The sequence below is a fragment of the Symphalangus syndactylus genome, chromosome 8, assembly GCF_028878055.3.
Source record: "Symphalangus syndactylus isolate Jambi chromosome 8, NHGRI_mSymSyn1-v2.1_pri, whole genome shotgun sequence".
Lineage (NCBI taxonomy): Eukaryota > Metazoa > Chordata > Mammalia > Primates > Hylobatidae > Symphalangus > Symphalangus syndactylus.
The window spans coordinates 114,552,641-114,840,998 of NC_072430.2; the positions used below are offsets into that span (position 1 = coordinate 114,552,641).

General features: G+C 37.7%; 3 protein-coding genes and 1 long non-coding RNA gene across 16 annotated transcripts; 2 read left to right on the top strand and 2 right to left on the bottom strand.

The window, feature by feature from the left end:
* The first annotated feature begins 210 nt into the window (after window positions 1-210).
* RPE (ribulose-5-phosphate-3-epimerase) lies at window positions 211-19,858 on the top strand. 13 transcript variants are annotated; one of them, XM_055290474.2, is made up of 8 exons: window positions 236-450; window positions 1,105-1,135; window positions 6,360-6,457; window positions 7,275-7,354; window positions 13,558-13,697; window positions 14,090-14,224; window positions 15,062-15,148; window positions 17,265-19,169. In XM_055290474.2, exons 1-8 carry the CDS (start codon window positions 329-331, stop codon window positions 17,385-17,387), a joined length of 816 nt encoding a protein of 271 aa, XP_055146449.1. In that variant the 5' UTR covers window positions 236-328; the 3' UTR covers window positions 17,388-19,169. The 13 variants fall into 13 exon arrangements, with proteins under 13 accessions (XP_055146450.1, XP_063501743.1, XP_055146449.1 ...); XM_063645669.1 differs by lacking the exon at window positions 6,360-6,457 and adding an exon at window positions 12,091-12,188 and having other exon boundaries at window positions 253-450; XM_063645671.1 differs by having other exon boundaries at window positions 253-439.
* On the bottom strand, window positions 19,017-176,662 carry KANSL1L (KAT8 regulatory NSL complex subunit 1 like). The gene is given in 16 exon segments (XM_055290472.2): window positions 19,017-20,705; window positions 20,707-20,781; window positions 21,635-21,803; window positions 22,700-22,812; window positions 24,886-24,940; window positions 26,408-26,532; window positions 27,366-27,484; window positions 29,422-29,550; window positions 38,737-38,844; window positions 42,235-42,400; window positions 75,639-75,843; window positions 97,877-97,998; window positions 103,896-104,093; window positions 128,247-128,388; window positions 158,584-159,700; window positions 176,581-176,662. Coding segments are annotated over 15 exon segments (2,973 nt in total). The 5' UTR covers window positions 159,672-159,700; window positions 176,581-176,662; the 3' UTR covers window positions 19,017-20,546.
* On the top strand, window positions 38,805-42,800 carry LOC134737471 (uncharacterized). Its single transcript, XR_010122407.1, has 2 exons — window positions 38,805-38,866; window positions 42,740-42,800. It is a non-coding gene; the product is annotated as an uncharacterized lncRNA (long non-coding RNA).
* Window positions 176,663-179,241: 2,579 nt separating the features above from the next.
* Window positions 179,242-235,905, bottom strand: ACADL (acyl-CoA dehydrogenase long chain). The gene is made up of 12 exons (XM_055290473.2): window positions 235,640-235,905; window positions 230,675-230,830; window positions 227,677-227,814; window positions 226,075-226,239; window positions 216,693-216,759; window positions 212,126-212,290; window positions 211,073-211,174; window positions 209,831-209,944; window positions 201,703-201,830; window positions 199,298-199,384; window positions 194,009-194,992; window positions 179,242-182,940 (listed from the first exon to the last, which is right to left on the bottom strand). Exons 1-11 carry the CDS (start codon window positions 235,840-235,842, stop codon window positions 194,899-194,901), a joined length of 1,419 nt encoding a protein of 472 aa, XP_055146448.1. The 5' UTR covers window positions 235,843-235,905; the 3' UTR covers window positions 179,242-182,940; window positions 194,009-194,898.
* Window positions 235,906-288,358: the final 52,453 nt, after the last annotated feature.

The following is a 288,358-nucleotide window of genomic DNA, read 5'->3' on the forward strand; positions in this document are numbered from 1 at the left end:
AGAGGGAACTGCAGGGGAAGCAAACTGAAAAAAGGTTAAGAAACGCCTTGAGTACTGCGAGGACTTTAAGATCAAAACAGCACAACAAAGAAGGCCAAAATGAGGAAGACGAGGCCCGCGTGCTCCGCCCCGCCCCGCCCCAGGCGGACGGCTGACAGCTCCCCACCTCAGGAGGAGGCGGGACTTCCTTACCGCGGAGTCGCTACTTCCGGTAGAGTCCGGAAGCCTGTACGGAGAAGGGGCGGGGCCAAAACGGCGCGCCCAATCGCGGTGACGCTCTAGTCTTGCCGGCGACTCGTGGGGTAACTTGCTCTTGGGAGCCAGCGGTATGGCGTCGGGCTGCAAGATTGGCCCGTCCATCCTCAACAGCGACTTGGCCAATTTAGGGGCCGAGTGCCTCCGGATGCTAGACTCTGGGGCCGATTATCTGCACCTGGATGTAATGGACGGGTAACTCCTCCGGGCTCCGGTCGGGCTTGCCGCGCGGCGGGGCGGATCAGCGCACCTTTATTGAGTGCTTGTTGGATGTACCGCGTCCCTGTACCACCGAGCGCCTCACTCTGAACGCGATGCTAAAAGGGGTGTGGGGTAGGAGCCCTGGAGGTTCTAGCAGGAGCAGAACCGACGCGGCATCCTGGGTTGCGGCCGGCTCCCAAACCTCAGTTCCTCCCCTCCCCCCACGTAACCTGTGGTCTACCATCACTTAGGACCCGGAAGCGACCTAAATCTTTAGGACGTTTCTTCACTTTCGGCTAGAGAAACTGAGGCCCAAGGGGAGAAGCATGACTTGCCCAAGCTCATATAGCTAGTTAGTGGCAAAGCTGGGGAGACAGACTTCTCTAACGATTTAAGTTGGCACCTGCAGTGAGGTTCCCGAGTTCTGCCACTTGCTGGGTTACCTTGGACAAGCCACTAACCTCATTGAGCTTCAGTTTCATAATTTGAAAAATGGAACTACTAATAGAACCTACAGCTTAGGCATCTTGGAAGATGAAATGAGCGAGTACATGTGAAGTTTACAGTGCCTAGCGTATATTAAGTTCTCTATAATTGTTAGTTACATCATTATTAAAATTCTGATTTTCCTGTCTATTTTCTCTTCAGGCACCCTGCTCTTCAGGGAGGTCAGTTTTTTGTAAGTAATTTTTAAGCACTGTAGTTACAGCACATAATATTGTTTGGAATCAGGATATTAGTTTCTGAAGTTGGTTATAGAATGAGGAAACAACCCCAGAGAAAGTAGGGGTTGAGACTCCCTCAAGGTTACAGAAGATTGTGACAGACTTGCAACTTGGCTCTTCCTGGGTTTGCCAAGTAGTTATCTGAGCCCCACTGTTAACTGACTATAAAAATCATAAATACCATTATCTTGAGTGGGGATGGAAAAATAATTTTTTTTAAATAGGTAAAAACCCTGTGTTCCCTCATTCAATTTGCAAATTGGTGTTATTTTCAAAAGGTGATTATTTCCTTTTCTTTTTAATGTTAATCTGACTTTGAAGAATTTTATCTTCCATTGCTCTATGTGGTTAAATGTATTGTTTCTCTTTTGCATTTTACCCAGTATTAGGACAAAACTTTGACCATAGAGTACTAAAAATAATAGGCCAAATGTGTAAAAAGTTTAGTAAATATTACCCCTCGCAAAGGTTGGCTTTTAATTGGCCATTATATGTAATTATACTTATATCCTTTATTTTTCACATGTTTGTTTGAAAGCCCTAAACTGTCACAGGTAATAATACCCTGAGTGTCTACCTCAAAGATAAGTAGCTACATTTTTGTGCCTAAGAAAATACCTAGAGGGTCACAGGATGGAACAGCTATATGTATATTTGTGAGTCTGTTTGAGCAATTTGGTTTTAATTAAACTATGTTTGAGTAAGTTAATGGTTGGGGAAAGTAATTGTTTCAGTTCACCAGTCAGGATTATTAATGATAACCATAGTAGCAATGTTTATGAGCACTTGACTGTTTCTGTTCTGGCGTTTTTTTGTGAATTAACTCAAACAACTGTTTGAAATTAGTGTTGCTATTACCACCAGCATTTGACAGCGAGGAATTGGGCACAGAGAGGTTAAGTCATCTGCCAGTGGTCTCATAACTAGGAAGTGGTGGAGCCAGGGTTGGAAGCAATGCAACAGCTTGTGTTGTCTCAAATGAAATGCTTTCTGTGGTTCCTAGGCTTACAGGGAATGACTAAGACATTCTCTGGCTTCAAAAAAGCAACTAATAATTTGTATATTTATTTTTGTTAACTGTATACTTATTTTTGTTAACTTCATGTCTCTCCTGCTACCCTATAAGCTTCCTGAAAGCCAAGTTTATCTTCTTTTTGCTCACCTATATATTCTTTGCTGGAAAAGCACCATAAGGAGCTTAGTTATTGTTGGCTGAATGAATGAATGGCTTAATCATAATAAGAGAAGTCTCTCAGAAGTCACTTTTGTCCCCTTGCAGCTCTATGGCAGACTGAGCTTAATAAGATAAAGTATTTACCATGGATCAGAGTTTTGGGAACAAAATTAGAAAGATAAAGTATTTGTTTTTTATTGATTCCTCTTCCCCTTTTCCAGGAGATACTTTGGTTTGGAAAAACTGAATTCTGCATACACAATTTTAAAATTATTTCCCTTTTAATCTTCTCTACTTTCTGAGTTAAGAGCTGTTTCTATTCCCCTTTTGCAAAGGAGGAAACCAGTGTAGGGAGATTCAGCTTTTTCCCTGATGTCTCACCAGATTCAGCAGAGGCTGGCAGAGCTGGTGCCAGTGCCCCTACGTGATGTGCTGTGGTGTCTACTAGGCTGGGGCTATGAAAGTGGGCTGTGGACTCCCTTTCGAAATGTGGCCAGCCACAATGTCCCTTCCCTCCCAGGACTGCCTTCGTGTTGTTTTTTTTTCCTGGCCCCTTTAAAAAATCTCATCCAACATTACACTTTGGATGTGCTTGTTGTTTTCTAGTCTCCTCCCCACTAAGACCTCCAATTTCTCCCCTGATTACAACTGAATTTCTTCATTTAGAAAGTCAGAAACCAGTTTGGGGAATACTGTGGAAGGTGGAGCACTAGCATGATTGGATATGTGAAACAAAGGACAAGTGGATTCTCTGGGGCAAAAAAACCCTAGAAAACACATAAATGCATCATGACAGGGCAGTGGCTTAGAATGTGTTCATCCTAACCATGGAAACAGAGCAAAGAGTTAATTTCTAAGTTAGCCGCCAGGATTTAAAACTGGGACAATTTCACATTAATACTGCATTTCTGACTTTTGGGACAAAAAAAAAAAAAAAACCAGTTCAAAGACTTGCTAGCACCGGGCCCTCAGTCTTACCAGGTGACATGCGCTGGAGCTGACAGGGGCAGCCTCACCTTTAGTCATGCGGGGTGTACTTCATTTGGCCCCTTTCCCTATCTGCTCTGTTTTGCTCTTTGATGTTATCTAACTCTCAGCAGCATTTCAGTTAGTGATTCCTGATTCACAGGAAGATTGTGTTCTAGTTACAGTCCTGTCCCTTTTATAGCGACTCTAATCCTCCTCTTACCATCTTTGCCTTGTTAGGAGATAGGGTAAATGGCTTGATCTGTCTGCAGTAGATTGTGTTAGAATTATGTAAGTAAAGCTTAGGGTGATGATGGAACATGAAAGAGAAAATTGTATCCTTGTATTACAAAAAATTATAGTGTAATTCCAGTAAGTCCCTGGGAGAAAGGGATACCTTTTTATTGTATTTTATTTCTTTCAGACTTAACTAACTCCAGAAAATAACTTAAAGGAAAAAGAGGCAGAATAAGATAATGATGAAGCAGACTTTTTAATGAAGTTTCTCTCTGTTAAGGTGAAATAATTAAGTGTTTTCCAAGCTGGTCTGTTAACTCCCTCTGGCATTTGTTCAAAATTCAGATTCCCGGTCCTCTTTGGAGTCAGTAGGCTGAGGTAGAGACTGTAAATACATTAGAACTGCTCTCATGGTTACTGTTTGGCAGATTTGGAACACCCTGACTTCGTGCTTAGGATTGTAGCCGTTTTTTGTTATGGCTTAGTGTAGCCTTCGGGTTTTTTTTGAGACTGCTGTTGCGTTTTTGTTCTTCCAATATACTTCGTGAACCTAGTGCATTGAATTGATTTTCAAAAGCACAAATTAAGTCACATAACTTTGGGGTTAGTATTTTTATACGTTTTGTTTAGGTTTTCCTAAAAAAGTAAAAGTGGATTTTTTTTGGTTCTCGTATTTACTCAGGAGGTGGTTATTATACTTTTATTTTCATAATAAATGAAAGCTACTGTTAAGACAATGAAACTATTTCTCAGACTACACAGCAAATTAAAAGAACAGTATGTGAAATTCAAATCTTTAATTCCAGAATTGTAAAACATTCAACAGGCCTTACTGCCTGCTTCTGTGACCCTTATTTCAAGTTTTAAGTAAACACATGCATCTTATCCACAGCCCTGACAATCATTGCTCAGGCAAATGTTAGAATCACCTTTTTAGTGATAAAAATTACACCTCCAAAGACCAAGGTGTTATTGAGTGAAAGTGTCTGTACCCATCCACCTTACGTGTCCCTCTCAGATGCGTCCTGAATCCTTACCTCTCTCTCGAATCTCTTCTCCACTAGACTTTTTCACCGTTTGTTTCGTTAGTTGTCATTATAGGGACAGATGAGCATAGTAGTTAAGAGTCTGGACTTTGTAGCCATAGTGCTTATGTTTAATTCCTGCCTCCAGCCCTTACTGGTTGTGTGACCTTGGGCCTCTGTTCCTCATCTGTAAAATACAGTTAATAAAAGTACCTACCTCATAGGGTTGTTGTGAGGTTTTAATGATTTAATATATAGAAAGTCTTTAGAACTGTGTGTGGCCCACATATAAGTTTGGTTTTTATTAGCACTCATTCTACCTGTCATCTAACTGTGAGACCTTAAACGTAGTTTGTATTTTAACTCCCCTCCCACACACCTAATCATTTAACAGATCCGATCAGTTTTGCCTGTGTTGTCATTCTTAGTGTTCTTGCCACTTACCAAGTGGCAATTGCAATTACCTACCCTCTTGTAATTTATTTCCCATCCTATCTTATTTATTAATATTTCTCACTTTAAGATCTTACTTCATATTTACAGCAGGACAAAAGTCCAGACATTGAGCTTGGCATTTGACACCTTTAATGTGATACTACCAACTTCCCATTTTTTTTTTAAACTAGCCGAAGTTGGTCAATACCACTCTCCACGTCTTTGACAGTAACTTGCTTATTTCTGCTTTTGCTTCATTTTCAGCCTTTGTTTCTTTTCCCATCTTTATAAATCCTATTTTGTAAATCTCATGAACTTCTTTCTTAATGTTCTCTAATACTTGCTCTTATTTTATGTATGTTTTATCTATAGTCACATGTTACCTGCCTGTTATTGTATAGCTTTTCTTGTAATCCTCATATAGGATAATACCTGCTGCTTTAACAAAGCCCAGATTTCAGTAGCTTAGCATTCTAGTTTCTCATTCATGTAAGAGTTCAGTGTGAGTGTTCTTCCATTCTGTGGCTCTTCCATTCTGTAAGGGCTTTGTTGGCAGAAGGGTAAAGTGGCAATAGGAAAGGAATTCTCCTTAACCTTCTGAACTCTGCAGTGACACACATTACTTGCACTCACAGTCCAGTGGTGAGAGTTAGTCACATGAGCCACTTGGATGTAAAGGGAACCAGGAACTGGGATGTAAAGTCACATGGGCCACTTGAATGTAAAGGGAACTGGGAATGAAAAGGTTTGACTGAGCTGATATTCCACTGACAACTATACGATAGCGGTAGGGTTGTGAATTCTGGTGAGTCATTCTTAGCTGTCAGTCTCTGTCACAGGAACGGTAGCGTATTTCCTTTACAAAACAGTATTCTGAAGCACCTAGATGGTACTTGCATATAGGAGAATTTTTTTTTTTTTTTTTGAGATGGAGTCTTGCTCTGTTGCCCAGGCTGGAGTGCAGTGGCATGATCTCGGCTCACTGCAATCTCCACCTCCTGGGTACAAATGATTTTCCTGCCTCAGCCTCCTGAGTATCTGGAATTACAGATGCACGTCACCACGCCCAGCTAATTTTTGTATTTTTAGTAGAGACGGAGTTTCACCATGTTGGCCAGGCTGGTCTTGAACACCTGCCCTTGTGATCCACCCACCTCGTTCTCCCGTAGTGCTGGGATTGCAGGTGTGAGCTACCATGCCCGGCCCCAGTTTTGTTAAACATTTAAGTGAACTAGTGATAGAACAAAAAGATTAACTGGAGTAGGGTGAAGGATAAGTACCGTGGGTCTGGTAGACTTGATTTGTTTTTGTTTTTGAGATAAGTCTCGCTTTGTCGCCCAGGCTGGAATACAGTGGCATAATCTTGGCTCACTGCACCCTCTACCTCCCAGATTCATACGATTCTCCTGCCTCAGCCTGCCGAGTAGCTGGGATTACAGGTACATGCCACCACTCCCAGCTAATTTTTGTATTTTTAGTAGAGACAGGGTTTCACTATGTTGGCCAGGCTGGTCTTGAACTCCTGACCTCAAGTGATCTGCCCGCCTCAGCCTCCCAAAGTATTGGGGTTACAGGCGTGAGCCGCTGTGCCCGGCTGCTAGACTTAATTTGAATCCACTTCCACAAATTATTAACTGAGTTACTTAAGGATTTTATTTATCTTGTGCTCTTCAAAGGGGATAATAATAGCATCTACTTTATAAGGCTGTTGTGAAGATGAAATGAAGTAAATTACAATGGTTGGCATGTAGTAAACCCTCAGTGAAAGGTGGTCGTTACTAATAAACACATCACGTTTCTCTATTAGTCATCTTTAAGAAAGTTTAAAGAAACTGTCATTTAGTGCCCGTGATAGAAGTGATTAGAAGTAGCCACAGGCCTCCTGAGATAGACTAGGATTCAGGAGATCAATATTAGAGTCCAGAACTTACTAACTAGTGTGTGACTTGGGCAAGTCATAAAGCCTGAGGGTTTCTGATTTTATCATCTCTCCATTTCTACTTGTCATGGGTCGTGAATTATAGAGTCAAATCATCATGAAAATATATGTGACATGATTTGTTGAAATGTCAAGGAGACATTGCCTAGTAAAACCAAAATGACCCAGTATTTTTAGTATTATTTAATACTGATGATTAAGTATTAAATTGAAAAACATTGCAGACAATCCCCTCAACCTGTGTCAGAATTCATATTGAGAGAGATACAGAAATTGAATTGAAAACATTTTCAGAGTAGATTTTGTTTGTCTTGTAGGCATTTTGTTCCCAACATCACCTTTGGTCACCCTGTGGTAGAAAGCCTTCGAAAGCAGCTAGGCCAGGACCCTTTCTTTGGTAAGTGGGTGTTACGCCATCTGAAGCTGGATGTGTTGCTCAAGTAAAGGAAAACTGGATGGTTGATTTTTTTTTTAACTTCCAAGTTCATCTGGCACCCTTTCCCCAACTTCCCTATCCTGGGTCTTCATTGGCCTGACTCCAGTAACAAGCCAAACTTCTTCTGCCTCTGGGCCTTGGCTAATCTGCATGGAAAGGTAGTAGCTTGGCTGGCTGCCTCATCTTTGGGCCTCAAGTCATTTGTCATTTCCTCAGAGAGGCCTTTTTGAGCGCCCTCTCCCAAATTAACCTTTATGCAATTATCTTATCACCTGTTGATTTTCCTCTGAGAACTTCCTTTGATCTGCGATTACTTTTATTAGACTATAAACTCTCTGAGGGCAGGGATTGAATCCAGTTTGTTTACTGTGGTTTTCCTAAAGCTAAGCATAGACATGATCAGGGCTCAGTGTAATTGTTAAGTGAATTTATGAATCAGTTGATTTATGGTCCGGAAGCCATTTATTTTGTGCCAATTGGAGCGTTCTACAAGTGGTGCCTAAATATTCACTCCAATGTCATAGTACAATGTAAATTAAGATTGTTACGATTACTTAGTGGCCTACAAGTGATTTATATTAAGTTAGCAATGTCTCACCTGCCAGATCTGTTAAACATAAGAAATTTTACACATTTTTATAAATAGTGTTATTTATTTTTTCTTTTTTTTAAAGTAGAGACTGAGTTTTGCCATGTTGCCCAGGCTAGTCTGAAACTCTTGGGCTCAAGCAATCCACCTGCCTTGGCCTCCCAAAGTGCTAGGATTATAGGCTTGAGCCACCAGCCTGGCCATAAATAGTTTTTTTAATGTAACTTACAATTTAGTAGAACTTAGATTCTTTTTAATCAGCATATTGTTGACCAGTTTTATGAAGGACTCTGTGCTGTTCACTATGGTAGTCATAAGCCACATGTAGCTATTAAAATTGAATAAACTTAAGTTCATTACCAGAATGGCCAATGTGGTGAAACCCCGTGTCTACTAAAAATTCAAAAATTAATTGGGCATGGTGGCACACGCCTATAATCCCAGCTACTCGGGAGGCTGAGACATGAGAATCACTTGAACCTGGGAGGTGGAGACTGTAGTGAGCTGAGATCATTCCACTGCACTCCAGCCTGAGTGACAGTGTGAGACTCCGTGTCAAAAAAAAAAATTTTTTTTAATTAAATAACATAAACTTAAAAACTCAGTTTCTTATTCACATTATTCACATTGCAAGTCTTCAGCAGTCACATATACAGTGCAGCTATGGGACATTTCCAATATCACAGAAAATTCTGTTGGATATAGTCTCCAGCCTCTGTGTAGGATCCATCTACTTTGAGTTCACCAAAGAAAATGTACATTATTACCTCATTTATGTCACATGAGGAAACAATGTTCCACCAATATGTTCACCATTTTGAAATTTCCATATAATGAGATATAGTCCTCTGATTATCTAAACTTTTTTTTCAGCCACGATTAGCTTATATAGCAGATACCATGACTTTTCCTATGAATTACGGTTGTTCTCATGACCATGAGAGGTGGATGAAATAAATAGCATTGTTTTCTCCCACTGTACAATTAATGGCCAGAATCCTCGCCTCTGTCTTGCTTGTGTGAATTTTTTTAATGCTTGCTTTTTTTTTCCTTTTCGCTCCCTTTTATTTGGGCTCCCATTGTCACACCATACTATTGTCTATGTCCCTTCCTGTCAGTGCCTTTCCTTTTAGCAATCCTGTGTTGCTGCCACCACACACAATCTGCTTTTTCTTCTTGTTTTTAATTTGTTAATAAACTTGCTAATTAATCTTTCTAGAATTTGGTCTAAAAGATAAATGAACTCCATTCACTTTAATGTTTGGGTTTTGTGACCCTTGTTTTTTGGGTTTTCGCTTTTTGTTGTTGTTGTTGTTGTTGCTTTAAGAGACAGACTCCGTCTATTACCCAGGCAGGAATACAGTGGTACAATCATAGCTCACTGCATCCTTGAACTCCTGGGCTCAAGCAATCCTCCCGCCACAGCTATAGCTAAGACTACAGGTGTGTGCCACCACACCCGGCTATTTTTTTTTTTTTTTTTTACTTTTTGTAGAGATGGGATCTCCCTGTATTGCCTTGAACGCTTGGGCTCAAGCCATCCTCCTGTCTTGGCTTCCCAAAGTATTGTGATTGTAGGTGTAAGTCACTGAGCCTGACTACCTTTGTTTTTTATATTAAGAAACATTTGTTTAATTCTTGGATTTTTGTTGTTGGATAATTGATACATGAATGTATTCTAGGACCTAGATTACATGTTGTGTTGTATATGTAACACTACCATTCTTAACTGTTCAGTTTTCATATTGAGTAGAAATAAACGTCTAAGAAATACAGTGATGGGAAAAGTCTGTTCCTGTTATTGTCTAAATCAGTGATCCTCAAGTATGTTGTATAAGGACCTACACAAATCCTTAAGACCCTTTCAGGTCATCCATGAGAGTATATCAAAACTATTTTCATAATCCTAGGAAATTATTTGCCATTATTTCTACTGATGGTACAAAAACATTGATGAGATAGTTTGCTGGTGCTTTAACCAACTCAAGGCAGGGACTGTATCAGGAGTTATTATATTCTTCATCATCATGCATTTGTAATAAATATCCTTGACGAAGCAGTACAAATTAATAAATCTTGGTCCTTGAATACATGCCTTTTTAATATTTTGTGTGGCAAAGTAGGAAATGCATATAGAGAAAGCGCTTGTGCTACATTGCTGCATACTGGAACATAATGGTTTTCTCAAGGAAAACCACTTGCACCATAGAGGTATGATCTGAACTAGCTGCTTTCCTCCGAACACTATGTTTATTTGAAAGAACAACTGACAGATCAACTATGGTTTTTCAGACCTGGCTATTTTAATGACATTTAAAAAATACTAACTAAATGAGGCTGTCTCTTCAAGGAAAGATACTTGTCAGTTTTTGTTCCCAAAATTAGAATTTTGAAAAACCTGGTATCTTACCACCCTGGGTTTGATAGCGTCCCAACAGTTAACAAGCTTTTCTGATGAGATCTGTAGTTATTTTAACAAATGTGATTTTGGGGTACTGTGGAATGAAATCTGTCACTATTTGTAAGATGTGTGTAACTCAGTAAATCAGTACTTAAAAGACCCATTCAAAATACAAGACAAACAATGGGTTTTAGTTTCATGCAAAGAATGAAAAGCTCATTGATAGGGTTTACAGAGTGCACACTGCAGCTAACCTTTATAAAATTACCACTCAGCACATTTAAGATAGGCTAAGCTAAGCTATGATGTTTGGTATGTTAGGTATATTAAATGCAGTTAGACATAACAGTATTTTCTGAGTTAACTGGGATGCAACCCCATTGTAAGTTATAGAACATCTGTATTACAACAGATTGGATACAGAACAGTTGTGAGAATATAGGTGTCTTCTGTTAAGCCAGACACTGAAGACTTGCAAAAATGTAAAACAAACAATACCACTCTTAATTAATAGGTAATAGAGTTATCCTTTTTTTTTTTTTTTTTTGAGACAGTCTTGCTCTGTCACCCAGGCTAGAGTGCAGTGGTGGCGTTCATACCTCACTGAAGCCTCAGTCTTCCTGGGCTCTAGCAGTCTTCCCACCTCACCCCTCCTCTCCAGTAGCTGGGACTGCAGGGGCACACTACCATGCCTAGCTGTTGTTGAGAAGGAGTCTTACTGCGTTGCCCGGGATGGTCTCAAACTGGGCTCAAGCCATCCTCCCTCCTCAGACTCCTAAGATTATAGGCGTGAGCCACCATACCTGCCAAAAATTACATGCTTTAAACTGTCTTAGTTTGAATTTCTCATACATTAAATATCTATAAATATAATCCATATCAACAGAAGTTTCTTGGGGTCTTTAATAATTTTTAAGAGTGTGAATTCCTGGGCTCAAGCAATCCACTTGCCTTGGCCTCCCAAAGTGCTAGGATTACAGGCTTGAGCCACTGCACCTAGCCATATATAGTGTTTTTTTAATGTAACTTAGAATTTAATAGAACTTAGATTCTTTTTAATCAGCATATTGTTGACCAATTTTATGAATAATAGGTTATGATTATAATGATAATAGAACGATTGAGAATTGCTGATCTAATGTTAACTATACACAGATTTGCTGAACCATTGACTCCCTGAACACCATAGAACTTCTCCGTTGAGGATTGCTAGTGGTTACTGGATGTTAGAGGTTGAGTAAGGATGACATAGCTAGCAGTCTGGTAACTTAAGGAATGAGTAGAGTAGGTTTTTTGTGTTTTTCTGAGATGGAGTCTCACTCCGTCACCCAGGCTGGAGTGCAGTGGCACGATCTCGGCTCACTGCAAGCTCCGCCTCCTGGATTCATGCTATTCTGCCTCAGCCTCTCGAGTAGCTGGGACTACAGGTGACTGCCACCACGCCCAGCTAATTTTTTTGTATTTTTAGTAGAGATGGGGTTTCACTGTGTTAGCCGGGATGGTCTTGATCTCCTGACCTCGTGATCCACCCGCCTTGACCTCCCAAAGTGCTGGGGTTACAGGCATGAGCCACCGCGCCCGGCCTGGAGTAGGTATTTTAAACCGGCTTGAATTTTCCTTGTTTATAATACAAAGAATAAGAAACACCAGATTTAATACATTTTTTTAAGAATAAAGTTTTACCTATTAAAATATGTTCTAATTTAGGCCTGGTGTGGTGGCCCATGCCTATAATCCCTGCACTTCGGGAAGCCAACGTGAGAGGATCACTTGTGGCCAGAAGTTCGAGATCAGCCTGGGAAACAGTGAGACCTCATCTCTATTTAAAAAAAAAAAAAAAAAAGTTCTCATACAATTACTTTTGCTGGATTAGAAATACAAACGTTAATCTTGACTTTATTAGTCAAGCTTTATACTTTCTTTTTCTGACTTTTTTTTTCCAAGGCTTTATTGTATTTCATAGTTGTTCTGAAATGTTAGAATTTTTTTCTTAAATATAGCTTGGCTGTTTCAGAAATGTGCTTCCTCTAGCAAAATAAAAAACTCAAAACCTCTCCTCATTACCATCTATCAAGCACGGGATTCTTCACAGTGTTATTTCTTGGTTTAGCTTGTTTTAAGCTGCCCTCTCCTTCTTATGAAATGCTATTATGTTTTAAGTCAAGATCTTTAAGAAGGCCATGCCCATTTTCACCTTATGTGTTTATATGAATCAAGCTTTAGAATTAGGATGAATATCAGGCTTCTTGCAGTCAACATGTCCTTCCCCCTAAATTTGTTCTTGCATTCTTTTGCCTCTCAATTAATGGCAATTCCGTTCTTCTAGTTGATAAGGCCAAAATCCTTGATGTCATCTTTATTTTCCTCTCATCTATCTATCCATGGAGGATCCTCTTATCCTCCACATCTCATCCATCCTCAGCTCTTTGCTCTTATTTAAGAACATATCCATCCCGAATTGCTGCCATCATTTTTCACCTGAGTTATTGCTATCGTAGCTTCCTCAGTCGATAGTATCTTGTCACTTCACTGTAGTGGTTTTTCCCGGTGGCCTGCAGAATGCTGTAGAGTTTCTCCTCACTACATGCTTCCCTGACCTCTGACTGGTGTATCTCCTTCCCCAGGCACACCAGCCATATCAACTGCCAACCTAGTGTGCATTTTACTTACTTATTTTGTTTGTTGTTTGACTCTCCCATTAAGAATGTAATCCCTATGACAGGAGAGTTTCATGTTTTTGCTCTGACCCTAGGACCTAGAATAATTAATGGTGCAGCAATAGCTCAATAAATTGAAAGAATAAATGAAAATGATCACTTAATTTTTCCTAGAGGAAACTAGTCTGCCTGGATAATATGACATATTCTTTAAGTTTTTTAGAGTGGCATTTCCTGGACCTGGACCTAGATTTCCTGATTTTTAGATGTTAACTTTTTATATACAGCACTGTATGCTTTTTGTGGGAAAATAGTGTTTTTGTAAATGAATTTAAATAAATCCTTGTCTTCAAAATAAGAGGAAACTACCTATACTGAATTAGAACTATTTAAATAATGATTTGTGTGATGCCCAAAGAGTTCATATCAGAACTTGCAAAAACTACATACAGGTTGGCTTCCAATAACATGAGCCAGGTATTTTTCAGTAATATTTTGAAGTGTCTTTTCTTTCTAGACATGCACATGATGGTGTCCAAGCCAGAACAGTGGGTAAAGCCAATGGCTGTAGCAGGAGCCAATCAGTACACCTTTCATCTTGAGGCTACTGAGAACCCAGGGGCTTTGATTAAAGACATTCGGGAGAATGGGATGAAGGTAAGAAATCAGTGATGAGAGTGTTTTGTAACATTCACTCTCAGTTGGGAAGATTTGTGGGAAACGGGAAATTTTCTCTTTTTTTGAGACAGTCTTGCTCTTGCCCAGGCTGAAGTGCAGTGGCATAGTCAGGGCCCACGGCAGGTAAAGAATACCTTACTTAAGAGCTGTTTTTCAGCTATGATGCCAGGATTTAACTTCTTTGTCAAATAGCATTTATATATTCCACTAAAGTTTTCTGAAAGCTACTTCTTGTTGGAAATACTTACATTTAATAGTCTTGTTAGCTTTTAAAAAATAAGAACAGATATTTCTACTGGGCCTGCTATGCCACAATAATATAATACAGAAGTAATTGTAAATGTGATATAGCATATTTGTGTCTGTTACAGGTTGGCCTTGCCATCAAACCAGGAACCTCAGTTGAGTATTTGGCACCATGGGCTAATCAAATAGATATGGCCTTGGTTATGACAGTGGAACCGGGGTTTGGAGGGCAGAAATTCATGGAAGATATGATGCCAAAGGTAAAAGAAGTATTTGATTTTGGGGTGAGGCTTTTACTGTGTGTTCATTCAGTAAGCATTTATTGAAAGGCTTGTATATTTAGGCATAACCTGTTCTGAAGGTGAGGAGATGGGTATGCTTACAGATCATTTTAATACAGTATAATAAATGCTGTAATAGATTTCTGATTTGGAAATCAGAAAAGTATTACATCTTTATCTTGAAATTATCTCTTTCTTTGAGACAAAGTCTTGCTCTGTCACCTGGGCTGGAATGCAGTGATGCAATTAGGGTTCATTGCAGCCTTGACCTCCTGGACTCAAGAGATCGTCCTGCCTCAGCCCCCTGAGTAGCTAGGACTACAGATGCACACCACCATGCCCGGCTAATTCTTACACATTTTAATAGAGAGGAGGTCTCACTACGTACCCAGGCTGGTCTTGAACTCTGGGGCTTAAGCTGTCCTCCCGCTTTGGTCTGCCAAAGTGCTGGGATTACAGGTGTCAGCCACCACGCCTGGCAGTCTTGAAATTTCCTTTTGAAACTATTATCTCTGTAACTTTTAGATCACTTGGGAGTTGTCATTGACTATTGAGGATTTGTCTGTCTTGTTTCCATGACATACAGTCTCTGCAAAGACATTACAGATTGCTGTTTGCCAAATAGAACAAAGCTTGCTATTAAAAACCAAGTGTTCCCCAGTAATATGTTGTATTGATATAGTTATTGTGTGAGACAATTGTAGTTTTAATTGCTAATATTGGCTGTTGGATTTTTTCTGTTTGATTGTCCCCCACCCCCACCCCCACCAACATACCCACTTTAGGAGTTACTTATTTCCTCATGTATATATCTAGGTTCACTGGTTGAGGACCCAGTTCCCATCTTTGGATATAGAGGTTGATGGTGGAGTAGGTCCTGACACTGTCCATAAGTGTGCAGAGGTGAGATTGCTCTTCAACTATGACTAGACCAGTTTCCCGTCAAATGTGTCTCCAGGACATTGTCTCATGGGCCAGTGATTCCCTCTGTGGTTCCTAAGTTGACTTTATTTCTTGGAAAAGCATTTTTTGTTCACATTTACAACTAGGAAAATAAACAGCCATAAGTGGATATTCTTTTTTTTTTTTTTTCTTTTTCTGAGACAGTCTCTCTTTGTGGCCCAGGTTGGAGTGCAGTGGCGTGATCTCTGCTCACTGCCATCTCTGCCTCCCGGGTTCAAGTGATTCTCCTGCCTCAGCCTCCTGAGTAGCTGGGATTACAGGTACCTGCCACCATGCCTGGCTAATTTTTTTTATTTTTAGTAGAGACAGGGTTTCACTATGTTGGCTAGGCTGGTCTCAAACTCCTGACCTCAAGTGATCTGCCTGCCTCGGCCTCCCAAAGTGTTGGGATTACAGATGTGAGCCACTGCATCCGGCCCATAAGTGGATATTCTAAAAATAACATAAACTGTTAAAATTGTAAATCCTGGTTGTCTCAGGAAGGCTGAAGAAAGTTCTTTTTTAAAAAAGAATATGTTGAATTTCAGCCCTTTGGAAGATCAAGTTTCACAGCCTTGGAGGTGAGAAATTTTTCCAAAATATGGAATTAAAAGATACCTCCTTACCAAGGGGGGAAAAAGTAAATAAATCTAATTGACCTAATTATTACATTATTCTTTAGAACCTATATATTACTTAGTTGTTCCTTGTAAGAACTTGCTAGAACCATTTTTGATGAAAATCTAGGCCTGATACCTCTTTCGGTATCTGTATAGAAGTAAAAACTGTTTCTTACTTTTTTTGTCTTCAGATAGCTAGTCCAGCATAGTCAGGCTCCTGAGGATGCCAGTCCTTCGGTAGCACTGCAGGTGATTAAAGCTCACTTGACCTGCTTTTCTTCCACAGTGTGGTGTATCTACTTCCAGGTTCTTGTATAACTGCCACACTTTTCTGCTTGATATATACCTATCAAAAGCTTGACAGTAGTAAATACTTAATGCAGGAGGGGCTGGCCAAATGGTGAGTGAGCTCATATCCTTTTGACTGCTTGTGGAATTGCTTTGTACTAAACTGTGCTTTGCCAGTATACTATTCCTGCTTTTATGCCAGAGGTAGCAAATTTTTTGTGTGAAAAATCAGACCTTGGCAATGACCTTAAACAGCAGGATATGAAGAACTCCCACGAACTTAGCATTCCAGTAATGGAACACTAGGCATAAATGGGTTAACTGAAGAGAATATTTGCAGTGTTAACCCTATAAAACTCACCTTTATAATTTCTGTGAGGAATATTGTTAGAAATGCTGTCATACATAAAGTGACACTGTCTGTCTGGAAAAATTTTCCTCAGCCTGTGGTTCTCCCACTTCTCCCTCTTTGTTCTAGCAATGAATCACAAAACAGATTGGGTTTCCATCCTTGAATCAAATCCTAGGAAGCTCAGAGTTAAATTTGCACGCAATTTTTTAGCTTTTCTTTTTCAGTTTCTTTGCTTCCATATTTAAATGTATCTTAAAAACTTTTTTAAAGCCACTTCAAAACCATTCTGAAATGCAATGAATATAAAGAGACATTCTATTTTTTGACACAAAAATGAGAAATCACTTAAATTTAATTTTGCCATAGTTTATGGATAATTTTACATTGTTAGCAATAATTGTCCTTTCACACTCACAAATTCATATAAATATAATTCAAAGAATAAAAGTGTTTTTTTTTTTAGTAACTATAGAGGCATTGGTGCATATTGGGAAAAACCTTAGCGGACTTGAGGAGTAAAGGTTTTTAAAGCTTATCTAAAGAGTAGCAAAGATACCATGTAGATTATTAAGAGTTGGTTTACCAGAAAGGTCAATGATTTCTTAGACACATTTAAAAATAGTCTCACATCCTCATCTGTGAACATTTTAAATTTTTCTTATTGAAGTAGATTGCTTAAGTTTGCTTAATCTCAAAGTGGCTCTCATATGATTGAAATATTGACAGATGCAAGGGTAGACACTCTAGTCCAGGAATTCTGTTTTAGGTTTTTCTACATTTTCCTTTGAGGCATAACCTAACTGTTTACTTCTTCCAGGCAGGAGCTAACATGATTGTGTCTGGCAGTGCTATTATGAGGAGTGAAGACCCCAGATCTGTGATCAACCTGTTAAGAAATGTTTGCTCAGAAGCTGCTCAGAAACGTTCTCTTGATCGATGAAACCATAAGGAGCCCAGTGTTTCTGTTCATGAAATCTCCCTTTTACTGGAAAACAGGAATACTGACTACCAAATCATAATGCAATTGAAGCCGTACTGCTTTTTTGAGCGGTTATTCATTCCAGTGATTAAAACTGATTGTGCAGAATATTCTAAGAGGTCAGAAATTGGTGTGCATAACTACATTTTTAGTGATGCAATTTAATGATTAGTGAGTAAGATACTGTTTTTATTGAGAGATTTGATTTTTATAAAGAGTAAAAATTAAGGTTACAAACAGAAAAGTGTCTTAATGTCTAAGGAGGGCATATTAGCTACACTACAAAAACAAATTTTCTCTGTACTTCTGAAAAGAATTTTGTTGTTTCTCAGCTATTTTCCAAAAGCAAAGGAAGTCTTTATGGTTTTTTTCTATTTCATGTTATTTGTGATTTGTTTATAAGTTTGGGTGGGGTGGCATACCATATTCTTGGTTCTTAAAATCTATCACTTTTCACCTTACGCTTGATGTGTAAAAACTATAAAAACAATGTGTGAAACCCAGGGGTTCTAAAATACAAGCATAGATTTTATCAGGGTGTTTTGTCAAAGCAGGTTATTCAGTGATTCCTCCCCATCATTCTTAAGAACATTAAATAATGCTGTTGTGTTAGCTCTGAGTAGAAAGGAAAAAGTAAAACCTCTGTTTGGAAGGAATATTGGGTTGAATTCTGACTGCCCCTTTCTAGCTGGACCTTTAACAAATCACCCAATCTTTTTTGTGTCTCTCTGAAATCATTTATACATTAAATGTAATCATAACAACTGTGGGGTTCTGTTGAGAATTAAGAGGTAACACTATATATGTAAAGTTTCCAGTACTAGTCCCAGAATTTAGAATATGCTCAATACAAAGTAAATAGCATTATATAAGTTTATATTTTTGTGAGTTATAAAGTACTTTGATATATTCTCATTAAATCTGTAAATCACCTCTGTAAGTAAGTAAGTGGTAATAATAAAGCAGATATTTTTGTCCCCATTTAAAAAATGAAGAAATTAATGCTCAATAGGGTGGTACCCTGGAAAGGATCTGGGAAGTGGTAGAATTTCTGGTCTGTACTTTTACAAATGGAGCCCTTGGGAGGTGGGTTAGGTAAAAGAAGCTTTTTACTTAACATTTTCTTATTTCCAGTCTAATTTTACACTGTAGCAGAACCAGATGGCTGAGAATATTCTGGAACTATGGATCTTGACCCCAAGGACAAATTATTTTATTCCAAGAAAGATCAGGTAGGCGAAAAGATGACAGGATGCAGAGTCAATCCATAAACTAAATATTTATAACTGTTCTGAATTATACAGAGTCTAAAAATATGTGTCAGCTACTTCATTCCTGTAAATACTCTTGCTGTGTTATAAATATGGCAAGAAATATCAGGACCAATATCAATAGACTTCTTGAGGCTACTATAAGTTTTGAGAAATAAGGTTCAAAAAACAAGAATGCTAACACTTAAGCACAGACTAGAGCTTGCTTGGGTTTCTTCCTGCATTACAAGGTAAAAATTTGTTAATGTTTGTTTTTATTCAGCTTGGGAAAGCTTTGTGCCATAAATAGGTCGCATTTAATAACAAGCAACACAAGGCATATAGAAATAACTTTAATTAAAAATCTTACATAGAATATTATAATATCAGACGTGACAAAGATTTGAGTTTACTTGCCTGGACAACTTGGGTTTGTCTGGCTTTTGTTTTCTTTTTCTTTAAAAATAAATGTACAGTAAAACTACAAGCAAAAGTTTGTCAGTATTGAATTTGAATTTTTTACCCCTTAAAAGGACTAGTATAATTTCCAATCTCTAACAAAAACTTAGTGTCAAATCTCACAGATAAGGCCAAATGGCCAATATTTTCAGTTATGTGGGTGGTACAACTTGAGTAACCTTTTTTACATGACAAAAAGTGATTTATATAAATTGTCCTCAACTTTCACATAGAAAAAAAATGGTTTAATAGCTTCAAAAGGAATTTTCTTTCATGTATACTCTTCAGTATCCAATATTGAAGCTTTGTTCTTTGAAAAATCTTAATTTCCAATCTAGGATGCAAGCAAGAACATATGTTTATTTGAATAAAGTAAGCTATGGCAAAGAATGACCAAATTAGCTAGAAATAGAAATCAGCCAGAATTAACTAATTTCTTGCTAATCTAGAAATACAATCATGTTTTTTTTGTTTTTTTTTCAAATTTTATACTGATAGGACTTTACTGTTTGTGGCTCATTTTAAATTGATGTCTTCTCTTCATGAGACACATTAATTGGTAAAACTCAAATTGAGTTTTCAAAGATGTGATAGTATTAAAGTGCACCAATATTTAACTCAAATTTGCTTGCTTTATTTTGTTAGGAGTAAACAGAAAGTAGCCTGTGTTTAGTCCCAAAGATAGCAGTGATTTTGAATAAAGGAGTTTTGTGTTGTCTGGTATATGAATTTCTGTAAATAACTTCTACTGTTGGTTAAACATGTTAAAAAACAACACAACAACAACAACAAAAAACTTCTGTCTCTATATTCAAGATGTTCAGATGTCTTTCTTTTATTAGTGGAAACCTGTGTTTTATCTATTCTGCAGCTTACATTTCACAGGGTAGTTCATACATGCATTTCCAAGGGGAGTGGGTCATTGCCAGTGTTTTAAAAACTACATAGGGGTGTGTGTGTATGTTTATTTTATACACCCATATTTGTATATTCTAATATATTACTAAGGCAATTTTAATGAATTACCATGTATATAAAAAATAGCTGTCACTTGGCACACAGGTTTGTATGTATGTGTATATATATGTATGTATGTATGTATGGTGTGGGTACATAGTCTTAAAAATTACCCAGTAATGTGATTTGACATCAAGTTGCAGCAATTAATATCTTGGTGTTTGTAAGTTGCATGATAAACACAAATGACTACCACTTGTCTGTAGATGAAAATCTGGTTACCCTTGTGGTTCCAGAAGGAAAAACAGACTTATTTTGCCTGTTTCATAAACAGCATAAAAGATTAATACATGCAGAACATGCTCTTATTCTGGAGGGGATGGGGAATCCAGAACAGGGCTTTATTTCCTCCCATCTTTCCTACATTTACATAGTTTTCTTAACCTGTTCCCTGTCACCTATTTTTTTTAACATTACTAAGTCCTAGACCAGAGGCTTTGTATTCTTCCATTCCATCTGACTGCTTTTTTGGATGGTGGCCATTCTCTGGTACACTGGTACCGAAGATTTCACCATGGAAAGCTGTGCTTGACCTTTCAGCCTGATCCTTTTTTTTTTTCATCTTCACCTAATAAGGCTGCCATGTCTTCACTCTCCAATGGAAAAGCTCGTCGTTCCCACCACAAAGACTGAAAGGGGAAAATTTTTCAGTTAAGTTTCAACTAACTTGTTTTGTTTAAATTCATCTAACAAGTAATCTGTACGTGTCTATATTGTAATAATTGTTCTGTTCTTTAGCACATAAATGTACAATTTTTCATTTCAACTTAAATAGCAACTCAAAATGGAATATATTGAGAATTGTTGAGTGACTTTTCGGATTTATTTCTTTACTTTGCCTCTGCCAAGAAGAGGAAGTGCTGCCATAGGCAGTGGTCTTCATTTCCGACCTAAGAGTACTTTGGGAAAGTGTTCTTAGGTTTGATATACTTCTACAATATCTTTATTTTCATTATTAAAGGTACCTATTAACTTTTTCTTTCCTGAGCTTTCTGCAACCTGCCTATTAATTCTATAATCTCCATTCCATTCTAGATCTAGTTCTTTTTCAGTATCTATTTAGGAAGAAAGGCATAAGAACTTTATGGATGCAGTGTTAGAAAGCAGTCCCTTTAAGGTAGGAACTGGGTCTGTGGTGAGGCATGTAAAATCTTAAGATATGAGGAGAAAGAAATAGCTAACTTTGGCCATGTAGCAGGTGCTATTCTTCATTAATCAGGTTTATTTTGTAATGAAACTTTGATAGTACTTCCACTCTCTAATAGATAAATAAGTACTTGGATGTTCGTGTTGACTTGTTACACAAGGTGATTGTAATTAGTAGTGGACGTGAAATGCTAGAATACAGATCTTCTATACCTAACTTACTGAATTTGTTATGTAATGATGTAATAAAGAAACTTAATTTTTTTCAAGTAGTTTCTACAAACAAGTAGTTAAAAGGCAAGGAATGGGAAGTTTAATCATACATATTACACTTACCTTGGTTTCTTGACTTTGATTTAAAGAAGGTAAGCCATATGCACACAGATCTTGGTTCTCTGAAGGAAGCTCAGGAGGACTTGCAGCAGCACATTGCTGACTGCTACTAAAGTTATTAGGGTATTCTTTCAAAAGCAAGTCCTGTCCTTCAACATTTTTACTGTAAGCTCTAGCAAGAAAATCAGGAAAACACAATTATTTGTTATTTTTTGAGGTCTTGAAAATTTATGAACAACCCAAGGTATCACTGAGTCAAGTTAACTTGGTAACTTTAAACAGTTTTGCCCAAAGATTTTAAAAAATTCCCCTGGTGCTATTTATTATTTTCATACTCAGAGGATGAAATAGTACTTTATGAAATATTTTACCGACTTATAACAGTTGTAGGGGGCAGGGTTATTCTTGTTTTTTATTTGGTTTGCTTTTGTCTTTTGTCTAATTAAATGAAAGATGCTGCTTAACTAAAGTGACTACCAGACTTCACACAATCTTGCTTTTTGAGTTTTGGCTATTTTAAAAATGATCAAATGTGTAACAAATATAAAATAGGGATTTTCTCATATATATAATAATTATGTCCGATTTATTTCCCCTTCCCTCAAAGCTCATTTGTGTTTCTAAAAGTATTTTAGACTTTTTGCGTTTTAGATTAAATAGGTTTCTTGAGAAATTTTTTATTTTTTTAAAGAAAAACATATTTTGGAAGTAGTGATGTTAAAATGGATTACCTAAACTCCGGTCCCCAGTGTGAGGTCCATTATTAAAGTAGATTGAAATGACCTACTTTATATATACAGAGAATTTTCACATTATTTGTTAGTTAAATCTATTCCTGAGGCTGACAACATGAGAGGAAAATACAGAAACTAATTTCATCATTATATAATTAGCTCAAATATATTTTGAATACAAGCTCATTCTATGTAGTATTTTACTTCTGGTGCACAAATAGCTGATGTTACAACAGCATGTTTTCCTTTTTAGTGGTCTCACCCAAAATTCATGCAGAGGTTTTGTTCATTTCACGTGGATTCTATGGTTTGGGGTTTTAAATTTGTAACCTGCCTGCTATTTCTTCGGTGCCACTTGCTTTGCTCCCATAGTGACCACCTGGCTTGCTCTCTCTTTTCATATTTTTTGTGCCTTAGGGAGAAGACTTCATCAGAAAGATCTTCTATCTGGAATTAGAAATAAAGAAAGTTTTTTGCTTTAATCAGAAACATTTTGAAATATAAGGTCAGGCTGGGCACAGTGGCTCACACCTGTAATCTCAACACTTTGGGAGGCCGAGGTGGGTGGATCACGAGGTCAGGAGTTCAAGACCAGCCTGGCCAAAATGGTGAAATCCCGTCTCTACTAAAAATACAAAAATTAGCTGGGCATGGTGGCAGGCGCCTGTAATCACAGCTACTCGGGAGGCTGAGGCAGAGAATTGCTTAAACACAGGAGGCGGAAGTTGCAGTGAGCCAAGATCGTGCCACTGCACTCCAGCCTGGGTGACAGGGCGAGACTCTGTCTCAAAAAAAGAAATAAAATCAGGTTTCAAAGAGTTTCTCACGTAGAAAACAGTAGGAAGCAAACTGAAATGCTATCTGTGTAAGTTGAGAGAACAAATGTTATGAGATGAACTCCAAATACCTGTAAAAAGGGGGTCAAAATTTTTTTTAAATTATTTTATTATTGTTATTTTTAGACACGGGTCTCTGTTGCCCAGGCTGTAGTGAGTGCAGTGGTGCAGTCATAGCTCACTGCAGCCCTGAACGTCTGGGCTCAAGCGATCCACCACCTCAAAAAACTTAAAAATACTTGTTTCCTATTGGTTCATATTTGAAGACTTCGGTAGACTACAAATGAGTTCGTAATACTTTCCATTTGCCATAGCTTAGTACCAGTAGTCTTAATGCTTTATTCATTCAGGAGTTTTTATGGATTGTCCATTGTGGAGTACATACTATTCTAAGAAGATGTTAATATCAGAGAAAAGTAAAACTAATAATCTTAGACAAGTCAGCATTAATGAATGACTTACCTAGGTTTCGAACCTGGAATACTACTTTAGTTATGGTGTTTAACAATTTGGGTTTCTTGGCTAGGATCATTCAGAAGGAAGAATACATTAGAAGAGGAAAGGGCATTAAAAGGTAAATTTTGGTAGTTGAAAAACATGACCACTGGACATAGAAAGATTGTTACTTGACAGAAACCAAGTGTCTTCACCAGTGTCGTCTTCTAGAGACCATCACCTTGGAATTAGTTTGGTTATACAGTATTTTTCCCTATAATCTTATCTTGATATAATTTTATCCATATCTATTCACAACCCCTTACCTGCAATTCCAAAATCCAACAATCTGCAAAAACAAATTTTTCATAATTCATTTGGTGACATAGCCTGATCCGAAATGATGTGAGGCTATTTTTAGTGTTTATCCAACTCAACTATGAATATTTCACTACAGAAACAATGTCTGATTACTTTTACGCCCTAGACTCTACAGGTATTACATGGCATATATACCATATTACTTTTTCAAAGTCCAAAATTTTCTACACTGAAGAGCAAATTGGCCCTAAGATTCTGAAAATGGCATTTAAACTTAAATAATACAAGTGAGACTAATCTCATGCAGAAAAATATAATTAATACTGACAATGAATGTGGATATTCATGTAAATTCAGTGTCTCAAAAACTCAAAAACAAATGCTATATTTTCTTTTGTTTTGTTTTGTTTTTTTTTTTTTTGAAATGGAGTCTTGCTCTGTTGCCCAGGCTGGAGTGCAGTGGTGTGATCTCGGCTCATTGCAAGCTCCGCCTCCCGGGTTCACACCATGTTCCTGCCTCAGCCTCCGAAGTAGCTGGGACTACAGGTACCCACCACCACGCCCGGCTAATTTTTTTGTATTTTTAGTAGAGACGGGGTTTCACTGTGTTAGCTAGAATGGTCTCGATCTCCTGACCTCGTGATCTGCCCGTCTTGGCCTCCCAAAGTGCTGGGATTACAGGCATGAGCCACCGCGCCCAGCCTTGGCTTTTTAAATTATTGTGTAGTTGTATATTATGCTGGTAGTTAAATTTGCACAAAACGTTTTTCAAATGTTCTTTTAAAAGAACTTCTTTTTCATAAGTGAAAAGAAAAAAATCAGTGTAAGTTAAAGGGTTTATATATTCCTTTAGTTCCCTGAATGTCAAAGTAAGCAGGTTTCATAATACATAATGTATAATTATCCCATTAAATAAAAGGCAGCTTACCTCTTCTTTGCCTAAATTATATTCATCCAAAGGCTGAAGAACAACCATCCTCCAGCTGTTGAAGATAAAAACCAATTTTAAACAGCTTTTATTCATCTAAATGTGGCAATTTTATACTCAGCACAGCTAAATGTATTAGTGTTTTTTTCCTTGGCACTTCCATGGTTCAAATTCTTGTATTTTAATACTTAATTTTTTAAAAGAAAAACATTTGTATTATGAGAAAAGGACAAAAGAGAAAATGAGACTTTATTTTTGGCCTTATGGTGAATAGTCTGTTCTGTATAGCTGCATTTTATACATAATAATTATGTACTGACTGAAGTCAGTGGTATGCTGATAAACTGGCCTGGCCAAAAAGTAACAGAGAAGGAAAAAAACCCTGGTTTGTATGTTTGCCAATTTCTTTGGTGTGAAAATACCTACCATAGCCCCTTCTGAGCCATCAGTAGTTTAATAACTGGCTCACAGAAGTCTTCTATATTTAACTATCTGCTCAGCCAGCTAGCTCCAGCCTACCATTGCACAAGTTGAAATGTATTTTTGCTATAGAACATCATAGCCACAAATGTTATTACTTATGCAACAAGTGTCCACAGATTGAGTTCTCATAGAACTCTTCTAGAATATTAGAGTTCTCTTAATACCTCAAAGTAATTATGAATAAAAGAAATTATGAAATTAGAATAGAGATGTATAGCAGTTAACTGAAACTGTCACCCACCTGTCTCTGCAGCCTTTTCTGTCTCTACTTCCTGGTGTCATTTATATTCTTAAGAAGCTGCATTCATGATTTCTAAAAAGTTTGGCTAACTTTACTGCCAGCAGGGAGCAGATCTGTGTATGGCATTCAGGGACCTCCACAATCTGGACCTAACTTTGTTTCTAGCCTTCCATTATCAACCTGCACAAAGCAGTATCTGGCTAAGCCTTACACACTTGTCCTGTGCCTTTGTTGTGGTATCCTTATGTAAATACCCTCTCCACCTTCCCATTCCGTCATGGATGACTTCCCAGACCTTCCCACTCATCTTTTGAATGTGTTTATTGCTGACTTGGCAATACATCAAAATCTTTTTTTTTTTTTTTTTTTTTTTTTGGTCACAGGTATTACTGTCTTACAGTGTGAATATCTCACGAAAACGTAGAACTCTTGGCAACTTATGTCACACCTGTATCTTTAAGGGCAAGGATTATTTGTTGCTATAGTTTTTATGTCACTAAAGTACCTTTTAGTGTCATATACATAGTAGATAACTAAATGACACTGAATAATAATAAAAAGACTAAGAATGCTAAAGTAGTCTAGGAATTCCCAAATCTTAATAAAAACTGAGAAAGTTGTGATACTATATAACACTTAAGGCATGAGTAATTTTTTTTTCACCGTTTCCCCTCCATGGCTATGAAGGAACTGGGAGAAGGATCCTCCTTTCATTAATTAACATTCTAACTTCACTTTGAAAATTTAAGTTTATTAAGTAAGGAAGGAAGAAAAATATGAAGATGTAAGTATACATACCTTGGAGTAAGTATTTCCTTATATTGGAGTTTCTCTAATTTAGCTGGGGCTACTAATGACATGGGAATCACAATGTTATCTATGTCATAAGAGCTCTCGCTTCTCAATCTCCGTCGTGCAGTATTCTGCAAAACAGGATTACAGTAGATTTACAGTACTGTCTAGTTACTTGTAATGATACCCTCCTTTCATCAATCATATAAATACGGCAGTACAGATGTTACATAATTTTTGTAAATACATTGTTATAAAATCTGACTAAAAAATGTTAAGAAAACCAAATAAGAAAACATTTTTCTGTCTTTTGTAAATCAGAACAATCTTTTGGTAGATGTGTAATGTGTATTTATGTGTGCAAGCATACAAGCTTATTTTTAAGACCATAAAAATATGTCTTAAATGCAAAACTCTTTATCAGAAAAGACTAACATACATCACCCTAAATGTCAATGAAATGATCAGTAACCACTTTTTATTAGGAAAGGCAGTGAAACATTTTTGGTTAGCCCTTCAGTATACTCTTCATTTATGCATTCCTGGTTCCTGAGTTTCAGACTGTTCATTTCTAAACCCTCCCACCTTTTGACCTCTCTATTCCCTGGCCAGATAACAAAAAAACAAACAACAACAAAAAACAAGATAAGAACAAGTCCCGAATTCTCATTAGTGAGACTTTATTTAGCTTCATATGTTAAGGAATAGAGATGATCATGATAATGTTTAAATTTTTAACACATAAAAAGAAGCTATAACCAAATATTAATGAACTTTTAGCTTCATAGTTTAAAATAAGTTGTATGAATCAAATTTATTGTTTTCTAACAAGATAGTTATAAATCTCCGTTAATATGTGCTAGTAAATAAGGCTGTTATAGATTAGCAAAATATAAATTATTTTCAAAATCAGGTGTTTTTATTTTTAAAGCAATTTTAGAGTTCAACATACGGAAAAACCTACTCGTGATGATGAATTCTGGATTCTTGATAAAATGTTGACATTGGAAACAGCAGTAAAATTGCTATGGGATCCTGATTCTGTGTGTTGAAAATCAGATTCTTCAAGTTTAGTTCTTTCTCCTGCCATGGAAAGAACCATTGAATGTTAAACATTAAACATGACTAATAGATATCATTAGAATTACTTTCCTAATTAGATGACAGGTGATTGATTCTTTGTTTTGTGTGTGTGTATGTTTTTTTTTAATTCGTGTATTAGAAAACAAAAAAAAGGAAATGAAAAAAGAGGAGCCTTACTCGCAGTCACGCCACAAGTTATCTCCATTTTCTGGGGCTTTGGCAGTTTTTATCCAATATATTTCTTACTGTTCCCTGAATAATCCCGCATCTCATCCCTTTATTCTTGTTTCCTGTGACTCCTATTCATAGTTGAACCACCAGAACTATCTTAATTTTCTTATCTAGTCTCATTTTTCATATCTGACTTTTTATCCTAATTTCTGTGAGGTGTCTGTCTTTGGTCTTCTGAACACTCTTAATTTTTTGAAAAAATTCTGCTATTATAAGTACATATTTCCAAAAGTGCTTGTTCTCTGGTGCTCTTTTTTTAAAACAGCATCCTGTTCTTGTTTCATAGATGAAATTTCTCATGTCTCAGGATATTGATTAGAAGTTTACTTCTATTAGTATTTTCTGTATTTCTTCCAAGTTCTTTTTTTTTTACTCCTTTGGTTCCCTGTGTGTGTGTAGTAAATATATATATATATGTATGCGTTTACTTACTGTCATGTTATTTTAGTACAAGTGTTTTAAAATGAGAATATTTCCTGCATAATATAAAATCTGATACCCAGTCCATATTTAAATTTCTCCATTTGTTAAATGTCCTTTATAGCTAGTTTCTTCAGATAAGGATCTATATATAAAAATTGGCCATTGTCTGCTAGGTTTCTTATAGTCTAGAATAAATCATTTTTCATTACATTGACTTTTGACAGGCTGGACCAGATGTCCTACCCTTTTGGAATTGTCTAGTTATTTATTTGTAGTATGACATTTCTTTGTTTTATTCCTGTATGTACATCAAACTTGAAGTTAGATCTAAAGTGTCAATTTAAGTGAAACATTTTATACCTTAGGTAATGTATACTTCATGTTGCATCTTATTAGATGTTTTTAAAGCTTTATATTTGTTTTCGTATGCATATATGAAAGTTCCTCAAAAGCTAGGTGATACTTGGTTGTTCTTAAGAGTGAGACACTAAAGAACCTTAATGAAACCTCTGGACATGCGTGGGAATTTGCTCGTTTTTTGCTGCACTGTAGCTGATCAGTTAGTTATCAGGTAGTGACTAGGTAGGTCTTTTATCGTGGGATATCTAAAGACACCAGAGATAAACAGATTAAATCCATTCTGTATAATTAGTGCATCTTGGATGTAATTTTTTTCTAATTTATCTTGCCAGTTAATTGTTATATTTTATCATTCGCAATAACTGTGGCAACTATCTTGTCCCAAATCTCCAAAATAAACCCCTTTGTATTACTAGAAGAGTTCTAGTTTCCAAAGGTATCTCTTGATCATCTTGGAACTCTAAGTTTATAGGCTCGTAAGGAGAATTGAACGAGGTAGTTGAGCATTTCACTTGAATCTTACTGACTTTCTCAAAATCCTGAGGAATCTGCAGTGCATCAACATCTCCACAGTAGGTACCATAAATGGTTAACAGTTTCTGTAAGGCAACTGCACTAGCCTATTTTGAGCATAGAACACAACTTTGAAGATTAAATCCCATCCAGGGAGTGATTGGTAGAAGACAACTAGTCAGGGAACATAGGAGGGAAATACTTAACTGCCATAAAGTGGGTAGATACCAGTCCACAAATAATTCTAAATTAACTACGAATATGCTGTTTCATGTTTGTAGACTCATAGATGTTTTGTATTATTAGTGGCTGTTCTGGATTATAAACTCCCATGAGACAGGTTGTTTTAAAATCAGAATTTTTTATTTTTAATAGTTATCACTACTGCTTATATCCTCACTTTAACCTACCTAATGCTGTTTCACTCAAATGTCTTTTCTTTCTTCCCTGTAACAGTTGTGCAGAAGATTCTGACCTTATTTGAGGCTTACATATAGGTGAATATCCATTTCTCCATTGATTCAGAGAAGTACTATGTACTAAAACAAATGAAAAGGAAATATTAAGTTTTAGTTCCTTAACACAGACAGTGAACATGTTAATCTGTTTTTATTTGTAACTGCAGAATTTTAAGATACCAATTCAAAATTACAGATAAACATAACCTTAAATACCAAGACAGACAACTCCAACTAAAAACATCCCCAGGAATTTCCAGTTTCTTAAATTTTCTCCATTTTTTTGAAGGGGAGGAAAAGGGAAGATGATCTGTTCTAAGTCTTCCAAATTACAGAAACTTGATAGAGTGAGGATTGGCTCAGATATATAAATCTTGGCGATGATCAGAATCTAAGTTCTTGCTTACCTTTAAATCTGGAAATAATTTGGGACCAAGTAACATTCAACATGGTCAGACTAGACTGTGCGAGCAAGAACCAGAATCATTTAATATCTCTGATGCCTTAGTTGCATCATCTGTAAAATAGGGATAATAGCAGCGACCTTGGATAATGATTACATGAGTTTATTCCTATAGTAGTAAGTAAAAGTGTCTGATGTGATGTGTGCAGTAAATGTTAGCGTTATCATGATTGTATATCTGAACCCCCTTATTTCTAGCCTTGGTCTAATAACCAAATTGGCTTCTTTTTTTGAAAGGTTTGGAGGTGTGGAAAGGAGTGGAAAAAGAAATATGTAAGCTGAAGTGCCAAACTCACACTGAAATAAAGGGCATGGCCTACCAGCTGACAAGGAGTGTCTGGTTTCAAGATGGCAAATGACCCTAAACATGATAGGCAAATATTTTTTACATAGGTTCATGCACAGATAGGCATATATAAATCCACATTTGCAAGCAAAAAGTGGAACTTGTAAAGCAGAATTTCTGAGGAATCTCTAAAAGACTAATACTGTATGGAATTTGAAGAGAAAACCCAGAGCAGAAGCACACAGTGAAGTACTGCCACAAAGATGTGTGATGCCACTAAAGGTGCTCTAGACCCACAAGAAAGGAAAACTGGGAGCAGGACAACTATCTGGATACTGACTGCACATGCCGATATCTCAGTCAGACTAACAGAATCAGAGCTTTAGGCAGAGAAATGAATGGTTGGAGAGAGAAGGCAATGCCCAGGTGCCCCGCTTTGAAATGTCCCGCCCATCCCCAAATTAGTATGAAAATTTCAAATGTAGTATAAATTCCCTTCCCATCAAAAGTGTCCCATAAACAGCAGTGGTAGGACAGTTTTAACTGAGTATCACAGCTTCAATGATGTGTATAGAAAACTCCAAAAATCTGAATACCAACACTAAATCAAAAAAGAGGTACAAACCACAAGTGGAAGAACCATCTCAAGAAATAATGAAGCATTCATGGAATACAGATTAGCAACTCTTTAAAACAGTATTGCCAAGAGAAACAGGTAAGAGGCCCTCTGGAGAAATGTCAGAAATAGAAAATATAATTGTTCAAATGTTAAAATCATCATTAGACTAAGAAACAGAATGGACACAGCTGAAAATCAAAATCAGGGTCTGGAAGAGGAATTCCATAACTTAATGGAACAGAGTGATAGAAAATATAGAGGGAAAAAGACCAGAATCGGGTAACAAGATGAGACTAGAATGAAAAGGAAGGAATAGTTGAAGAAATGATAGCTGAAGTGTTTTCCAGAATCAATATTAAACCCTAAGATTTCAATGATGCACTTGAATGTCAAACAGCAAATGAAAATTAAATCATAAATGCATCACAGATGATGATACCCTGAAAGTAATACAAGAAAACAGCATGGCAGGAGTAATCTAAACGTACTAAAATGGTAACTAGAATTGTGAGAGGTGGATTTTAAAATGTATGTGTGTGTTAAAACGTGTGTAGGTGTTAAAAGTGTCCATTTTGTTAATAACATTTTGCTGTAGCATTTAAGCAAATCGTAGACAATTAGTGTTTCTCTTATTTTCTACAAGCAATTCTCCACTCTTCTGAAAACATCAAACTTTGTGAAGGAATCTTAACTTTCACAAAAGTTGATTTTTTTTTTTTTTTTTTTTTGAGACGGAGTCTTGCTCTGTCTCCCAGGCTGGAGTGCAGTGGCGCGATCTCGGCTCACTGCAAACTCTGCCTCCCGGGTTCACACCATTCTCCTGCCTCAGCCTCCCGAGTAGCTGGGACTACAGGCGGCTGCCACAACGCCCGGCTTTTTTGTATTTTTAGTAGAGACGGGGTTTCACCGTGTTATCCAGGATGGTCTCGATCTCCTGACCTCGTGATCCGCCCACCTCGGCCTCCCAAAGTGCTGGGATTACAGGCGTGAGCCACCGCGCCCAGCCAGAAGTTGATTTTTAAATTAAATTTTATTCAAATGTTTTCTTCACATTTATTTTCCTTCTAATTCGTTACTATCTTGTAAGGTTTTCATGGAACCTTGAAACAGTAGGAAATGTATAACAATTCTACACATCCTCTTCACCTGTTCTATTGATAAACCTCCCAGCCTTTCAGTTCTTGCTCTCCCAGTCCTCTCCTGGAGTTCATCCTAAGATCACACTTTGATAGCATTTCTCATATATCCTGTCTTTACTTCCTTCCCTTTTATTCATCCAACAACTTTACAGAGAACCAATTACATGGCAAGCATTATTCTAAACCCTAGGTAAGCAAAACTAGGATTTGTAGCAGCCCTTGTCGTTTACAGGTGTTAAGGAATGCAACTGTAATGTGATAGGAAAATATTCATTTCAGTTGTGAAACTACATGATGTTACTGAGAACGTATAAGAGTGCTAGTAAGAGCTCTAGGAAAGGCTTCCCCAGATGAAGTGATAGACTCCAAATATGAACAGAAATAGCTGATAGCTAGGGGAAGGAGGAGAATAGCATGTACAATGGCCCAAGGGAACAGGACAAATTTGGGAACTGAACAGCTATGTAGTGTAGAGTAAGGAAGCATGGTGAGAAAGAATCATGAGGGAGGAGCCAGCCTATGTAGACAGGGCTTTAAGGTGTTACGAATATTCCTTCTTGAATGTTTTAAAGGGATGGGGTGGGGAGCAGGTGTGACATTAGATTTGCATTTTGAGGAGGTCACTGCCTACAGTGATTAAAGGGAAAAATGGATTAAAAGTCCATTTCAGCAGTATAGATAAGAGATCATGTTGGACTGTGAGAGCAGTCGAAGGCACAAAAGGAACTGAAACACATAAGATCATATTGACAACTTGTCAATTGGTTTAGACCAAGTTGGAGGAAGTGCGGGTGACAAAGACTGAGCTCTATGTTTCTGGCTTGCTTGTGTGGGTTATGGTGCTATTGTTCCTCCTCTTCCATCTATCTGAGACCTAATTTCAGAATTACAGAAAACTTGAAATAGAACAAAAAATTTCTGTATACCCTTTTCCGAAATCCCCCAAATGTTAACATCGTATCACATTTGCTTTACCTCCTTCTTTCAGACCACAAATGAAATTTAGTTGCTGACATAATGCCCCTTCAGCCCTAAATACATCAATGTGTATTTCTCAAAACAAAGGACATTCTCTTATGTAGCCATGCAGTTCAGTACCATTAGCTAATCTATAGACCTTATTCAGATTTCACCAATATCTCTATAATGTTATTTACAGATAATTTCAACTATTCATTGCAGATAGCATTGCAGTTGTCAGATCTCATTAAGGTCTTATATCTGAAACAGTTCCACTGTCTTCCATAACTTTCATAACTTTGAATATTTTGGTAAGTATAAACCCTTAAATTGGTTTTGTCTGGTATTCCTCATGATTAAATTAGTCATCCATTCACTTTTCAACCCACTACAGTTTGGCTTTTCTCTGCTTGTTGCCTGAAATAGCAATGCCATTGTAAATTGCCAAATCTAATGGATCATACAGGATAAATCCAAGCAAAGATCTGTCTACTGCCTTCACACAGCTTACCCTACAAGAATGCCAAGTTATTTATAGATATTTGTTGTTGTTGTTTGTTTGTTTTGAGATGAAGTCTCGCTCTGTTACCCAGGCTGGAGTGCAATGGCGCCATTTCGGCTCACTGCAGGTCCGCCTCCTGGGTTCAGGTGATTCTTGTGCCTCAGCCTCCTGAGTAGCTGGGACCACAGGCGTGCACCACCACCCTCGGCTAGTTTTTGTATTTTTAGTACAGATGGGGTTTCACCATGTTGCCGAGGCTGGTCTTAAACTCCTGACCTCGGGTGATCCACCTGCCTCAGCCTCCCAAAGTGGTAGGATTACAGGCGTGAGCCACTGCACCTGGCCTTATTTATAGATATTTGAATATATCATACTGTGTCATGTCTCCGTGACAAGACATATGTTTGTTTTTGTTATTTAAAGACTTGTTACTCAGTATGGGCCAACAGCATCTGAATCACCTGGGACCTTGTTAGAAATGCAGAATTTCAGGTCCCATTCCAGACTTACTAAATCAGACTCTGCATTCTAACAATATCCCCGAAGTAACTTGCTTACATTTTAAAGTTTGAGAAGCACTAATCTGGAACGCTTCACCCTTCTTTCTCTGTAAATTCCAATTAAGTAGTCGAAGCTGCACTTGGCATCACCATCTTTCTGGATTTCCTCTCCTTGCCCATTTCTCATCTCCCTTAACCTCTCTTTTTCTGCCTTCTAAGCAGTTACATACTCCTTATTTATATCTTCTCTATATAATTTCTTTTTAAGATAGAGTCTCACTCTGTCACCCAAGCTGGAGTGCAGTGATGCGATCATTGCTCATTGCAGCCTCAAGCTCCTGGGCTCAAGCAATCCTCCTGCTTCAGCCTCCTAAGTCCCTGTTACTACAGGCATGCACCACCGTGCCTGCCTAATTTTTACATTTTTTGTAGAGACAGGGTTTTACCATGTTGCCCAGGCTGGTCTTGAACTCCTGGGCTCAAGCGATTCCCCCTACCTCAGCATCCCAAAGTGCTGGGATTACAAGTATGAGCCACCACACTCAGCCTTCAAATGTATTTATCATCTATGTCCATTATACTATATAATAGTTATTTGTGTCTTCCTCCATTACATTATAATTTTGACTTCCTGTAATTCACCTTTGATTCTTCAGCACTTAATAGTCTGCCTGGCACTAAGTGCTCAATAAATTCTGAACTCAAATCACTAACAGCAAAAGAAAAATTAATGACCAGCTATTTAAGACAGATATATAGGATGAAATTTCTCATTACATTATTTATGCATTCCCCTTAATTGTGTGCCTAACACATTTAACTGCCTTATTTTTTTTTTCTTTTTTTTTAGAAACAGGGTCTTATGGCCAGGTGCGGTGGCTCACGCCTGTAATCCCAGCACTTTGGGAGGCTGAGGCAGGTGGATCACGAGGTCAGGAGATTGAGACCATCCTGGCTAACATGGTGAAACCCCATCTCTACTAAAAATACAAAAATTAGCTGGGTGTGGTGGACACCTGTAATCCCAGCTACTTGGGAGGCTGAGGCAGGAGAATCGCTGGAAGCCAGAGGCGGAGGTTGCAGTGAGCCGAGACTGCGCCACTGCACTCCAGCCTGGGTGACAGAGTGAGACTCCATCTCAAAAAAAAAAAAGAAACAGGATCTCACTTTGTCACCCACCCTGAGGTGCAGTGGTGTAATTATGGCTCACTGCAGCCTCAACCTCCCAGGCTTGAATGATCCTCCTGCCTCAGCCTCCCAAGTAGCTAGGACCACAGGTGCATGCCACCATGCCCAGCTAATTTTTGTATTTTTTGTAGAGATGGGGTTTCACTATATTTCCCAGGCTGGTCTTGAACTCTGGTCTCAAGCGATCCTCCTGCCTCAGCCTCCCTAAGTGCTGGGATTACAGGTGTGGGCCACCACGCCCGACCTGCCTTATTTTTTTAAATCAAATAGTAGAACAACATTAAAAGAAATATAATTATCTAATCTCTAATAGCATATATTTTCATACTTGCATACTCTTTGTCAATAATGTTTTATATTTCATATGTATGTATTTCAAATATGAAATCATAATTTTAATTAAATGTATACTTATATTTTTATCACGTAACTCTATTCCTTTTTCAGATGGTTATATAACATTCCGTGATTAGAAACAATGTTCTTTAGCTATTTCCTAGCTGTTGGCCATGATACTTATCATCATAATGATAATGCTATTAGAGACATTCTTAAAATAATCATCTTCATGGATGCATTTTTTTCCCTTTTGAAAACAATCTAGTCTCGGGACAAATTCCAGCAAGTGAAATCGCATCATTAAAAGGTAACTGCACATAATACTTATATTTTTCTGTATTTCTTTAGGCTTTTCCCCCTAAGCATAGATAACTGTTCTTCATCCTTGGTGCCTTCATCTTTTTTCTCTTTAATTTTTACTGTGGAAAATTTTCAAATAAACACAAAGGAGACTAGAATAATGAACTCCCATATACCTATCCTTCAGTCTCAGCAGTGAACAACTTATAACCAATCTTGTTTCATCTCTCCCACCAACATTTTTGCTAGAGTATTTGAAAGCAAATCCCAGACATATCTTTTCATCTACATATATGTTAGTGTGAATCGCTAACAAACTGAAAAAGTACGTCTGGGTTTATGTAACCACAATGCATTACTACAAGTAGCAAAATTAACAATAATTCATTAATATCTAACAGCTAGTCCATGTTCAAATTTCTCTTTCAAAAATTATGTGTGTGTGTATAAACAGCAGGTTTATTCAAATCAATCTCAACAAGGTCCACACATTGCATTTGGTTGATATAACAATAAATATTTCTACATGGCTATAATTGTAACAGACATAGAAGTAAAATATTTTTATCCTTTTATATCACAACATTCTTTGATAAGTAAGTTTCCACCCTTATATGAACTTTTAAGATATTTTTTAAGGCTGTATATTCCACTGTAGTGTATTTAACCATATCCCTATTATGCTTTTCAAGTTGTTGCTAATTTTTCATTATCACAAAAACATGTTAAGATGAATATAGTTGTGAAAAAAGGTTTCATATTTAGGATTAGACTACATTCTTGGAAATAGAATAATTGGGTCAGAATGCAGGGTTAACAATCCAGTAAACCTTTACTGGGAATAGGTACAAAAGCAAACAAGGGAGTTTTTAAGCCACACTGAACTTATAAAAAAATACATAGTTTAAATGCCTTGTAATGCATTTTGCAGAGCTCCCCAAAAGGCTTGTATCAATTCTTAATATCCAAGATATTTGAGGGTGCTATTTTTACTATAGTTGTGCCAAAATTGATGATAATGTTTAAAATCATTAATGTTACAGACAAAAGTAGTAAATATTTGCATAGTGTCTGACTATAAGCTCAGTTAATATTATTTTCATTATTATCATCAAGTACACTTACTTTTTCTTGTTATTCTTTTAAGACATTCATTTTTAACATTTAACTTTTTAATCCAACTGAAATGTATTTTAATGTTCATCCACCTTAAATTTGTCTTAAAGTTTATGTTTATGAGTTAGTGATCTCAGTTTTTAATTCTTCCAAAGAGTCGTTATTTAATGCCTTTGATTACAAAGGAAACTTAGTTATATAGAGCATGGCTCCAAGCCAGACTGCTTGGGTTTGAATTCTAGCTCTTCTATTACTCAACTGTAATTTGGGGAAGATTAGTCAAGGAGAATAGTAATACCTACCTTACAGAATTATACAGACTTAAATAATTAAGTAATATAAAGCCCTTCAACCAGTGCTGACATATAAATGATGCTTCATAAGAATTTGTTGTTGTTGTCATTATTATTTATTGACTAAGCCATTTTTTCAACATGGTAGGAAATACCACCTTCTGTCTCTAGGCTTTTTTTAGGCTCCCTTGATCTGCCTTCTATCAGAACCACCATGTTTTAGTCATTAGAACTTCATAGTCCTGCTATTAATCTTCTAAAAATGTAATTGGCTATTCTTCAACATTTTCTGTCTGAGATAAACTTCCAGAGTAACTTCGTTCCAATAATACCTCTGATTCTGACTAGGATTATATTCTACTTGTAAATTAATTTGGGGAAAATTGACAACTTTAGTTATGATACTGTCTTCTGACAGGAACAGGATATTTCTCTCCATATGGGAATGTCCTCATGTTTCTCACCGAACTTTTGAAGTAGTCCTCATGTAGGTACTTGTTAAGTTTGATTAAAAATACTTTATATTTTCATTGTCAATATGTCTAACAGAATTTATTCCTTTACATAGCCTATCTAGTTACTATTGGTACTTATAAAAGCTGCTGATTTTTATAAATTTATTTTATAATAAGACCCCAGTTCTAACAGGTATTCCTTTGACTCGAGTTTTTGAGGTAGATTATTTCATGTAGAAATAATTTATCTTAAATTTATATGACTTTTCTGATGTTTAGATTTTAACTTTGTAGATAATCAAAATATGTTGTTTTCTTTCTTCTTCTAATTGCTTCCAAGCATAGAACTCACCCACATTTACAGAACTCATAAACATTTCATTATAATTTCCTCAAGTTTTATTTTGTAGTTTTAATGTTTTATGTACAATTCTTGGAATTAACAAGAACTTATTCTGATTCATAGCATTAAATGAGTATGTAAAAGAATTTTACTGGGAAAGACTCTCTCCATGAGAACCAATGGTTCTCCACTTTCCCACTGATACACAGTTCTTCCCTGATATATAATCAACTATAGAGTTTACTTCATTGATCTATTTTCTTAAATATAAACAAAATAGAATCTACATTATTATAGATTTTCATCATGTTTCCATATGTGCTTGGGCTAGATTTTCTCTAAACTTTTTATAATAACCCCTTTTATATTTTCCCCTGTTTAGTCTTCCCATTGTGCTTTAGAATTATTTTAAGTTAAACAAATTCTATAAGAACTTCGAGTTACATTACATTAATCATATGAACTATAAGGAAGAATTTATATCTATTGATCTTACCATACAGAAATGCTGTTTCTCCACATTTATTTAAATTTTTATTATATTTATCAGTAATAGTTCATAACTACAATTCAATAGGTATCGCACATTTCATGTTAAGATTGTTCTTGTATTTTATGTGTACATGATTTGTAAAAAGTGAGTATTAAAAATTAAGGATTTTCATTTATTCTTTTCTTAAATTTTATTTCCTTAGAATGCAAAAATAGTAGGTATAAAGACATAAAAAGGCATATAGAGTACAAGAACTGTAAATGTGACATACCAGGTGATGGAGATATGATATATTCATCTACAAATTTATTTTCAGCAAGATTGCCTTTTATTTCAGTCTTTTTTAACAGTGTTTCAAAGTGAAAATGAAGAGGCACATCTGGAAAAATAAAGTAAAAAAGGTATTTTCAAATACCACTCTTTGTAATACTAGGATTACAGATTGTAACATTAAAATTGCTTTCTTTCTATAAATAGCACATAAGCTTAAGAAAATAAGCAAAAGTTTGAAATGTAACAACTATCGGAAGTGACAAAATACTCTTTCCAAGCGTGTTGGTAGCAGTATTTTAGAAATTACTGGTTAGGTGCACTTAACCAACAAATTAAAAATCTAACAGAGAAACAACTTCATGAACTTCCTAAAATAGTACATAAGATGAACAGTAATTATAAGTATTAATAAATACTATTCACAGATGAATGGAAACAAATATACCCAAGAAGTCTTTAAGAAAACCTACACCCAAATCTGGCTGACTCTAAATCCATTCCATCCCATCCCTACAAACTTTGCATTTGAAATAATGAAGTTTCCAAAAAATTACATGCTTTTAACTTCTTGGGAGAAAACCACTATAAGTTAGATGCAACCTTTTATGAAAACATCAAAGTTCATATTCCCTTAATTTACCATATTATATATCACAATGAATATACTTTTATAAAGATTAAAACCTATTGACAAGCTAGTTTTGTTTTTAAATAGTGGCTTGGAGACTTTCAGTTCACTGTTTATATTCTGTACTCACAACCAAAGAGGAGTTAAGCAATGAAGTAGTTATGCTTCACATTTACTAAAGGTTTTTTCTTCCGGCCAAGAATGAAAAAACAAAATCATCTTAAAAAGCATTTATTAAGAGACACCTAACTTTTCCTTGAGAACATATTTTATAAAGCAGTTGATAATAATGAAAATTTGGCTATTGAAAGAAGGTACTTTAAGGAAACTCATTTGAATACATAAATGAGGATAGACCTGGGAAGGGCCTTGATTTTTTATTTGTTTTTATTCTTGAGACAGGGACTGGCTCTGTTGCCCAGGCTGGAGTGCAGTAGCATGATTCTGGCCCACTACATTCTCAATCTCCTGGGCTCAAGCAATCCTCCCACCTCAGCCTCTCAAGTAGCTGAGACTACAGGTGCACACCTCCATGCCTGGCTAATTAGAAAATTTTTTTCTTTAGAGACAAAGTCTTATTATGTTCACAGGCTGGTCTTGAACTCTTGAGCTCAAGCAGTCCTCCCACCTCATCCTCCCAAAGTGTTGGGATTACAAGCATGAGCCACTATGCCCACCTGGCTGGGTCTGGATTTTAAACAGAAAAAAATGATCTCTTCTTCAAATGATGTATCTTAGTGGCAGATCCATACTCAAGTGTGGAAAAATATGCAAAACAAAAACTAGTTCATGAGTATCATCATGGAGTTTGTACCAAGGGACAGAGGTAAGATGAGTTTGAATCTTGGTATTATGATCATATGAAAATTAGCAAAATGAAAATGGGAATAAAAATTAAATATTCTCCTTTAAAATGCTCCTTAAACATTTCAGGATTCTGATATTTTCCAATTACCTAAACATAAGTTTGTTGCATTTGTTTCTCCAAAGCAATATTATACTTATAAGGAGAGTATCACCAATTCTACCACTGTTCTTTGTGATTTGTGGGAAAACATGATCTAACAAGAAAAGGTCCTTGTTCAGTCTATATGCCTTTCTTAATACCCGCACATGACCTGTCAGCTTTTGTAAAAATATTTCATTGCTTTGAAACATTACCTTTCAGTTGTTTTAAACTAGAATGCAAGTACCTTGAGGGATTCATTTGTATTTATACTCCTAGCATTTATTTAGTACTTACATATAGTAGGTATTGAGATTTTTATTGAATGTAAGAAGGAATGGATATCATGAAATAGTAGATAAACAATCTAATCTCATTTATTAGAGGGGGGAATAAGAGTCTTAGGATAAAGAGTATTTATACCAGCTGTCAGGGTTATATCATCAGAGAAATATATTTGCTAATAAGAAAACAGGCAGTAAAGTAATGGTGAGTGGTTTGGTTCTGGAGAATGACTACCTCAAATCCTGGCTCATCATTTATTAGCCAAGTAATCTTGGATGAGTAGTATCACGAAGCTTAGTTTTCTCATATGTAAGATGAACAGAACGAAGATATCTATTCTCATGCAGTTGTGGGAATTAAACAAGAAAATGTAATGTGCTTAATATATACAGGGCTCAGTATATGCTAAGACTAAATGTTAGCTACATTATTGTTATATGGATTATTATTTTGTCATATTATTAAGGTTTCCTCAAATATAGAATAAAATAGTTCTTGTTAAAAACTTAAGGTAATGGTGTAGCTAAGAAACCACTCTACTACTGATAAAAACTAAATTGAGATTCAGGGCAGGGGGACAGGTTCAAAACATGGCGCTTTACAAATAGATCAGTCCCTTGATTTTGAGAATTTAAAAGACCATCAGAATCATAAGCCGAAAATGGAACAAAAGCTAAGTTGAGATATCCCCCAGTAAAGAGAAGAACTGGAGATAACCAATGGGAGGGATGTTTTCTTTCTCCCCTAAATATTTACTTTAGTTCCAATATAGACAAGAGTGTAAAGGTTCCACAAAAATCAAGAACTGAAAATTTAAAACCACCTAGAGTAATCCTAGCATTTTTGGGAGGTTAAGGTGGGACAATCACTTGAGGCTAGAAGTTCAAGACCAGCCTGGGCAATATAGTGAGACCCCATCTCTACAAAAAAATTTAAAAATTAGCTGGGTGTGGTGTCATGCACCCAAGTAGTTCCAGCTACTTGGGAGGCTGAGGTGGGAGGATTACTTGAGCCCAGGAGGTCAAGGCTGCAATGAGCTATGTTCACACCACTATACTCCAGCCTGTGCAACAGTGCAAGACTCTGTCTCCAAAAAAAAAAAAAAAAAACACTTCAGAGATGTAAGGATGTATAAGCCTCATTTACTCAGTTACAGAGTACAGATACTCTTGAGGTTGACTACACTTATAGGTACGCAGTTTTCTTTCCTCTGCATTGAGAAATTCAATGCAGATTATAAACGGAGAAGTATTTTATGACAGGGAAACCTCCATGTATAACAGCACATTAGAAAAAGAACACTGAATTACCGTTACTCAGAAACATCTCAACAGCACAGCCATGTTACCAATAAAATGCTCAAAATTTAACAGGATAAAAACCTAGTAATTTCCCAAAGTAAATCAAGTTGGTTTAGAAGGAATTAAAGAATCAACTTACACAGATAGAACATTAACCATGCATGTGACTAGATTAATTCCTCTACAACAAATTTAATTCTCAAGGCATTGCCTAGTTCTAATATCTACTGGAAAAAAAATTGATAAAATAAGATTTTATTAGATTCTCTGTATTTAGAGGATTAGATTTCAGTATAGAAAACATCGTTACTTAGAAATTGTTACAAGGAGGCTTACCTGATGGCAATGATAGAACAGAATGGAAAGAGGAATCTAACTCTGATACATGTTCTCTTAATAGGTAAGACTCCGAATTGTGTTCATAGCTACTCCAAGTTGAAGCTGATTGCAGGCAAGGCATTTGTGTAGTATTTAAAAATGTTGTTTCTTTTGAAGGCAAAGTCTGCAAGGAAAAACCGTATTAGAATATCACAGCCAAAGCATCCGTAAATGGCATATCTCTACATTTATTTAGGTTATCTTTAAAATTTTCCAATTCTACGAAAGTTTTACAAATATTTTGCTAGATGTTTTCCCAATTAACTTTAACATTTATTAATTCAATCATAAAAGGGATGTAAAAATATAATTAACTTTTTTATATTGAATGTATTCTACAACTTTGCTATAAACTTTCTTTTTCTAATAATATATAGCTTCTTCTAGTCTTTGATTATCTAAACATACTAGCTGGGAATGATAACTGTAGTTTTTTTCTTTCAATCCTACTATTTTTTTTTAGGGAGTTCCAACCATGATGGATGGGTTCACCAATTCAATAATGAATAAACATGATCAAAGGAGACATTTGTGTTTTGTTCCTGATTGTAATGGGAATGCTTTTAATTTATCAGAATAAGAATGATATGGATTGCAGGGTTTTTTTTTTTTTTTTTTAGGGGGGTATGGTTCGTTATCAGAATATATTCCTAGCTTGCCAAAGGAACTTGAAAAAAATATATTAATGTTGAATTTAATCATATGCTTTTTTTGAACCTAATAAAATGATTACATGACTTTTCTTCTGTACTCTATTAAAGTGACAAATTGCATTAACAGATTTTATTTTTTATTTTTTTTTTTGAGACAGTCTCGCTCTGTTGCTCAGACTAGAGTGCAGTGGCAGGATCTCGGCTCACTGCAACTTCTGCCTCCCGGGTTCAAGCGATTCTCCTGCCTCAGCCTCCTGAGTAGCTGGGATTACAGGCACGTGCCACTGCGCCCAGCTACTTTTTGTATTTTTAGTGGAGACAGGGCTTCACCAGTTGGCCAGGCTGGTCTGGAACTCCTGACCTCAAGTGATCCAGCCTGCCTCCATCTTCCAAAGTTCTGGGATTACAGGCATGAGTCATTGCACCCGGCCACATTAACCGATTTTTAACATGTCAAACCAAGCTAAGGTTATTCTTGAAGAATCCTGCTAGGAGTTTATCAAGTTTATTAACCTCTTCAAGGAGCCAGTAACTGGACTTGTTCACTTTCTATATTGTCTGCATGTTTTACATTTTATTGATTCCTACTTTGCTTTAAGATTAATCAAATATTTTCTTAAATTTTTCCCATCTCTTAATTTTAATGTATTCATTCTTTTACTTTCTTTTAGTGGTTTCCATAGAGGTTACAATGTGCATCCTTAGCCAGCTGGCTTTTACAGTATAATACAAATTATTCCTTTTACCATTTCCCTGGAAATACTAGGACATTAGAACTCCATTTACTCTCCTGTTTTTGCATTACCATTGTTAGGCATTTTAATTCTACATATACTTATGACCCCATAGTATATTGGTATTATTGTTTGTATCATCAACATTCATGAATACCACCCATATATTTATCTCGTCTCATTGCTCATAGCTCTTTCCTACAATTCCCTACTTCCATGTGGGATCATATTACTTCTCCCTTTGCTACTATCATAATGTAGGTTTGCTTTCTCCGAATTCTCTCAGTTTTTACTTGTCTGAAACATTTGCATCTTACCATTTTTAATGATATTTTTATGAATACAGAATTCTGGGTTGGCTTTTTTTTTCAGTACTTTTAAGGATATTTTCATTCTTCTGGTTCTCATTATTTCTGGTGATTAGTTAGCTATAGGTTTTATTATTGACCCCACTTGAAAGTAATGTGCCTTTTTTGCTCTGGCTGCTTTTAATATTTTCTCTGTGTCTTTACTTTTTTAGCAGGCTTACCATAAGATTCTGTCTTGGTCCATTCAGACTGCTATAACAAAATATCATAGACTAGGTAAATAATAGAAATTTACTTCTCACAGTTCTGGGGACTAAAAAGTACTAGATCAAAGTGCTGGCAGATTTAGTGTCTGACAAAGGTCTACTTTCTCACTGATAAGATGGCTGTAACTTCACATGATGGAAGGAAGAGCTTTCTGGGGTTCCTTTTATAAGGGCACTAATTCCATTAATGACCTCATGACCTAATAACTTCCCAAAGGCCCTATCCAAATAACATCACATTGGGAATTAGGTTTCTACATATGAGTTTTGGGGGAGACTCATTCAGTCTATAGCATTGCACTCAAGCCCCCCAAAATACATGTCCTTCTCACATGCAAAATATTTCATTCCATCCCAGCAGCCCAAAAATCTTAACTCATTCCAGCATCAACTAAAAAATTCCAAAGTCCAAAATCTCATCTAAATATCATCTAAATCAGATATGAGTGAGACTCAAGGTATACACTTCATCCTGAGGCAAATTGCTTTCCACCTGTGAACCTCTAAAACCAACATGTTATGTGCTTCCAAAATACTATGGTGGGAGAGGCATAGGATAGATATTCCTATTCCAAAATAAAGGAATAGGAAAGAAGAAAGAAATAACAGGTTGTGAGCAAACCAACCCAACAGGGCAAATTCCATTAAACCTGAAGTCTCCAGAATAACCTTCTTCTGCTTGATGCTTTGCCTTCCAGACCCAGTAGGCTATGGTCCTATCTCCACAGCTATTGGCTGGAGTCCCAAGCTTGTGGCTCTTCCAGGTGGTTATTCTGCCTCTGCCATTGAAGGTGACTTGGGGTCAAGGGCCTGTGGCTCTCCTAGGCTAGAATCATGCACCAGTGGCTTTGCCACGCATAGCCTAAGCCATGGCTCCCTAAGTGTTGGCAGAGACTGTGTAGACACCACCAAAATCTACCACCTGTGCTGCCTACAGGGTTGGCTGGCCATCACAGCCTAAACTATATCAGGCCCACCAGAGCCACACTTTAGAGAAGCCAGTGGTGGGGAGCAGAACCCATAATGTAAGGTTCTGTTGGGCAGTGCATGCTGAGAGGTCTCACAGGCTCAGGTGGCTCCATATTTGAAACTTCTTTGCCCGAAGGGACTTTGCATTCTGGGCCTATGCTGGGAGGGGCAGCCTCCATTATCTCTAAATTGCCTTCAGGGCCATTCTTCTATTGTCTTCTGTTGTCTTGGAGAATATCTCCTGGCTTCTGTAGAGAGGGCTCTACTCTCTTTATCAAAAGGCTCCTTGGCCATACACTCAGTGTTTTCTCCAAAGCAGGCTTTCTCTTTCTTTACAATATGAATAGGCTAAGACTTTTCCAAATCTTTAAGTTCTGCTTTCTTTTTGATTAACAGTTCCTCTTGTAGTCATTTCTTCTGGCATTCTATCATAAGCAGTCAGAAGGAGGAACCAGGTTGGTCCTTCAGCAATTTTCTAAGAGATTTTTTCAGCCAAATAATCAATTTCATTGCTTGCAATTTCTACCTTCCACAAGACACTAGAACATGAATACAATTTCGCCAAGCTCTTTGCCACTTTATAACAAGGATTACTTTTCCTCTAGTTTCCAATAATATGTTCCTCATTTCTATCTGAGGTTTTATCTGAATGGCCTTAACATCCATGTATCTACCAACATTCTGTTCAGGGATTATTTAGGCATTCTCTAAGAAGATGGAGGCTTTCTCCAAAATGCTCCTTTTTTCTTTCTGAGCCCTCATTAGAATCACTTTTAAAGATCCAGTCACAACAATGTAGGTGTTTTCTAGCATGCACCTCAAAACTCTTCCACCTCTATCCATTACCCAGTTCCACATTTTCAGGCATTCATTACAGCAGCACTCCCATTTCTCAGTACCAAAATCTGTGTTAGTCATGACTTTCCAGAAAATCAGAACTGAGAAAAAGAGAAAAAAATTTATTATAGGAATTGGCTCATGCAATTATGTAGGTCAAGAAGTCCCATCATCTGCCTTCTGCAGGAAAACTGATAGTGTTAACTCAGAATCGAAAGGCCTGAGAATCAGGAGAGCTAATGGTGTAAATCCTAGTCTGAGTTCAAACGCCTGAAAATCAGGAGGCCAATGATGTTTAAGTCCAAGTCCAAAGGCCTGAGTACCAGGAGTGTCAATGTCCAAGGGCAGGAGAATATATGCCAGCTCAAACAGAGATGGCAAATTTAGCCTTTCTCCACCTTTTTGTTCTAGTCATCCCCTCAACAGATTGAATCATGGTCACTTGCATTGGTGAAGATAATCTTTATTTAGCCTAAAAATTCAAATGCTAATCTCCTCTGGAAACACCCTCACCCTATCTGACCATCCTTTATCCCAGTCAAATTGACACATAAAATTAACCATCACATATGCCTTCATGTAGTTTCCATGTATTTGTTCTCTTGGAGGTTCACAGAATTTCTTGAGTCTATGGGTTGATGACCTTTATTAGTTTCAGGGATATTATTATTTTTCAAATGTTACTTCTGCCTTATTCTTTCTCCTTTTTTCTAGGCTCCAATAACATATATGGATTTTTTTTTCATCTAGTCATACATTTCTCTATTTTTGTGTATTTTTTCTTTATCTCTGTGCTTCCATTTTAGTGTTTTCTATTAATTAGTCTTTCAGTACACTAATTTTATCTTCTGCTCCACCTAATTTGTAGTTAAATTTATCTGGTGAGGCATTAATTCCTCATGTTGTGTTTTCAGTTTGAGAATGTTTATATAATTCTTTTTAAAAAAAGGATTCTAATTATCTGGTGAAATCATGTGTTTTCTTCTACCTGTTCTCTATTTTTTTTAAATATATGAATTATATGAACACAATTTAGCCAAGCTCTTTGCCACTTTATAACAAGGATCACTTTTCCTCTAGTTTCCAATAACATGTTCCTCATTTCCATCTGACGTTTTATCACAATGGCTTTAATGTCCATATTTCTACTAACTCTCTGTTCAGGATTATTTAGGCATTCTCTAAATAAAATGCATTTAAAGGCATTCCTTTTAAATAATCATTTAATAGTCTTTCCCATCTAAATCCAGTATCAGAATCACTTGAGTATCTGTCTCTATTGTCTGTTTTTCCTCTTGAATTTTGGTCATGGTAGTCCTTTTCACCATGCCTACTAATCTTTGATTCAATGACAGATGGTATGTTTTAAAAACCACATAGTTTCCAAAGGATGTGATCTTTCTCTAGTGGGGGTTCTCTCTCCCCACTACTAACTAGATAAAATAGAGACTTCTCTCCTTAATCTGAGAGTATGAGCAGTTAAATCTGGGTTGCAGCCCTAGTATGATTCATACATATGATTTGCCCCTCAAGGTTTTCAACCAAATATTTGATTTATTTTACAGAATTATCCCCAGTCATCCAGACCTCTAATCTTAAGAGTATACTGAACAATGCCACCCTGCTTATAAGGGACTTTTGCCATTTGTGTGTTAAGCATCCTGCTCTGTGCAGCCTCAGTATTCAGCAAATGTTGTGAGGAAAAACATTGGTCAAAAATGCTCTGAAGTGAAAACTGGCCATGTGCTTCATGCCTCCTAAAACATCACCAAAAGCATCCCCATAACTATCATTACTGGCATTTGCATCAAATTTAAAAATTCCTGCCAGAGCTTCAGGGTAATAGTGGTTGCAGAAGCCAGCTTCTGGAGACCTAAGTTAGACTTTCTCCTCTAACCTTTATTTTTATTAATACTTTTTTCATATTTTCCATTTATTATTTCTCTCTGTGCTGTCTTTTGTGTAATTTTATTGAGCTTGATCTTTCAACGCAATTCTGTCTTTAGCTCTGTCTATACACTTTTTAATGATATTAGCAATTTTCTGATGTATTTTCCTTAAAAAAATAAACTTACTTATTTTTACATTTTGTATGGATAATTCTAATATTTGAAATTATTTTGTAGGAATATGTGTGTGTATATATATATACACACATATATATATACACACACATATATATACACACTTTAGAGAGATTTTGTATATTCATACATATGCATGCATATATTAATACATACGTGTATGGCTTTGTTTTTGTTTGTTCATTTCTACTGACTCTCATCATGTGGCCTTAGTGTTGTGTGTTCTGTGATTTTTTTTTTTTTCTTATTGGGAATTCATTTTTGTTGAAACTATGTTCACGGGATATTTGGAAGCTTCTGTTGAGAGTTTATTCCCCTAGAAAGGATGTCTATTTGTCTGAGCCAGCCATCTAGAACTACTGTTCTAACCTATTTTAAAACCCAATTCTTATCTTCAAAACAAAAACAAAAACACTTCAGTAGCATGATTTCAAACTTCAAAAATAAAAGAGCCCTGACTTATTATAAATTCTATGCAGGCACTCTATTTTCCCTTTTCAACCACAGCCCAAGGCTAAGAAAGGCAAGTTCTCTGCATCTCTGTACAGTAGATCTGAGTTCTAGTTCACCCATTCACAAAGTCTATAGCCTGTCATTGGAGACTATTGGCTTTATGCAGGATTTCTAAAATGACTCCTCACATCTTCCAGGTTTTTGCCTGCAGTCACTCTCAGGAATATCAAATAAAAACTTCTATGGAGTTTAATTGGAAAATATTCATAAGAAAGCTTCAGAATTCAATGGGTCACTTCTTTCTCTGGATTCTTAGTATGTTTCTCTTCCGCCCCCCCGCCACCCACCACACTTCTCTTTCCTCTCTCTTTCTCTTATTCTGAGGATTTTTTTTTTTAACCAGATGATTTATGTATTGTACAAAATATTGTTTATATTTTACATTCTATTTTGTGGTACCTGGAGGTTTTTCTATGGTAACGTTCCTACCATACCACTGGAGTCAGAAGTGCAGAATTGGACCTAGCAACTGAAAGGTCACTCTAACCTTTAAAAAATTGTTTCAGGGAGGCTGAGGTGGGACAATCACTAGAGCCCAGGAGTTTGAGTCCAAAGTGGGCAACATAGTGAAACCCTATCTTTAAAAGAAAAATTTTCTTTCAATAAAATGGTTTTGTTGACTGCCATACTATAGTAGGAAATAAGAAGCTAAAATAAGAAACTAGACATTATAGTGTTTCTCAAGGAATGCAATGTGTGACAGATGATCACAGACACTTTCAAACTTGTTGTGAAAAAAGATATTAAACAATAGCTACACTTGGAGTTGCTATTAAAAAATCAGTTTTGATAGTAGAAAAGGCATTTTCATTTCTGCCCATGAAGGAGAACAGGTATAGGACTGATGTCAAACAACTGTTTTCAGAACTTGAACAATAGGCAGCACATGGGTGTTATCTCTGAGAAATGAACAACAAATGAGGTGATCCTCTAAATCTACCAGTTTGTTGCATGGTGGTATATTCCCAGACTTTGGCACAAAGAATGTAGCTCAAGCAGGGAGTAGTAGTCTAGCTGACTGGCAGAGACAGATGTTTGAGTTGGGGAAGGACAAGGCAGCTGTCATTTGCAGAACAGAATGCCAGAAAAGAAGTTAAGCAGAGAAAGGCTCCAGAAATCCTCACAGGGTGTCTTTCAATCTTTTGCTAAATAATAATCTATGTATGCATAGAGTGAAACAACACCAGGGAAATTTAAAAACAATTAATTCCAGGGGGCAGAAAAAAGGCATAAGAAAAGAACAAAAAACATGGGAAAAATAAAAAACAAATGGCAAGATGGTCAATTTAAACCTAACCCTATCAAAATTACATCAAGTATAAATGGTCTAAGCACTTCTAATTAAAAGGCAGAAACTTCAGATTGGATAAAAAAAGCCACACCCAAATATATAACATCCACAAGAAAACCACTTTAAATATAAAGTAATAGGTAAAAGCAAAAGTATAGAGCAGACATACCACTCAAGCACTAGCCATTAGATTGCTGAAGCAGGTATATAAATATAGTAGTCTCCCTTATCTGCAGGGGATACAGTGGATGCCTAAAACTTTGAAGAGTGGCAGGTGCAGTGGTTCACACCTATAATCCCAGCATTTTGAGAGGCCACGGCAGGAGGACAGCTTGAGCCCAAGGAGTTCAAGACCAGCCTGGGGCAACATAGTGAGACCGTCTCTACAGAAAAAAAAAAAAAAAAAAAAATTAGCTGGGCACAGTGGCACACACCTATAGTCCCAGGTACTTGGGAGGCAGAGGCGCAGGATCACTTGAGCCCAGGAGGTTGAGGCTGCAGAGAACTGTGATTGTACCACACTCCACTCCAGGGCTCAAGTGATCCTCCCACCTCAGCCTCCTGAGTAGCTGGGACTATAGGTGCACACCACCACGCCCAGCTAATTTTTGTATTTTTTTGTAGAGACAGGGTTTCCCCATGTTTCCCAGACTGGTCTCAAACTCCTGCGACTAGCCCAAAGTGCTGGGATTACAAGAATGAGCCACCATATCCAGCCCATACACTCTTTTCAAGTGTGCGTGGAATGTACATGATGAACATTCCATGGCAGGAGGATCACTTGAGCCTTTAACATATCTTAATATTTAAATCTACATAAATACTATTGCTGTGGAGAACTCATTCTGGGCCCATTTGTTTATACTTGAGCTAGTTCCCACATACTTTATTACTGTTAAGTCAGTATCTGGTAGTCCTGTCTACCTTCCTCCCCTTCTCTTCATGGACCTTTATTTGTCCATATGCACTTTTGAATGTTAAGTTTCCAAAATAGACAGCTGATATTTTGACTAAGATTACCTTAAATTCAGGAAACTGAATGTCTCCCACTTTTAAGTCTTTATATCTTATATAAAAGCTTTAAATTTGTTTCCATAGTAGTCATATAAATATAGCCAATTCTTAGAAAATTGACAGTATGCTTTTGGGAATGTATCTTGTTTTTTAATATATTTTTAATTGGTTATTACTAATGTGGAAAAATAGTATTAGTTCTAACAATTTATTGATTCTGTTGGATTTTCTATGAAATTACTTCATGTGAAAATAATGACAGTTTTATTTCACCCCTACAATCAAAAAAGTTTTCCTTCAGAACTTTGGAGACATTATTCTATTTTCATCTGGAGTCATTAATGAGAATTTCAATGGCAGTTTCATTCTTACCCATTATAGGTCATAGTTTGCTTTTGTTAGCTGTTTTCCCTTCGAAGCTTTAACATCTTATCTTCTAGATATTCAGAAATTTCATGAGAATCTGTTTAGGAGTGGGCTGTTTATTTAATTCACAATGCTCAAAAGTTTGTGGGCCTTATCAAACTGAAGATATCATGTCTTCTTTTTGGCTGTGGAAATAGTCATGTATAATTTCTCTTTGTGTTCTGGGAGATTTATTTGACTCTATTTTCTAGTTCTTATACTAAAATATTTTAATTCTAGCTATTTTATTTTAAATTTCTTTCTTTCTTCCTTTTTTTTTTTTTTTTTTGAGACAAGGTATTGCTCTGTCACCCAGGGTGGAGAGTGGTGGCACGATCTATCAAGACTCACTGCAGCCTCCACTGCCTGGCTCAAGCAATCCTCCCACCTTATCCTCTAGAGTAGCTGGGACTAGAGATGGACACCACCATACCTGGATCATTTTTAAATTTTCTGTAGAGACAGTATCTCACTATGTTGCCTAGGCTGGTTTTAACTCCTGGGCTTAAGGGATCCTCCTACTTCAGCCTCCCAAAGTGCTGGTGTTACAGGCCTGAGCCACCACACCAGGCCTTATTTTAAATTTCTAAAGGCACTTTTTGTTTGTTTGTTTCATGATTGTTTCTTTAGTACAACAGGCTGCCTGGAAGTTATTTTCTGTTCTTTGAATTATTAATTTCTACCAAGGTCAGCTATATTCTCCTTCTTGCTGATGGCTTTTTCTCAATATGTTTAATGACTCAGAATAGTGGAAATGCTTTAACTCTAAATCTCTGTGTGGTTTGTTCCCTCCTCACTTCAATCAAGTCTCTAATCAAACGTCAGTTATTCCAGAAAGGACTTCTGACTCTCCTATCTAAAATAAACTCCTTTCTCCTAGAATTCTCTATCTCCTTACTTTAGTTCTATTTTTTTCCCCAAAGCACAGCATTAGTTAACATTTACACTTTTTCTCTCAATTAAATATAAGCTCTATGAAGGTTCACCACGGTATCGCCAATGCCTAGGCACTGTGTGGCACACGGTAGGTACTTAATATTTCTTTACTAGAAGATAGGAGGAGGGAAGAAAAGAAAGAAGGAAAGACATAATAAGTAGGTTATTCTAAATAGTTGTATATGCCTCTACTATTGTACATGAGGCTCTATTTCCTCAATAGGAGTCCTTCCTAAATGGAAAGACAATAAATTTTGCATATATTGGCTTTGCACATATGAATTGGACTTGTCAACTTGGTAAGCTTAACTGGTGGAATTCTGCATCTCTCAAGTGTCATTCATGTTAAGCAGATGCTAACTAACCTTATGCTCATCAATATGAAAGGGAAGCATGAATGACAGCATACTAAGAACTACAGCCATTTAAATGCAATGTGTATAATGCTTTTATCAGGTAACTTCAAGTTTATTCAAAGGCCTGAAGGGAAGATAATGGTCCATTTTTTTTGGTCATAGGTGAAGTATCATTTGGATTACAATGGACTGTTTTGCCCTTTCAAACTTCTCCCGAACAAGTAATATTGGGCAATAAAATAATCTCTAGCAAAGACAAATGGGCCAGATGTGGTGGCTCATGCCTGTAATCCTAGCACTTTGGGAGGCCAAGGTGGCCAGATCATTTGAGATCAGGAGTTCAAGACCACCCTGGCCAACATAGTGAGACCTTGTCTCTACTAAAAATACAAAAATAAGCTAGACGTTGTGGCAGGTACCTGTAATCTCAGCTACTTGAGGGGCTGAGGCAGGAGAATTGCTTGAACCTGGGAGGCAAAGGCTACAGTGAGCTGAGATCACACCACTGCACTCCAGCGTGGGAACAAACTGAGATTCATGTCAACACAAACAGAAAAAAAATACAAGATAATTATTTTGTAACTCAAAATAAGAAAAATTTTGAATTCTGACTCAAAACCCAAAAAGTATAATAAAAAGGTTGATAAATTCAATCACATTAAAAAACAAATAACTTCTGCATAGAAAGAAAACATTAATTAAAGAAAAAAGACAAACTGTGAAAAAAAGTCATAAAAAAGGGCAAATTTCCTTTATATGTATATATCAGAAAATTGTAATGAAATACAATTTTCCTAATATAGATAAAGAGCTCCTACAAATCAATATGAAAAAGGCAACAAATCCTCAACAGAAAAATGGGCAAAGGATATAATCAGTTTACAGAAAGAAAATATAATGGCTCTTAAACATATGCAAAGATGGTCCAGATCTAACTCATATTAAAATAAATGTAAATTGAAACTAGACGGCCGGGCACGGTGGCTCACACCTGTAATCCCAGCACTTTGGGAGGCTGAGGCCGGTGGATCACGAGGTCAGGAGATTGAGACCATCCTGGCTAACACGGTGAAACCCCATCTCTAATAAAAAAAAAATACAAAAAATTAGCTGGGTGTGGTGGTGGGCACCTGTAGTCCCAGCTACTTGGGAGGCTGAGGCAAGAGAATGGAGTGAACTCAGGAGGTGGAGCTTGCAGTGAGCCAAGATCACACCACTGTACTCCAGCCTGGGCGACAGAGCGAGACTTCGTCTCAAAAAAAAAAAAAAAAAAGGTAACTAGACTATAACACCATTTTTTTACCTATCGTATTGGCAAAAAAGCCCATAATTTTAACAATTTACTGCGTTATAAAGATGTTGGCAAACAGGCAGCCTCATGCATTGCTGGTGGGAATGTAATTTGGTTCAATTCTATTGAGGGCAATTTGGCAAAAAAAATTAAAATTTATAAACGTACAAACTCTTTGTCCCAGCAATTCAACTTCTGGGATTCTAAGAGATATACTCACAAACATGTGGACTGAACTTCCTCAACGTGATAAAGGGCATGAAAAACTCACAGTTTATATCATACTCAGTGATGAACACTAAAAGCTCTCCAAGATCTGGTACTGATATTCAACATTGCACTAGAAGTTCTAGCCACAGCGATTAGGCAAGAAAAATAAATAAAAAGAAAGGGAAGAAGGAAGGGTAGGAAAGGGAAAAAGGAGGGGAAAGGGAAAGGAAGGGAAGGGGGAAAGTAAGGGAAATGGGAAAGGGAAAGACGAAAAGGAGAAAGAAAAAGAAGAAAGAAAGAAAATACTCCCTATTTTTAGACAACATGTTCCTAGATATAGAAAACCCCGAAGAACAAAGTTACTACAGCTATTAAATGAATTCAGAAAAATTGCAGAGTACAAAATCAGTAGTACATAAAAATCAGTTGTGTTTCTATGTATCAGTGATATGGTTTGGCTCTGTCCCCACCCAAATCTCATCTTGTAGTTCCCATAATCCCCACGTGTCATGGGAGGGACCTGGTGGGAGGTAATTGAATCATAGGGGTAGTTACCCCCATGCTGCTGTTCTTGTGAATTCTCATGAGATGGTTTTATAAGGGGCTTTTTCCCCTTTGCTCAGTATTTCTTCTTGCCGCCATGTGAAGAAGTACGTGTTTGCCTCCCCTTCTTCCATGATTGTAAGTTTCCTGAAGCCTCCCCAGCCATGCTGAACTGTGAGTCAAACCTCTTTCCTTTATAAAAGACCCAGTCTTGGATATGTCCTTACAGCAGTGTGAGAACGGACTAACACAGTAAATTGGTACTGCAAAGAGTGAGGTGCTGCTATCAGGATACCGGAAAATGTGGAAGTGACTTTGAAACTGGGTAACAGGAAGAGACTGGAACAGTTTAGAGGGCCCAGAAGAGAACAGAAAAATATGGGTAAGTTTGGAACTTCCTAGAGGCTTGGAGGCTCACAAGACAGGTAGATGTGGGAAAGTTTGGAACTTCCCAGATAATTGCTGAATGGCTTTCATGAAAATGCTGATAGAGATATGGACAATGAAGTCCAGGCTGAGGTGATCTCAGATGGAGATGAGGAACTTGTTGAGAACTGGAATAAAAGTGATTCTTGCCCTGTGTTAGAAAAGAGACTGGCAACATTTTACCCCTGCCCTAGAGATCTGTGGAACTTTGAACTTGAGAAAGATGATTTAGAGTATCTGGTGGAAGAAATTTCTAAGTGGTAAAGCATTCAAGAGGAAGCAGAGCATAAAAGTTTGGAAAATTTGCAGCCTGACAATGCAGTAGAAGAGAAAAACCCATTTACCAGAGAGAAATTCAAGCCTGCTGCAGAAATTTGCATAAGTAACAAGGAACAGAATGTTAATCACCAAGACAATGAGAAAAATGTTTCCACCGCATGTCAGCAACAGTCATGGCAGCCCCTCCCATCACAGGCCTGGAGATCTACGAGGAAAAATGGTTTCGTGGTCTGGGCCCAGGGCCCCCCTGCTCTGTGCAGCCTTGGGGTGTGGTGCCTGCATCCCAGCTGCTTCAGTTCCAGCCATGGCTAAAAGGGGCCAAGGTACAGCTCAGACCATTACTTCAGAGGGTGCAGGCCCCAAGCCTTGGCAGCTTACATGTGGTGTTGAGCCTGTGTAGAAGTCAAGAACTGAGGTTTGGGAACCTTCGCCTAGCCATTGCGCACAGCCTCTTAGCTAATTTCTGTTCCTCCGTTTTCTCCCCACTGCAAATTGTACTGTCCAAGGAACCAAATTAATCTTTCAAAAGTAATACTTTTATCATTTCACTCCTCCACACCAAAACCATCACTGATTCCCTGATGTTGTGCTAATCACTGAATCATTATCATCATCAACATCATTCACATTTGATAAGGATTTATATGCCAGGCACTGAGCTAAATATCTTTTGGTTTTTTGAGACAGAATCTCGCTCTGTCACCCAGGCTGGAGTGCAGTGGTGTGATCTCGGTTCACTGTGGCCTCTGCCTCCCTGGTTCAAGCAATTCTTGTGCTTCAGCCTCCCAAGGAGCTGGGGTTACAGGCATGCACCACCATGTCCAGATAGTTTTTATATTTTTAGTAGAGACAGAGTTTCACCATGTTGGCCGGGCTGCTCTCGAACTCCTGACCTCAAGTGATCTGCCTGCTTTAGCCTCCCAAAGCTTGGATTACAGGCATAAGCCATCGTGCCAGGCCTGAGCTAAGTATCTTTCAAATGTATGTTCTTATTTAATATCAACACACCTCTAGAAGGTAGCCTTTTTCTTCTTTTCTTCATTGCTGATTCAGCTAATGTCTTAATTTAGAGTTGTCCTTGTGTCCCAAAGCAGACACCAAGGCAAAGATTGTTTAATATCAATGGTTACAAATTTCTTCCATCCCTGTGTGTATGCCCCTTTACTGAAATTTCCCCTTTGCTGTAAATTCCATCCCTGTGTGTATGCCCCTATTTCTCCATCCCTTTGAATTTGGGCTGACCAAGTCACTTGCTTTGTCCTATAGAATGCAGTGGAAATTATGTTGTTTAAGATCTAGTGGGCTGGGTGTGGTATTTCACACCTGTAATCCCAGCACTTTGTGAGGCCAAGGTGGGCAGATCCCTTGAGGCCAGGAATTCGAGACCAGACTGGCCAACATGGTGAAATCCCGTCTCTACTAAAAATACAAAAATTAGCTGGGCATGGTGGCACCTGCCTGCAATCCCAGCTACTCAAGAGGCTGAGGCATGAGAATCACTTGAACTCTGGAGGCAGAGGTTGCAGTGAGCCGAGATCTTTGATACTGCACTCCAGCCTGGGAGAGAAAGTGAGAGTCTTTCTCAAAAAAACAAACAATAGGGCCGGGCACTGTGGCTCATGCCTGTAATCCCAGTACTTTGGGAGGCCAAGACAGGCAGATCATGAGGTCAGGAGATTGAGACCGTCCTGGGTAACACGGTGAAACCCCGTCTCTACTAAAAATACAAAAAATTAGCCGGGTGTGGTGGCAGGTGCCTGTAGTCCCAGCTACTCGGGAGGCTGAAGCAGGAAAATGGCATGAACCCAGATGTTGCGGGAAGCCAGGAACCCCAAATAGAGGGACTGGCTGAAGCCATGGCAGAAGAATGTGGATTGTGAAGATTTCATGGACATTTATTAGTTCCCCAAATTAATACTTTTATAATTTCTTACGCCTGTCTTTACCGCAATCTCCAAACATAAATTGTGAAGATTTCATGGACACTTATCACTTCCCCAATCAATACCCTTGTGATTTCCTATGCCTGTCTTTACTTTAATCTCTTAATCCCATCATCTTTGTAAGCTGAGGAGGATGTACGTTGCCTCAGGACCCTGTGATGATTGCATTAACTGCACAAATTGTTTGTAGAGCATGTGTGTTTGAATAATATGAAATCTGGGCACCTTGAAAAAAGAACAGGATAACAGCAATGTTCAGGGAACAAGAGAGATAACCTTAAACTCTGACTGCCGGTGAGCCGGGTGGAACAGAGCCATATTTCTCCTTTCAAAAGCAAATGGGAGAAATATCGCTGAATTCTTTTTCTCAGCAAGGAACATCCCTGGGAAAGAGAATGCATCCCTGAGGGTAGGCCTCTGAAATGGCCGCTTCGGGGGGCGGCTGTCTTTTATGGTCGAAGCTATAGGGATGAAATAAGCCCCAGTCTCCTGTAGCGCTCCCAGGCTTATTAGGACAAGGAAATTCCTGCCTAATAAATTTTGGTCCGACTGGTTGTCTGCTCTCAAACCCTGTCTCCTGATAAGATGTTATCAATGATGATGCGTGCCCGAAATTTCATTAGCAATTTTAATTTCGCCCTGGTCCTGTGATCTCACCCTGCCTCCATTTGCCTTGTGATATCTTATGACCTTGTGAAGCATGTGATCTCTGTGACCCACACCCTATTCGTACACTCCCCTCTCCTTTTGAAAATCACTAATCAAAACTTGCTGGTTTTGGCCAGGTGCAGTGGCTCACGCCTGTAATCCCAGCACTTTGGGAGGCTGAGGCAGGTGGATTATGAGGTCAGGAGATTGAGACCATCCTGGCTAACACGGTGAAATCCCATCTCTACAAAAAATAGAAAAAAAAAATTAGCCGGGCGTGGTGGCGGGAGCCTGTAGTCCCAGCTACTCAGGAGGTTGAGGCAGGAGAATGGTGTGAACCCGGGAGGTGCAATTTGCAGTGAGCCGAGATCGTGCCACTGTACTCCAGCCTGGGAGACAGAGCAAGACTCCATCTCAAAAAAAAAACAAAAAAACAAAAAAAAAACCTTGCTGGTTTTACGGCTCAGGGGGCATCACGGAACCTGCCAACATGTGGTATCTCCCTCGGACACCCAGCTTTAAAATTTCTCTCTTTTGTACTCTTTCCCTTTATTTCTCAGACCGGCCGACACTTAAGGAAAACAGAAAAGAAACTACATGAAATATCGGGGGTGAATTTCGCCCAATATCTGGCTGAATTTCCCCCATACCCAGGAGGTGGAGCTTGCAGTGAGCCGAGACCACGCCACTGCACTCCAGCCTGGGTGACAGAGCAAGACTCTGTCTCAAAAAAAAAAAAAAAAAGATCTGGAGCCTAGGCTTCAAGAGGCATGTAACTTCCTCCTTGTCATATTGGAGCACTGTCCTGAGGTGCCATGGAAGGAAGCCATTCTAGCTAATGCAGCATGAGAGGCCACAATGAGAACTGAGTTGCCCCAACCAACAGCCAGCACCACCTGCCAGAAGAGCAAGTGAGTCCCACTTCCGCCAGCACAGCTGGCCCTCCAGCTGAATGCAGCCATATGATGGTAGCCTTATTTTTATGGACGAGGAAAACAAAGTAGTGAGCAATTCACACAGTACTGCACACTATTAAGAAGTAGAACAAGGATTACAATCCAGTATGAAACCACTAAAATGTGCTGCTTCCCTATAAAAAATAACTTTTAGACTCTTTAATTTGGTAGCTTCCAAATTTATCTGCAATTATATAAAGCATATTTTCTCACAGGAATATGTTATACATGCTATAAATTTATCTCTCCAAGTCAACCTATAGAAGTCCCTGGAGTACAGAATTGTTACAGCAAGGTAAAGAAATCCTCAACTAAGATAATTCCCATTGTCTAAAGCAGATGCTCCAGTAGGTGTGGCATGGAAGAAAGAGTTGGCTTCCCAGCAGCATAAAAACACTACTTAAGTAACTTTTTTTTTTTTTTTGAGATAGTGCAATGGCATGATCTCAGCTGACTGCAACCTCCACCTCCCAGGTTCAAGCGATTCTCCTGCCTCAGCCTCCCGAATAGCTGGGATTACAGGCACGTGTCACCACGCCTGGCTAATTTTTTGTATTTTTAGTAGAAATGGGGTTTCACCAAGTTAGCCAGGTTGATCTTGAATTCCCGACCTCAGGTGATCCACGCACCTCGGCCTCCCAAAGTGCTAGGATTACAGGCGTGAGCTATCATGGCCAGCTTCCAGTAAGAATTTAAATTTCTATGAGATGATATCTTTATTTTTCTTTAAAATCTTCTATTATTTGTTCAAAAAAGTGGACTGCATTCACATAAAGTTTACATACCTAATCATTCACATTTTAAAAAGGAAATGAAAACTTTCAAATGAAATTATTATGTGTACCTTAATTCATACCACTGGATTATTTTATTAAACCACTCAGCATTATGATTTGAGAATCTATGAAATAACAATGATGATACAGACTACAAACACTACTTTTGCAAATCTGCCATAGGAGACAGATAAAAGATCACAGATGAACAAATTAAAATAGGAATAGTTCTGCCTTATTTTATAAAGGTTATAATATTCATTATTAATTTTACTTCAATTTATACATGTTAGGTCACTACAGCTGTTTTCATAAATATGAAATGGCTTGTGGATTACATGCTAAAATTCATAAAAAATGAAAAAATTATCCTGCTCAAAATAGTTTCCCACCCAACATTCCATAATCTTAATAATGTGACCATTTTGAATTTAATTTACTACTTCTGCAAGACCAGCGTCTTGATATGCAAATAGCATTCTTCAGAGTAACAGTATCATTGGTAAACAGCTTACCAGAGATTAGCAGGTCAACTAGTGACAAAACAGGCCAGTTATATTTGTATAGAAATAAGAAGAGGAAAAGAAAAGAGCTGGGTAATTTGAAGAATACCATGAGCAAACAGGAAGCATACATAACATCACTAGATACCAGAGGGGTGGGAACCACCATGATGGGGATAATAAAAGATAAGTGAGTATCCTGCAAATAAAGTTTCATTTATTTAAAACTTCTGCCCAGTTCATGTTTCTGATATTTATATCACATCGATTTATTTATTATTGCTCAAGGGCTGCAACTATTAATAGAGAAGAAGTAATCACCACTGCTACTTCCCACCCCCAGTATGGAAGAAGGTGATTGGGAGCATGACCAAATAAAACTCTGGGCTTCTCCCTACCTTCAACCAACCATCTCTACTTTTATTAATTTCATATAAAATAACCTCTGATCTAAGTGATTGAATACACTTCTTGACTTATTCTTGCTCAAACATTTAGGTTTATTAACTAAAATCTTATAATACAATAAGTAGACTGCCCTAACTCAAAATATAATTATTGTAACTATTAGCTTCCTATATAAACAATTTGTATGTCCAATTACCTACAACCTGCTTCTATAGAAACTGTATTAGGAATTCTAACCTTGGATGCAGGCCTCTGTTCACCTTTCCCAGTGGGAAAGAGAACTTCCTTTGCCAGGAGTTAATCAGGGCGGCTTCTGTTGTCTAAGGCTGAGACATCAATAGTATAGGGCCTAAGGCTGCACAGTAACTGGGTATAAAGACTATTAAGAAGGAGCTGAGGAAGCATATTATGATCAGACATTTTTAAATTATTAATTGCAAATGAAATTTTAAAGAATGCTATTAGCTACATTTATATTTTAAGAATTATACAAGAGTATTATTCTGAAAAACATTTTCATATCTAGCTATGCCTACCAGTGTATTTTCTGGATCTAAAGATACATCTATATTCTAGGTAGATAAAGCAACATTATCGAGCACAAAGAAGCATAGATTCTCCAAGCATAAACTAAAGTGTACCAGTAATGAATAAAGTGGCTTAGACAGCAAAAGATGTGATTCTCTTAGAATAAGAGAGCCAAACATTCTTAAACAGCCTTAGAAACTACGTGAAGTTTTAACAATTGTTTATATGGGCTAGTCATAGAAAGAAACAGTCTGAAAAACTCATAAAAGATTCAAATCAGATGTAGAAATCAAGCTTATGAAAGAAGTAGTGTTAAGATTCGGCACTAACATTTAAGAGACAACTACCAAATTTGTATTTATATTCATTTAAATAGTGCTAAATATGTGTATCTTCTCATTCCACTTTGTACTTCAGTTTCTCTAAGTAAAATTGGGTATGAATATCAAATTAAAAATATATTTAAAGCATTCAGAAGTTGATATGGTTTAGTTGTGTCCCCACCCAAATCTCATCTTGAATTCCCATGTGTTGTGGGAGAGACCAGGGAGTCGTAATCGAATCATGGGGGTGGGTCTTTCCTGCGCTGTTCTTGTGATAGTAAATAAGTTTCATGAGATCTGATGGTTTTAAAAAGAGAAAATATCCCGTACAAGCTGTCTTCTCGTCTGCCGCCACGTGAGATGCGTGTTTCACCTTGTGCCGTGATTGTGAGGCATCACCAGCCACGTGGAACTGTAAGTCTATTAAATCTCTTTTTCCTCCCAGTCTGGGGTATGTCTTTATCAGCAGTGTGAAAATGGATTAATACAGTAAATTGGTATCAATAGAGTGGAGCGCTGCTGAGAAGATACCCAAAAATGTGGACGCGACTTTGGAACTGGGTGATTGGAACAGCTTGGAAGGCTCAGAAAAGTGTGGGAAAGTTTGGAACTCCCTAGAGATTTGTTGAATGGCTTTGACCAAAATACTGATAATGATAGGGACAATGAAATCCAGGGTGAGGTAGTCTCAGATGGAGATAAGGAACTTGTTGGGAACTGGAGCAAAGGTGACTCATTATGTTTTAGCAAAGAGACTGGTGGCATTTTGTCCCTGCCCTAGAGATCTGTAGAACTTTGAACTTGAGAGAGATGATTTAGGGTATCTGGTGGAAGAAATTTCTAAGAAGCAAAGTATTTAAGAGGTGACTTGGGTGCTGTTAAAGGCGTTCAGTTTTAAAAGGGAAACAGCATAAAATTCGGAAACTTGCAGCCTGATAATGCAATAGAAAAATCCTATTTTCTCAGGAGAAATTCAAGCTGGCTGCAGAAAGTTGCATAAGTAATGAGGGGCCAAATGTTAATCCCCAAGACAATGGAGAAAATGTCTCCACCACATGTCAGAGGTCTTCATAGCAGCCCCTCCCATCACAGGCCCAGAGGCCTAGGAATAAAAAGCGATTTTGTGGGCTGGGCCCAGGGTTGCTGTGCTGTGTGCAGCCTAGGAACTTGGTGCCCTGTGTCCCAGCTGCTCCAGTCATGGCTGAAAGGGGTCAATGTAGAGCTCAGGCTGTGGCTTCAGAGGGTGCAAGCCCCAAACCTTGGCAGTTTCCACGTGGTGTTGAGTCTGCAAGTGCACAGAAGTCATGAGGTTTGGGACCTCTGACTAGATTTCAGAAGATGTATGGAAACGCCTGGATGTCCAGGCAGAAATTTGCTGCAGGGGTGGAGTGCTCATGGAGAACCTCTGCTAGGGGAGTGCAGAAGGGAAATGTGGGGTCAGAGCCCCCATAAACAGCCCCTACTGGGGCACCATCTAGTGGAGCTGTGAGAAGAGGGCCATTGTCCTTCAGACTCCAGAATGGTAGATCTGCAGACAGCTTGCACTGTGTGCCCGGAAAAGCCGCAGACACTCAACGCCAGACTGTGAAAGCAGCCAGGAAGGGGGCTATACTCTGCAAAGCTACAGGAGCCCAAGGCCATGGGAGCCCACCTCTTGCATTAGTGTGACCTGGGTGTGAGACATAGAGTCAAAGAGATCATTCTGGAGCTTTAATATTTGACTGCCCTGCTGGATTTTGGACTTGTATGGGGCCTGTAGCCCCCCCTTTTTTTGGCCAATTTTTCCCATTTGGAATGGCCATATTTACCCAATGACTGTACCCTCATTGTATCTATGAAGTAACCAACCTGCTTTTGATTTTACAGGCTCACAGGTGAAAGGGAATTGCCTTATTTCGAATGAGACTTTGGACTGTGGACTTCTGAGTTAATGCTGAAATGAGTTAAGACTTTGGGGGACTGCTGGGAAGGCATGATTGGTTTTGAAATGTGAGGACATGAGATTTGGGAGGGGTCGGGGTGGAATGATATGGTTTGGCTGTGTCCTCACTCAAATCTGATCTTGAATTCCCACATGTTGTGGGAGGGATCGGTGGGAAGTAATTGAATCACAGCCTTGCTGTTCTTGTGATACTGAATAAGTCTCACAAGATCTGATGGTTTTAAAAAGAGGAGTTCCCCTGCACAAGTTCTCTCTCTCTTTGCCTACTGCCATCTACGTTAAGACATGACTTGCTCCTCCTTGCCTTCCACCATGATTGCAAGGTGTCCCCAGCCATGTAGAACTGTAAGTCCATTAAATCCTTTTTCCTGTATAAATTACCCAGTTCCAGGTATGTCTTTATCAGCGGCATGAATATGGACTAATACAGAAATTAAAATGATGCCTGACACATAATTGCTTAATAAATATTAGCTATTATTATTTGACATTATCATTAGTGTTGTAAAATGAGCAAAGTCAAGTAAAAATACATAACAATTTATGTTTTTTATTAATCCTGTCTAGCAAAGGAATCATAACCTCTGCAAATAATTATTCTAAATAATTATTCCTATCAGTTTACCTCTATCTCTTCCATCTTATTGCTCTAGTAGAAAAATCAGGCCAGGGCAGTGGCTCATGCCTGTAATCCTAGCACTTTGGAAGGCGAATGCAGGAGGATCATTTTTTGAGCCCAGGAGTTCAAGACAAGCCTAGGCAACATAGAAAGACCTTGTCTCTACAAAAAATTAAAAATTAGTTGGGTGTGGGAGTACATGCTTATACCAGCTACTTGGGAGGCTGAGGTGGGAGGACTGCTTGAGCCTGGGAGGTCGAATCTGCAGTGAGCTATGATCGTACCACCACACTCCAGGCTGGGTGACCCAGTGTGATCTCATCCCTCCCCCACCAAAAAAAAAAAAAAAAAAAAGAAAAAAAATATTAGTGTAACACTTCCTTACAAAAAGGTGGAGTATAGAAGGAGTACATTATGAACCCATAGAGCTAGCTAAGGTTTCTAGGCAGAAAGTGCAAAGGGCCAAATGGTTTCATTTAATTGCCTATGATAAAGTATGGATGGTGTAGGATGATCTTAAAAAGAAGCTGTTAGGCCAAACATGGTGGCTTACGTCTGTAATCCCAGCACTTTGGGTAGGTGGATCACCTGTGGTTAGGAGTTCGAGACCAGCATGGCCAACATGGTGAAACCCCATCTCTACTAAAAATACAAAAATTAGCCCAGCGAAGGCCGGGCGCGGTGGCTCACGCTTGTAATCCCAGCACTTTGGGAGGCCGAGGCGGGCGGATCATGAGGTCAGGAGATCGAGACCATGGTGAAACCCCGTCTCTACTAAAAAATAGAAAAAATTAGCCGGGCGTGGTGGCGGGCGCCTGTAGTCCCAGCTACTCGGAGAGGCTGAGGCAGGAGAATGGCGTGAACCCGGGAGGGGGAGCTTGCAGTGAGCCGAGATTGCGCCACTGCACTCCAGCCTGGGCGACAGAGCGAGACTCCGTCTCAAAAAAAAAAAAAAAAAAAAAAAAAATTAGCCCAGCGTGGTGGTGGTGCCTGTAATCCTAGCTACTGGGGAGGCTGAGGCAGGCAAATCACTTGACCTGGGAGGCAGAGGTTGCAGTGAGCCAAGATCGCACCACTGTACTCCAGCCTAGATAACAGAGCACAACTCTGTCTCAAAAAAAAAAAAAAGAATCTGTTACATTTTCAAACAGAAGTTAGAGAAAACAGAGCCAGTACTTTCCGGTTCAAAAATAAGACTTTTTCTCATTTCCAGCTACTCCACACACCAAAAGGTTCTCAGAGTTAGACACGGTATCAGTAAAAGATCAAATCCAGGGAACTGCCAGTAAAACTGTGGCCTCAGTGTCAAGATCTAAGGATGAGACTGTAAGACCCTTCATTAACACCTCAGAAAGGTTTCTCTACCTCTCAGTTGAGGCACCTGGACATGATTCTGTTTTTTTTTTTTTTTTGATAAAGAGTTTTGCTCTGCCATCCAGGCTAGAGTGCAGTGGCGCAATCTCGGCTCACTGCAACCTCCACCTCCCAGGTTCAAGGGATTCTCCTGCCTCAGCCTCCCAAGTAGCTGGGATTACAGGTGCACACCACCAAGCCCGGCTAATATTTGTATTTTTAGAAGAGCAGGGGTTTCACCATGTTGGCCAGGCTGGTCTCAAACTCCTGACCTCAGGTGATCCACCCGCCTCAGCCTCCCAAAGTGCTGGGATAACAGGCATTTGAGCGACTGCACCCAGCCATGGACGTGATTCTTGATGATGAGTTCCAAGATTTCAAGCCTAGGCCTAATGTCATAATGGGTTGAGACATCAGGGGTCTTGGAAGGAAGGTGTTAAATGCTTTTTGCATATGAAAGAGGGAACCAGAGGATGGACTGTAGTAGTTTTCAATTACAGCCCCAATGAACCATGACTCCCAGTATTCTTGCCCTTGTATAGTCCCTCCTAAATTAAATCCTACGCTGTGTCACTTTAATAAATTAAACAGAAAAACACTGTGCTAGTTCTAGGATTAAGTCTTAAGAAGAACTGCTAGCTTCTATATTTGCATTTTTGGGAGGCACAGAGAGTGAAGGAAGCCCAGCTATTCCAGCCCATCCAAGCATCCAGATGGCTAACCCCAGTCACAATCTTACTACAACTGTAGGAGAGACCTTAGGCAAGGCTGAAGAATAACTACTTAGGTAATCCACAGAATCATGAAAGATAATAGAAAATGGTTTTAAATCACTATGTTTGGGGATAGTTTGTTATGCAACAATAGATGGCCAAAACAACAGGGATAGGCTACTCTGAATGTGCAGCATGGGGCACATGCCCACTTCTATGGCAAAGATATACAGCATAATGAATTTTTACATAGGTATATGCCCTGGTAACCACCACCAAGGGTATGACACATTTCCAACTCAAAAACCTAGATTGTGCCCTTTCCTGGTCAACTTCTACACTCTCCCCTTCGTTCCACTGAAGTAACTACAGTTCTCATTTCTATCATCACTGTAAGTTTTATTTGTATTTATCAGAGTACTTTTTTTTTTTTTTTTTTGAGACAGGGTCCGACTCTGTCACCCAGACTGGAGTGCAGTGGCACAGATACGGTTCACTGCAGCCTCAACTTCCTTCAAGCAAGCCTCCTGCCTCAGCCTCCTGTGTGGCTGGGACCACAGGTCCTCACCACCACACCTGGCTAATTTTTTTCTTTTTTTTTTTTGTAGAGACAAGGTGTCACTTTGTTGCCTAGGGTGGTCTTGAACTCCTGGGCTCAAGTGATCCTCCCCCATCAGCCTTCCCAAAGTGTTGGGATTACAGGCATCGGCCACCACACCAGGCCTGTTCTCTCTTCTTTCACTCAACATATTGTCTGGGAGATACATCTTTGTTGTTTTATCAGTAGTCCATCCTTTTTATTGCTGTATAAATATACCACAATTCTGCTGGTGGGCATTTAGATTACTTTGTGTTTGGGGCTTTAATGAGTAAAGCTGTTTGAGCCCTGTGATGGTTAATTTTATGCGTCAGGTTGACTAGGTGAATGGATGCCCAGAAAGCTGGTAAAACACTATTTCTAGGTGTGTCTGTGAGGGTGTTTTCAAAATAGATTAACATTTGAATCAGTAGACTGAGTAGAGAAGATCACCCTCACCTAATCTGATGATAGCACGAATAAAACAAAAAGGCAGAGGAAGGGCAAATTCCCTTTCTTCTTAAGCTGGGACATTCATCTTCTCTGGCCTTCAGTCAGACATCAGTGCTCCTGGATCTCTGGCCTTTAGACTCCAGGACTTAATACCAGGCATCCTCCTCCCCCTGGTTCTAGGGCTCCAGCCTTGGACTGAATTACACCACTGGTTTTCCTAGTTCTCCAGCTGGCAGACAGCATATTATGAAACTTCTTGGTCTCCATAATCATGTGAGCCAATTCCCATAATAAATCTTCTCTTATATATCTATATATATTCTATTGCTCTCTTTCTCTGGAGAGCCTTTGTATGTATATTATTCATTATTCCTGGATGAGTTCCTAAGAGTGGAATTGCTGGATTATAAGAATAGATGTATGTTAGTCTGGGTGCAGTGGTACATGCCTGTAATCCCATCACTTTGAGAGGCCAAGGTGGGCAGATACTTGAGCTCAGAAGTTCGAGACCAGCCTGGGCAATATGACAAAACCCCATCTCTGCAAAAAATATAAAGGAAAAATTGGCCAGGCGTGGTGGCATGTGCCAGTCATCTCAGCTACTCCGGAGGCTGATGTGGGAGGATTGTTTGAGAGCTTGAGCCCTGGAGGTTGAGGCTGCAGTGAGCTGAGATCACTTCACTGCACTGCACTCCAGCCTGGGTGACAGAGTGAGACCCTGTCTCAAAAAAAAAAAAAAAAAAAAAATTGATGTAGTATTAATTGCATTTCCTTGATAAGCAATGATTTTAAATACATTTTCATTTGTTTATTGGCCATTTGGATATCCTCTTTTATAAAAGATCTGTTCAAGTCTCATGCATATTTTTATTTTATTTTATTTTTATTTATTTATTTAGAGATGGCGTCTTGCTCTGTTGCCCAGGCTAGAGTGCAGTGGCACAATCTCAGCTCACTGCAACCTCTGCTTCCTGGGTTCAAGCAATTTTCCTGCCTCAGCCTCCCAAGTAGCTGGGATTACAGGCGCCCGCCACCACACCTGGCTAATTTTTGTATTTTTAGTAGAGATAGGGTTTCACCATGTTGGCCAGGCTGGTCTCAAACTCCTGACCTCGTGATCCACCCGCCTCAGACTCCCAAAGCGCTGGGATTACAGGCCTGAGCCACTGCACCCGGCTGCATATTTTTTATTTAAAAAACTTTTTATTGTGGTAAAATACATGCAACAAAAGTTACCACTTTACTATTTTAAAGTATGTAACTGTACTTATGCCTATTTTTAATTAGGTTATCTTTTTTTCTTGTTTTTTTAGCCATTTAAAAATATATACATATATTCAGGATATAAAATCTTTGTTGAATATATACACACCCACACACACACAGAATGCAAATGTCTTCACTCAGTGTGTTCTCTATTGTCTTAATGCTGTCTTTGATGAAAATTAGTTCATAATTAACAAAGCCCAAATTAGCAATATTTTCTGATTAGTGATATTTGTATCCTGTTTAAGAAGTCAGCCACCCCGAGGACATGAAGACATTCTCCTGTGTTTTCTTCTAGAAGTTTATTGTTTTCCTTTCACATTTAGGTCTGATTTACCTTCCTTTTTACTGGCGGGTAATAAGTGTTTGCAACTGAGTTGTTTTATCAGTGCATTTCCTGCCTGTAAAATTTTGGGGGTCTGACAACCTTTTTCATTTTGTCTCGTCTTTGCCCCTTCTGGTTTAAGCTGGTAGTGTTGCTTCAGGTATAAAATTCTCAAAATCTTTGTGGGATTCTCACATATGTCAAGGGAATCCATGTCATTAAGACAGGAGTGTTCTCTCAAAATTCTTTCTGGATAACCCTATCTCTGTTCCTGGCTTCTGCTTAGATGACTGATTGGATCCATGAGTTATATGCCTAACCTTCCCAGCAAAAGTTTGTCTCTGCTCTGTGTAATCCCCAGAGCAAGCTACATCACTTTTTGTAATAGCCTGAGAATTTTCCAAATCATCAAGCTCTGGTTGCTTTTAACCTAACAGCTCCTTACTCACTTCATCTCTTTCCTCTCATATTCTACTATAAGAAATAAGGAGAAACCAGATAACAAATTCCACACTTCACTTGGAAATTTCCTCAGCCAGCTAAATATCCAAGTTCATTGCTTAAAAGTTCTATTTTCCACCTCACAGTAGAATATAATTCAGCCAAGTTTTCTGACACTTTATAACAAGGATAGCCTTCCCTCCAGTTTCTAATAACGTGTCCCCCATTTCCTTCTGAAACTTCACCAAAGGCACCTTTAACATTCATGTTTCTAGCAAATTCTGTTCACGATGATACACATATTCTCTAAGATAACAGCAGCTTTGTCTTTCATTTTCCTCATTTCCTTCTGAGCTCTCACAAAACCTAGGCTTTTCCCTATCATGCACCTTAAAATTCTTCCAGCCTTTGCTCATTACCCAGTTCCAAAGCCACTTCCACCATTAAGTATTTGTTACATCAGCACCTTACTTCCTGGCACCAAACTCTGTATAAGCTTCCTAGGGCTGCCATAATAAATTACCATAAGACAAGTGATTTAAAGCAACAGAAATTAATTCTCTCATAGTTGTGAAGGACAAGTCTGAAATTGATGTGTTGGCAGGGCTACACTCCCTCTGATGGCTCTAGGGGAGAATCCTTCCTTGACTCATTCGGTTTCTGTGGCTCCTGGCATTTTTTTTTTTAATTAAATTTAAATTTTACTTTTTCTGCCAACATCGTGATTTTAATTTATTTATTTATTGCCCCTGACATTCTTTTTTTTTTTTTTTTTTTTTTGGAGACAGAGTCTCACTCTGTCACCCAGGCTGGAGTGCAGTGGTAGGATCCCTGCTCACGGTAACCTCTGCTTTCCGGGTTCAAGCAATTCTCCTGTCTCAGCCTCTGAGTAGCTGGGATTACAGGCACCTACCACCACACCCGGCTAACTTTTGTATTTTTAGTAGAGACAGGGTTTCACCATGTAGGTCAGGCTGGTTTGGAACTCCTGACCTCAAATGAGCCGCCTGCCTCAGCCTCCCAAAGTGCTGAGATTACAGGCGTGAGCCACTGTGCCTGCTTGGCCCCTGACGTTCTTTAACTTGTGGAAGCATAACTCAAATCTCTGCCTTCATCTTCATATAGCCTTCTCTGTGTCTCAAATCTCTTTCTCCGTTCTTTTTTTTTTTTTTTTTTTGAGATGAAGTCTCAATCTGTCACCCACGCTGGAGTGCAGTTGCGCGATCTCTGCTCACGGCAAGCTCCGCCTCCCGGGTTCACGCCATTCTCCTGCCTCAGCCCCCCGAGTAGCTGGTACTACAGGTGCCTGCCACAACGCCCGGCTAATTTTTTGTATTTTTTAGTAGAGATGGGGTTTCACCGTGTTAGCCAGGATGGTCTGGATCGCCTGACCTCATGATCCGCCCGCCTCGGCCTCCCAAAGTGCTGGGATTACAGGCGTGAGCCACTGTGCCCGGCCCTCTCCTTTCTCTTGTAAGGACAACAATAACTGGATTTAGGACCCACTCTAAATTCAAAATGATCTCATCTCAAGATCCTTAATTGCAACTACAAAGACCTTACTAACAAAAATGTCCACTGTATTAGTTTGCTAGGTGTGTCATAACAAAATGCCACAACTGAGGGGCTGAAGTAACAGTTCTGGAGGCTAGAAGTCAAATCAAGATGTCAGCAGGATTGGTTTCTTTTGAGGACTAAGAGGAAGACTCTGTTAGGCCTATCCTCTATCTTTTGGTGTTTGCTCTGTTATATGTATATGTTATATGTATTTTACCACAATAAAATTTTTTTTAAATAAAAAATATGTAGCCAGACGCAGTGGCTCATGCCTGTAATCCCAGCACTTTGGGAGGCCGAGGTGGGTGGATCACGAGGTCAGGAGTTTGAGACCAGCCTGGCCAACATGGTGAAACCCCATCTCTACGAAAAATACAAAAATTAGCCAGGTGTGGTGGCGGGCGCCTGTAATCCCAGCTACTTGGGAGGCTGAGGCAGGAAAATTGCTTGAACCCGGGAGGTGGAGGTTGCAGTGAGCTGAGATTGTGCCACTGCACTCCAGCCTGGGCAACAGAGTAACACCAATCTTTGGTGTTCCTTGGCTTGTAGAAGTGTCATTCTGACCTCAACTTTCATGTTTATGTGGCATTCACCCTGTATGCATGCATCTGTGTCTAAATTCCCCCTTTTCATTTTTATTTTTTTAATTATTTATTTATTTAGAGACAGAGTCGCACTCTGTCACCCAGGCTGGAGTGCAGTGGCACGATCTCAGCTCGCTGCAACCTCCGCCTCTCAGGTTCAAGCGATTCTCATGCTTCAGCCTCCCAAGTCGCTGGGACTACAGGCACAAAGCACGATGCCTGGCTAATTTTTGTATTTTTTTAGTAGAGACGGGATTTCACCATGTTGGCCAGGCTGGTCTCAAACTCCTGACCTCAGGTGATCCACCTGCCTTGGCCTCCCAAAGTGTTGGGATTATAGGCATGAGCTGCCATGCCCGACCAAAATTACCCCTTTTTATAAGGACATCAGTCATATTGGATTAGGGCCCAACCTGATTACTTCATCTTAACTAATTACATCTTTAACGACCCAATTTCCAAATTAGGTCATATTCTGAGGTGCTAGCTGTTAGAACTTCAATATAAGAGTTCTTAGGGACACAGTTCAACCCATAACAGTTACATTCCTAGGAACCAGGAGTTAGGACATAGACATATCTTTCAGGGTGGTGGGGGGGGAGACACAATTCTGCCCACTACAGCATTTATTTTTGCTTTTCAATATTTTAAATAGTTCACTCCCCTCTCTTTTTGGTTGCACATGGCTGGTACCATTCCAGAAGGGAAGTTTATTATATACAATGGATGCCTTAGCCACTTTACCCTTAATATTTCAATGTGTATTTCATAGAATATTTTCTTACATAACTGCAAAAACAATAATATTCAGGGAATTCAACATTAATAAAATATTTTGTCTAATCTACCATCAATAGTCTAGTTTCCTCAATTGTCCCAATAATTTTTTTTCCCTTGAAAAGAATTCTGCTCTAGATCATATATTCATTTAGTTGTCATGTATCTTTTTAGTGTCTCTTTCAATCTAGAACAAGTCCTTAGCCTTTCTTGGCTTTCATGACATTGACATTTTTAAAAGAATACTGGCCAGTTGTTGTTTTTTAATACTATATGTCTGACTTTGGCTTTGTCTGATATTTACTCATGATTAAATTCAGGTTATACATTTCTAGTCAGAATACTACACAGTGTTATCCTCCCTCACAGGTGACAGTAGTTTTGATCACTCAGGCAAAGTATTGTTTGTTTCTATATATATAGTTACTATATGCCCCCTGGCAACTGGCAGGAGGCACTTTAAGACAGCAGTCCCCAACCTTTTTGGCAACAGGGACCAGTTTCATGTAAAGCAATTTTTCCACAGACAGGAGACTGGGGGTGTAGGAGATGGGGAGATGGTTTCAGGATGAAACTGTTCCACTTCAAATCATCAGGCTTTAGATTCTCATAAGGAGCACACAACCTACATCCCTCAGATGCATAGTTCACAATAAGGTTTGAGTTCCCGTGAGTTCCCGCCACTGATCTGACAGGAGGCAGAGCTCAGGCGGTAATGCTCGCTCAGCTGCTGCTCACCTCCTGCTCTGTGACCTATTTCTAACATGCCACGGACCAGTACTGGTCTGTGACCAGGGGACTGGAGACCCCTGCTTTAAGATCATGCAAATATCTTGTTCCTCATCAAACCTCTCCACAATCCTGACCCCAGATTTATACCCATTAATGATTCTTGTCCAATCAATCTTTACTATGATGTTTGCAAAATGATTCCCTAATTTGACTGTTTATTCCACATTTATTAATCAGCATCCTAGCATATGGAAAAGTTTTCCTTTTCACCAATTTATCTATCATCAGTATGGACTCATGAGTTCCTATTTTTTCAATGGTTCAATATTGTCCTTATTTATTTTAATGCCAAATAGTCCTAGATTTGGCCAGTAGGGGCCTCTTCAAGCTAGCTTCTGTGTTCTTTCAACATGCCTCTATCATTTTTTTAAACAATTCCTTGCTTTCTGTTAACATTACGATGTTCCAGGATAATCATACCTTTTCTTCCCCAGCCCTGGAGACCAGCCATTTCTCCAGAAATCCCCGATTCCTTTTAGTAGGAAATGGTATTAGAAAACAAAATATGAGTTCCAGACATGCTGATTACTTATCAGGATAAATCTGAGTCTACATCTGTGCTGTCCAATTTGGTAGCCATTACTCACATGTGGCTACTTAAATTAAAATTAAAAACAAAATAAATTAAATATTCAGGATGGGCACAGTAGCTCACACCTGTAATCCCAGCACTTTGGGAGGCTAAGGCAGGAGGATCACTTGAGCCCAGGAGTTCAAGACCAGCTTGGGCAACATAGCGAGACTTCTAAAAAAACAACAAAAAAAAAGAAACTCAGTTCCTCAATTACATAAGCCATGTTTCATGTGCTCAATAGCTACATGTGTCTAGGAGCTACCATATTGGACAGTATAGATTTATAGAGCATTTGAATCATTACAGAAAGTTCTATGGTTCTCAAGACTTTCCATAAAGAAAAAAAAGAAAGTTCTATGGGATATGGAATATCACTATTCTAGACCACTGCAGTAGGCAAATCTAGGAAACACACACACACACACACACACACACACACACAGAGTTCCAATTCTCTATTCCCTTTTAAATATTTTCCTATGTTCCACTTCATTAATTCTTTAACACATTAAACAATTATTTATTGAGCACATTCTATCAGACAGGTACTCTTCAAGGCCCTGTAGATCTGGAAATAAAAAGATACAGCCCCTATTATCTAAAAACATACCATACTTTTTTCTGAAAAGTCAGAAAAGAAATGATTATAAAATAGTATAATAAATTCCAACTTAGCAAGGTTAAAACAGGGTGCTATAACAATACATATACCATTCTGGGCATGTCAAGGAAGGCTTCCTGAGAGAAATGACATTTAAATTAAGTTTAGAAAGGTAAATAATTATTGGGCTGACAATATGGGAGATAGGCTGAGGGTAACAGAATTTGCTATTCTCCATCACTTTTTTCATCTTTGTTCCACTTATTCACTTAAAATCCTTTCTTTCTCTTCACCACAACCTTCAAAACTCTGCTTATCTTTCAAAACCCATCTTTTCTATATATTTCCTAATACCTCTAACCTTACAAACCCTGAAATATACTGTCTTTACTGATTTCAGGCCCACAAAAGGTTTGGTTTATTTTTGTTGCTATAAATGTTTATAAAAAGAACATGGGCTTTGAAATCAGATTTACTGCCTCAGCCTCCCTAGTGGATGGGATTACAGGCACCTGCCACCACGCTGGGCAAATTTTTGTATTTTTCACGCTGGGCTAATTTTTGTATTTTTAGTAGAGACGGGGTTTTGCCATGTTGGCCAGGCCAGTCTCGAACTCTTGACCTCAAGTGATCCCTCTGCCTTGGCCTCCCAAAGTACTGGGATTACAGGCGTAAGCCACCGCGCCCGGCAGGAAAAGTCTTTTAATGAAAGCTAATTTGTCAGAATCCACATTCCTATTTATAACTGGACCCCAGTAAAAGAGCTTAAAATTGGTTCCTAATAAAACAAAGCATCTTTATTTTAATAAACATATTTAAATAGATAACGTAATGATAATCAGAAACAATATTAAATAGTAGTATCAATAATTTCTTTCCTTTGATATATTAAGAAATCTAACATAATTGTCGGGGAAGCATATCCAGCAAGAAGTAGAGATAACTTATTTTGCTTTTCATCACAGCTGGTTTAAAAGTACACTAAAGGAAGTATACCCATTATTTTGTTCACACATGAAAAATATGTTTTACAAAATGAATGTTTCTAATGAAGTATACTTAATTTGTAAAAATTGTAAGCATGGGCATCTAAAATTGTATTGCTTATGTTCTAGAAGAAGGAAAAGGAGCACTCAACAAGATTAATAAATATCAAACCTAAAAAGGAAAGCAATGTTACTTCTTCCAAAATAACTGACAGCTGTGCAGATTTTCTTCTTCTGAGCAAATATTTATGAGACAAATTTGTAGTACATTTGTGTTTACCCTCTTATCTTTGCCAGTACATTTTAAAAATCATCTTGACATTTCATTTTCTCTCAAATTAGTTTAGGCATAATAGATTTTTTTAAAAAACTGGGGATGTGAGAAGTTTCAGAGTACACTGCTTGCAATGTTTAAAAAATTACTAAAGTCCACTTTAATATTATTAATATCTACTATATCATTTATAAACTATATTTGTAAGTTTTCTACATGTAATTATTCAAAATAAGTGTTATTCTAAATAACAATCTACATCTTCTCATACACGAAATATGCTGATGGTGAATCTTTGATCATGTTTTCTTCCCAAAGGCAGCCTTACCTGTGGAGTCCAATAAAAAGTAGGGCTCAATCTGTAGAGTTTTCGTTTGTGGAAACTCTGAAGTGGCCTTGTTCGGGCTGATGTACTCATGAAAGTCAAGGATGAAGATTTCAATCTTGTCCTGTCTTTTCTCTTTTTCTTACTGTGCTTCTGGTTAAGTAACCAGCTACTGGAGGAAGACAGCTCATCTAAGTTCTCTGATGCACTGAAATGCCATGAAATAATTAGGGGGTGGGAAGGGAATAAAACAAAACAAAACAAACAAAAAAGACAAAGAAAACTAAATGTAAATTGCCTTGATCTATTGTGACAGAAGAATATTAATTTTAACCAATTTTGTGGTAACAACTGGTAAAATATTTTGTATTAATGGGAAATTACATATTCAAGTTGTGAAAACCATCTTTACATCTATTTTCTCCTGCAAAACAAATACACTATAAGTTAGGAAATGCTCATGAGTTTACTACTGTAATATAATTGCTCATTGTAAAACAATAATTCATGTCAATTACAGTATTTTAACTATTTACACAAAATTCTTTTTGTGTATGATGAAAATACATAGATTACAGGTTTTTAAAAGAGCTAAAGTCATCACTCCATTATTAGTTTTTTTTTTTTTTTTTTTTTTTTTGAGGTGGAGTCTCACTCAGCCGCCCAGGCTGGAGTGCAGTGGTGCGATCTCGGTTCACTGCAACCACCGTCTCCTGGTTTCAAGTGATTCTCCTGTCTCAGCCTCCCAAGTATCTAGGATTATAAGCATCTGCCATCATGCTTGCTACCTGCTAGTTTTTGTATTTCAGTAGAGATGGGGTTTCACCATGTTGGCCAGGCTGGTCTTGAACTCCTGACCTCAGGTGATCCACCCATCTTGGCCTCCCAAAGTGCTGGGATTACAGGCATGAGCCACTGCACCCAGCTATTAGTTGCTCTTATATAAGCACTACATATTAATAACATTTCAGTGAATTTTGAAACAGAGCTGTAACCCTACTATATTTTAGGATTTTTAAATTTCCAATGCTACAGAAACAACAACTATAAAATAATGAAATAGATCACCTAAGCTACACATGAAAAGAGCATAATTTTATATTTATTCTTTATATTATTTTTTAAAAATTATATTTAAATATTTCAAATATTTTACAATATCAGAACATCAGGAGGATGATAACCCTCGTTGCCACATAAATTTAACTTCATTTACACTATTGTATTATATATATTGTATATATACAATAATTAAGCTTTTCAGCCCTACAAGGTACCAATTTTAATCTTAGTTATGTAGACAAAAGCTAATCAATTTAGTATTCTAATATTAACAAATGAATCTGCTATTATGTGACACTGCTGTTCAATATATAAGTTCTAAATATGCTGTTTGGTTCAAGTAGAATTGGTGTTTACCAGTAAATATAAAATATGGTTTTTCTATAGCAGTATTGTTTTTGAATCATATTTATGGCTACTATAAAGTATTATATTAGCTTGTGGATAAAGTAAATAATTCAAGAATGCTTTACATAGTAATAAGAAACCAGAAATAAAGGTGTCTGAATGGCTTGTGTTGGTAAAACTAAATAGAATAATTAAATATGGCATTTGGTGACTATCATACATTCAACAAATACATAATTGCTTATGCACTACTGGCCAGACCAGTATAGAAAAAAAGAGTTGATGACAACTACCTCACTTTTAAAATATTAAGTCTCCAGAGAGCTCTAGCAAGAATGCTTTAAGTCTCGGTAAATAAAAGGTTCTAAAAATCTTTCATCATGTTGATGGCTAAGAAAGATTTAGGGTATAATGCTTCTCTCAAATTAACAGGTCCAATCTCACAGCTAGATTTTATTTTCTGTCATATCAAGGGGGAGTAGAAGGCATACAGGAGAGCCAATATGAAGTTAGGCACTGAACAGGCTAAGTGGCTAGCATAGAAGTGAGTCGAGGTCAAGAAGAAGACAGGTTTCAGTAGGTAGCTGGCATTAGAGGCAGTTAAGTTAGGAGAAGTAGGATCCAGGAAGTTAGGAGTAGATCCAGCACCAAAAGAGGTTCTTTGTCCAGCAAGTCAGAAGCACCTTTAGGCAGAACTTACACTGGCTCTTAAAAGACATTGCTCAAGGACGTGTCTAGGGAAAATTAAAAGCTTATTCCAGAGCCTGAGACCTACTTAACTAACTTTTACCACTATTTACAACTCCAGTTGTTAATGAGATGTTAGCTTTCCCCTGCCCACAGAAGGCTTAGCCCAAAGAATATGAGCCCTCATCTTATGAAATGAAAGGACACAACTTCTGAACTGGCTAGAGGCTAATAGGCTGGCTTAAAGATAATTGGAAAGCTTATCATTTGTGTCACTAAATGTTATACAGTCATGTGTCACTTAACAATGGGGATACCTTCTGAGAAATGCATCACTAGGTGATTTTTTATTTGTGTGAACACCATTGAGTGTACTTACACAAACCTAGATGGTAAAGCCTACTACACACCTAGGCTATATGGTATAGCCTCTTGCTCCTGGGCTACAAACCTGTAAAACATGTTACCATACTGAATGCTGTAGGCAACTGTAACATGGTAGACATGGTAAGTATTAGTGTATCTAAAACAGAAAAAGTAATGCATTGCTCTACAACATTATCATAGTTACCATGTCACTAGATAATATAAATTTTTCAGCTTCATTATAATCTTATGGGACCACTGTTGTATATGTGGTCCTTCGTTGACTAGAAACATCATTATGTGGTGCATTACAGTATATAATTTTTAAATTTCTAAGGGGGCTAACATATTACCAGAGAAAAAAAAGTTCAGTTTTATTCCTTTTCTTATGTTCCCAACTGCAGGCAATTTATCCTTAGATTCTAACACTTTCTAATTAATAAGAATTCTTGCAAAGTATCATCAACATCTATCCTCAAATAAATGAAGGAATGCATGGAAATTTAAAGATGTGAAATATGTTTATTTCACTACTAATCAATGTGCAAACTGCATATTCTTATCAAAGCTAATGTAGTACAAAATCATTTCCATAAATAATGGATGAAGGTTATTGTAAATGGTTATTGTAAACCACTGATAAATTCACTTATTTCGCACATTAACAATAATGAGACGGCCCAATGAATGAACCTCACTGAAAGCAAAACATGAGGAAAATCCTGAGAAAATTTTGAGGAAGACAACACAAGGCTGATCCTGTGCCTCTGTAATCTAATGCTTTTTCCCCAGGAGATGATGATTCAGGTAATTAAGTATTGACTAAAATAGGAACTTAATGGTATCTGTAAGACAAGGATATCATTAATAAATCAATATAAGACACCATCATCACACGACATTCTTTTTTTTTTAAAAAAAAAAATAAGGTTTATCTCTTTTTAAAAATCTTTCTTTCTTTCTTTTTTACAGACAGGGTTTCCTTCTGTTGCCCAGGCTGGAAGGCAGTAGTACAATTGTAGCTCACTGCAGCCTCAAATTCCTGGGCTCAAGGGATCCTCCGGCCTCAGTTTTCTGAGTAGCTAGGACTACAAATGTGCACCACAACGCCTGGCCAGATGACAGTCCTTAAAAAATTTTTTTAAAGTCATAATAAGAAGAGGAGAAGGTCCAGAAGAAAAAGAATATTTCAATAAATGATAAAGCTTAGTGTTCCCACTGAGATTAAAGTGTACCTATGAAACCCTAGAAACTGAGGATGCAATAGGCTACCATCAAATATTGTTGTAGAATAATTATCAAAATATAATTATCGGCTGGGCACAGTGGCTCACACCTGTAATCCCAGCACTTTGGGAGGCCAAGGTGGGCGGTTCACTTGAGGTCAGGAGTTCGAGACCAGCCTGGCCAACATAATTAAACCCCGTCTCTACTAAAAATACAAAAATTAGCCGGACCTGGTGGCCCATACCTATAATCCTAGCTACTCTGGAGGCTGAGGCAGGAGAATCGCTTGAACCTGGGAGGCAGAGGTTGCAGTAAGCTGAGATTGAGCCCCTGTAAGCCTGGGAAACAGAGTAAGACTCTGTCTCCAAAAAAAAAAAAAAATATATATATATATATATATATATAGTTATCATTGTACTTCTAAAAAAGCAAACTTACAAGTGGGAGAGAACCAGTTGAAGCAACACATTACTTTTTTTTTTTTTTTTAAGATTTCTAACTGGAAGCTGGAGAATAAAAAAAGTCTTCCAAATGATACAGTTTAGATCCTTTGGGTTGCAGGCATATAACATAACTTGTTCTGAAAAGGAATTAAATAATTGAAGATGGGGAAGTAGTGAAAGTGGGTTTCAGGCTTATACCTTTCTATATTTCCCTGGCCTCCTCCCTAATCCAAGCTATCTTGTACCAGGGTTACTCAGTAGCCTTGAAACTGGTCTCCCTCATCCACATTTTCCCTTCTAGTCCCTTCTATACCAATTATTTGGAAAGAACAATCTGATCCTGTCATACCTGCCCTGCCACCCTACAACATACATACACACACACACACACACACACACACACTGCTTAAAATCTTCCAACATCCTCCCATTGCTCTTGAAAGACTTAAATCCTTAATCTTTTAAAAGGCCCTGATAGGTCTGGCCTCTGCCATAGTTCTCTTGTCTCATCTTGCATGATGCTTTCCCTTGTTCTCTGTGTTCTGAGAAAGAAAACAAATTTTTAATCGGAGAAATGCAAGTCCCTTTAAATTACCAGGCCCAGAGAAGCATTAAAATGTGACACGGCATGCCTATAGTTCTGGCTACTCAGCAGGCTGAGGCAGGAGGATTTCTTGAGCCTAGGAGTCTGAATCTAGCCTGGGCAACAAAGTGAGACCGTCTCTACAAAAATAAAAAATTGTTTATACAAACAAAAATGTGACAGCAGTCATGTCTTGCTCCCCGCTTGAGCTAAATACTTAACTCTTGAAGCCACTTGCTATGTGGCCTATAGACTAACTGACACCAAGTAGCCAAAACATACTATACATTAGACACCTTACCAAACTATAGTTCAACAACATATAGCCAATCAGTAATCAATGTTACTTTTGTAAACCAGTAAGAATTCATGTCAAACATAAATTTGTATCAGCCCCTTTTGTGGGCTTAGATAAAGTCCCTTGTCCCTTTTTGCCTTTAAAAATCTGCTTGTGGCTGGGCACGGTGGCTCATGCCTGTAATCCCAGCCCTTTGGGAGGCTGAAGCAGGTGGATCACTTGAGGCCAGGAGTTTGAGACCAGCCTGGCCAACATGGTGAAACCGTCTGTACCAAAAATACAAAAATCAGCCAGGCGTGGTGGTGCACGCCTGTAGTCCCAGCTACTCGGGAGCCTGAGGCATGAGAATCCTGTGAACCAGGGAGGTGAAGGTTGCAGTGAGCCAAGACTGTGCCGCTGCACTCCAGCCTGGGCAACAGAGTAAGACTCTGTCTCAAAAAAACAAAACAAAACAAACAAACAAAAAAAACCTGCTTGTAGCAAAGGCCAAATAGAGCACTTCCCAATGTTTCTCAGGCTGCAGTCCTCAACCTTGACCCAAATAAAGTCTCTATATTCATTCTGCCTCATTTTCTTTCCTTAGGTTGACATTTCCAACCATACTGCTTCCTTTATAAATAATTCACACTTCATACTGTACAAGATCTACATGTTATTTTTGCTTCCTAGAATCTTCACACATCCTCTTCACTATATAATTTCCAATAATCATCTAACTCTCAGATCCAAAGTCAGTTCCTTGGGGAAGTTTTCTAGCTCCTGCATGATCTCCCTCCAAAGACTAGGTCAAATTCCCTGAGCTCTGAAAGGTGAACACTCACTGTTCACCTCTCCTTCCTAGCATTTCCATAGTGATAATTTTATATTTATTTGCATGATTATCTGATTAATCTGTCTTCCTCTCTAGACTGTCAGTAGTGCAGAGACTGTGTCTATTTTGTTTATCCTTGCATCAGAAATTCCTGATATTATGCCTTACATATAGCAGATACACAATGATTATTTGTTGAGGGAATGGAGAAATACTGTACATACATATATGTAGTCAGGTTTATCATTCCAGCCCTGGGTTTAGTAGAGCATATGCATAACACACACTACACCTAAATAATTAGTTTGGTGAATGAGTAAATGTTGAACATTTTAGTCTAAGAGCCAAAGAAGCTCTAAATAGAAGGCTACAAGACAACGTTAAAAAAAGATATATATTTTCACTGCCTTGAAGTTTCCTTCTAAATCTGACTCTTTGGTTTACAAAGTTAGGGTTTTTTGTTTTTCAGACAGAATCTCATTCTGTCTCCCAGGCTGGGGTGCATCTGGTATGAACATAGCTCACTGCAGTGTCAACCTCCTTGGCTCAAGTGATGCTCCTGCCTCAGGCCTCTGAGTAGCTGGGACTACAGGTGCATGCCACCATGCCTGGCTAATTTTTTATGTTCCATAGAGACAGAGTCTTGTCAAATTTCTTGGATGGTTTGGAACTCCTGGGCTCAAGCGATCCTTCCGTCTCAGCCTCCCAAAGTGCATATTCCATTTTTGATGAAATACTATAATGCTGATAATTTGTAAGGATGCATTTACCATCCAATCAGAAAGATTACAACATGATAGATGACTGCTTTGGAAAATGCTGCTACTTAATGATGTGTGATAAAAATGCTTTTAGACATTTGGAATCTAAGACGTGTACTAAACTACATTCAGCACTCGATGTCAAGCACAGGAAAATTCAAAGATCTTCAGCATAGGAGTGTGAAAGATCCATATCCTTAAGATATCCTCAAAAGCCAGGAATTACTCACAGTAAGAAGGTCATAATTAAAGATTTCCGTTGTATACCAGGACAATGATGAACTGAAGAGCTATACTTTATGGAAAAATAGACCAATACCAGCACATGCTATGCTAATGGCCTCCATCTTTTCATATTACCACTTCATGGTGCATATGTCCTGCCCTTTGCTTTAAAATACACTATGGAGCCAAGGAAACTAAGTTCAAGGAACAGCAGCAAATAAGGACTTATTCAACATATAATTTAAAACTATGGTTTTTAGTCAGTGGTTTCTAACATTTCCCCCACATTCACACCATTCTCAAATTAAACTACTTAAGTAAAAGTAGAAATTAACTCTGAAGAATTATTTATGATAGTTTCCTAGGTGTCCCCGTCCATCCATACACCTATACACAAATACCCACACCCACTATACTGGGTTGAATAGTGTCTCCTCAAAGCTCATGTCTACCCAGAACCTCAGAATGTAACATTATTTGGAAATACTCGGCAAATGTGATTAGTTAAGATAAGGACACACTGGATGAGGATGAGCCCTAAATCAAATCAGTGATTTCCTTACAAGAAGAGACACACAAAGAAAGAATGCCACGTAAAGATAGAGGCAGAGGTTGGAGTGATATGTGTATGTCCTACAAGGAAAGTCAAGGAACTGCAGGCAACCACCAGAAGCTAGGAAGAGGCAAAGAAGGATTCCCTAGAACCTTCACAGGAAGTATGATCTTGACGCCTTAATTTTGAACTTCTAGCCTCCAGAACTGTGTAATAAGAAACACCTGTTATTTTAAGCCACACAATTAGTGGCTTAAAATACAGCGGCCCTAGGAAACTAATATATCCATAAACATATGCAACTAAGAATCATAGTTATCGCATGACTTGTAATCTCTATTTCAAGTTTCTCCTTTTCCAGTTGGAAGTCCTTTGATGAATTCAACCTATTGTAACTAAGGTAGGCAGCAACCTTTTCCATACTTTACCTGCTACGCAAAGTCCTGTCAATATCTGAATTTATTACCTCCTTTATCCTTGATAGTACTGGGAGATATGAATGTATCACATATTCAGATAACCCAATGGCATTTAGGATGGCAGTAATCAAATTTGGGCGGATCACGAGGTTAGGAGATCAAGACGATCCTGGCTAATACGGTGAGACTCCATCTCAAAAAAAAAAAAAATCTCAAAAAACAACATCTCAAAAAAAAAAATCTCGAAAAACAACAACTCAAAAAAAAAAAAAACAAACAAAACGTAAGAAACTAATAAAAAATAAGAATAGGAGGATTACTTATCCTCCAATTGGCAAAAGTAAATACCTCTCTCAAATGATCAAATAGATCAAGATCTGGCATTGCCTGGTATAGAGAAAACAGTTCCTAGACCATTTCCCTTACTCTGGGTAATAAGTAGAGAAACTCTACCTCTTACTCAAAAATGGAAGTCTCTTCAACTCTAACAATAAGAAAATGTGTTGTAGTACACTGTAAAATGACATTCTTTATAAACAAGATGTAGTATCTAAAAAAATTAAGGCTGGGCACAGTGGCTCATGCCTGTAATCCCAGCACTTTGGGAGGCTGACATGAGCAGATCGCCTGAGGTCAAGAGTTCGAGACCAGCCTGGCCAGCATGGCGAAACCCCATCTCTACTAAAAATACAAAAATTTGCCAGGTATGATGGCGGGCACCTGTAATCCTAGCTGTTCAGGAGGCTGAAGCAGGAAAATCGCTTGAACCCAGGAGATGGAGGTTGCAGTGAGCCGAGATCGCACCACTACACTCCAGTCTGGGCAACAAGAGCGAGACTCCGTCTTAAAAAGAAAAATTAAGATTCATCTTATTGTAGGTACTGAAGTGGGAAATAACTATTTTAAGTATAAAAAGCTTCAGATATAATATTAACTGAAAAAAGATATAAAATTACTTCTAATAGAGCTCAACTATGAAAAGACTATATTAAAAAGATGGCAAGAAAATATACTCTGAGCAATATAGTGATTTCTTTTCTTTTTTTTTTCTCTTTTTTGAGACACAGTCTCACTTTGTCACCAGGCTGGAGTGCAGTGGCAGGATCTTGGCTCACTGCAACCTCCACCTCCCAGGATCAAGCAATTCTCCTGCCTCAGCCTCCCAAGTAGCTGGGACTACAGGTATGTGCCACCACGCCCAGGTAATTTTTGTATTTTTTAGTAGAGACGGGGTTTCACCATGTTGGTCAGGATGGTCTCGATCTCTTGACCTCATGAGCCACCCGCCTCGGCCTCCCAAAGTGCTGGGATTACAGGCGTAAGCCACCACGCCCAGCCTTTTTTTTTCTCTTTTATTAGGATGTCTAATACATTTTGAAATGGCTACTGAAAATAAAAGAGACTTAGGAGACATAATAACCAAATGTAATTTATGGACTTTGGATACAGGTTTTAACAAATTAATCATAAAAAGATAATTTTGAGACAACTGCAGAAATTTGAATATGGATAGAGAATTTCAAGACTAACAAATTATGGTTAACAGTATTAAATGTGATAATAAAGTGGTAGGTATCTTAAAAGGCTTATCAATGAAATATAAAGAACTATTTACAGTTAAAATAACAATCACTAGAAACTGCTTTACAAATGCCTAGAAAAAGAAAGTGTGTCAGGAAAAGGAATAACAAAAGAATTAGCAAAATTTTGAGAACTGTTAAAGCTGAGAATATGTGGGTTCACTTTACTATGCTTTCTATATTTCTGAAGTTTTCCACAATAAAAGTAGAGGGGGAAAAGACCAATTATTATAGAACTGTCATTCTTATCTCTGGCTCTTAACTTAAAGTGGGACTTTTTAACACATAAAGGCAAAGAGACGAGGAAACCAATATGATAGCCATACTTTTCTACCTGATAATTGAGACATAAAGTTTGTCAAATATTTGTCTGATCTGAGACACTTACAGATAATTTCTATTCTCTATTTTAAGGAAAACAAAAATACAAAAAAACTTGAATAAAAGCTGAAATATTTTTCAAAATCCCATCTTCTCAACAGAAATATAGTTTTCATTTATACCCTTCACATCTTTTTTCTATAAAATCATACTGTACTATAATTTTAATGTCATTTTTCCACTTAATATTTCAATATAAGCATGTTTCCATATGATTATATACTTTCTACATACATAATTTTGTATAGTTACATATTAGATCTTGTACCACAATTTATTAATATATTCACTTATATAATATTAGGTTTTAGGCTTAGAGTTATAAAGGAAAAAGTAAACTATGTATATAATATTTATTATAATTAAATATTTAATAATTATTATATATAATATTGTCATTCACAGGAATCCAAAATTATACTGAAAACATCAACTTAGAATATGCTTGTAACAAACAATGTTTTCTCATTATTGAGAAGTGACTATTGAAAATATTGAGGGTAAAAAATTTACTTTTTATGTGATTAGTTTGCCAGCCTAACTGTAGTTTTTCAATTATGATATCCAATTAAGAAAGGATAGTTGCATGTCACATGAGATAATTATCATTAGTAGAAATAAATAGCATGGCAATAATTCATTGGAATTTAATTTCATGTCATATTCTGGGACTCATTAAAGCAAAAACAAAACAAACAATGACAAAAATCTAGACACTATTTCAAGTAGGAATTCACTTTCTCAAAGATAATACCCCATGGGATAAACAAGGATTAATTTATAACATTTTATCTTCATTTTAGAGTATGCGATCTGAAAACCAAAAACTATCCCTATGATAATAAAATGTAATGCTTCATTTGTTTGAAGACTCAATCTTCTTAGTTGCACAGTTCCTGGTGAGTCATCTGAGACCATACTGCCAAGATTAATAAAGCTAAAAAAAAAAAACTCTGACACTTTTCTAGGAGATATTGTTATTAAATAAGAGATAGGAGTTAGTAATCAATAAATAGCAAGTGTGCAAACATGCCCTGGGAAATAATTAACCAGGTAAGTTTACTTTAAATGCACTGTGAGGACAGATCATTACAATTAATACTTAAAATTACGAAGAATTCATATTTAAGTATGAGTTAATACTTAAATACTTAAGAGAATTATATCAAACAAAAGTTCTATATGATCCACAAAAATTAGTATACAAACAGAATGAGGCTAACCTTTAAAAATTAAAAATTTAAATTTCTTCTAACTTAATTATATACAAAAATTATGATATAATGTGATATAAAGCTATAATAAGCATGCTTTATTAGAAGAACTGTAACTTTTCATTTATGAGATTCCTTATCTGGCAACATCAACTATATATATAGAATGTAGCTGAAATGTTTAAAAGGCCTTTAAATAACAAAAAGAGATCTCAGTAAGTTTATGCATGAAAGTTCACTCCTGTTCCTTTTTTTTTTTTTTTTTTTTTGAGACAGGGTGTTGCTCTGTCACCTAGGCTGGAGTGCAGTGGCACGGTCATGGCTCACTGCAGCCCTGACCACCTGGGACCAAGCAATCCTCCCACCTCAGCGTCCCAAGCAGCTGAGACTGCATGCATCAACACATCTGGTTCATTTTTTTTATTTTTGTAGAGATGGAGTCTTCCTATGTTGCCCAAGCTGGATTTGAACTGCTGGTGATCCTCCTGCATCAGCCTTTCAAATTATTGGAATTAACAGGCATGAGCCACCATGCCTGGCCATCCTCCTGTTATTTTTAAGAGAGGACTTCTCTCTTATAGATTTTTTTAAATATCTCTTATTACAGAGACATCTGTGTCATCTATCACATTGGTTATCTGATTTTCTAGTCCAGAGTCAAATTATGAAGAGAAGCAGAACTGCAAGAGACAGCCACGAAAGCAACAAATAGAATATCGATCTGACTACAGGGAAGAAAAAATATGTTAAGTACAAAATATTCCTTATGAATGCTGAGTATGGGCAAGAAATCATGAACAACATTTCATTCATTCAACAAATATTAATTCATGCCCATGATGTGACTCTCTGATCCAAGTACTAAGAAAAACAACAGTTCAGTAAGATAGACCAAAAAATTCTTACTCTCCTGAAGCTTATGTTCAAGTCCAGGAAAACAGACAATAAGCACGTAAAAAATTAACAAAATAACATCACATTTGTTACCTCATTTATCTTCACAACACAACCCAGAAAACAGGCTGTTCTCATTCTATCTGATTCAGATGCTGTGCAAGATCACAATACTACCAATTGGTCAATTTGGGATTGAACTGTGATCTAATTCCAAAGTAATATTCTTAACAATGAAAATTTTATTTATAACACTTGATCAAGGTTTAAAATTATACATTTGTGTGATCATTTAGGTGGTGTCATTTTTTTTCACAACCAGACTTTATATCACAAAGATAGAAATTCCATCTGGTTTTGTTCATTATCATATACCTGGTATCCAATCCAAATGCCTGGCACACAGAAGTCACTCAGTAGGTACTAGTTAATTATTCAGTGAATTGTTTTATAGATATACAGCTATTTATCTCAGTAACCCTTGAGAATGTGATCATGGTGATGAACCTGAGTTATCAAAAAAATTAAGTTCAGCTCTTCCCCATCTTACAAGATGGCAGGTGAAAAAGTTGAGAAGATGGATACTAAGGAGAAGAAGCCTGAAGGCAAGAAGGCTGACACTAGTGGCAAGGTGAAAAGGGGTAACTTCAAGCTAAAAATCCAAAGGCCGAAATCCTGTCATTGTCAGAAGAATTGGCGGATATTCCCGATCTGCTACGTATTCTAGGAAAGACATGCATAAAAGGAAATACTCACCCAATGAATCCAAGATAGAAAACAGAAAGGTTCTTGCAGCCATTAGAAAATCAGTTGGTGGTGACAAGAACAATGGTACCCAGGTGGTTAAACTTCACAAATTGCCTTGATATTATCTTAGGGAAGACGTGCCTTGAAAGCTGTTGAGCCACAGCAAATAACTGCAAGCCAGTTAGCATGTGAGAAAACTGCAAGCCGGCTCCCAGGAGCATGCTGATCATCCTCACTGGCCGCCACAGAGGCAAGATGGTGATTTTCCTGAAGCAGGTGGGCATTGGCTTGTTACTTGTAACTGGATCTCTGGTCCTCAATCGAGTTCCTCTATGAGGAACACACCAGAAATGTGCCATCACCACCTCCACAAAAATTGCTCTCAGCAATATGAAATCCTCAAACATCATACTGATGCTTACTTTAAGAAGCAGCAGCTGTGGAAGCCCAGACATCAGGGAGGTGGGGTTTTCAACACCAAAAAAGAGACATATGAAATTACAGAGTAGTGTAAGGTTGATCAGGAAGCTGTGGACTTGCAAATGTTACCAAAAATCAAAGCTATTCCTCAGTTCCAGGGCTACCTGCAATCTGTGTTTGCCCTGATGAATGGAATTTACCCTCACAAATGGGTGTCCTAAATTTCTTAAGCAGAATCTCATTAAATGACTGATACATTTTGGGGAGAAAATTAAGTTCAGTGCCACCCAAAAAAGGCAATGTGGAATACATTTTATTTAAACAATTCTTCCCAAAAGTTTAATTGAAAAAGTTTTTGGAACTTAAGTGGAATCCACAGTCCTCTTATTGTCATGGATACCTCTTCCCATATAGTTTCTAGGGTAGGGTTTAAAGTCACTAAGACACATTGAGTACAGTAATTTCTCTCTATTTACCAATTCTCTTGATTTAGGCTAACATAAAATTATTACATCCAAAAGAGTAAAACAGTGATGTTATAAAGACACATATTAGGTTGGATTGAAACCTTTATGTTTTTACTGTGTATTTGTTTGAAAAAATAGAATTCCTTAAAATATTTAAAATGGAAGAATATTAACACTAGTAACTACTTTAGAAAATATGTTCCATTAAATTTAAAATAAAGAAGTGAGGTGTAAAGAGATTAACACACCTGCCCAAGTCACAAAATGTCTAAAGCAAACAAAATATATAAAAGCTGTGTATTCTCATAACTACTTTGCCCTCAAGACACTAAATTATAAAAACACTATAATTGATTAAAAATGAAAAGTTAAAATCTTTTTGGGAAGAGGGGTGCAGGGGAGATTAAATGTCCCAAGATGGTCTTTTGAGGAGACAGATTTTTGTATGAGAATAAAACCCAAAGGTGTGTTTATGCTGATTTTTAGAGTACTTGATTTAGTTACAGAGTCCCAAAGGCAAGTAGACCAAAGGCAAGAAAGAAAACAACTTCCCAAGAGATGATGGAACAATTGTGCCTCACTGACTCCTAGTAACTGTATAATGAATGTCTTTAGTAACAGCTGGCCTACTGTGCCATCTACACAGTTGTGTGCAAAGGGATACCTACAAATGCCCTCAAATTCTTATCCTAATTCAGGCCACATTGAAGCGCTTTTTTTAAACAGTAAGAATAGCTGAATCAATGACTAGTATACTATCTAAGATAAGAAATAAATAAGACTATATCTAAAAGTTTAATATACTTTATGTCCTCACATTACAATATCAATGGCTAACATTATTAGGCTGTTTCTTATGTGCCACGTTTTGTTCTGAGTTTTTATAAATGCTATTTCATTTACTTCTCACACAACCATATACTGTCTCCCAATATCTGGTATGTTTACTGTAAGACATACATTTGAACTCTTTGTCAGTGATCTGTTGAGTAGCATACTACATTTTAACAGGCCCAACATTTACCCTTTAAGATAATATTATTGTAGAACTTGGATTAGAGGGGACACTGAGTGACTGTCAAATGTGGGTTAAGACTATAAATTTTTTGAAACAGAGAATATAAATATTTAGGCACCATAATAATTTTTAAAATCATGTAAAACAAAGTATATATTATCACAGTAAATTACCAAATGTCCTGCTTTGTTGTTTTTTGGGGGTTTTTGAGACAGGGTCTCACTCTGTCACCAAGGCTGGAGTGCAAGTGGCATGATCATGGCTCACTGCAGCCTCAACTGTCCTGGCTCAAGAGATCCTCCCACCTCAGCTTCCTGAATAGCTGGGACTACAGGTGTGTACCACCATGCCCAGCTAATTTTAAAAAATTTTTGTAGAGATGAGGTCTCACTATATTGTCCAGGCTGGTCTCAAACTCCTGGGCTCAAGCCATTCTCCTGCCTTAGCCTCCGAAAGTCTTGGGATTACAGGCATGAGCCACCATGCCCAGCCATGTTATTTTTAAATACATCTTTTTACCTATATCTATAAACATTCTACAACTTCCTATTATTATATTGCTACTATAATATGTAATGTTTGCATTAATTTACACATTTCAGCTCAGTGTGCACCTCAAAATTCACAACTAAATTTAAGAGTGCTTTTCAGGTCACAGAGGACAATTAACTGTAGCTATTGGTCCTTTCCTTTAGACATTTTTCATTGCCTTCTAAAAGTATGTAAGATGACTTTTACCAGGAAAGAATAGACATCTGAGATTAAGACAGATTTGACAGATAAAGGGTAAGGATTATAAACTCAACAACTAGATCAGTCCCCATCACCAAATTTTAAGGTAACATGAAATAAGATTTAATTCTTTGTTTCCATACCAACAAACTAAATATCACATTCCTGTGGGACTAGTCAAATTTTCTTCATAGGTTTAGGATGAATAATGTCATTTAAGTATTTTTTCAAAACTATGAAGGCAAATGTGACTTCCTATGTGACTATTTTCTATTTATCCTTTTTGAAGTATATAGTTTATATCCTATATTTCTTAACCTTTTAAAAAATATGAAATATAAGATACATACGCATAAGTACTTAAAACATTTATCTCATGTTTAGCTTGTAAATATGAAGCAATAACTCCCCTTACTCTTCCACTTTCCCATAACCACCACTCACAAGTCAAGAAACAGAGCATTATTAGCACTCAGGAAATGCCCCCTCTTATGTGAAGCTCTTCTATTATACTTAATTTAGGAATAATGAAAGCTAAATCAGTACTTTTTTACTGAGATCCTGAATAATTCAAGCACCTCAGTACAATCTGAATTGATTTCCTCCTTCTGACCTCTATGTTATTGCTGTTATAGACTTTTTTTAGCCCCACTAAACATATTTTACTACTGTTCACTTACACATGCCCATACGGTTACTTACCATTTTATTTGTTCTTGAACCCTTCTTCACCTCAAATTTTCCATCCAGATAATATACTACTGCCCAAAGTATATCCTTTATGTTTAGAGTCTACTAGTCTACTCTCTCAGCCTTGGTTTGTCTCAAAATGTTTGTCCTTCACACTCAGACCTGAAAGATGATTTCTCTGTGTATAGAGTTTCTAGGTAAACAGTTATTTTCTTTCAACATACTAATGGTACCATTCCACTGTACTCTGGCTCCTGTTATTACTATTGAGAAGTCAGCTATCAGTCTAACTATGTTTCAATTAAGATTATGTCTTTCTCCCACTTCTGGTTGCTTTTGGACATTCCATTTATCTTTGTTTTTTCACATTTCCTCTATGTCCAGAGGTAGATTTCTTTTTAGTTGTCCTGATCCAAAACATGTGTTTGGCTTTCTGAATGTGGTGTCTTTCATCAGTTCAAGTAATTTCTCAGTCACTCTCTCTTCAAATATTGCTTCTATTTCATTCTATAGTGCTTCTTCCACATCTCCAACTAAGTATCATATTAGACCTTCGCACTATATTCTCTACATTTTAAAATGACTCTTCGGTATTTTCCATTGTTTCATATATTTTGCTACATTTTGGAACTTTTCTTCTAATACTTCTTCTATGTCACACATTCTCTCTTCAATTGTGTCCAGTTTGCTGCAGAAACCACTTACTTAGTTATTATATTCAGTATTTTTCAGAAGTCTTTAGCCTTTTTCCAAATGTGCTTATGTAACTTGATATAGTTTGTTCCCTGCTGGCATTTTAAGCCTATCTTTTATTTCTATAATCAGGCTACCATTTTAAAGTGATCAGTGTTTGGTAATTCTAGTATCTGAAAACTTTATGATCTTTTTTTGCTGTCTGTTGTGCGCTCCTTATTCTTACTCTTCTTGCTCTTTCTCCTTATATGTTTGATTATATTTGACTGTTTGTTAATCCCTGCCCTTGGCAAATTATTCATGAGGATTTCCCAACGCTAAAAAAGGTGCCTTCCTCCAGAGGAAATCTGCATTTGCCTCTGCCACTCCAGAACCACTTAAAACTAGGGATCTCTTGGATCACTCATTGATGCAAATTTGGATTGAAAATCCAAGTAAAAAGTCTCCACCATGGTCAGAACATCTCAAAGATAGGTTTTTTTTTTTTTATCTTCTGCTCTGCTTAGCCCCAAGGCAAATCTCCCTATGGTCCCTAGTGGTGAGGAAAGGGAAACAGTTTTACTTCTAATTTACCTTTACTGTAATGGCATAGGCCCTAAAAGAGAATAGTCCCTACTAAATACAAGGATTTTATTTCATCCTCCTGCCATGGGCAGAGCCAAGGGCTTTGACCTATGTTCATTTTTTTTTTTTTTTTTTTTTTTTTTTTTTGAGACAGAGTCTCACTCTGTCACCCGGGCTAAAGGGCAGTGGCATGATCTTGGCTCACTGCAACCTCAGCCTCCTGGATTCAGGAGATTCTCGTGCCTCAGCCTCCCGAGTAGCTGGGACTACAGGCATGTACCACTACACCCAGCTAATTTTTGTATTTTTAGTAGAGGCAGGGTTTTGCCATGTTGGCCAGGCTGGTCTTGAACTCCTGGCCTCAAGCCATTTGCCCATCTCAGCCTCCTAAAGTGCTGGGATTACAGGCATGAGCCATCTCAACTGGCCTGATTTATCTTCCTATCATTCCACAATCTATTAAAACTTCAGCTTGATTTTGCTGGATTTGGTTTTAGTTTCTCTCCTCCCTTCCCCCAAAAGATATCAAAACTTCAATATAATTTTGTCTAAATTTAGCCTCAAAAAAAGCAGACTGCTGTGCTTTGCTGTTTGAGCTCTGGCTTTCTCTCAGCTTTTGGCTTGGCAATTAACATTTGCTAATTTCTCATTTTTGAAATAAACAAAATTTAAAAATAGAATTATCACATAATCCAGCAATTTCACTTCTAGAATACCCAAAACAATTAAAAGCAGGGACTCAAACATATATTTGTTCATCCATGTTAATAGCAGCCTTATTCACAATAGCCAAGAGACAGAAGCAATCAAATATCTATCCACAGATCAAATGCTGTCTATATAAAAATAGAATATTATTCAGCCTTAAAAAGGGAATTTTGACACACAGGCTACAACGTAGATAAATTGTGATATTATGCTAAGTACAATAAGTTTGTCACAAAAGGACAAACACTATGTGATCCCACTTAAAAGGTACCTAGAGTAGTCAAATTCATATAGAAGGTAAAGTGGTAGTTGCCAGGAGCTGAGAGCAAGGAAGAATGGGAAGTATTGTTTAGTGGGTATAGAGTTTCAGTTTGAGAAGATAAAAAAAGTTCTGAAGACGGATGGTGATGATGATTACACAACATTTTGATCGTATTTAATGCCATTAAACTTACATTTAAAAATAGTTAAAATGGTAAATTTTTGTTATGTATGTTTTATAATTTTGAAAAATACTTATGAGTTTTCTTACCTGCCCATTTATTATAAATACATAAATACATTAATAGTATTTATATGCTTCTGAGAAGTATTTATATGCTTAACAAGGACATCTTCAGAAAGTGCTTTGTGGTTTAAGTGTCAAGTCTGAAATACCATTAAATAGACCAAGCCCTTACTCCTAAAAACCTCTGAATCTGAAAGATGTTTTCTTCATATACAACTAGGTGAAGGAAAAATAACAAAGGTATTGGAAAATAGCAAGATATAAGAAATAAAATTAGGCCTCATTTGATATTCTACTCCCAGTGTCAAAAGGCTCATAGAGATCCATTTCACATTACTTCAATCCAGATATCTTTGAATCAAAGCTATTTCATATAATGCTATAATATAAAATTGTATCTCCAATTTAAAAAATCTATAGTAATATTCTCAAACATGAGTAACATTAAAAAACTTAAATTTGTAGAATTTCACTACTATGTATTTATTTTATAGAAAGTTCAATTAGAGAATATTTTAAAAGTTGAATTCTTAACTAGTTTTATAAGCATCAATTAAGTACTTTTCATTATAAACATATTTATAGTTAAGGGATTTTAAAAAAAAACTTCTTAGAAACCACTAACACCCTTTCCTAGAGGTGGATTACTCAGGCTCCAAAAATAAAGGGGAGAGGAGAGGAGGGGAGGGAAAATGAGAAGGAAGAAGGGAAAAGGAAAAATGTTTTACTTGTCAAAGCTCCTCAGGCTCCCTTAACTAGTCTTAGTCTATAATCACCTCAGATTAACTAGTCTATAATCTTAATTAGTCTATAATCACCTCAGAAACAAGTGCATCCACACATAATCTATTTCATGCTACTCTTAAGGAACAGGCATATTTTATCCTGTAATAAGATCCCTCCATAACTTTGTGATAAGGTGTTTCCACATTTCTCACCTGTAGCTCCTTCCTTTCCCTTTATTTTAATAAAGATGCTTAAATTTCCTCCATCTTAAAAACAAAAATATTTTCTGTGACTTTGTATGTCCCTTTTATCATTGCCTTTAAAATCAGTGGCCTTGAAGGGTAATCTTGACTCCCTCTCTGTACTTCTTCTCCAATTCTCTTATTAATTCACTCTTACCTCTTTCTCCATCATGCTCTTTGTCAAAGTCTCTCTTGCTAAAGTCTCAACACATTACTGACAAAACCAATAGATATTTTCAGTACTCTCTTTGGCATACTAAACAATAGATCACGTTTCCTCAAAATTTGCTACTTTTCTTTCAGTGTTATTATTCTTCTTATCTGCAATATAGTCTGGTTTCTATGTTTCTGGTTAAATAGATTTATAGATTTCTTTATACATATTATCACAAATTGTGGAATCTTTACAAAACATTTTAATGAAATCAGGAGTCAGGAGTATCCCCCCAAATCTTTTGTTTTACATGGTAGTTTGCTGGTTATCTAGTAACAAAACACTTATAAGAGCTATTAAGCTTAAAGATAAATTATGCATTTTAGATAACTATCAACTGTTCTAAATTTGATCACTTTCTCTTTGATAAAAAGTAGATAAAGTATTACATTATCTAGCAAATGGTAGAAAATAAATACCTTTCCTTCAAGGAAAATATGATATTTTTACAACAAATGGGAAAATAAACGCTTTTTGAAACACACATTATGTACCAACTATTTTAAAAAGAGTTCACTGTTGCCAAAAATGTAATTAATTAAAACAGGTATCAGCACACTTCAAAAAACATGAAGAACAAAATTTTTACCTGCTTTTAAATCTATCAAAACATTTTCATGGGTTTTGAACTTGTTAAAAACTTTCAAAAGCAAACCTTTTCAATTAGGTTGTAGCAACAACTAATTGACATGAGGAAAGACAGTATTCAGTAGCTGATTTCAACAAAAACCTTTGAACTACTAGTAGACAGAATTAAAAAATGTAATTTGGTAAGCATGGCCAATTTTCCATTTCTTTCATTTGGATCTACATATCTTTATGAGGTATCTTTTTCAAGTGTAACAGTTATTAAAAGCCAGTATTCAAACAACTACACACAATTCAATTTTTATTACATAATATTTTATTAAGTAGTTACATGTTTCACCAACCAGACTGTGAGTTATTCACAAGTGAAGACTTCTGTCTTCATATTTGTGTCCCTAGGACTTGACTATGTGGCATACAATAAATAATTATGCAATCAATGCTTTGCAAATGAATGACCAGAAATACAGGCAAGTATATTAAAATGAAATTTAACAAACACATGAACACACACGTAACTATGTGTGCAACTGTGTAGTACTTGATTAGGTAAACAAAGTATTATCTAAAATGGGATTAGCCCCAAATCACAATGCTTATACACCAATTTGATGTGTTTTATGGGCCAGCTTAAAATACATTCACCTACATTATGACTTTCCTAATTAGGATACGTTCTCATAAATGAAAATATCATAGTTATCCTATACAATATGTAAGAATCTTTACTTTCAACGTGTTTTATCACTGATATGAGGAATGAATATAAAGTCGAGAAAAAATAAAGCAAAACCAATAGAACTGTTCCCACAATAGAACAATGGATACATAACTCAACATAAATAAAACAGTAAAAGTATTAAAGATTAGATGTTCAAAATAACCAATTAGAAATAAAAATCAAATGTCAGCTTTTTATTTTTTATTATTTATTTATTTATTTTTTTGGAGACAGAGTCTTGCTCTGTTGCCCAGGCTGGAGTGCAGTGGTGTGATCTTGGCTCACTGCAACCTCCATCTCCCAGGTTCAAGTGATTCTTGTGCCTCAGGCTCTTGAGTAGCTGGTACTACAGGAGCACACCACCATGCCCGGCTAATTTTTTGTATTTTTAGTAGAGACGGAGTTTCTCCATGTTGGCCAGGCTGATCTCGAACTCCTGAGCTCATGCAATCTGCCCACCTCAGCTTTTCATTTTAAGACTTTGTTTACATCCACTAATTTCACAAAGAATTTGATGGCTACTTAGCATAATTTTCACCATGGTATAAATTTTCATTTTCTGCTATATTAGAAAGTTATTAAAATAATAAATTATATAATTTTTAATACAAATATTTCCCAAAATTACACTTAGTTCTCTATGGTAATTAAAGCAAAGAAGCCAACATTCCAATTTTATCTGAAAAAAATTAGACAATGCACACATAAAATGATATTCTATTAGTACGTCTTCTAATTTTATCTTCAAAAGGAAAAGTTCTAAGGGAAAAGGAAACAAAGCACAACAAATGCTGTTCCCAAAAAAGGATTAGGATTCATAGTATATATATATATTTGCTAATATAGATAAATTGTTAATGATTATAGGAGTTATTATGGTCAGAAAAAAATTTACCTTATATAAAGCTAAAATACAAAATGATTAAAACTTAAGCTGAATCTAATGGGTGATAGCTACCAATCTTCTGTGCCTAAACTATATCTAGGGTCTTTTTTCCTCAGAATGCACTGCAACGACAGCATCAAGCTCAAGAATACAAAAGCTACAAAATGGAAGGTATAGTAAATAAGGCAGTACTTCTATAGCAAATGTTATCACCACTATTCTTTTTTTAAGAAACATTATGAAACTTCCAGAAATCTCTCTCCCTCATTCCTAGATTTATCATTACCTTAATTGTGTAAATTTAATATTATCAAAAAATGTATCCATGGTATATTGATTGTACTCTAGTAGCCCCTAATGTATAAAAAAAAGTAGCTATAATACTTAAAATATCAAAACAAAATCAAAATAAGATAAAATAGGCAAAGTTGAATTTAAAAGCTAAGCTATTCCATTGATACCTACCTCCTGTAAATGCCATTAGCCAGACATTTATGGCTACAGGATTTGGAAGAGAGGGGTGATGAAGTTGGGGACAAGTTGAGAGGGGCAATCAAACTGTTGATGATCTCAGTCAACTGTGCACTCTGCAAGGAAACAGTCAACCTTTTACTACTGCTAAGCAAGAAATGTGAGTTAAAGCTCAGATGTATAGTGCCAATTAATGCTTAACTTCTCATGACACACATGTTTTTATTTTAGTAAATATTTTATTTGACAAAGACAATTTATACAACTGATTTTTCCATTTATTACAAATAAATCTATACTTTAAGTACCCATTCTTTTCCATATCCTTTTTTTTATTATCGTTCCTTCATCTACCCATCCCATCATCTAACACATTTGAACCCAGCTAACAGCCTCTATATCATATTTCCCTTGAGGCAGGAAAATTAATAATTAAAAATCACAGATACAATTTATTAAGTGCCTACTATGTGCCAGGCATTATATTAGGCACCACACATAGAATATTTCAATCTTTACAATTAACCAGCAAAGAAGATAATATTAGAGGTACTGACATCACTATTATTAATAACAGTACAGATGAGTAAATTCTAGCAAAGAAAAAAAGATTAAGTAGCTTGATCAAGGGCTATAAAGCTGGTATGAAATAGAACTAGGATTCAAATTCAGGCCTAAATCTACCAACACACTGTTTCTCAATATTTTTCCTAATTCAAAAGTATCAGGGTTTTTTTTTTTAGCACCTAAGATTTCACTGACATTTGTCCCAGACTTAAATATATGTAATAAATATTAAATTATTATAATATGTATAAATATTATTCTCAAAACAATCACAATTATAATAAGCAAAGGCCACATAAAAAGGAATAGTACATTTCTACAAAAGAATGACAACTATTTTCATTACACCTGTAATCCATGTTCGTCATAGAAGAATTGGAAAATATAGAGACATTTTAAAAATAAAAGAGAGTCATCTGTAATCATACTTCAAAGAGAAAATCAGAGCTAACATTTAGGTATATATTTCTCCTTCCAGACTAAGTTTTCTATGTATATGTAAGCATGAGTATACATTCAACATGCACACATATACTTTTAATTAAATCGTGCTACATCAATTTTCTAAAACCTGGTTTTCCCACTTAACATAGTGTGACTAACTTTTTAAAAAATACAGACGTAGTTCAACATTTTCAATACTGCAAGATACTCTATTGTGAAATAAAAGGGTATATGAAATAATTATTTTAGAATGTTTCATTTGTATGAAACTAATAACATGCTATTAGAAATGAGACTAAATAATAGAATAAAATTAAGCCTAATATTTTATCCCTTCAAAAAGTCTTTCATGAGAAAGACCTTGAAATGTTTTCACCATTTATTTTCGAGACAGTATGTACCTAATGATGTCATTTTAAAAATTATTACTCAGTTTTTAGATTAAAGCTCATTTTTAAAATCACCAATAGAAATGGATTCTTTATCCATTTAGCAAGTAATCGTTAGTCATGCAAATAAATTCTGAAGTATCTCATATCTTCCAGTTGGAAACACTAAAACATTCCTGTCATTGTTCCACCTCCAAAAAACATCATCTAAAATCTTTTAAGGCATTGGAAGCTGCTAATTGGATATATGTGAATAATGGGCCAGGAAGGGGGAAATTACAATTCCTATCTTTACCCTAAGAATCAGCCTATTCTGGCCCAATAAAATCTCGCATACCTGAGTCATATGGGGAATATGGGGAATAGAAAAGTCACAGAGAAAATGTGATTAAGAAAAGTAAAATTAAGAGAAGCATAATTTGAACTCTGACAACAAAAACTAATCAACTGTAAGTTAAAACACTAGCTATTCATAACAAGATTTATAATGTAAATACACCAGTAGCAAATTCATTTTAAATCACTAAAGCAGAAGTCCCCAACCCCTGGGCTGCTGATGGGTACCTGTCCAAGGCCTGTTAGAAACCAGGCTGCATGACAGGAGGTGGGCAGAGAGCCAGCAAGAATTACCACCTGAGCTCTGCCTCCTGTCAGACCACCCACAGCATTAGATTCTCATAGCAGCGCAAACCATACTGTGAAGTGCACGTGCAAGGGATCTAGGTTGCTGCTCCTTATAAGACTCTAATGCCTGATGATCTGAGGTGGAACAGTTTCATCTCAAAACCATACCCCTATCCCCACCCTGCGGAAAAATTGTCTTCCACAAAACCAGTCCCTCATGCCAAACACGTTGGGAACAGCTGACCTAAAGTACTAAAAACAAGGTATTAATACTTTTCAATTTATGAACTATATATTATCTAACAATGCAAGCATGTATTAATACTATGAATCAATAAGTTATTTTTTTAAATGATCGTCTACAACTCAATAGTGCCTTTATATTTTAACTTCCAACTCTAACAAAACTACTTTAGTCAAGCCAAAAGAATACAAGTGAACAGTTATATATCAGCAGATTATCCTAAGAAAACCATGCATAATAATGGGCTTGCCATACCTACCACTTAACTCACTCCTAGACTATCTTCCTCAACAAGTTTTTTTGTTTCAGACAGTGTCTCGTTCTGTCATCCAGGCTAGAGTGCAGTGGTGCCATCTGGCTCACTGCAATCTCTGCCACCTGGGCTCAAGTGATCCTTCCACCTCAGCCTCCTGAGTAGCTGGGACTATAGGTGTGTGCCACCAAGGCCAGCTACTTTTTGTATTTTTTGTAGAGACAGGGTCTCCCTATGTTGCCCAGGCTGGTCTCAAACTCCTGGGCTCAAGCAATCTGCCCACCTTGGTCTCCCAAAGTGCTGGGATTACAGGCATGAACTACCATGCCTGGCCAACAAGTATTTAAAAACAACTTAAGCTTTTAAAACTTGGCCTATAAAAAGCATTATTACCACATTTCAAGAACAAATGCCTTGTTCATAGGCAATTTATTAACAACCTCTGCAAGTAATTGCTTCTGCCCTTTCTGCATCTTTTACTTCTGCTCTCCTTACATGGAGCCATTACTGCTCTCACAACTCTTTGGTTCCCTATACTATCAAAGGCCCTGACAGTTTCATCAGCAATCAGACCTAAAATGCTACCCAGGACCAGCTTCATGGGCATGCAACCTGTGCACCAGGCTGAGCGCAGATGGAGGCTATGCTTGCTTAGTGCTCTGCTGTCACTGTCTTTAAATTCATAACTGTTTTTAACAAAGGGCTCCACAACTTCATTTTGCACTAGGATCTGCAAATTAGGCAGTTCTGATGTCATGTCAGGTCCAACCTAAAAAAACTGGGGATATCAAGGAGAAAGGAAAAAGTACAAGAAATCTCTTTTAGAAATGAAAATATCTTAGAATTAATTTAATCAGATTACAATTTCCAATGAATAAGTAGTGACCTAAAGATGGTGAAAGTAGATTTGACTGAGTAAGCAAATAAATTACTCTAGAATGTGAAACAACTAGGGTCAAACCGAACAAGGGTTGATCCTATTGGATGAGGGGAGGGGAAAGAAAGAGGAAAGTGGGAATATAGAAATATAACAAAAACTAATTTAAATCAATGCTTATATGGTCAAGTGCATTAAAATTTGACATCAGATAATTACCAAACAGCTTTCTAAATTACAAAATATTCATAAGTGCTTTGATTATGCATTCCAATTAAGAAAAACTCTGGGCAATTATAAATTTAACAAATACAGGGTGGAAGAAATTATACCATATTTTGGTTTACCAGGAATAAGACAGTAACCTGTATTTAGTTATTTCCTTGTATGTCAGAAAAACTCAGGAAAATTAGATGCAAGCAGGCATGAACCTGTATAATTTCCCAGAGGAACAATGTAATGATGCAACTATGGTGAAGAATGGCTCAGCTTTAAAGTAAAAAAGTTCTAGATTCAGCTTTCTACATATGGCTAGCCAGTTTTCCCAGCACCATTTATTAAATAGGGGATCTTTTCCCCATTTCTTGTTTTTGTCAGGTTTGGCAAAGATCAGATGGTTGTAGATATGTGGTATTACTTCTGAGGGCTCTGTTCTGTTCCATTGGTCTATATCTCTGTTTTGGTACCAGTACCATGCTGTTTAGCCTTGTAGTATAGTTTGAAGTCAGGTAGCGTAATGCCTCCAGCTTTATTCTTTTGGCTTAGGACTGTCTTGGCAATGCGGGCTCTTTTGTGGTAACTGGATCCCTTCCTTACACCTTATACAAAAATCAATTCAAGACGGATTAAAGACTTACATGTTAGACCTAAAACCATAAAAACCCTAAAAGAAAACCTAGGCAATACCATTCAAGACATAGGCATGGGCAAGGACTTCATGTCTAAAACACCAAAAGCAATGGCAACGGAAGCCAAAATTGACAAATGGGATCTAATTAAACTAAAGAGCTTCTGCACAGCAAAAGAAACTACCATCAGAGTGAACAGGCAACCTACAGAATGGGAGAAAATTTTTGCAATCTACCTATCTGACAAAGGGCTAATATCCAAAATCTACAAAGAACTCAAACAAATTTACGAAAAAAACCAAACAACCCCATCGACAAGTGGGCGAAGGATATGAACAGACACTTCTCAAAAGAAGACATTTATGCAGCCAACAGATACGTGAAAAAATGCTCATCATCACTGGCCATCAGAGAAATGCAAATCAAAACCACAATGAGATACCATCTCACACCAGTTAGAATGGTGATCATTAACAAGTCAGGAAACAACAGGTGCTAGAAAGGATGTGGAGAAATAGCAATACTTTTACACTGTTGGTGGGACTGTAAACTCGTTCAACCATTGTGGAAGTCAGTGTGGCCATTCCTCAAGGATCTAGAACTAGAAATACCATTTGACCCAGCCATCCCATTACTGGGTATATACCCAAAGGATTATAAATCATGCTGCTATAAAGACACATGCACATGTATGTTTATTGCAGCACTATTCACAATAGCAAAGACTTGGAACCAACCCAAATGTCCATCAATGATAGACTGGATTAAGAAAATGTGGCACATATACACCATGGAATACTATGCAGCCATAAAAAAGGATGAGTTCATGTCCTTTGTAGGGACATGGATGAAGCTGGAAACCATCATTCTCAGCAAACTATCACAAGGACAAAAAACCAAACACCGCATGTTCTCACCCATAGGTGGGAAATGAACAATGAGAACACTTGGACACAGGAAGGGGAACATCACACACCGGGGCCTGTCGTGGGGTGGGGGAAGGGAGGAGGGATAGCATTAGGAGATATACCCAATGTAAATAACGAGTTAATGGGTGCAGCACACCAACATGGCACATGTATACATATGTAACAAACCTGCACATTGTGCACATGTACCCTAGAACTTAAAGTATAATAATAAAAAAAGTCCTAGAAACTGAGTTTGTTTAAGAGCCACTAAAGTCTAAATCAAAATAAATTGTTGGATTTCCAAGGACAGATACAGGATAGACTGGCCAGAATAATTAAGCTTGTGGAGTTATCCGCAATAGAATTTAGATACCAAGGAAGGCTTTGGAATCAAAGTAATTGTTAGGAGCTTTTTTGACTTTCCATTTACATAATCATTTTTTATGAACAAATCCATATTCCAATATTATCTTTCACTAAAAATCTTGTTCAATAAATTAGTTAAACAACCATTCAGACATATTAACTGGTACAACTGCTCTCTCTCCTTGAAAAAAATCCAATGATAAACAATTTTGTTAGAAAAAGGATTTTCTAATCCCTGTAAAAATAAATTATCATCCTATAGCCATACCAATTCCATTACTTACATATTATATTTAAATAATTTTAATTATATTGGTATTATAATGGAGACTGGTCATATGTCAAATATTTTAATTGTATTTAATGCCAAATGGCCTAGTTTAATAACCCATATACCAGGAAGATACACATATAATGATGTTTATTTGAATAGTTTACAAAATCAATGAAAAGTCATTTCATACCACTGATACCCTTACTTTGACTTTACCTGTTTTTCGATGTTTCGAAGAAGTAAAGTAGGGCTGCTTGGTGACATTTCAAAATCTTGTTCCGGTACAGGATCTTGACACTCTTGGGGAACCTGAGGATTCCCTAGAATGTTTAGTGAAGCTGCTTGGTCTGCAAATTGCATTTGTTTTTTCAAAATATCTTTTGGAAGTTGACATTCTTCTAGGACCACTATCCCCTAGACAAGAAACAATGAGAAAGTTGAAATGAAAACAAACTGATTATTAAACCACCCTTAATGCTACAATGCACTTGAATCTATGCTTCTGCTTATCCGTTGGAATTCAGAAAATATAAACTTGATAGTTTAACTTTGTAAAGAATTGGCTGGTTTAAAACACGTGTAGCTAAAATAACATGTATGGTTGATAGGTTGGATTTGCAAAATATTTTCTTAACTTACATACCTGCAGTTTTTTTCTAATTGGTTTTAATTATTGGCATTAAAAGCATGACATATTAAAATAAAATTAAAGGCATATTATACACAGAACATGGACATTTCAGAATGAAATCCAGAATATTTCCTGATAGAATCTCCTGATATTTTGGTCACTAGCATTTCTATTTGTGCTTTACATTTGAGCACTCCCAGTTTTATAAATTAAAACACCAAATTTACAAACATCCAAACAACAATCTAACTCTATCCTAACTCCTTTCAGAGCACCCTAAGGAGCCCTGCCCCTGTTGCTGTCAGCCAGCAACCAGAGATAGGACTGCACCACTGAGAAAAAGTACTCTCTAGGCCAATCAAAGTTCCCACTGCTTTCAGGGTAGCTGTGTTAATAATAAAGACACAAGCTTTCAACTTTGATGGGGTATATTCTGAAATGTAAGGAACTGGGAGAATGAATAGGGATCAAGTTGTCTCTGTACTCTCTGCCTCCTACTCACAAACATACTTATTCCTCAACTGGTTTGCTTGGCTTTCTCCTCCATTCCCCAGCTTCCTCACTCCAACTGTTCTCAACTTTAGCTTCCTCAGAGGCAATGGAGACAACAGAGAAAGAGAAAAAAGGAGTGCAAAGGCATGATCTTAATGGTTTCATAATCAGTTCTCACTGTAAAATTTCTTTCCTTCCTATCCATTCTACCACCCTTCCTCCTGAAAGTAATATAGCAATATATACCATATATATATTACACATACACAGATATTATGTTATATATATACTGATATTACATATATTATATATTATATACACACACAGGTTTTACATATATAAACATATATATTTGAAAATATATATATATATTTGAAAAATGCTAATAAATTCCTATAGGCTAGTTGGAAAATTATTACACTCCTAATGTGGCTAAAATACTATATTCTTGTAATAAAAAATAAACATATTAATATTAGTGTGCATTATTTCAAAAATGGAATGAATTAAATGATTGCTGTGGGCCACCTACATCACGTGTAAGTCTTATTTATAAGATGGAAACTGCCTGTAGATAATAATATGTTATATATGAGTTTTAGTTTACACTATATAATTTAGAGTATAACTTTACAATGCACATATTCAGTTATGGTATTAAATGTATATTTTATTATTTTGTAGTACAATTTTTGGTAAAAGTAGTAAATGCACTTTTTAAAAAAATCTACATTTTGAATAGTGCTAACATGCTGACTTTTCTAAGGAGAAGGGGAGCCACTTGATCCCAATTACTGTTTTCTTAGAATGAACAAATATGGCCGTCAAGAAATCTGAAGAAACATGCTCAAAAGTTCTTCTTTCATTTGGTATTTTAAAAATTAAATTAGATATAATAGATATGGTATCATCAATCTGAAAAGCTCTTGAGAGTATCCATTCAAAATTTCTGCAAGTCTCTCACTAGGTTTCTCCACAAGTACCTGCATGTAAAAGAAACACAAGTTTCCACTTTATCAATTTAACTGCAATTGTCTTTGGTTTGATTCCAGTTTATAGTATGGGCCAGTCTGTATAGATTGGTCTGATTTCAGTCTGTATAGATTAGTCTGATTTCAGAATCCATATTTATAAATCTGCATCTATAGGAAAACTCTATTCTGAATTTCAAAGTTCTATTTCCAAACCTTTAGAATACTACCTTTCTATAAGTACAAAGCCTGCTATAGTTAGTTTAATAAAGAACTATATTTTTAAAATTCAACCAGGGAGGCAGGGCGTGGTGGTTTACGCCTATAATCCTAGCACTTTGGGAGGCTGAGGCAGGTGGATCACTTGAGGCCAGGAGTTCAACACCAGCCTGGCCAACATAGCAAAACCCTGTCTCTACTAACAGTACAAAAATTGGCTGGGCATCGTGGCACACGCCTTTGTTCCCAACTACTTGGGAGGCTGAGGCAAAAGAATTGCTTGAACCCAGGAGGAGGAGGTTGCAGTAAGCCGAGATCGCACCACTGCACTCCAGCCTGGGTGACAGAGCGAGACTCGGTCTCAAAAAAAAAAAAAAAAAAAAGAAATCTAAGAGAAAAACCATTTGATATAGCCAGTGTTCTCCCAAGAAAAATATTTCAATTTTTTTCTGAGGGTGAGAAGAATCTGTTGTCTTATTAGAAAGCTTGAAGCAGGAAAAAGAGGAAATATAGGAATCTGTAATATGTTGACAAAGCTGTCGCAAGAATCACCAAAGGATGTTGCTAATAACTGCTTTCTTCTCCTCTAAATATATATATATATATAATTTTTTTTTTTTTGAGACAGTCTTGCTCTATCGCCCAGGCTGGAGTGCAGTGGCGCAATCTTGGCTCACTGCAAGCTCTGCCTCCCAGGTTCACGCCATTCTCCTGCCTCAGCCTCCCGCGTAGCTGGGACTACAGGTGCCCGCCACCACGCCCAGCTAATTTTTTAAAAAATATTTTTAGTAGAGATGGGGTTTCACCATGTTAGCCAGGATGGTCTCAATCTCCTGACCTCTTAATCTGCCTGCCTCGGCCTCCCAAAGTGCTGGGATTACAGGCTTGAGCCACCTTGCCCGGCCTTCTCCTCTAAAAATTTAAGCAAAGTTTAGACCATAAGAAGAATGGTAAAGGGGCAAATGATGTGTTTTCTGACTTAAGGCACAAACTAGCACTTATTTAAACAGGCTATTTACAAAACAGCATCTCTCAATCTCTTTCCTTTCCCTTTATCTCTAATTTAACTGAGAACAATTTTTTTTACATTTAAAATACATTAAACAGAAAGTTCTGTTTCAAGACAATACTGGCCATCCTTCTCAATTTTTTTCTTACAATAACTCAAGAAGCTGTAAGAGCAAGGAAAGTGATGTTTTTCTTATATAATAACATCTCAACTAAGTTACATATAAATAAACAACTAAACACTTTGATTAATTCCTAATAAATGTAATGAGAAACTACTAAAATAACAAAAACATTGTATTCTAATAGTATAATTTTGTGGCATGTTCCATAAAATAAACATAATGATATTCTTAAAGGAACAAAGGGCCAGATACACATTTATCCTGAATTAAGAAAAAGGTAAGGTCATATAAGTTATTACAGGGAAGTTTAGATGTCTTTCCTTAAAACAATTTATTCCAGTAGATGTTATATAAACATACAGTCAAGCTTTTAAAAGAGTTTAAACAAGAAGTATACAGTACTGCTTAGAAAATATAGAATATTAAAATATCCTTTCTCAAGTTAAAGGATTATGAATCAGACTGTCTAGATTGAAATATAAATCTTATTCATCAATTTAACTGCAAACCCACTTTCTTTGGAATATCTAAATTGTTTTATACTTGACTCATTCTTAGAACTCTATTTGCTATAAAAAACATGTGTGAAATTATATCCTTTATGGAAAACAATCAAAGAGGAGAGATTATGTGGTGATCTTGAAACGACTGGGAAATTACTAAAACTGAAGGCTCCTGTAAAGATAACAGTGAACAATGAGAAAAAGTAACTAATAAATTTTCATCAGGAAACACTTAGTGAATGTGGTTCCCTCAAATCTCACAGAACTAGTAAGCCTAAGGTTTTATGTCTATCTTTCTTCCTACCTTCCTATAGACACCACCACTAATTGCTACCAGATATTAAACATACTCCATCACTTCCTAGCTTCTTTTCCTTTTCTTGTATAACACATACTTTCTGCTCTTTTAAATACCATACTACTTTGTCATTCCTGAAAATGATCATGTTGTTTCACACCTTCAAACCTGTAAAAAACGCCTTTTTCTAGTTCCATTGGTTCATCAAAAAATTACTGTTCATCCCCCCAAGTCACACTGAGATGTCACTTTCTTCTCTTAATGTTTTCTCTGACCCTCTTACCCGTAAGTATTCTCTCTATGGCACTTCAAATATCTTATAAAAACGTGTATTCTACTTAAAGTACAATTTTTTTAAAAAAAACAGGTATTACTAAATATATTACATATATTGAAACGATTATAGGTTTATCTCCCTTACCAGAATATAAACTCATGATAGATAGAGCCTAAAATTTATTAATCTTTGTGGATGTGCAGACCCCTAGGTAAGGCTAGGCAAACTACATGGTTCAAGGACTCTGATCCCTTCCCTTCTCAGCTTTTTCTTTTCAGACCTATCCCTATCAACCTTCAATATTAGATTATCTCCAGGCTGTCTACAGTATGGCCACATAGAATACTGTTTCCCACAACAACAAAGTTACAAATAAATGTTTAGCAATATTTAGATTGCATAAGAACTCATTTGTATTGTTGATTCTTTGGGAAAATAGACCACAATGAACATTCCCACTTGGAAATGTAAAGAATAAAGAATATAAGTCAGCTATTGGTCTATATTAATGCTAACATTCTGCTGGACCAATATTGTGAGAGCTTCTTACCCTAAGGGTATGGCTTCATTAGGCCCTGATTTGTGCTTCCTGTTAAAGGGTTCTTTCTATCCACTGTTCTCTATGGCTCCTGAATCAGCCTGCTTCTTTCTTTTATATTACCTTCCTTGGTAATATAAATATAAAATTTATATTGGTAATATAAATATAAAATTTATATTGGTAATATAAATTTAAAATTTATATTGTAATATAAATATAAATATAAAGCTTCTTTCTTTTATATTAACTTCCTTGGCAATATCAGTAAATGTTTTTGACTTCTTTAGGAACTGCAAAGCTCTTAACCTGCTTCTTGTTCGTAGAAGGTTGGCGTCCTAAGGACTGGTTTAAGTCTTGGCCAGTAAAAGGCTTTTTATAGGCCAAGCTTGTAATTTCTTCGGTAGAACTCACTCAGAAACTCAGAAGGCTCCCCATCTCTCTGTTTTCAGGCAGTTCCATGTACCGACAATCACACCCACAGTTCTCTGATGCATTCTCAAAGGATATTTCTTTCACCCTGTAACCCCTATACCTACCTACATACTCCTTTCTCCTGTTCCTCTTTCTCTGCTTCCTTGTGGGGGTTCTCATAAGCTATTAAGTTCTGATGGAAAATCCACATTCTTAATCTTCTTCCACTGCCCTGAGTATAATTTTATCCAGCTCAAAGGTTTTGCAGAGGATGGTATCCTTAGTCTGATATTTAGCTCCAAATCACTTTGGTCCTTTATTATTCAAAGGTTTTCTCAATCCTATCTCTTATCATATAAAGTGTAGAGAGAGGCAGTTTTGTCAACTTCGTAAGGCCTTGAATTTCTAGAAACCTATTCCTTTTCATTTATGTTTTTAAACAGGTTTGAAAACAACCTAATTAGAAATTATCAATAAAATCATTATCACAAAGTAAAAGCCAATGTAAAAGCCAATATATAGGACAAAGTCTAAGCAGAATATGGTCAAAGACAGAATTAGCAAATTAAAAGACAGTAAAGAATTCCTTGTGGTACAGAGAGACAAATGAGATTAAAAAATTAAAGAGTGGTTAACAGACATGAAAAATTTGTTTGAACCTCTCGATCTATGAGAATTTCACAAAAATGGAAGAGAAAAAAATTGACAAACACAATATTTGGATGATAGTAGCAGAGAATATTCTAGAATTGAAGAAAGATGTAACACCTTGGACTAAACATGGACTCTGGGCTGGGTGCAGTGGCTTATACCTGTAATCTCAGCACTTTAAGAGGCTGAGGCTAAGAGGCTGAGGTAGGTGGATAGCTTGAGCCCAGGAGCTCGAGACAAGCCTGGGCAACATGGCGAAACCCCATCCCCACTAAAAATACAAAAATTAGCCAGGTGTGGTGGCGTATGCTTGTAGTCCCATCTACCCAGGAAGCTGAGGTGGGAGGATTGCTCGAGCCTGGGAGGTCAAGGCTGCAGTCAGCCATTATCACGCCACTGCACTCCAGCCTGGCCAACAGAGCAAGGCCCTGTCTCAAAAATATAAAAGAAATTAAAACAAATAAATGCGGACTCTGGAAAAAAAAAAAAACATGTCTACACAAAAACTTATACATGAATATATATAGCAGCATTATTCATAATAGCCAAAAACTAAAACAACCTAAATTTCCATGACCTAGGAAACAGACAAACAAATGATAGTACAATCCTACAACGGAATACTGCTCAACAATAAAAAAGAAAAAATTACTTATATATACAGCAACACAGATGAACCTCGAAAGCATTATGCTAAGTGAAAGAGCAAAACAGAGGTTAATGTTTTATTATTTGACTTATATGAAATTCTAGAAAAGGCAAAACTATAGCAATAGAAAATAGATTAGTGGTTGCCAGAGAAAAGAGCCTGAAGGAAAGAGATTGACTGCAAAGAGGAAGGAGTGAAATTTTTGGAGGTTATAGAAATGTCCTACATTATGGTCATGGTGATGGTTACAAGAGTAGACATTTGTCAAAATTCAGTGAACTGTACAGTTAAAAATGTGTACTCTGAGTACCAAGCAACATAAAGACAATCCTTTGATACCTGTTAGTAAGAATGTAGAACATCAAATAAACAAGAACGTTTTTTTTTTACTTTTTTTTTAAATTTTATTATTATTATACTTTAAGTTTTACGGTACCTGCGCACAACATGCAGGTTTGTTACATATGTATACATGTGCCATGTTGGTGTGCTGCACCCATTAACTTGTCATTTAGCATTAGGTATATCTCCTAAAGCTATCCCTCCCACCTCCCCCTACCCCACAACAGTCCCTGGTGTGTGATGTTCCCCTTCCTGTGTCCATGTGTTCTCACTGTTCAGTTCCCACCTATGAGTGAGTGAGAACATGCGGTGTTTGGTTTTTTGTCCTTGCGATAGTTTGCTGAGAATGATGTTTTCCAGTTTCATCCATGTCCCTACAAAGGACATGAACTCAACATTTTTTATGGCTGCATAGTATTCCATGGTGTATATGTGCCACGTTTTCTTAATCCAGACTATCGTTGTTGGACATTTAGGTTGGTTCCAAGTCTTTGCTATTGTGAATAGTGCCGCAATAAACATACGTGTGCATGTGTCTTTATAGCAGCAACCTGACAAAAACAAGCAATGGGGAAAGGATTCCCTATTTAATAAATGGTGCTGGGAAAACTGGCTAGCCATATGTAGAAAGCTGAAACCGGATCCCTTCCTTACACCTTATACAACAAGAACATCTTAAAGGTACCAGACAGAAAAGACAGTACCCAGAAAAGAAAAATAATCACATTGACAGTAGACTCCTCCTCAGTATCAAACAAAACAATAAAACACATCTTTAAAGTGCTAAAGGAAAATAACTGTCAAACTAGAATTTAACACCAAACTAAAATACCATTTAAGAGTGAGGGTTAAATGAAGATATTCTGAGATGTACAAAGACACAAAGTTTAAGTGTCCAGAGACCCAAATGTCAAAAACTCCTTTCAGTGCATGTCTCTTATTTCTTTCTACTTTATTTTTTAATTGACAAATAATTGTATATATTTATGGTATATATAATGATATTTCAATACATACGATGTATAGTGATCAGATCAGGGTAATTGGCATATCCATCACCACAAATATTTATCGCTTCTATATGTTGGAACAGGAACCACCAGGAATCTGTCACCCCACCTAGACACCACCTGCATTGGCAGAATCTGTCTAATGTCATTACTTCAAAAATCTGGAGTTTCCTGAAGACTTGCAAGTTCAAAGGGCAGGCTTGGACAGTAAACGTGCAGTTAATTTTCATCAATTTTAGCTCTTAGCACAATAGCAGCTACCCATCCCCACACTTAGTCCCATGGCAGGCAGCCATTCGTACATTTCTGAAGCAATCTACATACAGCCTGCATAAATCAGGGTAGGGGAAAAGGACCCTTCGTTGCAAATATTAGGGATGTGTGTTCTGATCACTGATTGTAACCTTTGATCACAGAGGTACAGACAAAGAGGCAAACAACCATTGTTGTAGTACCTCCCTCCTTTTATTGCAATTCCCTCCTGCTCTGGCTGAAGGCCTTCCTGGGGATTTAAAGGGCCAGCACCCTTTAAAAAAGAAATCCTCTCTTCATTTTTCTCTTTTCCCCTTTTGGGAGCCAGACATTAAAAGCAGGGCATTTTAAAACAATTGCATCAATGGGGAAAATTAGAAAGCAACTGGGCATTTCCAAGAAAAGGTGCAGGCTCAGAAAAAATAAGATTTTAACTATACACTTCAGGCTTATTCTTGCCACACCGACAACCTACAACAATAGAGAAAAACAAAATAATAAACAAAAATGATTTTAAAAGTCCTGCAGAAAGGGAAAGAATCTGATTCCCGTTATTAGAGTCAAATGTCCAGTTTCCAAAAACAACAACAAAAAAACAAAAAGCATACAATGAAACAGGAAAAATGGAGCATTCAAAGGAAAAAAAAAAATAAACAGAAACTGTCCCTGAAAACAGGATGGAAGATATATTAGACAAAGACTTTAAAACAACTGTCTTAAAGATGCTCAAAAGGCTAAAAAAATGATGTGAAAAAGAAAAAGATGTTATGAACAAAATGCAAACATCAATATGGAGACAGAAAACCTGAAAAGAAACCAAACAGAAATTCTAGAGCTGAAAAGTATAATAACTGAAATGAAGAATTCACTAGAGGTATTCAAAGGCAAATGTGAACAGGCAGGAAAAACATCAATGAACTTGAAGCCAGGACAGTAAAAATAATCAAGTGCAAAGCATAAAAAGAAAACAGATTAAAGGAAAGTGAACAAAGTCTAAGGGACACGTGGAACACTATTAAGTGGCCCAACATATAAATGTGGGAGTTCCAGAAAAAGAAGAGAAAGACAGGCAGAGAGAATATTTGAAGAAATAATGGCTAAAAACTTCCCAAATATGATGAAAGACATGATTACAAATATCAAAAGTTGAATGAGCTCCAAATAAGATGAATCCAAAGAGTACTACAAAGAAACACATTATAATCAAACTACTGAATGACAAAAAGAAAGAATCTTGAAAGCGGCAAGAAAGAAGCACATGCAAGGGATCCTCCGTAATACTATCAGTAGCCTCTTATGATAAACTTTGGAGGTCCAAAGGCAGTTAGGTCAACATATTCAAAGCAAAAAAACAAACAAAACAAAACAAAACAAAATAACAACAACAACAATAAAAAAAACCCTGGCCAACCTAAAATCCTATTCTATTCAGGAAAATTGTCCTTCAAAGGTAAAAAAAATTAAGACACTCTTAAGTAAACAAAAGCTGAGGGAGTCATTTACCACTAGACCTACTCTGCAGAAAATACTCAAAGAAGTCGTGCAAGGTGAAATGAAAGACCTAGATAGTAACTTAAAGCTGTATGATGAAAGAAAAATCTCAATGAAGTTAAATACACGCATAATTATAACAGCTAGTATTATTGTAACACTAGTTTGTAACTTCTTGCTTTCTACATGATTTAAATAACTAGTACATTAAAAAATACATTAGTTCCAAAGCTAGACTTGTGGTAACTTTGGTTTGTAGCTCCACATTTTGTTTTCTACATAATTTAAGAAACTAATATATTTAAAACAATTATTAATGTATGCTTTGGGACACATTAGTATAAGGATATAATTTTGTGACATCAACAACCGAAAGGGGTGGGAACAAAGCTGTAAAGGAAATGAGTTTTTATATGTTACTAAAGTTAAACTGGAATAAATTCAAATTATAATGTAATAACTTTATGAGGTTAAATGTAATCCCTATGGGCAACCACAAAGAAAATATCTACAGAATATATACAAAACGAAATGAGAAAGAAATTTAAACATTTCAGTGTCAAAAAAATATAAACATAACAGAAGACAGTAGTGCAGGAAATGAAAAACAAAAAAAGGTAAAAGATATATAGAAAACAGCAAAATGACAGAAGTAAGTCTATCCTTCTTAGTAATTACGTTAAGTGTAAATGGATTAAACTCCCCAAAACACAGAAATTAGAATGGATAAAAACACAGAATCCAACTCTATACTGTCTACAAGAGATTCAACTTAAGTCCAATGACACAAATAAGTTGAAAGTGGAAGGATTTTTAAAAATTATATACAATATCAGACAAAACAGATTTTAAATTAAAAAAAGGTTACAAGAGATAAGGACATTATATATTAATAAGACTCAGTATAACAAGATATAACAATTATAAAATTTATGAAACCATGCCACAAAGAGTTAAGAAAACCAGTCTAAATTCCTATGTTTATAGGATAACAGATAAGAAAAGAAACAACTTGTTGAGATACTGAAACTCAAACTATAACCCAAGGAGTAAGAAGTCAGTAACTAGCAAAAATTCTTGAGTTTGTAGGATAGCAGATAATTAAAGACATAACCCACTGAGATGCCAAAACTCTCTAACCTTGTGAGAACAAGAGTAAACTGGCAAAAATCAGTTAAAACCAAAATGGCTGACAGAAGTTTGCACAGATGACCTTACTGACATCACAGCCTAAATTTCCACTGCATGTTTCATATTAACTCCCCCTGAATTTGCACATGCAATCCATGAGTTAGCATGAAGCAATAACTGCACACGCCCAAGAACTTTCCAAAACTTTCCTTTCCTTCTACCAATCGCCTGTTAATCCCAATATCTACCCCCAAATCTATTCTAATAAAAATGTTACCATAAAAATAGCATGAGAGAGGGGAGGCAGAAGATGGCTGAATAGAAGTCTCCAGCAATTGTACCCCCACTACCTCCCAACATAGGAATACCAGATTGAACACTGTCCACATAAAACAGCATCTTTATAAGAGCTAAAAGTCAGGTTGGTTACCAGCTTGGCCACAATGGGGTAAAGCACCAAGCATTTCTGGACCTACCCTGGTCCAGAGGGGAGCCCACTGTCCTGAAGGGAGAGACTCAGGACTGGCAGCATTCACCAAAAGCTGACTGAAGAAGCCTTGGGCCTTTAGTAAACATTGACCGTAGACAGGCAGTACTTGCTGTGGCCCTGGGGCAGTGGTGGCCACAGGAAGGGACTGCTCTCCTTGAGGAAAGAGAAAGGAAGGGTAGGGAGGACTTTGTCTTGTGACTTGGGTACCAGTTCAGCTGCAGTAGAATACAGCACCAGGTGGAGTCCCAAGATGGCATCTCTAGACCCACCCGGGACTGGGGAGAAAACTTGCCATCCTTAAGGGAAGGACATAAGCCTGGGTGGATTGGCCACCTGCTGATGATAAGAACCTTTGGGCCTTGAGGAGACACAGACGATAGCCAGGTAGTGGTCACTGCGGGCCTTAGGTGAGACCAGTGCTGTGCTGTCTTCGGATCTGACCCTGTGCAGTCCCAGTGGTCCTTGTGTCACGCCTCTCCTAGCTCCAAGCAGCTCAGTACAGAGGGTGAGACTATGTTTCCCTGGGGGAAAGTAAGGGAAGAGAACAGGAGTCTCTGACTGGTAATCCAGAGAAGGCTTTTGGATCTTACCCGAGACTACTGAGGTAGTACCTCTACGAGTCTACAAAAGATGCAGTGTTACTAAAGTTGGGGATATGACTGCAGTGACCAATGACTTAGATCACAACACCCAAGGGTGTTTCAATATCTAGAAAGCATTCTCAAGAAGGACTGGTACAAATTAGTGCAGGTGCAAAGACTAATAAATAACTAACTTTTCAAGTCCAGACACAGACGAACATCTATGAGTATAAAGAACATATAAAGAACACCCAGGAACACATGGCCTCACCAAATGGACTAAATAGGGCACCAAAGACCAATGCCAGAGAGACGGGGATGTGCCCTTTCAGACAGAGAACTGAAAATAGCTGTTTTGAGAAAGCTCGATGAAATCTAAGGTAACACAATAAGGAATTCAGAATCCTATCAGATAAATTTAACAAAGAAACTGAAACAGTTAAAAAGAAACAAGCAGAAATTCTGGAGCTGAAAAATGCAATTGACATTCTGAAGAATGTACTAGATAGAGTCTCTTAACAGCAGGATTAATCAAAAAGAAGAAAATTAGTGAGCTTGAAGACAGGCTATGTGAAAATATACCTCAGAAGAGACAAAGGAAAAAAGAATAAAAAGTAATAAAGCACACCTACCAGATCAAAAAAATAGCCTCAAAAGGGCAAACCTAAGTAAGATACTGGCCTTAAAGATGAGGAAGAGAAAAGAGATCGGTGTAGAAAGTATATTCAAATGGATAATAACAGAGAACTTCCCAAATCTAGAGTAAGATGCCAATATTCAAGTACAAGAAGGTTATAGGGCACCAAGAAAATTTAATCCAAAGAAAACTACCTCAAGACATTTAATAATCAAACACCCAAAGGGAAGGAATAAAGAAAGGATTCAAAAAGCAGCAAGAGAAAAGAAACAACATACAAAAGAGCTCCAATATGTCTGGTAGCAGACTTCTCAGTGGGAAACCTTACAGGTCAGGAGTGAGTGGCATGACATATTTAAAGTGCTGAAAGAAAAAAACTTTTATCCTAGAATAGTATACCTAGCAAATATATCCTTCAAGATGAACTTTTCACTAGACTAAGAAAAAAACAGGGAAGATTCAAAAAAAATTGCAAATAAAAAAGGAGACATTAAAACGGATACAACAGAAATAAAAAGGATTATAAAATACTATTATGAAAAAGTATAAACCAACAAGTTGAACAATCTAAAATCAATAAACAAATCTCTTGATTCATACAGCCTAGCAAGATTGCATTATGAAAAAATAGAAAATTTTGGTCAGGCACGATGGCTCATGCCTGTAATCCCAGTACTTTGGGAGGCCAAGACAGGTGGATCACCTGAGGTTGGGAGTTTGAGACTAGCCTGATCAACATGGAGAAACCCCGTCTCTACCAAAAATACAAAAAAATTAGCCAGGTGTGGTGGCGCATACCTGTAATCCCAGCTATTCAGGAGGCTGAGACAGGAGAATCACTTGAACCTGGGAGGCAGAGGTTACAGTGAGGTGAGATCACGCCATTGTACTCCAGCCTGGGCAACGAAAGCAAAACTCCATCTCAAAAAAAAAGGCGGGGGGGCGGGGGCGGTGGCTTACACCTATAATCCCAGCACTTTGGAAGGCTGAGGTGGGTGGATCACTTGAGGTCAGGAGTTCAAGACCAGCCTGACCAACATGGAGAAACCCTGTCTCTACTAAAAATACAAAATTAGCCAGGCATGGTGGTACATGCCAGTAATCCTAGCTACTCGGGAGTCTGAGGCAGGAGAATTGCTTGAACCAGGAGGCGGAGGTTGCACTGTGAGCTCACATCACAGCATTGCACTCCAGCCTGGGCAACAAGAAACTCCATCTCAAAAAAAAAAAAAAAAAACAGAAGAAAAAATAGAAAATTTTAACAAACCAAAAATGAGTAAGGAGATTAAATCACTAATAAGTCTTCCATTATACCAAGCATGGTGGCTCATACCTGTAATCCCAGCACTTTGGAAGGCCAGGGCAGGCAGACTGCTTGAGCTCAGGAGTTTCAGTCCAGCCTGGGTACATGGTAAAACCCCTGTATCTACAGAAAATATAAAACTTAGCCACATGTGGTGGTGTGTGGCTGTGGTCCCAGTTACTAAGGAGGCTGAGGTGGAAGGACTGCTTGAGCCCAGGAGGTTGAGGCTGCAGCGAGTCGAAATTGTGCCACTCCACTCCAGGTTGGGCAACAGAGTAAGACCCTGTCTCAAGAGAAAAAAAAAAAAAAAGTCCTCTATTAAAGAAAAGCCCAGAGCCGGGTGTGGTGGCTCATGCCTGTAATCCCAACACTTAGGGAGGATGAGGCAGGCAGATCATGAGGTCGAGATCGAGACCATCCTGGCCAACATGGTGAAACCCTAACATGGTGAAACCCTGTCTCTACTAAAAATACAAAACTTAGCTGGGCATGGTGGCGTGCACCTGTAGTCACAGCTACTCAGGAGGCTGAGGCAGGAGAATCTCTTGAACCTGGGAGGCGGAGGTTGCAGTGAGCCAAGATCGCACCACTGCACTCCAGTCTGGTGACAGAGCGAGGCTCCGTCTCAAAAAAAAAAGGAAAAAAAAGAAAAGCCCAGAACCCAGTGGCTTCACTGCTTAATTTTACCAAACACTTAAAGAAGAAGTAGTATCAATCCTTCTCTAACTAGTCTGAAAAATAGAAGGGAAGGAAATACTTTCAAACCATTCTACAAGGACAGTATTACTCTGATATTAAAACTAGCCAAAACCACATTTTTAAAAAAGAGAAAACTATAGGCAAATATCCCTGATTACATTGATGCAGAAGTCCTTAACAAAAAATTAGCAAATCAAGTAACAACACATTAAAAATATCATTTGTCATAATCAAGTAGGATGCATTCCAGGGATGCAAAGATGGTTCAACATATGCAAATTAATCAATCTGGTAGATTATATCAACAGAAAGAAGGACAAAATCCATATGGTCATTTCAATTGATACTGAAAAGGTGATAATAAAATTCAACATCCTTCATGATAAAAACCTTCAATAAATTGGGTATAAAGGAATTCACCTCAACACAATAAAAGCCATATATGACAGACCCACAGCTAGTATCTTAATGAATGGGAGAGAAAACTGAAACCTAGAACATAACAAGGATGCCCACTTTTACCACTATCATTCAATATAATACTGGAAAGTTGTAGGTAGAGCAATCAGACAAGAGAAAGAAACAGAAGGCATCCCTGAATAGCCAAGGCAATGCTAAGCAAAAAGAACAAGGCAGAAGGCATCAGGCTACCCAACTTCAAACTATACTACAGGGCTATTGTAACCAAAACAGCATGGTACTCGAACAAGAACAGACACATAGACCAATAGAACAGAAAAGAGAACCCAGAAATGAGACCACACACCTACAACTGTCTGATCTTCAACAAACCTGAAAGAAATTAGCAATGGGGAAAGAATTCCTATTCAGTAAGTGGTGCTGGCCAGGCACAGTGGCTCACACCTGTAATCCTAGCACCATGGGAGGCTCAGGCAGGTGGATTGCCTCAGCTCAGGAGTTCGAGACCAGCCAGGGCAACACAGTGAAACCCCATCTCTACTAAAATACAAAAAAAATTAGCCAGGCATGGTGGCATGCACCTGTAGTCCCAGCTACACAGGAGGCTGAGGCAAAAGAATTGCTTGAAGCCGGGAGGCGGAGGTTGCAGTGAGCTGAGATCACGCCACTGTACTCCAGCTTGGGTGATAGGGTGAGACTCCATCTCCAAAGAAAAAAATAAAAATAAAAAAGTGGTGCTGGGATAACTAGCTAGCCATATGCAAAGATTGAAACTGGACCCCCTCCTTACACCACATACAAAAATTAATTCAGGATGGATTAAAGCCTTAAATGTAAAACCCAAAATTATAAAAATGCTGGAAGACAACCTAAGCAATACCATCCAGGACATAGGCACAGGCAAAGATTTCATGCCAAAAGCAACTGCAACAAAAGCCAAAAGATGCCAAAAGCAACTGCAACAAAAGCAAAAATTGACAAACGTAAACTAACTAAACTAGAGAGTTTCTGCACAGAGAAAGAAACTATCAACAGAGTAAACAGACAATCTAAAGAATGGGAGAAAATTTTTGCAAACTATGCATCTGACAAAGGTCTATATTCAGCATCTAAAAGGAACTTAAACAAATTTACAAGAAATAAACAAACAACCCCATAAAAAAGTGGGCAAAGGATGTGAAAAGACACTTTTCGACAGAAGACATATATGCGCCCAACAATCACATGAAAAAAAGCTCAACATCATTGATCATTAAAGAAATGCAAATCAAAACCACAGTGAGATGCCATCTAACTCCAGTCAGATGGCTACTATTAAAAAGTCAAAAAATAACAGATGTTGGCAAGGTTGTGGAGAAAAAGGAATGCTTTTACACCACTGGTGAGAGTGAAATTAGTTCAGCCATTGTGGAAGACAGTGTGGCAATTCCTCAAAGACCTAAAGACAGATATACCATTTGACCCAGCAATCCCATTACTGAGTATATACCCAAAGGAATATATATCATTCTATTATAAAGATACACACATGTGTATGTTTATTGCAGCACTATGCACAATAGCAAAGGCATAGAATCAACCCGAATGCCCATCAATGGTAGACTGCACAAAGCAAATGTGGTACACATACACCATGGAATACTATGCAGCCATAAAAAACAATGAGATCATGTCCTTTGCAGAGACATGAATGAAGCTGGAGGCCATTATCCTTAGCAAACTAACTCAGGAACAGAAAACCAAATATCGCATGTTCTCACTTATAAGTGGGAGCTAAATGATGAGAGAACATGAACACATAGAGGGGAATAACACACACTGGGGCCTTTTGGAGAACGGAGGGTGCGAGGAGGGAGAGGATCAGGAAGAACAACTAATGGGTACTAGGCTTAATACCTGGCTGATGAAATAATCTGAACAACAAACCCCTAAGACACAAGTTTACCCATGTAACACACCCGCACTTGTACCCCTGAACTTAAAATAGAAGTTTAAAAAGAAGAAGAAATAAAACTTTTTGGAGGGCAAATTTTTTAAAAAAGAAAAAGAAACAAAGGGCATCCACATTGGAAAGGAAGAAGTCAAATTATCCTTGTTTGTATGTGATATGATCTTGTTTGGAAAAATCTACAGACTCCACTAAAAAACTATTAAAACTGATAAATAAATTCAGTAAGTTGCAGGATACAAAATCAACATACAAAAATCAGTAGCATTTCTACATGCCAACAGCATACAATCTAGAGAAGAAATCAAGAAAGTAAACTCATTTACAGTAGATACAAATAAAAGAGAATACCTAGGAATTAACTTAATCAAAGAATTGAAAGATCTCAACTATGAAACCTATAAAACATTGATGAAATAAACTGAAGAGGATACACACAAAAAGGAGATATTCCATTTTCATGAATTAGAAGAATATTGTTAAAATATCCATAGTACCCAACAAAATCTACAGATTCAATGCAATCTCTATCAAAGTACCACTGACATTCTTCATATAAATAGAAAAAACAACCCTAAAATTTATATGGAAGCACAAAAGACCCAGAATAGCTAAAGCTGTCCTGAGCATAAAGAACAAAATTGGAAGAATCACATTAACTGACTTCAAATTATACTACAGAGCTATATTAATCAAAACGGCACAGTACTGGCATAAAAACAGACACACAGACCAATAAAACAGAACAGAGCACCCAGAAACAAATCCATACATATACAGTTAACTCATTTTCAACAAAGTTGCCAAGAACTTGGGGAAAAAACATTCTCCAGTAAATGGTGCTGGAAAGACTGTCTATCCATATGCAGAAGAATAAAACTAGACCTCCATTTCTTGCTGTATACAAAAATCAAATCAAAATATATTAAAGACTTAAATCTAAGACCTCAAACTATGAAACTACTAAAAGAAAACATTGGAAAAACTCTCCAGGACATTGGACTGGGCAAAGATTTCTTAAGTAATACCCCACAAGCACAGGCAACCAAAGAAAAAATGGACAAATCAAGTTAATACATGTTAACACATCATGTTAAAAAGCCTCTGCATAGCAAAATAAATAATCAACAAAGTGAAGACACAACCCACAGAATGGACAAAAATATTTGCAAACTATCTGTCTGACAAGGGATTAATAACCAGAATACATAAGGAGCTCAAACAACTCAATAGAAAAAAAAATCTAATAATCTGATTGAAAAATAGGCAAAACATATAAATAGACCTTTCCCAAAAGAAGACATACAAATGGAAAACAGGTATATGAAAATGTGCTCAACATTGTTTATCATCAGAGAAATGCAAATCAAAACTACAATGAGCTATCATCTCAACCCAGTTAAAATAGCCTTTATCCAAAGGTCAGGGAATAAAACATGCCAGCAAAGTTGTAGAGAAAAAGGAACCACACTGGTGGTGGGAATGTATATTCCCAACCACTTGAGAGAAAACCTTGGAGGTTCCTTGAAAAACTAAAACTAGAACTACCCTATGATCCAATCTTACTCCTAGGTATATACCCAAAGAAAGGATATCGGTATATTGAACAGGTATCTGCACCCTTATGTTTATGGCAGCACTATTCACAATAACCAAGACTTGAAAGCAACCTAAGCGTCCATCAACAGACAAATGGATAAAGAAAATGTTGTACATATACACAATGGAGTACTATTCAGTGATAAAAAAGAATGAGATCCTGTCATTTGCAACAACATGGATGGAACTGAAGGTCATTATGTTAAGTAAAATAAGCCAGGCACAGAAAGACAAATTGTGCATGTTCTCACTTATTTGTAGGAGCTTAAAAAATTAAAACAATGGAACTCATGGAGATAGTAGAATGATGATTACTAGAGGGTGGGAAGGGTGGGAGAGAATGGGGATGGCTAATGGGTACAAAAATATAATTAAAGAGAATAAATAAGATCTAGTATTTGATAGCACAACAGGGTGACTACAGTCAACAATAACTTATTGTACATTTAAAAATAATTAAGAGTATAATTGGACAGTTTATAACACAAAGAAAGAATAAGTGTTAGAGATGATGGATATCCCATTTACCCTGATCTGATTATTATGCATTGTATTCCTGTGTCAAAATATCTCACGTACCCCATAAATATATACATCCACTATGTACCCACAAAAATATTTTTTAAGTTAAAAAAACAGCACAAGGAGACAGTATTGGAGCTTGACCCTCCAGTCTCCTTGTCAGTCAACTTGCAATATAAAGCTTTTCTTCTTTCAAAAAACTCAGGGTCATAGTATTGTTTTCTAATGCATCAGGCAACATTTACACATCTAATAAGAGACAATCAAAACATATGAAGCAAAAACTGATAGAATTGTAAAGAAAAATCAATAATTCTACAATAATAGTTGGATACTTCTATAACTCACTCTTGTTAAAGGACACAACAACTAGATGGAAGATAAGTAGGGAAACAGACAAATTATACAATAAACCAAATAGATTTAACAGATATCTAAAGAACATTCTACCCAACAACAACCACATACAAATTTTTCTCAAGTGTACGTGGAGCGTTTTCCCAGATGGACCATATGTTAGGCCAAGTATTATATCTCAACAGATATAAAAAGAAAGATATAAAAAGTATCTTTTCCAACCACAATGAAATGAAGTGAGAAATCATTAACAGAAAACTGGAAAATGCACAAATTTGTGTAAATTAACACACTTTAAAACAACCAATAGATCAAAGTAGAAATTACAAGAAAACTTAGAAAACAGTTAGAAATAAATGAAAATGAAAACAAAACATACCAAAATTTATAAGATGCAGTGAAGGCAGAGCTAAAGGGGGAGTTTATAGTTATAAACTCTTGACATTTAAAAAAAACAAAAAAGATCTCGAATTAACAACCTAATTTTACAAATTAAGAAACTAGAAAAAGAAGAACAATTTAAACCAAAAGCTAGTAGAAGAAAGGAAATAATAAAGATTAGAGTAGAGCTAAAATATGAGGATAGAAAAACTAGAAAAATTATCGAAACTAAAAGTGGATTCTTTGAAAGCATCAACAAAATCAACAAACCTTTAGCTAGATGAACTAAGAAAACAAAGAAAAAAGACTCAAAATACTAAAATCAGAAATAAAGCTGGGGATGTTATTGCTGAATCTAAAGAAATAAAATGGATGACAAGAGAGTATTATTAATAATACTATACCAACAAATTAAATAACCTAGATTACATGAACAAATTCCTAGAAACACAACACAACTTAAGAAGACTAAATCTCAAAGAAATAGAAAATTTGGGCAGGGTGTGGTGGCTCACACCTGTAATCCCAGCACTTAGGGAGGCCAAGGCAAGTGGAACACCTGAGGTCAGGAGTTTGAGACCAGCCTGGACAACATGGTGAAACCCCATCTCTACTAAAATACAAAATACAAAATTAGCTGGATGCGGTGGTGGGTGCCTGTAATCCCAGCTACTCAGGGGGCTGAGGCAGGAGAATCGCTTGAACCCAGGAGGCAGAGGTTGCAGTGAGACAAGATCGTGCCATGGCACTCTAGCCTGGGCAACAAGAGCAAAACTCCAACTCAAAAGAAAAGAAAAGAAAAGAAAAGAAAAGAAAAGAAAAGAAAAGAAAAGAAAAGAAAAGAAAAGAAAAGAAAAGAAAATTTGAATAGGCCTATATAACTAGTAGGGAAATTAAATTAGTAATCAAAAATCTCTTGACAAAGTAAAGCCCTGAATCTGATGACTTCAATGCTGAATTCTACTAAATTTTTAAAGAAGACCAAATAGCAATCCTCAAACTTTTCCAAAAAATCAAAGAGGAAGGAACACTTCTTAATTCATTCTGTGAGGCCAGCATTATCCTGATGCCAAAGCCAGGCAAAGACATTATAAGAAAATAAACTACAGATCAATATCCCTTGTAAATACTGATACAGAAGCGATCAACCAAAAATTAGCAAGCCAAATTCATCACTATATTAACAGGATTACAATCCATGACCGAGTGAGATTTATTCCAAGTGAGATTTATTCTTAGAATGAAAGGATGGTTCAGTATTAAAACTGATAAATGTAATACACAACATTAACAGAATGAAGGAGAAAGAAAACCCTATCATCATTTTAATTGAAGAAAAGGCATTTGAAAAAATTGTACATCTTTTCATGATAAAAACAGTCAGCAAGGTAGGAATCGAAGAAAACTACCTAAACATAATAAAAGCCACATATGAAAACCCCCTGAAAATCACACTCAAGGGTTAAAGACTGAACCATTTCTCCTCTTAAGATCAGGAACAACGCTCACTTTCACCATTTCTATTCAACACAGTATTGCCAAGTCCTAGACAAAGCAATTAAGCAAGAAAAAGAAATAAATGGCATCCGAATTGTAAAAGAAGTTAAATGATTTGTTTTAAGATGACATAATCTTATATGTAGAAAACACTAAAAATTCCTTCAAAAATATGTTCAAATTAATAAATTCAGCAGAGTAGCAAGATCACACAGAAGTCAGGTGCGTTTTTTACATACCAACAATGAACAATCTGCAAAGAAAGTCACAAAAACAATTCCACTTACAACAGCACCAAAAAGAATAAAAAACACTTCAGAATATAATAGATAGATAACCAAGGAGTTGATAGACTTGTACAAACTACAAAACATTGCTGAAAGAAATTAAAGAAGATATAAATAAATGGAAACAAATCTCATATTCATGGATTGGAAGACTTAATATTATTAAGATATCAAAACTACTCAAAGCAATCTAGAGTTTCAGTGCATCCCTATCTAAATCGCCACAACTCTTTTTATAGACAGAAAAAAATTTATCCTAAAGGTCATACAAAATCTCATGAGACCTCAAAGCCAACACAATCTCTAAAAAAAAAAAAAAAAAAAAAAAAAAACCCACAAATCTAGAGTTGGGCTCGGTGGCTCACACCTGTAATCGCAGCATTTTGGGAAGCCGAGGCAGACAGATCACTTTGAGGCCAGGAGTTCAAGACTAACCTGGCCAACATGGCGAAATCCCGTCTCTAATAAAAATACAAAAATATTAGCTGGGCATGGTGGCACATGCCTGTAATCCCAGCTACTCAGGAGGCTGAGGCATGAGAATCACTTGAGCCTGGAAGGTGGAGGATGCAGTGAGCTGATATCATGCCATTGCACTCCAGCCTTAGCAACATACTGAGACTCTGTCTCAAAAATATATATAAATAAATAACAAATCTGGAAGACTCACGTCCCGATTTCAAAAATTACCACAAAACTACAGAAATCAAAATAATGTGATACTGACCAGGCATAGTGGCTCATGCCTATAATCCTAGCACTTTGGGAGGCCGAGGTGAGAGGATGGCTTGAGCCCAGGAGTTCAAAACCAGCCTGGTCTTGAATATAGTGAAACGCTGTCTCTTTTTAAAAAAAAGAAGAAAAGAAATTAAAAAACAAAAACAAAAAAACCCAATGTGGTACTGGCATAAAGACAGACCTATATTCCAATGGGATAGAATAGAGAACCCAGAAATAAACCCTAACATATATGGTCAAATGTTTTTTGACAAAGGTTCCAAGGCCATTCAATGGAAAAACAGTCTTTTCAACCAGGTAAAACTGAATATCTGAATGAAAACAAATGAAACTGGACCCTTACCTAACACCATACACAAAAATTAACACAAAACAGATCAAAGCCCTCAATGTAAAACCTAAAACTATAAAACTCTAAGAAGAAATATAGGGTAAGTGCTTCATGACATTAGATTTAGCAATGATTTCTTAGACATGACACCAAAGGCACAGGTAATAAAAGAAAAAGTAGACAAATGGGACTTCAGAAAAATTTTGAAAATTTGGGCAGGAAAAGATAATATCAACAGAGTAAAAATGCAATGAACGAGGCTGAGCACTGGGGCTCACATTTGCCATACCAGCACTTTTTGAGAGGCTGAGGTCAGGGGATCGTTTAAGTCTAGGAGTTCGAGACCAGCCTGGGCAATAGAGGGAGATCCCATCTCTACAAAAAATCAAAAAACTTAGCCAGGCATGGTGGCACAAGCCTCTAGTCTCAGCTACTTGGGAGTCTGAGGTGGAAGGATTGCTTGAGCCCGGGAGGTCAAGGCTGCAGTGAGCAGTGATCACACTACTGCACTCCAGCCTGGGTGACAGAATAAGACTCTGTCTCAAAAAAAAAAAAAAAAAAGCAACACATAGAATAGGAAAAAATATTTATAAATCATATATCTGATAAGAAATTAATATCTACAATATATATAGAATTAAAATGCAACAAGAAAAAAACAAGCAAGCAAACCAATTCAAAAATGGGCAAAGGACTTGAATAAGTACTTCTCCAAAGAAGATATCCAAAAGCCAAGCCAGTAGCACATGAAATGATGTTCAACATCATTAATCATTAGGCAAATACAAATCAAAACTAAAATAAGATACCATCTCACATTCATTAGGGTGGTTACTATAAAATAAACAGAAAATAAATGTTAGCGAGAATCTGAAGAAATCTGAACCTTGTGTACTGCTGGTGGGAATGTTAACTGGTATAGCCACTGTGAAAAACAGTATGGTAGATCCACAAAAAAATTAAAAATAAAGTTCCCATATGATCCAGCAATTCCACTTGTGGGTGTTTACCCCAAATAATTGAAAACAGGGTCTCAAAGAGATATTTTTATATCCATGTTCATAGCATACTCACAATAGCTAAAAACTGGAAGCAACCCAAGCGTCCATCAACGGATGAATGAATAAGCAAAATGTGGTATATACATACAATAAATTATTAGTCTTAAAAAGGAAAGAAATTCTAATATATGCTACAATATTTACAAAACTTGAGAACATTATGCTAGTGAAATAAGCTAGCCACAAAAAGACAAAAACTTATGATTCTGCTCATATAAGGTACTTAAAATAGTCAAAATCATAAGAGACAGACATAGTGGCCAGGGGTTGAGGAGAGAGGAAAGTGGACAGTTATTATTTAATGGGTTTAGAGCTTCAGTTCTAAAAGGTAAAAAGAGTTATGGAGATGGATACTGACAGATGCATAACATTACAAATGTATTTAATAACACAACTATACACTCAAAAATGGTTAAGATGGTAAGGTTTTTGTTATATGTATTTTATGATTTAGAAATTTGAAAACACGTTTATCACTTATATTAACTGGAATCCAATAAGGAAGTTCTGAATTGCTCAAAAAGTATGATAAAATGATCTTAAATACAAAAAGGCATTACAAAGATTGCTTCAATTTATAACATATCAAAAATTTGAACATAAACTGGCTACATTTTTATAAAACCTTGTAACAATTATTTTTGTGATGAAATGAGAAGGAATGAAAACATTAACAATTTTTAACAAAAGTAGAAGAACACAGACAGACAATACCTTGGAGGCACGAATTTGCCTGTGAATGTCTGTTAGTTGTTGGATTTTGCATTCTAGGTCTGAAATCTGGGCTTGAAGCCAAGTCCATCGGCTGCCAACTCGTGCTCTGTCTACAAGCCACTTCCATTCAGTACTACAGTTACTGTGAACAAAACAAACACTGTTACTCAAAGCACAAAAGCAATCAAGTTTCACAGACACTGCTTAATAACTTCCTTAACTCCAATCATAAAAGCAAATTTCCTTTCTACAACATTACAGGAAGAGAGAATGGCAGATTGACTTCTTATCAAAGAAAAAATATAATTTTCCTACCTTTCCACCCCACAAATACCTGTTTTCATTAAATATTACATACCCTGTAGTAGGATAATTCCTCTGCTATTCAATTCTTTATCAGTGCAGAAGGTCTTAAACAGGGATAAACCAGCAAAGAAAAGGAAACATGAATGACAATGCAAACACTATGTAAAAACTGCTACATAAAACTTTTATACGTTAAGTAGATGTCAAGTACCAGACAATCCATTTGAATGGTGCTAAATCTAAATCCATGTAATAAACTGTAGCATATTCAATTTTACTGTAAGTAATTTTTGCTAAAATAGGCATCGTTATTTGCTAATTACTTAAATCGTTTTTTAAAAACTATCAAAAATTATAAAAAATATAAATGCTCTGCTACATTTCAAATAAGCATACCAAATATATAGACCTTAAAATATTTAAGATAAACAGTTCCTTAAAAACCTGATTCCTAGGATTCACAACCTAGAGATCACAAAGAATTTATATAAAGCCTTTCTTTCATGCATATTTAAAAATAAGAGTTGATTCCCAGCTCCTCCTAGTACCTCGTCATTTGGCAAGAGCACTACAGCTAGACAAAAATTATTGGGGATTATGGGTGGTATATGTGTGTGATATTTAATTAGGAGATGCAAACTGCAAAAAAAAACCTGAAACTGAAGATATAACTGTAGGGCAACAATGACTTAATGACAACATATAAACTTTATAAAAAACTTATCTAAAAATTCATTTATTGTCAAAACCCACTGACTGTAGAACGCCAAGAGTGAACCCTAATGTAAATGACGATCTCTGGGTGACAATGACGTGTTAATGTAGGTTCATCAATTGTAACAAATACACCACTCTGTTGTGGGATATTAACAGTGGGAAAGGTTATGCATTTGTAGCATGTGGGAACAGGGGATATGTGGGAATTCTTTGTACTTTCCATTCATTTTTGCTGTGAACCTAAAACTGCTCTAAAAAAGTTTATTAATTTTTTAAAATGCACTGGACCATAATGGAATATCTTTCAAATAATCTTTAATCAGAGAAAATATTTAAGAGATCATTTGCTGTCAGATAAACAGAACACAATCATGGCTTTGCTATATAGAATTTATTCATTATAACAGGATTTTACATTATATCAATGTTTCTGAAAGGCTACTGTTTTTAAGGATTCTAACTGCATACAATGTGATTAAAGACACCATATGATTTAGGATTTCTCTTGGTATTATTATTTATTGTTTATAGTCACTACTGTGGTTTCATAAATTTGACACTTAAAAATCACATGTTCATAACTGTGGACAAAACAAAATACCTATTCAAAATATGCTATTCATAGATAACAGCAACACTAAATGCCAATCATGAAATTAGAGAAGGCAAGCGTGCTAGCGCGTAGCATTTTGCACAGGTGAGGATAAAATGTTTGGATTTTAAAACAAAGTGGAAACTACTGGCAAGGTGGTAATAATTTTTTTTTTTCCAAGAACTTTGGCTACTAGGTGGAGAAAGCACTGTAGTAGGAAATGAAAAAAAGTCAGGAAAACAACTAAGATGTTATCTATAATAATCTGGGTGTGGTACAGATCATTGTGATCTCTAAATATTTCACGTACTGCCCTACACTTCCCAGGCCTATGCATTTATGTTGGAGCCATTTGACTAGTTCTGAGCAAATGGGCTGTAAGCAAAAGTGACATTGTCATTTCCAGTTCACCTGAGGATCTTCATAACCACTAGTGCAGAGAGTATAGCTACAAGATGGAGGAGGAGAATAGCCCAGATCACACTGGACTTTATGTAAGCCGCAGTACACCTCTGCTGTGTGAAACCACTGAGATTAGGATGCTAATTTGTAACTAAATATAGCCTATTCTGACTAAAACACTGAATATAAAAATGGCTTTGACTGGGAAGGGGAGGGGAGACAAAGATATGTAGATAAAAGAATGGATTCAAGGTTCATTTTAAAGTTGATAGGACTTGCAGAAGTATGGCATAGAAGTGAGCTTAGGGCAATCAAAGATGATCTTAAACATTCTTTAAGTTTTGCTCCAGTTGGAAAATTCCCCTATAATATGCAATTTGGTTTGGCTATAATATTGATGATTAGTGAATAATGAAATATAACAGAAAAAAATGTCATAGAACTCATATTATTGTACTTCTGGTAAAGATATTCTGATACTCAAGTTAGGATTACAAAAATCATTGTTATGTTCATATACTACACTAAATTATACTAATATAGAAAAATAGCAATACCAGATTAAATGTAAGTAAACCAAATTGCATCGGACGCTTTGTGATATATGAAATAAATTTTCTTTTTTTTTTTTTTTTTGAGTTTTGCTTTGTCATCCAGGCTGGAGTGCAGCAGTGTGATCTCTCCTCATTGCAACCTCCACCTCCCAGGTTCAAGGGATTCTTGTCCCTCAGCCTCCTGAGTAGCTGGGATTACAGGCATGTACCACCACACCCAGCTAACTGTTTGTATTTTTAGTAGACACGGGGTTTCACTACGTTGGCTAAGCTGGGCTTCAACTCCTTTCCTCAAGTGATCTACCTGCCTCGGCCTCCCAGAGTGCTGGGATTACAGGCATAAGCCAGAAAGCCCGGCCTGAAATAAATTTTCTGTAGAGGGTAACTTATCCTACATTTTAATAGGAGTGAATAAAACAAGTTTGCTATGCTTATAAGTGGTAAACAAAAATGTTTGCTTCCTAGAAAACATGTTTTTCTAAAAAAAAATAAGATTGTTAATAATTAAGATGTTACAGATAAATATATGGCTAACTTGCTCAAACAAGATCAACATGTTATACCCCAAAGTCAAACATTTTACATAAACAACTTATATAATCAATGTTAATGGTTTACATAACTTACAGTGTAACCAATTAGCATATAACTAACGCACAAGCATACTCAGAGTGTCCCAACTCCCCAGTTAGCATATAAGCCTGGTCTGCCATTGACTCCCTGAATCTTTCTAGAGTGTGCAGAACTGATCACAGACCACATGCTGCATAATGTGGGTTCTCTATCTCTAGTAAAGATCAAAGACATTGGTGAGTGGAGACCCCCTGGACAGTGAGAGAGATCACTCATTCCCCAGAAAGGTAGCATTATGACTTCAATTCCCATCCTTGCTTGCTTGCAGCCACCACTTAACCTTGCTAAAACAAATGAGTACAAGCTGTTTAAACTTAAGTCGTTTTGAATGCAATTTCTCTTGGTACTAACTACTTGTCAACATCACAAACTTACATCTTTGTTTTGACCTCCTGATATGAACTCATTTGGTCATGATGAATTTTTACAGTTTGCTAGACCCTATTTGTTATTTCATTTAGGATTTGTCTTTGCATCTATAGTCAAAGAAGATATGGATCTGCTGTTTTCTTGTCATATTTGGTTTTGGAATCAAGCTAATGCTACCCTCATAAAACGAGAAGTGTTCTCTCCTCCTTGATTTTCTGAAGGAATTTATGTAGGACTGGAATGGTTTATTCCTTGAGTTTCAATGAAATTAATCAGTGAAGCCATCTGAGCCACAAGTTTTCTATGTGGGAAAGTTTATAATTATTAATTTTTCTTTTTAACATAAGGTTTTTCAGGTTTTCTATTTCTCATTGTGTCAGTTTGGTCATTTGTGTCTTTTAAGCGATTAGCCTATTTAGCTTAAATTGAATTTATTGACATGTAGTTGTTCATAATACAGTCATCCCTTAGTATAAGGATTGGTTCCAGGACCCCCTGAGGATACCAAAATCTGCAGAAATGGTCAAGTCCCTTATATAAAATGATGTACATGTGCATATAAGCTACATACACTCCATTGTATACTTTAATTTCTAGATTGCTTATAATATCTAATACAATGTAAATATTGCTTATAACTAATACAAATAGTTTTTATACTCTTTTTAATTCATATTTTTTATTATTGCATTATTTCATATTTTTCTTGATTATTTCCATTTATAGTTAGTTGATACACAGATACAGAACCTGGGAATACAGAGAATGGTTTGTATTCCCCAATTATTCCATAATGCCGGAACATCTATAGTGATATTTTTCCTTCTTCCTGCTATTAGTATTCTTCTAAATAATCTTGCTAGAAGTTTATAATTCTCTCCATTGTTTTCATGTTTTATATTCTGTGAATATCCACTCTTTATCATCACCTTTTCCTTCTATTTGCTTTGGGTTTAACTTAGTATTATTTTTATTGCTTTTTAAGTAGGAGACTTAGACCACAGACTACACTATTCTCCTTTCCTAATATAAACATGTATAGCCATACAGCATTGCTTCAGTAATTTAGTAGCTGCATCCCTCAAATTCTGTTATGTCATGTTTCTAATATTATTCAGTTCAAAAAATTTTAGTTTCTCTTGTGACTTCTTCATCCACAAGTTATTTGGAAATGTGTGATTTAATTTCTACATATTTCAGACCCACATATTTACCGTTTCTTAACATTTCTTTTTTCCTTTACGTAAATCTGTTTTTACCCAGTATGATTTTCCTTCAGCCTGAAGATCATCTTTTAAAATTTCCTTAGTGCATATATACTGACAACTTCTCTCTATTTTCGTTTATCTAGAAATGTCATTTTGTCTCTGTTTTTTAAAATGTTTCACTGGGCAGAGAATTTTAGACTGACTTTTTTTCCCCACCTTTCAGCACTTTAAATGTATCATTCCATTTCTCTGGCTTACATACCTTCTAATGAGAAGTTAGCAGTGATTTCTATTTATTAACCACTTCTTCTGAATGTCTATTCTCTTGTTAGCTGAAGTCGTTTACATTTCAGATATTTTTAGCTTCTGAACGTTCAATGGTTCTTTATACATTCCATTTCTTTCATTATGTTCATTTTCCTTTTAAGTCCTTGAGCATATTTACAATAGATATTTTAAGCTCTTTGCCAACTACTTTCATAATCATTGTCATTTCCACATCAGTTTCCATTAATAATTTTTCTCCACTTCTTTGCATGCCTAATAGTTGAATACACACATGTGCACATACATACATACATGTCTAGTAGGTTTTATATAAATATATATATTAAGGGTACTATGAATATTATGTTGTTGAATGTGTGGATTTTGTGGTCTTCCTTAAAGAGTGATGAATTCTGTTCTGACAGGTTATTATATTACTTGCTGTTCAACTTCATAAATTTCAGCTTACTTTAAAGCTTTCTTAGAGCATGTGTAGAGTAGCCCATTACACTAAGGCAGTTATCAAATTGAGGGAGAGGTAGATAGACTGAGGAAAACAACTAGTAAATTAATAAGTGCGTAGGCTTAACAACTATGACCAAATGAGATCTTTGGCTGCGGTATTTTCACATATAACTGACAGGAAGAAAAGAGAATGGAAACCTACATTTCGGAGGGAACTCGACTAGGAAATACCACCACAAGCCTAACAGAGACTATCCCTGGGAGCCAAATCCGCACCAATAGAAAGCAGGGTGAGAATGCAGTGGTGTCTCCAGTAAGAGTACACTAACACCCATGTTAGATACAGTCACAAAGAATCATAGACAAAGAGTAATTCCCAAAGAGCAAGGTCAGGGACTATGAAGAACAAATGACAAGAGAGCTTATCTCAGAAAGCAAAATTAAGGTCCTAGCAAGACCTTACTCCACTGCCAGAGCAAGAAGTCTATTGTTGTAAGGAACAGGAACTATCATATATGGCCCGTTCTTTTTTTCCCAGTGGGAATTTTCCGTTTCCTTATACCATCATACAAGAAGCAAGAGATCAAGAAAATTAGGAAACTTGTCTCTTAGTTTATTGGTCACCACATCATGATGAACCACATACAAACCCGATATAGAGGACTTTACCCAATGAATGTGACTTTGGGTTATCATCCTTGAGAAGATGGTATGTTTTATGAATGAGAAAGAGGTACATGGACATTTGGGTAGCCAAAGAGGCAAACTGAATAGACTTCTTGTTTTCCCCTAATATCCATCCTCCTATACTTTTTGGATAATAGAGCTCCTTGGGTTTCGGCTGAGCCCTCAGCAGCTCAGCTTAGAGACCTTGTTTCCCAGCCTTACTTGCAGTTAGGTCTGACTATACAACAAAGTCTTTGAAAATAAAACGTGAGCCAAAATTATGTGCACAACTTCTAGGTCTGGCCGTTATAAATGATTGGGTTTACCATTAAAAATGACTGAATATGGAAATGAAATGAAGTACCAGTGACTCAACAATGCAGGCAAGGGCAGCATCCTAAGGAACAGCAAAGCTAAAAGGTCTCTGCTAAACCCTGTAAAGCATATCTAATTCGTGACCGTTAAATGAGAGAAAAATAAATTCTATATATTTATGTTGACTTCTCCTTGTTATAACAGCTTAACATATACCTTAAATAACATATTCCTCCCTTGAAAATATTTCATGCTATTAGGATCATTTGGGTTAACAAGTTCTCATTTAAAATGCTCATTGTCTTTAAGATGAGCCTTACTGACATATAAGTTAATAACTTACATACTCTATCATCAAGTTGTACACACACAATATAGACACATATATGCACACATTCATGAAGTAAACAACAAACAAAAACAAAAAAATAAATATACAGTTGTGACCTCTAGGAATTCTGGCATGAAGATAAACCACATTAAAAAGTGCAGTTTAGGATGTCCAAGGACTATCTGAGGTTGGAACTCAAAAACGGTTCCAAAAAGGAAGAATAAACGGAGTAAACACATCTTGAGATCTTATGCAATTCTGCCTAGAACTCTGGCAGAACTTAGTGTCAACTGCCTAAACTGAAAATTTCAGTATTAATTAAAAATAATTCATATATGGGATGGGCAAATTTAGTCTTGTTCTCTTATTATCTATCCTCCCACCCCTCAAAGAAAAAAAAGGAGAGATTGGGAAATATTTATGCATTCTATCACTACCACGCCTCTTCTCTTGTATGGAAAGAATTTTCAAAGTTATAGCCTGTAAAATAGTCTTAAATATGTTTGTAAAATCTTTGTGTAACATCAAACATTGACAAATAAGGACATATTTTTAAAAAGGAAATACTGTAAATAAATGTTAAACTAATCAAAACATTTATTTGCTAAAGAAACAATTTCACTGTTCAATGAGCATTGTGTGTATGTGTGTGCATGTGTCACTTTTGTTTAGGAAGCCAGGCAACCATGTAATGTTTTCATACTGAACTGTACACCGGCCTGGATGAAGGTGCAAGTAAAATCCAGCAAGAGTTCTGTACTCCAAAGCCTGCAATTACAAATCTACATCTGCTCAGTGGAAGGAAAATCTTTTCCTAATGCACACAAATGAGCTAGTGATGGGCCTGCCAAACACTATAATGGGCCCTGAAAAGAAATAAGACAAAAATGAAAACTACCTTTATTAATCAAAAAGATGACTACCACTAAGCCAGAATCAAGTACAGGCATTCCTACTCTAACACAATATATGCACTTCTGTATAACCTCATGTTCTGCAAAATAAAAAGTTAGACTTATTGTGAAGAAAGTGCCAAACCACACAATACCTAAGGAACTTTTAAATCTGAGCCCTAACAAAACAATAATGATTATTATAAAAATGGAAAGTTTCCACTGGCATTTGTACCTAAAATAAAGCAGTCCACATTTAAAGCTTCATATCCTAGGTCTCTCTTTTTTTTTTTTTTTTTGATGTGCATCCTTGAAGACATTAGTTCTAATAGAAACTAGTTTAATAAAAATTAAAAATATCTTCTAGAGACAGCATTTTTCATTAGTCAATTTCTTTTTAACGCAAGCAAAATATCTTTAAAGCTTAGTCAACACAGAAAAATGTACAGCCAATAAACCAGCAACTTATTGAGCTACAGGAGGATATTTCTATAGGATTTTTAGCATTTTGTTTAGATCTTCAGATACTGCTAAGAATTCCTCTTCAGTTGAGAAAAGCTTGACCTTGATCATTTCAAAACGCTAACATGTTTGAAGTAATCTGTAAACAACCCACATTGTGGATACACACACAAAGTGTGTAAAAATCTACATTATATTGACATCATTCCCCTGAATGCCAAATACGCCACAAATTTACATTTTAAAATGCTGTAACAGAACGAATTACATATATTTTTAAAATATCACTAGACATTAAATGAAAAATATTTCTGACAATCTTAAATATATTATGCAACGTTATTTTAAATGATCCTGATGCTTATATGCATAAATTTGAAATATTGCATTTCCTCAGTGCTAAAGATGCCATAAATTTTAAATACAATCAATTTCATAACATAATTCCCTGGGGTGGGAAAATAATATAATATTAATTGTATACATCTGGCCAGGCACAGTGGCTCACGCCTGTAATACCAGCACTTTGGTAGGCCGAGGCAGGCAGATCATTTGAGCTGAGGAGTTTGAGACCAGACTAAGCAGCACAGCAAAAACCTGTCTCTACAAAAAATAGAAAGATTAGCCAGGCATGGTGGTGCATACCTGTAGTCCCAGATACTTGGGAGGGTGAGTTAAGAAAATTACTTGAGCCCAGGAAGTTGAGGCTGCAGTGAGCCATGATTGTGCCACTGCACTCCACCCTGGGCAACAGAGCAAGACTCTGACTCAAAAAAAAAAATTGTACATATCTTTATAAGGTATATTAGAAACATAAAATGTGATAAAAATGTGCATTTTGGAATCCAAGAAGCATGTTACATCGAAAGTACAAATTTTCATGAGCTGTGATTTTTTTTTTACAACTATGAAAATTTATTTTATTTTTAGAAACAGTGCTAATCACAGTAAACAGAAAACCAAATACTGCATGTTCTCACTTATAAGTGGGGGCTAAATATTGGGTAAACATAGACATAAAGATGGCAACAATAGACACTGGGGACTAATGGAGGGGAGAGGAAGGGGGGTGGGTAAGGATTGAAAAGCTAACTGTTGTGTATTATGTTCACTACCTGGACAATGGGATCAATCAGACCCCAAACTTCAGTATCATGGAATATACACATGTAACAAGCCTGCATACGTACCCCGTAAATCTAAAATAAAAGATGGGAGTATTAAAAAAAAGTTAATGATATCAATTCCATAAAAAACACTTTCAGAAATAATACTTGTAGTGTCTAGATTTGTCTAAGGAAGCTTAACATTGGGACTTATGCTTTTTAAAAATGTTTTTTAGCTTTATTGATTCAAATGACAAAAATATTACATATTTATGGTGTACATATTTATATATTTATTAACACAATGCTGTCCTATATGTACACATTGTATAAGATTAAACCATGCTAATTAACATATCCATCACCTCATATACTTTTTCTATAGTGGGAAAATTTAACATTTTTTATGGTAAGAACATTGAAAATACCATAAGTCGAAATGCATTGAATTGGCCAGGTGCAGTGGCTCACATCTGTATTCCCAGCACTTTGGGAGGCCGAGGCAGGTGGATCACCTAAGGTCAGGAGTTCAAGACCAGCCTGGACAACATAGCGAAACCCCGCCTCTACTAAAAATACAAAAACTAGCCAGGTGTGGTGGCAGGTGCCTGTAATCCCAGCTACTGGGGAGGCTGAGGCAAGAGAATTGCTTGAATCTGGGAGGTAGAGGTTGCAGGGAGCCAAGATCGCACCACTGCACTCCAGCCTGGGCAACAAAGCAAGACTACATCTCAAAACAAAACAAAACAAAACAAAACAAATGCATTCAATTATGTCTCAATAAACTCATCTTAAAGTTGAAAAATTGTAAGTTGAGCCATCATAAGTCAGGGACTCAATACAGTATGTTATTATTAACTACAGTCACCATGCTGACAATCTCCAGAACTTATTCCTCCTAACTGACATCCACACCTACACACAATACATTTTCCTTATCCATTCATCTGTCAATGGTCACAGTTTGATTGCATACTTTGGCCACTGTAAATAAGTATCAACATGAGAGTGCAGGTATCAACTCAACATACTGATTTAATTTCCTTTTGATATATACCCTGAAGTAGGATTATTGGGTCATATGGTAATTCTATTTTAAGTTTCCAGAGAAACCTCTTTACTATTTTCTGTAATATCTGTGCTTATTTACATTCCAACAGTGTACAAGAGTTTCCTTTTATCTGTATCCTCTCCAACATTTGTTATTCTTTGTTTTTCTTGTAATAGCCATTTTAATAGGTGTGAGATGGTATCTCATCATAGTTTTAATTGGTATTTTCCTGATGATTAGTGATGTTGAGCACTTTCTCATCTACGTGTTGGCCATCTGTATATCTTCTTTGGAAAAAAAAAATTGTCTATTCAGGTCCTTTGCCCATTTCCTTTTTTTTTTTTAATTTTTTTTTATTTTTTATTATACTTTAGGTTTTTAGGGTACATGTGCACAATGTGCAGATTTGTTACATATGTATCCATGTGACATGTTGTTTTGCTGCACCCATTAACTCGTCATTTAGCATTAGGTATATCTCCTAAGGCTGTCCCTCCCCACTCCCCCGACCCCACAACAGTCCCCGGAGTGTGATGTTCCCCTTCCTGTGTCCATGAGTTCTCATTGTTCAATTCCCACCTATGAGTGAGAACATGCGGTGTTCGGTTTTTTGCCCTTGAGATAGTTTACTGAGAATGATGTTTTCCAGTTTCATCCATGTCCCTACAAAGCACATGAACTCATCATTTTTTATGGCTGCATAGTATTCCATGGTGTATATGTGCCACATTTTCTTAATCCAGTCTATCATTGTTGGACATTTGGGTTGGTTCCAAGTCTTTGCGATTGTGAATAGTGCCACAATAAACATACATGTGCATGTGTCTTTATAGCAGCATGATTTATAGTCCTTTGGGTATATACCCAGTAATGGGATGGCTGGGTCAAATGGTATTTCTAGTTCTAGATCCCTGAGGAATCGCCACACTGACTTCCACAATGGTTGAACTAGTTTACAGTCCCACCAACAGTGTAAAAGTGTTCCTATTTCTCCACATCCTCTCCAGCACCTGTTATTTCCTGACTTCTTAATGATGGCCATTCTAACTGGTGTGAGATGGTATCTCACTGTGGTTTTGATTTGCATTTCTCTGATGGCCAGTGATGATGAGCATCTTTTCATGTGTTTTTTGGCTGCATGGAAGTCTTCTTTTGAGAAGTGTCTGTTCATGTCCTTCACCCACTTTTTGATGGGGTTGTTTGTTTTTTTCTTATAAATTTGTTTGAGTTCATTGTAGATTCTGGATATTAGCCCTTTATCAGATGAGTAGGTTGCAAAAATTTTCTCCCATTCTGTAGGTTGCCTGTTCACTCTGATGGTAGCTTCTTTTTTTTTTTTTTTATTAATTTTTTTTGCATACAAAAACAATAAACATTTTCTAAAAATACATACAAACAAAAAGATGCGTATCAAACATATTAGGAAGGTTGCACATGGGAAGTTGGGGAATAAAAATGGGGGGTGGGAGTTAAAATAAATGAGAGAGGGACTTTATATGGATCAGTGATAATAACTCAATCCTCTATTTGACAAAGAAGAGGGAGAAGGAAGAGGAAGAAAAAGAAAGTGGGATAAAGGATCAGAAAGGGAGGAAAATAGAAAAAATTAGAGTATGACTCCAGGGTAGACCTGTTTTGTTGTCACTGAGTTGGTTGGTTGGTTTGTCTGTTGTATTCTTCATGTTTCGCCAAGTTGGCCAGACTGGTCTTGAACTCCTAGCCCGAAGTGATCAACCCGCCTCGCCCCCCAGAGTGCCGGGACCACAGGCGTGAGCCACCACGTCCAGCCCCCACATTGCTTCTGGCCTCCGTGGTAGACCTCCCAGACGGAGCAGCCAGGCAGAGGAGCTCCTCACTTCTACCCAGACACGGGGTGGCCGGGCAGAGGAGCTCCTCATTTCCCAGACGGGGCGGCCAGGCAGAGACGCTCCTCACTTCTTCCCAGACGATAGGTGGCCGGGCAGAGGCGCTCCTCACTTCCCAGACGATGGGTGGCCGAGCAGAGGCGCTCCTCACTTCTTCCCGGACGGGGCGGCCGGGCAGAGGTGCTCCTCACTTCTTCCCGGACGGGGCGCCCGGGCAGAGGCGCTCCTCATTTCTTCCCGGACTGGGCGGCCGGGCAGAGGCGCTCCTCACTTCCCAGACGGTGCGGCCGGGCAGAGGCGCTCACTTCCCAGGCGGTGGGTGGCCGGGCAGAGGCGCTCCTCACTTCCCAGACGATGGGTGGCCGGGCAGAGGCGCTCCTCACTTCCCAGACGATGGGTGGCCGGGCAGAGGCGCTCCTCACTTCTTCCCGGATGGGGCGCCCAGGCAGAGGCGCTCCTCATTTCTTCCCGGACGGGGCGGCCGGGCAGAGGCGCGCGGCCGGGCAGAGGCGCTCCTCACTTCTTCCCGGATGGGGCGCCCAGGCAGAGGCGCTCCTCATTTCTTCCCGGACGGGGCGGCCGGGCAGAGGCGCTCCTCACTTCCCAGACGGGGCGGCCGGGCAGAGGCGCTCCTCACTTCTTCCCAGACGGGGCGGCCGGGCAGAGGCGCTCCTCACTTCTTCCCGGGCGGGGCGGCCGGGCAGAGGCGCTCCTCACTTCTTCCCGGACGGGGCGGCCAGGCAGAGGCGCTGCTCACTTCCCGGACGGGGCAGCCGGGCAGAGGCACTCCTCACTTCCCGGACGGGGCGGCCGGGCAGAGGCGCTCCTCACTTCCCGGACGGGGCGGCCGGGCAGAGGTGCTCCTCACTTCCCAGACGGTGGGTGGCCGGGCAGAGGCGCTCCTCACTTCCCAGACGATGGGTGGCCGGGCAGAGGCGCTCCTCACTTCTTCCCGGATGGGGCGGCCGGGTAGAGGCGCTCCTCACTTCTTCCCGGATGAGGCGCCCGGGCAGAGGCGCTCCTCATTTCTTCCCGGACGGGGCGGCCGGGCAGAGGCGCTCCTCACTTCCCAGACGGGGCGGCCGGGCAGAGGCGCTACTCACTTCTTCCCGGACGGGGCGGCCGGGCAGAGGCGCTCCTCACTTCTTCCCGGACGGGGCGGCCGGGCAGAGGCGCTCCTCACTTCTTCCCGGACGGGGCGGCCGGGCAGAGGCGCTCCTCACTTCTTCCCGGACGGGGCGGCCGGGCAGAGGCGCTCCTCACTTCTTCCCGGACGGGGCGGCCGGGCAGAGGCGCTCCTCACTTTCTCCCGGACGGGGCGGCCGGGCAGAGGCGCTCCTCACCTCCCAGACGATGGGAGGCCGGGCAGAGGCGCTCCTCACTTCCCAGACGATGGGTGGCCAGGCAGAGGCGCTCCTCACTTCCCAGACGGGGCGGCCGGGCGGAGGCGCTCCTCACTTCCCAGACGGTGGGTGGCCAGGCAGAGGCGCTCCTCACTTCCCAGACGGTGGGTGGCCGGGCAGAGGCGCTCCTCACTTCCCAGACGGTGGGTGGCCGGGCAGAGGCGCTCCTCACTTCCCAGACGATGGGTGGCCGGGCAGAGGTGCTCCTCACTTCCCAGACGGGGCAGCTGGGCAGAGGCGCTCCTCACTTCCCAGACGGTGTGTGGTCGGGCAGAGGCGCTCCTCACTTCCCAGACGGTGGGTGGCCGGGCAGAGGCGCTCCTCACTTCCCAGACGGTGGGTGGCCGGGCAGAGGCGCTCCTCACTTCCCAGACGGGGCGGCCGGGCAGAGGCGCTCCTCACTTCCCAGACGGGGCGGCCGGGCAGAGGCGCTCCCCACCTCCCAGATGGGGCGGCGGCCGGGCAGGGGCTGCAATCCCAGCACCCTGGTAGGCCAAGGCAGGCGGCTGGGGGGGCAGAGGCTGCCGCGAGGCCAGACCACGCCACCGCACTCCAGCCCAGGCAACACCGAGCACTGGGTGAGCGAGACTCCGTCTGTAGTCCCAGTACCTCGGGAGGCTGAGGCGGGCAGAGCACTCGGCGTCAGGAGCTGGCGACCAGCGTGGCCAAGATGGCGAACGCGTGCGTGCAGCGAAAGGAGAAAAGGCAGGGAGTGGTCGCGCGCGCCGGCAGTCCCAGGCAGTCCGCGGAGCGGGCAGCAGCAAGCGGAGTAGATTGTAGCCTGGGCCAGAGAGGGAAAGAGAAGAAAGGCGGGCGGGCGGGAGGGAAAGAGAAGAAAGGCGGGCGGGCGGGTAGGCGGGCAGGCAGGCAGGCAGGCAGGCAGGCAGGCGGGCGATGGTAGCTTCTTTTGCTGTGCAGAAGCTCTTTAGTTTAATTAGATCCCACTTGTCAATTTTGGCTTTTGTTGCCATTGCTTTTGGTGTTTTAGACATGAACTCCTTGCCCACACCTATGTCCTGAATGGTATTGCCTAGGTTTTCTTGTAGGATTTTAATGGTTTTAGGTCTAACATGTAAGTCTTTAATCCATCTTGAATTAATTTTTGTATAAGGTGTAAGGAAGGGATCCAGTTTCAGCTTTCTACATATGGCTAGCCAGTTTTCCCAGCACCATTTATTAAATAGGGAATTGTTTCCCCATTTCTTGTTTTTGTCAGGTTTGAGGTTTGTCAAAGATCAGATAGTTGTAGATATGCGGCATCATTTCTGAGGGCTCTGTTCTGTTCCATTGATCTATGTCTCTGTTGTGGTACCAGTACCATGCTGTTTGGTTGCAAAAATCCTCAATAAAATACTGGCAAACCGAATCCAGCAGCACATCAAAAAGCTTATACACCATGATCAAGTGGGCTTCATACCTGGGATGCAAGGCTGGTTCAACATATGCAAATCAATAAATGTAATCCAGCATATAAACAGAACCAAAGACAAAAACCACATGATTATCTCAATAGATGCACAAAAGGCCTTTGACAAAATTCAACAACCTTCATGCTAAAAACTCTCAATAAATTAGGTATTGATGGGACGTATCTCAAAATAATAACAGCTATCTATGACAAACCCACAGCCAATATCATACTGAATGGGCAAAAACTAGAAGCATTCCCTTTGAAAACCGGCACAAGACAGGGATGCCCTCTCTCACCACTCCTATTCAACATAGTGCTGCAAGTTCTGGCCAGAGCAATCAGGCAGGAGAAGGAAATAAAGGGTATTCAATTAGGAAAAGAGGAAGTCAAATTGTCCCTGTTTGCAGATGACATGATTGTATATCTAGAAAACCCCATTGTCTCAGCCCAAAATCTCCTTAAGCTGATTAGCAACTTCTGCAAAGTCTCAGGATACAAAATCAATGTACAAAAATCACAAGCATTCTTGTACACCAATCACAGACAGAGAGCCAAATCATGAGTGAACTCCCATTCACAATTGCTTCAAAGAGAATAAAATACCTAGGAATCCAACTTACAAGGGATGTGAAAGACCTCTTCAAGGAGAACTACAAACCACTGCTCAATGAAACAAAAGAGGATACAAACAAATGGAAGAACATTCCATGCTCATGGGTTGGAAGAATCAATATCATGAAAATGGCCATACTGCCCAAGGTAATTTATAGATTGAATGCCATCCCCATCAAGCTACCAATGACTTTCTTCACAGAACTGGAAAAAACTACTTTAAAGTTCATATGGAACCAAAAAAGAGCCCGCGTCGCCAAGTCAATCCTAAGCCAAAAGAACAAAGCTGGGGGCATCACACTACCTGACTTCAAACTTTACTACAAGGCTACAGTAACCAAAACAGCATGGTACTGGTACCTTTCTTTTTTTTTTTTTTTTTTTTTTTGAGACAGGGTCTCACTCTGTCACCCAGGATGGAGTGCAGAGGCACAATCTTGGCTCACTGCAACCTCAACCTCCCGGGGGCAACTGATCTTCCCATCTCAGTCTCCTGAGTAGCTGGAACTGCAGGTGCACACCACCATGCCTGACCAACTTTCGTATTTTTTTGTAAAGGCAGCGTTTTGACATGTTACCCAAGCTGGTCTCAAATTCCTGAGCTCAAGCGATCCACCGGGCTACGCCTCCTTGGCCACTTTGCCCATTTTTTAATCAGGTTATTTGTTTTCTTACTATTGAGTTATTTAACTTCCATATGTACTTTGGAAATCCTCCCTTTTCAGATATATAGTTTGCAAATATTTTCTCCCACTTCATAGGTTGTCTCTTTACTCTGCTGTTTCTTTTGCTGTGTCAAACCTTTTTAGTTTGATGCAATTTCATTTGTCTATTTTTGCTTTTGTTACCTGTGCTTTGGAGTGCATATCCAAAAAATATTTGCCAACATCAATGTCGAGAAGCTTTTTCTGTTTTATTCAGGTCTTATGTTGAAGTCTTTAATCACCTCAAGTTGATGTGGGAATACGGAGTAAGATAAGGGTCCAATTTCATCCTTTGATATGTAGACAACCAATTTTCCCAACACTGTTGAGAAGACTATCCCTTCCTCATTGTGTGCTCGTGGCATCTTTGCTAAAGAATAATTAGCCGGCCAGGCGCGGTGGCTCACGCTTGTAATCCCAGCACTTTGGGAGGCCCAGGCGGGCAGATCACGAGGTCAGGAGATCGAGACCACGGTGAAACCCCATCTCTACTAAAAATACAAAAAAATTAGCCAGGCATGGTGGCAGGCGCCTGTAGTCCCAGCTACTCAGAGAGGCTGAGGCAGGAGAATGGCGTGAACCCAGGAGGCGGAGCTTGCAGTGAGCCGAGATTGCGCCACTGCACTCCAGCCTGGGTGACAGAGCAAGACTCCGTCTCAAAAATAATAATAATAATAATAATAATTGGCCATAAATGCATGGATTTATTTCTAGGCTCTCTATTCTGTTTCATAGGCATATGTGTGTTTTTAATTCCAGTGGCATGCTGTTTTGATTATTATAGTTTTCTTAATGTATTTTGAAGTCAGGTAATGTAATGCCTCCAGCTTTGTTCTTTTTGCTCAAGATTGCTTTGGCTCATGTGGTATTGTTTGGTTTAACATAAATTTTAGAATATTTTTCCCATTTCTATGGAAAATGCCAGTGGAATTTTGATAATAATTATATGGAATTTGTAGATTGCTTTGGGTTGTATGGACATTTTAACAATTCTTCCAATCCATGAACACAGGATGTTTTTCCATTTATTTCTTTTTCCATTTTTTCATTAATGTTTACTTGTTGGCGTACATATCTTTCACCACCATGGTTAAATTTATTCCTAAGTATGTTACCATTTTAAGTAGGATGGTTTTCTTTTGGACAGCTTAATATTAGTGTATAGAAATAATACAGATCTTTGTAGATTGATTTTATATCCTGAAACTCTAATTAATTTATTTCTAACATTGTTTTGATGGGGTCTTTAGTTTTCTTATCTCTAAGATGTCATCAGCAAAGAAAATTTAACTTCTTCCTTTCCCTGATTTGAATACATTTATTTCTTTTCTTTCCTCTCTCTTCCCCTCCCTCTTTCCTTCCTCCCTTCTCTTTCTCTCTATCCTTCTTTCTTTTCTTTCTCTCCCTTTCTCTTTTTCTTTTTTCTTTCTTTTCTTTCCTTTTTCTCTTATATTTATTTTTATGCCTAATGAACCTGGCTAGCAATTCCAGTATATGTTGAATAGATTGGTCAGAGTAGGTGGTATTATCTGAACACTATGTTCTCAAAATTTGTATGTTAAAACCTAATTCCCAATGTGGTAGCCTTAAGAGGGTGAGCCTTTGGAGAGGATTAGGTGATTAGGCTCCACCTTTATCATGAGATTAATACTCATAAAAGAGGCCTGAGGAAGCTTGTTCTCCCTATCCACCATGTGAGAACAGAAGTAGAAGATGCCAACATGAAGGAAAGAACAAGCCCTCACCTGACACTGAATCCAATGACAACTTGGCCTTGGACTTTCCAGCCTCCAGACTGTAAAATAATTTCAGTTGTTAATAAGTTACTGAGTCTAAGGTATTTTCTTACAATAGCCCAAGCAGACTGAAATGGTCGAGGAAAAGGTATCAAGTTTTTGCCACTAAATTGGATGTTAACTGTGAGCTTATCATATATGGCCTTTATTGGTAGAGGTACATTCCTTCGATACCTAATCTGTTGAGAGTTTGAATTCTGTCAAATGCTTTTTCTGCAAATGTATTAAGAATGTTTTTTGTCCTTCATTCTGTTAATGTGGTGTATCCTACTTATTGATTTGTATATGTGGGACCATCCTTGCATCCCAGGGATAAACTCCACTTGACTGTGGTGAATGATCCTTTTAATGTGTAGTTAAATTCAGTTTGTTAGTATTTTGGCAAGGATAGTGACAAAGGACATTGGCCTATAATCTTTTTTTTTTTTTTTCTTATAGCGTCCTTTTCTGGCTTTGGTATCAGAGTAATGCTGTTCTCATAAAATGAGTTTGAAAGTATTCCTTACTCCTCTTCAATTTTTTTTTTAAGAGTTTGAGCACAGTGAAGTCATCGGGTGCTGGGCTTTCCTTTGATGGGGGACTTTATTACTGTTTTAATCTCTTTACTTGCTATTGGTTAGTTCCAATTTTCTATTTCTTCATGATTCATGTTAGATTCTATGTGTTTAGGAATTTATGCATTTATAGGTTATCCAATTTGTTGGCATAGAGATGTTGCATAAGTCTCTTATGATTCATTATATTTCTGTGGTATCAGCATAATGTCTCCTTTTTCATTTCTGATGTTATATATTTGGGTCTTTTTTCATTTCTTACTCTAGCTAAGGTTTGTCAATTCTGCTTATCTTTTCAAAAAAACCAACTCTTGGTTTCATCGATCTTTTCTATTGTTTTTCTAATATCTTCTGCTTTGATCTTCATTATTCCTTCCTTGTACTAATTTTGGGATTAGTTTGTTCTTTTTCTGCTTCCTTGAAGTATAATGTTGCTTGAGATGACTTTTTTAATGTAGGTGTTTATTGTTACAAAATTTCCTTATTCGAACTCCTTTTGCTGCATCCCATAGTTTTGTATACTGTGTTTCCATTTTCATTTCTCTCAAGATACTTTAAATTTACTCATTAATCCATTGGCTTTTCTTAATTTCCACATATTTGTGAATTTTCCAAAATTCCTCCTGTTACTGATTTCTAATTTCATATGATTTTGGTTAGAAAAAATACTTGATATGATTTCAATCACGTTGGTTAAGATTTGTCATGTGGCCTAACATACGATCAATTCTGAAGAATGTTCCTTTACACTTGAAAACAATGTGTATTACGATGTTGGATGGAATGTTCTATATATCTCTGTTAGGTCCATTTGGCCTAAACTATAGTTGCAGCCCAATGCTTCCTTTTGATTTTCTGTCTGGATGATTTATCCATTATTGAAAGTGGGGTATTAAAGTCCCCTACTATTATTGTATTGCAGTCTGTTTTTTCCTTCACATCTATTAATATTTGCTTTATATATTTAGATTCTCCGATATTGGTTACATAAGTTTATAATGTTGTATCCTCTTAACAAACTGGCCTCTTTATCAATTATATACTCACCTTTTTGTCTCTTTTTACATGTTTTGGCCTAAAGTGCATTTTTTTCCTGATATACATGTAGCTACCCCTGTTCTCTTTTGGTTTCCATTTGCATGGAATACCATATTTTATTCCTTCACTTTTAGTCTATGTGTGTCCTTATACTTGAAGTGAGTCTCTCACAGGGCACATACAGCTACCTGGGTCTTAGAAAAAAAATCCATTCAGGCTGGGCATGGTGGCTCAAGCCTGTAATCCCAGCACTTTGGGAGGCCAAGGCGGGTGGATCACGAGGTCAGGAGATCGAGACCATCCTGGCTAACACGGTGAAACCCCGTCTCTACTAAACATACAAAAAATTAGCTGGGCGTAGTCGCGGGCACCTGTATGCCCAGCTACTCAGGAGGCTGAGGCAGGAGAATGGCGTGAACCCAGGGGGCGGAACTTGCATTGAGAGGAGATCGCGCCATTGCACTCCAGCCTGGGTGACAGAGCAAGACTACGTCTCAAAAAAAAAAACCAAAAATCCATTCACTGACTATATATGTTTTTAAATTGGATAATTTAATCCATTTATATCCAAGGCAATTGTTGATAGGTAAAGGTTTATTATTGCCTTTGTGTTCACTGTTTTCTGTTTTTGTTTGTTTTTAATGCAGATTCTTTGTTCCTTTCTTCCTCTCTTGCTGTCTTCCTTTGTGATTTGGTGATTTTCTGTAATTATATGCCTGGATTCCTTTCTTTTCATCTTTTGTATGTCTACTATAGGTTTTTGCTTTGTGGTTACAATGAGGCTTAAGAAAGAACAATTCATAGTTATTAGGAGTCTATTTCAAGCTGATAATAACTTCAATCTCATATACGAAATTTCTATACTTTTATTCCTCCTATTCTATGCTTTTGATATCACAATTTACATCTTTTCATATTGTACATCCTATGACAAATTATTGTAGCTATTATTTTAATAACTTTGTCTTTTAATTATAATAAAAACAAGTGATTTATACACCACCATTACATTATTAGAGTATTCTGAATTGAGTATTTCCTTACTATTACCAGTGAGTTTTACACTTTCATATGTTTTCATGTTCCTAATTAGCATTCTTTTTCTTTTCAGCCTGAAGAATTCCCTTTACCATTTCTTGTAAGGCAGATCTAGTGATGATGAACTTTCTCAGATTTTGTTTGTCTGGGAAAGTCTTCTCTCTCCCTTTCTGAAGGACAGTTTTGCTGGGTAAGGTATTCTTTGGTTGGCAGGTTTCTTTTTTATTTTCAGCACTTTGAATATATCATCCCACACTTTCCTGGCCTACAAAGTTTCTGCTTAGAAATGTGCAGATAACTTCCTGAGGGTTCCCTTGTATGTGAAGATTTTCTCTTGCTGTTTTCAATAGTCTCTCTCTGATTTTTGACAGTTTGACTATAATATGTTGTAGTGTGGTCTTTGGTTTGAAAATGACTGGAGAACTTTGACTCTCCTTTACCTCGATGTGACTATCTCTCCCCAGATTTGTGACGTTTTCAATCATTATTTCTTTAAAAATACTTTCTACCCCTTCTCTCTTCTCCTTCCTTAATTGCTATAATGTGAACATTAGCTCTCTTGAGGATATCCCATAAATCACACAGGCTTTCTTCACTTCTTTTCATTATTTTTCCTTCTCTGACTGGATATTTTCCAATAACCTGTATTTGAGTTCATGATTCTTTCTTCTGCTTGATCAATTCTGCTCTGATGCTCTTGATTGCCATTTTTCACTTTGTTCAGTTTATATTCAGCTCCAGAATTTCTGCCTAGTTACCTTTTTTAAATAGTTTCAATCATTCTGTTAAACTTCTCATTTTATTTGTGTATTGTTTTCCTGATTTTGTTGAATTATCCCTCTGTGTTCTCTGGTAGTTTACTGAGCCACCTCAAAAGAATCATTTTGAATTTTCTGCCAAGATATTCATAGATCTTCTATTTCTTTAGGATTACTTCCTGGAAAATTATCATGTTCTTTCGTGGTGTTATGCTTCTTTGGCTTTTCATGTTGCTTGTTACTTTGCAGTAATGTCTGCATAGTTGATGAAGCAGTCACCTCCTTCTGACTTCATATACTGGTTTCAGTGGAGAAAAAACCTTCTTCTTCAGGTGGGTGTGAGGACACCAGCTGGGTGCAGTGTGACAGTTCTGACAGTAAGGGCACAGCTGCATAATCTCTGTACAGCTCTATCAATTGATGTTAGCACTGTCAAAGATTACAAGGTTCCTCAGCAGCGACTGTCCACAACAGCAGCAAGGGTTATTGGGTGCTCCAGTCATGAAGACTGGTGGGGTCGGTCCTCCTCATCTCTTTTTCTCCTACCAGGAAAGTTGCGGCCAATGGAATCCCTCTTGGCACTGGGTCTGACTTGCAGATGCATTTGCAGTGGTGGCAGCAATGGTATCTCATATGAGGCATCCATGAAATAGCCAACAATTTGGGTTCTGGAGCCTGGGCATGTGTAGGAACCATGGCTCCAGGGTCTAGGGCTGAGGTGGCACCCATATCCAGAGTGCAGGTTCCGCCATTCCCATGTTAGTAACAATGTGCAAGATTTGACTGCTTTTGGAGCCGCTAGGGGGCTGAGATCCAAAGCAGCAGCAAACACAGAGCTACAGTGTTTCTGGGGTCTGAGGCATGGACTCACTAACTGTGGTAGAAATAGTTTCATAAACAAAGAAACCACAGCTCCAGGGCTCAGGATACAGATTATTCCATAAAGTCAGTGGTTCTTGTTTCTGAGGCATGGGCACACAGGGAATTACAAAGGTTCTGGGGTCCAAGGAGTGGTCTAGTACATTGTGAAGATGTCAGATGTCAGAGGCACAGATGTTGAAAGAGTGGCAATGGAGCCAATGTTCATAGCAAAGCAACCTGGGCTCCAAGGCTTGGGTTGAGGCTAGTCCACAGCCATGATGGTTCTTGTGTTTGAGTTGAGAGTGTGCATAACGGGACAGAGTCTGCAATGTGGATATGTGGCCATGGAGCCAAGACCTGGTGTGTGGACATGTATGGGGCAGAAGCTCTGGAGTCTGGGGCTCATGTCAGGATTGGAAGGGTGGTGGTCCCAATCCCCGAAGGCAGCTCCTTCTTGGTGGTGGTGGTGGGGGTAGAAGGTGCAACCATAACCTCCTCTTTGGGGATCCACAGTGGTGATGGCTGTTGATCACCTCAATGGCAAAAGATACTGATGTTGTGGTCAGTGGTGACTATGGTAGCACCCACCATGTGCCTGATACTGATAGCCCCCACCCTTCTTTGTTTCTAGCCATCTCCAGATGTCTCAGGTATGCCAGTCTCCCCAGCTATCCTTTCTGTGCATTTATCCTCTGGATTTTTGTTTGTTCACTCCACTATGTTGCTGGAGATTCGTACTTAAACATTTGAGCCCTCTCAAGGCTACTTTCGTTCACGGAAAGATATCTAGTTCTTGTTTTTTGTTCGGGAGTGAAGACTGGTATCTCCTACTCAACTATCTGGCTTATATCACTCAGCTGAGCTGTGCTTTCTTGTCAAAATTAGGAAAACAAAGGTGATCATTTCCAATGATAAATACAATCAACACTTGCATAACTTCTGCAAAGGGGCTTTACTATTCTGGTTTCTCCATATAGGACATAAATGCCATTTTGTTTCATCTATGAAGTTATTTTTAAATAAAGGTATATAGAACTTTTAAGTGACACATATTATACAGAAGTCTCAAAGAAAATTATGTTATGATCACCTGTAGACTTTTCTAAGCAATATGGTCCAAGAGGCTGAGTTTCTCCACCTCTCCTGATCCTGTGAGAATCAAGGCAATCAAAACAGTTATTTACTTGATCATCCTCAGATGTGTTGGGGTGAAGAAGAGAGGATTGTGATTCACTGATTTATAGCAAGATTTAAAGAAACTCATACATATACAAGCAATCTGATGCTTTTTTCATTAAAAACTTCAACTTTATAATAATATCTTAATTTTTCCTTTGAAAACAAAACAGCTTTTTTTTCTTTTCGTTACGTGGATGTTGAAAATGACTCAGTCAATTTAACTTTGGCCTAAGCCAGCTAAAGTCTGTAGATACAGAAGTACAGCTTAAATGGGAGTTAAAGGATCTGGGCTAAAATCCCAGCTTTGCCATTAACTAACAACACTGAGAGAAAATCTAGTAAATACATAGTCTTTTAAACATCACATTGCTCGAAAAAAAAAAAAAAGCCTTTTTAAAAACAAATGAGCTTATTTTAATTGAAGTACTACTTCCCTCAAAGACGTCCACATGCCACAGTAGACAATATTTCTTGCTTGGGCATGATAGCTCATGCTGTGATACCAGCAATTTGGGAGGCCAAGACAGGAAGATAGCTTAAGGCCAGGAATTCAAGACCATCCTGGGCAACATAGCTAAACCTTGTCTCTACAAAAAAATTTTAATATTTAGCCAGACATGATGGCACATATCTGTAGTCTTAGCTACTCAGGCAGGAAGGATCCCTTGAACTAAAGAGTTCAGACTGCAGTGAGCTATGACTATGCCACTGTACTCCAGCCTGGGCAACGGAGTGAGACATTTTCCCTAAAAATACAAATTAAAATAAATAAAATATTTCTTTACCATTTTTAGCTACTAGTACATTCACAATTATACTTTTGAATTTCTGCCCTTTACTTCCCTTCCACTTCTCCTACAGAAAGGAAAAGGTTCTTCATTTAAGTATAATTTCCAAATTCCCTAGAATTCACTCAACTTTTTGTTTTCCTTACAAACAAAATAAAACAAAATTCAACTTCTCCCATCTATGTCAGACATGCAAGGAACAAAAAAAGATAATAAATACAAAAACAACCTGCAAACTCCACATTATACAAATATTAAGTTATTCTTGTTTGCAATTAATAATGAAATGTTATCAGTCTCTTTGCCCTTTGAATCTTGGCACTGAGTTTCTACTCCTATTTATCCAATTCCTCAAAGGGAAATACTGGATCACCTTGCTTTTCAGGTCTTCCCCTTTCCACTGGCAAAGCAGGAAAGCAAGAACAAAATCATGAGTATTCATTTCTATGGGTCTGCAAAAAATTAATTATTTTCTATTTTTTAATCTGGAAAGAGTTACCCAACAGCCCTTACTAAACATCAACAATTCCCCTTTCTTCTTTGGTGAATGCCTAAATCTGTTGAAAATAATTCCCTTAATCAAGTCTGCTTATTTACATATCTAAGTAAAAACTTAAAGAAAATTTGAATATATGGTGACCAATTTAGGGAAATAGTGGGATTTTTTTTTCCCCAGCATTTGAAACAATTGTGTGATCTGGAAGATATTGGTAGGTTTCCTGGAATAAGACAAGCAGCATTATTTTTTCCTTTTCCACAAACCTTGGAGAATTAAAACATGCCTGTGTCAAAATCTGTGTTTCCCCAAAATGCAGCCTGGAAAAACGTAACTGACCATCATTCCCCAAGAAAAGAAGAAAAGAAATGCTAGAATTCTATGGCTCTACCACCAGATGAGAAATAATGTAATTGTAGCCAACTTTTGTCAGTGACTCACCCACATCCCCTCACATTTAACCAGTTCAGTGCTCATGGACCTGACTGGGCTCCTTCACCAAATAAAAAGAACACTGGAGGCAAAAATCCATTCATCTTACAGTGGAAGGACTATATCTTAAATCAACAAAAAACATAAAGTCCCCCTATTATGCTTTCCAAAGGAAAAGTGACTTTCTTTTACTTCAAATGCATACTAGCCTCTCAACCAAAAGTTATTATTAAAGTCAATTAGTAATATCATTATGAATTAAAGTCAATTAGTAATATCATTATGGACTAATTTATTGCCTACTACATTTTTGGAGGAAAAGTAACAAAGTCAAGTGAAATATATATTTAAAACAAGAATGGTAATTGTAATGACTAATGTGAATACTTTCCAATTTTCTAAAACAATTATATTCCTTCACAGCTAACTTCCTGATCAATTTTTCCTATCAGGGCTACTAACTCAAAGAAAAATAGAAGGCATATAATATTAATATAATCTAAAATTTTAAGGTAAATATAATGCATTTTACTTATCAACTTGAAGAATTACAAACATTGAATATTATAATAAAATCATTACTTTTAAATGTCCATATTTTGGTATATTTCATTTATTCAGTCATTGAACATTCATGGGGGGGGTCTACGATGTACAAGATACATCTTGTGGCCAGTTTAATAGTAGAAACAAAGGAAAGAATGGAAAAAACATCAAGTAAACACAATGCAACTCCACAATGAAATTTTAAAAAACCATATATAGAAGAGAGAAAATTCAGATTGCCAGCCTCAATGTTTATGTCTTTACAACTACATATACAAATACAGAAATAGTCATTCATTCACTCAACAAATACCAAGCAATCATTAAACAGAAGACAATACTAGCCTATACGATAAAAGAGTAGTACTAACACTCACATTGCTTAAAATTAAGTTGAAGTCAACTTTAGTATTTACCAATCTGGGCTTATAATTTAAGGTAAGAAATCAACATATTCAATGAAGACAATGAAAATTTGTGTTAGCACTTATTTAAAAATTTAGAACCACAAAATGCATCTGTTTATTTGGTATTTTATGTTTAAAGTTTCACTCTGAACTTTATACATTAAAAATACTCATCTAGATTTGAAAAATCTTTTCACAAACATAGAGAAGAAAATAACAAAATAAACTTATAAGGATATTTTAAAAAAGGATATTTTAAATTTAAAAATGTATTTAATGACCTAAGATAGAACTGATTAATTCCAATTTTAAAAAACAGAAACTGTTTTTATATTCACACCAAGAGATACAAAGTTATGTCATTTGGTCTCAATATTTAGTCAACTTCAAAATTAATATAATGTTGAGTACAGTCTTTCCCACAAGAAATCTATTAGTGTTAGCAAAAATATTCAAAACAACATTTTGTATTTAATGTATGGGAAGATATATGATATCAAGAAATGTTGAATAGATTTCAAGTATTAAAGAAAACCCAAAAAACAAAAACAATTATCAAATAATTCAGTGAAATAAAAAATATAAAGAGCTGTTACATAAATTTAGTATTATTGATTTGTATAGATCAGATGAGTTCAACCTTAAAACAAAGTTTATGTGAAAATTCAGGTGGGGCTTTAATAACCAAGGCATTATCATAATATTAAGAGGCCAATAATGCAAGAGGCCAGAAGCCTACCTTACTGAACTGATATTAAATTTCTTAGATTCATTACTTTCTTAAAATTTATGTCTAGAGTCTCTGAATCCCCTCTAGCTAATTATGGGAAAAAGAAAGAGTAGGAGAAATAAACTTTTCAAACCAGAACCCAATTTTTTCCAGGTTACTTTCCTTCAGTTTACCTCAATAAACTGGCAGAGTTGGTGAAAAATAGGAGGTACGTTATTTTGTAAAAAAAAATTTTTTTTCTATCATTTGAATTTCACCATTTCTGTATATGTTTTACACAAATGTCTAAACTTAGTGTTTCCTCACTAAATTCAGGAAATAAATGTAAATCTTAAAATGTTTTGCAAAATCAAAATTTACATGCCTTTGATAAGAAATTATCAGAAAGTTGGCTGGGTGCAGTGGCTCATGCCTGTAATCCCAGCACTTTGGGAGGCCAAGGTCAGCAGATTACCTGAGGTCAGGAGCTTGAGACCAGACTGACCAACATGGAGAAACCCTATCTCTACTAAAAATACAAAATTAGCTGGGCATGGTGGTGTACGCCTGTAATCCCAGCTACTTGGGAGGCTGAAGCAGGAGAATTGCTTGAACCCAGGAGGTGGAGGCTGCAGTGAGCCGAGATCATGCCATTGCACTCCGGCGTGGGCAACAACAGCAAAATTCCATCTCAAAAAAAAAAAAAAAACAAAAAGAAAAAGAAAAAAGAAACTATCAGAAAGTACAAAGTGTGGTATCTACCCTTAATAGGGGTTGGTTGGTTAAGACTAACAGATATATTAGCAAACTGTATAGGACAAAACACAATTTAATGACAAACTGTATGGCAGACTAAGCACTATAGGAAATCAATGAAGAGACTACTAATGAAAATAACATAGTTCAAAACAGTCTGAAAAGACAAAATTTTCTTTTTTTGATATGAGTTTTACTCCCGTTACACAGACTGGAGTGCAAGGGGGTGATATGGACTCACTGCAACCTCCACCTCCTGCGTTCAAGCAATTCTCCTGCCTTAGCCTCCCAGGTAGCCGGGACTACAGGTGCACACCACCATGCCGGGCTAATTTTTGTATTATATTTTTTGTATAGATGAGGTTTTGCCATGTTGCCCAGGCTGGTCACGAACTTCTGGGCTCAAGCAATCTGGCCACCTGGGCCTCCCAAAGTGCTGGGATTACAGGCGTGAGCCACCACGCCCTGCCCAAAAGTTTCTTATTCTTGTTTCTAGCTTAAAAAAGACAAATCTTTCCATTAGCTCTTCTCAACAACAAAAAACTTAATTTACTGAATGTGCCCACTAAATTTTATTTAAATACTTCACAAGTATTGTATATACAAAAATTGGTAAATTTTCAGACTTCTTTCAGAAGACATGTACCTAATAATTCTTGTAGCTCTAAGTATCAATGATGCAGTGTTGAGAAAACAGCATATTACAAGAGGATAAGTATGTGTTTAGAGTCATATATATGAGCAAAATCCTGTTTCTGCCCCTTACTTGGCTTTTTAACCATGGGTAAGTTACTTAATCCATGCTGAGTCTGTTTCTTCTTAAGTGAAATAAGGATAACAACTACCTGCTAGGGTTGTTGAAATAATTAAATGAGATATATGTTAACTAACTAGCACAATGCCAGCCAGAAAAATAATCTGCGCTTATTAACTACTATAAATTCCACATGCAAACAAATTTCAATTACAGTGATATCAGAACACTAGAAGACCAGAATGCTCACTTTGCTTTATATTTTATTTCTCACTATAAAAACTAATATACTGATCTTCTATTTCATAGTAAACGTCAATGTGTTTGGCTTCTAATTCTGTAATTTTCATTTATTTTTTGAGAATTTGAAAAAGTTTATTTTTAACTTTTAAGTTCAGGGGTACAAGTGCAGGTTTGCTACATAGATAAATCTGTCATGCAGGTTTGTTATACAGATTATTTCATCACCCAGGTTTTAAGCCTAGTGCCCATTAGTTATTTTTCCTGATCCTCTCCCTCCTCCCACCCTGCACCCTTTAAAAAGCCCCAGTGAGTGTTGTGCTCCTGTATGTATCCATGTGTGATAGACTTCTTTCCCCCAAAATGCTATATATACGAAAAATAATTCACATCAATTTGGGGACAGTAATAGATTCCCTGAAAACTAAATTAAAAATTATGCTTTATCTGACCATTTCAACTAAAATTTAGTCAATTAAATAAAATTAAAAACTCATTTCCTTAGTATCACTGGCCAAATCTTAAGTGTTTAATATCCACATAAGTCTAGTGCCTATTGGATAGCATAGACATAAAAGATTTCCAACATCTCAGAAGTTTCTATTGGACAGAGTTGGTCTGTAGTGTTATCACGGTGTGATAACTGAAACTATTTTTCTCTGCTTTTTATTATTTAATATCGAGATACCTCTCTCTCAAGTACATGCCCGAAAAGGCAGAGGCTGTGAATATGTTGCTCACAACTGAATCTTAGTGTCTAGCACATAATAAGCATTCAATAGATATCTTACAGCTGACATTATAGTTTTGTTTTAGTTATACTAAGCTAGCAAAAACTAAGTGAGTTGTTAAAGGCCAGTTCTAAAAGCTATGAGTACAACGAGTAGAGAGTTAAGGAAAAAAAGTAGTAAGTCAACTTACATGTACTCTCAGCTGACACACTCCCAAAGACAATGAGGGCTCCCTATGTGCAGACTAAAGTTTTTTAGTTAGATACATATATTGACTAGATCACTTAAACAAAGATTAGACTTTGTCCACAGCCTATTCAAGAATAGAAAAAATGCTTATTTATAGCTCAATAATTTCATTATTCCTGTATGGGTTTTTCCTAGATAGAAAAGTTAAGTAAATTTATTTTTAAATAGTATGTATATACTCACACACAATAATTTAACAAACAAAACATTTTAAAAATTCACCAAAAGTTTTATAACATAAAAGATTACGGTGGCTGGGTGTGGTGGCTCACGCCTGTAATCCCAGCACTTTGGGAGGCCAAGGCGGGTGGATCACAAGGTCAGGAGTTCGAGACCAGCCTGACCAACATGGTGAAACCCTGCCTCTACTAAAAGTACAAAAATTAGCTGGGTGTGGTGGCACACACCTGTAATCCCAGCTACTCAGGAAGCTAAAGCAGGAGAATTGTTTGAACCCAGGAGGCCGAGGATGCAGTGAGCCAGGATTGCACCACTACACTCCAGCCTGGGCAACAGAGCGAGACTCCGTCTCAAAAATAAAAATTAAAAAAAAAAAAAAAGATTATAGCATTAAGATTTTAGAAAATCTGTTTCTTGTCAACATACCTGGAAACTAAGATAATTGCTGCTATATATGGAACAGAAAATAGTCTAATAATAATTTTGCACTTACACTGCCACATTTTTTCTAAGGGTATATTCATCCAAATCGTCATCAGAGCTGCTATCAGTTGCATCGGAATCCAAACCCTCTTCAACATGAGACAACAGCCCTGTAGCAGAAAATGCAAATCTTTGGATTTCCGCAGCTGTACACCGTGCAAAGCCATTTTTTGCATCATCCCACAATTTATTCTCTGCAGTCAATGTGTTAACTTCTGGCTTAATTTCAGTGCATTTAGGTAAACTGTTACCCAAAATTGTGGTAGGTTCATGAAATGTCTTCATTTTGGGGAGCTGATGTTTCATAGACAATTTCATCTGCTGACCATAGTGCTTAACAACATGCTTTGCCAGGAGCATCTGCAAATGTTTCTGAGTTCTTCTAGCCTGGCTAAGTAAAATTTTCTGTTTGCTTACACAATGAAGTAAACGAGCATTTACTTCCTCCTCTTTTTCAGCAGGTGAAGAACTAACAGGCACATTTGAGTGGCCAGGTACAATTTTCTTTTGAGTACAGCGCAATAAACCCTTTTTAATCTCAGCATCAGTAACTTTATCCAAAAGTGCATTCTCTTGATACCATTTACAGTTTTGTAGTTGTACTTTATCTACATTAGTGTCTTTGGTTATATTTGAATCCAAAATAATTTGTACATCTTTCATGCACTGGCTCGTGGTATCTGATAGAGGTTCCTTTTTGATGAACTCTTCAGAATGAGAAAGACAGATTTTACTGAGCTGAATGTTGCTGCCATTATACAGTATGTTTTTCAGCTTATTGCAACCGGGCTCCCCTAATTTCTTTTGTTTATAATTCTCATTGTGTTTATTTAATGTAGAATTAGATCTCATTAAAAAAACAGTCTGGTAATGTTTTGAAGACTGAGGGGAGCCAAAATGTTTTAAATTCACAAAATTAGTATTAAGAGTAGGTTCGGGAGCTGGAAATCCAAGCATCTGAGAAAAGGTGTCTCCCTTTAGCTTTTCATCTACAGTTCTTGGACTTTCCATGTAGAGCATCTTGTCAGACTCCATGGTACTTGGCAAAGATGAAAAGCTGATACCCTTTGCTGTTGCCTCCCTCAGAGCTGGGGTCATGGCGATTCCTGTAGATAAGTACTGGAAACCTAAAATAATGTAAAAATAAATGGTCAAATATCTAGAAAAAAATTTTATGCTTATACTTTTTTCTAAGCGCAACATGTTCGATGTTTCTGATTAAAACATGAAGGAACAAAACTCCTCCTTCATCTCCCAATTCCCAACATTATTTCAACAAAGATTAAGCTATTCTTCCCTCTGACTGGGGGCCTAATAGCTAAAACCCCAATTAAAGCTACACATTGCTAGCACACAATAGGTGTTCAACAAATATTTGTGGATGTAATTACATCTCAGAATTCCATTTTTTGACAACATTTAATTACAGTCAAAAAAAAAAATCCAGCCTAGAATCTGGTAATAACAATAGAAAATGTGACTCAATTGTGTACTTTCAGCCAAAAATAAGACTTATCTTTATAAAATAAATTGATCTAAACTTCTATTCCTGAAATTAATCATCACAGCCTGAACGGTATTAATAACAAGAACTAAAATATAATAAATAATGTGTAAGAAGACCTAAGTGAGGCCGGACGTGGTGGCTCACACCTGTAATCCCAGTGCTTTGGGGTGCCGAGGTAGGCGGATCACCTGAGATCAGGAGTTTGAGATCAGCATGGCCAACATGGTGAAACTCTGTCTCTACTAAAAATATAAAAATTAGCTGGCCATGGTGGTGGGCAACTGTAATCCCAGCTACTTAGGAGGCTGAGGCAGGAGAATCACTTCAACCCAGGAAGCAGAGGTTGCAGTGAGCAGAGATCATGCCAATGCACTCCAGCCTGTGTGACAGAGTGAGACTCCATCTCAAAAAAAAAAGAAAAAAGATGACCTAAGTGAACAGAACTAAAAACATATAACTTCACAGCTGTTAAAAATATGTGATAGTAAAAACTTGCCTAATGCAATGTCTCCTCTAAACATATCTGCAATTTTACCCTTTTCACAAATGAATATGCATCAGAAGGCATTACTCCTGCCTAGAAAATAGTGGAGACAGTGTCAGATAACCGCTAAAGATTTATCCCATAATTAAACAAATTTCATTGCATATTATCAAAAGTATAAATTCATATATTGATTCACAGAAAAAGGCAACCCAGTTCCATTAAACATTATGAAGCCTGAATAGTTAGTAAAATAATTTTACGTCATTAACAATTATAACCTTTTAAAGATACCTACTAGTATTTTGTAACCTGATATGCCAAAATTTTTGTTTCAACACATAATAGTTGACAGTCATTTAAATGGACACACTTTCATAGTGTATGTCCCCAGGTGCTAGTTATAACTCTACTTCCTTTATTCCTACTTAAAAATACAAAACCAAAAGCTGATTCTTTACAAAGTCCAACAAAAATGATCAAGAAGAAAATAAAAGCACAATAATTTCTATGTAATTTAAAAAAGGGTTACTAGCAAAATGACAGACTAGGAGAAAATATTTGCAACATATATATCAGACAAATATTAGTTATCTAGACTATAGGAGGAATTCCTACAAATGAGCAAAAGATAGAAAATATTTGCAACATATATATCAGACAAATATTAGTTATCTAGACTATAGGAGGAATTCCTACAAATGAGCAAAAGTCAGGCACTTCACAGATGACATCCAAATGGTCATTAAACACAGACTTAATGATACTAGTAATGAGGGGAATATAGATTAACAAAACAAGAGCCCAGTTTTCCAATCACCAAACTGATAAAAATGTTTTTGTTTTTGTTTTTGTTTTTTCTGAAAACATCACATACATATCATGAGATGTAAGACTTCTCATATCTATTGGGATCATAAATTGGTTCAGTAATTTGACCAAAATGTAGAAAATGTGTTTGTCAAACACATTTTTACCAAAGACTAATATTCATAATGGCAAAACATCCTTTCGAAACAATCTAGATGTCTAACAATAACAAAACAGATAATAAAATGTGATGGAATACTATATTGCCATTAGAAAGGAATGACTTACAGTATCAATACAGAAAGATCTTAAAAACAGTATCAAGTTAAAAATAAAAAAGAACACTGTAAAATATATATAGTATAGTACCATATAACACAAACACAAAACCATACCATATATACGTATACATTTGTGTCTGTTTGCAAGAATAAAAAGTGAACCAGAAAAATACCTACCAAACTTGTACCAGTAGTTGCATCAAGTTAAGTTCCATGAAACAGAACTAAAAGTGATAGTTTAAGGGGATTTGCATTTTAACTATAAAATCTTATTACTTGAGGGGAAAAGACTAAATGCAAAATGAATAAATGTTAATGGTTGTTAATACTGAGTGAAAAAATTATAGATGTTTGCCTTTTTATGTATACACTTTATAATGTCTCAAAATCTAATTTCTATATGAGTTTCTGTATGTCTCAAAATTTATACACTTTTGTGTAATGCCTCAAAAATAAGCAAATATATTCCCATTTATCCTAAATGCAAAAAAAAAAGAAAAAAAAGATGGTTTTTTTCAGTTTATACTCTTCTTTTATGGAAACAGAAAAACAATTCTAAAACAAGCTAGTATTAGGAAATTTCTTCCAAGATTCAAGTTGTTACTTGACCAACTCAAAGACCTATATCTTCTAATCAATAAACACCCACAATAGTATTTAGTGTCTATATTGTTCTCTGAGGGAAACTGCTTTAATCACAGTTCTTGTTGATGTTACAGCAATATTCAAAAGATACTAAACTTTATCTCCCACACCACACACCTGTCCCTCTCAAAAATCTGAACAGCGTACTATGAATATAACCAAACTAGCGAGCAGCAGAGACAGAAAGTGAAATATCACAAGGCAGGAAAATTCATCTTAGTCCCTGGATAAAGATACGGAAAAACTAAATATAACAAGTAGAGAAAAGAGGCTGGGTGCAGTGGCTCATGCCTGTAATATGAGCACTTTGGGAAGTCAAGGTGAAGGATTGCTTGAGCCCAGGAGTTCGAGACCAGCCTGGGCAACATAAGGAGACTTCTTCTCTACAAATACTAAAAAATGTCTTAGGTGTGGTGACATGTGCCAGTGGTCCCAGCTACTTGAGAGGCTAAGGCAGGAAGATCACTTGAGCCTGGACATTGAAGCTGCAGTGAGCTGTCATTGCACCACTGCCCTCCAGCCTGAGCAACAGAGCAAAACACTGTCTCAGAAAAAAAAAAAGATACACATGGCTGGGCACAGTGGCTCATGCCTATAATCCCAGCACTTTGGGAGGCCTAAGAGGTGGATCGTTTAAGCCCAGGACTTCCAGACCAGCCTGGGCAACATGGTGAAATCCAGGCTCTGCAAAAAAATGATAGTGCCACTGCACTCCAGCTTGAGTGACAGTGCAAGACCCTGTCAAAAAAAAAAAAAAAAAAAAAAAAAAAAGCAGATTAGTATTTAAGAAATACAATTCGTAGCAAAAAGAGAAAGGGAAAAAATGCAAAGATTAAAAGTGGCTAAGGCCCATTTACGGTAGAGAACTAGAGTAAAACATATATACAAAATCTCTGGTGAGATCTCTAGGGCTTACTAGTAGGATAGGTAGCTTCCAAAATGACTTTAATAATCCCCACCCTCTTAGTATTCATGCCCTTGTTTAATCCTCTCCTAGAATAAGGACTGGATTTAGTAACTCACTTTTAATGAAAATGTAGCAGAGGTGATAAAATGACTTCTGAGATTAGGTAACAAAGAGACTGTGGCTTCCATCTGGCCACCCTCTCTTATTCAGGGAAGCCAGCAGCCATGTTATGAGCTAGAAAGACCCACATGGTATAGAAATGATGTCTCCAACCAACATATAGCAAAGAATCTGAGGCCTGCTAACAGCCATGTGAGTGATCTGAGAAACAGATCCTTCCCAGTAACGCCTTCAGATGACTGTTGCTCTAGCCAACACCTTGATTAACAACAGCCTTATGAGAGACCCTGAGCCAGAGGCACCCAGCTAAGCTTACATGCCTATATTCTTGACCCACAGCAATTATGAAATAACACGTAATTTAAGCCACTAAATTTGGGGGTAATATATTACACTGTAATAAATAATGAATATACTTGGATATGAAGACTTTTAAGCTCTAGTCTATGAAAGGCTGGGACATATCATAGCTCTTATTCAGGGATTTCCATTAAGTCCTTCTGTATTCTATTCCCAAGTGTACCCTTAAAAAACAAACAACAAAAAAAAAAAACCTAGCCTAAACAAGTCTCTGTACTTTGCAACCAAAAGAAACTAATGAAAATAGCTATGTCTCCTATAATTAAAAAAGATTAAATTATGTTCAGTATAGTTTTAGCATAAAATATAAGTACATTTCTTCCAATTATTTAAATTATCTAGATATATAATCATTTTATATAACAATGTTTCCCAACTGAATATTCTAAACTACCACTTCTGATGACTTCCATATTATATAAACAACTACACTTATCACTAACACTTCTAAGCTCTACAAAGGCTTGGATTTTTGAACAGTTTTGTTAACTACTGCATCCTCAACATGCAAATCTATCTGACATACAGAAGATGCGCAACAAATAACCTGGTGAGAAAATGAGTGGTTGCCAGTATACTTAAAATCCAAAGTTGTCCTTACTATAGCCTACAAAATTGATATTATCAGGTTCCTGACTACTTTGCCTTCTACAACTCTTTCCATGAATTACTGCACTCCAGAAACACTGGCCTCTATGCTATACTTGAAACACACCAAGCAAGTCTCTTGACACAGTGACTTTGTGTTTGCTATTCTCTCAGCCTGAAACAATTTTTTATAAATAAGATGGCTGGCTCCCTCACTTCATTTGTTTCTGCTCTAAGGTCACCTCATCAGAGAGTCCTTCCCTGACCAATATATTTTAAATAGCTTCAGCCTCTTGGTTCATGACTCTCCATTCCCTTACACTCTTTATTGCTCTTCACAGCACTATTGCTACCTGACATTATATTACATTCTAGGAAAGAATGTAGTTTAAGTGCAAGAACTCAATGTTCTAATCTTCAGTATTAGAATAATGCCTGGTACACAGTAATTATCATGTATTTGTTGACTAAATTCATAAATGAATTGATCATGATATTTAAACGCATTTCAGGATTTTGGTACTCACAAGTAGTAACAACACCTATTTCAATTACTATTTTTTAAATGTACAAAACAACAATATATAGAAAGGATACTATGTTCAAGTATGGCTTATTTCATGAATACAAGACTGGTTCAACATTAAAGAAAACAATAGGCCAGGCGCGGTGGCTCACGCCTGTAATCCCAGCACTTTGGGAGGCCAAGGCGGGCGGATCACAAGGTCAGGAGATCGAGACCATCCTGGCTAAAATGGTGAAACCCCGTCTCTACTAAAAATACAAAAAAATAGCTGGGTGTGGTGGTGGGCGCCTGTAGTCCCAGCTACTCGGGAGGCTGAGGCAGGAGAATGGTGTGAACCCGGGAGGTGGAGCTTGCAGTGAGCTGAGATCGTGCCACTGCACTCCAGCCTGGGTGACAGAGCGAGACTCCGTCTCAAAAAAAAAGAAAACAATAACTAAAATTCACCATATCAATAGACTAAAGAGAAACCATATGATGTCAATAAATGGAGAAAAAGCATTTGACAAAATTCAGTATCCATTCATGAGAAAAACTCAGCAAATTAGGAAGGAGAGGGAATGTCTTTAATCTGATAAAAAGCATCTACACAAATGCCTATAGCTCACATCACAATGGTGAAAGACTGAATGTTTCTGCCCTAAGACTGGGAATGAGGCAAGGTAGACATTTCTCACCACTCATATTCAATGTTGTACTGGAGGACCTAGTTAGTGCTATAGAGCAAGAAATAAAAAGCATAAATTAGAAATTAAGTAAAACTGTCTCTATTCACAGATGACATGATTTTCTACACAGAAAATCCCAAGGGATCAAACTCCTCGACTAATGAATTTAATAAGGCAGCAAACACAAGGTCAACATACAAAACTCATTTATATTTCTGTATGCTAGAAATGAAAATCTAGCAATAGAAATTTTTAAACAGTAATAATTCCAACACCTGCAAAAATGCTTTGGTATAAATCTAAACAAAAGATGATGCACATGATCTATACTGAAAAATACAAAACACCCATAAAAATATCAAGACCTAAATAGTGCATTACACTATGTTCACAGATAAAACTATTCAATATTGTTGTGATGCTAATTCTCCTCAAACTGATTTACAAGTTTAGACACAAAATCTTGGCAGGACATTTTGCTGATATCTACAAGCTAATTCAAAGATTTATATGAAAGTTAAAGGAACCAGAATAGCCAAAACAATTTGGAAAAGAACAAAGTTGAAGGATTCAGACAACTTAACCAATTTCTAGTAGACAAGACAGTGTGGCGTTAGCAAAAGGATGAAGACATAAATAGAAAGAACAGAGCTCAGGAACAGACCCACGAACATATGGCCAATTTTTTTTTTTTTTTTTTTTTTTTTGAGACGGAGTTTCACTCTGTCGCCCAGGCTGGAGTGCAATGGCGTGATCTCGGCTCACTGCAACCTCCACCTCCCAGGTTCAAGTGACTCTCCCGCCTCAGCCTCCCAAGTAGCTGGGATTACAGGTACCCGCCATCATGCCTGGCTAATTTTTGTATTTTTGTAGAGATGGGGTTTCACTATGTTGGCCAGGCTGGTCTTAAACTCCTGACCTCAGGTGATCCGCCTACCTCAGCCTCCCAAAGTGCTAGGATTACAGGGATGAGCCACTGCACCTGGCCTGATTATTTTGACAAAGATACCAAGGCAATTAAATGCAGAAAGCCTTGTTTCTTAAATCATATCACTCTAAATTAATTGGACATCCATAGGGAAAAAAAAATAAAACTGAATACATATTTCATACCTTATATAAAAATGGTCAGACCTATCAGAATGAATCATGAGCCTAAATGTAAAACCTGTAACTATACAACTTCCAGAAAAAAAATTAGAAAAAATGTTTGTGACACTGCTTTAGGCAAAGCTTTTTTTAGATATGACACCAAAAGCTTTATTCACAAAAAGCTGCTAAATTGGACTTCCTAAAAATTAAATACTAAATAAACTTTTTAAAATAATTATTTAAAATAGAACTGTTGGGAACCTCTGACATATATATTCAGAAGATAATGTGTTCAAGAGTTCGCAGAAATTAGATGTACATATTACTGAAGGTCACTGAGTTTATCATTCAGATTAATGCTGAATAGTGGTTTTGACCATGACATAGCTTTAAATTTTATTTATTTTTTTAGGTATTATTTCATTTATACAGATAGTAGACAATTTGTTCAAGGCAAAATGAGTAAGGAGGAATACTGATTTGAAAAGCATAAAAACTATTTTATTTTATTTTATTTTTTTTTGAGACGGAGTCTTGCTCTGTCACCCAGGCTGGAGTGCAGTGGCGCGATCTCGGCTCACTGCAAGCTCCGCCTCCCGGGTTCACGCCATTCTCCTGCCTCAGCCTCTCCGAGTAGCTGGGACTACAGGCGCCCGCCACCACGCCTGGCTAATTTTTTGTATTTTTGGTAGAGACGGGGTTTCACCGTGGTCTCGATCTCCTGACCTCGTGATCCGCCCGCCTCGGCCTCCCGAAGTGCTGGGATTACAAGCGTGAGCCACCGCGCCCGGCCCATAAAAATTATTTTAAAAAATTTTTATTTTAATGTTTGTGGGTACAAAGATGGTGTATGTATTTATGGGGTAGATGATGGGTATGCATGGTGGCTCATGCCTGTGATCCTAGTATTTTGGGAGGCCAAGGCGGGAAGATCACTTGAGTCCAGGAGTTTGAGAGCAGCCTGCGTAATATGGTGAGACCCTGTCTCTCTATAAAAAAAAAAAAATATATATATATATATATATATATACACACACATATATTTTTATCCAAGACTAATTGGACGTATCCAACTGATATGAAGAATTGGTCTTCATATCCAAGTGTATTCATTATTTATTACTGTGTAATATATTACCCCCAAATTTAGTGGCTCAGGTATATACATATATATATCAATAAAAATTTAAAAATTAAAGAACATGTTTCAAGACAGAGTCAACAACGTCTGACAAAGACTTAACAGGAATTAAGGGAAAGGAAGCAATCAAGGATGACTCCTAGGTTTTTGGCTTGAGCAACTGGGTGCTCAGTGGTGCTATTTTCTGAAAGGGAGCAGACTCGGGGAGAAAGAAAGTTGAAGAAAAAAAAAATAAAAATTTCTGTTTTGGATATGTTACTTTTTAAGTCTCTTTTAAACATTCAAGTGGAAACAGCTATAAAAACAAGTCTGGAGTTCAAGCAAGAATTCATAATTAGAGAGATTATTTTGCAGAGTCACTGGCATATAAATAGTATTTACCCTAGGGAGTGTGTATAAGCAAAGGGAAAGGAGCCTAGGACAAAACGTGGGGGTTTACTCATATTTACTTGAGCAAAGGAACTATAAAAGAGGAAGGGCCCTAAAAGAAAACTGAAAAGATCATCAGTGAGATAGGAGGAAATCCGGAAGTGTATGAAATCAAGATACCAACGTGTTTAGAAGTCTATAACATGGTCAGTTCTGTCAAATGCTAAAGAGGTCAAGCAAGATGAAGATAGCAAAGCCAATATTACTTTTTAAGGAATGTGTTGAGAAGTCTTGCTTTTAAAAGGTTACATATTAACTAAATATCCAACTCCAGCAGCCTCTAGCCATTCTATCCTACCTAAGCAGAGGAAAAACTGAGAAGCACTAGTGAAGTTCACAGCCCAGGGCACAGGCTCATTGAAAGACAGACCTTATCACTGGAATACGGAACATCTTTTCTATCCTTACATCTTATTAAAAGCCTACTTACTAGAGTTCCTTTTACTCAGCACATCATGTTCAGCTTTCGAGAGAAAACGACAAGGCACACTGAAGGGCAAACAACATAGTTTGAAGAGACAGCAAGCATCAGAAACAGATTTAGACACAGCAGGAATGTTGGAATTACCAGACCAGGAATTTAAAACAACTATGATTAATATGCTAAGGCCTCTAATGGAAAAAACAGACAACATGCAACAAATGACAGGTAATGTAAGAAGAGAGATGGAAATTCTAAAAAGAGAATAAAAATGAAATGCTAGAAATCAAAAACACTGCAACAGAAATAATGTCTTTGATGGGTTTAGTAGAAGACTGGATGTGGTGGAAGGAAGTAGCACTAAGCTTGAAGATACAGCAATAGAAACCTCCAAAACTAAAAAAGGAAAGAGAACAAAGATGGCAGGGGGTTTGAGGAAGAAGAGAATATCCAACCAAGAACTGTGGGACAATTACAAATGGTGTAACATATGCATATGGGAATACCAGAAGGAGAAGAGAAAAAGAAAAAATAATTGAAACAATAATGACTAAGAATTTCTCCAAATTAATGTCAGACACCAAACCACATATCCAGGAAGCTCAGAGAACACCAAACTATCACTTAATAAATGAAGCACTATATAAAATTATATTACATGAAATTTTATATACAATAGTATACTTACAACAAATGGTCCATTTAAAAATTTTTACTAGAAATTACTTCATCACATATTTTCCCAAAATAGATCAAATGCTACATAAAGGCAGGTGTTATGTGTTCACTCATCATGGTACTGTAGAATATTTTATGGCACATAGCAAGCAGGCTCATAATAAATATTTCTTGAACAAATACTATCCAAAATGGTAAAATTATTTTAAAATTTCAAGGAAGAAAGTTCATGAGATATTATTTTATTGTGAAGGAGTCTCAAGGCAAAAAAATTATGAAACATTAGTATAGAATGCAACTGTCCAATAGAAATATGAAGTGGCTATATATGTAATTTTAAACTTGCTACTACTAGACATATTTTTAAAAGTAAAGAAACATGAAAAATTAAATTTAATGTCATCTTATATATAAAGTATCATATATCAACATGTAATCAATACATAAACATCTTGATAAGATATTTTCTATTCCTCTGTATGTGTGCCAAGTCTTGTAACCAGGGATCAACTATTGACTACCATATTTCAGTCCCCCAATTTTTTGGCCAAATCTGTTGTTTAATATTTTTAGGCACCTATAGTATTCTAGGCTATACGGAAAGTTTATGGAAAATAAATCCTCAAATAGCTTTCTAAAAAGCACCTGGATCTTCCTATAAATATTCAGTTTCTAATTATTTAGGTTTCCAATTACACACACAATTGGGCAGGAGTATTTGGATCCTTGCTAAATCTAAGAAATGTCTTTACAACTACTAAAATATTATATTACTCTAGGCACCACCATCATCTTTGATGATTATTTCTTTCATATACACCCAAGATACTTAGGAACAAGAGGTCCCTTTTCTAAAAGAATTTAGTCTAATGATGCAGAACTTCAAAGAACCTAGAAGGAAGAAAATTGGAAAAAGGAATTAAACTTTTTGTCACAACACACAGAAACGAAAATATCAAACACAGAATTTAAGAAGCAAAACTAAGTTATGAAAATATATCAGTCCTCTTTCAAAGTAAGCAACTAGATACATAATCTTGATTCTATCAATAGGAAACAGTTCTAGATAATCCAAAAACCAACTGTGTTTCTTGGGTATAAATTTTACTTTTATTTTTTCTCTTTTTTTTTTTTTTTGAGACGGAGTCTCGCCCCGCCACCTAGGCTGGAGTGCAATGGCACAATCTCAGCTCACTGCAACTTCCACCTCCTGGGTTCAAGTGATTCTCCTGCCCCAGCCTCCCAAGTAGCTGGGATTACAGGTGCGTGCCACCATGCCCAGCTAAATTTTTCTATCTTTAGTAGAGATGGGGTTTCACCATGTTGGCCAGGCTGGTCTTGAACTCCTGACCTCGTGATCTACCCACCTTGGCCTCCCAAAGTGCTGGGATACTTTTACGTTTTTACAACAGAATTTTCAACTTACATTCCAATTTTACTAAAAAAAAAAAAAAAAACAAAAACAAACAAAAAAAACAAAAAAATTCCTTAGCACATCAGCAACCCAGAAATGTTATAGATGAGATGGCAAAACAAAACAAAAACCAATCTGTTATAAAACTGTTACAGATAGTCTATCAAGTACATAATCCTCCAGTAAGCAATTCTAAACTCAGCGTATCTCCGGTTTTTTTAAGAAGTCTTATTAAAAAACACCAGAGAGAATTTCAGTAAGACAAGACAAAGCTTATGTCTTTAAATAATAAACATTTTTTAAAACAAGAAAGAATTTTTTTCGTTTTTGGTTATACTAACTTAATTATAAATAAAATTAATCTGATAAAAACAAGGGGGGATTGTAAAGTTAAATCTACACCATAAATTCTAATTTTTAGACTACAATTTAATCCAAAGAACAATCACTGTGAATTAATAAGGCATTAGTTGCAATTAGTTGCTCTGAAATTATTATAAATAAAATTAAGTTAATCTGATAAAAACAATGGGTAGACTGTAAAGTTAAATCTATACCATAAATTCTAATTTTGGGTCTACAATTTAATCCAAAGAATGTTCATTGTGAATTAAGGAAAGCATGAGTTACTATTAGTTGTTCTGAAATTGTGTAACAGTAGTCTCCCCTTATCAGCCATTTCACTTCCATGTTTCCAATAACCTGTGGTCAACTGCAGTCCAAAAACAGGTGGATACAGTACAGTAAGATATTTTGAGAGGGAGCAAGAAGAGCACATTCACGTAACTTTTATGTATAGTTATAACTGTTCTACTACTGTTGTTGCTAATATTTTACTATGCCTAATTTATAAATTCAACTTGATCATATGTATGTATGGTTAGAAAAAAATAAAGTATATATAGGGATAAGTACTGTCTGAGATTTCAGGTACCACTGGGGATCTGAAACATATACCCCCAAAATAAAGATGGACTACTGTACTACAAATAAAAGGTCTTGCCCTGTTGTCTCCAGACTTTCCATTAGGAGTTTAATCTATATTTTTTAAGATTTATAAACCATATATATTTACGAATTTAGCATTAATTAAATGCAATCTGATCCCTTAGGCATCGTGAAATATAGTAAAAGCCATCATCCTCAAAAGGTGCATGTACACAGTGAGATAATTACCAAGTCACTAGTTACTGAGTTGGTCTAGACAGTTAATAATCAGACCTTTACAAATTAATACATAGGTCACATATTTAAAATAATTTTTGACAAACTTTCTAAAGAAAAATAAAAAATTTGCTAATCTAATCTCAACACTCAGAGTTGAAACTGATAATCTATATAAGAACCACTCTTCCTCCTGAGAATGTGCATTAAAGATTAAAGGCCAAATCTGAATTTTTATCCCCTAAAATACTGCTCCAGATTCTGATTTATGTTCTAGAATGCATACATATATTCCATATATGCCATGGAAAATATCCTATCCAAATCTGCCCCTGAACATTAAATTTATTCTTTTAACTGGAATCTGGAGAATCCCAGCTCTCTTAAATGCAGAGCAAAGAAACAAACTAAGAAAAAAGTATCAGAAAGACAGATTTATACTTAACGCTAAAATAAAGTGAAAAGACTACCAACAGTATTTTGAGAGAGGGGAGAACCCTGAAGTAGGGCAAATAATAAATTATTTCCACACTTGTGACCTAAATGTTTCATATAGCTAACCTAGGCTAATTACAGAAGAAAGAGTAGAAAAAAGACAAATTCTTTTAGCAAAATATGAGAACTTTTTAAACATTATCACTAGACTATAAGGAGACTAGAGGAGTACAGTCGTGCCACTGCATTTCAGCCTGGGTGACAGAGAGACATTGTCTCTACAAAAATTTAAAAATAAATAAATAAAAAATATATGAGGATTCAAAGTTACTGAATTGTAGTAGGGAAAAGTCCAATTAAACAAACAAACAATGAGCTCACACTGGTAGTTTTATTCCTCAAAAATACAGGAATTAATGGAAAGTAGGAATACAAAATAGTGTTGTTTTCAAGATTTCTTCATGTCACTTTATAGGAATTCTCAATTTACTGCAGTAAATACTGCAGTAATTGGCATGACTAGGATTCAGTCAGCTCAGTACTTTATATTCAATGTTTTATAAGCAAGAACTTCTTCCACTTTGAAAACTATGCCTAAAAAGGAATTCTCTTTGAAGACTAAAGGAATTTAATTAAAGATAAAGCCACTTGGGTGGCTACATAACACATCAAACAGATCACACTTCAAGCAGAATTATACTTTTCACTTGTAAGTGCATGACTCATAGGAATACAAATGAAGTCATTTTTTTCTGTGTATATCGATTTGGATCCAAAAATCTACATGTAGAAGTACACTATCACATTTGCTCAGTCTATATACTTTGGCTTCAATTTAACTTCACATGAATAAACACTGATTAATGACCTACTGCCAAATAAAAATTTGTTTAAATAACACACTTGAGAATTGTCTTGGACTGGAAACAAAGCCTCAATATTATATAAAATAAACAAAAAGTTCAGGAATATTTTTAAAATATTAACAAAGTCTCAATATTATTAATGAATTTTCATGTCCATATAGAAATGTTTCTAAGAACCTAAAAATAACATCAAGTATTTAAAATTTCCATTATGAATAGTCTTTGGATTCTTATTATAGACTATCAACTGGCAAGTTTAATAGTACCATTTTTATTAACATTTGCTGGGTGTTTATCCCACATGATTAGGGAATAAGGAGTACAATTCAGTGAAAAGTCCCTATAAAACAACATTTAAAAGAAAAAGAAAGGTAGCAATCTCTTAGAAATTATATATCTTCCTTGCCTTTCTAAATGGAACATACTAAAAGTAATGTAAGATTGTATTTATGATTCAGGGTCATCATGATGTAAATTATTCCATTAAAGTACTATAATGCAGTATCAGCTTTAAGGATAGAGCTATAAGAGATATGCTTTAAAATCAGTAAATTAGTTGCTAATTGCCCAATAACTGTCACTCCTGTTGCAAGCAGCCCCATTCCTTTCTGTATCTTGATGAACTCAATCAGTAAACAACCCTAAGCACAATTCTGTACCTGAAGAAAGCAGCTCTCTGCCTTCTTCAACTACCATCTAATACTATATAGACAAAATAAGGGTATGGAGAGATTATCTGAATACATGAAAACAAGGATTACGTATTATTTATGAGATTTATGTGGTAGATTAAAGGGCATAAAGGATCCTATAGGCAATAAGAAGTGAGCTACCAAGAACAATCTCAATGATAAAGGAACTTCAGATAGCAGGCATCATTTTTTGTCAAACACAGTAAAAGCTACAAGTGAAACTACATTGATCAGTGAAACCTTTACGTTAATTCCATAGAAGACAGACGAATGAGTAAAGGAAATGAAATAATCTAAGGTATCATGATAAATGGCATCAAAATTGGATGAAGTTCTTGGATAATGCAGCAGTTGGGCTATGAGAAATTAATTGACCTTTTGGTAGACAACTGTGATCAGATCACTGAGGCCTCACCTGAATGAAAAAGTAGTAAAAGTTATGAATCCAACAATAATAGTATATTACTAACAATGTACTAGTAAACTGAGTAAAACAAAAAGCAAAAGACAATTTCCTGATCTTCCACAGATAAAAAAGATAAATATTAACCCACTGGCAAGTATTTATTGAGCACCAAGTGATCTGCAGCATGTCATACATGAAATATATTTCTTTCTCTCAGGCACTTTACAATAAGTTAAAAAATAAAACAGATACATCACAGATCAGAGTGAAAAAATTTAAAATGCAAATTAAAGCAAGGTTTTTAGTTTTAAAGCCTAATACTAGGTGATAAACAAAGACATAACGGGAGGCACACACATACCACTAGATCAGTATAAATCAATACAACATTCTGTAATTTGGTGATGACATAAGAGCCTTAAAAAACACACATACAAACAACAAAAACAGACTCTTTGGCCCAGTAATTCCTCTTCTACAAATCTAAGGGGGGGAAATTTCAAAGATTTATGTAAAAGGATATTGTCCTGTAGTGAAATACACACTAGCAAAACCAGAAACATCCCACATATGTGCCAACAGAAAAAATTTAAAATGATAGTTACATGGTGAAATGTTAAGCAGCTATTAAAAATATTTTTCAAAGAATAATGATATGGGAATGTCTGAGTTAAATGAAAATACCATATCATTTCAGTTTTAGGAAAAATACACATATGCATACAGAAATATTTAAAGTACAAAATATTCATATTTTTCTTATTTGCACTCATCTTTTTTCCAATTACTTTATAAATAAGATTTAACAAAATAATCAATTGTTATTTGCAAAGGCGCATCATGAAACAAAATTAAAATGTAAATGTTAAAAGTCAATGTGAGAGAATTGGCCTGGATTAAGAAGTTTCACATAAAAAATTACTCCACCAGTTTGCAGGAGGGAATAATCTATGTAGATTAAAACCATGAGAAAATGGTTGCAGACGCTGACACTGATCTAAGTAGGTGGAAACTGAAGGAGAACCAAAGATAATGGTTACAACAGATTTTAAAGATACTCGAATATATTCTATTTCATGATTGTTTATATTTCCCCAACATGTGGGCTTTTAAAAAATTCACTTTTGTTATAAAAATAACACTACTTGGCAACTGGTAGAGATTAGGAATCACTTTTCCTAATACAAGGCATTTCTTCTTTCTTACCATCTCTTAAGACAGAGACCATATTATGAAACTTTACAAAAACGAAACAAGTTTGACATCAGAGAGATGACTAACCCAAAGAAATGGCTAGTTATTAAGAACGGGAAAGGCAGAGACCACTCACTGCTAAGCCTTTCTCAATACTGAATTATTTTTAGCGCCATTTTTTCCTAGTCAGAAATTGCTACTTTTGTCTGCAGTGCTCACAAATATTTCACTTAGGTTTTGTGGCTAACAAACCTGCCCCATCCAGCAATATTTAAAATTATTACTGACCCAAACCCAGATGAAGTTAAGCAAACTGACTAAAGACGAAGGAAGTTTCTCTCTTAAACCTCGCCAGAACATGACTGTCCTGAAGTTTGAGGAATCAAAAACGGAATGTGCTTACCACAGTTCAAACAAACACAAAAACAAAAACGGACTCTCCCAGAGTAAGAAGAAAACATTACAAGAACGTCCATCTAGTGCCTGCCCTCCCGACTGCAAAGCCAGCCTCTTTCCTTTCCTGTGGTTTCTGAAAGGGCCAGGATACCGCCTGGTATTTCTTGCTACCAAACACCACGCAGTCTGACTTTCTCCAGCAAGACCGGTCCCTTCCTCAGCACACCGAAGTGACACAAACTTGGAAGCACCATCCCTCAAAAATCCCCTAGATTCTGCTCTATCTCATCTAACTCTAAAGCCCAAATCTACGTTTTCCTGAAAGAACGTGTGAAATAAATAAAATAGGGGTCTCATCAAATCCAGTCTGCTGCGCCTCAGAGCCGCCTCAAAAAACCCGTCACCACACCCGCAACGGGTGAGGCTCAGCCGATGAGGCAAGGGGCGGGTCCAGGAAACCACGTGTTCTGCCTTCTGCGCACGCGCCAGCCAAAACAAAAGGGAGGTCTGCCAAGCCCCACCCCCCACGTGACCAGCGTCTGGGTCCGCCCCCACCCCTCCCTAGACCCCTTCCCTCCCCAGCTGCCAAGGCTTAGGTTTAGCCGTTTAAATTTGGCTGTGGTCAGACCCCTGGCCTAGAGCGCGATCCCGTGCGGAGACCAGAGTCCAGCAGCCCAGAGGATTCGGGGGGCGAAGGGGCTGCCGGCCGGTCGCCTGACCCGCAAGTCCACCCGGCAGTCTTCTCCCCTCCCCGCGCTGCCGCCGTCCCCAAGAGGGAAGACCCACCCCCGTCATCCCGCCGCTGAGACGCCGGCCACTCGCCTGCTGGGGCGCCCTGGCTCCCCTCCGCCGCCGCACCTTCGGTCCGGCCGTGGTGGGGGCTGCTGAGGTGATCTCTAGCTGCCCGCCCGCCTCCCCCACCCGGGGCGCCGCTGACTCGACTCCAGAGCGCGCCCCGCTCCCGCCCCGGCCGCCGCCACTGCCGCCGCCGCCGCCGCGGTTTAACAGTCCGCCTGCTGCCCGCAGCTCCGTGCGGCTCGGGGGCACGGAACCCTGCCGCGGTCTGGGAGCAGCGGGCGGGGCCCGGCGCTAGCCAATGGCAACGGGGGAGGGGCAGCGCCATGCAAATGAAGCGGGTGGCGGGGAAACCCCGGCAGGGGGCGGGGCTTGCAGAAGCGGCTCGGAGTGTTCTGGAAGTGGCAGGAGCACGACGCCCTTAACTCCGGTGCGGGGGTTACCTCGGCTCCCTCGGGACGGGTTCCGTGCAGCTCCCGCTTCCTCCCTTCTCTTTCCCAGTGCCATCCCGGGCGAGGGGGAAAAATAAAAACACGGCCAGGAGACTTCCCACCCCTGCGTTGCTATTTTTGTACCTCCGTGACAGAAAAACAAAACCCTGAGGAAAAGTCAGGCGACTTCATTCCCTGCCGTCCGCGCCGGGGCCTCGACTACTCCTGGAGTCTGCGGCTTTCGCCCGCCGCTCCACAGGCCAGTTTTAAGAGATTTCTCACAATTGTCAAGTCCGCAAGCCTCCGTGCGTTTGCTTTTATTTGGGCCGTGCGCTCAAATCCACTCATAATTCTTTCTGACCTCCGAGGGGCCCTGAAGTAGGTGACATATTTGCCTTGGATCCAACTGGGTGGTTTTATGATTAAAAAAAAAAAAACCAGACAAAGCATTTTTAAGTCTCTACAAATCTGGTTTGAGTGGCGCTGGACTTAACTCCCCTCTGCAGTAACGCAGTCAAATAAATAAACGGAGTTTATGTGGAGATAGTTGGCCAGCGACACCCAAAAACACTTCTGAGCGTCTTGCACCTGGCCCCGCGCTCCGCTCACCACAAAACAAACCTGCACCTGGGCACTTCCCCAGCCAAGAACTCGATTTTTTTTAAACTAAACTCTAAATGTAGCTTCTTAGATGTTGTATCACAGTCTTTCCTAAGCACCTAATTTACACATGAAATGATTTAAGGAAGGAAGAGCACTAGGCTTTTTAAGCCAGAAGGATAATAGCCATTATTTTAACCTTATCAATTGGATAAGATCCCGGGGGCGGAGGAGGGCAGAAGTCCAAGGAATTGCAGTCATAACAAAGCGTAATCCGTAACATAGATAACTGGAATTGGAAAATTAGCTACTTGTTCCTGGTTCTTCTAGTAGATTGTGATATTACTGAAATAATTTTTATGACCAGCTGCATTTATTGGAGATATATTTTTTAAATTACTGAATAATTGCACCTCGATATGGGGCAAGGGAAGAATTTTAGGGAATTGATTTACTTTCATTGTAATAAAAATTGTAAGCTAATGATGTGAAAAATAAATCAGTAAGTATTTATTGGATATTTACCACATTCAAAAGACTGTCCTAGTCCCTGGGGACAGAAATGCAAAAATGAATAAAGTATTTTTTAAAGTTTTGTTTTTTTAATTAGCAGTTTGAGACGTCTAATAAGCATGTGTTAAGATAGATCAAAGGAAGATTCTGGATTTGAGTTGGACGTTTACAAGACTTTAGTTGGACGTTCAAAAGACTTTAGAGAGAGGAGGAAGGCATCAGTAGTTCAGGAGATAGTGTCCTTGGGTGGTTTGAGGAGATGTTGTGTGAATATTTGGGGGGTAGAAAAGTACATTGTCAACTAGATTGAGTAAATCTTGAATGACAGGAATTCAGATTTTAACCTGAGGGAACTGTAGAGACATCAAATCATTTGATGGTACAGTTTTCTCCTGTGAAATAATTTTTTGTTACCAAACAAAATATTTATATATTTGCCAAATGTTTATTGAACACGTTTTGTGATGGCTAATGAAGATATATTAGTAAACAAATTCCCTGTCCTCATGGAGTTTATAGGGGATGACAAAGGGATTAAGCTTTGTAACTACACATATAGTGATTCATACAGCATTTCTACATATATTATCTAATTTGTTCATCACATAGCCGTGGGAGGAGGTAGGCTGTTTCCAAAACTCTAGATTAATTTTTTTTTTTTTTTTTTTTTGAGACGGAGTCTCACACTGTCTCCCAGGCTGGAGTGCAGTGGCGCGATCTCGGCTCACTGCAAGCTCCGCCTCCCGGGTTCATGCCGTTCTCCTGCCTCAGCCTCCCCGGTAGTTGGGACTACAGGCGCCCGCCACCAAGACTGGCCTTTTTTTTTTTTTTTTGTATTTTTAGTAGAGATGGGGTTTCACTGTGTTAGCCAGGATGGTCTAGATCTCCTGACCTGGTGATCCGCCCGCCTCGGCCTCCCAAAGTGCTGGCATTACAGGCGTGAGCCACTGCACGCGGCCGCTCCAGATTAATTCTTTCATCTTCTAGTCAGCCCTGCCGCCTGCTAAATGTTACAGACCTTACATAAATACTTCAATCTATCAAGCTGTCATACATGTACATTTTCCCTATTCCTTTTATATTCGGCTTAATAGGAATGTGGGGAGATGATTAACAAAATAATACGGGCTTGATATATATATGAAAGCACAAAGAAGAAAACCACAATCATATGCGAAGTCTGCTGTATTTTATATGTATGACACTGTGCATACTGGTTTTTTATCCCATTTAGCTACATATTAAGCACACTATCCCTTGACACTGAATATTGTTCTAAAGCATGATTTTATTATTTGTAGCATATGCATACCAGTTTTCCAGACACTATAGAATATCAGTTCTCCTTATTACAAAAATTGATATACTGAATCATTTGTCAAATTATTTTCTATATTACTCAACAACAGTCTGAAAATTGCATGTAGTTAATGTTTTTTTTTTAAATCAAGGACATATCATTTAGAAGGTACATTAAAAGCATTCTGATTTCCAAGAAAAAATATAACAGTGGTAAGAATAGAACACTTTAAAATCCAGCAAGAACAAGGAGAAGTAAAGGGCACCATTCTTGCTGACATAATAATTACCTATCTGGAAGCTTTTTAAAATGTCCAGGTAAGCAGTATTACAATGATTTCATGAGATAAACTTCTCTTTTCAACACTGGTTTTTATTCAGTCATTCCTTTCACTCAAGAAACATTCATGCAACACTTAGTATAGCTGACACTGTGATAAATGCTAGAGATAAAGGATAAAGATCAATCTTTAATTTCAAGCAACTCACAGCCAAGAAGGGGCTTTTCTATCCCACTTCGTTACTTTGTTTTTCTCCATAGCACTTATCAGCATCTAATGTAACATAGATTTTGATTTTTTTACTTTTGTTGTCTATCACCCTATATTAGACCATAAGCTCCATGAAGTCAGGCACTTTTGCTGGTTCGCTCATTGCTATATCCCTAGAGCCTAGGACAGGGCCTGACACATGTGGATTCTCAGCGCATATTTATTGTCTAGATAAATTAATTTTCACATCCCACAAAGTGAATGTTATATTCATTTTCCAGGTGAAAAAAACATGAGGTTCAGTGAGATTAATGTACCTAGATTCTTATGCTAATAAACGGCCCATTTCGAAGACAGACCTGACTGGGTCCAAAGCCAGAGTTCTTTTCTCACTACCTCTCACAGAATAGAAAGCCTAGTCTAGCCCTAGCCCTAGCCCCAGCCCCGGCCCCGGCCCCAGCCCTGGGTCCAAAGCCAGAGTTCTTTCCTCACTACCTCTCACAGAATAGAAAGCCTAGTCTAGTCCCAGTCCCGGTCCCAGTCCCAGTCCCAGTCCTAGTCCTGTCTAGTCTCTAGTCTAATCTCTAGTTTAGTCTAGTCTAGTCTAGTCTAGTCTAGTCTCTAGTCTAGTCTAGTCTCTAGTCTCGTCTAGTCTAGTCTAGTCTCTAGTCTAGTCTAGTCTAGTCTAGTCTATTGGAGGTTGTACTATTTATTTCTCCACATTTCTATGCCCTGAGAAACTGTCCCCCACTGTTATATTCCAGTATATTTAATTCTTTTATGATCAGGTTTAGAGAGGGAAATAGAAGCACAAGGGCTAAACATGATAATCCCTACTCAGGACAGATTTAGCTTTAACTAACCAGTATCTATAAACAAGCAGACAAAAGGTAAAGGTAGGTAGCAAGACCTATAAGAATCTTCAAACCAGGGCTAAGTATAACAGAGAACAGAACTGGCCCATGACTACAGGGGAACAAAATGATTCCCTGTGTATATGAATATCCATGGCACTTTTATTCACAACAGCCTCAAACTGGAAACAGCCCTAAGATCCATCACCTTTGAAAGGATAAAGAGCTGGGCATGGTGGCTCACGCCTGTAATCCCAACACTTTAGGAGGCTGAGGCGGGCAGATCACCTGAAGTCAGGATTTCCAGATCAGCCTGACCAACATGGTGAAACCCGTCTCTACTAAAAATACAAAATTACCTGGGCATGGTGGCACATGCCTGTAATCCCAGCTACTTGGGAGGCTGAGGCAGGATCATCACTTGAACCTAGGGGGCAGAGGTTGCAGTGAGTGGAAATCATGCCATTGCACTCCAGCCTGGGCAACAAGAGCAAAACTCTATCTCAAAAAAAAAAAAAAAAAAAAAGGAAAGGATAAAGAAATTATGGTACATTTATATAATAGAATACCACTCAGAAATAAAAAGAAGAAACTACTGATACATAAAACAACAAGGATGAGTCTCAAACAGTATGCTGAGTGAAAGAAGCCAGACACAAAATCATAAATTTGGATGATTCCATTTATATAAAGCTCTAGAGAAAGACAAATCTAACCAGTAATAACAGAAAACAGATCAGTGGTTTCTTAGGGTTGGAGTGGGGAGAATTGACTGGGATGGGATTAAAGGGTGACAAAAAAGTTCTATATCTTGACCATGGTGGAAGTCAAATGGGTGCATGCATTTGTCAAATCTCATCAAAATATACTTAAAATGGGAACTCCCTAATGAAAGTGGACTAAGAAACCTCAAGAAGTTCTCAGTCTAAAATTAAAAACTAGGAAAATAGGCTATGTATAATGTATGAGAAAACTCAAAATAATGATAGCTTTAAAACAGAAGGGTTAATCCTTTAACATATTTTATTGATTCTAAGACACCTTTTATCCACACTTTAACATTTCAGAGATCAGAATAACTTCACAGTTCATGCAGTAAGAAAGTATTGTATGAGTTTGATTGGCAGTGTTTTTTTTAATGATACATAAATAGTGCATCTTAAGAATCAATGAAATGCAATAAAATTAGTCTACAGGTTAATTATTCCAGAACTGTTATAACAGCTCCACAAAGTCACCAGAGACCCAGGATCCTTTCTATTATTTTATCTTCTCCATTCTCAGCCCTGGCTTCCATTTTCAAAGCAATCTCATGGTCCCGGATGGCTGGTGGAACCCCAATCATAACTATCCATTTCCCAGGCAGCAGGCAGAAAGAAGAGTAGGAAAGCAAACAGGGCCTTTAAGGTGACTTTCCTGAGTCCCTCTCAACAATTCTACAACTTCATCATGTGGATAAGTTAATATTTTATTTTACTTGTAGCTATTGTAAATGGTTTTACTTTCTTGATTTCTTCTCTAGATTGTATGCTGTTGGCATACAGAAATGCTACTGATTTTTGTATGTTGATTTTGTATCCTGCAACTTACTGAATTTATCAGTTTTAATAGTTTTTTTGGTGGAGTCTCTAGGTTTTTCCAAACATAAGATCATATCATGTAGAAACAAGGATAATTTGACTTCTTCCTTTCCAATGTGGATGCCCTTTTATTTCTTTTGCTATTTTTACAAATTTGCCCTGAAAAAGTTTTACTTCTTCTTTTTAAACATTTTAAGTTCAGGGGTACAAGTGCAGGTGTATTACATAGGTAAACTTGTGTTACGGGGGTTTGTGTTCAGATTGTTTCATCAGCCAGGTATTAAGCCTAGTATCCATTAGTTGTTTTTCCTGATCCTGATCCTCTCCCTCCTCCTATCCTCCGTCCTCCAAAAGGCCCCAATGTGTGTTGTTCCCCTCTATGTATTCATGTTTTCTTATCATTTAGCTCCCACTTATAAGTGAGAACATGCAGTATTTGGTTTTCTGTTCCAGAGTTAGTCTGCTAAGGATAATGGCCTCCAGCTCCATCCATGTCCCTCCAATGGACATGCAATGGACATCTCATTTTTTATGGTTGCATAGTATTCCATGGTGTATATGTACCACATTGTCTTTATCCAGTCTGAAAAGATACTCTTTTCAATAAGTAGTGTTGAAACAGTTAGATATTTAGGTGCAAAAAAAGTAAGCCTTAACATGAAACTTCATGCTTTATTAAAAAATTACTAAAGGGAATATAGATCTAAGTGAACAATATAAAATATAACCTTCTTAGAAGAAAACATAGAAAGAAAACCTTATGATTTGGGTTTGGGTAAAGAGTTCTTAGACATGACACCAAATGCATGACCCACAAAATAAAAAAATGGTAAACTGAAATTCATCAAAATTAAAAACTTTTGTTCTGAGAAATCAGCTGTTAAGAGAATGAACTAGCTACAGTGAGAAAATATTTGCAAACCACATATCTAACAATGGACTTGTATCTATAGTGGAACAGCTCTGCAGCCGCTGACAACCTTGCAGAGGCCACATAGGCAAGGCTTGAATGGCAGCTGAATCTTGGCAGAATGCTTTGTGATCCTCCTGGAATAGGAAAGCATGGGGGCTTGTGAGGTACTGCTACATGCCATTGCTTACTGGCTTCCCTCTATACCAAGAGGCTGCCAAAGACCCTTTGTCATTATCTCATGGTTTCTGATGAGGTACAAGGCTTCCTGTCTTGCTACCCTTAAGGCACGAATGCAGCTATAAAAAAACTGCTTAGCAGTATCATGGAAATGGGCTCCTCAGCAATAGGGTATCCTGTCATTCTTGCTGTGGTCATCTGGCTTCTTTTGTTTCACTGTCTCCCTATACAAAGGTAATGAAGAGCTGGCTCCTTTAGCTACTCTTCTTTTTACTCTCTATGTAAGCAATAAACTGAGTCTTAAAAGGTCTTGTTTTTTTGCAGCTGAATCTGTTAGCTTAGCTTTGCCTTGTACTTGACGGTATCCAGAATATATAAAGAATTTTCAAAACTCAACATAAAGAAAACAACACAATTAAAGAATGGGCAAAAGAAAGGTAATATGTGAAAGGCAAGTAAGCACATGATATATTGTTCTGCATGATTAGACATAAAGGAAATTCAAATTAAAACTATGGTGACATACTACTACATACCTATTAGAATGGCAAAAATTAAAAAAACAAAGTGCTGGAGAAGATTCAAAGTAACTGGAACTCTTACATTGCTGGTTGGTCAGCAAAGTGGTACAGGCACTTTGGAAAAACAGTTTGGCAGTTTCTTATAAGTTTAAACACACACTTACCATGTGACACAACAAGTCCTTTCCTGGATATTTAACCTTAATAAGATGTTAAGATTTAATCTTAACCAATGTGTCTGTAAACAGGTGAATGAATAAACTGTGGTACATGCCTACAGTTAGCACCAAAAAAGGAAGAAGCTATTGACTCATGCAACATGGATGGATCATAAATATATTTTGCTAAGAGAAAGAAATTATTCTCGAAAGATAACATACTATATGATTCCATTTATATGACCATCTCAAAATGACAAAACTGTAAAGACAGATTAGATCAGTGAGTGCCACCAGTAATAGGTATGGAGAGGGTATGACTATAAAGGGCAGAATTTTTTGAGGTGAAAAGACTGTTGAGGGAGTTTTTTGGGGGTGATAAGACTGTTCTGTATATCCTAATTGTGGTGGTGATCACATCAATCTATAAATGCTAAAACTCTCAGAACCAAAAAAGGCAATTTTACTGTTATGTATGAATACCAAAAAAGGGAAAATATGCTATATGTTTAACTTTAAAAATGAAATTTATAAAGAGAAAGGAAAAAGAGAAAAGGGAGGACTGCTATTTAAAAAAGGAGAGAGAGAGAGAGACCAAATACAATTTGTGGACCTTGTTCAGATCCTTATTTGAATAAACTAACTACAAAAGGCATTTTTGATGCAGTCAAGGAAAATGTAATGTGAACTTGGAATTATATATTAAATTTAAGTTTTTTTAAAGTATGATAATAACCTTGCGGCTATGTAAAAATATCTTCACCAGTTAGATACATATTCTGAAATACATTTGTGTTTGTGAAGTAGCATTAAATCTGGGATTTGCCCTATAATATGTGAGGAAAAAAGTGGAGGAGATTGGCAAATGTTGAAGCTAGAGGTTCATTCATTATATTGTACTCTATTTTTTAGTAAGTTTGAAGTTTTCCATAAGTTTTTTCTTAAAAATGATATTTTAAAAATTATAGTAGAATTTCTTTTCCTCATTTATTGTAAAGCAGCAGACATAGATCTACAGTTGGTTTCAATCTCAGTGTCAAATCTTTCCAGTGACTCCAAATAAATAAATGCTGTGTGTGCCAAAAATAATACTGACATGAGAAAAACAGTCTGCTAGAAATCTTATACTTTGAGTAATAAACTACTAGAATTACTAGATTAGTAAAAATTTGAAGAGTTAGATTTTAAAATAGCAAATCAAAACAGTTTTCAATGACACCATCAAAGAAACAAAGGGCAAGAGTAATTTTAAAGCAATCATGATCCTAAAACTCTTAGCCAAAAAACAAAATTACTCAGGCTTTTAAACTCTCATTTATATTTACACAATGTTTCTTTCTTGCTGTGTTGGTCCAGCCTGTTCTTTTAAGCATTATTATTATTTATCATTTCTTGAGCACTCAGCACTGCATGAGATACAGATGAAGTTCCCTCCCTAGGAGACAACAATCAAAGCCACACAAGCAAAACATAAAGATAAGCTGTTTAAGAAATGAAAACCAAATGAAAAATTAAGAAGCACATTGTGAATTCCCTTTTTTTGTTTGTTTCAGCTTTAAGCCCGTGATACAAAACATGCTTCTTTTGGGGGTGTAAAACAAGACTGTAGTTGTTAAGATAAAGCCACTGGCTTAGAATAGGAAATATCCCAGAGATCATTGTAAGAAAACATCCTACCTTAGAAATCTTTTCACTTTCTGCTATACATAAATTACTAGAACCTATTCCTAGCTCTAGAGGACTGTAATCACTATGTATGTGTGCACGTGTGTGTGTGAGAAAGCGGAAGAGAAGGAGAGAGATTTAGGTCTGCCCAGCAGCCTTTTTTGTTCCCTTTCTTTTGATAATACCACACTGCTTCAGAGACTGCTTCTCCTAGTCCACATATTCCTGATGGAACTGTCAATCATAGTCCATTTCTTCCTTACCTTATAATGACAGATGCAGGCCTGAAGCAGCACAAGCTCATTTTTACAGGGCTCATAATGAAGGTCTTCTACAGGGTTCATTAGGCCAATTTGCAAAGAAAAGTAGAAATAAATGGATATAGCATAAATGCTGGCAGTTCTAAGCTCCAGAATCAGGCCCTTGAAACTCCAGTTCCTACAGGTCTTTATGTGAGCTGCTCTGCAATACTTTTAAGCAACTAAACTTAAGTTCTTGCCTAGGGTGGTTTCAATTGGGTTTCTTTTGTCATTTGCACCTGACAAAATCGTGGGAAGGTAAACAACATACCCAAGGTTGAGTGGCTCCTAAATGGCAGTCATTCAAACCTAACTCTGTCCATCTCTACACAATAGACTTTTCCTACTGTGCTAATTTACTTTTTAAACCTACAGACGTTTTATTCCTAAAATCTAATTTTCTTCAAGATTGGGATTGGAAGGAAAAGAGGCTGCAGTGAAGTGGGGCAGTGTGGAAGGGGTCCGTCTAGTCCTCTATCACTTTCTGGCAGTAGGAGAAAAGTGAAAGCCACAAATACAGTAAAATCTAATAAAAATTATATTAATCCACTTTGCATATGAGAAAGATCCTAAGCTGGCAACTATACAAACTTCCGCCTAAGAGCAAATCAAAGCTGTATAGTTCTAGAAAAGAATGGTATAGGTATAGGGTGATTTCTGCATTTCCAACTGAGGTACCCAACTCATCTCACTGGGACTCGTTAGACAGTGGGTGCAGCCCATGGAGGGCGAGCCAAAACAGGGTGGGGTGTTGCCTCACCCAGGAAGTGCAAGGGGTCAGGGAACTCCCTCCCCTAGCCAAGGGAAGCCATGAGGGACTGTACTGTGAGGAACTGTACATTCTGGCCCAGATACTACATTTTTCCCATGGTCTTTGCAACCTGCAGACCAGGAGATTCCCTCGGATGCCTACACCACCAGGGCCCTGGGTTTCAAGCACAAAACTGGGCAGCCATTTGGGCGGACACTGAGCTATCTGCAGTTTTTTTTTTTTTTTTCACATCCCAATGGTGCCTGAAACACCAGCAGGACAGAACTGTTCACTCCCCTGGAAAAGAGGCTGAAGCCAGGAAGCCAAGTGGTCTAGCTCAGCAGATCCCACTACCCACAGAGCCCAGCAAGCTAAGATCCACTGGCTTGAAATTCTCACTCCCAGCACAGCAGTCTGAAGTCAATCTGGATGCTCGAGCTTGGTCGGGGGAGGGGCATTCGCCATTACTGAGGCTTGAGTAGGCAGTTTTCCCCTCACAGTGTAAACAAAGCCACCTGGAAGTTTGAACTAGGCAGAGCCAACTGCAGCTCTGCAAAGCTACTGTAGCCAGACTGCCTCTCTAGATTCCTCCTCTCTGGGCAGGCCATCTCTGAAAGAAAGGCAGCAGCCCCAGTTGGGTTTATAGATAAAACTCCCATCTCGCTGGGACAGAGCACCTGGAAGAAGGGGTGGCTGTGGGCGCAGCATCAACAGACTTAAACATTCCTGCCTGCTGGCTCTGAAGAGAGCAGTGAATCTCCCAGCACAGCGCTCAAGCTCTGCTAAGGGACAGACTGCCTCCTCAAGTGGGTACCTGACCCCTCTGCCTCCTGACTGGGAGACACCCCCCCAGCAGGGGTCGACAAACACCTCATACAGGAGAGCTCTGGCTAGCATCTTGCAGGTGCCCCTCTGGGACAAAGCTTTGACAGGAAGGAACAGGCAGCAATCTTTGCTATGCTGCAGACTTCGATGGTGATACCCAGGCAAACAGGGTCTGGAGTGGACCTCCAGCAAACTCCAGAAGCCCTGCAGCAGAGGGGTCTGTTAGAAGGAAAACTAACAAACAGAAAGGAATAGCATCAACATCAACAAAAAGGACGCCCACACAGAAACCCCATCCAAAGTTCAACAACAGCAAAGACCAAAAGTAGATAAATCCATGAAGATGAGGAAAAACCAGCACAAAAAGGCTGAAAATTCCAAACACCAGAACGTCAATTCTCCTCCAAAGGATCACAACTCCTTGCCAGCAAGGGAACAAAACTGGACAGAGAATGGGTTTGATGAATTGACAGAAGTAGGCTTCAGAAGGTGGGTAATAACAAATTTCTCCAAGCTAAAGGAGCATGTTCTAACCCAATGCAAGGAAGCTAAGAATCTTGAAAAAAAGGTTACAGGCATTGCTAACTAGAATAACCAGTTTAGAGAAGAATGTAAATAGCCTGATGGAGCTGAAAAACACAGCACGAGAACTTAGTGAAGCATACACAAGTATCAATAGCTGAATCAATCAAGCAGAAGGAAGGATATCAGAGATTAAAGATCAACTTAATGAAATAAAACACGAAGACAAGATTAGAGAAAAAAGAATGAAAAAGAATGAATAAAGCCTCCAAGAGATATGGGACTATGTGAAAGGACCAAATCTACATTTGATTGGTGTACCTGAAAGTGATGGGGAGAATGGAACCAAGTTGGAAAATACTCTTCAGGGTATTATCCAGGAGAACTTCCCCAACCTAGCAAGATAGGTCAACATTCAAATTCAGAAAATACAGAGAACACCACAAAGATACTCTTCAAGAAGAGCAACCCCAAGACACATAATCATCAGAATCACCAAGGTTGAAATGAATAAAAAAATGTTGGCCGGGCGTGGTGGCTCACACTTGTAATCCCAGCACTTTGGGAGGCCGAGGCGGGCGGATCACAAGGTCAGGAGATCGAGACCACGGTGAAACCCCGTCTCTACTAAAAATACAAAAAAAAATTAGCCGGGTGTGGTGGCGGGTGCCTGTAGTCCCAGCTACTCGGAGAGGCTGAGGCAGGAGAATGGCGTGAACCCGGGAGGTGGAGCTTGCAGTGAGCCGAGATTGCGCCACTGCACTCCAGCCTGGGCGACAAAGCGAGACTCCGTCTCAAAAAAAAAAAAAAAAAAAATGTTAAGGGCAGCCAGAGAGAAAGGTCGGTTTACCCACAAAGGGAAGCCCATCAGATTAACAGCAGATCTCTCTGCAGAAACCCTACAAGCCAGAAGAGAATGGGGGCCAATATTCAACATTCTTAAAGAAAAGAATTTTCAACCCAGAATTTCATATCCAGTCAAACTAAGCTTCATAAGCAAAGGAGAAATAAAATCCTTTACAGACAAGCAAATGCTGAGAGATTTTGTCACCACCAGGCCTGCATTACAAGAGCTCCTGAAGGAAGCACTAAATATGGAGAGGAACAACCAGTACCAGCCACTGCAAAGATGTACTAAATTGTAAAGGCCATTGACACTATGAAGAAAATGCATCAACTAATGGGCAAAATAACTAGCTAGCCTCATAATGACAGGATCAAATTCAGACATAACAATATTAACCTTAAATGTAAATGGGCTAAATGCCCCAATTAAAAGACACAGACTGGCAAATTGGATAAAGAGTCAAGACCCATTGGTGTGCTATATTCAGGAGACCTATCTCATGTGCAAAACACACATAGGCTGAAAATAAAGGGATGGAAGAATATCTACCAAGCAAATGGAGAGCCAAAAAAAGCAAGGGTTTCAATCCTAGTCGCTCTAAAACAGACTTTAAACCAACAAAGATAAAAAAAGACAAAGAAGGGCATTACAGGGATCAATGCAACAAGAAACGCTAACTATCCTAAATATATATGCACCCAACACAGGAGCATCCAGATTCATAAAGAAAGTTCTTAGAGGCCTACAAAGAGAATTAGACTCCCACACAATAATAGTGGGAGACTTTAACACCCCACTGTCAATATTAGATCAATGAGACAGAAAATTAAGAAGATATTCAGGATTTGAACTCAGCTCTGGACCAAGTGAGCCTAATAGACATCTACAGAACTCTCCACCCCAAATCAACAGAAAATAAATTCTTCTCAGCACTACATTGTACTTATTCTAAAATTGACCACATAATTGGAAGTAAAGCACTCCTCAGCAAATGCAAAAGAATGGAAACCACAACAAACAGTCTCTCAGACCACAGTACAATCAAATTAGAACTCAGGATTAAGAAACTCACTCAAAACTGCACAACTACATGGAAACTGAACACCACCTGCTCCTGAATGACTACTGGCTAAATAATGAAATTAAGTCAGAAATCAAGAAGTTATTTGAAATGAATGAGAACAAAGAGACAACATACCAGAATCTCTGGGACTCAGCTAAAGCAGTATTTAGAGGGAAATTAATAGCACTAAATGCCCACAGGAGAAAGCAGGAAAGATCTAAAATCAGCACCCTAACATCACAATTAAAATAACTAGAACAGCAAGAGCAAACAAATTCAAAAGCTAGCAGAAGACAAGAAATATCTAAGATCAGAGCAGAACTGAAGGAGTTAGAAACATGAAAAAGCCTTCAAAAAATCAATGAATCCAGAGGCTGGTTTTTTGAAAAGATTAACAAAATAGATAGACTGATAGCCAGACTAATAAAGAAGAAATGAGAGAAGAATCAAATAGACACAATAAAAAACTGATAAAGTGGATATCACCACGATCCCACAAAAATACAAACTACCACCAGAGAATACTATAAACACCTCTACGCAAATAAACTAGAAAATCTAGAAGAAATGGATAAATTCCTGGATAAATACACCCTCCCAAGACTAAACAAGGAAGAGGTCCAATCCCTGAACAGACCAATAACAGGCTCTGAAATTGAGGCAGGAATTAATAGCCTACCAAAGAAAAAAAGCCCAGGACCAGATAGATTCACAGCCATCTTCTGTCAGAGGTACAAAGAGGAGCTTGTATCATTCCTTCTGAAACTATTCCAAACAATAAAAAAAGAGGGAATCCTAACTCATTTCATGAGGCCAGCATCATCCTGATACCAAAACCTGGCAGAGACACAACAACAAAAAAAAAAATTCAGGCCAATATCCCTGATGAACATCGATGCAAAAATCCTCAATAAAATACTGGCAAAGCATATCCAGCAGCACATCAAAAAGCTTATCCACCGTGATCAAGTTGGCTTCATCCCTGGAATGCAAGGCTGGTACAACATACACAAATGAATAAACTTAATCCATCACATAAACAGTACTAATGACAAAAACCACATGATTATCTCAATAGATGCAGAAAAGGCCTCCAATAAAAATCAGCACCCCTTCATGGTAAAAAAAAAACTCTCAATAAACTAGGTATTGATGGAATGTATCTCAAAATAATAAGAGCTATTTATGACAAACCCACAGCCAATATCATACTGAATGGGCAAAAACTGGAAGCACTCCCTTTGAAAACTGGCACAAGATAAGGATGCCCTCTCTCACCACTCCTATTCCACATAGTATTGGAAGTTTTGGCTAGGCAGTCAGGCAAGAGAAAGAAATAAAGGTATTCAAATAGGAAGAGAGGAAGTCAAATTGTCTCTGTTTGCAGATGACATGATTGTATATTTAGAAAACCCCATCATCTCAGCCAAAAATCTCCTTAAGCTGATAAGTAACTTCAGCAAAGTCTGAGGATACAAAATCAATGTGCAAAAACTACAAGCATTCTTATACACCAATAATAGACAAACAGCCAAATCATGAATGAACTCCTGTTCACAGTTGCTACAAAGAGAATAAAATACCTAGGAGTCCAACTCACAAGGAATGTGAAGGACCTCTTCAAGGAAAACTACAAACCGCTGCTCAAGGAAATCAGAGAGGACACAAACAAATGGAAAAACATTCCATGCTTATGGGGAAGAATCAATATCGTGAAAATGGCCATAATGCCCAAAGTAATTTATAGATTCAATGCTATCCCCATCAAGCTTCCATTGACTTTCTTCACAGAATTAGGAAAAACTACTTTAAATTTCATATGGAACCACAAAAGAGACAATATAGCCAATTAAATCTTAAGCTAAAAGAACAAAGCTAGAGGCATCATGCTACCTGACTTCAAACTATACTACAAGGCTACAGTAACCAAAACAGCATGGTACTGGTATCAAAACAGATATATAGACCAATGGAACAGAACAGAGGCCTCAGAAATTACACCACACATCTACAACCATCTGATCTTTGACAAACCTGACAAAAACAAGCAATGGGGAAATTATTCTCTATTTAATAAATAGTGTTGGGAAAACTGGCTAGCCATATGCAGGAAATTGAAACTGCACCCCTTCCTTACACCTTATACAAAAATTAATTCAAGATGGATTAAAGACATAAATGTAAGATCTAAAAACCATAAAAGCCCTAGAAGAAAACCTAGGCAATACCATTCAGGACATAGGCATGGGCCAAGACTTCATGACTAAAACACCAAAAGCAACTGCAACAAAACCAAAATTGACAAATGGGATCTAATTAAGCTAAAGAGCTTCTGCACATCAAAAGAAACTATCATCAGCGTGAACAAGCAACCAACAGAATGGGAGAATATTTTTGCAATCTATCCATCTGACAAAGGGCTAATATCCAGAGTATACAAGGAACTTAAACAAATTTAGAAGAGAAAAACAAACAACTCCAACAAAAAGTGGGTGAAGGAGATGAACAGACACTTCTCAAAAGAAGACATTTATGTGGCCAACAAACATGAAAAAAAGCTCATCATCACTGGTCATTAGAGAAATGCAAATCTAAACTACAATAAGATAGCATCTGACTCCAGTTAGAATGCCAATCATTAAAAAGTCAGAAAACAACAGATGCTGGAGAAGATGTTGAGAAATAGGAATGCTTTTACACTGCTGGTGGGGGTGTAAATTAGTTCAACCATTGTGGAAGACAGTGTGGCGATTCCTCAAGGATCTAGAACCAGAAATATCATTTGACCCTGCAATCTCATTACTGGGTATATACCCAAAGGATTATAAATCACTCTACTATAAAGACACATGCACACGTATGTTTATTGCAACACTGTTCACAATAGCAAAGACTTGGAACCAACACAAATGCCCATCAATGATAGACTGGATAAAGAAAATGTGGCACATATATACCATGGAATACTATGCAGCCACAAAAAGGATGCATTCATGTCCTTTGCAGGGATATGGATGAAGCTGGAAACCATCATTCTCAGCAAACTAACACAGGAACAGAAAACCAACCACTACATGTTCTCATTCATAAGTGGGAGTTGAAAAATGAGAACACATGGATACAAGGAGGGGAACATCACACACCAGGGCCTGTGGAAGGTAGGGGGGTAGGGGAGGGATAGCATTAGGAGAAATACCCAATGTAGATGATGGGTTGATGGGTGCAGCAAACCACCATGGCATGCGTATACCTATGTAACAAACCTGCATGTTCTGCACATATATCCCAGAGCTTAAAGTATAATAAAAAGGCCAAGTGCAGTGGCTCACATCTGTAATCACAGCACTTTGGGAGGCCGAGGTGGGCAGAACACGAGGCCAAGAGTTCGAGACCAGCCTGACCAACATGGTGAAACCCCATCTCTACTAAAAATACAAAAATTAGCTGGGTGTGGTGGTGTGTGCCTGTAATCCCAGCTACTCAGGAGGCTGAGACAGGAGAATCGCTTGAACCTGGGAGGCAGAGGTTGCTGTGAGCAGAGATCACGCCATTGCACTCCAGCCTGGATGACAGAGCGAGACTCCATCTTAAAAAATAAAGTACAATAAAAAAAATTTTTAAAAAGAATGGTATCAAAATATTTTTTCTTCCCTCTCCTCTCTCCAGTTGTAATGGTTGTATTAAAAAACAATGTTTAATATCAACAATACGAAATAAAATGTTTGTTTTCTAAGTTGAGTAAGAATACATCTATTTCCATGTTAAAGCTACTTTAAATTAATGGTTTATTTTTTGTAATTACTTTTAAGTCTCAAATCAAATGTCATTTCCTCACTTTTGAATTTTAAATGCTTACTTTATTATTTACATTGCACTTATGCTTGAAATTATCTCTTTCACATATTCTTACCTTATTTTACTACTTGTTTATTCACTTATTTTTTAGTGATCTTGCCAGTTTTGTTTGTCATCATTGTATTAACAGCCTGGTTTATAGAAGACATAAAGCAATCATTAAGTTAATAAATACATTAACTGTTGCAAAAGAAAAGCCATAGCTTTGATACCTATAAAATGTACCAATATCTTGAAATTAAAGAATGATGGATTATTCTGTGTTCTCAGGTGTCAGCAACTGACAGAACCAAGGCATTCCCTGGTCAGGGTTAGGCAAATACTTAGCTGAGTCCTAGGGGTTTCAAGGCAGTAAGGTATGATGGCTTCCAGCTTCAATGAATGCAGTTCTCACTCAGCAGCGTTTCACAGAGATGTTCTGCATAAGCTTTTGTTTGAAGAAAGAGTTCCATTGCTTAAAAACAGGGGGTTGGAGTACAGTGGTAAAAGCCACTGTTCTAGGGAATTTGGAGCAAATGGTAGCCTTAACGAGTTTACATTCTAAGTTATATTTACTTTTCCCTTTAAAAGTCAATGTGCTATCTTATTAATGTTTTTATACTATAACGACATAAAATTATTTCTGCCTTGGTTTGAAGATTTGAACAATTTGTGCTTTTTAGAATTTTAGAGATAAATGAAACACCTAGGCATCTAGATTCAGAAAACCTTTTACCTTTGGCTACATAAACTGTAAGTTAAACCTTATATTGGTAAACTAGAATTTTGGCTTCAAAGATGTGTCCTTCCACTGTGTTAATCTTATATTTATATTTTATTTCCTTCTCTATAGAGAGAGCAGGTAAAAACATGTTTAGTGTTTCCTCGATTTCCAAGTTACATTTTATCTTGAGCAGATTTAAAACCAGATTAGCTGTAATAGGATTCCAGGATGTGGGCAGATGTCTACTTGTCAAAGACAATCTCTCTTGCAATCAGCTCCTTCATTATTTCATTTGTACCACCATAGATTGGCTGAACTCTGGCATCCACATAAGCTCTGGATAAATCAGAAGATGATTGAATGAATAAATAAAATATATTAGAAACTGTAAATTTTGTCTTACCAGGTAACTCAAACTATTCATTTAATGAAGTACAAACAATAAAAGTCCTTCATAAATTACTTATTTTTTCAATATGGCATTCATCCTAAATTGGAATAATAGTAAAAAATCTATTAAGATGTTAATAATCTGTATAGCTTTGTATTAATTTGATTAAAGAGATTACAAATTCAAAATAAAAATAAGTATGTTTCATCTGATTTAATTTTGTAAAATTCAGCACATATGATAACACTCTTAAAAAGTCTGTTTTAGATTAGGAAATGCACAGGATGTCTTAGTCTCTTTTTGTCTTTGATGTTTCCTAAAAAGTTGAAATCCACTGGTTTTATAGAAAACAAAAGAGAAAAGACACATATTTTCTAGCATTCCCACAACCACTATCACTATCAGGAATATAAACTAATGCTTTAGCAAATATTATTTCCCAGAAAGTTAACAAGTAACTTGTTTTTTGGAAATGGTTAATAGTCACTTCAGTGATGTGTGGAGTTAAAATACTAAGTGGCTGTGTCCATTGCCATACCCACACCAAAGAAAAAAAAACCCCAAATATCATAAGTTCACTTTTGATAGTCATGATAACAACCATGCCACTGTACAGTTATTTTTATCTTTTCTCATCTCATTTTATCCTCTCAGCTCTGGGATTGGGGAGGGATAAATATTAATACTGTTTTCCTGGTAACTAAAGTAGAGAGAAGTTAATGTATTTCCTAATTAATGGTTGCTATTTAATGGTCACTAACAACACATCATTGGCAGACTGGAATGAGGATGTAGGTATTCTGCCTCTTTTTCAAATATCTTTTTTGTATATTGCAACACTTTCATTGGCCAAAGCACTTAGAGCTAGTTATTGAACTTTGGACTTTCCTGGTAGACACACTCAAAGGCTTTTCTTTTTTTTTTCTCAAGTATAATCTTGGTGTTTTGTTTTGTTTAAATTTGATTTTTAAGACAAATTAAATGTGCCAGCTCTCTAGGAACATACCATTTTTGGACTTATTCTTCTCCATATTCATCAGGGTTCCTTACAAAGAAATGGACACTCAGTAAATATTTACTGATAATGATTTACTGTGTTTCAAAGGAAATTTAGAATCTCAGAACTTTCTGCTGAAAGCTTTAAAAGCTTGAGATATTTATGTTTTCAAACATTTTTTTCTGAACAGATTTTGCTATTCTTTACAAAATCTAGCACTTGCATTTTGAGCACTTACCTACTGTAAGCCTACTTCAGCAGTCCCAATGCGTGTATATATATATATATTTAAATGGGCTAGGCTTCTTTTTACATTAAAGAAGTTCCAATGGAGTAGATAAAGCAGAGATTAGTAGACCTTTTATATGTTACTAATTAAATTTAGTCATCAACTAAAATTAACAGTGAAAGGCAGCAGCAGAAATGTTTAACCACACTGCAATGAAGTTCTACATCTAAGGCAGCTCTTCCCAGCATGGCAGAGAAATCTTCAAATGGCAAGGCTTAAATCTCACTCCTCACAGGCTCGAGCCTAATGAGTAAGACTTAAATAAACTCACATGCTGAAGATCAGTTATTAAAGAAGACAAAAAAAAAATAAATAAATAAAAAAGCAGAGAAAGCACCTCTTATCTATGAAACCAACCCTCAGCAACATATATATAAACTAATGTAGTTTAGTCTGGGGGATATAAGAAACAGAATTAGAAGATTTTTTTTTTTTTTTTATCAAATCAAAGTCTATACATTACATCCACATATTGCCAATGTGTCTACGTGGCTTTTTGTTGTTGTTGTTGTTTGTTTTTTTGAGACAGTCTCACTCTGGTGCCCAGGCTGGAGTGCCGTGGCACGATCTCGACTCACTGCAACCTCCGCCTCCCGGATTCAAGCAATTCTCATGCCTCCGGAGTAGCTGGGACTACAGGCACCCGCAACCACGCCTAGCTAATTTTTTTGTATTTTTAGTAGAAATGGTGTTTCGCCATTTTGCCCAGGCTGGTCTTGAACTCTTGACCTCAGGTGATCCACCCGCCTTGGCCTCCCAAAGTGCTGGGATTACAGGAGTGAGCCACCGCATCTGGCCTAAGTGCCTTTTTTGATATTAGGCGATATATGGGAAGAGAAATAGCAGTCTAGTTTAAAAATTGATACAATCTTTGAACTAACAAACTAGCCAAGAAAGGTGATTATTGTTTCTTAAAGGGAATATAAGTCTCTCAAACTGAAACCAGAGATTTCAAATAAGCCATCAATCTACAACGTTTGCTTGGTACCAACTTAAAGGAGTTGACTCTGAGAAAACAGAGACCAAGGCTTATGCCACACTCTAATCTTAAGCCATTTAGATGATTGCCTTCTCCCCACCTAATAGGCCTTTCTTTTTTTTTTTTTTTTTTTTGAGACGGAGTCTCGCTCTGTCGCCCAGGCTGGAGTGCAGTGGCGCAATCTCGGCTCACTGCAAGCTCCGCCTCCCGGGTTCACGCCATTCTCCTGCCTCAGCCTCTCCAAGTAGCTGGGACTACAGGCGCCCGCCACCTCGCCCGGCTAATTTTTTTTGTATTTCTAGTAGAGACGGGGTTTCACCGTGGTCTCGATCTCCTGTAGGCCTTTCTTAAATGTGAACTAAACCACACAAACATTGAGCCACTACATAGCTTCTGCTCTTAATGTAATTTTAGTAAAATATTTTTTCTAAGGACTATAAGCATATTAAATGTTTCCAATTATACTTACCAAAAAGATAAATTTGAAATCATTCGGCTGCCAGTTTGAATGTGGGTTTCATAATTTTTCCCTTTAGATACTTTATATTAAGATAATAATCTTAAAACATTTTTAGAAGCCTATAGCATTCTTACTCTCAGATTCAGAACAAATTGAACTTTTCTGTATAAATCTAAAATTTCCTTGGGAAAATTTTCTAAACCAAAATCATTTCTAAATAACAAGAAAAATATATTTTCTAGGGTGATGAGGATAAAAGCTATGGGGAGACTTCTGAGGCAAAAGACTATGTTAAGATAAAAGGAAATTCTGGAGATTGAGGAAGAAATATGAATGGGGACACTGCCTATTTACAAATTAGTACTGCTTCAAACTGATAAGAATATTCATATATAATAAAAAGATACATTTGATTTCTTTCAATTTGAAGGAAATAAAAAATCTATTTAGAAAAAATATTTTTAATTTATTTTTTAGAACAAAACAAATAATCAGATATTTAAGATATGTGACAACTTAGATCCTTTTCACATGCCAGTTAATTTTTCTGTATTGCTTTTTTTTTTTTTTTTTTTTTTTTTTTTTTTTTTTTGAGACGGAGTCTCGCTCTTTCACCCAGGCTGGAGTGCAGTGGCGCAGTCTCGGCTCACTGCAAACTCCGCCTCCCAGGTTCACGCCATTCTCCTGCCTCAGCCTCTCCGAGTAGCTGGGACTACAAGGCGTCCGCCACCACGCCCGGCTAATTTTTTTGTATTTTTAGTAGAGACGGGGTTTCACCTTGGTCTCGATCTCCTGACCTCGTGATCCGCCCGCCTCGGCCTCCCAAAGTGCTGGGATTACAAGCGTGAGCCACCGCGCCCGGCCCTTTTTTTTTTTTTTTTTTTTAGTTTTTTTAAAAAAGTACTATTTGGCTGGACGCAGTGGCTCACGCCTGTAATCCCAGCACTTTGGGAGGCCAAGGCAGGCAGATCACTTGAGGCCAGGGGTTTGAGACCAGCCTGGCCAACAGCAGAGGTGTGGCAAAACCACACCTCTACTAAAAATACAAAAAAATTAGCCAGGTGTCATGGCACACACTTGTTAATTCCAGCTACTCTGGAGACCGAGGCACAAGAATTATTTGAACCTGGAAGGCGGAGGTTGCAGTGAACCCAGATCATGCCACTGTACTCCAACCTGGGTGACAGAGCAAGACTGTCTCAAAATAAAATAAAATTAAAAATTAAAAAATTAAAAAAATTTTTGAAAATACTTGAAAATACTATTTGTCCTTCTGCATAAGGATTCAAATAAAGCCAAGGATCAAGCTTTTGTATATTGGTCTCTTTATTTAAGAAAAATAAAATCCTAGTAGGCAGTTGATAAAAAAGCTGTTTCCATTTGCTTGAATACATTTTGTCTGTATTCAGCTGAAAAATTCAAAAGATTGCACATCTCCTTTCCCTCTACATTTGATGTACAAAGTAAAGAAATTTTCCTTTTTCTTCACATCATAAAGAAGAGTGTATCAGAAAACTATACTTACTTTGCAATTGGGTACTCCCACATGTATCCCCAACCTCCATGGAGCTGTACACAGTCATAAGCTACACTATTTTGTAACTCAGATGCCCTAAATGACCAAAATAAAAGGCAGAAAAGAAATGTTTGAAATGGATTTTCATGAGGTGCTTCAAAACCAGAAAACTAATTATTTACAATTGTTTAAATGTGCACATTTATTAAGCGATTAGAACGGCATATTAGCTAAGCAAAGAAGATAAAAATTACATATGAAATAAATTTCAAGAGAATTTTCATATGAGTACCTTTTTCATCAATTATATTTCTTGCTAGGTTTTTGTTAGGCTAGAAGCAAAAGGTAGAAAACTCAGATGATTAGATTTTGGCTATTTCAGGCTAGAAAAACATGCAGTAAAGAATATGTTCTAATTTATTTGGATTCTCTATATGATCTAAATTACTCAGGCACCTAGTTCTTTTTGCCTTTGTAATATGCATTTTTTTCTCCAATGATGTCACTTTCTACTTGAAGATCACGATTCTGAATTTCAGTATAAAAAAGCAATTTTTTAGGGTTCTGACTTTTCAGAAATAAATTGAAGATAAAAGTGAAAACCTAAGAGGGCAGACTAACAAAGTATATGCTATCATATAGGAAACATTAGAAAATTATATAGAGATTATTATTCCCGAAGTGTGTGCATTAGTATTATACATAATGTTTGTATACATAAACATGCAGTCCTTGAGAAAAATTATTTTCTGATAATATCACAATTCTATCAGTAAAATTCATGATAGAGATTTTATTCACCTTAACATAAAAATATGTTAGTTCAAAATTCTTTTCTACTTATTTTTCTTTTCTTTCTTTCTTTCTTTCTTTTTGTTTGTGTGTTTGTTTTAGTGATGGAGTCTCACCCAGTCTATGGCCTAAGTTGGGGTACAGCGGCGCAATCATAGCTCATTACAGTCTTGAACTCCTGGGCTCAAAGGATACTCTCACCTCAGCCTCTCGAGTAGGAGTTACTACAGTGGCAAGCTACAGCACCCTACTACTTATTTTTCAGTAGTGGGAAGCATAAAGCAAAAATAAGGATAGATACTTCTTTTTATTTAAAATAATTTTAAACTCAAACCATACGACAGGTGAGGATATTTCTAAGCAATATATTAACAATATAATTATTAATAGACAAGACTTTGGGGACAATAATATTTGGAATTTGATAATTTTTATATTTGGCAAGTATTTTAGTGAAATATTTGCTGGGCTATAACTAGTTGCCTCCTGTGTTTCAATGTGAAATACGAGCATGTGTATAAATCTGAGGTTTTCAAACAACAAGGTCAATGGCTATCCAAACTTCTCTTTTTCTAAAAATATGTAAATTTTTTTTACACTTTTTGCCACTAGTCAAAGAACTTGTTGTAAATGTAAATATAAAAAGTCTCCTCAAAAGTGCGAGTTTCTGAAAAGTAATTCCACATTATTTTTCAACCTGGCAATTTTATTATGGGATCATTACATAAAGCACAAAATATTTCCCCTGTTCTACCTGTGACTGAACTGAACACAAGTTAATGAATAATGACAGGAATTTATTCTAGGTTACTCTTGGGCTAATGATATGGGAGAATGTTTGTTTTTAAAAAGAGGAAACCAAATCTACTTCCAGAATCTGATTTAGACTGTATATTCTAAAATCTTAAAATATACAAAAGTCTGACAAAGAGGGATTTTTTTTCATTCAACTCATCTTTAACACCATTGCTAATAATCTTTAATTCAAATCGAAGTCTTTCTAAACTTAATAGGATTTTTATTCTCCTTTCACTTAATAGAGCCTGTGAAACTTTGATTGGACAGCCAGTTCTTCCTGAATTTTTTCTTACATTTGGAAAGCACCTTAAATAGAAAAATCCCCTCCAACTTAGTCATTTCACAGATAACAAAAACATTTTCCTCGATGGAATGAAGTTTAATTATAGTTATTTAATAAAAGAATTGGGACTCTATCTCAAGACTCCTAAGCTTTACTGTTCCCTTTCAGCCTCACTATACTGCCACTCTTCAGATAATTTGAAATTAAACTATTACTTGAATGAATGAATCAGTCATCCTATCAATATCACTCTTCATTATCCCACTCTTAATATTTTATTTTCAACAGCAAGTTAAGAATTAAATACTAACTTAGCTTGCCTATTAGGATAAAAAAATTAAATACCAACTTGAAAAATTTTTAGCGCATTATACATATGCTTAATGGAACTTTTTAGCATTTTTTTTAAAAGTTGAGTCTCACTTTTATTTTTTACTTCACAGATTTCTTCCTTTAAGACCCTCAAGGCTGAGCTTAAAATTGGCAGAATTCCACATCAGTCTGAGCACACACCACACTCTAATTACTGTAGCATGCATACCAATATTTCGCCATGCAAGCAGTGGCGGAGTCCAAACTTTTCGCTTCATGCAGCTGGAGACAGTTGTCCACAAATGCTCGGGTTACACATATATGTGTTTTTAATTCTGCTAATTTATGCTGCACTGTCTTGAATTTAAAGGAAATAAAAGAAAAAAGTGAGCATGGTAGAAATATAAACTTCAACCCACTTAACATATCAGAAATTATACAATAAAAGATCTTTAGGGCAAACAAAAGTGGAATTGTTGGTTTTTTCCTCCATAAAAATGGCATTTGTTACCAAATCAGCTTAAATTTAAAACTCACTATATTTCAGTGCTAAGGAAATTTGTACTAAAAGATGCAAAAATAGTTTAAAACATAAATAATGTCTTGTTTCAGTTTGTAAAATTTAGACGAGGCAAACTTCTTGAAAAACAGCGTGACTTTAATGTGTGAGCACCATCTTGTGGTACAGTTATTTAGGTACAGGTGTTGAAAACACCTATTGAATTTTCCTCCAGAGATTAAATCCTTGAAGATTCTTTCTTTATTAATTAAGTATACAGATTTTGCTACTCTGCTTCTAACATCTGGAGGGACAAGGGGTTTCTATATATGTTCATAAACACATCAAAATATTTATAAGGTATTATTTAATATTGCACAGTATTTAATCTAGATCTGTAGAAAGCAATAGAATAAAATCAGAGTACTAAAGAGATCAAAGCCCAGTACCCTCATCCTCGTTCATCCCTTCACATTATCCCTTCTGATATGGTTTGGCTCTGTCCCCACCCAAATCTTATCTTGAATTGTAGCTCTCATAATCCTCACATGTTGTGGGAGGGATGTGGTGGGAGATAATTGAATCGTGGGGGCGGGTTTGTCCCATATGTTCTTGTGATAGTGAGCAAGTCTCACGAGATCTGATGGTTTTATAAAGAGCAGTTCCCCTGCACACGCTGTTTTGCCTGCTACCATGTAAGATGTGCTGTTGTTTCTCCTTCACCTTCCGCAATGATTATGAGGCCTCCCCAGCCATGTGGAACTGTGAGTCCATTAAACCTCTTTTTTTTTTTTTTTAAATAAATTACCCAGTCTCAGGTATTTCTTCATAGCAGTATGAAAATGGATGAATACACCTCCCATACCTCTCAATAGCTTGTTTAGCAGTCTCTAGCATGGACTGAATGGTCTGGGATTATCAATGTTAATATAGCTATGTACCTACCTCCTCCTGCTGGCCATGGACAACCCATTAGTGTTTTTGGAAATCATTATATTTAGACTATTCTCAATTGCTCCTGACTGTTCTTGCTTCAATCAAGCTTTATTTCATTCCTGACTCTAGGCTCTCACACTCTGAACTTGGAGTTTATATCTGTTCTCTTTGGCACTGATTCTTGAGCCTCTCTCAGGAAATTGGCTTGAACTTGAAATACTGGGTTCCCACTTTGGGTAGCTCCAAAAGTATACTCCATTCTAGTTGATTTCTTAGGTCCAAGGCCCAGATATGGTCAGCTGGCCTATCTTCTTTGTGAAAATTCAGATAGAAACAGAGTTCTGATCATTCTGCTGTGAAATGAGTAAGAACTTCACTGTGGCTAATAGAAAGCATACACGTGGAAAGTTACGGGCAAAGGTGGTGCAGTGAAACTCAAACTAGAAATTAAACATATCCCACTTAGGTACTGCCAAGTACACAGCTGTGTTCTCAAAGAAGAGTGGTGGGCCACATTCTCAGAAGATACAGGGTCTGCTTTTAATGCTGGCTACAGCAATTCTCAAATTATAAAACTGATTATTTCACCGTCATTGTTGGTTAGGACAGTTTTGATACTTACCATTTCTGGAAAATAGTAGAATGGGAGTGTAAAAAGACCCAGGACCAAGCAAGACCAGGGTGTACCAGGTAGAGTAAAGCTCTGAGGGGCAGATCCCTTACAGATGTATCAACATAACTACTGTGCTGATGAAAACTCCAACTGACTGTCTTTCCCCTGGTTTTATTTCACCCTGTACTAGAAACAGAGAACGTAACTGGCATCGAATGATTCCAAAACTAAGCAATGAAAAGGTTGGCACCCCACTCCTTGCATCTCTGTATTCTGGCCTCTAATTCTGAACATGCTGGGTCACATCAAAACTTTCTTCCCCACTTATTATTTCCCTTAATTTTTCCTATCTCCATTTCTATTCATCATATATTTAATTAGGTCAAATATCTACACTTTAATCAGCACAAAGTTTCCCACTCCCAACCCACACATTCAAGTTTACTCATAGACAATATAAAGATGGAACAAAAAAAAAGAAAAAATAGGCAAATAATCTATATATCAAAAACAGATGAGTATTCCATGAAAATCCCTGAAGATGGTTTCTAAGCCTACTCCTAGTTTAGTTCAATGACACTATGTATGACACTTTATTTGGAAAATAAGGGTGGATCCAACAAGCCTCAAGACATTTTTTTGCCTACGTGATGCCACATTTGGGAATTTATGCACTGTCTTTACAATATGAAAGAGTAAAGATATCTAAGCCTGATTCTCTCATACAAGAGTAGTTCCTTTGTAAATGCTGGAAACTTCTAGAAGCTGAGGTAAAACTTCAAACCAGAATGGAATGATTTAGAATTCTTGCATCAGTGCATTCAGTGAAGTCCAGAGGTCTGAGAGAATAATGTCTCCAAGAGTACATAATTTACTCTCTGAGGATAAAAAGATTAAATATTTACGTATCTTACCATTGGGTTGAGCATTACGAAACAGATTTGGTCTTTGCTTTTCACTGCAGACACTGCATTATGCTTTCTGAAATCATCCTCTAATCAAAGGCAACTAAAAATTAGACCACACATTACTAGCCAAGTGCGCTTTGTGAATGATCGACAAGGTCATAGCAGTATTTTTAAGTCATTTATATTTGTTAATAAATAATACTGCAGCTAGCATTAAAAAATTATTCTGAAGTTACTAAGTGGGCTGGATGGAGTCTTTTTCAGAGTTCTGAATGACAGAATTCTTAGAATCATAGAATTATGGAAATGGAAAACACCTTGGAGAGGTTATCTAGCCCAGTATTCATTTAAACAACAGCATCAGTTGCTCTCATATATTAGGGTTAAAATATAAAATAAAACACACTAAGTTTGCTATTTGATAGTTAATTAATCCCATGCTCAAGGTCTTAAGAACTGGATATTCCCATTTTAGACACATGTCAAGAAGAAGCATTATTTTTTTCCCTCTCTATTCCTTTCCCTAATTCTTTATGCCCTTAGAATTAAGAACACATACCACACAGGAAATGACTAACCAAGAGCTCTCATTAGATTAGAAAAAACATTCCATTTTCACTTCATTGCCCACTGAGTGAAGGAAATAGAAAAAGAAAAAAGGCCCATTTGCTTTGCACTTCTGGGCAGTAATAACAGTATATAGGTAAAGAGTGTAGGTTCTGGAATTAGAATATATGTGTAATTTGGGGCCAGTTACTTAACCTCTCTACACCTTAATTTCCTTAACTGTAAAATAAAAATAATTAAAATACTTATATAGATTTGCGAAGAAAAAGAATGAGACAATTCACTTAGCAGTGTCTGGCAGATAGGGAGCAGTCAAGCAATAATATCCATTATTATTATTTAACATCTGGATTTTACTGTTTTATTGTCCATTCTGTGAAAAACCGTAAGATTGACATAAACTATGGAGAGCATAGATTTTAAAAATTCCAATAATTATTGTTACATCCATACAGTAGGTTTCTATTCTAAAAAGAAAATAAATTTTGTGACATGCATTTCAACTGGTCAGAAAGCCCCAAAATGTTCAAAATTCAAGGATAACAAAGAGAATGGAAACTGAATAGTTATATAGTTATAAAATGACACGTGGCCAAGTATATTGTAACATTTAAAGCTCTTCTATTTCAATTGAATAACTAGACCCATAGTGTACCCAGCTCTCGAATACAAGGTATAGTATGTACAGTATCGGTTATTCATCGTCTCTGAATATACTCCTAGCTTGAAATATGAAAATATTATTCAAATATATTTATTTAGATAAAATAGGAAGATCAGAAGACATATCTCAGAAATCTCAGAACATATACACTTACTTGGAAAACAATACTACTAGCTATCAATAATGTGACCTGTGGAAGTACAATGCTACTGCCACCTACTGAAAGTTTAGGGAACTAACTTTGAAAGAAGGCAACAATAAAATGATACTTCTTTAAAAAGGAATGATTAAAATTATTTTTGCTATTAAAATACAACAAATATATATTTTAAAAGAATATTTTTCCCCTATGAGAAAACAATATGGACCACTTTTCTATTTCCTTCATGGTTAAATGTCAAATTACATGCTTTCTGAGCCATTCAGGCAATCTGGGTAATATAGTCATCCTTGTTGTAATCTAGTATTAAGTTCATAAACACAGGAAATACAGATTTCCAAAGGAATGGAAACATGTCTTTTGGTTCAACTGTTATACCTTTAGCCTTATTTTGGCTAAAGGTATATTTTTGTTTTTGTATTCATTTTTGTGGGGAGCAGGGAGACAGAGTCTTGCTATGTCACTCACGCTAGAGTACAATAGTGAGATCTCAGCTCACTGCAACATCTGCCTCCAGGACTCAAGCGATTCTCCCACCTTAGCCTCTTGAGTAGCTGGGACTACAGGTGCACACCATCACACCTGGCTAATTTTTGTATTTTTCGTAGAGATGAGGTTTTGCCACGTTGCCCAGGTTGGTCTCAAAATCCTGGGCTCAAGCAATCTGCCTGCCTAGGCCTCCCAACGTGCTGGGATTACAGGTGTGAGCCACTACGCCTGGCCTTGATATAAGTGTTTTGGTAAACATTTTTGATGTTTAAGTGGTGGTGGTTGGATTTCAGAAGCAAATGATACTCATTCCACTTTGGGTACAGTTGAGAAAATCAGAGTGATATCAAGTGGTAACACTTCCTTCATATTGCCAGGAGCGTAGTATGTGTTTCTAGAGTTAAACCCATCAAATTACAGTTGAACACATTACTCTTAGGAGGCAATCAATATATATTTGTTCAGTGAAGCAAAAAGGAAAAAAATCATATATGTCAGTGTTTCTCAATGGGAAATTATTGATATTTTGAGTGACACAATTAGTTGCAATCCAAATGTGAATTACAGGACATTTAACAACACTGTCCGCCAGAGCACTATACAAGTTGTACCTCCAGTCAACTGTGCACACCCACCTCCACCCCATTCCTGACATTTCTAAACACCTGGGTGAAAGGGCATTCACTGAGAACCACTGATATGTGTAAATCAGTGATCCATAAATGAAAGGGAATATAAAGTATAACATCCTTGCTCTTAAGGAAATCAGAATTTAGGCAAGTCAAGTCATACTGTTTTGTTAAATGTTTTCTTGATTGAGTGTACCTCATTTTTAGAGATTCAGAACAACTGTTTTAGGTTTGTTGTGTCAATAAGAAAAGTTAGGATGTAAAGACTTTTTTTCAGGATGGAAAAAGTAAATTTGATGACAATACAGGTAGCAAACAGTTCCCAAAACGACAAAGAGAGGGTCTAGATCAAGAGCAAGAGGAAGTAGATGATAAAAAGGTCTCCCATATTGAAACAAAATGGAGCAAGGCATTATGTAAGGAATAAAATAAGGATAACAGCTAATTTTAATGTGGGCTTACTTTGCCAGGCAATATTCCAAGCACTTTATGTATGTTACCCCATCTAATTGGCAGAGACAGGAGACAGCTGAGGGTCTCTGGCGAAACCCTGCCTTCAAGCCTAAACAGCCTAAAGGCTGAAAAACCCGACTGCTGGCCACAGATGAAGCCTGCCCTTTCCCAACTGATCCTTTCTGAATAATGCCCACCTGTGCACTGGAAGGACGGAGTGGAGCCTCGGGAAGTTCACACTGTTTGCAGAGGAGAGGAGCCTAGCCTCTCCTGTTCCTGTGTGATGACCTAGGATTCAATCTGTGAGGCAGGAGACCTGCTAGCAGGACTTCCTTTCACTTTGCTGAGAGTTTCTTTTTCCTTTTCATTTAATAAACCCTGTCCTACTCAATCTACGATGTGTCTGCGTGCCTAAATTATCCCGGTCATGTGACAAGAACCCAGTTTTTTCCACAACATAATCCTCACAACAACGCTATGAGGCAGTCTCTGATATTCACAAGTAGGAAAATATTTTATAAATATTTACAAACATTATAAATTTTAAAGATTTATAGTCATAAAATTTTACAATTTTGCAAATCAAATACATTTTATATATTTACAAATAGGAAACTATTTTTGAGAGAGAGAACATGCCTAGACTACAGAGATTCAAGCAGCTGTGTTAGGACATAAACCACACTTGAACATAATTTCTAGAATGCTGGTTCTGAAAAGCCACCAAGTTGTTTCATTTCTACCTTTCCCTTCACAAAGCCTTTCAGCCAGTCATTCTACTTAAAAATTTTTAAGTCAAATCCCAACTCCAGGTTTTTTGCTGGTGAGATGTTTTGCCAATTTAATGACCACATGAAGGAATTATAAACTATTCCTTCATTTAAAAAGAAACTATAGGGTCTAAAATTTAATTAGCATATTTAATGACTGCGGCCACCATATACTGAGTTCTTTTACAAAAACCCTCAAGTTCCTGGGAAAACTCAATCCTAGGTAAACACAATCATCTGTCTTTTCTCTATGTTTATACCTGGGAAGCTAAACTCTTATCATAAAGCTGATTGATACACAAAAAGCAGAAAGTAGTTCAGTTTCTCATTCTGAAGAAGATATTTCATACCTCCCTCACCTTTCTGCAACACCTCCATGCCTCCTTCACTCACCTGTCTTTCAAGGACTAACTTTCCCTATTGTTATTTATTTATTTGTTTATTTTTGAGATGGAGTCTTGCTCTGTAGCCCAGGCTGGATGGAGTGCAGTGGTGCGATCTCAGCTCACTGCAACCTCTACCTCCTGGGTTCAAGTGATTCTCCTGCCTCAGCCTCCCGAGTAGCTGGGATTAGAGGTGTGCATCACCATGCCCAGCTAATTTTTATATTTTTAGTAGAGACAGGGTTTCGCCATGTTGGCCAGGCTGGTCTCGAACTCCTGACCTCAAGTGATCTGCCTGCCTCAGCTTCCCAAAGTTCTGAGATTACAGGCGTGAGTCAGTGTGCCTGGCCACATTATTTAAAGAAATAGAAGTCTTCTATAAAGAACTTTTGTAGTTTTCTACCAACAGAGTGATGTATCTGTCTGAACTCATAGATGTCCTTTGCTCCTTTCTTCCTGTGCAAATGAAAGAATCCCTCGCCTGTTGATGGGAAGGCCTATCTTTCCATGTGTCAGCATCCACAAACTCATCTTTTCTCAAAGACCTTACGCAGTTGATTATTTCCTTCCTATCTACAACCTTTCCCTCTTTATTAAATCCTTTCTTTATATATGATTATTAAAATATGCACCCACATTCCCATCCTAAAAATAACGACAAAAAATTAGTAACTCCCAAATATCTCCCTTGACTCTCAAATCTCCTTCCCCTCCCGTCTTCCCTTACCACCCTTTCTCTCAACTACCATTCACAGCCAAACTCAGGAAAGAGTTGCCTACCATCAGTATTGTTTTACGTCCTCATTTCTGTCTACTCACTCAGGTCTGTCACCCTCCACCTCTATTAATGGCTCTTACTAAATAATCTCCATATCATTGTATTCAATGAGCACTCTTTGCCCTTCATCTTATTTTCCCCCAAGCAGCAATTGATCCCACTCCCTACTCCATGAAGCCCTCTTTCCTGCCAGCTTCTGTGACAAAGCTCTCCTGATTTGCTTTCTCCTTTCTGTTTATTCATTCTCAGTCATCTTACAGGCTCTTCCTTTTCAGACAATATGAATTCCAAATATGAATTCTACCTTTAAATCTTGTAGTCTTCCTCAAGGACTGTGTCCTAAGACCACTTCCTATCTTGCTCTCTATCTCTCCTTAGTGATCTCATCCACTTCCATGGTTTCTAATATCACCCTACATGAAAATAACCCCAAACTTCTGTTTACCCCAGGCCATTTCAGATTAGTAAATTGATATCATCTAATACTAAACCACAGTGACAAGCTTACCTGTAGGTGAGCAACTGTTTTGCCAAAAGCTTTTCTTTGTTTAACATAGTTCCTGGTTTCTTCAAACATGAATTCACTAGCTGAAATTGCCACATCAGCAATTAACAGCCTTTCCTATAACACAAAAATTAGGTCTTAAACATTACTCTGATTATGCAAGTGATTTTCACACAATTTCAATTATGATAAATCCTATAAATTATCTTTATAATAAACTCATAAAGATTAATTTATATCTTAACTCCTTATAAGAAAACAGATTTATGAGATTCTGACACATCTCTAATCACTTTCTAAAGCAAATCCTTTATTTTTATGAATGACTGCCTTTATTTTTTTATAATCTTTTTAAATTTTTAAGAGATGAAGTCTCACTCTGCTGCCAAAAACGGAGTACAGTTGCACAATCATAGTTCACTACATCCTGGAATTCCAGGGCTCAAGTGATCCTCCCACCTCAGCCTCCTGAGTAGCTGGGACAACAGTCACATAACACCATACCCATGAATGACTGTCTTCATTATATATATGCAATTTAATTTTTCTTCTCTTTACTCACATGTGAGTTAAAAACAATCCCTAGTTGCTTATTTCAATTTATTAATCTCTGCACACTGTATGACTCAATATATCTGTGGAAATAAACATCTTAAAGCACATAAATTCTACCTATTAATGTAAAAGTAGCCTTAGTCAGTTTAATTCCATCATGCTGGTGATTTTCATGGCAGTCACTAGGCAGGAGTACCCCCTTACACTGGCATCTGAGGCTCAATAATCACTTGTCAACCATATTTTAAAACCATAGCTGTTTAGGGACTGACCTTATGTGGCTAAAACTTTTCAGTCTGAATTTTACACTTTTCCTTTTGATTCACAGTTATTATTTAAAAACTGGCAAACTATCAAATGTTTTGCATGACATTTCCTTACAAAGAGCTAAAAGTTTTTGAATTGCAGTTAAGAAGCTAAAATCATTCTAAGAAGGAATCACAGAACTGAAATATCTGTTTTTCCTACTCACTTTATAAGCTTTGATTGGATATTACTGAGTTCAGCTATTTACTTAACTACCCTATAAAACTCATACTTTTATTACAACTTTAATACTCAAATGATTAGCTATTTCACAAGTTTTGCATGTATAAATTTGCATGCATAATATAGAAATAACATGTTTCTATATTATTCTATTCCAATTCATTATTCAGTCAAAAGATGGAATCTTTAAACACTTCTGACCTGTGGAAGCTCTTTCATTATGTAATAGAAGCCTTTATTCTCTTCTCCAAGTAGGGCACTAGCTGGCAACCGTACATCTTCAAAGAATAGTTCTGCGGTATCCTAAAAGACCATACAAAAAATGTAGAGAATGATCTCATTTAAATCTTCCAATAACCCAGTGAATATTGAAGTGAATATTATTTTTTCCAAAAAAAGAAAAAACACAAATTGGAAGCCAAGTTGGAGTAGTTAATGAACATAACTAGTAAGTGGTAAACCAGGGATTTGAACCCACAGCCATCTGATTCTAAACCTTGTGGCTTTCCTACTGCAATACACTATCATTCCAGCTCTAATACTGTCCAGTTCTCAAGGTACTTGGAACTAAGGATTTCTAATACACACTAAGCAAAACATGTATTTTTGGTAATGTATAGAAAGAACATTTTCTGGGTTTTTTTGTTTGTTTGTTTTATTTTTTTTGAAACAGAGTCTCACTCTGTTGCCCAGGCTGGAGTGCAGTGGCATCATCTTGGCTCACTGCAACCTCTGCCTCCTGGGTTCAAGTGATTCTCCTGCCTCAGCCTCCCGAGTAGCTGGGACTACAGGTGCCTGCCACCACACCCGGCTAATTTTTTATTATTAGTAGAGATGGGGTTTCCCATGTTGACCAGGCTGGTCTCGAATTCCTGACCTCAGGTGATCCACTGGCCTCAGCCTCCCAAAGTGCTGGGATTACAGGTGTGAGCCACCGTGCCTGGCCACACTTTGTTTTTACTTCATATTTTTCTTTAACACATTTTACAAATAGATGGCTTGTTACCATGCAGTTAATTTTGCCATTTCTAAAACAGATATTCAGAATACCTTGATTCATTTATATCGCTGACCATCAGAAAGAGATAGAGTGGTATAAATGAGAATAAATCTCATTACCACATCAGAAAAGCATATTTTAGGAATTCAGCATAGGAAATAAAATTGTGCCACATGTAATCCTCTATGTAAGTCTCCTATCTGATTAATAGTAAACTCAATTAGTACCTGAATATGATTTACATTATCACTCACCTGGGCTTTTAATCCCATTTTATGTAGCTTTCGTCCCTTGATAAATCCTTTCATTCCATTTTCCACCAGAAAAAGGCTAATACCATGGGCAGGGGAGGGAGCTTCATGATTTGTGACCGCAACTACAATCACAACGTCACTTAATGACCCATTACTGATGAACACCTGCAAAACCCCAAGTACATTATTAATGCACCATGATAATTCAAGTCTATGTGCAAGTTATGATTGGGAGAAAGTATATTACAGAAAACTAAAACAGACAAGACATGCTTGATACCTCTCTCTGTACCCTACCCAAATATCTGCAGAGTTGATTATTCACACATGATGTTATCAGGAATCAGGGGAAAAATTACTTAATGCTTCAAAGAATGAAACCTATAGATTTTCTTTTCACTATTAATATTATACATAATAATAATAAACAGAGATTATTATGTTCTTTAAAAATGAAACCAAATTGTCTATTATGATGATAAATTGTATTTTAGAAGGAAGCCACTGATAAGAAAAGAAAATCTAGCTGGGCCTGGTGGCTCACACCTGTAACCCCAGTACTTTGGGAGGCCGAGACAAGAGGATCATTTGAGCTCAGGAGTTCAAGACCAGCATTGCCAAAATAGTAGAGACAAAAAAATTAAAAATTAGCTGATGTGGTAGTGTGCACCTATATATAGTCCAAGCTACTCAGGAAGCTGAGGCAGGAGGATCGCTTGAGCCCAGGAGTTTGAGGTTGCAGTGAGTTATGATTGTACCACTGCACTCCAACCTGGGTGACAGAGTGAGACCCTGTCTCTAGAAAAAAAGAAAAGAAAATAAAAGAAAAATAAAAAGAAAGAAAATCTGCTGTAAATGGCACTATATTATTTATTCTCAGATTTATCAGTTTTTGAAAAGGACTATTTTTGATTTTTATAATTGATATCCTGCTTCCTTTAAAATGGTCTAAATAGGAAACTATGATTAAGGAGGGAAAAATGACAAGCCAAATGAGAGGGATTATCCGATGATATTGATTCAGAAAACAAAGTATACTCAGAACAAATATTAATAATTATCTTCCCATTCTGCATCTTTCCTGGTTCATCTCAATCATTGTCATGGCTCGAGTCACCCTCTACATGCTGATGACTCCAAATCTTTATCTAAGTCATGTTTCTTTTCTTTTTTTTAAGAGACAGGGTCTCTCTCACCCAGGCTGGAGTGCAGTGGTATGACCATAGATCATTGCAGCCTCAAACTCCTGGTAAGCCACATTTCCTGATAGGACCTGGACCTGAATATGTACTTGCTTCTGGATAGTTCCACCTGATGACTCATGGGCAGGACATACTCCTTCCCACCCCTACTCCTATCCAATCCTGATTATCAACCTATTTCCCTATCTCAATGAACGCTTCCATAAATTATGTTATCATCCTGCTTCATATTCAATTCAGCATCTAGTTTTTTCTAACCCATCTTAATACTTTTGGAATTTATTCACTTCCTTTCAAGTCTGTTGTAATTACCTTATTTCCAGCCCTCATCATTTCTTAAGTTCCTACAACCGATCTCTCTACAGGTGTATCATTCATCATGATGTCAGAGAGATTTTTCTAAATGCAATCTGATCATATCACCTTCACACTTAAACATTTTTGAATAGCTCCTAACAGGCTTCAGGATGAATTCAAAACCCTTAGCAGGAAATAGAAAACTTATCACAAACTGGCACTAGCTTACCTCTCCTTACCTGGCTTACTGCTTGTCCCACTTTCCCCAATTTCCTGTTCTTCAGTCAGCTCTACTAAACTACTTGCTGTCCATCACATTGCGAGGTCTTCCTGACCTATGAGTCTTTGAAAAATCTTTTTTCTGCTGCTTGGGAAAGGCCCTTTCCCAACTCTGCTGCAATGAATTGTATTCATCCTGGATGGTTTAGACATCAGATTGGCCAAAAGGTCTCAAATTCTCCAGGCTGGGTTAAGCGCTCCTACAACACCTCAAATTTACCAAAATGATCTGTTTTTATCTCTCTCCCTTTGAAATAGTAGGGGTATAAAATGATGTTAGTTACTCCCATCACCTAAAATGCACAGCACTGAAACATACAAATAATGAAAAATGGGCAAATAATGTTAGTGTTGTCTACACAACAGCAAATGAAGATAGTGTTGGCAGTATGGTTATAGGTGACACAATAATAAAAGATCATCAACGTGCCTCCTTACTAGGAGCTCCTAGCCATTTCCTATTCATATATATATCTTAAGTGCTTAGAATTCTTGTTGGCACAGAGGAGGCCAAAGGATGTTTTAAAAATATATTTTGAAAAAGATGTTCCTCAAAAAAAATTCTATACATCTTGGCAAAAATATTTTTTCAACAGTATTCTCCATTACACCACTCCCTTGGTCGAAAACCTTGTAAGTCTACCAAGCTCCTACCTTTCTGTGTAGTTCCTAATATCTGTATAGCTGCCACAGTTGAAATGCTATGAGTGCTTTTTTGTTTGTTTTGCATCACACAGCATCCAGGAATTAGTATCTACAGTATGCTCTAAAATGGTCTCATACATGTTTTAACTACAGATAATAAATAAACAATGGAATGGAAAGGAAGGGAGGAGCAATTCATTGGGCAAAAACTATTCATTTTAATACGCTGAGCTCAATTTGGTAAATCAAGTGGAGTTCTCCAGAAGTTCTTATTGGAAGCAATTATAGCAAAGGATTAATAAAATCTGAACCATTTCTACAATAGTGTGACCTAATGTGAGTTTTAACACCATGGTGGATCCCCCTTTCTAATAGAGTTATGTGAGAATTTTCCTTGCAAGTGGACTTTCTCAGTTTGTTTCCTAATTATGACATTCCAAAGTTGAATAGGGCTGAAATTATCCCTAATGAGGGCCAACATTTTTGGGTGGTAGGAGGATATTAAGTGCTTATAAAATAACAGAAAATAATTGCAGATATTATATAGAGAATGTAAAGTTCTAAAGAAAAAGGAAAATATAATTCTCCATAAGTACATAATACAACTATCATTGATAATTTCCTTTCTCATATTTTTAAATTTTAATATAGTAAAAATGTTTCTATACTTGCATTCTATATCCTGTTTTTTCACTTAATGTATAATTATTTCCTGTACTGTTAAAAACTTTGTGTTGCTAGTGTTAACGGCTGCACATTCGTTCAGATGCACTGTATTTGCTTACCCATTCCTTTACTTTTACTTGCTTTCAATTTTTTGCTATTTCTAATAGAGTTTTTGAAACAGAGTCAGTGGTACCTTTCCTGTGTGGTTCCCACGAAACCCTATGGCTGAGCAGACGAGGTCTGCTTAGAGAGCTAGAGGCATAAGAGAATGTGGTTCCCATTTCACTTCTGACCAAATATCCCACTCCCCTTTCAAAACGAGCCTTCTATATGCAAGGAGTTAACTGATTATATGTTGGAGCTATCATCCATTTAATTATAATTCTTAGGAGAAATTATTTAAACAAATATTTATTAAAGTATATTTGAAGAACACCAGTGATTCAATTTTGTAAATACAGAGATAATAGCCCAAACAAACTTAAAAAACTAATTCTTCAACAAACCTTGGCACATATTTTCAGAAAGATTGTTTTAGAACAGTAAATAAAATGAACATCTTTCCTTCACATAACACTCAGTCAACAACAAATATTTACTGAGTATATACCATATACTATTTTAGATGGGCAATATCACTTGCCCTCAGTGATATAAAATGCATTTGCCCTCATTGATATCAGAGATCCTGAGCCCATTTGTAACCTTAATTGGAAGCGCTCTCCAATTCTACCAGTGAGTTGATTGATTTAGTGGAACTGAATGGTTCTCAAATGGCTCCCAAATTCTATCACTGTATCACTGATATCTTTTTCTCCTAGGATCTTTTTTTTTTTTTCTTTGAGAGAGGGTCTTACTCTGTCTCAACCTCCTTGGCTCAAGTGATTCTCCCTCTTCAGCCTCCTGAGTAGCTGGGACCAAAGGGCACACCACCATGCCCAGCTAATTTTTTTAATTTTTACTTTTGTAGAGACAGGGTCTCACTTTGTTGCCTAGGTTGGTCTCAAACTTCTGGGCTCAAGCAATCTCTTGCTTCAGCCTCCCAAAGTGCTGCGATTACAGGTGTGAGCCACTGTGCCTGGCCTTCTCCTAGAACCTTTTGAAATTCTTCTTGATCTATATGAGAAAGCTTTTTCCCCAATCTTTTATCAACATAAAGTTTAAGTATTATTAATATTTGTCCCACATTTGGGCAATGTGAGCCTCACTTTGTCTTTTTCTGGTTTGATAAGGGCTGTTTGGAAGCTAAAACAACCTTTGCCATATTAGTGAGGGGGCATGCAAAATGAAATATAGAAGAAGCTACCACAGATCTTAAGTAATATATGTTGTAAATTTACTGTCTCCAAAACAACTTAGGTAAATTCAATTCCTGCCTGAGTCCTTAGATTTAATAGAATTAATGAATTGTCTTTGAGACATTGTTACCCATGGCATGACTCTGAAAAGAAGGGCTATAGAAGTCCCTTTTTACACACCTTGCTTCCATTGAGAATCCAGTCACTTCCATCCTTTTTAGCATTTGTTTTTATTCCCTGTAAGTCACTGTAATTGAAAGAAAAGATAAAAAAATTCATCAAATGATAAAAATTAAATTATACAAATGATATAAGTATGTATGTAAATTAGATTATTCAAACTGGCTACACCATTATAAAATTGCTGAGTATTAAGAATGTTCACACAATTGCACTGAAAAACCATGCTGATCTATTATATTCTAAAGCACTTATACAAATGAATATATGATTAAGATTTATTATATAAATTAGCCAGATTTTATACAGTAGTATAACAAAGCCCAACTAACATTCGAGACCCCAATGGGACGCACATAACATTTCAAACCTCACTGCATCCCTGAGATTACGTGTCACCATGTACTTTGCTGCCTTTAAACACCTTGGTTCCTTCCACTGTCTCTAATGATCAAAAATTTAGCTATTAGGCAGGGCATGGTGGCTCATGCCTATAATCCCAGCACCTTGGGATACTGAGGCGGGAGGACTGCTTGAGCCCAGAAGTTTGAGACCAGCCTGGGCAACAAAGCTAGACTCTATCTCTACAAAAAGTTAAAAAATTAGTTGGGTTTGGTGGCACATGCCTGTGGTCTCAGCTACTTGGGAGGCTGAAGTGAGAGGATCACTTGGGCCTGGGAGGTTGAAGCTGCAATGAGGCATGATCATGCCACTGCACTCTAGTCTGGGTAACACAGTGAGAATTTGTCTAAAAAAAAAAAAAAGAGTATGTCTCAAATGCCATTTTTTTCTAACAAACCTGCTCTAAGTGTAGAATAGATTATTTTTCTAAATATAAAAGAAACAAATATTAGTAAATAAAATATTAAGAATACAGACAGCATTCCAAAGGAGAAAAATCATTTTAAAAATAATTTTATCTCCTAGAATGAACATTTTAAAGGTATATCTTTCCAATATCTTTCTATGGATATAACTATACATATATATGCATTTTTATAAAACTGGAACCATATAATATGATTTTGATCTGTTAACAATATCTAATGACTTCTTATTAGCTGAACAGAGCATCATCATGGATTTACCATAATTTAAAAAAATAATCCCCTATTGTTAAAACACTTAGGTCCCAATTTTTATTAATGTCATATAATAAATAGCAGAGTGTGTAAATAGTCCACATTACTTGTGTAATTTTTCCAATTCGTCTTCTTTACGTGGGTGATATGGTTTGGCTCTGTGTCCCTACCCAAATCTCATGTTCAATTATGATCTTCAGTGTTGGAGGAGGGGGCCTGGTGGGCTGATTGGATCATGGGGATGGACTTTCCCCTTGCTGTTCTTGTGACAGTGAGCTACTTATCATGAGATTTGGTTGTTTAAAAGTGTGTAGCACATCTCCCTTCTCTCTCTTCCTGCTTCTCTGGCCATGTAGGACATGACTGCTTCCCCTCTGCCTTCTGCCATGATTGTAAGTTTCCTGAGGCCTCCCCAGCCATGCTTCCTATACAGCCAGTGGAACTGTGAGCCACTTAAACCTCTTTTCTTTATAAATTACCCAGTTTCAGGTATTTTTTATAGCAATGCAAAAACAGAGTAATAAATACAATGGTGTTTATATTTTATGCCCCTCAGCATTTTTTTTAATTCTATTATTATTATACTTTTAAATTTTAGGGTACATGTACACAATGTGCAGCTTTGTTACATATGTATACATGTGCCATGTTGGTGTGCTGCACTCATTAACTCGTCATTTACATTAGGTTTATCTCCTAATGCTATCCCTCCCCCCTCCTCCCACCCCACAACAGTCCCCGGTGTGTGATGTTCCCCTTCCTGTATCCATGTGTTCTCATTGTTCAATTCCCACCTATGAGTGAGAATATGCAGTGTTTCCTTTTTTTGTCCTTGCGATAGTTTACTGAGAATGATGATTTCCAGTTTCACCCCTACAAAGGACATGAACTCATCATTTTTATGGCTGCATAGTATTCCATGGTGTATATGTGCCACATTTTCTTAATCCAGTCTATTGTTGTTGGACATATGGGTTGGTTCCAAGTCTTTGCTATTGTGAATAGTGCCGCAATAAACATACGTGTGCATGTGTCTTTATAGCAGTGTGATTTATAGTCCTTTGGGTATATACCCAGTAATGGGATGGCTGGGTCAAATGGTATTTCTAGTTCTAGATCCCTGAGGAATCGCCACACTGACTTCCACAATGGTTGAACTAGTTTACAGTCCCACCAACAGTGTCAAAGTGTTCCAATTTCTCCACATCCTCCCCAGCACCTGTTGTTTCCTGACTTTTTAATGATCGCCATTCTAACTGGTGTGAGATGGTATCTCATTGTGGTTTTGATTTGCATTTCTCTGATGGCCAGTGATGATGACCATTTTTTCATGTGTTTTTAGGCTGCATAAATATCTTCTTTTGAGAAGTGTCTGTTTGTGTCCTTCACCCACTTTTTGATGGGGTTGTTTGTTTTTTTCTTGTAAATTTGTTTCAGTTCATTGTAGATTCTGGATATTAGCCCTTTGTCAGATGAGTAGGTTGTGAAAATTTTCTCCCATTTTGTAGGTTGCCTGTTCACTCTGATGGTAGTTTCTTTTGCTGTGCAGAAGCTCTTTAGTTTAATTAGATCCCATTTGTCAATTTTGGCTTTTGTTGCCATTGCTTTTGGTGTTTTAGACATGAAGTCTTTGCCCATGCCTATGTCCTGAATGGTATTGCCTAGGTTTTCTTCTAGGGTTTTTATGGTTTTAGGTCTAACATGTAAGTCTTTAATCCATCTTGAATTAATTTTTGTATAAGGTGTAAGGAAGGGATTCAGTTTCAGCTTTCTACATATGGCTAGCCAGTTTTCCCAGCACCATTTATTAAATAGGGAATCCTTTCCCCATTTCTTGTTTTTGTCAGGTTTGTCAAAGATCAGATAGTTGTAGATATGCGGCATTATTTCTGAGGGCTCTGTTCTGTTCCATTGATCTATATCTCTATTTTGGTACCAGTACCAGGCTGTGTTGGTTACTGTAGCCTTGTAGTATAGTTTGAAGTCAGGTAGCATGATGCCTCCAGCTTTGTTCTTTTGGCTTAGGATTGACTTGGCAATGCTGGCTCTTTTTTGGTTCCATATGAACTTTAAAGTAGTTTTTTCCAATTCTGTGAAGAAAGTCATTGGTAGCTTGATGGGGATGGCATTGAATCTATAAATTACCTTGGGCAGTATGGCCATTTTCACGATATTGATTCTTCCTACCCATGAGCATGGAATGTTCTTCCATTTGTTTGTATCCTCTTTTATTTCATTGAGCAGTGGTTTGTAGTTCTCCTTGAAGAGGTCCTTCACGTTCCTTGTAAGTTGGATTCCTAGGTATTTTATTCTCTTTGAAGGAATTGTGAATGGGAGTTCACTCATGATTTGGCTCTCTGTTTGTCTGTTATTGGTGTATAAGAATGCTTGTGATTTTTGTACATTGATTTTGTATCCTGAGACTGCTGAAGTTGCTTATCAGCTTAAGGAGATTTTGGGCTGAGACAATGGGGTTTTCTAGATACACAATCATGTCATCTGCAAACAGGGACAATTTGACTTCCTCTTTTCCTAATTGAATACCCTTTATTTCTTTCTCCTGCCTGATTGCCCTGGCCAGAACTTCCAGCACTATGTTGAATAGGAGTGGTGAGAGAGGGCATCCCTGTCTTGTGCCAGTTTTCAAAGGGAATGCTTCCAGTTTTTGCTCATTCAGTATGATATTGGCTGTGGGTTTGTCACCACTAGGCCTGTCCTAAAAGAGCTCCTGAAGGAAGCACTAAACATGGAAAGGAACAACCAGTACCAGCCACTGCAAAAACATGCCAAATTGTAAAGACCATCGAGGCTAGGAAGAAACTGCATCAACTAACGAGCAAAATAACCAGCTAACATCATAATAACAGGATCAAATTCACACATAACAATATTAACTTTAAATGCAAATGGGCTAAATGCTCCAATTAAAAGACACAGACTGGCAAATTGGATTAAGAGTCAAGACCCATCAGTGTGCTGTGTTCAGGAAACCCATCTCACGTGCAGAGACACACATAGGCTCAAGATAAAGGGATAGAGGAAGATCTACCAAGCAAATGGAATACAAAAAAAGGCAGGGGTTGCAATCCTAGTCTCTGATAAAACAGACTTTAAACCAACAAAGATCAAAAGAGACAAAGAAGGCCATTACATAATGGTAAAGGGATTAATTCAACAGGAAGAGCTAACTGTCCTAATTATATATGCACCCAATACAGGAGCACCCAGATTCATAAAGCAAGTCCTGAGTGACCTACAAAGAGACTTAGACTCCCACATGATAATAATGGAAGACTTTAACACCCCACTGTCAACATTAGACAGATCAACGAGACAGAAAGTTAACAAGGATACCCAGGAATTGAACTCAGCTCTGCACAAAGTGGACCTAATAGACATCTGCAGAACTCTCCACCCCAAATCAACAGAATATACATTTTTTTCAGCACCACACCACACCTATTCCAAAATTGACCACATAGTTGGAAGTAAAGCTCTCCTCAGCAAATGTAAAAGAATAGAAATTATAACAAACTGTCTCTCAGACCACAGTGCAATCAAACTAGAACTCAGGATTAAGAAACTCACTCAAAACCGCTCAACTACATGGAAACTGAACAACCTGCTCCTGAATGACTACTGGGTACGTAACAAAATGAAGGCAGAAATAAAGATGTTCTTTGAAACCAACGAGAACAAAGACACAACATACCAGAATCTCTGGGACACATTCAAAGCAGTGTGTAGAGGGAAATTTATAGCACTAAATGCCCACAAGAGAAAGCACGAAAGATCCAAAATTTTTTTTTTTTTGAGACTGAGTTTTGCTCTTGTTGCCCAGGCTGGAGTGCAATGGCACAATCTCGGTTCATTGCAACCTCTGCCTCCCCAGTTCAAGTGATTCTCCTGCCTCAGCCTCCCCAGTATCTGGAATTACAGGCGTATGCCACCATGCCTGGCTAATTTTTTTGTATTATTAGTAGAGACGTGGTTTCACCATTTTGGCCAGGCTGGTCTTGAACTCCTGACCTCACATGATCTGCACACCTTGGCCTCCGAAAGTGTTGGGATTACAGGCATGAGCCACCGCATCTGACTGCATTTTTTTTTTTTTAAATCACTCTCTGTATTAGGCTAAATAATGACCCTAAAGATATCAGGTCGTATACCCTAGAGGCTGTTCTACTTTACATGGAAAAAGAGTCTTGCAGATGTGATTAATTTAAGGATGTTGTGATAGAGAGATTATCATGAATTATCTGGATGAGCCCTAAATGCGAATGTCGTTATAAAAGAGAGGTAAAGAGAGATTTCATAGACAGGAGAGAAAGCAATGTGACCACAAAGGCAAAGACTGCAGTGATGAGGCAACAAGGCAAGGAACGCCAACAGCCACCAAGAAATAGAAGAGGAAAGGAGTGAATCCTCCCCTATAACCTCTGGAGGAAGTGTGGCCCTCCTGATACCTTGATTTGGGCCCAACAATACTGATTCTGGACTTTTAGCCTTCAGAACTGTAAGAGAATAAATTTCTGTTGTCTTAAGCCACCAAGAATAAATTTCTGTTGTCTTAAGCCACCAAGTCTCTGATAATTTGTCACAGATGCCATAAGGCAACAAATATACTCTCTTAGAGCCATTTACTTTGAATTTCAATTATAATAAAAAGGAATTGTCTTTCCCACCTACCATACTTATCTGACTCAAGTTTTTTGAGAACACGTGGTGTATCAAGATCATATTTATATGCTCGGTGCCTAGCATGCTGCTTTGTACATAACAGGCACTCAATAAACATTTGTTAAATTATATTATTAAAATGCCAAGTATACAGAAAAGAATTAATATAGCAGGCCTGAGACTGCTATCCTTAGAAAGGCCTGTTACAACATTGTCCATGGCTAGCATCTGAGAATCTGGATTTCAGGAGAGTTCCCACCATTCCCAGTACTCATGAGAGCGGCTTACTGTCTGAACTGTTTGTGCAAACAATTTGGCTTATGCTGAATACCTGCTTTCCTTTTAGGGATCCGAACTTTTGGTACCTGCCAGGCAGAGGGTGCCTATATGACCAACCTCCACTATAAACAAGAGACTGTGCCCGGCCTGAATGCTATTATATGATTCTAACATTATATTTTTCATCATAAGTATGCATAAAGTATCAGTAACTAACGTCTGTACATAGTTTATTAAAACAATTCTTCTATGGCTGGGTGCGGTGGCTCATGCCTGTAATCCCAGCACTTTGGGAGGCCAAGGCAGGTAGATCACCTGAGGTCAGGAGTTCAAGACCAGCCTGGCCAACCTGGTGAATCCCTGTCTCTACTACAAATACAAAAATTAGCTGGGTGTGGTGGTGGGCGCCTGTAATCCCAGTTACTTGGGAGGCTGAGGCAGGAGAATAGCTTGAGCCTAGGAGGTGGAGGTTGCAGTGAGCCGAGATCACGCCATTGCACTCCAGCCTGGGTGACAAGAGTGAGACTCTGTTTAAAAAAAAAAAAATTCTTCTATACAGGGACATATCAAAGGAAATAAAGGTAATGATATAGCTCAGTTTGTAAATTTTTCCTAAATTTTTGAATGTTATATATGAAATATTAAAAATGAAAAAGTATACTACTTAGTAAAGCCAACAAGTTAGACCCTCACAATAATCTTCTTAAGTATCATTTTCTCAATTTCATTGATAAGAGACATTGAAGCTCAGAGATTTTTACCCAAGATCACACAGCTGGTGTCAGAACACTCTGGCTCCAATGCTGTCAACAATTTGCTCTATGAACTTGGTTAAAATACTTCATTTATTATTTTCTGTTTCCTTCTTATATAGAAATCATATCTCTGTATTCCATATATCTTATTATAATAGCCATATAATAAAATCAACATGAGATCAGGTGCAGTGGCTCACACCCATAATCTTAGCACTTTGAGAGGCTGAGGCAGGAGGAATGCTTGAGTCCAGGAGTTTGAGACCAGCCTGGGAAATATAGTAAGACCCCATCTCTATTTCTTTAAAAAATAATAAAATAAAGTAAACATGAAAGCATTTATAAAATGCTAAAGTAATACAACATACAAAGATACATAATTATATATATAGTGAAGATTTCCTCCATGGAAGGGGAAAGGGCCAGTGAAATTCTGGATGTTTTTCAGCAATTGCAACATTTTTTTCTGTGGAGGCCAAATCAAACCAAAAATACAGACAGTGCTCAATCCATCTCTGAGGGCAGGCAAAATGAACCATATTCCATCTTCTATCTTCTTTTCTTCCCACATGTTTTTCCCTATTTCATGCCAATTTCATGCCGTAATTCCATAATTCCTCAACACTCTATTACTCTTCTTCATCTGTGGCTTGTCTCTGTTCTTATATTCTCTTACCCACATGGGCTCTTTGCTCATCTCTCTAAATACCTGACTTATTTACTATCCTCTCATGACTTTCAATGACCTTCCAAAAAAAAAAAAAGAAAGAAAGAAAGAAAGAAATCTGCTTATTTTCTCCATCTTCATTCTCAGGTTTCCTTCTTAATTATATACACTTAACCACGGAAGATAAGGCCAGAGACTTTAAACAAAAATCACATGAACCTTTGTTTGCATGTCTAAATTAGAGATAAATCAAGATTTCATTTATTCTATAGCCTCTTTTTGAGAGCTAACATGCAATGAGCTGGAAGTGGAACATGCTAACCACAGAGCTAATACAACTCAATCTGAATATTGGCAGTCAGCCGGGTAGTTAATGAAATTAAAAGCAAATTTTAAGGAAGAAGGTTAAATTTCTACTTGTTTAGATCACACTTGTAGGCAACAGAAGTGAACAGAAACCTTTAATCTTTGACAAAATTGTAGTATTGACCTATAATTAGGGATTTATATCTTAAAAAGATAAATACAATGTAAAGATATTGCAAGTCATGCTATAGAATATTAAGAGATTTAAAAATAAATAACACTGTCAGAAAAGAAAATCTTACAATAAAAAAGGAGGGCCTGACCTCCGCAAAAACAATTCCTGGATTTTTCACTTACCACTTCTTTGGCATCTTTAAGTTCTTCCTTTGCACTATTTGCTTTCTGTTGACCCACAAGTTGCTGCTGTCTTTAACATAAATAATTTCCCTTACCAGTTAGCCTCAAACCACTGCCCCCTCTCTACATTTCCTTTTACTACTCAGCTCTGAGAAAGATTACTTTGTGTTCTCTGTCTCTGTTTTCTCAATAACCATCTCACTCCCATAAAAAGTACTTCTGCCCCTCCACCCCACTGAAATCACAAAGGATCATCAGGCCTGCCAGAACCTCTTCTCCATTCTCAACATCACGGTGGCCTTGACATTACTAACTTCTTTATCCTTTCCTACAGCCTTTCCAACTGACTTCTCTTCCTACTCATGTCTAGATTTCTTTAAAACTCTCAATCCTTCTGTCTCTCTTGCTCCATCTTCTTTTGTACAGTTCCAAATGAAACATAATGCCCAGATTTTTCTCCCTGGTCCGTTTTTTGTGTTTCATTTTTCCTCTTGAGGATCAGGTCCCACTCTGTGGAAGCTCTTTCTCCCATTCTTAAAAAACTGGTTCCTTCTCATTTGTCAAATCTCAGTTTAAATACAACCACTTTTTATAGGCTTTTGTTAGCATTCACATCTAAATTTGTTTTTCCTTATCCCACCAAACACAAACATACCATTAGTCTGTAGCACAGTACTTCGTTTCCTTCACAGTACTTCGTTTCCTTCACAGTACTTATCATAATTTATAATTACAAAAATAGATACTTGCTTATTTCTTGCCCTTCTCCTCAGTAAGCACAGGGGCCACATCTGTTTTGTTCACTACTGTATACCTGGCACACTGAAGACACTTATGAAATAACCAGCAAATAACTGAATATGTGATCTTATTCATTCCTACTGTATCAACTCTTATAAATGAAAGACTTTTAAAACCTATTGCTACTCCATCCTTGTCTCCAGAATTCCAAATATACCTTTATAACGAACTGCTTGGCATTTACATGTGAATCTCATCCTACACCTAAAATTCATTATGGTGAAAATTCAACTTACACACTACCATTTTCTTTGCACAAAACTATGTTAGTATCTCAAACATAGCATACATTATAATCCGCTTTATTGTTATTTTCCGACTTGAGGTCATGAATTATCCTGTGTTCATCTTTGCCTTCCTCCTAGCATATAGCTCAGTCTGTGTATTCACCAAGTACTAAGAAAATGTTAAGGCACTGCTTCCAAGAATCCAAAGTCAACTAAATATTAACTTACCTTCCAGCTCCAGGCTCTGTCATTGCCAGTGCACCAATACATTTGCCTGCAGTCATCTGGGGAATAAAGTGCTTAATCTGTTCTTCTGAGCCATGGTTTGTAATATAAGACATGACAATACCTGAATGAATACTAAAACCTGGGCCTGAACAATTTGAATAAGCTCTTAGAATGAAAAAAGAAGAAAAATTAGAGCACAAAATAGCAATTAAAAAACGACTATTATAACAACAATGTATTAAAGGTCCTATCAAATTGTTTGGTAGTGGCCTATCTCATCACAAACCTATCACATTCCTGAGTGTTTTCTCTTTTTGTTTTTACTAATTTTAAAATTTCTGGTTCCAACACAATAACAGTGGTCTACCAGAGTTCAATGAACACTTACTTAATTGAGAGAGAAAATATTTTAAAATATGAATCACCTGCAGTTGTATTCCTCTAACACAGTGGAATAACTGTATTCCTCTAATTATCTTTGCCATGAGGATATATTCTAATAAGATGGAGTCTTGGTAAAACAAAGAAACAAAAGCACAAAAATAAAAAATAAAAAAGCAAAAAATAGAAAAAAAGAAAAAAAGGACCAAAAAACAAAACATAGAGTCATGGAGTGAATTTTTTACTTTGCTATTTTCTTGTAAAATTATGACACACATACACACACACAAATAAAAATTTAAAATTTAAAAATAAATTATGTGACACAACAAAATCCTATTTTTTTACATATATTTTAATCTTAAATAGCTGCAAAATATTCCAAGTTGTTTATGTACTATAATTTACTTATCCATTCTCCCACTGATGGATGTTTAGATTGCTTCAACATTTGGAGAACTGTGACCTAACATGACAATGATTTCTGAACACAGCATCTATTCTTCCTATTAAATTATTTACTTAGGATAAATTCCCCAAAGTGGCATTCTATGTCAAAGAGCAGGAATATATTTTTTAAAATATGTTTTCACCTTTTTATTCCCCCCAAAATTTATTGTTCTAATTTATAATGCCACCAATAGTGTATGTCACTTTCACTGCAATCTTGTCAGCACTGGGTATTAGGATTTTTCGTTTTCACTAATATTATAGATACTCAAAATGATACTTCCAGATCAGTTTAATTTGCATTTGTTACTAAGGATGAACTTTTCTCATTCAAAAAAACCTATTTGCATTTCTTTTTTGATAAATTATTGCTTCAAATCTTTGCCCATTTTTCAACTGCAATCTTTATTTGTTCTTGTATATTAAAATTCTAGTATATTTGATGGAAATATATTTCTACTCTGCTGTTCTCTTTCAAATATCTTTTCTAAGGCGGAAAAGTAACCATAAGCATTGACAGGAAAAAAAAAAACTATCTCTTTAATTTTCAATAGTACCTATTTCGGCAACTTAAAAGGATTTTCCTACTATCCCACATTCAAAAAATGTGCAAGAGTGCATGAGGGGTGTAATCTTATACATTTTACACTGAATTTTCAATCTTCCAAGATTAGAAAACGTTTATTTGTTTGTTTGTTTGTTTGGTCATTTCAGAAAGGTGAGTGGTGTGTTTACAAAACAAGACTCAACCTTAAAGGTGTCCATACTTACTGCTCCTCCCAGACAATAGCTGCGGAGTACAAATCCCCTCCAATTCCACCAAGATGCTCTGCAATATTGACACCAAGCAGTCCTTGTTTTCCAGCTTTTTCCCAAACCTCCCTACTTACTTCTCCAGCTTTCTCCCATCTGCAAATAACAAATATTTTAAATTCAGAGAATTTTAAAATATTATTTAAATGGCCACAACTTTGAACTTATGAATGATTTTGTGCAGAAATGCATTCTTAATTTAAGGTAATTATTTTTTTTTTTTTTTTTTTTTTTTTTTTTGAGACGGAGTCTCGCTCTGTCGCCCAGGCTAGAGTGCAGTGGCGCGATCTCGGCTCACTGCAAGCTCCGCCTCCCGGGTTCACGCCATTCTCCTGCCTCAGCCTCTCCGAGTAGCTGGGACTACAGGCGCCCGCCACCGCGCCCGGCTAATTTTTTTTTGTATTTTTAGTAGAGACGGGGTTTCACCGTGGTCTCGATCTCCTGACCTCGTGATCCGCCCGCCTCGGCCTCCCAAAGTGCTGGGATTACAAGCGTGAGCCACCGCGCCCGGCCAATTTAAGGTAATTATTTACATTAGCCATATGCTTCTATTTGCCTCTGACTCTTTTATCACTTCTCTTCCTCCTTTTTTCTGCTTTTTTTTTTTTTTTTTTTGAGACAGGGCTGTCACCCAGGCTGGTGTGCAGTGGCACAATCATGGATCACTGCAGCCTCAAAATCCTGGGTTCAAGCAATCCTCCCACCTCAGCCTCTTGAGCAGCTAAGACTTCAGGCACCTGCCACAAAGCCAGGCTAATTAAAAAAAATTTTTTTTTGTAGAGACAGTGTCTTATTATGTTGCCCAGGCTGGTCATGAACTCCTGGCCTCAAGTAGTCCTCAAACCTTAGCCTCCCAAATCGCTAGGATTACAGGTATGAGCCACTGCACCCAGCCCTCTCCTCTTATTCATATTTGCCATTGTCTTTCCCCATCTTGACTATTTATTGGACTTGAAAATTATACTCACTGATATTCATTGATGTAGTTTTGCTCTGCTGGTACTCTTACATGCAAGCTTAGTTATGGCATGTTGTCATGGGAATTTGCCTAACCTGTATTGTAAAAGGCAATTCTCCTTGGCATATTTCCTTAAAGTGCTGAACTTATGGGACAAGCATACAAAAGCTGACAAAGTAGGGCACCTCATTACAGTTTAAATAGGAAGAACAGGAGAGCAGAAGCACCTTGCACCATAGCTCTATATCAAATTAACTTCTGAAAACATTAGACATTTGTGTAAGGTAGGCAACCTCAGGTTTTCTTCTTTAAAAATGAGAATGGCAGAATGAGGAAACAGATGGCTAGTTGGAGATAGTGAAAAAATATCTGAGACTTTTTGTATTTTTAAGTGGATTATAGTTAGTAAGACATGGGGTATTTGAAGATACTGACACCACAAAAATTTTTAAGACTTGGATTATGTGTGTTTTGAATACAGTTCTTGCTTAAAGTAGCTTTGGAAATATTTTTATTATTGACTTAAAATTTGTCAGCTCCTATTATTTTATTTCAAAGCCTTCTTAACATTTTTTCTGGAACAAAATTTAAAAGCAGTGAAGAAATAAACAAAAGCGAGCCTACCAGAGCAAAGTGTACTATGTGTCTCTTGTCTTTAATAAGCTGGTTGAAGCCCGATGCGGTGGTTCACATCTGTAATCCCAGCACTTTGGGAGGCTAAGGCAGGAGGATCACTTGAGCCCAGAAGTTCAAGGCTGCAGTGAGCTATGATCATGCCCCTGCACTCCAGCCTCAGCAACACAGTGAGACCATGTCTTAAAAAACACACAAACACACAAACAAACAAACAAACAAACCCTCAAAAAACAGAAGCTAGTTGCTTTTCACCAAAGACTAATCATGGCTTCTGGCTTCTGAGTTTAGCTTATTTTGGTCATTCTTACCAAGAAGGTATTAGTAAAAACCTAATGGAAGTTACTTTTAATGCTATTTTAAAACCATTCTAAATGTTGTAAAGAACAGATGTCTCTGTACTTTATGGCAGTTCAACTTACAATTATTTTACTTATGATGGTGCAAAAGCAATACACATTCAGTCGAAAACATGCTTACTTCAAGTAGCCATATAAGCATTTTGTTTTTCACTTTCATTAGAATATTTAATATATTACATGAGTTATTTAATACTTTACTACAAAGTAGACATTGTGTTAGATGATTTTGCCTAACTGTAGGCTTATGTAATTGTTTCGAGCATGTTTAATGTAGGCTGGCCTAAACTATGGCATTTAGTAGGCTAGGTGTGTAAAACCTCACAAACCTATGATGTTCCTGAACCATTTCTCTCTTCATTTTTACTAATCTTCTAAATTCTGCTTCTAACATAATAACGGTGCTGAGAATTTTTTTGTTTTTATAATAACATAAGAACAGTGTTAACATAATAACAATGCATTTTTGACTTATGATATTTTCAACTTGTAACCCCATACTAAATTGAGGAGCATCTGTACTAGCATTGAGTGAATTTTGGAAATGAAGCAAAATCTTATTGTAATAGAAATGATAAGTTTCCAGTCAATAAAATAATAGTAATTAATTAATCAAGAACTATCCAGAGGTAACCAATTGCTTACCAAGGTTTGCATTGTGCTGACTTTTTGGGTTTTTACAGTTTAATTAATTTATGAAGCAGAAAAAGAAAGACTATGAAATTGACTAGTATTTTGTTACCACTTACCCAAGGTTTTCAAAAATACTACTCTTAGACTAAGTTGGAAATTTTCAAATTTTCTTATTTGTGTATAGCACATTATAAAATTCATTTAAAAAGCTCTAAGAATCCTGGGATCTTATAGTGTTATGGTGAAGAGCAGCAAAAATGTTAATAAAGCCCTGAACATACTATGTTTTCTGTATAGTAATATATGGCATTCTAGGAAATGGTCCTATCATACCCCTAGTATACATTACATTAGAGGAAAATGTGCCACTTACTCTGAGTGATGAGGAATCACTTCTTCTTGGAAAAACTTCCTTACACTTTTCCGGAAAATGTCATGCTCTGGAGAAAAGATTCTTCGAATTCCTATATCTGTTAATTTTTTAGCAGAAGGAGTTTCTAGACGTTCTTCCCCTCCGGAATGAGAACATCTTAAAAAAAATATATGCAATAGGAAAAGTAAGTGAATTGTTACTCTTCATATCCAAATTAGTGCCACTGAACAACATGGATTTCTTTCACAGAGAAACTTGAGAGGCAAGTAGAAAGAGTTTGAATTATGACAAACCTGGGTTCAAATTTGAGTGCCACCACTTTTGATGGAATCTACCTCATGTAGCTGGAATTAAGAAGTACCTTATCATTATTCAACTCAGTCTCTATCTCCAAATCCTTAAAGAAGATGATGCCTAGAACTAACCACAGGTCTGACTTGAGGTGAAATGCAGTATTGTCAGGTGACATATGGATTACATTATGTAAAATTCAAATAGTACAATAGAGTAATACTGAAAAATTTTCATATCATGTACAATGTTTAAAATAATGTAAAGCCTCCAAAATTAGTATTTTAACCAGATTCACACAATTTCAAATTGCAGGTGTATAAGATGCAAACCATGTTGATGTAATCACCACATTACAAACCTAATCTGGCTGGAGATAAAAATACCCATCAATCTCTGATAAAGATTCTATAAAATGGAATTATTTAAGACCTACTCCCATCCCTCCCACACCAAGCTTCAAATGAGACTCTTTTGTAGTTCCTTCAGTTCAGTGGTCTTCAGCCTTTTTTACCCTTGAAGTACCCCTGAAAGAAATTTTGAAAATCTATGCATCATTTTGTACATTTTCAAGTTCACATCTAAAAAACTTATCATATATTCAAATCTTGCCAAAGGATGCTTTTTCTATTTTGCATTAAATTCTAATTTAGTGTATTTCTTCCTTAGTTGGACCATGCCTTTTCTTTTCTAGTCCTTACCCAGAAAAGATCTATTTCATGTAACTATTCAAAGTAGATTTAAAGGGTTTTTAAAAAAATAACTTTTTACTATTACATGTTTCTTCCTATTTTTTTTTTCGTTTGTTTGTTTGAGATGGAGTCTGGCTCTGTCGCCCAGGCTGGAATGCAGTGGTGCAGTCTTGGCTCACTGCAACCTTCGCCTTCCCGGTTCAAGCCATTCTTCTGCCTCAGCCTCTGTAGTAGCTGAGATTGCAGGCGCCTGCCACACATACCCAGCTAAGTTTTGTATTTTTAGTAGAGACGGGGTTTCACCATGTTGACCAGGTTGGTTTTGAACTGTTGACCTCAAGTGATACACCCATCTTGGCCTCCAAAGGGCTGGGACTACAGGCATGAGCTATTGCGCCCAGTTGCTATTACAACCTATTTCTAAGGTTTCCCTAATTATCATTTTTTTTGTGGCTTATTCATTCATTTAGTTAGCAAATATTTACGAGTGCCAATTCTGTGCCAGGCACTGTTCTAGTAACTTGGGATACAATAACGAACAAAGGACTAAGATGAGGACAAAGATCTTGGCTTTTAAGCTTACATTCTAACAAAGGGAGACTGAATAAACAATAAACTATAGATATGCAAATTATATAATACCTTAGATAGTGGTAAGTATTATGGAAAAAGAAAAGTAGAGAAGGGATCAGGAGTATGTGCCTGCGGGGAGGCAGAGACAGAGAGGTTGCCGTATGAAATAATGTAGTAGGCGGGGCTTGGTGGCTCACACCTGTAATCCCAGCACTTTGGGAGGCCGAAGCATGAGGATTGCTTAAGCTGAGGAGTTTGAAACCAGTCTGGGCAACACAGTGAGCCCTGTCACTAAAAACAAACAAAAAAAAAAAAAAAAAAAAGAAAAAGAAAAAAGAAAAGAAAAAGAAAAAAAAAATACTGCAGTCAGGGTAGGGTAAACCAGAAAGGTGAGATTTGAGCAAACCCTTGAAGGTGATAGAGTTAGCCAGGCATACCTCTAGAATAAAAGAGTTTTAGGACAAAAGAACAACTAGAGCAAAGGCTGTATGTCTGAACAGTGTCTGATGTGTTCTAGAAAGAGCAAGGAGGCAAGTGTAGCCAGAGTGGGCTGAGAAGAGTAGATGAGGCCAGAGATTCTAGGAAGAAGAGATAACAGGGGACCAGGACATGCAGGGGACCTTGACCATTGTCCTGTTGCATCAAATAAACTAACATCTACTTTATCCCTATAATGGAAATGATCGGCTCCTTTTTCTTGCTAGTAGAGATAAAACTATAAAGCACGTATTTGTCCATATAGATTTTCCATACTTGAGAGTTTCCCTCAGAAAAAAAATATGCTGAGATTAGGAAACTGGAGCTGTAAGACACTGAATCATTTGTCAACATAATAAGTAAATAATAGAGCCAGAATTTAAAATCGAGTCTTACTGGATATTAAAATTGAATAGCCTATACTGTGTTAAGGAAATCTCTGCAATATTTTTAAGTAAAATGCATAAAGACACAGGACAGCAAAAGAAATGCCAAAAGAATAAAGACTTTCAGGTCAGTCAAAGGTGGTCAAGAGAGAATACGCAGAGGGAAGAAAATCAAAACACTTGGCAGGGAGTTTATTGCAACACGTATTTCTCAGTCTAAAGATGAAGAAATCTGTAATGGAAAAATTGGCATTTTTTTCTCTAAGGCAATAAACTGCAACTAATCTTATTGGCTAGGCTATTATTATTTTTTTTAAGTCTCCTACATTTTAAAAGGGAGACAATCTCCACCAGCACCTTCCACACATTTATAACCTGGAAGCTGGTTATAAATACACAATCTCAGGGCCCATCCCAGACCCACTGAATCAGAAGCTGTATTTTAACAAGATTCCCAGGTGATTCCTTTGCACATTAAAGGTCAAAAAGCTGTTACAACAAAACTGTAGCCCCCCAGCCCATTCAGAGGGTCTCTCAGGTCTCCCTTTTTCCAGTGTTCTCTACGTCAGGCCTCTGAGCCCAAGCTAAGCCATCATATCCCCCGTGACCTGCACGTACACATCCAGATGACCAGTTCCTCCCTTAACTGATGACATTCCACCACAAAAGAAGTGAAAATGGCCTGTTCCTGCTTTAACTGATGACATTGTCTTGTGAAATTCCTTCTCCTGGCTCATTCTGGCTCAAAAGCTCCCCCACTGAGTACCTTGTGACCCCCCACTCCTGCCCACCAGAGAACAACCCCCCTTTTTCCTTTACCTACCCAAATCCTATAAAACGTCCCCACCCCATCTCCCTTCCCTGACTCTCTTTTCGGATTCAGCCCGCATGCACCCAGGTGAAATAAACAGCCATGTTGCTCACACAAAGCCTGTTTGGTGGTCTCTTCACACCGACGCCCATGAAACTCTATCTGAGGGTAGATTTTCTTGCCATGCTTCAATCAAACTAACTTACACCAATGGATAATACAGAAGCAGATGTAGTTATCTGGTTATCTTTTATTATGCCAGACATTAAGGGAGTTGTAAAAATGTAAAACAATGTCACTCTTTTCACTTTTTTTCTGTTTGCTTAGGAAAAGTTATTTTTCATAAAAACTGTTATTTATGTTAACATGTAATGAGCTTCTTATTGTAACTTTTAAATAAACTAAATATTTGTAAAATTTCTCAGTTATGTAGATACCTTTTGATAACGACAGACAGATAGATATAACCTACATAAACATTTGAGGTCCTGTAAGTTTAAGAGCATAAGGGGTGTTATCAAAAAGTTTGAGGCAGCACTTTGGGAGGCCGAGGTGGGCAGATCACGAGGTCAGGAGTTCGAGCCCAGCCTGGTCAATATGGTGAAACCCCTGTCTCTACTAAAAAGATCAGCCGGGTGTGGTGGAGCATGCCTGTAGTCCCACCTACTCAGGAAAGCTGAGGCAGGAGAATTGCTTGAACACGGGAGGCGGAGGTTGCAGCAGTGAGCCAAGATCGCGCCACTGCACTCTAGCCTGGACTACATACACAGTGAGACTCCGTCTCCAAAAAAAAAAAAAAAAAAAAGTTTGAGGATCACTGTCTTATAATGTTCCAAGGAAGAGTTAAGTATGTATCCTAAAGAAAAGTCACCTTCTCAATGACGTCTTCCCAAATCTCCCCAGGAAAAGTAGGCATTTTGTTTCATAGCTCTCAAAGAAAATTAGAGTACCTTACACCAATGCCGTCATTCGCAAATTTGCCAATTCCTTCACCCTTATTAAATAATGAATTCTCCATGCTTCCAATTTGTTTACCCAGTGAATAGATTTTATGCATCAGACAGTATCTGAAACTTTTGATCATATTATAAACACCACCTTAGTAGTCACTGAACTACTTAGACTCTTCATTAATCCTCTGTAGTTAGATTTGTTGATAAATCTAAAGCTAATTTCTTTGTTTAATGGAACCCTCGCCAGGTCATTTCTAGCCCAGCTTGTCCTGGACACTTCTGGTCCGCGCCGCAGCCCGGGCACTGAGTCCGGGTCCCAAGTTCACTACCGCGCGGCGAGTCTAAGCCGTGGGGAACGCCGGGTTCACAGCTCAAACTGGGACACAGATCGCAGCCCGCGCTCCTGCAGCCGGGCCCAGGGGGTGACCACCTCCTCCCAAAATGCAGGCTCCCGGGTCCCACTGCAGGCCGCTGAACTAGACGTGCTGGATTGGGGCTCCGTAATGAGCTTCTGGAGAAATCTTTCGGCTTTCCCCGACGTGGGCTCGGCAGTCTGTTCTCGGGGCGGCACGGCTGACACCCCTTTTTCCTCTGCCCCGAAGCTGGTTGCACCCAGTCCGCGGCATCCAGGAAAGGAGGCCAGCTCTAGCCCCGCGCCGGAGTGGCGGAGCACTCCCAGCCGCGCGCGCACCGCCCCGCTTCAAGCCAGCGACAGGAGTGACTCGCTGCCCCGCCCCACAGCCTCCGGGCCTGCAGCCGCGGAAGTCCCGGCTGGCACTCACCGCGCGGGGGGCAGCGGGCGCGGCGCACAGTGGCCGCCCAGGACGCGTAGGGACCCTCGGAGAAGGCGCGCGGCCATGTCCGAAACACTAGGGGCGGCGGGGCGACGGAGGCGACTCGAGGCAGGGTCCCCGGGAGGGAGGACGATCAGCTGAGGCGTCCACCTGTGGTGTCCTCCCAAAAAAGCGCTCGCACACGCCCTCATAAAGGCGCTGCGCGCGCTCTTCCGGAGCCCCAAGGACACCACAGGCTGGTCGCGAGGGAACACGCCCCTCTTGGCTGTCAGCAATAGGATTTTACAGCGAAACTGCTGCCTTTGCTTGCAGCATTCTTTCTTGTTTATCTAAGCAGCTCTGAGCCTTTTTAGAGTCCTGAAGCGCTTTGAGTAACGGATGAAAGCTATGGAGCCCCCAAATACGCGCAAATACCTAACCATAAAAATGTACATGAAGTTTATTTTGTAACGTTGGAAATTGATATACTTAAAGTGGGCAACTGAATAGTTTGAGCAAACCTTTGAAGGTGATAGAGTTAGCCAGGCATAGCTCTGGGAGCCCGTGCTATTTATTGGTAATAGCAAGTAGAACGAATTAATCCGATACAGGATTTAGTAGAGACAGGATTTCACCATGTTAGCCAGGATGGTCTCGATCTCCTGACCTCGTGATCTCCCGCCTCGGCCTCCCAAAGTGCTGGGATTACAGGCATGAGCCACTGTGCCCAGCCGGTTCTGTTAATTCTTAAAGGTCCAAGTTCAAGTACATCTGTTGAACAATTACTCTCGCCCTCATGGACATTTCAACTAATAAAAGCATGCCCTGTAGAACTCTCAGGTAAAAGATGTGAAATATCCCTCAAGAGAAACATAAATGGCTCAAAGGGTTCATGAAATCCTGGGTGATTTGCCTAAACTATCTAGGTACTTTGCTTGACTTTTCATTTAATTTTAGCACAGCTAACTCTACATTCATGAACATATTTGTTCTTATTTCACAAAAGGAAACATACTAGAAAAAAACTGATAAACATTATGCTAACCAAATGTGATTCAAATTAGCTTCACCAAGAATGGAACAAACTAGCATCAGAGACACCTGTATTGAAAAGAACACCACATTATTTATATATTGTTGGGAAAAAAGGCTGAGGGTTGGGAAGAAAGCTGAGGCAGGGCTTGCATGACTGACACAATGTCTTCTGGAATGTGTTTAGACTTGCTGGCTCCTTGCTTCTAGCCCTCCTAGGCCCCTATTCCCATTATCTCAAGTAGCAGAACATGTTCCATACAAATGTAAACCTCCATTTACTCACCTGTAAATGAAGAATAACAATATCTATGTCATAGGGTTGTTGGGAAGATTTTTCAGATAACGGAGGTCAGGTGGTTGGCACAAAGACGGGAATACAATAAACATTTGATAAATGGTAATTATTGTTGTCATCATTGAGAAATACTCATATTTTGCAGCAGACAAAAGAAAGAGCAAATCCTTAAAAAAAACCCTCTACTTTGTGTATTCCAATGCCTGTTCAATTAGAAGGCAAATGTTCAAGAAAAGGAACTGCTTATGCTTTTCGTCTGATACCTGGTAGTAAATGTCATGGACTACATGGTCCTTTCTAAACCCCATGAAAATGCCAGCTTCTTTAACCCAAATAACTGCCTGTGTCTGTATCTGTATCTGTATCTGCCTGTTTATAAATGTATAAAAAGTGAGTGATTAGAAATTATATATATATTTTTATATTTGGTTTGAAGAATACCTTGATGACATATTGAGAAACTGAAATTGGCATCTGTTTTGTTAAATGTGTCTGAAATATTTTTTCCCTTATAGAGGACAATGGTCTCAAAACTTGTTACTGCTTTATGTTTTGGAACATTTTCTTTAAAAAAAAAATAAGCAATTTAAGTATCTCTAACCAACAATTTTGACAGTAAACTTTATTGTCAGGATTAAGAATGGATTTTTTTAAGCTTCAAACTTCAAACCCTAATCTACTTCTAAATTGCTTCTCTATGAGCCATACCTATAACATAATATGACCAAAATATTAGTCATACACATTTATAAGGAAAAACTGCTCCAAGTAAAAAAAAAGTTATAAAATTTATCTTCTAGGGCTCTCCTGTTTTTTTTTTTTTTATAGTCATTGTATACAGAGCTCATTAGAAAAAGTATTTATTTATTCTCTCTGGTGCAAAGGAAAACTTAACTAATCAAGTATAGAAGTGTTGCATAAGTTTTAGTGCATTACAGTCTTAGACCAAAGAAATCTAAGCATCTGTAATTCTGTAATATAGATCTTGGACAGTGTCAGAAGGATGATTGCTAAACCATTTTGCTTGCATAATACAGAATTATTCCTCTTCATAGCTGATTTGTATTTAGGGTAAGATAAGCCTTCATGGGAAGATTTTTGCTGGGAATACATGTCCTTTGCCATAGTAACTCCACCTGGTCTCCATTTAACAATCCTTTAAGGCAAGACACAGTGGCTCACTCCTGTAATCCCAATACTTTGGGAGGCCAAGGCAGGTGGATTGCTTGAGTCCAGAAGTTATAGACCACGCTCTGGGAAACATGGCAAAACCCTGTATCTACAAAAAATTGGCCAGGCTTGGTGGCCTATGCCTGTAGTCCCCGCTACTCAGGAGGCTGAGGTGCAAAGATCACCTGAGCCCAGGAGGTCAAGGCTGCTGTGAGCCGAGATTGCACCATTGCAGTCCAGCGTGGGTGACAGAGTGAGACCCTGTCTCAGAAACAAACAAAAGAAAAAACCAAAACACAACACTTTTAGCTTTATTTGAGTACATAGGTTTAACATTATTTCCATAGAAACCTGAATGTATTTGCTTAAACTCCACATGAAACTGAAAGTTCTTACTTCTGTAAAGTACATTCCTTGGATGATAGGTGTCTTTATCAAAGGGAAAATATTTAGTCAAATTAATCTATAATTTAATGTTAATATTGTTGAGTGTCAGCTTATGAACTAAAACTATGTGGGCCATGAATCACATTTTTTTTTTTTTTTTGAGACGGAGCCTTGCTCTGTCGCCCAGGCTGGAGTGCAGTGGCGCAATCTCGGCTCACTGCAAGCTCCGCCTCCCGGGTTCACGCCATTCTCCTGCCTCAGCCTCTCCGAGTAGCTGGGACTACAGGCGCCCGCCACCACGCCCAGCTAATTTTTTGTATTTTTTAGTAGAGACGGGGTTTCACCGTGGTCTCGATCTCCTGACCTCGTGATCTGCCCACCTCGGCCTCCCAAAGTGCTGGGATTACAAGCGTGAGCCACCGCGCCCGGCCCATTAATCACATTTTTAATTCAAGAGATTTACTTATTTTCTTTCAAAACTAGCCATCCTGTGCTTATCTCAATTTGCTGCAAACTCCTTCAACCTCCCATCTTCTCTCTCAAATATATCTACTTGCCCATCCTTCCTTTCTTTCAATCAAGACAAAGAAGCATCTGCTCTGTTCAAACAATTATCAGCCTTGCTCTTACATCTGTACTTAATAGCTGACTCCCTTCTTATCCCAGGTGCACATAAACATATACCACATTTCCAACAGCAGAGTGCAATACTACAGTATTAATTGACAAAGAACTGCAGTGGTTTGTGGAAGTAGATAGGAATTCTATCATCTGTGACCACCAAAAATTTCTCCCATAGTCTTAGAATTTTTATAAAATATTTTTTATATGTAAATTTTTGATCTCTCTGAAACTTATTTTGGCATACTGATACTTTTTTTCCCCTGATAATTAACCATTTTTCCCAGCACCATTTATTAAATAATTGTCTTAATTGGTTCGGGCTGCTATAACAAAATACCATAGACTGGGTGGCTTATAAGCAACTGAAATGTATTTTTCACAGTTCTGGAAGCCGGGAAGCCTGAGATCAAGGTACTGGAAGATTGATGTCTAGTGAGGGGCCACTTTCTCATAGAAAGCAGGTTTCTCACTGTAACCTTACATGACTGAAGGGAAGAGGGATCTCTTTGGGGGTCTCTTTTATAAGAACACTAATCCCAATCATGAAGGCTCTACTTTCATGACCTAATTACCTCCCAAGGACTCCACCTTTTTTTTTTTTTTTTTTTTGAGATGGAGTTTCGTTCTTGTTGCCCAGGCTGGAGTGCAATGGCAAGACCTTGGCCTACCGCAACCTCCACCTCCTGGGTTCAAGAGATTCTTCTGCCAGAACCTCCAGCATAGCTGGGATTACAGGCATGCGCCACCATGCCCAGCTAATTTTGTATTTTTAGTAGACACTGGGTTTCTCCATGTTAGTCAGGCTGGTCTTGAACTCCCGACCTCGGGTGATCCGCCCACCTAGGTCTCCCAAAGTGCTGAGATTACTGGCTTGAGCCACTGTGCCCGGCCAACTCCACCTTTTAATACCCTTGATGAGACAGGATGGTGCTCTTGACCCCCTTTGCAGGCAGGAACTGGAGTGGGTCATTTCATTCAACCCATCACTGGCCACTCCTTGTGGGAGAGAGTATGCAAGCGACCAAGTGTGGAAACTTGAGTGAACTGAATGCTGGAATCCGCTAGGTGTTCCTCTCTGGTGGGAGCAGGCTCCGTGTGAACCCTGTAGTGGTGTTCAAGCGTATTCAACCAATGCTCTTTCAGCTCTGCATCCAGGATGGCCAAGTGCCAACCAGCTCAGTGGAGGGTCAGGGTGGCAGCCCCTGCCCTCTCGGCACCTGGGTTCTTGCCCGGCATCCAGGAAGAATCAGGTCACATGAACTGTTTGAAAGGTGATGAATGCGGAAGACTTTACTGAGCAGTGCTGGCTCTCAGCGGAAAGGGAAACTGGAAAGGGGATGGAAAGGTGATCACTCCCTGAAGCCCAGCCGTCTTCAGCTGGGCCCCTCTCTGAAGCCACAAGGTCTGAAGTTAGTCATGTCTACCTGTAGTCTCTGACACTCAGTTGTTTCTCTATTTGCCCCTCAGCCCCTTGTATCATTGACGTCCAGCCACTTGTATCACTGATGCTCAGCTGCTTGTGTTGCCGTGCCAGCTGAAGTCTTTCATGGGCATAAGATAGAGGCAGGGGCAGGCCAAAAAGGCAATATTTGGGCAGAAAAACAGAGTCAGTTGTCTTCACTTAGGGTTGAGGTTTCAAGCTTAAGGGTGGGGTTTACTCAGGAGTCCAGCCCTTCCGTATCATTGGGAGTTAGGATTTCTCAACATACGAATTTTCAGGAGGACATAAACACTCAGTTCATTGCAATAATCCATGTTTTCTACTGATTTAAAATATGACCTCTATCGTTTGCATTCCCTTATGTATTTAGGTCTATTTGTAGACTTTTCTATTTCACTCATCTGCTTGTCCATTAATTCATTCAACAAGTATTTATTGAAAGCCTTATACATGCCTACATGCTAGGTGATCTTCCAGATATTATAAACAGAAATGAACAAAGCCCTTTTTTTTTAGACGGAGTTTCGCTCTTTCGTCCAGGCTGGAGTGAGGTGGCACCATCTTGGCTCACTGCAACCACCACCCTCCAGGTTCAAGTGATTCTCCATTGCCTCAGCCTCCCAAGTAGCTGGGATTGTAGGTGCCTGCCACCACACCTGGCTAATTTTTGTATTTTTTTAAGTAGAGATGGAGTTTCACCATGTTGGCCAGGCTGGTCTCAAACATAGCATATTTTTTAAACCTGTGGAACTTGTCTGTGGAGATGGACAAAAGCAAATAAATATAAATCAGGTGCTTAGAGTGCAATGGAGCTAAGCCTGTATCTATTCACAAGCTAATTACCCACTGTTTTCATTATTTTGAACTTTGATCTAGAAAATGAGAGTTGGAAACACGGAGGAAAAGACAGAGAGAGAGTGGGGTTGGGGTAGAGAGGGGGGAGAGTAAATGGGTTCAATCAACCAGATAATATTAGTATAATCCTGAACAAGTTGCTTATCTCAGATCTCAGATTTCTCAACTGAGAAATGGAGATACCTCACAAGATTGTTGTAAGGATAAAAGAAATGTTTGTAAAACACCCCACTCATAACAAACACTATTATCCTTAATTTTTTTTTTCCTTCTTATATTTTAGGTGGATAAAACCTCGTATGCATCAACTACCTCTCTTTCAAGATGGAATTTTCAGAACACATGGTCTGGGATTGGAGCTGGAGCTTGGAAATACTGAGTGGGTGAGAAAGACTTCATTGTTCTGTGACAAATTGTTGTGAAAACAGCCCACTTCTGCCTGAAGATCCAAGCCCAAGGCCTTTCTGGCCCCAGGGATTTTGGGATTCTTAAGAGCAAAAGAAGGAAAGAAAACATGAGAGACTTTGGTACTGGGTACGAGCATGAAAAGAGAACGATTGGTAAAAAAACATCTCTTGGGAGCTTCTGCTGTGATGCGAGGGGTAAGTCCTGCCATCCTAGGGCAAACTTCATAAAAGAGGGCAGATCCAAAGATTGCAGAAGCCAGAAGAGACACTGCATCCTTCCTGGTTAGGCCTGGTTATGCCAGCTTCCTGGACTCTGCTGGCTGGTTGCCTCAATCCATGCCTCAGATTGGGTGGAGTCTACAGATTGAGGGCAAATCCCACCTCCTCCCAACCCCCACCACTAGGCCTATCTGCAAGACAGAAAAGAGCAGCAAGAAATCTCAGGGATTTTCTTTGATTACTCAGAGGGAAATCGTTTTCATACTCAGAGACTGATAGGCAGTCAATAACATTTGCTTTGTGAATTTTCACCCAGCTACTTCTGGATGAGATAATCACCTCTGCAGCTAAAGAAAATCTTAGCTCATTTTCTTCTTGGGGTGATGGTATAAGAGTTGATAAACAATTTATAAGTATTTATCATCTGGCATATTTAACGAAACATCTTTATGATCCATAAAGCAAGGCATAAATTACATTTGAAAGTGCATTCCATTAAACAAGAACATTAGAGAGAAAGAGAGAGAGAGAGACACTTTGGACCTTGATCTGTTCCAATGACATAGAAACTTGCTTTACAGATTGGCTTTCTCCTAGTGCACTATTGCAAAATTAGAGCTATACTAGAAACATCCTTAGAGTTTGATAATTGAATTACAGTGGGGAAAAATAAGGTTTACATTTCTTAACTACACCTTTGAATTTCTTACTACTACAGTGGACAATTTTCCTGGTCCCTGGGGATAGTGGTGAAAAACTCATTGTTTTATTAAATTCATGCCTCATTCTTGTGACCCTAGATTTTCGAATTTAAATAGGAATGCAGTCAAGGGGTGAATTCTGACATCTTCATTCTTTACTTAGCTCTTAAAAGCCATGATAATTTATACTACTTGTTTATACTAATCTTTGATCACAATATATTTACATTGCTGGCAAGTAAAGTCTCTTAATAAAATAGCAGCAAATATTAGCTCTTCATCCAAAATTGTTATCATTCGGGAGTACTATACATGGTCTCTTACATTAGGATTTATGAAAGTAGGAATTAATTACTTTTATTTAATTCAAACAAGTGTTTTTCTCAAAGTAATGAGTGTTGTGAAGGGAGCTTATTTGACCACATACAACCCTGAGATTCTTATCTTTTTGGCAAATAGCACTAACTGTGGAAAAGCTTAAGATCAGTGGGGTTGTCTATTTCCCCACACACTGAGTTGTTGATAGGTTATAATAAAAATATCAGACCAAATTCTGCCACTAATATAGGCATGTATTAAACATGTATTTGTAAGCAAGTATACAACAGTTCATAGAACAAGATAAAAACCCAGCTCTCTGTCCTCTTTAGTGCTCTAATGACTTCAAGCTGGCTCAACAATATTCCAGAGGCAAGATTCTATTACTCTTATAGTTAGCATCAGAAATCCAATGGATGGACACTGGATTCTTTGAGGATCAAGCTTGAGATGCAAAGCATGGGATGCATTTCTGAAATATTTGAGTTTAATCGTATATCTTGAATACCACTTATTATTCCAGTGAGAGCTGGTTGATGATTAAGTTATTGAACAATGAAAATGTATTTCTGATATTTACTTTGCTAATTAGCAAGGCATCTGGGTTTGATGTACACATCTGGTGAGAGATGAAGGGCAGAAATTGAGGCACAAAACAATAAGTGGTTTCCCTTAAGATCAGATAGCTAGTAAGTGTCTCAGCTTGTTTGTGCATCCCACAGTGAGGAGCTTGTGTTTTTTTAAATCTCTCTGGATTAGTTGTGCTGGTAAGTTCTCTAGAAGCAACTTGACTCCACTGTTTTGAGGGCAGAAATAAAAAGAACAGGCTATAATTGAGGTTGTAGAAGAGATAAAAGAAAATCCGTGATTCAAGAAACTGCTCAGAGTCCTGTCTGTGAAACGCAGAAGGCTGTCCATAACTAAAGGCATCTACCTTTAGAAAGCCTGTATCAGATCATTACTTGTCTTGATGGTCATGAGATAGGGACATTCTAGTTAACAAAATATCCTAGTTAATAGAGATTCTCAGTAGACTCTATACTCTAATTTCTCATTTAAAAGAAATTGGACTCTTACAAAATAAACATGACATGAACCCAGAATTTAACTTATTATTTTCTTACTGTTATCCCAAAGACATTACATGATATTGAACACTTTGAGGTAATTATGGTACTGGGGGAGCATAATTGTTCCTATTAATAGAAACAAAATACTAAGGATTTTTCTAGAAACTCTCCTTTCAAGAGCCATTTACCTGGCTAAGGATTTTTCTAGAAACTCTCCTTTCAAAAGCCATTTACCTGGAATAAAAGTGATGTGTATGATAAACAGTTGGCTATACAGACCCAAGATGAAATTCAAAATATAACTTCTGAAAATTCTGAATTCAAAATCGAGTTTTTGATACTTTAGGATTAGCTAGATGATCATCATCAATTTGTCTCCTTTCCACTTCAATTTGTTTTTCATCTTCACCAATCTACACTATATTCAAGCCAAACTTACCATTTCCCTTACTCGATTTTCCCTGCAGCTTCCCTAAGCTGTTAGTGTTATTGTACTACTCTTCTCTATGCCACTTAGGCTTGAATTCTTGGCCCAATTTCTCTCACTTCTGCTTGAAGTCACCAAATGCCAGTGATTCTGCTTCTAACATATTTCAGACATCATTTCTGTCCATTCCCACTACCAGAAAGAAACTCTGTATTAGTTTTTCTTTTACCTTTATTGACCTTTCATAATAGCATTTATAGTGTGTTGAATTGTGGCCCCCCAAAAATATGTCCAAGTCTTAACCCTGGTGCCTATAAATGTGACCTTATTTGGGAAAAGAGTCTCACAGATGCAATTAAGTTAAAGATCTTACCCTGGATTAACCAGGTAGATGCTAAATCGAATATAAAGTGTCTGTACAGGAAGAGAAGAGGAGAAACAAAGAGAAAAAAGCCATTTGAAGATGGTAACAGACACTGGAGTCTGTAACCCCAAGTGTAATGTGATGGGTTCTCCACCAGGTTCCTTAAGGGTATATGTCCACTGCTTGAACCCTGAAGACTGGGTGGTGAACCAAGGTCATGGTGCTCAGCCAAGGAACACCATGTGCTGTGTTCCCTGAGAACACAAACATTTGGGAGAGTACCTGGGGACATACCAAGAAAAACACCCATCACACATAGAGAAGAAAAGCCAGAAAATTAGCTTAAAATCAGCTTGAAGATGGGTGGAGTAAGGGGGGTGTGTGGGGCAAATCTCCAGAGTTGTCCTGCTACCACCTAGGAATGCCCTGTATGTTAAGTCCTAATAAACTCACCTACTCATCAAGCTGGACTTGCCCAAGTCATTCTAGAGTCTCTAGGCTCCTTCCCAGTTTGGGGGATTGCATTAATCCATTTTCACACTGCTATAAAAAATACCTGAGACTGGGTAATTTATAAAGGAAAGAGATTTAATTGACTCACTGTTCTGCATGGCTGGGGAGGCCTCAGGAAACTTACAGTCATGGTGGAATGTGAAGGGGAAGCCAGGCACGTCTTACATGGCAGCAGGAGGGAGAGAAATAAGAGTGCAGGAAAAACTGCCACTTTTAAAACCATCAGATCTCGTGAGAACTTCCTTACTATCATGAGAACAGCCTGGGGGAACCACCCTCAATGATCCAATCGTCTCCCACCAGGTCCCTCCCTCAACATGTGGGGATTACAATTTGAGATAAGATTTTGGTGGGGACACAAAGCCAAACCATATTGGGTGGTGGGGGACATTATATTTCCAAGCTTTTCTTTCGATACCCAAGCCAAGGAGTGCCTGGGGCCACCAGAAGCTAGAAGAGGCAAAATGTGGAGGAATCATTGCCCTGTTGACACTTTGATTTCAGATTTCTGGCCTCTCAACCTGTGACAGAATAAATTTCTATTGTTTTAAGCCACCTAGTTTATGGTAATTTGTTATAATCAGAAGCTGAAAGAGGCAAAATGTGGAGGAATCATTGCACTGTTGACATTTTGATTTCAGATTTCTGGCCTCTCAACCTGTGACTGAATACATTTCTATTGTTTTAAGCCACCCCCAGTTTATGGTAATTTGTTATAGTAGCTCTGAGAAAGTAATATAGCATCTATTTTCAGATACCCTGCTTTTCCCTGAAATCTGTCAGTCAGAAGTGACCATCTGTTGCCTTACTAAACAGAGCCTATTTACACTTTTTCTATTAACTGCAGCCACTTTTTCCTTGGAGAAACATTCCCTTCCCACTCTACCCATGGATGTGGTAGACTGCATCAACAGTTCCAGTTCTTTACTCTTCTCTGTGCCACACTCTTTAGTATATACTTTCAGAGTTCCTCCCATAAAGTTGGAATTTATTTCTCCAACACATTTGATTTTCTTTGGCCAACAGAGTTAGGCGAAAGTGAACCAAGGCCTCAAGAAGCTTTGTATGTTACTGATTATTCTTTTATGTTCCTGCCACGCCATGAGAAGGCAATGAGAAGAACCAGAGCCTTCCTAGCAAAATCCTAGCAGACTTAGGCATGTGAGCAATAAGTGCTTATCACCATAGGCCATTGAACTTCTGTGATTTTGGGTTATGCAGCACTGCTGCAGCAAAAGGTAATGGATATAATGGGGCTGCTATATTCTTCCAGCTGAAAGTTTGCGACTTGCACACTGTGATTATTTTAGAGCTGTACATGTTAATCATGTCCTCTGAAAATAAACTCAATTCTGAGGCTGGAAAAAGAATCTCTTCCCCTGGACTTAATGCCAAGAAAGCAAGAGTGAGCAGATCTAAAATCTAAAGGGAGACTTTAGTGGCCAGGCCTGGAAGTGGCCTATGCTCTTTTGACGTATGTGCCATAGGCTATAACTCATCATGTGATCACACGTGGACTCCCTTGGCTCCATCTAGATGTGAGGGGTCTAAAAAATATTGTCTTTCTTTATGCTCAGGAGGAGAAAGAAATGCTTGGTGACCATGTGGCCTTGACCCTGCCATATCTGTCATCTGCATCTGGTAAAATCCTCTGAATATAATGTGACATTGTTCATATCATCATCTTAAAAATTTGATTTGCAGAGTGAATATTTTTTTGTGTTTACTTTACTCCCCATCCAGGTTGATTCAGTCAATCAGGCACACACAGAAGCACACATTTATCGAGTTCTATAGGTACAAAGATGAATATGACCTGGTTTTTGCCCTCAAGAGCTTGCCGTCTTGGGAGAGAAATAGGCACAGGCATTATAAGCTGATGTAAAAGGCACAGTTATAGAGATATTTACACATTGCTATTGAAGCACAGATGAAATAGTTTCTTGATGGTAGGGACTATCTCTTATTTGTCTGTGTATCCCCACAAGTACAAAGGATGTGCAAGGATAGTCTTATGTGTGCTAAATACTCAAAAATATTTGATGAGTGGATACAAACGGGTAAGTGAGCCATTATGGAAATGACAGATGATTCCTAAGGATTTTGAGATATATAAAATTAGAGTGTAGAGGAACCTATACAGATGGAGATTTTGTTTTTCTTAATTAAATATCAAACAAAAAACATACAAAAAAGATTTGGTGACAGTTTTAGGCATGTACAGAAGGTAAAATGCTGAAAAGTCTTAAAGAATATTGGCAAAGTTCCTCTATCTGTAATTTATGAAGTGGTAAGTTTGTGAGAAGGTAAAAACCTATTCACAAAATTGTACTTTTGTGAGTACAAAATTGTACTTTTGACAATTATGACTTTGTACCCAACCTATTTAGTTACAATGTTTGAGTTAGTAGGGGGATTTAATAACTTGAGAAAATTATAAATACTTACCAGGATGTAATGAAATGTAGTTTTTGCTTAGAAGGCCTATTTCTTGCATGAAATTTTGAATTCTGATCTCTCATTTACCTACTGAAAGCTTTCATTCAACTGTGAGTGAATATTGGATTCACCTGAGGAACATTTTTAAAATACCTGCTCCCACATCTGATTTTGTGAATCAGTGACTGGAGGGAGAGTCCTAGGTGAGAATCGCTAGTTTACTGCATTCACCTCTTAAGAATTCTGTCTTCCTGTATCAACTTCCTATTGCTGCTGTAATAAATGGCCACATATTTGATGTCTTAAAAGAACACTAATTTATTATCTTACAGTTGTGGAGGTCAGGAGTCTGAAAAAGGAACCTATTCCATTAGGGCATCAACTAAAAATATGAAGAAAAATTATAATCTGGTACTTTCTAGAGGATTATTGTAGCCAAGAAATAATGATTTAATCTGTACTCAAAAAGTAAAGACTGAAATCTAGTATTAAGTGTTACACTTTACCCTTGAAACAATTTTTTTAGCCGCCTTTTTTTATTAAAGAGAAAATTATAGCAGGGCCAACTTGTGTACAAGGGAAGTTTTAGGCTTATTATGCTTGCCTGATTGTCTGCATAAAATGCAGCAAGAATTGATTGGCTATATAGACTCCTTCTGAGTTGGTTTTGCTGCAACTTTGTCTAAAAAGAGGCTATTTTAGTTTCAGCCTTGGTAAAATAAGGAATGTCTCCAACTGCTTTTAAAAAAACTATTATTGAACTTAATGCAGACAACTCTATTGTCTGAAATCACTTCCATTGGGCTAAAATCAAAGTGTTTCTTTTGGATCCTCTAGGGAAGTATCCATTTCCTTGTCTTTTTCTTTTCTAGAAGTTGCTCACATTTCTTGGCTCCTGGCCCCTTTCTTGACTCTTATTTGGAAAGAGTGTTGTTCAGATGCAATTAGTTAAGAATAGAGTAGACTCACAATCCACTATGACTGTTGTCCTAATAAGAAGGGAAAATTTGGAGACAGACATACATAGAAGGAAGATGATGTAAAGTGACAGGGAAAAAAATGGCCAACTACAGGCCAAGGAGGAAGGCTTGGAACAGATTCTTCCCTCATGTTCCTCAGGAGGAACCAACCCTGTTGACACTATTTCAGACTTCTGGGCTCCAGAACTGTAAGACAAGAAATTTCTCTTATTTAGCTACTCAATTTGTGATACTTTGTTACAGTATCCCTAGAAAATTAATATACCCACTATAACAACAGCTCTTACATCATAGGCCAAGATACAAATGTGAGAGTTCTGAAAAATTCCATGTATGTCTGTTTCCATTGTACATTTAGGGAATGACCAGTGGTGTGTCCATGGACCTAGTGGATCCACTGCGAAGCAAATCTGGGCTAGGACTCCACTTATTTTCTGGATTCCATATATTACCACACTGTCATGGGTGCCATGATAATACTTTGGGTTTCTAGTATATATGTTAACAGTTCTCAGTCATCTGAGTAAATGGCCGTAGATGCTTTTGGGAAGATGTGGGAACTATCATTGTGTACTTTTGCTGTGGTGTTTCAGGATTGTTTCTCCAGTTTCTCTTCAGTCTGAAGAGGGTTCTGGGTCTGAGAACTAGCTCATGTCTGAAAATTGAGCAAGAGGTCACTGAGACTTTATTTTTTAGCAACTGCCCTCAAGCTCCTGATCATCCTGTCTTGGTTTGTTTAGATTTTATAGACTGAGCAATACTTGCTGACTACCCATCTGTTTTGCTCCTAGTTACACTGTTCTATTAATTATCTCCATAGGTCTCTCTCTTTGCAGATCAAGTCTCTCTGGTTAATCCTTCAACCTTACTGGTTATTACAATATTTGTGCTCATCTTGCTTCTCGTCGGTAAGTACCCCCATCTTGCCTCTATTAATCTAGGAGCCTATGATCTCAATTCTTATGAAAGAGCTCAGCTCTGTAATAGCTGTCAACCCTGGCCTCTGGGAGATAGAAACCAATGAATTTAATGATGCTGATGCCTCTTTTTGAACTCCTTATTTATTATTTTTGTAGACAGAGTGTCCTTCAACATACTCCTGTATTGGGTTTTTCAGATTTACATAATATGTCCATTTTAGCATGCCAGCTTCTAAGGATCTTTTGATCCCTTTTCCCGCTGTCTGCCATGTCAGTTCTAGTATTTCTATTTCACTTCTGTGGACAAATGCTTTCTCCACGCTGTCTGAAAATATCCTTGCAGCATAATATTACCACTTACAGAAGTCCTTTATAGGGTGTTAAATATCGTATCATTGGAGAGTGCTCCCATATTGTCAACCTCTCATTATTTATTTTTTTTTTGAGACAGAGCCTCGCTCTGTGACCAGGCCGAAATGCATGCTCTTGGCTCACTGCAACCTCTGCCTCCTGGGTTCAAGCAATTCTCTTGCTCCATCTTCCCGAGGAGCTGGGATTACAGGTGTGTACTGCCACGCTCGGCTAATTTTTGTAATTTTAGTAGAGACAGGCTTTTGCCATGTTGGCCAGGCTGGTCTTGAACTTCTGGCCTCAAGTAATCTGCTCACCTTGGCCTCCCAAAGTGCTGGGATTATAGGCATGAGCCACCGCACCTGGCCTACATCTCTTTATTTAACTTTATTTTCAATTATTCTTGGTCCATCACTGTAAAGAACCAATGTCATACATACTCTCATCCCTCCTGTCAGTACATGTTGGCTAGTTCCTGCAGCTCATTTGAGATAGAATTCTATTCCTATATTAGTAGGCTCAGAACTTCCTCTACCAGATTATATTGTGACAACTTGAGTTATTGTTCTTGTGGCCAGAAGAGAGGGAACGAGAATAGATCTTGAAGGAGGTACATAATGCTTATCAAGACAGAGCCTCTTCACCTGAGAGTCATTAGAGAGTACTAGTCTTTAACAGGGAGGAGTGGGCCACCTCTGTGGACCCTGAGGATTTAGGAGGACCTGAGATTTGAGATTCTTGATTGTCTCAAACCAAAGTCCTCATCCTATGTTTTAGGGTCTCAGTACTTTCCAATTAGCGAACCCTCAAACTTGCCAAGATTGAGAATTCAATTTTCTCTGGAGCCCTGATGTCTTTGAAATCAAATCCTGGGCATGATCCTCAGCCATTCCTCCGCCTGAAATGAGAGAGATGAGAATCTCTTTACATGTTTTCAAGAATGTTCAAGTTTATATATCTATGCTTTGAGAATTAAATTAAATTTAATTTGCCTCTATCCTCTCATTTTTCCCTAACACATCTCTCCCTCACCTCTGTTATGAGTTGCATCGTATTCCCCAAAATTCATATCTTCTTTCTCTCCCTTCCTTCCTTTCTCTCTTTTTCTCTCCTTTCTTTCTTTCTCTCTCTCTCTCCTTCCTTCCTTCCTTCCTTCCTTCTTCCTTTCTTCCTTTCTCTCTCTCTTTTTTTCTTTCTTTTCTTTCTTTCTTTCTTTCTTTCTTCCTTCCTTTCTTTCTTTCTTTCTTTCTTTCTTTCTTTCTTTCTTTCTTTCTTTTTCTTTTCTCTCTCGCTGTCTCTCTTTCTTTCTGTCTGTCTGTCTCTCTCTCCCTCCCTCCCTCCCTCCCTTCTTTCCTTCCTTCCTTCCTTCCTTCCTTCCTTCCTTCCTTCCTTCCTTTCCTTTCTTTTTTTTTTCTTTTTTTGATGTAGTCTCACTCTGTTGCCCATGCTGGAGTGCAATGGCATGATCTCGGCTCACTGCAACCTCTGCCTCCCACGTTCAAGTGATTCTCCAGCCTCAGCCTCCCGAGTAGCTGGGATTATAGGCGTGCACCACCATCCTGGCTAATTTTTGTATTTTTAGTACAGACAGGGTTTTACCGTGTTGGCCAGGTTGATCTCGAACTCCTGACCTCGTGACCTGCCTGCCTCAACCTCCCAAAGTGCTGGGATTACAGGCGTGAACCACCGTGCCCAACCAATATGTTTATGTGCTAAACCCCACTACCTCAGGTTGTGACTGTGTTTGGAGATAAGGTCATTGCATATGTAATCACCTAAGTTAAGATAAGGTTATTGGTTTTAGACCTAATTCAATATGATTTGTATTCTTATAAAAAAGGAGAAATTTGGACATGAAGGGAGCATGCCAAGTGAAGGCAGAGATGAAGGTGGTGCTTCTGCAAGCCAAGAAACACCAAACGTTGCTGCAAAACCACCAGAAGCTAGGTGAGAGCCGTAGGACAGGTTCTCTCTCGTAGTTTTTAGATGGAAACAACCCTGCTGACATTTTGATCTTAGACTTCTAGTGTTCAGAGCTGAGACAGTAAATTATTGTTGTTTGTGCTACTTTGAGAAAGCGATTCTAGCAAACTAATATATCCCCCAAGGTCATCTAATACTGTAGGCCTAATATTTACTTCTTCCTCTGAATTTCTCAAATGCCTGAGATTTGGTTCATTTCAGTGCACTGACTTTGATCTACATCTCATCTGAGCTCACTACTCATGAAAGTCTTAACAATTGCATTGGTACAGCTTGCTTGGGGATATTCATGTTCTTTCTACCTCCAGTGATGGAATCCTCATTGCCAGTGATGACATGTGATCCAGCTCCAAAAGTCTTATTTTAGAATTTGCCTCTTGAGTCCACACATTGAACCAGTGGTCTTAGGCTGTGTCCCTAGAAAAGACTTTGAGATGGAAATGTGCCTGTAGAAAGTTTATTGAGGAGTGGTCTTGGGATCAATATCTGTGAGGAGAAAAGAAAATAGGATTAGTCAGGAGTAGGAATTAAACTGTAATGTTGTAGCAACAAGGGCCTCAGCCAATCCCACAGGGAGCTCTAAAGATAGGATAACCCTTCAGAGTTGTGAATTGAGACAAAAGTGCCAGGCCTTTATAGACCAGCATCAACCTGGTGAATGTGGGCTGCCACTGGAGGTTGGGCTGAAAGCTGTCAGTCCACCACACTCCCAGAGCTGGGGATGAGGGCCACCTTTCTGAAGTGGGGAATATGGCCAGTGCATAGCATCTATTGCTCTTTCCATTATGAAACATGTAGACATATAGATAAAGTACAATAAATGACCTCTGCATCCATAGGAGGCTTTTGGTATGTACCTGACTACCTGAGCCAACATCTTTCTCTTTCTACTCATAAAAATTATGTAAAAGGCAACTTTAACAACTTACAAACAATAACAACTTATAAACTCCATTTGTAACAACTTACTAGCTCAATATTCTCCTGAATTAGGAGATGAGAATATTTTACAGAGTTTAACATAAATACAGTCTTCACAAAGCACCCATGAACTGATAAAAACCTCAAAATAAGTGAAAAAAAAGTACATAGAACAATGAGAGGGCCCAGTGTTGATGGATGTAAGAAATTACTTGCAGAAAAGGCTCTCCTGAAATGCAAAAGACATAACCCTCCCTTGCAACCACCAAGCACAGGATGCTACTGGGCAAAAGCCACAAAAATATGCTTCATGAAAGTAAGGAACTCGCCCTTAAGTATAAAAAGTTTCTCCTGCGTTTGCAAAAATGTGTGGGAAATGATGTGAGTAGGGCTGAAATTGAGCAGAAGCCTACAGGAAAAAGTGAAAAGAGGCACAGAGGATGGTTAAAGCACCAGTGGCAGCAGTTTTCAGAAAGTCCAGGAAAAAATACACTTTCTAAAGGTGAGGGGCTCACTCTGAATTGCAAAAGCAATATTTATTTATTAAAAAATGGGTTGGCAGGCCAGACATGGTGGCTCACGCCTGTAATCCCAGCACTTTGGGCGGCCAAGGCGGGTGGATCACCTGAGGTCAGGAGTTCGAGACCAGCCTGGCCAACATGGTGAAACCCCATCTCTACTAATAATACAAAAATTAGCTGGATGTGGTGGCAGGTGCCTGTAATCCCAGCTACTGGGGAAGCTGAGGCAGAAGAATCACTTGAGCCCGGGAGGTGGAGGTTGCAATGAGCTGAGATCATACCATTGCACTCCAGCTTGGGCAACAGAGCAAAACTCCATCTCAAAATAAAAAATAAAAAAATAAAAAATAAAAAATGGGTTGGCAGCTGAACTGTTGGCAGAAGGCCTGCATACAGTGTGATTTGTTTTTGTATCTTTAAAATAGACTTTATTTTTTAGAGCAGCTTTAGGTTCATAGCAAAATTGAGCAGAAAGTACAGGGAATTCCCATATATTCCCTGCCCTGCTCAGGTATACCTCCCCACTATCAATATCAGTGCACCAGAGTGGTACAGTTGTTAAGAAGATGAACCTACATTGACACATCATTATCATCCAAAGTCCATAGTTTACATTAGAGCCAACTCTTGGTGTTTGTACATTCTATGGGTTTTGAAAAATGTATAATAATATGTGTCTACCATTATAGTATTATACCTAACAAAAATAATTAAATAATAGAATAAAAATCCTCTGTGCTCTGCCTATTCATTCCCTGCTCCTTGCTCATCCCTAAGCAACTACTGATCTTTTCACTATCTCTATGGTTTTGCCTTTTCCAGAATGTCATGTAGTTGGACTTATACAGCATGTAGCCTTTTCAGATTGGCTTATTTTACTTAGTGGTTTGTATTTAAGGTCCCCCCATGTCTTTTTCTGGCTTGATTGTCTATTTCTTTTTAGTGCTGAGTAATATTTCATTGTTTGGTTGTACGACTGTTTATTTATCTGTTTGCCTACTAAGGGATATCTTGGTTGCTTCCAAGTTTCAACAATTATGAATAAAGCCTCTATAAACACACAGGTATAGGTTTTTGTAAGACATAAGTTTTCAATTCATTGGGGATAACTACTGAGGAATGTGAATGCTGATCATATGGTAAGAGCATGTTTAGTTTTGTAAGAACCTAGCAAGCTGTCTTCCAAAGTAACTATCTTTTTACTTTCCCATCAGAAATGAGAGTTCCTGTTGCTCTGCATTCTTGTCTGCATTTGGTGTTGTCAGAGTTTTGGATTTTGTTCTTTCAAAAACATTCCCAGTGGGTAGTAGTATCTCACTGTTGTTTTAATTTACATTTCCCTGATAACATATGTGGAGCATCTTTTCATATGCTTATTTCCATCTGCATACCTTCTTTTGTGAGGGATCTGTTAAAGTCTTTGGCCCATTTTTAAATCAGGTTTTAAACCTGCTTTCTCCTTACTGAGTTTTAAGAATTTTTTGTATATTTTAGATAACAGTTCCTTATCAGGTACACTTTTTGCAAATATTTTTCTCAGTCTGTGCCTTTTGCAGAGCAGAAGTTTTAAATTTTAATGAAGTCCAGCTTATCAGTTGTTTCTTTCATGAATTGTGCCTTTGGCATTATATCTAAAAAGTCACTGTGATAACCAAAGTTATCTGGGTTTTCTCCTATGTCATCTTCTAGCAGTTTTGTTCCTTTCCATTTTCTATTTCTGTCTATGATCTATTTTGAATTTTTGTAAAGGGTGTAAAGTCTGTTTCTAGATTCATTTTTTAAAATGTGGATGTGTAGTTGTTGCAATGCCACTGGTTGAGAATCTTTGCTTCACTGCATTGCCTTTGCTCCTTTGTCAAATATTAGTTTACTCTGTTTTTGTGGGTCTGAATTCTCTGTTCTATTTCATTGATCTGTTTGTCTCTTCTTTCACTGTCTTGATTACTGTAGGTTAATAGTAAGTCTTAAAGTCAGGTAGTGTCAAACTTCTGACTTTGTTCTTCTCCTTCAATACAGTGTTGGCTATTCTGGGTCTTTTGCTTTTCCATGTAGATTTTACAGTCCAGTTAGTTGATATCTGCAAAATAACTTACTGAGAATTTGATTGGGATTGCACTGAATCTATTGATCAAATTGGGAAAACCTGACATTTTGACAATGTCACAGTCTTCCTATCAATGAACATGGAATATCTCTCCATTTATTTAGTTCTTTGATAAAAAGAAATCAGAGTTTTGTACTTCTCCTCATATAGATCTTGCACATATTCTTTTAGATTTATACATATGTGTTTCATTTCTTGGGTGCTAATGTAAATGGTATTATGTTTTAAATTCCAAATTCCACTTATGCATTGCTTGTATATAGGGAAATAATTTAATATATAGGAAAATAATTTACTTTTGTATGTTAACGTTGTATCCTATAATCTTGCTATAATCATTTATTAGTTTCAGGCATTTTGTTGATTCTTTTGGATTTGATACATTAACCACATCATCTGTGAACAAAGACAGCTTTATTTCTTCCTTCTGATTTACATACTTTTTATTTTTTTCTTGTCTTATTGCATTAACTAGGACTTCCAACAAATGTTGACAAGGAGTGGTGAGAAGGGACATCCTTACTTTCTTCCTGACCTTAATAAGAAAGCTTTCAGATTACCACAGTAAGTGTAATGTTACCTGTAGGTTTTTTTTTTGTAGGTGTTCTTTATCAAGTTGAGAAAATTCTCTTCTACTCCTAAGTTTGCTGGGAATTCTTATCATGAATGAGTATTGGACTGCATGCAGTTTTGGTTAGGGAATCATGTTTAATAGTACAAAGGAAAACAACTAGAAGAATAATATTATTCACCAAAAATGAATGGTGAAAGAGAAAGGTTAAGGGACAGGTAATGAAAACAGACTAATTTTATCATTGTTCATAGGAGAGAGTTAATAGAGGATCAATGGGTTTTACGTTAAGACATCATTCTAAAATTGTCACTAGAACAAAAGTGTAAAATTTCTTAGGTAACAAAAGAATGATACAGAAGAATTGCTTCTACATAGTGAAAAGGTTTAGAAAAAAATAAGAAAAATGTCAAAATATGACAAAAGACCAAATATATAAAAATATTTTTAGATTAAAGAGCAAAATTAACTCTCTGTGTTGTAATGAACACATTATTTGAATGTTTGTCATCTATTGAATTAGAAAAACTGGGGCTGGGATCCCCCAATCTTTGTTTTAACCAGCCCTCCATGTGATTCTGAAACACACTAATGTTTGAAACCACCAGTCTAGAAAAAAAACATATCTGCCCACAAAAGGACATCTATAAGTGTATTGCAGAATTATTTGTAATCATACACAAATTAGAAGTATCTTAAGTCTTTATTAGTAGGCAGAATATATAGATAAATTCTGTCATAGTCTACAATAGAATACTATACTGGAGTTAAAATGGTAATATGGATAAATCTAAAAAATATAACAATACATTGGCTGGGTGTGGTGGCTCATGCCTCTAATCCCAGCACTTTGGGAGGCCAAGGTGGGTGGATCACTTGAGGTCAGGAGTTCGAGAGCAGCCTGGCCAACATGGTGAAACCCTGTCTCTACTGAAAATACAAAAATTAGCCAGGTGTCGCGGTGGGTGTCTGTAATCCCAGCTACTGGGGAGGCTGAGGCAGGAGAATTGCTTGAACCTGGGAGGCAGAGTTTTCAGTGAGCTGAGATCATGCCACTGCCCTCCAGCCTGGGTGACAGAGCAAGACCCAGTTTCAAAACAAAAAGGAAAAACAAAAAACCAAAATATAACACTAAGTTAAAAAATCAGGGCACAGACTTTTTTCTTTTTTTTTTTTGAGACAGAGTCTAGCTCTGTCACCCAGGCTGGAGTGCAGTGGCACAATCTCAGCTCACTGCAAGCTCCGCCTCCCAGGTTCATGCCATTCTCCTGCTTCAGCCTCCCAAGTAGTTGGGACTACAGGTGCCCACCACCACGCCCAGCTAATTTTTTCTATTTTTCAGTAGAGACGGGGTTTCACCGTGTTAGCCAGGATGGTCTCGATCTCCTGACGTCGTGATCCACCCGCCTCGGCCTCCCGAAGTGCTAGGATTACAGGTGTGAGCCACCATGCCTGGCCCAGACTTTCTATAATAAGATACTCTTTATATGTATTAATCTGTTCTCACGCTGCTAATAAAGATATACCCGAGACTGGGTAATTTATAAAGGAAAAAGGTTTAATTGACTCACAGTTCCACATGGCTGGGGAGGCCTCACAATCATGGCGGAAGGCAAAGGAGGAGCAAAGTCACATCTTACATTGTGGCAGATAAAAGAGTGTGTGCAGGGAAACTGCCCTTTATAAAACCATTAGATCTCATGAGACTTATTCACTAGCAGGACAACAGCACAGGGAAGACCTATCCCCATGATTCAGTTAACTCCCACCAGGTCCCTCCCATGACACATGGGAATTATGGGAACTACAAGTCAAGATGAGATGGGTGGGGACACACCCAAAGCATATCATTATAAAAAGTTTAAAAAATAGTATACTGAGTTTATGAATATTTACATTTGTCATCAAATACGCATGTGAATAATAATATTGGGGGAACCAGCCCCCAGGATTTCAAAGTAGGTTCTTTTCTATTTTCCCTAAGTGTCGGCCGGTCTAAGAAATAAAGAGAAAGAGTACAAAGAGAGAAATTTTACAGCTGGGCCTCTGGGGGTGACATCACATATCGGCAAGTTCTATGATGCCCACCTGAGCCCCCAAACCAGCAAGTTTTTATTAGGGATTTTAAAAGGAGAGGGGTGTACGAATAGGGAGTAGGTTACAGAGATTACATGCTTCAAAGGGCAATAAAAGATCACAAGGGCAGAGCAACATCACAAGGCAAGGGCGAAATTAGAATTACTGATGAGGGTCCATGTCCTGCTGGACACGCATTGTCTTGACAAACATCTTAACAGGAAACAGGGTTCAAGAGCAGACAACCTGTCTGATTAGAATTCACCAGACTGGGATTTTCCAATCTTAGTAAGCCTGAGGGCACTGCAGGAGACCGGGGCGTATTTCATCCCTCCTCTCAACTGCATAAGACAGACACTCCCAGAGTGGTCGTCTGTAGGCCTACCCCTGGGAATGCATTCCTTCCCCAGGGTTGTTCCTTGCTGGGAGAAGAATTCAGTGATATTTCTCCTATTTGCTTTCTGCAAGAAGAAAAATACGACTCTGTTCTGCCCGGCCCCGCAGGCAGTCAGACCTTATGGTTATCTTCCCTTGTTCCCTGAAGATCGCTGTTATTCTGTTCTTTTTTCAGGGTGCACTGATTTCATATTGTTCAAACACCCATGTTTTACGATCAGATTTCATATTGTTCAAACACACATGCTTTACAAACAATTTGTACAGTTAACACAATCATCACAGGGTCCTGAGGTGACATACATCCTCAGTTTACGAAGATAACAGGATTAAGAGATTAAAGTAAAGACAGGCATAAGAAATTATAAGAGTATTGATTTTGGGAACTAATAAATGTCCATGAAATCTTCACAATTTATGTTCTTCTGCCTCAGCTTCAGCCAGTCCCTCCATTCGGGGTCCCTGACTTCCCGCAACATGATAAGAACTAAATCAGAATAGCAGTTACTTCATGATGGGGAGGGCAGGAATGGGATCATGGGAGAGTTTTACAAAATACTTCATTTCTATTTGTAAACTTATATTTGAAAACCTTTGTGGTGAGTACTCAGGTGGTTGTTACATTATTGTATAATATTTTTATGCTTGAAATATTCTATTAAAGAGAGAATAATTTCACATACAAAAATAGATTATATAGGGATATCTAGTGGGGACTAAGGCAAACTGAGAATCCATGCCCCATCCAAAGAGGACAAAGTCTACTCAGCGCCAGTCCATTTGTTACCATTTAGCAGTGCTCATCCAGTTGCAGATCTTTCCCTTTTTCAAGCATAATAAAAAACTAGGATTGTTATATAAATACCCTAATATTTGAAAGTTTGTAAGTAATTGAAAAGAAATCCACAATGCAGATTGAACAAAGTGGGGTTTAGCTAGCTTCAGTTAGTGGGTTACCAGTTTGCTGCTTCCTCTTTTATAGATATGTCAACTCTAAGGCATTAAAAGTTCAGGATAATTTCATCTGATTTCGTATTCGTCCTGTTCTACAGATACATTTGGGTTTATTAAATTGTATCAATGCTATAGTGTTTTAATGAACAGTATTCTTCAACTTGTGTGCAGCTGAGTACAAAGTTTCAATAATGCCAAACATTAAATTCAAAGGGAACAGTGGCAGGGCATGAGAGTAGAAGGGTGTAGACAAGGGCTGGATATTGTATTCTTGTATAACTTCACATGACTGTTCGAAAAGTCATATAGTCTGAAAGAATTAAGTGCTTCATATAACTTTAAGGAATATATATATATACACACACACACATATATATGTATTTATTTGTGTAATGATAAACTCTGGCTGCTATATGTCTGTGGAACATCTGGATGACTGAATAAATGTTTTACTTTCCTTAAGGCTCTAGGTTTTCCCTATGGAATGAGCCACATGTTGGCTGTCCTCCCACAGGCACTCAGCTCAATCCTAGATTCATTAATATTTGTTTAATTAATACATGAATTAACAAATGAGTAAATTATATATAAAGCAAAGAGCTTAGTCCAAAGGTATGCAAAGTTCACATTCTGTGATACATAATGCTATGAAAATATTTCTTCCCTATCTGTACGACCAGATCAACATTTATAAAATGCATTTTATAATAAAACCAGAAGATGGCAATAGAGTAACATAAATCTAAACACTACAGGCCCTTCATATAGTTTTATACAGCCTTTGTCCTTCAATATACTTGTATTGACTACTCCAACCCTATGTCTCTAATTCCTGTAAATACCTTACTATGCAAGTGGGCTGAAACATACACTTTCCTTAAAAAAAAAAAATCAATAACAAAAACCCACATAGTATAAGCATTCTCTTGCTGTGTGCAAAAGAATAGCAGGAGCCTTTCTCACACAGGTAAGTTCTCAATTTAAGAAGTTTGTGAGAACACAAAAAGAAGACTATCTAGAGAAATTGCCACACCCCAGATTAATTAAGATACATGTAATTGCTTTCAGCTCTAATTTCCGATATATAATATAACACAGTGGTTAAGTACTTGAGCTTATGCTGAAAGATTTATTTATTTGGGACAGCTTTTCACACTTGTTGCCCAGGCTGGAGTGCAATGGCATGATCTCGTCTCACTGCAACCTCCGCCTCCCAGATTCAGGCGATTCTCCTGACTCCACCTCCCAAGTAGCTGGGATTACATACATATGCCACCATATATATATATTTTTTTTCTTTTTTTCTTTTCTTTTCTTTTTTTTGAGACTGATCTCGCTCTGTCGCCCAGGCTGGAGTGCAGTGGCACGATCTCGGCTCACTGCAAGCTCCGCCTCCCGGGTTCATGCCATTCTCCCGCCTCAGCCTCCCGAGCAGCTGGGACTACAGGCGCCCGCCACCGCGCCCGGCTAATTTTTTGTATTTTTAGTAGAGACGGGGTTTCACCACGTTAGCCAGGATGGTCTCGATCTCCTGACCTCGTGATCCACCCGCCTCAGGCTCCCAAAGTGCTGGGATTATAGGTGTGAGCCACCGTAACTGGCTTAATTTTGTGTTTTTAGTAGAGATGGGGTTTCACCATGTTAGGCTGGTCTCGAACTCCTGACCTCAGGTGTTCCACCACCTTGGGCTCCCAAAGTGCTGGGATTACAGGTGTGAGCCATCATGCCCGGCGTTTGCTGAAAGATTTGGGTTTAATTCTGGTTTTTCCATTTACAGGCTCTGTGACTGTGGGCAAATTTTTCTGACACTTAATTTCCTCTTCTGTAAACTAGGATAATAATAATAGCTGTTATCTTGTGGTGACATTATAAGGATTAAATGAAATGACACATTTAGCTCAGTGTCTGACAAGTAATAGGAAGCTAAAAAATGTTAGCTATTATTCTTGACACTAAATTTGGATGAAAGAAACTTGTTTTGTATTAATTTTGAAAGAAGGCTAAACATTGAGTGGTTTCAGAACAATTTTTTATGTTCGTGAAGTAAATAATTGAAGCAAAGTAAAAGAGAACAATTTCCGGGAGCAGGATGCAAGATTCTATTTACTGTGGATGTTAACCAACTACTACTTTTATATAAGAGCTAAGCAGACTGGTGTTTCATTTAGTTTCCCTTTCTTTGCCAAAGATTATAATTTTACTTAACACTCTGCATTCAATCTCCCCTAATCAGTTTATTAAGTAAATACAGGCCCACTTCCATTTATTGATGATGTGGTTGGAGACTTAGCAGAACTATGTGAAGTGATCTTGTTTGTGACTGTGTTGGTGTTGAAAATATCAATAAACTGAGATCTTTCTATTGCTTGACCTGAGATATCTGGTATTCAATAGTAACATGGTTGTCATGCTTATGAAGTTTTGCGTTTTAACTTGCATAAAATAAAAACTGTATTCAGATAAGTAAAGGGGTTCCAATCTCTAACTTGAGAGAGAGAAATGTCATTAAGGATAACTTACCTTCTCAGAAGTCTGTGAGCTTGTAGAGAAAAACCAGCACCATAATTGACAACTTCTTTTATACCAGCTGAAGCAGAGATGAGAGTCAGTGAAGTATAGTACATAGAATGATCACATTCACTGCCTTAGTAGACGTGACATTTCCTGGTCTACTGTCATTTTTTTCTCTTTGAAATCTAGACAGTATGAGTAATTGATGCTAAATACTGAAGTTCTACCAAGCCAGCAATTCTTATCTCTGGCTGCATATTAGTAACACCCAAGAGTTTTACAAATGTCAACGCCAAGGATCTCATTCCAGAGCTCTTAAATCAGAATCTCTGGAGGAAGGAACATAAATTATTTTTAAAAAATGTTTCCTAGGTATAGGCTGGGCACAGTGGCTCATGACTGTAATCCCAGAACTTTGGGAAGCTGAGATGGGCAGATCACTTGAGGTCAGGAGTTCGAGACCAGCCAGCCTGGCCAACATGGCAAAACCCTGTCTCTACTTAAAAAAAAAAAAAAAAGAAAATTAGCCGGGCATAGTGGCACATGCCTGTAATCCCAGCTACTTGGGAGAATGAGGCAGGAGAATCGCTTGAACCAGGCAGGCAGACATTGCAGTGAGCTGAGATCGTGCTACTGCACTACAGCCTGCACCAAGGAGAGAGACTCCGTCACAAAAAGAAAAGTTTTCTAGGTGATTTTAATATTCTCCTAAGCTTTCCTTCCACACCTTTCAAAAGATAACCTCCTACTTTAGCAAATCAACTTCATCTAATGGAATTGCCTTAGTTTTCTACGGCTGTTTTTCCTAATGAGCCTCTACTTTACAGAGCCAGTTCTCTCTCCTTGTCTCAAAGGCTGAAATTTCTTCACCACCACACTCCCCTACCCAAGGCTTTCTCCTCCACCTTAAACATACCTACCTTTTTCAGGATCGTGTTCCTTCAATTATCCTCTCTCATTTTGAGTGTTCAGTTCAGGCTCAACAAACTATTGAACGCCTCATAAATGCCAGATGCGAGGACTACAAAGGAGAATGAGATAGTCAAGGAGGAGTCAAGAAAGGGAAACAGAAATACATACCTAATTATACTGTGGTATGATTTGGGCAACAAAGGAAACATGTAAAGAACATAGAAGTAGCAAAAAAGAAGGTGATTGCCAAATCTTTCTGTACGTAATTCCTTTTATACTGGAAAAAAAATGAGTTTTGTATATCCCAAATGGCAATAACCTTCCTTTGATTCTTAAATTAATTGTCCTTTTTCCCATTTTTGCATTCATTTCCAAATTTCTTCAAAGGGTGACTTATATTTCGTGCCTTCAGTTTCCCACACATTTCTTAACCTTCTCCATTCTGACATCTGTTTGTTCTGCTAATATTTTCCGGCTCACTTTTTTTGAAAATCTCATCAAATTATCACTTTCATCTAGAAAAGCAATCTAAATATGGATTTAGTATCTTGAAAGTGAAAACAGCATCTTATTTTTTTTTAAATCCCCAGTGCTAAGTATGTTTTTAAAACCTCTGATGTTAGATTGATGCTTCTAATATGCTTAGGTGTTAGATCACTTCAGTTTAACAATCTCCTAACTTTCAGTCTGTATTTCTAGTGGTCCGCTGATTATCTCTTCATGCTCTCAAAAATTTATTTTGTCCTAAACTATTTTTTCATTTATTCTCCTGAATTAATCCATTCATGTTTTCAACAAATATTGGCTGAATGACCACCAGCCACCAGGCACCATGCTGGTCACTAGGAATTCATTGTCAAATAAAGATGATGTGGTCCTCTTTTTCATAAAGATTACCCTCTAAGGAGGTTCTTGATTTATTATAATATCACTGAAGTTCTACCAATATTTAGGCCTAAAATTTTAAAATAATAAGTGACTTCTCATTTATTCAACGAATCCTTTATATTTTATCTTCTCAATGGCTCAATATAGCTGAATCATTGTGATATTCTTCCAGAGCTCTTAAATCAGAATACCTGGAGGAAGGAACATAAATTATTTTTAGAAAATGTTTCCTAGGTGTAGGCTGGGCACAGTGGCTCAATTCAGTTCCTCTTCAATTTCTTAAATTTCTAAAAATATTCTTAGGGCCTCACTTTGAGCTTTTTACTTTTCTGTTCAAATAACTTCAGTGGTTTCATTTCACTTCTCTGCTTAACAACTTTCAATGGGTTCAAAACCCATAGGCTGAAACGCAGGGTCCTTTACAATCAGGCCCTACCACTTTTGTCTGAAGTCTCTGTGCTGTTCTCTTACACGTACATTTCCACTCTGACCGTACTAGTCTCCTTGCGGCTCCCTGAGCACACATTTCACATTCTTGTCTCTGGGTCTTTCTCTTGGCCTGGTTCTTAAGATAGCCCCCTCCTCTCCTTTACTTATTCATTGGAACCCAAGCCACCCTTACCAGTTCAGCTCAAATTCTTCCTCCATTTTTCACCCCCCTTTCTCGTCACTCTGCATACTCTCCTTTACCTGGGAATTGCTATAAGGATTTGTTGTTGCATTGGCTTGTTTGTTTGTTTTATTCCTAAGAGCTTTGTGATAATCTATTGCCTCTATCACTGTATAGTAGACTTACGTGACAGCAATCTCTTAATTAAGCATACCCTGAGAATGACCCTGTATAACAGATACAGCTGAAAGCAATAATTTAACTGAAGAAATAAGTGTTGCCACGTGGAAGTTGCTGGCTGGTGGGGGCGGTTGCTGACCGAAAGTGCTGTAAAAACTGCATGCTTTTTTGCAAGCAGTGACCGGTTCTCCTGTTCAGACTGCTGCCACTGGACTGCCCTGGTATGTGAATTCTCTCAAATGAAACCCCGTGTCTTATTTGCTGTATGTGGGTCTCTTTTTCGGGCTTTTAAACCTGGTGCCACCCCTGCTGAGGTTAATAGGGGTCCAGCATGACAATCACATACAATCTGCATTCATTTTTCTGGTAGAAATATTACTAATACACAAGACCAGTAGCTCCAATTCAAGCTACTTTTTCTATAGGACATGTCATTTTTGGCCCAAGCTCACCAAGTTATACTACTAGGTGTTTCTATGCTCTTTTATGAGAGGAATAAAGAACATACTCATTAAGCAACTAAGAACTTAGTATATGCGTTATTTTAATCTTAACACAATCAGAAAGAATTGTATTGTGGGCTTATATTTTATGTTAGTCAACTAATGGTATTTTGGATTACTTATTCCCATTTGAAATTAGTAGATATTAAGATATCAGTATTACATTGAAATATTCAGGAAAAAAAGGGCATGATGTCTGCAACTTACTCCCTTGCATAAGCGTGTGTTTTGGGCTGGTAGGGATTCCAAAGAAAGAAGCACTGAATGCCAGGGTGATCAGGTGAAAGCATTTATTAGGGGAAGTTACTTACAGAGTGCTGCAGCAATCCTCGTGACAGAGAAAAGAGGTGTTCTCGCTAAGCATGTCGCCAGTGAGGGGGTCAGGGTATGAAGTTTGTTTAAGATTTTAAGAAATTTGGCTCAGGGCAGGGACAGTTTGCTTCAGTGTTTTGGGCAATGTCTTAGATACCTGGGAATGTTGAGGCCTGAGTTTTGGTTCAAGCCTGCTGGGAAAGGCCTACAGCTGGCTGGGTCACAGAGTGGTCAAGGCACTTCAGGATTTTTGGTCAGAATACAGAAAGACAGTTGGGGGGAGAACTGGGGACCCTACAACATGAGAGAGGACAATAGAGCAAATGTGGAAACATTGTACTTGTATCATATAAAAATGATTGTGAATCTAGTGAAAGATACATGGAAGTTCTTTGTACTACTTAGCAATTTTTCTGTGAGCCAGAAATTGTTTCATAAAAATATTGTTTTAAAAATCTGAGATGTAAATATCTTTACTTCTGTTTGGGTTGAGGGTAATGCCAAAATAAGTTTCCTTGAATATCAATAAATGTAATTTTAAAGGTTTTAAGTGCTCAAAATTAAGAAACTATTTAAAACTCTTTCCATTAAAAACCTAATTCAAAAGAACAACAAAACATCTGTTTTCATTTTTAAAGATAATTAGTATAACTATATTTTGTATCAGAAATATTTTCCAAGAATTCTTATTGAGTACCTACTTTGTGCGAGGCACTGTTCAAGGTGCTGTATACAAAGACTCTGCTCTTATGCAGCTTATATTCTGCTGGTGGTGGTAGTAGTGGTGAAGATATTAAATAAACAAATAATGGCATATCTGAAAGCAATAAAGTCTAAAAAGATATAAATGAAGCAGAATGAGGGTCAATGATAAGTTACATCTGAGTAGAGATTCAGGAAGTGAGGGAGGGAACCAAGAGGGTAACTTGGAGGAGTTGTCCAGGCAGGAAAATAACAGGGTTAAAGGCCTTGCGTACTCACCATGCTCAAGAAGCAGCGAGACTAGAGTAGCAAGAAAAGAATGTAAAAGAGGGAGAATAGTGGATGAAATGAGAGATGTAGTGAGAGCTAGATAATGTAAGACCTTGTAGAACATTATAAGGTCTTTGGCTTTTACCCTGAGTGAGCAGAAAATGCACTGACGGTTTTGATCAGGGGAGTGAGATAATCTGATTTAATTTTAAAAGGATAATTGTGGCTGTGTTGTGGAGGATGGACTGTAAGACAGATGATGATAGAAGTATGAAGATGAATCTAAAGGCTATTGCTATAATCCAGTTGAGTTATGGTAGCTTGAGAACCAGAGTGCTGGTAGTGGAGGAAGATGCAGAATGGTCAAAACTTGCACCTATTCTGCAGCTAGAGTTGAAGGATTTGTTAATAGATTGGAAGTGAGGAGTGACAGAAATTGATGAATCAGAAATTATTTCAAGGTTTTTCACTAACAGGAGAAAAACTATATGAAGAGGAGGCTTTGGAAGGGCAAACTGGCATTTCATTTTTGGATATCTCATGCTTGAGATAACTATGAAACATCCAAAAGAAGAGGTTGACTAGACACTATGTTGTATGAGTCTGGAGTTCAGGGAGATAGCTAGGCTACAGAATTAATTTGAAAGTTGTCAGCATATAAATGGTACCTGAAGTTATGAGACTGAATGGGATCCCCTAGGAAGTGAGTGAAGAGAAAACCAGAAAGTTGAAGTCTGGAAAACAAAAGAACTTTCAGGAGACAGGAGGACAACCAGGAAAGCATAGGGATCTGAAGACAGTACTTCAAGGAGGGGGAGTGATCAATTTTGTCAAATGCAACTGACAGGTCAATTAAGTTTAGGTCTGAGAATTCGATTAAAAAATGGGAGTACATTATTGCTTTGATCAGAGCAGTTTTGGTGGAGTGGTGGGCATAAAACCCTAGTAGATTCAAAAAGAGGAATTGAAGACAATAAGTAGAGATGTTTTCAAGGAGTATTACTGTAAGGGAGAGCAGAGAATAGGGGTAAGAGATAGAGGGGAAAGTGGAATTAAGGTTTCTTAAAACGTGGGTGATATTACAAGTATGTATATTGATGGAAATGATTGAATAGAGGGACAAGTAGCAATTCCTTGGAGGGATGAGGGGGACAGAATTGCAGAAGTTATGTTCTTGAGAAAGCAGAAGATAGACAAGTGAACTGGGTGGTCACAGTCAGCTATTCCATAGTAACTGGAGGAAATGCAGACTGTATGGGTAGAGATGCATGTAGGTGGGTAGAGAGGTGGAGAGAGTTTATGGTGGCTATTCTAGTTTCTTCTGTCAGTAAAATAGGAAGCAAGACATTTTTGCTTGCAGAGAAAACAGTTCTCAGGGAAAGGCCATATTTTAGTTAAAGTAAGAAGATGAAGTGAACTGAAGAAATTGAGAGTGCACTTTTATTTCTTTTCTCTGCCTTTAAATATTCAGGGCATTTTCCTTTAAGAGATTAACAATTATCTATTCTGCCATAAACTAATTTAAGAATATTGCTGCCCATGATGACTACATTAACAGGAGATGAAATACTTATAAAGTAATTTCTGTTTTCCTTATAAAGCATATTTTTGGTAATAATTTTATTAGAATGCTCTAATGAAGTATAATCTAAGATATATTGGACGAATTAATCTAGAAGAATGATGGAAGAACAACCTCTATTTTTGCGGTTAGTCATATGTTCTGAATATAATTATATGATCAAAGAAACAGTATTAAGACAGGAATAGGTTCTTTTGCTGTTCAGAAGCTCTTCAGTTTAATTAGATCCTGTTTGTCAATTTTGGCTTTTGTTGCCACTGCTTTTGGTGTTTTAGACATGAAGTCCTTGCCCATGCCTTTGTCCTGAATGGTATTGCCTAGGTTTTCTTCTAGGGTTTTTATGGTTTTAGGTTTAACATGTAAGTCTTTAATACATCGTGAATTAATTTTTGTATAAGGTGTAAGGAAGGGATCCAGTTTCAGCTTTCTACATATGGCTAGCCAGTTTTCCCAGCACCATTTATTAAACAGGGAATCCTTTCCCCATTTCTCATTTTCGTCAGGTTTGTCAAAGATCAGATAGTTGTAGATATGTGGCATTACTTCTGAGGGCTCTGTTCTGTTCCATTGGTCTAGATCTCTGTTTTGGTACCAGTAGCAAGCTGTTGTGGTTACTGTAGCCTTGTAGTATAGTTTGAAGTCGGGTAGCATGATGCCTCCAGCTTTGTTCTTTTGGCTTAGGATTGTCTTGTCAATGCGGGCTCTTTTTTGGTTCCATATGAACTTTAGTTTTTTCCAATTCTGTGAAGAAAGTCATTGGTAGCTTGATGGGGATGGCATTGAATCTATAAATTACCATGGGCAGTATGGCCATTTTCACAATGTTGATTCTTCCTACCCATGAACATGGAATGTTGTTCCATTTGTTTGTATCTTCTGTTATGTCATTGAGCAGTGGTTTGTAGTTCTCCTTGAAGAGGTCCTTCACATCCCTTGTAAGTTGGATTCCTAGGTATTTTATTCTCTTTGAAGCAATTGTGAATGGGAGTTCACTCATGATTTGGCTTTCTCATCTGACAAAGTAGATGCAATCTATTCATCTGACAAAGGGCTAATATCCAGAATCTACAATGAATTCAAACAAATTTACAAGAAAAAAAAAGCCCCATGAAAAATTGGGCAAAGGATATGAACAGACACTTCTCAAAAGAAGACATTTATGCAGCCAAAAGACACAATGAAAAAATGCTCATTATCACTGGCCATCAGAGAAATGCAAATCAAAACCACAATGAGATACCATCTCACACCAGTTAGAATGGCGATCATTAAAAAGTCAGGAAACAACAGGTGCTGGAGAGGATGTAGAGAAATAGGAACACTTTTACACTGTTGGTGGGACTGTAAACTAGTTCAACCATTGTGGAAGTCAGTGTGGCCATTCCTCAGGGATCTAGAACTAGAAATACCATTTGACCCAGCCATCCCATTACTGGGTATATACCCAAAGGATTATAAATCATGCTGCTATAAAGACACATGCACACGTATGTTTATTGCGGCACTATTAACAATAGCAAAGAATTGGAACCAACCCAAATGTCCAAGAATGATAGACGGGATTAAGAAAATGTGGCACATATACACCATGGAATACTATGCAGCCATAAAAAAGGATGAGTTCATGTCCTTTGTAGGGATATGGATGAAGCTGGAAACCATCATTCTCAGCAAACTATTGCAAGGACAAAAAACCAAACACTGCATGTTCTCGCTCATAGGTGGGAATTGAACAATGGGAACACATGGACACAGGAAGGGAAACATCACACACCTGGGCCTGTTGTGGGGTGGGGGGAGGGGGGAGGGATAGCATTAGGAGATATACCTAATGTTAAATGACGAGTTAATGGGTGCAACACACCAACATGGCACATGTATACATATGTAACAAACCTGCACATTGTGCACATGTACCCTAAAACTTAAAGTATAATAATAATAATAAAAAAGGCAGGAATAGTAGGAGATCTTACTGAAAATACTTGCCTCACTTAAAAGTAAATCAGTTTTTCTTTCACACCAAATGAGGATGAATATTTAGAGTTTCATGGATTGACTTTCAAATGAGACATGTAAAGAATGATGACTTCTTTTAGATTTTAACAACCCAGTTTGATAAACACAACTTGAATGGACCTCGAGCAAGTTATTCTGAATGCAAAAAAAGCCAATCATGAATGATTGTTTTTATGAAATTCTTTTTTTAACATTTAAATTTTTATTGATGTATAACATGCATACAAGAAATGCATGTGCAAGGTATTCATGTAAAGGTAAATGAATTATAGCATTCTTGCAATAACACAATTATAGAGAACAAATTAAGGGTTAGGGATTTGGGAGGATGGCTGTGGCTGTAAAAAGGTATCAAGAGGGAGCCTTGGGGTTATGCAGTATTTCTGTATCTTCATAGTGGTGGCAATTGCATAAAGCTACACATGTGATAAAATTTCATAGGACTACAAACATATACACACATGTACAAATGAGTGTATGTGTAACTAGTGACATCTGAATAGGCTCTGTGGATTAATACTGATGTCAAATTCCTGCTTTTGTTATTGTACAATAGTTATGCAAGACGTCCATATTGGGGGAGGTAGGATGAAAGATTCATGGGACTTCCTATATGTTTTTTTTTTAACTTGTGAATTTACAAAAATAAAGTTTCAAAAAGTCCTACTAGATACCCTAAGAAATAAAGAAAACAAAAATCACAGGAATCAATGTGTGCATCATTTTAAAACGCCAGGGTCAGTTGTGGAAGAAAAATAGTATGAAATTTAAAAGTGATGCAAACCTCTCCAGTTTTTATGCTTTGACACCATTACTGGTACTCCAATTGACCTTCCGACAGTTAACAGACTAGGAAATTACTTTTTTTTTTTTTTTTTTTTTTTTTTTTTTTTTTATTATACTTTAGGGTTTTAGGGTACATGTGCACAATGTGCAGGTTTGTTACATATGTATCCATGTGCCATGTTGATTTCCTGCACCCATTAATTCGTCATTTAGCATTAGGTGTATCTCCTAATGCTGTCCCTCCCCCTTCCCCCCACCCCACAACAGTCCCCGGAGCGTGATGTTCCCCTTCCTGTGTCCATGAGTTCTCATTGTTCAATTCCCACCTATGAGTGAGAACATGCGGTGTTTGGTTTTTTGTCCTTGCGATAGTTTACTGAGAATGATGTTTTCCAGTTTCATCCATGTCCCTACAAAGGACACGAACTCATCATTTTTTATGGCTGCATAGTATTCCATGGTGTATATGTGCCACATTTTCTTAATCCAGTCTATCGTTGTTGGACATTTGGGTTGGTTCCAACTCTTTGCTATTGTGAATAGTGCCGCAATAAACATACGTGTGCATGTGTCTTTATAGCAGCATGATTTATAGTCCTTTGGGTATATACCCAGTAATGGGATGGCTGGGTCAAATGGTATTTCTAGATCGAGATCCCTGAGGAATCGCCACACTGACTTCCACAATGGTTGAACTAGTTTACAGTCCCACCAACAGTGTAAAAGTGTTCCTATTTCTCCACATCCTCTCCAGCACCTGTTGTTTCCTGATTTTTTAATGATGGCCATTCTAACTGGTGTGAGATGGTATCTCACTGTGGTTTTGATTTGCATTTCTCTGATGGCCAGTGATGAGGAGCATTTCTTCATGTGTTTTTTGGCTGCATAAATGTCTTCTTTTGAGAAGTGTCTGTTCATGTCCTCTGCCCACTTTTTGATGGGGTTGTTTGTTTTTTTCTTGTAAATTTGTTTGAGTTCATTGTAGATTCTGGATATTAGCCCTTTGTCAGATGAGTAGGTTGCAAAAATTTTCTCCCATTGTGTAGGTTGCCTGTTCACTCTGATGATAGTTTCTTTTGCTGTGCAGAAGCTCTTTAGTTTAATGAGATCCCATTTGTCGATTTTGGCTTTTGATGCCATTGCTTTTGGTGTTTTAGACATGAAGTCCTTGCCCACGCCTATGTCCTGAATGGTATTGCCTAGGTTTTCTTGTAGGATTTTAATGGTTTTAGGTCTAACATATAAGTCTTTAATCCATCTTGAATTAATTTTTGTATAAGGTGTAAGGAAGGGATCCAGTTGCAGCTTTCTACATATGGCTAGCCAGTTTTCCCAGCACCATTTATTAAATAGGGAATCCTTTCCCCATTTCTTGTTTTTGTCAGGTTTGTCAAAGATCAGATAGTTGTAGCTATGCGGCATCATTTCTGAGGGCTCTGTTCTGTTCCATTGATCTATGTCTCTGTTGTGGTACCAGTACCATGCTGTTTTGGTTACTGTAGCCTTGTAGTATAGTTTAAAGTCAGGTAGCGTGATGCCTCCAGCTTTGTTCTTTTGGCTTAGGATTGACTTGGCGATGCGGGCTCTTTTTTGGTTCCATATGAACTTTAAAGTAGTTTTTTCCAATTCTGTGAAGAAAGTCATTGGTAGCTTGATGGGGATGGCATTGAATCTATAAATTAGCTTGGGCAGTATGGCCATTTTCACGATATTGATTCTTCCAACCCATGAGCATGGAATGTTCTTCCATTTGTTTGTATCCTCTTTTATTTCATTGAGCAGTGGTTTGTAGTTCTCCTTGAAGAGGTCCTTCACGTCCCTTGTAAGTTGGATTCCTAGGTATTTTATTCTCTTTGAAGCAATTGTGAATGGGAGTTCACTCATGATTTGGCTCTCTGTTTGTCTGTTATTGGTGTACAAGAATGCTTGTGATTTTTGTACATTAATTTTGTATCCTGAGACTTTGCTGAAGTTGCTAATCAGCTTAAGGAGATTTTGGGCTGAGACAATGGGGTTTTCTAGATATACAATCATGTCATCTGCAAACAGGGACAATTTGACTTCCTCTTTTCCTAATTGAATACCCTTTATTTCCTTCTCTTGCCTGATTGCTCTGGCCAGAACTTCCAGCACTATGTTGAATAGTAGCGGTGAGAGAGGGCATCCCTGTCTTGTGCCAGTTTTCAGAGGGAATGCTTCCAGTTTTTGCCCATTCAGTATGATATTGGCTGTGGGTTTGTCGTAGATAGCTCTTATTATTTTGAGATACGTCCCATCAATACCTAATTTATTGAGAGTTTTTAGCATGAAGGGTTGTTGAATTTTGTCAAAGGCCTTTTCTGCATCTATTGAGATAATCATGTGGTTTTTGTCTTTGGTTCTGTTTATATGCTGGATTACATTTATTGATTTGCGTATGTTGAACCAGCCTTGCATCCCAGGGATGAAGCCCACTTGATCATGGTGGATAAGCTTTTTGATGTGCTGCTGGATTCGGTTTGCCAGTATTTTATTGAGGATTTTTGCATCAATGTTCATCAAGGATATTGGTCTGAAATTCTCTTTTTTGGTTATGTCTCTGCCAGGTTTTGGTATCAGGACGATGCTGGCTTCGTAAAATGTGTTAGGGAGGATTCCCTCTTTTTCTATCGATTGGAATAGTTTCAGAAGGAATGGTACCAGTTCCTCCTTGTACCTCTGGTAGAATTCAGCTGTGAATCCATCAGGTCCTGGACTCTTTTTGGTTGGTAAGCTATTGATTATTGCCACAATTTCAGAACCTGTTATTGGTCTATTCAGAGATTCAACTTCTTCCTGGTTTAGTCTTGGGAGGGTGTATTTGTCGAGGAATTTATCCATTTCTTCCAGATTTTCTAGTTTATTTGCATAGAGGTGTTTGTAGTATTCTCTGATGGTAGATTGTATTTCTGTGGGATCGGTGGTGATATCCCCTTTTTCATTTTTTATTGCATCTATTTGATTCTTCTCTCTTTTCTTCTTTATTAGTCTTGCTAGCGGTCCATCAATTTTGTTGATCTTTTCAAAAAACCAGCTCCTAGATTCATTAATTTTTTGAAGGGTTTTTTGTGTCTCTATTTCCTTCAGTTCTGCTCTGATTTTAGTTATTTCTAGCCTTCTGCTAGCTTTTGAATGTGTTTGCTCTTGCTTTTCTAGTTCTTTTAATTGTGATGTTAGGGTGTCAATTTTGGATCTTTCCTGCTTTCTCTTGTGGGCATTTAGTGCTATAAATTTCCCTCTACACACTGCTTTGAACGTGTCCCAGAGATTCTGGTATGTTGTGTCTTTGTTCTCGTTGGTTTCAAAGAACATCTTTATTTCTGCCTTCATTTCATTATGTACCCAATAGTCATTCAGGAGCAGGTTGTTCAGTTTCCATGTAGTTGAGCGGTTTTGACTGAGTTTCTTAATCCTGAGTTCTAGTTTGATTGCACTGTGGTCTGAGAGACAGTTTGTTATAATCTCTGTTCTTTTACATTTGCTGAGAAGAGCTTTACTTCCAACTATGTGGTCAATTTTGGAATAGGTGTGGTGTGGTGCTGAAAAAAATGTATATTCTGTTGATTTGGGGTGGAGAGTTCTGTAGATGTCTATTAGGTCCACTTTATGTAGAGCTGAGTTCAATTCCTGGATATCCTTGTTAACTTTCTGTCTCGTTGATCTGTCTAATGCTGACAGTGGGGTGTTAAAATCTCCCATTATTATTGTGTGGGAGTTTAAGTCCCTTTGTAGGTCACTGAGGACTTGCTTTATGAATCTGGGTGCTCCTGTGTTGGGTGCATATATATTTAGGATAGTTAGCTCTTCTTGTTGAATTGATCCCTTTACCATTATGTAATGGCCTTCTTTGTCTCTTTTGATCTTTGTTGGTTTAAAGTCTATTTTATCAGAGACTAGGATTGCAACCCCTGCCTTTTTTTGTTTTCCAGTTGCTTGATAGATCTTCCTCCATCCCTTTATTTTGAGTCTATGTGTGTCTCTGCACGTGAGATGGGTTTCCTGAATACAGCACACTGATGGGTCCTGACTCCTTATCCAGTTTGCCAGTCTGTGTCTTTTGATTGGAGCATTTAGCCCATTTACATTTAACGTTAATATTGTTATGTGTGAATCTGATCCTGTCATTATGATGTTAGTTGGTTATTTTGCTCATTAGTTGCTATAGTTTCTTCCTAGCCTCGATGGTCTTTACAATTTGGCATGTTTTTGCAGGGGCTGGTACCGGTTGTTCCTTTCCATGTTTAGTGCTTCCTTCAGGAGCTCTTTTAGGGCAGGCCTGGTGGTGACAAAATCACTCAGCGTTTGCTTGTCTGTAAAGTATTTTATTTCTCCTTCACTTATGAAGCTTAGTTTGGCGGGATAGGAAATTCTGGGTTGAAAATTCTTTTCTTTAAGAATGTTGAATATCGGCCCCCACTCTCTTCTGGCTTGTAGAGTTTCTGCTGAGAGATCAGCTGTTAGTCTGATGGGCTTCCCTTTGTGGGTAACCCGACCTTTCTCTCTGGCTGCCCTTAACATTTTTTCCTTCATTTCCACTTTGGTGAATCTGACAATTATGTGTCTTGGAGTTGCCCTTCTCGAGGAGTATCTTTGTGGCGTTCTCTGTATTTCCTGAATCTGAATGCTGGCCTGCCTTGCTAGATTGGGGAAGTTCTCCTGGATAATATCTTGCAGAGTGTTTTCCAACTTGGTTCCATTCTCCCCATCATTTTCAGGTACACCAATCAGACGTAGGTTTGGTCTTTTCACATAGTCCCAAATTTCTTGGAGGCTTTGTTCATTTCTTTTTATTCTTTTTTCTCTAAACTTCCCTTCTCTCTTCATTTCATTCATTTCATCTTCTATCAGCGATACCCTTTCTTCCAGTTGATCGCATCTGCTACTGAGGCTTCTGCATTCTTCGCGTAGTTCTCGAAACTTGGCTTTCAGCTCCATCATCTCCTTTAAGCCCTTCTCTCCATTGGTTATTCTAGTTATCCATTCTTCTAATTTTTTTTCAAAGTTTTTAACTTCTTTGCTATTGTTTTGAATTTCCTCTCGTAGCTCAGAGTAGTTTGATCGTCTGAAGCCTTCTTCTCTCAACTCATCAAAGTCATCCTCCATCCAGCTTTGTTCCGTTGCTGGTGAGGAACTGCGTTCCTTTGGAGGAGGAGAGGTGCTCTGTTTTTTAGAGTTTCCAGTTTTTTTGGTCTGTTTTTTCCCCATCTTTGTGGTTTTGTCTACTTTTTGTCTTCGATGATGGTGATGTACAGATGGGTTTTTGGTGTGGATGCCCTTTCTGTTTGTTAATTTTCCTTCTACCAGACAAGACCCTCAGCTGCAGGTCTGTTGGAGTTTACTAGAGGTCCACTCCAGACCCTGTTTGGCTGGGTGTCAGCAGCGGTGGCTGCAGAACAGCGGATTTTCGTGAGACCACAAATTCAGCTGTCTGATAGTTCCTCTGAAAGTTTTGTCTCAGAGGAGTACCCGGTTGAATGAGGTGTCAGTCTGTCCCACTGGGGGGGTGCCTCCCAGTTAGGCTGCTCAGGGGTGAGGGACCCACTTTAGGAGGCAGTCTGTCCGTTCTCAGATCTCCAGCTGCGTGCTGGGAGAACCACTACTCTCTTCAAAGCTGTCAGTCAGACAGGGACATTTAAGGCTGTGGAGGTTCTCGCTGAGTTTTTGGTTGTCTGTGCCCTGCCCCCAGAGGTGGAGCCTACAGAGGCAGGCGGGCCTCCTTGAGCTGTGGTGGGCTCCACCCAGTTCGAGCTTCCTGGCTGCTTTGTTTACCTAAGCAAGCCTGGGCAATGGCGGGCGCCCCTCCCCCAGCCTCGTTGCCGCCTTGCAGCGTGATCTCAGACTGCTGTGCTAGCAATCAGCAAGACTCTGTGGGCATAGGACCCTCCGAGCCAGGTGCGGGACACAATCTCCTAGTGTGCCGTTTTCCAGGCCCGTTGGAAAAGCGCAGTATTAGGACGGGACTGACCCGATATTCCAGGTGCCGTCTGTTTTCCCTTTCTTTGACTAGGAAAGGGAACTCCCTGACCCCTTGCGCTTCCCGAGTGAGGCAATGCCTCGCCCTGCTTCGGCTCGCGCACAGTGCGCTTCACCGACTGTCCTGAACCCACTGTTAGGCACTCCCTAGTGAGATGAAACCGGTACCTCAAGCAGAAATGCAGAAATCACCCGTCTTCTGTGTCGCTGGGGCTGGGAGCTGGAGACCGGAGCTGTTCCTATTCGGCCATCTTCAGGAAATTACTTTTAATACTGTTCACATATTTGTCTTAACCCATTAGCTTTTTTTAAAGCTACATTCTGGACATAGTTTCCCTTAGAAATAGGTTCCATAAACTAAATATGTCTGTGCAGTCAAATTGTTAATACTTCCTTTTAGAAAACAGTGATGGTGATGTAGTCCATTGTTTTCATTTTTGCTTTGACTTCTTGAAAGTTCAGAGCTAATAATCAGAAAAACACAAAAAGATTTACACACAAGCAAAAGGAATTACTTTCATACATGAGTAGATAAGTGGGACAAAAATTTTTAAAATGTAGATGTGTAAGAGGAGTATTCTGTCACTTAGCCTGTCTGCAGTTCTTCTGTGGCCCTCTCTCTTTCAGTTTTTCAGTAATGAACCTGACGTGATTACCACATCTAATGCCCATTTAACTTCAGTCAGCTTATTTGTTTCTCAGAGCAGCCTGCTTATGCTCTGCCTTCTTCCAACTACCAAAGCATCTCTGTTCCAGAACAATTTCTATCTCTTTAGTTTCACTAACTACCTATAGCAGATACTAGGAAATAACCTAGGTTTTCTTAAGGGAATGTAGCGTTCTATCTGTGGGCAAGACTGTGTCCCAGTAGTTAAATTGCTTCTGTTTATTTAAATTCTTAAAATCATAGGATCCAGAAGGAAATACTTGAAGAGACACAGCCTGCTCAAATTCAACAGCCAGTAAGAAATGTGTGCAGGGCTCCACATTCCCTGTCCAGTGCTCCTTCCACATATATCCTGAGGTTGGGGGAGGAGGTATGCATATAAATGATTGATGACATTACCAAGTTAAATAATAATTTTTAATAAAAGGAATAATTATACTTTGAAATTTAATTGGCAGTAAAAGTACTTGAAAAATGTGATAAAGGGGAGAAATATATTTTCTATTTATGAGTTTTTAAAATATCACATTTAAATAGGCATCATTATATAGAGTTTTTAATTATAAAAATATTTCTAGGTCTTTGTAGCTAGCAGATGATAGTGATGACTTACATTTGTCCAGTGCTTTTATAATTCCTCAATTCTTTTCATTTGATACTTGTAACAATCATGTAAAATAAGTGGAATTGGTTTTGCCATCATTTTACGGCCTAGAAAATTGGACTGTGGCCAGAGCCAGTGGAAATAATAGAATTCACATCTTCTGATGTTAAATTTGGTGCTTGTTTGACTAAATGAAAGTCCTTCTCAAGTCTGCAAATGTCACTTAAAGATCTGTGCAGGAACAAGCTGTATCTCCATGCTTGCTATGATCATTCCATCGAAAACTTGCCCATCTTTTTTTTTTTTTTTTTTTTTTTTTTTTTTTTTTTTTTTTTAGATGGAGTCTCGCTCTGTCGCCCAGGCTGGAGTGCAGTGGCGCAATCTCGGCTCACTGCAAGCTCCGCCTCCCGGGTTCACGCCATTCTCCTGCCTCAGCCTCCCAAGTAGCTGGGACTACAGGCGTCTGCCACCACACCCGGCTCATTTTTTGTATTTTTAGTAGAGACAGGGTTTCACTGTGTTAGCCAGGATGGTCTTGATCTCTTGACCTCGTGATCTGCCCACCTCGGGCTCCCAAAGTGCTGGGATTACAGGTGTGAGCCACCACCCCAGCCGAACTTGCCCATCTTAAGGGCAGGACACTGCAGCCCAAGGTGAATGTGAAACCTGGAAGTATAGTTAATTTTCTTCAGTTTACGGAACAAGGTGTTCCTCAAAATATTATGACAGAAAAGATTTCATGAAAAATCACATCAAGCATTCAGACACTGCACAGAACTATTTAATGATAGTAGGAGTCTAGCTTCAGTCTAAGGGATACTATCTATGTTTGATCATATTTAATCAAACATATTTGAGAGGGCGTTTCAGAAGCTCCTTTGCAAGAAGGACCCAGGAGCCTTCTGCGAAAATTTGTTGAGGAAAGATGAAGATGTGCACAATATATTTGAAGTAAGAAAGCCTTAGTTCTTGGTTCTTGGGGGTGGGTGAATAGAGAGAAGCATGATTCTAAATACAACATGGTGGCTGTCACTTGGTTTGAGTCCTCACCCTAGCCCCACTAAATGAATGTGTGTGCTCCAGCCTGCTGCCACCCCTTGTAGCACTGTTGCGCAAACCAGAATAAGATGCAGCCCCAGGAGCACAAGATTCTGGCTCAGCAAGATGATGCATCCTTTGTGGAAAGAAAAAGTCTTCTCATCTTTCAAGGAGATATAGCCTCTCACCAATGGCTTACCCAGCAGTACATTGGCTAACAGGCCCTACTCAACTCTTCATCTGGGCACAAATTGTGTATCCTTACACAGTGTCCTGTGCATGGTACAAAAATCATACTTTAACTGAAACAAATTTCTTTTAAACTGTAAATATTGATCATAGCAGCAGCATTGTGTAGGGACCCTTTAATAGAATTTAACATAAGGGTAAAGTGGCATTATCTTTTATTCTAAACAGAAGACTGTTATTTTGACACCTTAAGAGGTTTCAGTGGCTCAATAGGGGTAGGAGATAGTTGTGCCCAATGAACATGGCCAAATGCAGCAGAAGCACACTGGCAAATTGTGGGTGTCCAACAAATATTCTGGTGACCAATGGATGCCTGTGGAAAATGGCAAGTACCCAGCAGATTTGGTAGTACACAGCAGGTGCCACCAAGCAAAGGCACATGGTGGTTCACTATGGGTGCTCAGTATGATTGGCAGGAAGGATGTGCATGAGTATCTGGGAATTCTTGGAAACACTGGGAGCAGAGTGACGGGAGTGAGTGTCCTTTGTAAGAGCCTGAATGTCTTGTCTCAAATTCGGGGATGGGAAACAGAACATTAGTGAAATTTGGCTTTTTGCTGTTATTGTCAGCCCATCTGTTCCCACAATCTGGGGAAGCCTAGAATAACTCAGGTTACACAAATAAAACATTAGAGATAAACTGCTTAATGTAGCCCATCCTTTGTATTTTTTTTTTTTTTTTTTTTTTTTGAGGCAGAGTCTCGCTCTGTCACCCAGGCTGGAGTGCAGTGGCGCAATCTCGGCTCACTGCAAGCTCCGCCTCCCGGGTTCACGCCATCCTTTGTATTTTAAGGTCAATTATTAAAAGGATTTTGAGAAAAAAGTGAAATAAAATGTGATTGGCTTTTGCTACTTTTTTTCAGAGTAGCAAATTATCCTACATCCAAATTGTTCCATGATAAATTCTTAGTATAAAAAGGATGTTTTTTAATATAAAAAGAAATAATCTTCCATAAATAACTTTAATAAAAGCTGAACAGGTGCAAGTTGACAAGGAGGTGATTGGGTGGTGGTCATTGCATAGGTAATATACAAATAATGGATTTTAGAATTTCACTGGTCAAAATCAATAAAGAAGAAAATGAGATTTTGGGAGTTAAGAAAATCACTTGGAAAAGTTTTTTTTTTGTTTTTTTTTTGTTTTGTTTTTTTTTGAGACAGAGTCTCTCTCTGTCACCCAGGCTGGAGTGCAGTGGTGCAATCTCTGCTCACTGCAGCCTCTGCCTCCCAGGTTTAAGCAATTCTCGTGCCTCAGCCTCTCAAGTAGTTGGGATTACAGGCGTGTGCCACCACATCTGGCTAATTTTTGTATTTTTAGTAGAGATGGGGTTTCACCATGTTGACCAGGCTGGTCTCAAATTCCTGACCTCAAGTGATCAACCTGCCTCAGCCTCCCAAAGTGCTGGGATTTCAGGCGTGAGCCACCACGCCTGGCCAGAAAAGTTCTTTTGACATTTGATTTAATAATTAATTCTGCAGAGGATGGTATGATACAGTATAAAGACAGTGGTGTAGCTACACAGACATCATTGCCTTTTTATTTGAAAGAGGCAAGATAAAAAGGAATTGTATTTCAAAAATAACTGTTGTTGAGTGGGCTGAACTTGAGGGAATAGAAGCCAAGAAACAGCTTTATTCAGCCTCACTACTCCCCTTAAGCTTCTCTCTGTTGATATCTTCCCTCTTGGTTAAAATCCTCCATCATTTACAGTAAATTTTCTACTCTTACACCATAAAAAACACTCCTGGGCCCACTGTAGTGGCTCACACCTATAATCCCAGCACTTTGGAGGCCGAGATGGGAGGATTGCTTAAGCCCAGGAATTCAAGTCTAGCCTGGGCAATATGGCAAGACCCTGTCTCTATAAAAAAATTAAAAAATTAGCTGGGTGTGGTGGCATGCACCTGTGGTCTCAGCTACTTGCGGGGCTGAGGCAAGATGGTCACTTGATCTCAGCAGTTTGAGGTTGCAGTGAGCTATGATCTTGTCTCTGCTTTCCAACCCTAGCGAGAGACTGTCTCTAAAAAACAAAACAAAACAAAAAATCAAAACCCATTCCTGTTACTTTCAGGCAAAAGAAAAATTTTATCTTAGTAATTAAAATGTCCAATTCATTGTAACAACTCCAAATCTAGTGCAAAATGTCTCCCTTAGCCCCAACTCACGCCTGGACAGCTGTGGTGAGAAATGGGCCCAGCCTCTCCTGTCTTCCTTACTTCCTGTGGACCTTCTCCCTAGCTGCTTTTTCTTAGCCTTGATGGACAGGTCTGGGGAGTGGGGTGGGGAGAGGATTCAGATAAAAGGAAAACAACTTTGAGTGGCTGATGTGGTGTGGTAGAGCAGTGGTTTCCCTCTGGCTGTGGGGAATGCACATTTGATGCCTGTGGACGGCCATCTCCTCTGGCTCATCCTGCTGAGCTCTCAACCTCGAACTTCCAGGTCTACTTGACACGGGCACTTTTTGAGTCTCAGGGGCCCTCCAGGCAGTGCTCTGGAGTGGGATTCAAAGTGATCCCAGATGACTCCCTCCACAGGTCCATCTGGCCCAAGGCAAAACTCTGTCCTCTTGCCCTGCCCAGGAGGCAGTACAGTTTCCTCCTATGTACCCTTTTTCTCTTCCTATTGCTGCCTTAGATGCATCTCTAGGCAGAGACTTTTAAGTCCCTTCAGACATTTTCAGGAGTCAAGATGGAAGACCTTAAGATTTCCTAACTTCAGGGGCCTGTGCCAAGTTCTTTGAGTGGCTCTCTTGCCAGTCCTCTCACTTGGTTTGATGTCAGTGGGTTGAAGGGTTCACGCACCCTGACACCTCTCCTCCATTTTCCAACACAGACTCATTTATTATGTTGGGAAACTGGGGATTATTGCTGCTGGCTGAACTGTTTCATAATGGCATAGCAAGTCCTGCAGAGGATGTGGGATACTCGCCATGCTGTGCATGAGAAGGGAAGTTTTAGGGAAGTTTCTGTAGTCTCTACTTGTGTTAACAATAGGAGGTCATAATGAAGGTTGATTTGATGAGGACCATGATGATAAGTTCTCAAGAAAACACTGTTTAGCATTCTATTAAGAAAGTACCCCAGTTAGTTTCTGTGGGCCTCTCTGAATCCATTCTCTGACCTTTCCTACTTTGCTCTGTGGCCAGGGGCTCTAATATTTACAGACTCTAATACCTACACTCCATTGCCCCTTGGCTTCTGGTTGGATTTTGTCAATAGAAGGCACTCGCAGCAGATTGAAATATGAGAAGCAAGAGAAGATGAGCATTCTCTTTTGGGATCTAAGGTAGTAATGGCTTCCTATTGTTGCCAGTCCCTGGATACTTTATTCTCTTGGTGTTTTTTTTTTTGTTTTAACTATTTTCTCCTCAATTATTCCTTTTGAGTATCCATCTGAGAACCTATATATAATATATATTTATTTATAAGACATATATAAATGATATTTTATGTATGTCTTATAAAAATATTTTTCCATACAAAAGAGCTACAATGTAAAAAATTGAAAACATTTGAGGTGGTTTAGGGGATGAATGCGGGAGTCATCCTGGACGTTTTGGGCATTGCAGCTCTGCTATTTCCCAGTTGTGTAACGCTGAATAAGTTAGTTCATCTCCCTGAGCTTTGACTTTCTTATATTTAAAATGGAAATAATAATACTACGTACTAATGGCTGAGAGGGTGATTTTAATGACTGAACAACCAAATATATGTAAACTGCTTAGTAAATTAACTTTATAGCTTTTTCTGTTATTATTTAGAACTATTTTATTTATTTATTTATTTATTTATTTATTTATTTATTTATTTATTTATTTTTGAGACGGAGTCTTGCCCTGTCACCCAGGCTGGAGTGCAATGGCATGATCTCGACTCACTGCAACCTCTGCTTCCTGGGTTCAAATGATTCTTCTGCCTCAGCCTCCCGAGTAGCTGGATTACAGGCAACTACCACCATGTCCAGCTAATTTTTGTATTTTTGGTAGAGATGGGGTTTCACCATGTTGGCCAGTCTGGTCTTGAACTCCTGACCTCGTGATCTGCCTGCCTTGGCCTCCCAAAGTGTTGGGATTACAGACATGAGCCACTGTGTCCAGCCTAGAACTGTTTATTTTTAAAACAGTAGAGGTCAGGCATGATGGCTCACACCTGTAATTCTAGCACTTTGGGAGGCCAAGGCAGGAGGATTGTTTGAGGCCAAAAGTTTGAGATCACCCTGGTCGATACGGTAAGACCCCATCTCTTAAAAAAAAAAAAAAAGCTGGGTATGTTGGTGAAACCAAGGCCTCATCCAAGATCAAATACTCAAAAAATTTCTAGGCTGGTCCAAAGGTAGTGAGTTATCTCAGTTGATTGGTCACAGTCAGTTACAGATCCAGTTCCTTGTTCTGCTCTTTCCCCCTTCTTACTATTGCACTTGACTAATCTAAAAAAGAAGAAGAAAAAAAGGTGCTATTGGAGGTTTTTAGACCCGCAAGCCATACAATCTGATTGGCTTCATTTAGGATAAATGAAAATTAATGGAGGAATATGGAGATGCTTCCAGGTCACAGGGAAGTCTGGAGGACCAGGCTTGAAACAGAATTGTGGTGATTCCCAAACAAAGATGATCCCTAGAACATTTATTCCTGATACATTTTTACCTGACTGCTGCTCTAGAATGAATGTCCTCTAATAATTTATTCTGTCATGGAATCACTTTGCTGAAGAATTCAGACATTAGAAGAAGCTGTCCTGTTAGTATTGAGGTCACATACTTACCTGTGATAGTTAACTTTATGTGTCAGCTAGGCTAGACTATCCTAACAGTTGTTTGGTTAAACACTAGTCTAGATGTGGCTGAAGAGGTGTTTTCTAGATGTGATTTACACTTATAATCAGTTGCCTTTAAGTAAAGCAGATTAACCCCTGTAATGTGGGTGAGAATTATCCAATCAGTTGAAGGTCTTAAGAGCAAAAATGAGGACGCTTGTGGAGGAAGTAATTCTTCTTCAGACTGCAACATAGAAATTCTTCCTAAGCTTCTAGCCTTTGGACTCAAAACTGTAGCATCAACTTTTACTCAAATCTCCAGCCTCCTGGCTTGCCCTATGCATTTCAGACTTGCTAGTCCCCACAATTGCATGAAGCAATTCCCTAACTTCTCTCTCTCTCTTTCTCTATCTACCTACCTACCTACCTACCTACCTACCTACCTACCTACCTACCTATCTACCTACCTACCTATATATAGAGACAGATAAATGGATGTGTGTATATCTATCTATCTATCTAGGTATCTATCTATGTAGGTTTCTAGGTATCTATCTCCCATTGGCTCTATTTCTCTGGAGAACTCTGACTGCTACATCGTGCTTCACATCTTATCTGGACCACAGGAGAAAAGCTGTAGAGAGGGACCCAAGTCCCCTTTGGCAGGAGAGGAGAAGGCAACTCTATTTACTGTCCCACCAAGAGTGAATGCAATGGTGGTGGAGGTAATTCCTCAAAGAAAATTAGGATGTGGTTAAGAAGAAGGAACAGATACTGGAAAGTCAAAATCCCCCATATCCTCTGTAGACATTATCTCTGCCTTACAAGAATCTATATCTTAGCTAAAATAGTATATTACTAATCTAGTCATGAGATAGAATCTCAACAACTATTGCCATATAACAGAGGCAGAAGGATGTGCTGAAGAGAACCCTAAGCAAAGTAAGGATGTACGAGTTCTGATCCTTATCTTGCCTTTAGCAAACTTGAACAAGTCTTTTAATAATCCCTGCCTTTAATTTCCTGTCCATATAAAATTGCAGGTTCTAGAGAGCTTACATACTCTCTAGCATCTTATAAAAATTGCTTTATCTGGCATTTTTCTATAAATGAACATCCATGAGAATCTCCTTTCTAAAATTTATAAGCAAATCTTAGGAAAACTTTTCTGAATTTCTTAAACCACTCAAAACCACAACATCCCACAATATTCTGAAACTCAGTTTACCTTGTAATTATTTATGTCTGGGTCTATTTCCCTATCCAGACTGTGAGCTCCTTAAGAATAAGACCATTTTTTACTAACTTTGGGATTCAAGACCCAATACTTGACATATAAGAGATGTCTCAAAAATGTCTGATGGTAGAAGAAGGAAAAGGAGATAGAGTAACAAACAATTCCCACTAATATTTTGACAAAAATTTTCCCCGATGCTGATTATCTATCAGAAAAGTAAATAAGTTTATTTTAGTAAATCAGTTCATTCCTGTTGACCAAGATTTATTAATCATTACCTTTGGGTTACATTGTCAACTGTTGTTAACTATGTAATATATGTTCTAAACAGAGCCACAAACTTTTGGGGAAGAACAGAAACTAACACACTGCCAATATAAATGCTGTAAAAGCACAGAGATGTTTTGGGTCTGGGGACGGAATAGGTTACAGACATCTTCAACTAAAAGGGCATGAATAACTTGAATATTAAAGGATAAATGGATTTCTCCCTATAGAGAAGTGGGAAAAGGGCACACCTGATGGATGAAACAATATGAACAAAGGCATGGAAGTAAAAGTTTGGATCTTCTGTAGTCCTTATAATGATGATAACAATGGCCAATATCTAGTGACAGCTAGGCACTATGCTAACTGCCTCATGTAAATCACCTCAAATATCATAACTCTGTTAGGTAGAAATTTTTGTGCTCATTATTATTATTCCTATATTACAGCTGAGGAATCTGGAGTTGAGTTTAAGTTAAGTAACTTGCCCAAGTTCATAGAACTAGTAAGAAGTAGAATTTGGATTTAAACCCAGGCAGACACAATAATCCACTCTTAACTACTACACTCTAATATGGATGTGTTAAAATAGTTTGAGACTTGTATGTGTTATCATTAGGAATAGCATAGGTCTGTTGCCAGCTCATCTGCCTCTTTCACGATCCTGAAAGAACCCACTTGTAATATGAGGAAGTCATTTAGAAACTTCTGGAGACTTCATAGAGAAAGCAATAAGAGTCTCTATGTTATATGTCCTATAGCAAATAGCTTCATAATCCCCTTCAGATTGACTCTCTTTGAAAGCCCCTCTTGCCTATCAACACTCTCCATCAATCTCTGTCACACTCTCTGATGACAGAAGTTACAATAGAACTAATGCAGTTCTATTATGTAGGCCAAATTTGCATGTCATGCTTACCTTTGTGCTCAACAAAACAAACACCAAAAATAAAAACCTGAAATTAGTTGGATCTACCTTCCTTAGAAGGCAGTTCAGTAATTTTGGGATTGGACTCCATATTACATGCAGCACACTAAAGCATTTCTTAAAATCATATACAATACTATTCTCAAGAACAGTTCTATTCTAATATGTTTCTTTATCTTATTAATCAAGCATGATTGGTAGAATTAAATGAAAAGGGAGACTGGAAATTGTGAAAAATGCTTTCATTTGTTGGTGTTGTTTCCTGTCTGATGGAATAGGCGTTGGATTAGAGGAGTCTTCCTGAGAGAGACCATCTTAAGTTATAAGTTATTTGATGTTGTCTTGTGCCACAGTAGCACTATTAAAAGAGAACCACCAAAGCATTTAGCTTTACATAATTAGAGCTTGCAAGGTGAGATAAGTGTCAGTAATTAAAGTAAATTGAGACTTTTTCTCTGGAGGAGGAGCACTTTTTCCTGCTTTTGGAAACATGTTAATCCCATTCCACTTCCCCTACTTCAAAGGCTTGGGTCCTTGTAATGACTTTCTCAGCACAGCCTGCTGCTCCTCCAGCAAGCTCAGTGCTCCTTTATTTGCTCTGCCAAAGGGAGTCACTAGAGACTAACTGGCATGCCTCCTATCCTTAGGCAGGCGGTTTTTCAGGGCTTTCTAGGTATTTGTGAAGAGACCAATTCTTGTATTTTCCTTTCCAAAATTATTTTATCCATGACAATTTAGTATCATATATTTTTAGAATGACAGACAACCAGGTGACTCCCTAACTGTGGGTAAATCATTTACATGAGTCACAATATTAGTAGTTTACTCCCAGTTTCTTTTATATTAAATTCCGAAGGGGTCTTTGTGAGAGAATTAACCACAAGTATGTAAGTTCTTTTATTTTATTAAAGTCAACCAGAGACATCAGATGTTTTATATAATTATATATCTATATATATACAGTATGTACATACACACACACACACAAACACACGAACACACAGTAGCTGAAGCAAAACTAATAACACAGAGCAGTAAGTTACATATGGTCATCACAGTAGTAGCTAACACTTACAGAATAACTACTATATATGACAAATGCAGGCTATTTCACCTAATGCACATACTTGGGAAGGTAGTATTATCCTCGTTTTTACAAAAAAGGAAACAAATTCAGTGGGACTAAGTGGCCTGCCTATAATTTCTTATCTAAATCTTTTTGGCTTTCTAGTCCATAACCTTCTATCACAACACTCTACTCAAAGAGCAGAACAAATGCAAGTAACTTTCCTAAGTACTTTAAAAAACAGTAACTGAGCTGTCATTTGTTCAATAAACATTTAATTGCAAATTGTATCTTTCTCTTCATTCCAAAAAGGATGAGGAACCTTATCAAAGCATCAAGTAAGCTCAATAGTTCACAAAAGAGAAAAGCAAACTAGATGAATTAAGGGGGATAAAGTTACTATAAAGTGTTTATAAAAGCTGTATTGCAAAGTGACCCAAAGACGTAAAGAAAATCTTCCTTGACTTTTAATCTCAAGTATTAGATAATACATTTCCAGTATTTCACATTTTAAAATTGTGTTCTTTTATTTCATAATTGAATATCCAGTCAACCAACACACTGAGTATGGTATTAGGGCTGATTTAATGCTTTATTGTACTTAATTTTTAT

Excerpts from the sequence above, each read along its gene's own strand:
- RPE (XM_055290474.2), top strand. The coding sequence starts at position 329 with ATGGCGTCGGGCTGCAAGATTGGCCCGTCCATCCTCAACAGCGACTTG. Across the intron at positions 14,225-15,061 it reads TGGAAGATATGATGCCAAAG|GTTCACTGGTTGAGGACCCA; the intron begins GTAAAAGAAGTA and ends GTATATATCTAG. Across the intron at positions 15,149-17,264 it reads CTGTCCATAAGTGTGCAGAG|GCAGGAGCTAACATGATTGT; the intron begins GTGAGATTGCTC and ends TACTTCTTCCAG.
- ACADL (XM_055290473.2), bottom strand. The coding sequence starts at position 235,842 with ATGAGGGCGTGTGCGAGCGCTTTTTTGGGAGGACACCACAGGTGGACG. Across the intron at positions 226,240-227,676 it reads GCTATTGTCTGGGAGGAGCA|AGCTTATTCAAATTGTTCAG; the intron begins GTAAGTATGGAC and ends TTTCATTCTAAG. Across the intron at positions 216,760-226,074 it reads ACAGAGCCTGGAGCTGGAAG|TGACTTACAGGGAATAAAAA; the intron begins GTAAGTTAATAT and ends TTTCAATTACAG.